General features: G+C 38.5%; 1 protein-coding gene and 1 non-coding gene across 8 annotated transcripts; one reads left to right on the top strand and one right to left on the bottom strand.

Moving 5' to 3' along the window:
- Nucleotides 1-39,209: 39,209 nt before the first annotated feature.
- Nucleotides 39,210-208,505, bottom strand: NFIB (nuclear factor I B). 7 transcript variants are annotated; one of them, XM_051768207.1, is made up of 12 exons: nt 208,182-208,505; nt 201,523-202,054; nt 113,358-113,411; nt 102,681-102,749; nt 100,780-100,900; nt 97,668-97,786; nt 82,005-82,136; nt 79,486-79,670; nt 68,874-69,039; nt 65,309-65,391; nt 56,685-56,773; nt 39,210-45,857 (listed from the first exon to the last, which is right to left on the bottom strand). In XM_051768207.1, the coding sequence occupies exons 1-12, from the start codon at nt 208,209-208,211 to the stop codon at nt 45,728-45,730; spliced, it is 1,710 nt and encodes a 569-aa protein (XP_051624167.1). In that variant the 5' UTR covers nt 208,212-208,505; the 3' UTR covers nt 39,210-45,727. The 7 variants fall into 7 exon arrangements, with proteins under 7 accessions (XP_051624167.1, XP_051624168.1, XP_051624169.1 ...); XM_051768208.1 differs by having other exon boundaries at nt 68,901-69,039; XM_051768209.1 differs by lacking the exon at nt 208,182-208,505 and adding an exon at nt 202,454-202,565.
- A 46,509-nt stretch (nt 208,506-255,014) lies between these two features.
- Nucleotides 255,015-255,086, top strand: TRNAH-GUG (transfer RNA histidin (anticodon GUG)). Its single transcript has one exon. It is a non-coding gene; the product is annotated as a tRNA-His (tRNA).
- The last annotated feature ends 7,072 nt before the right edge of the window (nt 255,087-262,158 follow it).

Here is a 262,158-nt window from a genome sequence, read left to right as displayed (position 1 = left end):
AATTTTCATTTAGTGACAAAAGCGTAATGTCCTAAACAAAAACCAGCTGAATGAAGCCACAGGCAAGTTATGCCATGCTGTTCCTAACACATGAAAATAAAAGCATTGTTCACCAGTGTTTGTGAGACTGAGGTTGTTTGGATGAAAGAGAGCATATTAATATTCATAGGTACCCCATGGGATTAGGTAGGGACTTTTGTTAGCTGTCTTCGGTGTACGGTGTTATATTTGTTTTGCTGTTCTGATTATAAAATAGTTGCAACTGGGAAACACATTTCAGAGTTGTAATTCTGCGTTCTTTCACCAGTGCCTGTCTGTAGTTGCTAGCACAGGCGAAAGCACGAATCCTATTATCTGCCCAGCACATTATCACCTTGCTATGCACATAGGTCCACTAATTTTAAACTACTGGTAGACTAAAACACTGATGAAAAGGAGGAAGTGTCAGAAAAAGCAGAGTAGAATGAAGTAGTCAGATTTATGACTTTTTACTGACCAAGTTGATTGAGAAGTAGACCAATCAAAAGCTGAAAGTTGATGCAAAAAAAATTTATATTCCTCTACACAATGATGTTTTTACACAGGTTAGTAGTTAGACATTTTGTAAGATTTTTTTTTTAAATGAAAAGCCAAGCACAAATGAATAGCCGCTTTGTAGAAAAACACCTATTGTTTTTTCATTTAATTTGTTTATATTTTAAACACCACTGGTTCAGGAAGTCTGATGAATCCTGTTTCTCAGGAGAAGAGAGAAAAACATTGTCGACTGACAGTTTTTTGGGAGGATAAATGTTGGTGCAAACCATCCCACCCTTCTCATTAACTTTTTTTCCAGGGGCAGCTGGGCAACTTATTCAATTTAATAATCTAGTAATTTTGACACTATTATAAGTAAAGTTCCCATTGTGAAAACATTTTGCAATTCCTCTCATTCATATCTAGGCTTTTGTCTGTTGTAGGCCAGGATGGAGAGAGGCTGGTCCTACCACAGTTGTGTCAATAGCCATGAAGCCCTCATTTTCTCTATAAAGTTAAAAAAAGTAGAAGACAAAGTTGCAAGAGCAATAACTTTTCCCCACAATTACTTCTTACACACTTGCAAAACTGCTTTACAAAATTGCTCAAAATGATGGTTTGCTTCCCGTCAAAGTGCTGTGAGTGAACGATACGCTGACTGTTCTGGAAGTAAATCTAGCAAGACCTGACATTGGAAAGGGGGACTGAGAGTATCTTAGTATGCACTAAAAAAAAAGCCTGCTATGGAAAAGAAAACATGCACACCGGTTAATGGAAAGCATGAGTAATCCAATAGGGCTGCTGTTCAACAACAATTTGTTCAGCTGAAAATATTACTTCTGTAATGCAGCCAAGGTGAATGTCAGCTTAGGTTATCTGCTATGGAAGTGCCAGAGATGTGGGTGAGATCTTCCCAGGAAGATTTAGCAGACTTGCACTTAGCTATGAGGTCCAACTTCAAGTTTTCTTTAATCATTTATACTAGCACCTTTTTTTGCATCTTACTCTGCTTCCTGGGCAGCTTGCACACTCTCTGTTGCTCATCTTGCCTACTCATTCACTCCTATCGAAGAGGTGTTCCTGGGAGAACATTCTGGCTAATATCTGGGGTATTTAGGTACACAGGTTTTTTTCACTACAATCCATAGTACAAAACATAAGACATCTTAAACTGGAATAACTATTCCATAAGCTTCATTGTTTTTCCAGGAATGAATCAGCTCTTCCTCACCCCTCCACAGAATTCATCTCCTCTCCTTGAACTTACTGGCCATAAAAAGCCGTGAAGTTATTTTGCTTGGAAGAGAAGGAAGACAAAGTTTTGTCTCACCAGAAACCTAGGTTCAGTCATACTCCTGCTTCTGATAGCCTCAATCTGGAGTAGCTTTCAGCAGTACTAATGCACGAGATTAATAATGGCATAAGATCTCACCAAGCCATTAGTCTCATAGCATTTTCAGAAAGATGCTGTTAACAAACACCAAAAGTGTTACTGCACCTCTAACCGTGGACTGTGATCCCACAGCAGTGGCCCAGCTTCTTCCTAATCTTAAATAGACACTTAAATTTTAACTAATGTGAACCCAGATTTCATAATGTTCCCAGACGTTTGGAAATAGTATGTGCAAAGGATGTATTTCCAGACAATGTTGCTAAGCTTCAGGGAAAGCATTTTCTTATTTCCACATTTATTACCTGTGCAAAAATGACTCTTTGATGCATGGTCATCCACCTGGGATTGCTGCCAAATGAAGGGAGGGGATCTTGCTAGGAAAAGAATGGGAGAACTAATAGAAAAGTTAATAAAAGCTCATTATAGCTGCAACCTGGTCAGCAGTCTTGGCATTCAGTTATTCCCTAAGGGAGACTGATGTGTAAAGATCATTTCCTGCTTTCTTTTGCACTCTCTCCCTCTCCTAGTAAAGAAACTGAGTATTTTTTAAATTAATTTAGTGCAGACCAAATAGTGTTCAACATCAGAAATAGTGTATTGCCTACATTTTGATAAATAATTTAAAGTTCTGCTCAAAAATATCTTTCAAAGGAAACTGTTAGAAGCTGATCTGACTCAAAAAGTCTTTCAAAGGAGTGAGTGAGTGTGACAAAGAAGAAATGTATTTCAGAACCAACAGAATACTCAGTCACTGTGATTGTTTACCCTTTAATACTGGAAGGGATTTTGCAACATCTTTAACAGCATTCATACCAAAAAGGTATAAGGAGAGCCCATTAACTCTGAAATTTCATAATCATCACTTGCCATATCATGCTAATAGTTCACAGTATTACCATTTAGTTACAGTTTCTGTTCTGTAAGATTAAAAAAAATATTCATGGCATTTTTTCTCCAAAGATACCCTCTGAGATTATTTGTTTCCATATTCAACACCCAGTGTCTAGGAGGACTTCTTTCTCCTGTAACTGTTGCCCAGTTCCTTTTTCCTATTATATCCAAAAAAATTATTGTTAATGATATTTTTCCTTGAACCATGAAATTTCATACAATTGTTAATGATCTACAACCACAGTCCCAACAGGGAGATAGAGCAAGGAAGTGTTCAGAGTGACAGAAGAAGTCAGTGACATACCTTGTATTAGAGGATATGTTCACCTGCCTATCAGACTGACCATTGCATAAACCCACATTTTTTCTTCACCATTTATTCTTGACGATTGAGTCTCAGGCATGTATACGTGGAAAAAAAAGGTAAGATTGCACAGACCACTTCTCTAGATTTACTCCTATTAACGTGGTACTGATCATTTTGGGAATTGTAATGAAGACAAGATTTAAAGTAAAACTCAAGCTGCACACAGACTGTTGAAGCCATGTTACCCCTCAAACAATCTCAGTAACATAATTTTATTAATCCTAGTTTTCTTTTTACGGGATATACTTCCTATTTTTCTTTTCTTGTTTCCCAACCATTTCCAAAAAAGACCCTGAACTGTTTTGTGGAAATGCTTACAAATTCCTAGAAGTTTAATTTTTGCTGGGTTTTTGTGAGAAATGGAATGGAAGAAGAGAATGGAAACATCAAAACAAGTACTCTTCAGATAGCCCAATGAAATAACAAGGTCCATTCAGAACCAGTAATTAATCTAGGACCTAGAGAGAGGTCTTTTCATGCTGTAAAATTGCATTGGGTCAAACATAGTACAGTATCTGTCACACTAGTGTACCCATATCCATCAAATAAAATGTTTAAATCTGCAGCGCACTAGTCATTATATATAATGGGACATGATCAGAGGATCAGCACCTGCTGCTTGGAAAACAAACATTTCTGCATTCATGAACCGGCAGGAGGCAATTAACCGATGATAACATTTTATTCCATGGGCATTGGCTCTTAATTACAGATTGTTTTAAAATGTCTTGAGAAATTAGTGTTTATAAAAAAAATTATTTTACTAGAAATAAAGGGTTTATTGAGGAATTTTATGATCAACACAACCCTACCAGATGTCTAACATTCTTTTTTCATAGAATAAGGTTACAGAAGCAAAAAACATGAGCTAGAGATACCAAGACATAGGAGAAATCACTCCTTGTCTCTCCAACAGCTGCTTTTTGTGACTTCGCACCACTCATTACTATACTAAGTCTTATTAACTTGTAAAATATTATACGTGTAAATATATTTACTAGCTCTATTTGTAAAAAGAGACTGTTTTTGAGGATAGTGTACCATTCTTAACCGCATTGGGCTCAAGCCTGCTTTTTAAGTTTGTAGTGATAACTGTTTCCTGCTTCTATTTTACTCCCTCAGCAACAGAACACAACAAATACTTCTACATACATTCCATTAATAATAACCTCAGTTTTACAGTGATAGCTTAGAAAAGAGGAATAATAACTTAATACCAGTAAATGAAATATTAACATATTATTGGTCAAGATTCTTTCTGGGCTTAGAAAATAAAAGCAGAATATTAATACAAGTTACACATTTAAATATGATCCAATGCTCACAACCTTTTTCTGTGTGATCTCTCAGTTAAAAAAAAGCAAGACTTAAAGATCACAGCCTCTGGATACCTGTCAACAAGACCATGCACTAAGATAGTTTCCAGTTTCAATTGAGCATCTATAAAAAGGAACATCGAACAAGAACCAATTTTAGTGGAAACTCCCTTGAATCATCAAGACATGCATTAACAAGCCAAAAAAATTCAACATATGCAAAATAATCATGTTAGAATAGAAAATAATCTGACTCAATGCTCCAAAGCTAGAAATTTGCCACATCTCCTTACTAGAGTCCACTATGAGAAAGATGTATATGCGGTCTTCTGCCAGGAGGCCCTGCAACAGTGAGCCAGCTTACACATTCTTCATGCATACCTGGGCACTTAAGTGCTTGGCTAACTAGAGACTGTTCAGAAAATATGTATTTTTAAAGAGAAATAGGTGACTGAAACATCATCAGCCAACTTTCAATTCTGTTTATGTGGAGTGTCTGTTTTCCTCCCATGGACATAAACTGACTATCTCACATAAACTCTGAGATTAAAGCTTTAATGTATTGTTTTGGAATTATTCTGAGCAGAGGAAGGTCACCAGCCTGCTGGATCAAGTTCAGAGGCAGGACACCAAGTTGATTAGAAGGATGGAGCACCTCTCCTAGAAGGAAAGGCTGGGAGAACTGGGATTGTTCAACCTAGAAAAGAGAAGGCTCTAGAGTGACTTAATTGCGGTCTTGCAGTACCAGAAGGGAGCCCACAAGAAAGATAGAAAGGAACTCTTTACAAGGGCATGTAGCGACAGGACAAGGAGGAATGGCTTTAAGCAGAAAGAGAGCAGGTTTAGCTTAGATATAATATAAAAAAAATTATTTACTGTGAGGGTTGTAAGGCACCGGAACCAGTTGCCCACAGAAGGTGCTCCGTCTCTTGAAGTGTTCAAGCCCAGATTGGATGGGGCTCTGAGCAACCTGGTCTAGTGGAAGGTGTCCCTGCCTATGGCAATAGGGTTGGATCTAGACGATCTTTAAAGTTGCTTCCAACACAAACCATTCTAAAGCTAAAATCTCAACTAAAATCTGCATTGAAATTGATATGAATCAACTGTAATGTAACCTCTGATTAAACAGCACCATTACATATTTTCTTTATATCTAATTAAAAGTTTTTAAGAAAAGATAGCAATGATTTTCCCTCAGATAGTTTAAAAAACAGTCTAAAGCTCTGAATTTGGAGGGCAGCAAGAAAGTTTTATAAACAGACACCAGCAGCAAAAGGAAGACTGAGGAAAATATGGACCAGATGGTGTGTGGAGTAGGGTAGCTGATGACAAAGGATAGAGAAAAGACAGGGGTACTAATCACCTCCTCCACCTCAGCGTTTACTGGTGAGACTTGTCTTCAGGAACCCCAGGCCCCTAAGATTACAGTCCTACAAGCCCAAGAGGGGATTGTTGCTCCCTTGGTGAAGGAGGATCAGTTATGGAGCACTAGAACAAGCTGGACCTATACATATCCACAAATCCAGGTAAGATGTAGCCACATGTGCTGAAGAAGCTGGCCTATGTCACCACAAGACTGCTCTCAGTTGTCTTGTGAAAGATTGTGAAGACCAGAGAAAGCTATGGAGGAGACAGCAAATCACTTTTCTTCATGAATGGTCACTTTTCTTCATGAAAGGTGACCAGTAGGATCTAGAGAAGAATATGCTGGTAAAGTCTCACATCACTCCCTAGGAAGGAGATGGAGTGAATAATCCTGGAAACCAGTTTCAAACTTACGAAGGAGGTCAGCTGGAGTAGTCAGCATAGACTCACAAAAGCAAATTCCCAGTAGCCTTCTGTAACTGATATAGTGGTTGAGTAGAGAGCAGTAGAAGTAATTTATCTCCACTTCAATTAGGCTTTCAACTCTGTTGCCTTCCTCTTAATATCCTCATAGACTTGTTGATGAGATCTGGGCTAGATAAGTGAATAGTGAGATAGATTAAGAAACAACTGAATGGCTAGTCCCAGAGGATTGTGATGACAGGCACGAAGTCCGGCTAGAGGCCTGTTACAAGCTGTACACTGGGACCAGTACTGTTTGACATCTTCTTTAATGACCTGGACAACAGAACAGACTGTATCTCAGGAAGTTTTCTGATGAAAAGCCCCTGATGGATAGCAAGCTGACTATGAGGCAGAAATGTGTTCCTGGAGGAAAAAATGTTCTGGAAGGTCTTTTACATGTGTATAAATACCTGATGGGATCCCTGATGGGAAGAAATGAAGAAGAGGCAACTAGAATGAGTAGATGGGGAGAGGTGGGCAAGAAGTTGGGTGGGGTTACAGCTGGGACAACTGACCAGAGTTGGACAAGGGAATATTCTATATTTTAAATATCAAGATTCCCATGTGATGGGATTTCTCCCCTTCTCACTTGAAAAGTCTTGGTCTTTTTTAAAGAATTCCCATTTCATATTCTCCAACAACCTACCAAACAATCACAATCAGTGCAATCATTAGCTTTTGATTGAAAGATTTCATTAGAAAAAGCTCAGAAGAGTCTAGGACAAGCAGATCATTTGAAGAAAGTGATGCCATGGCTTGTGCTGTCCGGTACTTAACTTCACTTACCTTCACCAGTTTTGTCTTTTCAGAAGGCTGATGTTACACAGCTAATACACTGCGTAACTAAGCATATACCCAGTGTTTACATCATTATTGGTAGTTTGAGTTACATCAATATGAAGAAGCCACATTGAGAATTTGATTGGCCAGATCAGCCCATTCCTTATTCTTCACTTAAGAAAGATCAGGCTCTGCATGGAGCAAAAGTCGCATGTAATACAATCTCCCACCTTTTTACTTGCACAACCCTGGTAATTGCTACGGGTTGAAAGGACTCATACGTTCATCTTTTGTGCTTCCTTTTCCACTCTAATGTCATTCTCTCATCTAATTGAAATAAAAAGTGTACAATTTGCTGTGACTTTAATAAAGCTTTTTTACTATTTCACAAAGCATTCTCGTGGAGAAGCTGTCTTCCCGTGGTGTGGACAGGTACACTCTTCACTGGGTTAAAAACTGGCTGGATAGCTGAACCCGAAGGATTGTGATGAATGGAGTTGAATCCAGTTGGTAGTCAGTCACAAGTGATGTTCCCCAGAATTCAGTACTGGGGTCAGTATCTTTATTAGTTAATATCTTTATCAATGATCTGAACGAGGATATCAAGTGCACCTTCAGTCAGTTCACATGTGACACCAAATTGGGCAGGAGATTTGTTCTGTTGGAGGGTAGGAGGGCTCTTCAGAGCGATCTGGACAGAGTGGATCAGTGGGCTGAGGCAACAGTATGAGGTTCAACAAGGCCAAGTGCCAGGTCCTTGCAAAGCTACAGCTTTGACTGGGAAGGTGCCCAACAGAAAAGGACCTGGGAGTTCTGGTTGACAGCAGCTGAACAAGGGCCAGCAGTGTGGCCAGGTGGCCAGGAAGGCCAATGGCACAGTGGAATGTATCAGCAATAGTGTGGTCAACAGGATCAGGGCAGTGGTCCTCCCCTTCTGCTCGCCACTGGTGAGGCTGCACCTTAAATTCTGTGTTCAGTTTTGGGCCCTTCATGACAACAAGAACACTGAGCTTCTGGATTGAGTCCAGAGAAGGTCAACAAAGCTGGTGAAGGGTGTGAAGCACAAGTTTTATGAGGAGAGGCTGAGGGAGCAGGGGGTGTTTCAACTGAAGAAAAGGAGGCTGAGGAGAGAACTTATCCCTACAACTACCTGAAAGTGGTTATGGCAAGGTGTGGGTTGGTGTCTTCTCCCAAGTTACAAGAGACAGGATGAGAGGAAATGACCTCAAGTTACACCAGGAAAGGTTTAGACTGGATATTGCAAAACATTTCTTCATGGAAAGCAGCCAGATACTGGAAAGGGCAGCCCATGGAAGTGGTTGATTCACTGTCCCTGGAGGTATTTAAGAGATAGGTGGAAGTGGCACTTAAGAGACATGGTTTAGTGGTGAACTTGCCATTGTCAGGTTTGTGGTTGGACTTGATGATCTTACAAGTCTTTTCCAACATAAATTGTTCTATGAAAAATGACTGGACTTTGTGGACCTTTGTGTTTAGTGTAGATGTTAGCAGGTTTTGCAGTCAACACAGTTGTAGCACTATAACAAAACAATATTTTTATGCTGCCTTTGACTTTTGAGAAAACAGGTCCTACTTGCCTCCCTCAAGCATCCTTGTATGAATACATGCGTGCAAATCACAGAAGTTGTGTTTAAATTTCAGAAGTTTTTCACTAAGTTTTTAGAGCCCTAGCCAAGTACCACACTGCCAATCCTTTTTAACTGATAGGAATTCTGCTTTTCTACCTGTGAGTTCAGACAAAGTTGATCTTTTTATTTTAATCCCCCTTTCTCAATAAATTGAAATGCCTTGAATTACTGTTCGTCTGTCTATACTATACATCTTCAAACTACTAATTTTACCTTAATGGCTTTGAAAATCCTGTTTTAGAATATAATTCTAAGTAATGACATAAATGCCACCAAAAATTCTGGGAAGCAGCCCTACACCTTCTGCGAACACTTAGCAACACTATGCATTTGTTTTATTCCTGCTGGTGTGAATCATAGCCTTATCTTTAAACACTCTGGCTTTTGTCACTCTAGGTCTCAGACACTGCTATTGTCACGATAATTTTCTCAGAGAATTATCCAGGCAGGAATACTCAGCACAGCAGTATAATCTTTCACATCATCCTAATACTGTCTGGCTTGGATGTATTAAAGTACATAGCTCTAAGACAGGCAGCAGTAAAAATGTAATTTGCAAAGAATTATTAGAAGGCAGAGAGCCCCTAACGAGATGAGTAATTTAGAAGTCGTGATACCAATCCTATTCCTCCCTATAGACTCTGGCAGTTTACTGGTTTTTTTGTCTCTCCTCACCCCACACCCACTACTTTTCTGTGTTGGAAGGGTTAACAGCAAACCAGACTGAAGTGGCATGTATTACCATGTCTTCTGCATGACTGATACTGCAATCGATCTGCAGCGGTTCATTTTCTCTCTGGAATCTTTGCCTACTGAGAACAAATACAAACACATGTGGAACCAATAGGAAGCAGACCAAGGGGTTTAAGAGCGTGTACCAACCTATGTCAGAAACTTCTCACTTAACAGATGGGGCAATTAATAAAACATTCAAGTGGTATGACTACGTCAAGGTGCCTTTAAGTGCTAACAATCCTCTTTTGTCTTACTACTGTAGTGTACAGATGGATTCCAACTGAGAATAAGCACTGCATTGTGCCCATGTTTGCCATCATATAGTGTCACAGTATTTATGGACTGCCAGGTGTCCAATGCCTATTATTTTAAAGACAAATAGGAAACTGGTTCCTTCCCTTCTTATTTCCATTTACTTTAGTATTTCAAGTGATGAAGTGATCACTAATCAGAATAGATTTAAACTTTACAAGTAAATCAGTCTTTTTATCAATTTATAAAGGAAGGATTTGCCATAAAATAAAGCTCACACAATGACTCCTCAGCTAACATGCATCTTTACTGTGCTATTCCTGGACAAAAAAGTGCTTTGTAGTATAGTGCATACCCTGCAGTATGCCTCATGACATCATATGTTGATTCTCAGAATTAGACAGTTATTTTCCCTCTGGAGTGTGAAATGCAAACTGTCTATTTCCTATTTAAGACTTCGAGGTAGTTTTTACCAGGATTACTAACCCGGGTGTCCTGACCAAATCCAGCTGTACTGATCTATGCTTATACCTCATTTTCAATCCCCTTTCCTTCTCTTTCCTCTTTCTTTTCCATGATATTCTTTCTCAACATTCTGTACCACAGCTGGCACAGGATAACTCTCATCCTTGTAGAGGTCTGTTCTCAGTTAAGCACAAAAAATTTTGGTCTCCTTTGAGATGGAAATGCTTTAAAAATACTCTTAGGCTCAAAAGAAAGTATAATAAATGTTGATTTGGTTTTTTTATATATGTCATTGAACTTTACTTCTCAGTCCAGGACAGAAATAGAGCAGTGAAGGTGAGGCTGTTTCCTCAGGATCACTGATTTACAGTCATCACTACATACTGCTCAGCTGCCAGCTCTCAAGCCAGAAATGCATTAGAGAAGGGCATTCAGCAAGACACTTGATGCACAGGCAGCCCAGTGATATTTTGAATTTTACTTTCTCCCTTTGTTAAACCACTAAATGGAGGAGCAGAGTCTAGTAAAAAGATATCATTGCAAGATATTGGAGTGTTCTAATTCTATTGTTGTGGTGTGTAAGTATTTGATTATGTCACCTTCACATTATTGCTTTGTCATAACATACTGCATAACTAATAATCTGCTTTTCTAGTCAGTTGTGCATTATTGGTTTTACTATTGTTAATTTGCTTTTTACCTCAAGAATACATCAGAAAAAAACAGAAGACTTATTTGTGTCTCAGATCATCCCTTCATTAGCTTCAGAAATATTCTATTGATGGTAAACTTGAAAAAAGGGAGGAAAAATATGTTTATTTTGGCCTTTATTTCTCCTTTATTTTGCACATAACAATGGCATTGCCTCAAACTATTTTTCACTCTGGTGAGTAAGGTTTGCAGGATCAAGTCCTGCCTATTATAAATGTAATGAGTCTGTCAACTCACCAAAAATTGATGGAGTTGCCCCCATCCATTTGTGAAATCATTAAATTAAATGCCACTCACAGAGAAATCTCTTTACTATGACTGATGAAGACTACACACAGTTTCTCTCATTGATATTTGTTCAAATTTCAAATACTATTTGGTACTGTTTTTTCTTGCAATTTTTTGTTTTCATTCAGCTTCTACACTAACTAATCAGTTCCACAGAAGGAGGATCTTTTTACTATAGACAAGACTTTTAATTAAGGCTGGAGAACATTGTAGGAAAGCTGTGTTTGTTCAAAATGAAACAAAATGGCTGTAAATTCTAGGCCAGGTCTTTTCAATAAACAAATTGCAAACATTCATAAGCTTGAATCTGGAGAAAAAAAGAAAAAGCTTCAGCCAGCCCAAACCAGATTGAGTCCTGCAACTGCACTAGTGCTAGTTACTCCTTTAGACAGCAAGCTTGACTGGCATCTTCCAAGTTACTGTAGCCTTATCTGTGTGGGCTGAGACTAGCATATTGCAACGCTCAACAGTGGGTCATGCCAGCCCACACCTGTATAATGGGCTGCAGAACATGTAGACAAATCAAGATAAAATTACCGCCATGTCTGCAATATGACATTCAAACATCCACTAGAGATCTGCAGTAAAAAGGAGTAACAATGCTAGTGGAAGGACTACTATACCAGCTTTTCAGAATAAGAATTACACCATCCTTTCCTCCTATAGGATCTTTACTGTCCTTATCATGACTAAGGTTTAGCAATATTGAAGCTGTAGGGTCAGTTTGTTTAAGGCTGCCTGGTTTCTTTGTTTTATGCTGTGTATGAATTGTTTGTGGATTAAGACATGTGGAAGAGAAATAATTGTATTGGAGTTAGACTGGATTCTCCTCATCCCCTCCAACCCACCTAGAACATCTAGTTCAACCACCTATAATTAAGGGAATAAATGTCTCTACAGTGATCCATGGACATGTAGACACCTCATCTGCACAGGAAATAACGTAACTGTAGACAAAGCACACCAGACAACTCTTTTAAAGTTTTACAATAAGATGGTAATATACTCATGTCCAGTGGGCTGATGTGTTCCAGTGACTTCTGTAAAGGTATAACTGTTGTCTCTCCTCAGCATTTTCTTCTACACATTTCAACTTACCTATGTCGTTTTTGCCGAGTAGTAGCTCTTGTATGGCTAGCAGATCCTCAGTGGGTGGAAAGCATGTAATTCCAGAGAAATACCCAATTTTGTTATGGTTTAACTCAGCCAGCAAATAAGCACCACACAGCTGCTCACTTATTCCCCCACAGTTGGATGGGGAAGAGAATTGAAGGTATAAAAGCAAAAAAACTCAAGGGTGAAATAAGGACAGTTTAATAGGTATAGTAGAAGCTGCACACACAAGCAAAGCAAAAGAAGGAATCAATTCACTGCTTCCTGTGGGCAGGCAGGTGTAAGTGTTGCTCAGCAGTAACTAAAACATCTCTGTGTTATCAACACTGTTTCTGACACAAATCCAACACATGGTCCCATCCCAGCTACTATGAATAAAATTAATTCTACCCTATGTAAGACCAGCACAAATGTACACCAGAAGTTCTGCTTTGCATTGGATCTATCTATCACTGTGAGGCACAAGTGTCCTTATTTCTGACCAATGAGCAGAAACTCAACTTTCTCAATATCATTTAAGTTTGCTGCCAAAACTTCGTTATGCTCCTTACCGGAACCACCATCGATATGAAGCTGCCGCAAATGTCACCAACACAAGGCTGACATCTTTTAGTTCAAGAGCCTTTTGTAGTAGCATAAAACCTTTCACAGTTGAATAAATTACAAATAATTTACTGACATATTCTTTTCCATCCCAAAACTATTGGAAGCTTTTTTTGATTTCTGAATTCATATATTTGTAACAACCAGATATAGAAGTCACAACTTTATGATTTATTTTATTCCACTGGCAGTCAATGAATTCAGGATGAAGTAGAAGAGAAAACCAAATACCACAGATTTCACAGATTTTCCCACATTCTGTGCACAGTTCCTTCAGAGGATTTGCGCCTTCACTATCTCATTTTTGGTCATCATTTGCATGTTTTGAACCCCTTTTTTTAAGAACTAGCTGCAATTTAATTTGATTGTTTCAGAAGATGCTTTTGGGTCTCACCGACAAGCAGAAATATGTCTAGAAATGCTTTCTGGAAATAAATAAATAATTTTAAAAAAGGCAAATTCCACTTCCCAGTTTTGACTGTTCTTCAAATACAGTCTGATTCAGCAATCCCCTCCTGACAGGCCTTACCTGCTTGTCTGCTGTGTAGATGGATAAATTAGTTGTCTGGCTGCCTGTATAGATGTATAAAACTCCTAAATTGCTTCAGTTTGCTTTTCAGGAGGAAGACATCAGAGAAAACCAGAAGATGTTCAGGTTGAAGGAGTGCAGTCTAAGGAAGAGCTCTTTCACTTTTCTTCATCACAGGAGCTTTCAGGTGACTGAACAGCACTGAGTTTTGGAGACTGGGAGGAGATGCTGCCCAGGCAGCTGGAGAACATGCTTGTTCAGCACACACACACTGCAGCTTTGGCCAGCTGGGCTTGTATACAGTGCCACATAGAGATTAAAGCTAACCTTCTGCACACTGCCAGGGTGGCATTAGTGGGACAAACACGCCTGGTCCTCCTTACAGTTTGAGCTGCGATAGATGCAAAAAGGAGAAGGAATCCACATTGCCAAGTGATTGAGAAGACAGACCAAGCTACTGTAGGAACTAGTACCAGTGCAGTGTACCCTGTGGGCAGTATGGATGGGTGCTTTCAGTTCATGCATTTTGAAGAGTGGCTGATGCATAGCCTACAAGAAACCGTGTATAATGTGTTAGTTATATTAAGCCTAAGTTACATATTGAGCAATCACATGCTCTACCCATTCCTCCCCCCACTTACCCTTGCAACACATTAATCTAACAGCAAATATTTTAATAAATGTCTCTTCTGGTTTTGTATCATGCTATTGTTTCGGGAAAACAAGTTTATAGTTTTTTGTAGTGTCCATCTTCCCTTTCCCCAAACACACTGTTTCCTGCCAATCATGCAGGAACACAGAGTGCCAGGCACTTTTGACAGGATGTTTGCTTGCTGCTGACGTTAGCCAAGTTGCAAGTCTCAGCACTTACACTGAATATTCAAGTGTAAGAAAATGTCTTGAACAATTATTTTAACATTAACAGGGTTGTTTATGCTCTAAAACAGCAACAGATTATTCCCAGGTGAGGAAAAGTTGCTGATGAACCCATAAGATTCAGCAGTTTTCATATTCTAATAGTTTTGCAGAGCAGATACCAGACAACTTACAGCGTTCTCTTAAACACAACTAGATCTTTTTGGTATTGTCAGTAAAAAAACAAGTAATATCCATATACCGCAGACTAAGAAGTCTGAAACCTATTTCATTTTTTTTTGCAGAAATCAGTCTAAAATAGTCACTAGTTAGCATTCCATAGGCAGACTTCTACTCTGATTATAAAACATCATTATTTCAGGACATCAAATATTGATGTAACAGTGTGGGATTTAGTGGAAAAGCAATCAGAACAGCTTTCCAGACTTCTCAGTAGCTCACTATGCATTTTCTATTTGCTGCTCCATTTTCTGCTGTTAACCTGCTTGTGGATGTTCCAGATCAAAAACAGCCTGGGCATGTTTGCATCCCTGGGGCAGAAGAGGCTGGGTCACTTTACAGAAAATGTAAAGTGTACCTGCTTGAACAGAAGAAATTAAAGACTTCAAGATAGATGACATGCCTGCGACAGCTTAAGCAGTGGTTTGTGCAGTATTGTTACTCTGAACTAACTAGAAACCCACACAGGAAGAAGCATTAATTCAGAATATAAAGGTTTGTAGTGGTCACAGGTTAGAAAATTATTCTGTTCACAGGATTATATCTCTCAGCGTCAATCCATTCTTAAGTGTTGGAAAGTTTTTGTTTCTTTTTCTCTCAATATTCTATGCCTTCACATGTATCTCAGGTGTAGTGAGTATACACAGACTCAGGGTCTCTTTTTTTTCTCAGAAAGGCAATATGTGACAACAACTACTAAGGTAACATTTGAGAAAGAACTTTTAAAAGCCACAGGTTCCTAAAGATATATTTCAGAATATATCAAGATTCAATTTAAGGTAAGAACATGTCACATTAAGTACCAGTTTTGAGAGATGCATGCAGTGAAACCATGTAGCTGCACAGCCCTGAGTGATGGAGTATCACTATTCCCAAACTAACAGTTGCTTACCTTCTAGGTATGTACATAGTTCTTAGGTTTCCAGCTTGCATATTTTACAATCAGCTTTCGATGCCTGGACTTGTGGGTAACAAAAGAAAAAGCAGCATTTTTGAGAAGCCTTCAGAGTGGGGCTTTCCTGAGTTGTTGACCTGCACATATCCAGAAGGGGCCAATAAGTGAGCATGAAGCATATTTACTCAGGAACTGAAAGCATAGTCATTCTCAATAGCTGGTGTTGATTGGATTTTTTCAGCTATTGACTAGCTAATCAAATTGACTTCCCAGACATATAATTTTAATGGAGCAAGAATAATATTCTATGTAAACAGAAACTTACTTGTGTCATAGTTTATTTTGCCTGCTACCTCAGCAGTATCTTCTCTGTCTTAGTGGTTGGAGACCAGTGCTTGTTCTTTATCCACAAACTGCCCTCTCTGCACATCCAGCATAAAAGCCTGATCTTTCATCCTGACAGCCTCAATGGACTGAGGGCAAAGTGACCTCTCAAATCCACATGATTTGCAGCTTCTCCAGATAACTGTTAATCACATACATGGAAATTGTCTATGTCTTCAATAAATTGTATAGAAATAAAATTTCTTTGTTTAAGAACCTTACAAGGACTCAGAATAGGAGAAGAAAGCTTCTTTTGCTACTAGTAGTTTCTTGTTATGTATATCATTCTGTCTCCCTCGCTGTATCTGGACTGAGTGGAGGATGGGTGCCATTATGCATGCCACAATCCCGTGCTCATAGCTGCCAGGGTTGGGGTTTGGCTAAAGTATTCCATAGCTCTATTGGACCCATATCCTTTGGCAAAAGTCCAGACCAAATAGTGCTATCCTGGTTCTGGGTCTTCACTTGAATAGAGAACTGGAATAATGTCATAGTAGACCTGGAAAGCAGTCCTGGATTCCCCAGACTAGATATAGCCTTTGCTATAATTGTTCACTTGCAGACTGACAGAATAAGTATTTGTTTCCTTCTGCATTTAGACTTCTTAAATTTAAAAGGTGGGATGGCGTTTTTCAGATACTGAGCTGCAAGGTTTTGTTAACAGAGGTTACATGTTTTCATAGTATATAGTTGCTGTATCTTCTGAGTGGGCAGAGGCTTTCAATGTATCATAGATACAAAATGCTGAAAATTACATACATTTGCTGCGCAGCTGTGAAAAGCTTTACTTGAGATCAGAGCATGCTGACCATTTTCACTGCCCTGTGTAAAACCAGCCTTCTGTATCAGCTGTTTTCCCACAACAAAACATGGAGAATAACAAATACAGAGAGAGGATATACAAAGAAAATATAATGATATGAAGAAACAAATCCAGTCTCCTTTAGGTAATAAGAGTTTGAGTTTGTCTCTGTTCCATGCTGCACTTTAGTATTTAGGTACTGTGGTGGCTGAATGTCTAACTGAAACAGACATATCACCTAAATTAAACAGGCAGCTTTTTCTCTTTTTTTTCCCCTATTTTTCTACCCAGGTGTGTTACACTGTGGATCCCAAAAACTGCATGAGAGAGGTACTTCTTCACAGCTTGAGGGAAAAACTATTTCCAGAACAAAATGCCCCAGAAATCATAACACAGACTTTAGTTACAGTTGAAAAGAAAGTACAAGCAAAATTTAAATGGTATGCCTGAAATCTCATTTTAAAAATATGTTCACACAGCTATCAGCTATTGAAAATATTTTAATTTTCAGAACTAAGCTGTAATGACTCTATTTTACAGATCCTGCAAACAATAAAAGAAAAATGGGCTTCTTACAATAAGAAGCAGACTTCACAAAAAAATAGAAAGAAAAAGAAAGAAAAACTAATGAAACCAAGGGTTAAGTGAATTTAGTTTTGTTCCTTACATAAGTTTTGGTGTTATAAAATATGGCACGTTTTGTACTGTGTGTTCCCTCAGAAAGCCAAACAGAAACTTGTCATCATGGTTTTGAGAGCACAAGGCCTCTCCTTTCTCATATTTCAACTAAACAGTCTCCACTTGGGCTGAGGAACATATCATATATCATAAATCACTCTCTGATAGATATTTGGCAGCTAGTCAGAACCCTAGGCTATGCAACATATAGTATGGAACATTTTTAAGGTGGAATCTAGATTTTACAACTTAAAGACTTAATAATATCTCAAAACCTTTTACTACTTCCCGGTACAAAAAAAGAGTACCTAAGAAAGAAAAATTCTCCATATGGTTTTAGGTTCTAAATAATGCATGCACATATACAGACATACATATATACATACATACAATCAGCCATGGAACTATAAACCTGCTGGGTTTATTTGACTGAATGAAAATGAAAAATAAATTCAGGAGCTGATTACAGCTAACCCTTATAGCAACAAAATAGCAAAGAAGTACTGAAATATATTTTTCATCTGTTAAAGGTCTTAACTCTTTCATTGGCTTGGAAGGCAAAAGATTTTAGATACCCACGCACATGTAGTCCAGATTCTGGTGGTTTTGATAAAAAGGTTTCGTCCAAAGTTTTTTCTCTTCTCGTTTATGAAATGTTGCATGTGCATAAGGCAGAGAGAGAACAGATGAGAAAAACGGAGTAGAGTACATAACTGATAGTAATTAACCCCTTCATCACAGTGCATCATTGGTCAGTTCAGGAAGGAATGCTTTATCATCATTTCAGGACAGCAGCTACGAGGAAGTGTTGATTGACAAGGCTATGCAAGAACAATTTCCTTGAGTTTATGCAGCTTGCCATGGGACACTTAAGGGTTAATTTTATGTTTTTGAAACGTGTCATAGTGTTCTCAACTTACTTAGACTGAGTTCTCAGAAGGATGAAATGGAAACAGGAGGAATTGCAGAGCATGTGGTATGGGGGTTTGACTGGAAGAAACAGAGACACATGAGAAACAAAAGAAAGCTGCTGCACAAAATCTAGACCACGTTGAATTAAAATCAAATATTTACTGAGTTTTTTGAAGAACAAAGTATTAAGTTCTAAATATTTTTTTATAATTTAGACTCTAACCTTATTCATATTTGGGACCGAAAAAAATTTTCACTTAAAAATTATTTTGTTTATACTGGATTATGCCACTTTTGTTTAATCTATTGTTTTGCAATGTTTTATTTTATTTAGAATGAGAATATGAAAAATTATATCTCAGTCACTGCTTTGCCTCTGGTTGTGACAACTTCAAATCAGTTGTTTATGATGAAAAACTACTGCTTAAATCTAACCACTACATCATTATCTAACTTAAATCAAGAACAAAGAATGTAGAGCCTTCTGATCATAAAATACTGAAAATTTATCTAACTATTTTACATATTAACCTCCCTCTCCAAAGTTTTCTAAAGCTAAGTATATAAAATTTAATAGGCAATACCACATTGCGCATTTAAAAAAGGGACAGTACAATGATGTGAAGCAGAGATAATCTTCCTTGTAATTTGCATGTTTGGTAGTTTCACTCTTCATCTGATGGTCAACAGAAGACTCCGCTAAGTAGTTGATACAATGCATTAGTAAAAATACATTTTTCTGCTCCGTAAAAAGACAGTTCTCTGAGTGGGCAGCAGGCTATTTAAAACATCAAGAAATTTCTGTCCCTGCTGCTCCTTCAACTCACAGTCTGAATGATTAAGTCCTGTTTATATAGATGCATATGCCTACTCAGACATCCTACAATAACATGTTACATATAGCGGTTTCTCTAGTAACTTTCTTTTCCTGTAGCTCTGAATTTCAATTTATTACTTTTCAGTCTTGAAAATGACTGCAGAATGTTGCATTCATGGTCTATACCTGGAGGAGACTATTTATTTATTTATTACTTTGCAGGTCAAGCAGATCATGCTTAGTCCCTGCAGATCTCAGTATTTCCTACCAAGCAGTTCTTGTTTACAACATGTTTATAAACTATGTTGTACTATCTGAGAACTAAGATAAAAGCAAAAAAAAGGTACAGTCTGCAGATGTGTCTGCAGAGATCCAACATTCCTCTTCAGAATTTGTAAATATATATATATTTTAATCCATTATTAATTTAACGTAAAATATTAATTAATTAAATAGCTGCAATACAATTAAAAGGTATAATCCAATAGCCAGAGGTATTGCATGCAGTACAGTATTTGAACCAGGTAATCTAGCCCAAATCACCATGAAAATCAAAATAATTAATCCTGTAATTTGCAGAACAATATGAATATACACCAAAAACCATTTTCCCTTACCACCTTTTCAACAGATAAGGAGATCGTGTTCTTCTAAATGCTTCATCTGTGTGGCTTTTTCATAGAATAATTAAGGATGCAAAAGACCTCTAATATCATTGAGTCCATAGCACTGCCAGGACCCCTGGTGGTCTAGTGGTTAGGATGCGGCGCTTTCACCGCCGCAGGCTGGGTTCGATTCCCGGTCAGGGAAACTCCCCTGGGCAGATGGAGCTCGTCAGCCCTGTAAGGCCATCCATCTAAGAGAAGGTCACTCTAAACAAACCTACGTCCTGAGGACCTCGCTGCCACTGTCCAAGCTCGCTCGGCCCCGGCAGATGAACCTCAGGATTAAAGGGTGGGCTCAGTTCAGCGCACACTGTGTCTCACCTAAAAAATCCACTGTGCAGGCTCGAAGGGTAAAGACCTTTCCCAAATCTCCATTCGTGAAGACTGGCCATGATGATAGCACTGCCATGTTCATGGTTCAAGCATGTCCCCAGGTGCCACATGAACATGTTTTTTGAACTCTTCCAGGGATAGTGATTCCATCACTTCTCTGGGCAGCCCATTCCAATACCTCACCACCCATTCAGTGAAGAAATTAAGAAATTATTGTCAGAATTTAGTTTTGCTTTTTGTATGCATTTTGGCTATGTGAAGCATTCACAGGAACAATAAAATTATTGTTTTACCTGGAAAAACCTGAGTACTTCTATAGTGAGGCAGCTCTAACTAGGTATGTTAAAGATCACACTTTGATCTTTGTTCTTTTCACCTGTGTCTTAGATCTCATATGACTTCTTACACCTAAGGAAATTTTATGTTCATGTTTAAATCTTCAGAAGACTTTTTAAAGTCTATGTATAAAGCTAAAATTAGGTGTCCACTGCCACTGAAAATCAGTAAGCTGCATAACTAATCTATAAATTATGTTTGAAATTGTTAGGCTTGTTCTCCTGAATAAATTATTAACTTGCAATTTCAATTGTATCTTCAGTTTCAATCTGATACAAAGAATAAAACTTATCTTTTTAACTTTGAACAGTGTCCACTCATGCAAGCCTTTTAGGGCTGCTACTATTAATAGGGGAATAAAATTCAGTAGACTTACATTTGATTCACACTTAGTTTTAATTCTTCCCTGCTTCTTTTTCATGGAATGTCTATTTAGAAAGAACTGAAAATATATCAGTGGGGGGGAAGAGAAATGGATGTTTATTATGAGAGAAGAGTCAGTCAAAGTGTTAGTATTCCTTGCCTTTAAAGGAGTAGCCTTGAAGACTAAAGTCAGCCTTGAATACTAAAGTATACTTGATTTTGGGGGGTGGGAGAACATTATTCATTATTATTTATAAAACAGACCATATAAAGAGGAAAAAACTAATATGCTAATAAAGTTTCTGAGCTGCTATCTTCTATAATTCAGCCATCATATTTCTTAAACAAAACCAGAAATGGCCCTTTAATCAATGAGGTTAAATAAGGAGTCCCAGACACTTCTATTGTGGACAGAACAAAACTTCTGACTTTGTATCTGGCAGCACAACAAAAAGAAGGCATCTGGAAGGAACCAGAGTCCCTTTTCAAGGAAACTGGCTTGCATATTTTTTCTTTTTGATGTCATAAATTGACCGTGAGTGTGTCCAAACCCTACAGTGTTTAAACAAGGTGTCAGCTACAAGACTAAAGTTTTACTATTTCCTGAATAATCTTTACTCTTCTTCACAGAATGGATCCCAGCTGCTTTCCAAGCTATGGGAACACTTCCCATAAACTACTGTTTCCATGTGAAGATAAACAACAGTGGAATCCTTTACAGTCACAGGACAGATATGAATATGAGACAAAAAGTGGGAAATAAAGAAGAAATTATTTCTGCAGTGAGCTAAACTTGCCTCAGTAGAGGCGTGACTTATTAAACTTCTTCTAATTGTAAAAGATAGAGCAAGTCCCTTGGAAAGGAGATGCCTGGCTGCATGTGGCACTTCAGGTGCAAGCATTTCTGGTAAGGTGATCCATGGATACACCAAGCTGCAGTATGCTGCACTTCAGGGAATGGCAATGTTTTTTCGCACAGAACGAGGAGAACCTAAGTGCTCCTAGGAAGGAATTTCTGTGACATTACTCACAGTGGCTAGAAATGGCTTTATCATCATCATGGCTGGGCTTCGTGAACGAAGATTTGGGAGGAGCTCTACCCACGTTTGTTGCAAGCGCGTTGGTGGCTGAAAAGGCCAATACGAGACAGGCATGTCCAGTTGCAAAAGGCACAGCAGAAAGACTCCTTAGGTGGTATATTCTGCAAGACACGATTCTTTCTGCGTTGCCTTTTCTCCTCAGGGGTGATCCTGCGTGCTTTCTCAAAAGCATCAGCAGCATTAGAAATGGCTTTATATATTCATCTAAAAGGCAGCTTAACAAACCAGTCTGACTCTTCACAACATTTTGTTAAAATGCAGCTGTAGAATGGTCTTGTCTGATTAAAAAAAATAGAAAAATAAAAAAATAAAATCACTGTTTGAAACTTAATCAAATTATCTAATGTTAAACTACACTAAAAAAAAATGCATTTTTGGACCTTGTGGCCCCACACTGGCTGAGTAAATTAATTTTCCCTACTTGTTTTATTTAATCTGATGTTTTAGAGAGATGAACTCTCCCCATTACTTACTATATGAAATCTGCAGTTCATCGTGTTTCATTCGCTAAAAAGGAAGAAGTGACTTGGCCAGATTCCTGGGGGAAAGATAGCCTGTCATGTTTTCAAAGATTTATTTGTGAAAAAGCACTCAGGATGATTTTTTTTTGTGTGTGTGCAAACCCCACTGTTTCTGCTCTGAGCACCATTATCAGAAACTCAGTTTCAGGATTCATTTGAAATCACAATCACAAACCATAAGGAAGGACTTTTCTCTACTGCCGTCACTGGCTCCTCCACTTAGTTATTCAAAATTTCCTTATAATTATCATTGCATATTTTAAAGTCATGCATCTGGTTCTGCCTCTCCCTCCATTTGTTTCCCTGTTCCCAAGATAATTACATTTTGACAGAAATTTATTGAGACATCTGTTTTTTGCTTCAGATCTCCAGGTCATTCTATAGCTGTACCAGTGGTGCAGCATAGCTCAGCCATTTTCACCAAGGAGGGGGCTGCACTAACTAAACTGACAGCCAGATTGAGGGGAATCTCAGTATAAATCTGCCAGATGGTTTAAGGTGGAAAGTGGCAGTATACTTGGGAATGGAAGGAGAGATGAAGAGGAGCATCTTTCTGATAATGCTATCCTTCCAGCACTCGTAGTTCACCTCTAATAAAGCTAAGTTGCACAAAATGAGCAGTGCCAGCAAGCAATGGCTCTGTCAGGAAATGCTGAATTAGTGCAGCAAGGGCCAAGGGAGACTGGCAAAAGTAAAAGGAAATTTTAATAACACATTAGACAAAATCTAGGTTAGAGTATTCTCTGAAACAGGAGGGAGGAAAAAAGAAATTCATTGAAAGGAGGGGACCATGTGTTTAAGTACATGGTCTATGCATTTAAAACCACTGCCTTCCTGACTGGCTCAAATTTGGATCTGTGGCACAGTAATCCAGATGACATTTCAGCATCTGGTCTTGCATACCTTAGAATTTAACACAGGAGGAGGAAAATGGCATGATTTCAAGTCTGCACTATTAGATGTTATTCAGGAGAAGCAGGAGCTACAATGCTTTATACCTGCTACCACCACAACTTGGTCCTAAATTAAACTTCAAATCTCTTTTAGTGGTGGTAATGCTTCCTATTTTTCTCCACATATCTTCCAATTTTTCTCTCTCTGTATCTTTACTTTGAGCATGTGTTATAAGTATTGTGTGGACAGTCAGTTGTATTTCCCATCTCATGAACTACTAAAATATCATCCAAAATACTAGTGAATGTTGACCTTAGCCAGCAATTTTGTTCAGCTAGGGTAGGGAGAACTTGGAGAAATTATTATTAGGACCCTAGAGGGCATTTCAGTACACCTCTCCCAAATCTCAGATAAACCACAGTTTATCATTATTAAACCTCATCTTAGCTAAATCATACATAATGTAAAATTTCCTGTTACTCTCTAGGACTCCTCTCACAAAACCCAAAGGTAGTATAAAAAGTTAACTTTTCCAGCCTTTCTTTAACCAGACAAATATTCATTTTGTACCATGACATCAGAGACTTCATAACATTTTGTAAGGCAGGAGATGTTTTCTTGTAAAAACCAAAGTTTGTCTTTCAGCTATAGGAAATTAACTGCTTCTTTTGAAGATGTGATATTCCCTTCATATCTCAGGGCAAACCATATGGCCTACACTTCAGCGATCCCCTCAACACAGTGTGTAGAGGGTTTCTGTGGCTGGGTTTTGGTAGCAGAGGGGCTACAGGGGTGGCTTCTGTTAGAAGCTGCTAGAAGCTTCCCCTGTCCCATGGAGCCAATGCCAGCCAGCTCCAGGATGGGCTTCCTGCCGCTGGCCAAGGTCAAGCCAGTCAGGAGTAATAGCAACGCCTCTGTGATAACATATTTAAGAAAAGAAGATTGTTTCACAGAAGAAACTCCAGCCAGGGAAGAGCGGAGTGAGAACATGGGAACAACAGTGCACACACCAAGGTCAGTGCAGAAGGAGGGGCAGGAGGTGCTCCAGGCACAGGAGCTGAGGCCCTGCAGCCCGTGGTGCAGACCATGGTGGAGCAGCTGTGCCCCTGCAGCCCATGGGGGACCATCGGGGTGTAGAAACCCACCTGCAACCCATGGAGGAGCCCATGCAGGTGGATGCATGAAGGAGGCTGTGATCCCATGGGAGGCCCAAGATGGAGCAGGGTCCTGACGGGGACCTGCGGCCCATGGAGAGGGAAACCCACGCTGGAGCAGGTTTTTCCCAGGTAGGATTTGTGGCCCCAGTGGGGGACCCACGTCGGTACAGCTCATTTGTGAAGGACTGCACCCCATGGAGGAGTGACCCAGGGGACAGCAGTTTGGGAAGAACTGCTGCCCGAGGGAGGGACTCACACTGGAGAGGTCCATCAGAGGGACCCGAGAGGACCAGGGGAAGGACTCCTCTTCCTGAGCAGTGGCAGAAACAAGTGACCATAACACCCATTCCCCATCCCCCTGCACCACAGAGGGGGAAGAGGAAGAACATGGAAGGAAGGAGGGGTGGGGGGAAGGTGTTTTACAGATTATTTAACTTCTCACTCTTTTACTCTGGTCCTTTTAGTAATAAATTTAAGTAATATCCCCTCTTTGAGTCTGTTTTGCCTATGAAGGTAATCATTAAGTGACCTCTCCCAGTTGTTATCTCAGCTCACGAATCCTTAGCCTTTTTTTATCTCTCCTCTGTCCAGTTGCAGATGGGAGTGAGAGAGTGGCTTTAGTGGGTACCTGGCATCCGGCCAGGGTCAAACCACTACACAGTGTAAGAAACAGTGCTCATGGGCCAAAAAAGGAGTTACTTTATGAACTATTTTTATGTGAACTGAAATTAGTTAGTACTATTCCCTGGAGAAAAATACGCATCACAAAGAGAATAGGTGATCCTCATTGGCTGTTAACTCCGTGGACTAAAACAACACAAAAGAAAGAGGAAAAAATGTCTGGTGGGATTTTTTATCATAACATGACACAATAATTTCTTGGGTTAGATCATTAGGCTCAGAAGGAAATAACTTACAAATGGAATGCAATTGAAATGGAATTGCAAAGTTTAGTTGGGTTTTACAGAGAAGTCCTTTCCTCACACCTCAAAGTCATCACTGGGCATTTTTGCTTGCTGGACAATTTTGTGATCAGTATTCTTGGTAAGCAGATCTACTCCTCTTCTTAGTTTCCTTTTTGTCATCTCTGTTTTAATGTTTTCCTTGTAACTGATGCGTCTGAGCAAAACCAGCCTGACTTTGAGAAGATGAAGTAGTATGTTTGGAAGTAGGAAGGAGGGAAGGACCTAGTATCTAAATTTGTTCCCATGTTTCTGGGAAGATGAATATTTCTACACCTACCCATGATCCTGGGGCAGAAACTGAATGCAGGATACATAAACTGGTTAGCACGTGGACTGTTGTCAAATATTCTTTCACTTGTTCACCTAAACATTGCCTGTGAAAAAATGCCCTTTATGTTATATATGAAGCGTAAATTCAACCTCCATCTTCACTCATTTTCTGTCATTTACTAGGCCTACGTTGCCAGTTGTGCCAAAAAACATCAGCTAGACTAGTGATGAATCTGTCAGTTTTATATGTTACCCCAAGAGACAGAGCCCTGCAAACTCATCTCAAGTGTAGAACTCGTTTTAATCCCAGATGAGATAATTCAGATGAGATAGGAAGGGTACCAGCCTTTTTTTTTGCAGCGTGAAGAAAGAGAACAGCTGAGAAAAGCTCATAAGAGCCTACTTAAAACAAAAAGGACCTTGAATATAGTTTGCTTCTCTCCTTACAAGTTCTGTAGACACTAGCATGATGACTCAAGTTATTTCTACTTAAAAACAAACTGAATGTGCAGGAAAGAAAATAAACAAGCAAACCCCACAAAGCAAAACAACACATTCCTTGATTTTCCCATGCATTAATAGAAGCATGTCGAATTTATTTAGCTTCATGAAATCTCTGACAATAGACATTGACAAAGGGGATGAAATGTATCTAGGGTGAGGAAGACTCAACATGTTTGTTGCATGTTTGTTAAAGCCGGATGCTTTGCTGGCTGCTCAGATTTGACAAATATTGCAATGATAATGACCACTGTATAACAGTAATTTTATCTCACAGAGCAATTCATAATCTTTTCCCATGTCATTGTGCGCAGAGGCACAATGTATGCGCTTTCTAAAACAGAAATGTTTCTGTAAGTGTTTAGTGTGTGCTTTTATTGATTGGCTGCTATGTGTTCCTGTGGCTTAATGCATCTGTTTATGCCCCATTTGCTATGGCAAGTTTTGTCTGACAGAAAAAGCATTTTGATTCTTGAATTATTAATAGACAGATCAGAACTGTGATTGAACAAGAGCCATTCAAACTGAAGTTTGAGTGAATTTAATGTTTTGGTTTAACATAATTAATAAAACAGCAAGTTATCCTCTTGAGTGTTCAAAATTGCTCTGTTTTCAGTGGTAACAGTATTTTTCAAGTCTTCAGGGGACTCAGGAATATTTTCAGCAAAAGAAGATAGAAAAATACCATTATTGTTACAGGTTGCATTTGCTCAGCTCATTGTAGTATTTTGCTACATTGGCTTTTGTAAATATGTTAATCCCATAATAACACTGTCAGTGCTCTAAAGGTGTTATTACTGTGAGACCAGCAAAAGTGTTATTCTTACTTTCTGTCTCTCTAGCGTTGCATTTCTATAGTCTGCTCCCACTCTGAATCTGAATTTCCTTCTGCTCTAAAAAAGTTTTCAAATGCATTGTATTTGAACCCCTACCTGTCCACGAATTGCAACATAGGATTGTACAATTTTATAAGGCCCAGCAAAAAGAAATAAAGCATTTTAGTTTTTCTAAAATGCAATCTTGAGACTATATCTCTGTCATGAGGCAGAACATCCTAAATCCCACCCAAGAAACATTTTGTGCTTTCTTCACAGGAAAAAATGGTTTGTTATTTTTCAAAATACTATGAATCTATAAAATAATAATTTATTTTTTCTTATTCTATTTAAGTATGCAATACCACAAGATTTGAGTATCTCATGACATAAGAATTAACACAATGAGCAGGCATGTTTGGGAATGTTATCTGAGGAAAGGTCTGGGTGATCTTCAGTCTGATTTTGGAGTCCCAGATCCTGAAATACCTGTCAGTACTCCAGCTGATGTAAAAAATTTGGGCATACCAAAAGAATGAGAAACAGGAGGTTATGTTTGTTGCATCATTTTTTTTTCCTTCTTCAGGTGTAGAGCTGCAGCAAACCTCTGTTTGTCTCCCTTCTCTCCAAAATGATTGTTGTGGGAACGGGAAAAAATGCATGGCTTCTGGCATCCTCATATTCTGTACTGGACAGTTAGTCTTATAAGTTTGATTTGTATGCCATCTCCACCTCCTTGCAACCACATACCAACCTGCTTTTATGGGTGGAAAGCTTAAAATAATTTTGAAAAAGCATTAATCTTAGCTAGTCCCTGCACAGTTTATGCTGAACAGAGGCTCACACTTTTTTTCCTAATCCCTGGAAAAGTGTGAATATGTAGTGAGAGCCCCTGGCAGGCTGGGCTGATCTTCAACTCACTACACACAGAGAGAACTGTAATTGATCTTATTCTCTGTGATATTAAAACATGTGTAGCCATTAGAACTCATGCTGTTGGATAGAGCTTAAAAGAGGAAAAAAGTTCATTTATTCCTTTATCCCTAGAAGTAAAAAAGAACCCATCTCTTTCATGCCAACCAGAATGTGTGAGGCAACTGATTTGCTCAGATGGCACATAGTCTTCATTTCTCTGTCATAAATCAGTCAGAAGACTTGCTGCTCCCTTTTCCTTCAAAGTGGCTTACTTGCACAGCTGCACTAATGTCTGTCTCCGCTGTTCCACTTCATGAAGTGACTGGGATATTTTCTCTCACTGCTACTGAGCTAGAGTCTTTCCAAGGGAAACTGTCATGCATCTTGTTTTGGAAGTTAACAGTAGAGGAGTTATTTACTGTCCTTACACAAGCAATCCCACAGCCATGGGCTGGCTCTTAGCCCTCTGCTTCAGCCAGCTTCACCACAGTGTGTTTCAGACTCCTGATGATAAAGAGGTCCTGGTTACAAGTCTTGGATACTCTTCCTGTATTAGCCCATACCCCATGAGTTGAATCAAGGTCTGAACTAAGTTAAATGAGGTTATCTAAGCATATGAAGTATGTTCCAACGTTGCAGTTCAGTTAGAACTTGTTTGCCAGCGTTTCTCCACTTCTTTAGCAGTCTTTCCAAGTTTCAAAAACTTGGAAAACAAAACCTAGAAGACTATAAAATAAGCATCATTCTTGTAGTAGTTTTACCTCAAAGAAAAGGACATTCTTGCAAATCCCCCAAGCAAACTGGACCTTGCAAGAGTACTAGGTAAAAATCTTGCTCAATGGTGGTAAATACAAATATTTTTCTGCATTGAAATAATGCTCCCAAAATGTATGCCCCTTCCAAGTACAACCATTGATTTCATCACTTCCTCCACGACTTCATTCAAGGAAATAATTTCTCATCAAAAACAAAGTTGCCACTAGTAGAAGGAATTTGGCGTAAGCTGTTCTGCAAAGTAACATTAACTGTGGCAACAAAAATTTTTCTCTTTTTTTTGCAACACAGGGTACAGCTACACATCCTCTAATCCTAAGAGTAGATCAGATGGGCGGAAGTAACAAGGATATTGTACTGGGTGTAGGTGTCAAGACCTTGGTATGGGTTTGCCTCTGTGGAAGAGTTTGGTGTGCCCAGTGCTAGACACAGAGAGCTCCAACACATCCACAGGGCACAACTGAACCCATCAGCCAGGCTGGTGATGTCTTGTGGAAAATGTATTCAAGAATGAGCAAAAAACACTGCACAGGCAGTGAGAAATGAGGAAAAAATTCTCAGGAATGGACAGACCTGTAAACACTAATATCAGAGAAGGAGATGGAAGAAGAGTTGGAGCAGACTGCAGTGGAGCAGTTATTTTCCTGGCTAGGAAAAAGGCATGAGGAGATATCTCATGGAGAGGAAAACAGCAGAGCAGGTATCCACACTGGTGGCCATGGAGGATCCCATGCCTATTTCTTGAAGGACTGCTGAGTTACCCACTCTGAAGCAGGGGAAGAGTGTGAGGATGAAGAAGCAGCAGAAATGGGTAGTTATGGACAGACTGTAACCCCCTATTCCTCATCTCCTGAGCTACTTGGGGAAGGGATAGGGCAGAGGATTTGGAATTAGAGAGTGAAGTTGCACCTTGCAAAAAGGTGAGGGTGGAGGGAAGATGTTTTAGTTTTTGTCTTTGTTTCTCATCCAACTCTATTTTTCACTGGAAATAAATCAAATTAATTTTGTACATGCCAATTATATTTTGCCTGTGAGGGTAATTTTTAAGTGACCTTCCTGTCTTCATCTCAATCCAACCGCTTTTTCATCCTCTTTTCTCCCCTCGGTCCTTTTGAAGATGAGGAGTGGGAGGGCACATGGGTAGGGGTTTTGCGGCCAGCCAAAGTCAACTCACCATGGACACAATAGGAGAAATTCTGGTTTCAAGAAAGATGAATCCCCAGCAAACACATCCAAAGAGTTCACCCACACAGGCTTCACCTGAAGTGTGAATAGTCTGATGGTGAAAGAAAAAACACTTTTTTCTTTTGAGAAAATTAAACCCAGGTAGAATTCAGGAAATACTTCTTTGCTCTTTCAGCAGACTGAAAAAAATCAAATTTTGTACAGCAAATCAAAATTGAAGATAAAAACTCATAGAGCCTCTCAAACAAAGATAAAGTCTTAAAACTAAACTTGGATAAAGTACAGACTTTATTTTGAAAGTGAAAGGTACAGTTCAATATCCATCAATCCATTTAAGAACTGAGAATTTTTTATTTGTACATAGAATTAAATGGTCTAGAAAGTAAACCTCCAAATAATTCCTGCTTCTACAACTTCTATCACAACCATGTTAGCCTATTTCTTTGTACTTTCCTATCAGTAAGTCAGTCCTCAGTAGTAACAGAGAAGGATAGCAGAAGGAATTAAAGCATTACATGTTCACTAACAGACATCAGCCAAAGGCACTAAGTAACACAGTATAGCACCAGTCTGGTTTGAAGTCCAATTATTTTCATCATCTCCATTTGATAATGGCCCTGTTTCACTGCAAGGAAAGTTCCTAACATATTTTGGCTCCTTCTTATTCTGAGTCCTATAAACCGTTACTTTCCTTAACATCCTTTGTTTCTCTATATCATTTTTGTCATATTACATATATCCTTGCTTGTACATTTTTTTAGCAGACAGCTCCACTTCCATACAAGAGTCAGATGAGATTTTTGCAAAGCTGTCTCATTCTTTGCAAGCATCCTGGGATTCATAGCTATTTAATAAATGGTTTCAATGGTTTTAAGAAATCAGAAGACTATACAGATATTCTCATTGCTTTCCATCCCACCGCCCCCTTTCCTCTTTCTTTTCTTCTGTTTGTTTTAGTGGTTCACTGTTCTTGCTGTTGTGTTTTGGGTTTCTTTTGAAACATAGCATTCAAATTTATCAGAGAAGACATGTCAGATCCTTTTGTTTCTGCTTGAGAGGATTGAAATCCTACAATTACTCATGAAAATGTTAAATTCAAAAAAAAGAAAAAATGTCTTGCAAGGTGATTGTAAAAGTAGTTGTCAGATTATAATTACATTTCTGGCTGTTTTGTGCTAGATTAGGTACTTGATGTCTAGGAGAAAAAGGCATGCCTAACCACCATAAATCTAACCTGAAGACAAGTATCTTCTGAGTGTTTCAGGTAACAAAACACAACAAATGAGGAGATGTACATTGTTGCAGCAACATGTTAGGCATGTTAATAGCAAGAGATCAGGCAGCACATGGCTCTAAGCACATCATCTGCACAAAATTATGATTTAGCAAATTCTGGACTCTCTGCTTTATACAAATCCCCTCACAATAAATGACATAGATGCTATGCAGAATGAAGAATGCCAGCAACTTGTTCAATATTGACTGAAGCCACCTCGTAACTATTTTCAGAAGATGTTTGGGTTTTCTGTTCTGTCCTTTCGACCTAGACAGCAACTTCCATCTAGGAGGTGGGTTCTTCATCTGCAGTTTTTGACAGAAAAACAATGGGAAAACATCAGGCAAGCCCAACACGAGCACTCCCCCTGCCATCCTTGATCTCTGAAAATGGCAAAACATGCCATCACCCAGCAGTATATACCTGCCCTTTATTGATAGCAGTTTCTATTGCCACCTTACAGTGTTTGCCTGCAGCCTTGCTCAGTAGGTCACTTCTGCTGCACTCTTGGAACAGCTGTTCAACTGCAACATACAACACCACTGTGTAGGATTGTTGTTTTAGTTTAAAGTTGATTCACATTTGCTTGTGAGCTGTCTTGCCATATAGATGTACATCTCTTCAGCTTTTTTATTCTGTCACTATCAATGAAGCCATGCTTTAGAGAAGGTTTTCATAAAACAGAGATATGGTAAAATAAGCAAAGGCTTTCACCCAGGTTCTGAATGTATAATCAAAATCAAAACAGAATCATGTTGATCATGCAAATTGTCTGAAGGCATGCCAACAATCAGGGAATTTGATAACACTTCCTCCAGATGAAGAATTATTTTTTGCCTATTGATATAATCAACATCATTGAAATAGTTGAAGATAAAGAAATAATTTATTACAGAAGGTAAAAAGAGTAAATGGATATAAAGTCAAAAAATCGTAAGTAAGCACTAAACTTTGGGAACTTAACAGATCTTTCAAGAAAACTTTGACTGTAGAGGAAGTGATTTTGATTCCTTCTTTCAAGATAGAAAGCTTCAGGTTGAAGAGTTTGAGATCCATCAGAACTCTTAATGAACTAAGTGACTTTCATGTAGAGAGAAAGAACTGATCATCTGAGGGAAAACCATCTGTGTTAGAAACCTACAAAATCTGATTCTTCCAAAAATTTGTATTGAGTTTGTAATAATAGTTTATTGCTTGTATTAATGTGAACACCTAGAAACCTCAAGGAAGCCTGGCGTCTTAGTTTCCCAGAAGCTAAACAAGTAGACCACAAAATTAAGTGCTGCTATCCTATTTGACCATCTAGAAACAAAGACATATGAAGGTTAAAATCTAACTATTCCAGTTTTCAGTCTCCATGGGCCTACATTTTGAAAATGATTGTTGGGAATCATGATTCAATAGACTGTGCTTGTGCTGAGAGTACTCACAGTTAAGCCGTTGGTGGCACATATAAAATCCTTCTAAAGTTGTCATGTAATTCGTTATTCTAAAATCACCAAAATAAATATGCTAAGTGCACAGTTGTGCATAAGTTCCACTGTTGGATGTCTCACTGATGGAAGACTCCCCAGAGGACCAGCATGGAGGAAAATAGGGAACAAGTGGTTGATGGTGAGGTGTGTGCTGGCTGCTTAAAGTCAGTCATTCCATTCTTCCCAAGGAGACCCAAAGGCACATGAGTCCTTGTGGCAGCTCAGGAAGCTGTGATTTAGTGCCAAACTCATCTGAAATTTTCTGCTTGCTACCAAATTATCTGTTTCTGTACTTTCAGTTCTAAACGACATACCTGCAAAAAATTGGATGAAAGGAAGCCGAGTCAAAAAAGTTTGTGCCAGATTGCAACCCAGGTCAATATGAACATCAGAACATCAGATTATTAAGAAGTCCTAAATTTTACCTGAAAATCAACCAGAAAGTTCAGTATGTCACTTTCAGAAAACAGTCTTGAAATTATACTGGTTTCAAGGGGTGTTTTTGTTTATGGAACAACATTAAAAGTTGTTAAGTCTGAGTGACCTTTATAATCTCCAGCAGTTGCTCTGTACTTTTCTAAGAACTATTGATAATGTTTGTGCATTGACTCATTCCCCTCAGGCAGACATTTTTACAGCCCATCTCTACACTGCAAAGGTGTCGTTAGTGTGCCTGACTAGTGGCACGCAAGAGCAACAGCAGAACACTTAAGTTTGGAGTCATTAGACAGGGCTGGACAGAGGCAGTCAGATTAAGCTCTTCCTTTAGACTGTTTTTAATATTTCTGCCTTTAATCTCCTATAGATTCTGTGGTACAGTAGCTAGGACCTACCACTGTGGTGCATACACCAGCAGCCACTGGCAAACCCTGTGCCAAGCACAGAGCAGAGTTTGGTTCTGAGTCAGGCTCCTGACCCCAGCTCACATCTCCAGGGTCTCTCAGCCTGGGGACTTGACTGAAGCACAGAGCCTCTGAGGCATTGCCCATCCAAGGGAACAGGGAGTGAATCCATCCCTGAAACTGCTTTAAGGTATAATTAACCTGAAACGTTCCCTTTCCATACCAATCCTTCCTTCACTTCTACAGCTTGTTCCCAATTCACTCTTTCACTCATCACTGTTAACCGCTAGACAACATTGTTCAGAATCATAATTTTGCCTTATACTATGCTCACCCTATAAGAATTTTCCCCTTGCTGGATATTTCCAGACAGGACACCCAAACACTGGATCTGTTGTTCCAGTCATGCCTAACAAAGCCCTACAGGAAAGTTTTATCTACCAGCATTTGTCAACCACCTTTGCAAAGACTTTGTCCCTTTCACCACAAGCCTGGAGCAAAAACATAGAAATGAAATTGTTTCTACTCACAGTCCTACAGTCACCTTGATTGTTTCTATAGGACAAAACACCCTAGACCCCAGTAAACACAGATATGGCTACCACAGACCCTCAGCTTGTGTTTATTTATTTCATCAATCACTATTAAAAACTGGAGTCAAGTGCAGCCAAGACAGAACACATACCTTCTATCTGAAGACCTAGCCAGTCCCACCTTCTTTTGGGACATCAGGTCAGTCAATCTCAAAGTTAGGCTGGAAAGGGACTCCTGACAATGTGGCACCCTGGTATAGCCACTCCTCAGAGAAGTGATGCCATTGAAGGTGAAAGAGAGGGCAGGCATGCCTATCATCTCTGCATGTGACCTTGGAGCACCCTTCTCCCTCGGCTGCTCCCCGAAATGGGAAGGGATCCTACTAGAGTTCCTGTTCACCCACTGTGAGCCACCACCCTCCCTAGGACAGAGTGATTCAACTCCACCACCTCTCATACTCAGGAGGAACAAGGAGGACACACGGCACAAGGGAAGCATTATCGGAACTGCTGCTTTGATTATTATAGGGCTGAGATAGTGGGGAATGGTAAATAAGGAGCCTGAGCAAACAAAGAAGAAGGGTAAAGGCAGGAAAGGGAAGGGTGTTCACTGACCATGCTGGAGAAGAGCCTTGTGAGCCCATAGGAAGACCGGGACAGGGCTGGCAGCAGGAGTTATGAAGCCAGCTGTGGGTCTGGATATGTCAGCCGTCTGTCTTTTCAGTCCCTAGCACCCTGTGAACATAGAGTTTTGATGTCTCACAGTGGGATGCTATGCCCACCCAAATTTCTTCCCTGAGCACAGGATAAGACTCTTTCTTTTTCCTTACCCTAGTATCATCCTCCTGGAACTCTCCACACAATATCAAAATGCAAAGTGAATGAACTTGTAATTTTATAAGATAGCAAGTGTTTCTGATCTTCACCTTGTTCCTTGCATGAAACATCACAGGCCTGAATACAAGGGTTAGACACCTAAAACCTGCTTGGAAGGGGTCTCTCTTGCCTCCTTAAAAGCATAATGGTGCAACAAGAAAACTAATTACTAAAACGCCACCACTGTACCATTCCCTTTATCATCCCTATCCACTACTTTAACAGAAGTGTTCCAAGGACCCTCAGGGTTTCTTATGACCACAGATTGAAAGCCACTAACCTAGAGAAACACATCATCCATAGCATGTGCTGTCAAGCTTCCTATTGATACACTAGTCGAGGCTTGCCAGCACCCATGGCTCTTGCTGCCGTATGCTCCTGAGTGGAGTGATCCTGGTGGCTGTAATGGCACAGTCATCCTTGTGTGATGGTAGCATAACATGTCCAGAAGGTACTAAGCAAAGAAGGTCTAACAGGTGACCATCTGATTACAGCTACGTTTGCATGATCTGCTTAAGTCACTTTCACATCCCCTAAAGTGCCTTAACTGATAGTCAGTCCACCATTAATATTTCTAACTTGTGCAAGTTCTGAGTCTTAGAAGCATCATGTTATATCAGGTTTATTTTCTTATAATTAGGTGTATTTTATCGGTATTGTAGTACGTGTCCTCCTGTCCTGTTCAAAACCAAAACACGCTAGTGCACATTGATGTATTAGATACAAAGTAGTAAATTCTTGTATTTTAAAAGGAGGGAGTGAGGGCAGGAGAACATCAACCTACCTTAAAAAAAACCAAAAAAAACCAAAAAAACAAAACCAAAAACCCAACCAAACAAACAAAAACCCCAAACCAAAACAAACCCAAAAAAACAGTAAACCAAAACCTTATCTTCGTATTCTTGTTTCCATGAAACAGAAAAATATACTCAACTTCTAATGGGTTTCACAGATCCAATTTTTCTGATCTGTGAAACAAATCCACTGTAAGTAACTGTGACAGTACTTCAGCAGAAAAATACACTGAGGGAAACATTTCAATCGCAAATAATTTGCGAGAGAGGTGGTTTAAAATCAGAATTATGTCTGAAAAGTGTTTAAGTACTAAAGCCCCCACTTATCCTTGGGTGACCTCATCGCATTTAGTGGCATTTCAGCATTCTAACTGGGGGCACCATTTTTTTCTTGAAACATCAGCAATTATCTGATCAGAGTTTTCAAAAATTGAACAGACAGCTGCTTACAATTGATATAGTGCCAGCTTTACAGTGCTGCAGATCTTGACTTGTCAGTTATGAGGAGATACATCTTTTATCCCTGCCTCAGGCCTGTTGCGTATCAGTTTGTTGCTTGTCTGCCCACAGCAATGTGTGCTGGTTTTGGCAACTGCAATGCATCTAAATATAGTCAATGGAGACCATTGTTTTAGTAGTGAGTATCAGCTTAGCAAGCAGAAATAGTTCGAACACCTCTGTCCATCCTAAGGCACTTGCCTCAGGGGAAAAAAAAAAAGCACATTAAGACCTGGAAATACATGTTCACCTAAATTAAGGTTCCTTACCAGAAATATGGACGGTTTTTAATAATCTTTGTTAAAGACCAGTTGCAGGATTTCAGAGGGACTTGCATCTGAGGGACTGAGGTTGCATCAGTCAGCCTTCCAGAGGAGCTGGTGCCCTCTCCACCCCCTGCTCCTTTTTCTTTTTTTTAAGTAGCAGGTTCTGTTTAGGTACTTGCCCACTGCAACTTATATCAAGCTTGATATAAAGGACTGGTGGTTTTCTCATCAGTTCCCACATGTTTTTTTAAGCTTTGCATTTTACAAGCAATGTCCAGTAATTTCGTTCATTCTTTTTCTGGAGAACATGATGATACTCTCGACAGAGTAAGAAAAGAGGACCAGGGTACTATACAATGGTGAATGTCATAAAAGTTAAATCAAGTTCAAGACATACTTGAATCCTTGCACATCTTTGGACAGACCTTTACAGCTCTCAGCATCTCAGTCAATCAACTTTTGTGGGTAAAGGCCTTGAAAACAGTGGCTGATCTCATGCCAATAAGGACCTTAAAGAAACTATCAGAGGACGCTCTAAAGATATATTTGGCAGGCAGAAGTAGGATAGCTCTTCTAAGGAAGATCTTGGTGAGGTCCTGCTTACATCTGACAATGTCAACAGACTTCTCTCTGTCATTAGTCTCAGTTCTGCCATTTCTGAGGGTGACATATACAACCTATCTATAAAACAATCCTGTAGTTACCTTACCAGAAAGACTTTAGGCTGCTGCTTTTTTAAGTGGAGATGTGACAAAGCACATGAAAGTCACCTGAAAAACAGAAGTGAGCCTTTTTTTCCCTCCAACAAAAGGCAGACAAAATTTGGTTCAGTCTTGAGCATTCAATAACCTTCTTGTGTTCAGATAGCCCTGGCTGTGACTCAGATACTGGTAGTTAAACACTCCCAAGGGTCCTCTAGCACTCAGTCCCATCACCCTAAAGAAACAGATGCCCCTGGGCCCAGGCTTACAAGGAAGAGGCCAAGTCTATGTTTCTTTTCAGCTTTATCCGAAAAAACAGAAGCTGATTGAGCAACAGGTATAATATAAAAATTCAGATGAGTAACCAGAATAAAAATTAAAATAAAACTCAAAAAGAAACCCAGACATGGAAAAGACAATTTAAGAACTTCATTTAATTACTTAAGCAGCAAGCAGCACTGCACGTTTCTACCTTGTTGCTTGTGCATGTGTTTCAATCTGGTGTCAAGATTTATGTCACTTTTCAATTATAACGTTTAGGCTCATGGGAAAATAAACAAAAAACCACTGCAACTGAAATTTTAAAAAGCGTTCGCCCATTTCTTCTCAAAAATCTAGCAAATGGGAGAGCAGAAAGGCCTGATCCAGGACCTTTCAACCCCCTTGGGCTTGTCCTCACCCTGAAGTTGCAAGTCATGGTCTTTGCATTCTCTTCTTCCTGCCACTTCTATCTTAGTGTTCTTGGGCACTGCATTGTGTACCTTGAGCATAGCATTGCAGCCCTGGCTGTGGCACTGGCCCTGTGAATAGATGCAGGCAGCTGCCAGTCTCTGTCCTGAACTATTCGCATCAGTGCTACTGTGCAGCTGGCTCATGGAGTGGGGCATGCATGGAACGGGGGATCAAAGTCATGTAAGATTGCTGCAGGATTCTAGTGAGTTGTATACAGCAGCAGGATGCTGAAGAGTGGTTGGAAAAGTAGGGCATTTTCTTATCAGAAAGGGGAGGTAGGATTGAATTTAATTGTCTCTGGATTATGCAGGAAAGTTTTATGGTTTGGAGCTTTAGGCATGGAACCTGAAATCCTCAATATAGTTTTCAAATCATGTCCAAATGACATCATTCAAGGAAATTCTAGCAGGGCAAATTGTTTGAATTTCCTAAATTTTCATGCCTGGCAATTTGTTTTGGAGACACACATGTACAACAAAGGGCCTTTCACAGAAAAAATAGTACATTTAATAAACAAATTGTCTTCGTGTAAAGAAACCAGTAGGGAAAAATATTAAACCATTTTCCATTTTTCTTACTACTAGTCGAAACTGGATAAATCTTATGCTCTAGAAACTGCAGAATATTTTTGTCTAAGTAGATGGAGAGTTGTTTAGTAGATGAAGAGTTGTTTAGCTTCACTGTGGGACAAAATTTGATGATATATATAATCCAGTTTAAGTCCTTACATTGTGATCCCACCAGTCTCTTCTTCACCGTGTTCATTTCACTTACTCTCTGTTGCTACTGCTTTACAGAATCCTAACAGCCTAAGCAGAATACTATCTATTTTGAGAACATGAGCTGAATGAAACATCCCATATATACACCTAATTCACACTTATGAAAAATAATTCTTCTTTTGTAGAGTTGAAGGATCTTTAGCTGAAACAAAGTTTCCTGGATTCAGAAAGAATTTTGGGAAGATTGGATCTTACCATCTTTATTCAATTAAAATGCTATCATGAAGGCCGTTAAGAAATCAAAGATTGACTGTCTCACAAATCAATGACATTAAAAGAAAACAGAAGTTTCCTGGCCTTTCGCTGTCATGATGAATCTTACATCATATTCAGGTCACCTGTGTAATTACTAGGGTTGGTAAAACATAATGATGAAAACTAAACATAAAATTTAAATTGAGCCAATTATCTGACTGTATCTCCTTTTCTTCTCGTTCTCCTCTGCTTCCAGTGTAACCACTAAGCCAAAATGTGTGCAAACAAATATGTTAAATCTAAACTTAGTATACACAGAACTCTCTAAGTTGTACCATGCTATCAGGGTACAAGTTTTCACATTAGTTTCTAAGATATTACTAATTATGACTCTTAGAGGCAGAAAAGAAAACATAAGACCAGAGTCTGTAGCATAGCTCATTTTTATTGTTTAAACAGTTTTTGCATAGGAAATATATCCGCTTCCAGTAATTGACTGCAGTATGAGCAGCTGCTAGCAGTGTAGGCTGGATATAACAGTAACAATCACATTAAGTCAAGCTTGATTTACACCAGTTTAAAACTTGTGGCAGTTGAGTTCATTTGTAACCTAAAAAAAAAAGTACCAAAAAGAACATTATTATCCTCCAACCAGGCACAATAAAAACCTTTGTTAACACTCAGGCTAAAAGCAGTTTTGATGCCAGAGGGCCCTAATTCCAAAATTAAGTAGCTGTACTGTAATACATCCTACTAGTGAAGGTTCATTACACAAAGACTGTGCATGCACCGTCTTTTTAATTAAAATGTAACCTTCAGGATTTATGGCCTCCAGTATGGGGAAAAATGCCAAAAGTTTTAAAATGGATCAACCCTGGTATGTAGCTAGCAAGCAATAACTGACTACTTGTCACCTACAGTTGTACTAAATGTATCTAAAGAAACACACAGCCCTACAAAAGTTGTTCTCAGAGAAATATCATTGAGATGGGGTGCCTCTTCCCAGCTTACTAAAAGTTCTATATGATATAAGCACAAATTAACAGCTTAATGAAGACATCTAATGCAGCTCTTGAGAAGCCTATGCCTGGGATTAAGGAACCCCTCACATTCTACAATGTTGTAGAGATTATTTTTGAAGAAAATGTTATCTGAAACATATTTACAGCTGAACTCAACAGAGACTGTGAAATTGAACAGGCACTGCTCATTTGTTTGAGTTTTTTGGTAAACATTTTGCTGGTTTTTGTTTCTTTCTCATTTTGCATCAACTTCTATCAGTCCATGCAACTTCAATGCCCTCAATGAAGAATGCATAATAAGCCATACTTCTTAAAAAACTTCCTTCTGCATATAGAGATACATTTGCCACATCAGTCCCTGTAGCACAGTTTTCAAAACGATTCTGTCAAAAATACAGTAATACAAAGACTGGCTTTAGTGTCACTAGCTCACACTGCTCTCCATTTATTTAGGCCACCTTTTGTTTTACTGTTACCGTATCATGCAATGAAAGTATCAAAGGCTTATTCTAGTATATCATGATGCTAGTGGCACTGAAGCCCTTTTTACAAATTCAACATACATCTGAATTGCAACACACAGATATTTCTAAAGAGTACTAACTAGTGAACCCTTTTATCATAAAAAACAAACAAACAAACAAACAAACAACTACTTACAACCATTGAAGAAAAAATTGCAACAAAAAAATGTAAAAATTGACCGTCTCCAACTTGTCCCCTTTACTACTGACAACGTGACCAACAGAGCTGTGGCATGGAAACAGTACAAAGAGTTGTCATGGCAATAAGTTTGGCTGATGCAAAGGTCACTGTGCAGGGTTAAAGGGCAAAATAAGTGGTCCATGTTATCCTCCAACTGCAGTGCTCCACCACACTCACATAATTCTGAAAAATTAGAAAAACTGGGGAACTAGCAGAAAGTGCAAATAAGAAGGAGGCAGTTTTCAGCTCCTTCAGCATGGAGTAGAACATTCAGCTTTGAGCTTTTCCTGTTTAACTTTATTAGCTGGCATATGATTTTACTCTCTCTTTTTTTTTTTTTCTTAAGCTTTCTATAGAAACCCAATAAAAAAATCCAGGAGCATGCAGCTGGTTAATGTTAACAAAAGACCTTGACAGGATCATGTAAACCATAGAGGATGTCATGCTTGGGGCCTTACTGCCAGCAACATTAGAGAGTTTTTTTATTGAAAGTGAAAACTGTACACTGAATATGGGATAACTTTCTGCAGCCTTCATAATCTCACACAGTACACATAATTTAAATTTAGGTACAGAACACACTCCGGTGTCACAGATGTCCTTGTGCAATCTCTTTCATTAAGTCCTTATGAAGCTACAAGTTGCAAATCCAAAATTCTGCTCCCTGAGGACACAGTTGTGTGAGACTTAAGTACTGTTTTAGTTCTCTGCCTATCCTGAATTGCTCTGTGAACCTAATCTTAAATACCATCATGTAACAATCACAAAACTTTTGCTAAAGGCCATATATACTAATAAAAAGACAGTGGTGCTTCCAACATTTTGAAATGCTCTGAAAACCAACTTTTCCAATACTAAATACAACAAAATAACCTTCATAAAATATAACTTTTCTCCATTTACATTTTTAAAGGATTAGTAACCCACGCTTTTCAAGCACAGGAATCTGCGAAATAACTCCTAACATGGACAGATTTTTTTTTTTAATACATAAATTAAGAAACTGGAGAGTTTTAACCCAAGTCCAGTTTCCAAACAAAGAATATTTTTGTTTAAAAATGGAAACACATTTCCATTATAATTGTTAAAAAGTTAGCTTTACAAACAAGGGTATTTTAATTAAAAAAAAATCCTTAACAAAACTATACAGTGTACAAATTACTGTCTACAAGGTAGGCGGTTCATTCAGAAGATCCTCCTTTCTTCTTGCTACTTGCAGCTTCACAAGCTCATTCACATATTTTCAATGGAGCTGCCCACCTGAACATCACCCCACAACTATATTGCTATAATTAATATTTTTGCCATGTCTTTATGTACAGTCTCCTTCACTGCCTTTTTTTTTTTCCTTAGTCAAGCCTCAAGCGTTCATGTCACTCCAGGGGAAACACACTTCAGTGGCACAGCCATGAGGCCAGGGCTGCAAAGCAACTTAATAAAGGCAGAACAGTGCACATAGAACGGGGTGGCTCAATTTAGTCAGAATACACTTCCTGGTGAAGGAGGAGGCCAGAGACTGGATTTGAGTTCTCAATCATCTTAATCTTTTGACTGCTGAGCTCAAAAAAAACCAAACCAAAACAAAACAACCAACAAAACCAACCTATAATAAATGAAAAGTTCATTATCTTCCAAACAGGCTTTTCTATTAGAGAGGCAGGTGTCGAAAACCCACAGTTGCTGAACAATCTCATTTATTCACATGGAAGGAAAGAGTTTACTTTTTAAAAAATTGCATCTGTAAGCTCAGCTTTTTTTGCATATAGGTGGTCAGAGATTAAAAAAAGGCTCTGTTAAGGACATCCATCTTCCTACAAGGGCAATCATCGTTTTGGCTATTGCATGTTGAAGCCTGAATTTGTTCCAATTTTCTCCCAAAGTGCTACTGAAAGCACATTCTTGGTAATAATCAAGAATGTCGCCCTAGCACACCTTTCTGCTTCCAAACTGTTCTGCATCAGTGACATGTGTAAAGGACAACACATAATTTATTTCACCAGGCCAGAGCCTATGATGCACTCCGGTTGGGCCTAGCATACTTTGTCACATGTTTAGCAAACAATTGATCTACCATGGGGCTCAGAAAAAGAACAACACAATTTTACCTTTTTTTTCTTTTCTTTTTCTTTTTTTTGTGTCTTATATTTTTCTTCAGTTTAGCTAAATCTCAAAGATTTATTTCTTTACAAATCCTGTCTCTTTAGCCATTCAGGCCCTGCCTACACGTCTCCTCCTGGAGACATGGGGTTGTGCCACCACCACGGCTCTTAAGCACCATGGACTGGCTGAAGTCAGAAGCGACTAATGGTGGTGTGCCCCTGACCAGTACTCACAGGGGTGGCTGAAGCTGGAGCTGCACCTCTGGGACTGCACCAGAGTAAGAAAACCTCCAAAAGGCAGAGACAACTGCAAAGGATGGATTTTCCTACCAGGGTATCTTATATCCACATCTATACACTCCTCTGCTTGCACCCTAATTAAAGGGTGTGCTTTAAAGAAAAATTCACCCTGTGTTAAGCCACACATTGCAAAGATCCCTGGTGTATAAGAGGTCTCCAGCAACAGGCCCATTACTGGTCTACCAAATGAGATTTTACTGGGAAAAGACCTTCATTTCCATCATAGTCTAATTCCTTGCATAAATTCCTTCTCCACTACAGCCTAGAACTCGCCACGTGATCTGCCGTATGAGAAGACTTTGCAAACCTCTGATGTAGCCCAAGCTGGCTGAAAGTTGTAATTCAGATGCTGTGAATTAAAAAACTTGGTGGAAGGACAGGGATGAAAATAATAATGTGAAGTAAAAAAAAATAAATTTTACCAGTCAAGCAGTCTAAGGGAGGCAAATTCTCTGCATAAACAACTCCAGAGTCAACTGGAGTCACTGGAACTATGCCAGCAAAGATTTTGGCCCTGTATTTGCATTTCCTAGATAAAGCAAGTGTCTTTGTCATTCTGAGCTAAAAGCATTTTCTAACATGCACTCTTTTGGGTGCAGTATCTGCCAGAATGGAAAATGCTTCACCTCACTGTGGGTCTTGACCTATTTCTCTGTCTGTCTCTCTTTCTCAAGAAAAAAACCCTTGAAGTAAAACAATTTCCTCAAGTCAAGTCTGCCTCCAACAGAATTCATTATTTATTTTTTAAATCCAGAAATGATTTCAGCTTGCACCCCAGGTGTGAAGTTAAAAAGAGGGAACCGATTTGAAAGTTTGTCACAGTAGGCAGAACAGTTGCTTTGCAGCCCTTGCCTGGCTAAGGGTGCACTGCTTCACAGCTACACTGTAAAGTGTTAAAAATCCTCCCCACCCACCCCAGAATATATATATATATGTATGTATAAAAAAAAATCCCCTGTCCACCTCTCAGTACAGAAAAGGACCTCATCACACTGCAAAAATAGCAGTACCCACTTTGGTCAATTAAAACAAACAAAAAAAGCATACAGTATTCCTTTTTTTTTTTTTTTTTAAATCTGTGTACTTACCTATAATAACCAATACAGCTAAAAGCACTACCTACATAGGCAAAACTTGGTATTGCATAATTCGTATAAATTTGTATCCCCTCCCCCCAATATTAATTGGAAGATGAAAAACATGAAAGGTTAATAGAAAAAACACCAAAATACTGAAAATATTGCTGGTCGATTACAATTCTTAAGCGGCAACTATACACAGCCATGATATGCTTTATAAATGTGAGATAAAGGTATAACTGTCTAAAAAATCCATGATGTCACACATTTTTCGCATCTGGAATACAAAATATTTTGTCATAAAAATGGTAAAGATTTAAAATTATAATAAATGCAGCAAAACAAGTGTAGTGATGTCAATTTTTTTGTAGTTTTTTCTTTTTTTGTTTTTTTCCATTTTTTAGATTTCAAGGCAAGGCACGTAATGTGGACATTATATCTTCGTGCAAATTAGGATAACTGGAAAGAGTATTTTAAATTTTTAAAGAGACATAGAGGCAAAATGTCTGCCCATGCACATTATATTTCTGTCAATATGTGAAAATTGTTGAACAAGGCTAACTTCTGAAAGCACCATGCAAGTTTACAGCACCCTGTAATTAGACTTACATTAAGAGTGCATTATTTAAATACAACATATCCCCATCCTGGTATTACCAGTTTGTAAACGGTAAGCTTTGCCCTTGTGACATGGATTTGCCTATGTCTTTGTCTCTATGATGTAGATTTTACTGAAAGATGTAAACCCTATGGGTTCTTGATGCAACAAGTAACTTTAAATAAATAAATCCTACCCCTCTGTGGAGGCAGCAGCTAAACCAACATAAGTGCTGTGTTTCCATTGATTTCTTTTTCTCAAGAACATGATTTGTCTTGATTTAATGCCTTTTAATGCCCTCAAAAATTGAGGGGAAAAGTAAGTTTGTTCAAAGTAATTTTTATTTCTATTTTTAATCCCCTCAATTTAGAGTCCAAGGGCTGAAGGACTTATAGTGATGACCCCTTAGATACGATTTTTAAATTGCACTTGCCTCTGTAAGTGTTTCTTTAGTGGGGAAAATGTCACTTTTTTCAGTTTCTTTTTTTGTTTTTACTGTTGCATGAGAAGATAACACTTTTACCTATGTAGAGGCATTTCTTTCATAGAGCCTGTGTGTTCATACTGATTGAAAACTTCAAACTGCATAACACACTATAAAAGGCTGAATTAAGGGCCAAAGTTTAATAAATCCATACTGATAACTAAAGGTTACAGAGCTTATTTTTAAAACATTTAGAAATCAGAGTGTTGAGAAAATGGCTGGCTCACAGCCCTTGTCCTCCTGCAGCTCTGCTGCTGCTGCCTAGCCTTTGTTTTGTGAGATAACCAGGAATAGTGATCTCATGCGTAAACAACAAGAATACTAAACCAATAGAACTAGCTTATCATGCAAATATTAAGGCATCTAGAAAGTCAGTTAAAATATATTGTCGGAGACAGAACATCTATTTCCCAGCGGACTTCATATAACAAAGGCTACTTAGCAGGAGCTGCATTCTACCCATCAGTGAAATATCATCGACCCTTTGTATCTCATTTCAGTTTCAACCATAAGGGAATTAGTGATTGTAAGAGCTGCATTTGCTGGTCTACTTTTTCTTCTTTCTTCTGTTTCTTTTCTCATCCTGTCTTCTTCTCTTTTTTCTTTTTTTTTTTTTTTTTTAATTTTGCTTTTAATTGTAATAATTTTTTTTCCCTCAGTTGCTTGTTTCTGCTTGAAGGAAAGGCTCTCCAATTATGTTCAAACCATAATTTGGGACATTTGTCGGCAGGATCGGTGTCCTATTTGATACTTGAAAAGGAACCAAGCTAGCCCAGGTACCAGGACTGTTGAAAAGGGGAAAGAGACAAGGAGAGAGAGAAAGAGAGAGAAAAAAACAAAACATAAAATTAATTTGACTCAGAGTTAAGCCAATATTCATTATTACTACAGAAAATATATTCATTATATCACTACTATAATGAAAAATATTCATTATAGCACTACTTAAAATAAAATTTGAAACCAAATTGTGAGTATTACTTGAGATTTTACTTCCCAGTTTTCTTTGTGAAAGTATGAGTTATTTGAAAGAAAAATAACTTTGTTGAACTCAGTTGCAAGTTGTAACACTCCTGTGTTACATTAGGTGGCCTGTCTATAAAAGCCCCCCAAAAATTTCAGACATAAATATATAGAGCAGACACAATTAAACCATACAAGTGACAATATATAGCACAACAGATGTTATTTAAGAGCTAGTGAAATACACTAGAGTGTACAGGTTTTTCTCTTTTCAAGAATGCTGTATAAAGATTCAGTTGTTCAGCTTCCTGTGCAAACCTTACCCTCTTACAACCCAGCAGTTTATCCCAGGTTGGGCCTCTCAGGTGTGCAGATCACCAAGAGAACAGAAGACTTTTAATATTCAAAAAAACAGAAAGAGATTTTTCCCTAAAAGTGTCAGAGTCTAAGGAACACCACCTAACACAGGACCCAATCATGCAAACACTTGCAGCCAAGGCTAGCCATCAGTCAAGGGTAGCAGTGAGTACCATAACTTTTTCAACAAACCTCTGAGAAATAAAATATTTTCAAAGACAATTCAATGACTTAAGGAACTTAAGTCATCATTTCAAAAGCACTCTGTCACTAAGGAGCTGAAGTCCCAATGGCACTGACAAGTTCAACAGGCACCAAGCAGAACAGGTACTGTCCCCAACACTATTTGCAAGATGGATACTCAGAGACAGGCCTCAGCTGCTGCTAATCCAGCACAGACCCTGAGCAGCCTTTTCCTTAGATGTGATTCTGGCAAATCAGAAATCCAACCCAAATAATCCTACACTATATGGTTCTACGACTTTAAAGAAAGTCTTGTCACATTTAATCAAAAATAAAACAGCATCTTTATGTCAGTAATCATTGCCAAAGAACTAACACCAAAACTGGACACAGAGCATGCAAACACATCCTTCCTCTGCATTTCACTTATCAAGTTTTTCTCCTCACTAGGTCTTTCCACAAACATAACTGCTTACTTGGAAATACATTCTGGGATTAGATTGATGAGTTTCATGATAACACATCTGAAGACTAAACCCTCTGATGGTGTTTTGCGGAGGATGCATGCTGGAAGTTTTCTTTCCTCTCTTCTTTGGTCCCCTTTTTGGACTGCTCTCTCCTGGATAAGCAGATGTACTTTTGTGGCAGTGGTGTAAAGAGTAAAACACACTCTTATTATCTATTTTAAATGTGTACAAAATAATACATTTTACCTGACAGACTTCTGTGGTCTTTTCAGTTGCTGCTGTATGAATATTAAAGAATGCAGTCAACTTATTTTGTGAAATCCAGGGGACATATTCCTCAGGTCTTTCATATTAAAAATAATACAAACAGCTTCTGTCATGTACTCCTATTTCATACTATTTACCTCTCTAAATCTGTTAATTTACTATTTTGACTCCTAACAATTAATTTCAGGTGTCCTGTTTTAGACACACAAAAAAGTGGAATTCCTGACCTGCTTATCTCAATGATGGTCAAATTCTGAAGGGAACAGCACCAATTTTATTTCATCAAGGAAATAAAATAAATATGAATATTTTATTTTTTTCAATGTCTCAAGTACAACTATTACTCAATAGGGTGTTTTGTTTTATTTTGTTTTTCAGTTGATATATTCTTGAAGGACACCCGAAAATCTTCATAATTTTAAACTCTTCAGAAATTAAAAAAAAAAAAATCTGCTGTTTTCAAAATCTAAGATCAGCTAATACATTTCACTAAAATTTTTCTATTTTTTTTTTTTTTTTGTTTCAAGTCTATTGACTATTAAAAAAAGTCTGTTATGGAGAAAAAAAAGTTTTGAAAATTAAAAATCATAGTTACATTACAAATCTTCAAGCACTCACAAAGACTAAACCCCAGTTATGCATGAAAGATTTTTCCAATGAGATCTGATGAAAAGATTATGTTTCAAAAAAAAAAAATAAAGTCAACACCAGAATCTGATCTAAGAGGCTTAATTGTTTCAACTTATTCTTCATCTTCCTTCAAAATTTGTTTTAAAATGCATTTTTTTTGGTCCTTCTTCTTTGGATTTCAGTGATGTTAAGAAGTAAATTAAGAAATAACAGACAAAAAGCAAATTGCTTCCAAGCACAGGGATTTGTTAAAATAGGAATTAGTAACAAAAAAATAAAGAGCCAAGAAGATTTGTTTGCTTGGGATCTGCTTGAATGTATGTTTTACAGTGCACAGTTCTTTGCTGTCCTGTAACACACGATCTACAGTATTTAGTGACTTCAAACAAAATAGAAGACTAACTAAAAGAATGTTTGACATCAACATAGTATTTAAACATAGTATTTAAACAATTTCTGTGGCAAAGGCTAAACACACAGGCTCCAGGTTATCTTTCTGAAGATTTACAGTGCACTTCAGTGGTTGGACACATATATATGAGTGACATTTTGCTTTGTTTTAAAGTTGCCAACCTTCTAATGACTACAGTGGGTGAAGAAAACAAGTAAATGGTGACTAAAAACAAATTACTATTTGCAGCAGCTTTTTTATCCACTACTTCAAATACCAGACAGAGATTTTGATTTTTGTGGAAAGTCCTCAATAAAATAAGTTGTAGCAAGTGCCTAACCGGACTGTTACTGCTGTATGACCTACAAATCTAATACAGGTGTTTATTTAAACCTTTCAAGCCTCCCTCCTTATATTATGACCATAAGAAAAATGCAGACTGCAACAAATTCATCAGCACTGTTTATGAATCCCAAGGGAGTAATAGATCTCCCATGTTAGCACTGTGTGTATCCCACAGGAGTTTTGAAGTCCCTTGCACTGCTCGCACCAAGCCTTCTGCCAGAAACGTGGTGCAAGCAGCAGAGCACCCGTGGGACTGGGAGAGCCTCACACCATCCTCCTGCAGGGCTCGAACAGCTGCCAATCCCACATCTCGGGAGATGACTGAAGTCCTGGTCTAAACATCTAAACTGGGCAGAGTCTGACTGTGCTGGCAGCTGGAAAAAACAGCCATTCCCTCTGTTTGCTGGCTCTTCTTGAGCCATGATCTTCAAGGTATGATGAGTTCTGGCTATATTTTAGGAAAAAACATATTTTGGGAAAAAACCTTATCATAAGGTAAGTCTATCTTGGGCCACTGCAGTCCTGGTTTCACCACCAGATGCTCACTGCAGACAAAGGAAGAAACCTGACTGAAAGCTACTGAGGAGGACAACCCTAATCACAGTGCAGAGCTCTGAGAACAGCCGTGACACAACAAATAATCAAAACCGCAACACATGCTCTGCTAAGCTGAATGTCTATCCAACATTCCCACAACCCCCCATTATGTTTATGGCAAATTTAGCTAAATTTTCAGCTACCTCATGAGCCACAGTCTGCTTTGTAGCTCTCCAGAAAGCCAGCATGCAGCCAAGCCAGACTGACAGCCCAGAAGAGCAAGGTCCTCTTGTCAACTTTGTCTGGCCTGTTCTGAAGGGACCTCTGTGAATATTGCAGAGTTCAACTTCTGCTGTGGAAACCATTCATGGTTTCTCTGTAGAGCATCCTAGCAGAAATGACAAGACAGCTCCTGCTGCCTGAAAAGCAAACTCTGCCTGGGTGTCCACATGGGTAGCAATAGCAGGAAATAGAATAACACCTTTCCCTTCACCACACTATCCTGCAGTTTGTGCAAGTGCCAGGTACAGTTCCAGCTCATGGTTTCACAAATATGAAGGCAATGCTTTGCCTCTGTCCACTAAGCGCCTCAGCACCGTTGAAGCCAAAACTCTTTCCCATTGCCCAGGACATAGGCAAAGTGGTTGTCCTTGAAGAAGTTAATGAAATGTCCTTCTGCCCACACGACTTCTCCTTCCTATAAAAAAAAAGTCTTTGTATGTATGAGTGGAATAAAGCAGGCCTACCCCACTCTCCAGCTTACTGCTCCTGAGGAAATCTATGATACGTGTGCTGACACAGGCCAAAATATAAATGCCTTTCCCTTGGAATATGAATCTAAAAAATCTGCTCAAGGTTAAGTTTTGAAGAAAATTACATGAGAACACCATCAGATACTGCAGTGAGATTTGTACTAGTAGCCTCTGTGATAGAAAGTACGATTTGCAGGACCACCTTTCTGAAACATTATATCTTTAAGTAATTTCACTACCAGGAAGGGTTTTCGCTTCACTATAGCTAGACTATCAGGTGTGTTACACAGTCATCAGTCCCTCTCTATCCACAGGAAGAATAACGTATTTATCTGTTCAAATGTAATAAGACAGCAAAGGAAAATTCTGCAAGCAGCCTACAGGGTTTACATTCTCCATTACAGTATCTATTACAGTTTCCAGATGTTAATTCAATGAAGATTTCTGCCATGATTTCCTCTTAAAGATAATAATTGCTGTTTCAAGAACCTCTCATTAAAATATTACTGGAATGGACCACAAGTAGTACTTACATTATGTGTATATACAGTCCATTTTGGGGGTTATAATAACATGAAGAGTATAATAATGTTAAACAATTAACTAAATGCAATAAAAACCAAATCTAATCTGACCTGAGTAAATCTGAAGTCTTTCTGATTCTTATTTTCCACCATTTACTACCTTCTTTCTTTTACGGTTTCAGAATTATGAGTATTTCACCATTCAGAAAGTACATCTAAACCAGAGTTTCGTTCTTGAGGCTTTATTACCATTTACATGAACGTACTACCTTACAGAAGATAAATCAGATTCTGCCAAGTCAGTCTTTGTACAGAAAAGGTAGAAATGCCTCCAAGCAAGGTTCATCTATGTCTGTACTAGGTTCCCACTTAGTTAAGGGACCTTTACCCTTTAAAATTACTAAGATAATAAAAATTTTAGAAATGCAATTTTGCTAATCCCAGTGCCCTGGCTAAATTTCTACTTGTTAACATTCTGAACTGGTCTCTGTAGGTAAACAGCTGCCAAATTTCCCCAAGGTGAGCACTTGTTTCAAGAGATATATTAAGTATATCTTCAAGAGATATATTAAGTATATCTCAGGTTAATTTCGGATGACCTTTATAGTTTAGCAGGCACATACCACCCATCTAGCAGATGGAGGAGGTAAAGACCTACTGATTTATGTCCAGAAGAGGGAAAAGAGAATTCTGCTCTAAGAATACTATTTTTTCTGTTCCCTGGAGACTCCTTCTTGTGACAGTGCAACAGAAAAGGGTAAGGAAAGAACAGGAAGAGGCTACAGAGCCCATCACTACAAAGAATACCCGTAGCAGAGGAAGGACTCAGAGAAATGGTGCATGTTCCTGCTGTGCTTTGGACCGTGCATGTATGAACATCTGGTGCAGGAGCAGGGCTAAAGGAAGTTTGAAAACATGCAGTTGCACAGAGAAGGCCATGACCAAGTGAAGCCAAACCATGGAGAATATGTGCTTGGGTTACCAGAGGCCACTGGGTCGGCTATGAAGAACTGACTCTCCATTTTACAGACCTGCACTACTTCATATCCTCCAATTACTACTATTTCCACTTTAAACCATTAGATTTTTTACCTTAGTAGTTTTAAAAAATATAATATGAATCTATCAAATTAGCATGACTAAATAGAGACAATCCTAACAGCACCAACTAACCAAACAAGTAAAACCAGTGCAGTTCTACTACTTCAAAAGAAACAATTGGAGGTAAGCTGACAAAGTAGAAAGCTGGAGTAACCAAGGGGTTAAAGATACAGTTTACACTTGGGAATTCTCTATAATATGCTCCTCCTTCCCTTGCAGCTGCCAAAAATCACATGACAGGAAACATAAGATTAAGTTTGTCCCACCTAAGTGAACAAAGAGCGCTCAGAACAGGCAATCAGTTCACTGTAGAGCAAGAACTTTTCTAACTCTGCTGGAATATGCAGTGCTACTCAGAAAATATTACTGAAGTTGTTTTCTTTACTTTTACGTCTTGATTCTAGATCATCTCATTCATTTTGGTCACACTGCAGTTCTTGTTGCTTCTCTCATAAAGGTTAACTTCAAGCTCCAAACATAATCATGTGGAAAATGGACATTATTGATTCCTATGGTCCATTGTTCCCCCATTCTAAGTCCCTGAAGTTCAAGTTCAATCTGGAATTACATCATGTCTGGTTTCTCCTGGTTACCAGACGGCTTGAGACGTGACCACAGCTACAGAAAAAACAAACAGCCTTCTTCACGCTTCGGCTCCCCTATCGATTCAAACATAAACTTTTTTTCTTTCTCTCAAGTACGCTTCAAGTATGGAGCATGGTTAATTTAGAGATTAAGTTCCAAATTAGATTATCTAATGGCATTTTAATGGATTACTGACCCATTTCCTGTGGGATGGCAGCATGCAAGTCTGGCTTGAATACAACTAATTTCTTAGGAAGTGTTTGGAACATATTTGCCTAGATGGAGAGGAAACATAATGTTCTGCACATCTTTCTGCATTATGGAGCTGGGCAAAACTATTAGAGCTAGTAATTTAAATTTATAAAGATCAAAAATCATTAGATTTTCTCTCCATGAATATTATTACAATCAGTATACTTCAGCCTTTTTTTTCTGAAATCGTAATGAATTGATACTTCTATTCCATAATGAATTGATACTTCTATTCCAAAACATTGCCAGGGTAATGGGGACAGGAGGGAGAGATGAGGGAGGGGCAGGGGTCAGAGTATATGAACCACTGCTCTAACAGGTGTCTGTGTTTGCCAAAAAGTGCTTGCCACAGCAATGCTCCCAACTGTGTTCCTTTAGCTATGTGTTTGCTGGATATCAAACATGCACAAGGTGGTGTGCTGCAAAAGCAATCTGCACCTATTCTCACTTCCTCTCTGACTTCTTTCACAAATCAGATTATTCCATTTGATTGCTTTATCAGCATTGTTACCATAAACACAGAGTGGTGCTGGGGGGGGGGAGGGAATGATGCTTGGAATGCTGAACACTCCTACAACCAGAGTTGAGAAGGAAATTTAGCACTCTGAGAACAGAGCTCCCCTCAGCATCTCCAGCAACAAACCAGCTGTTGTATTGTGATGATGTGTGAAGATAACAGAACGCAAGCAGGAAATGCTAGCCTAGTCCATTTGCCTGGATACTGTAAAGGTAAAGTAACAGTTAACCCACAAAACGAACACAGAATGATTCTTAAAAGAATTCGTATAAATAAAAACACATTTGTCAATAGCTGAGTTAAAATGTACACTTTGTCAATGAAAAGCTGCTTACAGTCTGTGAAAGACTTGCAAATACTCCAAATACTCCACATGCTCTAAAAGAGGCCGACCATGCCAGCTTTTCTGAGTATTTATACCGGAAATACTACTAATAGTGTAATAGTGGCTTAGATTCAGGATCAAACTCGATACCAGACTCATATACACACTTTTTGTCACTCTCACTCATGTTTCAAGTGTACTTTTTGCAAACACTCTTGCCCTCACGTAGTGACAGAGACTGTGTTTTCCAAAATGAGCCTTATAGATTTTCACAGTTTCCCTCTGCCTTATGTCTCCAGGAACACAAGTATTATCACAGAACTGCAGTTACCAAAAAAAAGAAAGGTTTGGGGTTTTTTAATGGTTCTGGGTATCTTCTTTACATTTACACCCAAAATTGGCCTAGATTATCTTAAAAGTACTGGTGAACTTAATTCTATGGCTGTGTTTAAATATTTTTCAAATAAAATATATTTACAAATAAATACAAAAACACATATATGTATAAGAACAAATATATAAAGACATAATATGTACAATTAATGCTCTAAGTAAATCACAAAAACCCAAAACAAAACAAAATTGTAGATGGTTAGGTTATCAGGAGCAAAATAAAAACTACTACTTTCAAACACCTTATCAAGTAACTGAGGGTCTTTTTGGCTTTTTTTTTTTTTGGATGCTCACAGGATTTTTAATATATTTCCTTTAAAGATACTAGAATGTTTAGTTCAGGTAAGCAAAGTATTAATCTAGGTTTTTTTATCACTATTCCTTGTAAGTCTTCTGGTTTTGTAGAACATGGTGATCATCAATGACTAAAAAGTTTTGTGGCTTGGTGTTGGGTTTTTGTCTTGTATTATTCATATTCTCTTCTTTTTTTTTGCAAAATTCAGTTCCTTTGCGCACAGACCACTACTGTCTTACACCTGAGTCTTTAAATGCCTGCAGATACATAATTTTATAAGGAAATAAAATCCCAGAAAATATATTTTGAAATTTATGTATCATATTTTGAAATCTATACATTAGATCTACCATCAGGTATGATAGGCAACTATTAATAAGACAAAGAACACAGAAACAACAGAAGTTTTTTCATCATTCACCCTCCCCAAGTTTTCAAAGTGTGGTTCACCAAAAATGCTTCATGACAAAGCTTTCAGCTTGACCATGTTTGCTCCCTGATCTCTTTAGAGACAGGACAGTTAACACTGAAGAACTGCCAACTTTTTTACCTTCTTGAGGTCACTAATATTTCAGAAAAATCAGTATACTTAAAATAACCACAAAAGCCTGATGTAAGAGGTCAGATTAAGCACTATCAAAATGAGCACTGCAGATCTGAGGAAATCACATAATCAAACATAATCAAAGCATTTGGGGTTGTGGAAACTTGTCTGGACTAGGATATATTTCTTTGCCAACATGTGACAATTCGTTTTGCAATACATTCTCTCTCTTTTTTTAGCGCTAGTTTTGGTGTTAGAAAGTCTCACTGCTCCTTCGCCTGCGCAGGTATAATTTCTCCTCTTAGATTCTCACCCCTGGGGAATTTAAGGAATGTTGTATTCCAAAACCCAAATCCTAAAAGTAATCTGCTAAGAGAGAACTGTTCATTTCCTTGTCCCTCAAGGCTATGCTTAATCCAAGAGCAAGTAACAAAGCCAAGGCCTCTAAGGAAATGCCTATGGCAGAGTTCGTGCGCAAGCTCTTCTGGCAGCGCTTCTGTACATTCCTCAGGCCAAAGTGGCAGGCAGCATTCCGGGAGTGACCTGCAAGGCAGTTTTGTCTATAACACTGAGTGGATCATGGAGCATGCTTGCATTCACCACCAAGGTTTTCATGGTCACTGCTAGAAATATTTTCCCCTGCCTTTCCTTTCTTTTTACAATTTATGCCCGTGGTCTTGTATGATGGGTACTGAAAAACAGAATTCAGCAAACAGTAGGACAGTGCTTCAGCCAGTATAACTGGCACTATTTTAAAGAGGGTTCGAGTGATGACTGATTAAAACCTTTCAAGGGTATTCCTAGATAGGCTGTTGTGATGTAATTTCCTAACGGTTGTCAATGCCCTGAAAAAGCAATACCCTTTGTAGTGGGAGAATAAATCAACCCTCTCTGTGGTATACTAGTTCAGTTTGGATTCATTCCTGGCTGTATATTGAAAACAATTACTGCATGATGAGGATCTATAATGTGAATCATAGCCCTTGAGGAGTGAGATGAATCCATTAGCTAAATTTCCATTCTGCTATTTAATCTACAAAGACAGAAATGACACGGCCTTATTTTTACACTACAATTCTTACAGATTTAAAACATTATTACAGAAAAAACTGGAAAAAAAATTTAAACTTCAGATTTTGTAAACACCATTTTCAAATTCAGTAATTGCCCTTCCAAGTTGATTCTCAAAAGCCCCAAAACTTCTTACAATTCATAGTACTATACAGTGTATCAAAAGGCATTTTGCACACAATATATATACACAACTACACTCACACACACTCTTACACAAACTATTCAGAAATATATATATTTTCATGTACACACAAATTTCCAGAAAGTATTTAAAATTATTTCAAGAGTGACTGGCTTCATCTGACAGGCTCCCAAGCCCCCAACCTGTTTTACAGGTACAACTCCCATTAAGTGTTGAGTGCTGCAGATAATCCTGCACATGAAAAAGATGAAAACAGATGTATCAAAATTATGCTGATTTGTTTATACACCTATTTAGACACAAACACACCCCCATCCTCTTCTGTTACCATAATTCATTATATACCAAGGGGTGTAAAATATTACAGTTTAATAATATAACAAAGGTTAATGGGGTTTATTGCTTGTTTTATTTGTGGAGCTTTTTTCATATAAAAAACTCCTCTTTTTTGTGTAAAACATCCCTATTCTGTTATTTAGTTGACAAATAAGATTGTTTATAGCTTACCTTCATGTTCATTTTAGTGACCTACATCTACACCAGTCAATTACTCAGAAAAGTCTCTATGGATAATATAGTTATTCATTGCCCAAAATAACCACCACCTCAGCCATTTATTTTTTTACTCATCTACACCTCTAACAGTACTATTTTCTTTGTGTTAACACTGAGGCCCCCAAAATATGACTGGAAATGAGATTTTTAAACCCTAAAATCAGTATTCCCTTCAATTCACAAACCCGTTGCATCTGACAGCACAACATTATCGTTCCAGGTGTTCAACTAAGGTAGTTTCTAAATTCAGCTTTTACATGAAGAATAACCTGAATGTGTATAGGAGAAATGTTACACACATACTTTGATCAAACGCTGTCACATATACCTCTGGAGACCCACTAACACAGATATCGTAGCTCTATGCAACTTTTTTAGAGGTGGTGTAGGGGTGGAAATAATTAAAATGTTACCTTTGCCAAGTAATTCCCAATGTATCCTCACTGGCACTGGGGTATAAATGCCTGCCGTTTTGATTCATGGTCCAGTCACAAATTCTCAGCTGTCAATTGAAACCTAGCAGTCAGATATGGATCGAGCATACTACAGTTTTTAGTATTTAAATGAATACATGCAAACTAGTACTGTACATGGCAAAAATCTTACCTTCCCAAGAAGTAACTTTAAAAAATAAAAGAATACAAAGAAAAATAACTTATTTTGAGAAATAAATGCCTATAGATTTGCTTAAGATAATGCTACTTTAATATGATCCTTTATTAATAAAGCATAAAAGAGTAACTAATGTGTAGCACATAACAATTAGCCATTATTAGATTACAAACTGAGCTGGAATAAAAAGAAATGTTAATATTCAATAGTGAGATATTTTGAGAAAGGAAATAAAAATGCTGGGGTTTTTAAGCAATGTTCTATATAATGTGTATTAAGTAAAGGTCAAATACAATCAATATCTTCCAGCATGCATTTTGTATACCATAGAAGACATGCAATTTATAGAAAATTTGCCAAAATTAAACAAACTGTATGCCCTTATCTTTTTATTTAAGAAGAGTAAAGGTATTAGGTAATTAAGGTTTATTAATCTAGTGTTACTGAAAGTGGTATTACTTAGCATGAAGTGATAAAATAACCTAATCTTGCTTTAGACTCAGAAAAGTAGCATTTAAAATATTTTACTGCATTTTAATATAATGAGGAATGTACTAAATGTTGGCTGAAACAAATTCTTCCCAGATCCTCAAATCATCAGTTCTGCTTTTGCAGATTGTTCAAGCAACCCTCTACAGCTCTGTTTATTTAACAGCTGCCTGATAGTGTTAGCAGATTTATTGAAAAGATATGTTGCTTATTTTTCAGCTTAAGAAAGTGAACTTATCTGGTTTGTGAATAAAGCATACATTTTAACCTCAGTATAGTCATGCTTATATAAATTGCTGTTCCAATATATACGATGCAGCACTCCAAACTGAAGATAGTATTGCTAAGTTTAAATGCATTTTATCCATATTCACAGTTTTTAGATAGCACGGGCTACAGCAAACAAACTATAATAAACTGTTTTCACAGGAGCACAATTAATTGCAGTCTTTTCCTGAAAAATACAAATGCTGAGGACAAGACAATATTGCAAACCTGACCCTGTCTGGCTGTTAGAGTCATAAGCTTCCTGCTGTTAAGGTCTGAGAAATGGAAATGTTAGTCTTTGATGTTTTCATAGCAATTGTTTCTTGTTTGTTATCTAAAGAACTCCAAGGGACCTTCTAAAGGCCATTAAAAGCATGACTAAACCACATGAAATTAACCAGAAAAGGAAACAGGCGGTCAAAAAGTTTGCTAGAGGTAACTGTGAATATGTTTAAAGAAATGGGTAAGTAAATATTTGATTTAGTCACTATACAAAACAGTGTTCTAAACCTGATTTTCATAGTGAAAACATAGTAAAATATTTCAGCTCAGTTACTCACTGTACAGTAGACGTATTTCTACTATAATCCCTAAAAATGTTATCATCTTCACAACAGACACATATTTTAAAACTTTATAATTTATCTATAAAAACTCACTTCCAGCTGAAACAGAAGACTGAAAGGTTAAACCCACCCATCCACCTTTCTTTTCGTCTTTCACAAAATACAAAATCGATGAGTAAAAGTCAGGCACTAAAAAAATACTAAAATTACAAACTTAGTGTTACCAAATAATTTTATGCACTTAAATCTAACTCAAAAAAACTGGCGAGCACTTAGCTTCCAATAGAACCTAGCTGCATTTGCCATTCGGGGGAAAACAGTAAGGGATTGATATATTACATTTTAGTAAATTAGCTTCTGCACTAAATCACTATATTTTTCCTGCAGTATATGAAAATCTTCCACAGGTAAAATTAATGTGTTAAATTTATCATTAAGAAAGCTCCAAAAGGCTTTTTAAACATATTTCATAAAGGTTAGTAATGACATGCTTCTTATTACACAGAAATATGTACTTCAGTGCATATACGCCAAAATACTGCAATGTAATAATAGAACATGTGCATTTTATACATATGCTGTAGACACATACATGCACATGTATATGAAGATCCATGCTACACCAACTATTCACTGCACCAGCTGTGCCACACTTGCAATACTGACAACACCTTGAAGAACTGCAGGTCTACACAACTGGTTCTGTGGCAAGCCCAGGACTGTATCAACTGTACTGAAATATACCTTCCTAATGTTAAAAATTGTTGCTCCACACTCCTCAGTAGGCTCACATAACTGCCACATTGTCTTTAGAAACTAACCTGCCTGGAAAACCTTTTGGGTTGTGGTTTTTTTGTCTCCCTCACATAAAATTTTCTCTCCCAAATTACTCCTGCTGAAAGATCAAGATGTCTTAGAAATATACTGTCAAAAGGATATAGAAATATTACTTCCAAAGTCTGCATCAGCATCCTGTGAGTGTGTTGAATGCTTTCTGGGTAAAAAGGCTGGAAAACCTTAAAAGAACTGTGTAAGCCTGGGGTCCATTTGATGGAAGAAGTCTGTTCACAGCAGCAGTGGGAACACTGCCCTTGGAGAGTGTCCAGACAGCCCAGTAGGGAAAGCCTGGAGGCACAGACCTGACATGAGTACCAAGCTTTGGAAGGATGTAGGGCACTTTATTACAGTATTATGAGTGCTATATATTGTCTGGAGTCGTACTGAAAGCTTTCTGTCTAGTTATTGTCCTCAGAATAACTTAGGTGACCTCTAAAATCATTCCAGCTGGAGATGAGAAGGCACATTCACTCTCAACCACTCTAAGCCATCTAAAAGAGTTACTCTGCAGGACACGTGAAAAGAAGAAGTGGGAAATTTGAATTCCTCGCTAGAGGGACTTAAATAATCCTCAAGAGACATCTGACAAATGCTGAAAACTTTACAAATTTTCTCAGAGATATGATACGAGCACAAAATAAATGACCTGATTTGGCATGTGACATCGTGAAAAGTCTTTCCTAGATGCCTGTTGGACAGTCTTGCCCTTCAGTCTCCAGTTTTGTCTTTTTTTAGCAAGGAAAGCCATAGGAACTTCATTTTAATAACACCTTCCATCCACAAAACATTATCAATGATTTTCTCATTTATCTCTCATCTAACCACAAAGGAATAGAGGATGGATCTGTATTCTGAAGTGGGAATGGATGCCCAGCCTTGCAGCAGATGAGGAATAATCACATGCACCTATTTCCTGATGCATGGTACTGCCCTCATCCCTATGATATGCCCTCCCTACAAGACTCATGAAGCAGCAGAGGAGTACAAAGCCCACTGCAAGCACTTCTCCCAGGAGGCAGTGCAACTCCCTCATTCACATTCAGCCACCTTACAGGAAGGGGCCACAGGCCCAGACAGAAGCAGAGCAGTAGACCAAGTGCTTCTGTTCTGTAAAATGTCAGGAAATTGACTTTGTTTAGCACTTTCCAGAGCTGTGAGACTGATGCGAAGTTCTACCCAAGAGCTAGATTTCACTACAGCTGTCTTTACAGCTTAAATGGTGCTTTTCAAGCACAACCATCCTGCAGAGTTTTAAGTATACAAGTAACATATACATTATAAATCCATAGCCAAAAGCACAATCTTTAAACAAAGTATGAATAATTTTTAGGGGTTAGAATGTAAGCAGATTTTGTAGTCTTGTATTTAAAGAGAGGCTGTCCAAGACTAACACTCATTTCAAGCTTCTGTGACAGCTAAGGAAAGTAGATACATATTTTAGAAAGTGTAATAGGAGACTGTGCTATAGCTTCTCTTACTTGAGAAAAGCCCATAAAACTTATCATTTGCATATTGTCACTGTTTTGACTGAAACTTCCTTTAAATGTGTTTCCTTTCTAGCAGGCATATGTGAAAGGTGACCTCTTAGCCATTTACATACCTCCCCGGTGATCATGTGACCCAGTTTTACGTCAAACTGTCAATTATGATAAGGGACACAATAAGAACAGTCAAAGTGCTGATAACCTGTTTCCCGAGTTTACTGAGAAGTTCTCTTAAAGAGTCCACTTGTGTTCTTCTTTCAGCCTGCTGCTGAAAGCAAAAGTGACATTGACTCAAAACATCTTGCAAACAAATACTCTGTGTTCAGTAGATATTTAAGTTTGCAAGTTCCATTATGAATAGTATGAAGAGAACTGCATTTTGAACTGTGCAACTCAGTAAATAAAGGATATATCTGGTAAGAATGTCCTACTGAGGAGACAGGGAAGACTTTGTAGAGAATAAGAAGCTATCTACAGTTTTCTGATTTTGCATTTTAGAAACCTTTTTACTATGTACATTGAAAATGTTTGACTCATAATTGTAAAAGCTGTGTGAAAATAATGAGTACAATATACCACATCCAGAAAGTCCACGCTCTAGTGAAAACCATGCCACAGTGATTATCAGAGCAAAGACTGGAGGAGTTCACTAACTCCTTAGCAATTGGGCCAGCATTAGTTAGCACCTTTACTGTGATAGGAAAGGTGTAGAGGTCATTGTCTTCACACACCTCAATAGTTATCCAATTTATTTATGTTTTCTAATTAAAAATAGAATCACCCATACAATGCCCCAAGGTGTATAAAAGTTAAGTAAATGGTCAAGAAAGAAAACCTTTCAGTTATTTCATTCATTCTAACAGAAATATTACAGAAACCATTAGTCTGTATTTGCAATAAATACAAATGTCTTTGTATGTATCCATCCATCTATTCTTTTATCTTTTTATACTGTTTACACAGGTAAAGTTCACAACTGATATGCTGGCAACTTTCTAACTTTATTGCCAGAAACAATATACCTGACTCTAGGTGTCTGTAATTTCAAGAACATAATAAATCCATGAAGTTGAGATGCCAGAAATGCCATCACATAACCATGAGAGTTCTGATCATTAAGACTTTGTTACTGAATTAATGTTCTTGCCATTAAAGTTAATAAGCCAAAAGAATAGAGATACAAATAGAATCTGGCAAGGAATTTTGTCCACTTGTAGAAGGCTGAATTTTACTAACTTTCCTCAATTTGTTCCTTTTTCCTCTAGTCTAGGCTTAGAAACCTCAAATTTTCAATAAGTGCAAATTAGAGAAATAAAGGGGGAAAAAGGTGCTCCCATACAATTGGAAAGATTATCCAAACTTTTATGCACAATTTATTTAAGATGTTTCAGCACATATGAAGAGCAATGAGCACTAGATTTGACTTCATAAAATAATTCCACCAACCACCAACAGTAAAATTAAGAAAAACTCTGTCATGCAGGTACTAGCTCTTACCACTTCAGTTGCCCCTTTTCAAGAAAAGAAAAATGAGTGGTCTCTAATATTTTGCAATATACAGAAGGGGGCTGATATGAATTTTTTACAACAAAATTACAAGATAGGTGTGACTCTGTATGCCACAAAAGTGAGATACGTTTTGTAACTATTCATGCCACAGTATAAAAATACTTGGTATTTCAAGGTAGGTAATGGGAAGATCCACCAGCAATTGCATCAGAAAGTGGACTACATAGTTATAATTCCCCAATAGAACCTGGTCGTCCTAACTATCACTGTAACATGCTAAGTAATGCATATAACACCTTATTTTCACAGTATCTATACCAGTAAAAGCTAACAAACTCTCTCATTGGTCCTATTATGCACTGTCTTTCTAAGTTTTATTTAGTGTTTCCCATCTAAATATGAGTATTCCAGTTCAACTGTGCTAAAAATTGTTTACTGGAAGTTCTAGAAAGCTATCACTTTGTCAAGATTCTGTGTGCGCATGTGTTGCAAAATACATGTGTAACATTTAAATTTATTGTTGTTACTGTAATTTAAATGGGCTACATAATGGTTCTTTTTAACAATAAAAAGTACTCAAGGGTACATGCCAATATTTCTCATAACCAGAGAGAATAAATCTTCATAAAGACTCCTCCAATGAGGTAAAAAATGTACCGGTGACAATATTTATTCTTGAAGGGTCAATGTGCATTACAGGGTACAGTGAATATTTAAAAGACCTCTCTGGAACTAAAACCATTGGCTTTCTAATTTAGAATTTCTCTCCAGTAATACAAAATGATTGATTGCCTTTATTTCATGTACCCCTTGATTTTTCTTTTCATTCATCATGGGCTGCTTTAAACCAAATGCATTTAAAATCTGCCACAAGAAGAGTGGTCTCTTTTAAATTGTTGTAAAGTAATGAAAGGACACAGTAAATCAATCCCATTTCTGCTTTACCAAAGGATAACCTTTGCTCTACTGAAGTTGTTTAGGCAATCTCAATGCTCTACCTCACTTTCTGGGTAATATATGTATATGGCACTGTCATCTCCAACATGCCTTTAGAGTTGAGTGAAGGTAATTAATTAATTAGAAACTTATACATACATACTTATATATATTCATATTTATCCATCTGAAAAACTTTTTTGTTAAAGCATACTGTTCTTTCAAGTGGTTTCAGCTGTACGTTCTATTCATTAATTTCCTACATATGTATAGGCATACATACACACACACAAACACACTCAGGCAAGTATAGATATGTCCATTGTATATATTAGAAGAGAACAGAGAATTAACAGCAAAGACAATAACACAATTTTAAATTTACTCTATGGCTCATTGGTCACCAATTGATGCTCTTGAATTAATATAATGAGACTATTAAGCAATATATTTTATCAGGGAGAACATTGGTTTAACAAAGTGGCATTGAATAAGTCACTCAGAAGCGCATATGAGACGTAGTTGAGTTTCCCCTTTCCCCTAAGCCACCTGGCCACATGTTTTACCATGAAGGGGAGTTTAAGATGCAGTGCATGTAAATGCCACAAGACCCTTGAGATCCCTCTCACTTTTATATTCCAATGACACTGCTGAAATTTTGAAATGTATTTCTATCTGCACAAAGCCAAAAATAAACAGAAGATGCACAACATTAGCAATATATGCTTTTTATATCACAAACTCAGCCAGGAGAAAATAAAGGGTGCTTCCACTACTTTCTGGCACATGACAAAAGTTTGTAAGTCTTTCAGTGAACTTGGAAGAAGGTCGAATGTGCTTAGGCAGTAGCAAATTTGCTGAAAAAATGGTGTCCAAAAATATGGAGTGAAAAAAATTATTGCACATTCCCAAATTAACTGGATGTCAGAGACATTTCAAAGGATACTGTGTACAACTTCACAAGAAGTCCACAAATTACATGCGCTGTGCTTAAAGAGAGATATTGTGTGCGTTTTAAAACACAATAAACATATACTGTGTATGTTTTAAAAAGAGCCGTGTTACAGTAATTGCAAAACATTTCATAATACAAAAATCTTTGAGAGGTTAAAAACCCCCAACAAAACACTATGCCAGAAAATTTACTGAGAAATTAATGGTTGGCAAACCCACTAAATGTCATTTGGTATTTTCAGAGTGTACAGATGTTTGCAGTTAGGTCTCACTAGTTAAAAAAAAAAAGTTGGCAAAGCACCAACTACTTTAAATAAACCATCATCTTTATGATTTTCTCTGAACTCTGCATGTGGTGACCTTTAAAACGGACATACTGCCACCTTGCCCTCAGAGTGGGTAGAGATAGGGAGTTCCAGCTGAAGCAGAACAGGTAGGTTTTACTGAAAAATTAAACAGGCATGTGTACAAACTGCAGACAGGAACCCAAGTCTGAGAAAAAAATACATTACAACAAATACCAAGGACTACTTAACAGCCCCTTTCTTATTGCCCCAATCAGCTTTTTTCTTTATAAGATTTTACATGCTGTGAATTTCAAAGTACTCTACTGTTAAGATCTAGGAGGAACACAAACACACATCATAAAGTACGTTAAAATTCTAAAGGGTCTGAATTTATGTTTGTTACTAGTAATGTAGTATTTCTGTATGTGCATGGCCTTGCTACTGACTGCAGCTAATTTATTTGTATGCCACCATTAATCTCGGCTGTATATTTTCACAGTTTGGGTAAACACTTCATTTGCATTAAATTTACAGCATTAATGAGATGTGAAATTCAAAATGCTACTTGAAACATAAATGATGTAAAAAACTAGAACAAAAACATGGTTTTATCACATTTTAAATCAGCAGACCAATTTAAGCCTATTAAACTAGAAGTGATGATGTGTTGCATTGAGAATGTTAAATATCCAGGGGAAAAAACAAAATACCTTGAAAATAATAAATTGGACTTTCTGCTTTGGAAATTTTGCTTATTTTTTTAAACAGGTTTTGAAATCAATATTTGTTTCTTAAACAGCTCATTCTCCTTCCTAAAATTCTATTAAAGATTACATGTATGAGCTCTCGAAAAAAGAAAATAATGGAAGAAATATGGTTAGAAGTTCCTTAAGATGGCACAAATCTAAGAAATACAGCATAGGCTAAGTTGGTATTTCTCAAAGGGTTCAGTTGTTTTGAATAAACTTCATCCTCACATGACAAATACTGAAACCCTTAGGATTTCAATCTAATCCAAGATAACAGCGGCAGCACGTAGGAAGGTAATATCGCAAAGGCTTCTCTGTATCATCACACCTATGTGAAACTTGCCCACCTGTTGCTGGTGTAGGAAGGATGGGTCTCTTGGGCTTAGTCCCACATATCGATTGGCTTGGGATGTGCCTGAGGCTGTGTAGGCTGATTAAGGAAGAACAAAACATATTGATAAAAATACCATCCTATCATAACTATTACCTTGTGCAGGTACAGTACAAATATGAGAGATCCAGAGTTATGATTTTGCATTATATAGGATGTGTCTGTGGTTTTTCTTTAGTCAAGAGGAAGCAAAAGAAAAACTGGACCAAATATAGGAGGGCATGTGTAAATTCCTATAAACTTCAATGGAAGCTGCATGTGTAAATTATAATGATGTCTCTTTTAAACAGTAGTTCCTCTGATTAATTTTTGTGAAGTGATGTCTTAAAATATTTATTTAAAGGAATCACAATTTTTATTTCCATTTTACCAATCTAAAGCACCTGTGAAATCACTGAAATTACAACGTTGAGAGAAAATATTAATATACACATTATCTTTACTGCTGTGAAGGCTCTGTTAAAAAAAAAAAACAAAACACCTACCAACCACAACTGTAAAAGAACAACAAAAATTAGAATAAAAAGTTTGGTTTACTTATGTAAATGAATCTTTACAGGCCTTTGAAAATGGGATGCAACCTGACTAGGATTTTCATAAGAAAGGAACTAATTCTTACTGTGCAATATTATAGTAAATAATCAACTCTCCCATTCATCAGGAAACAACTTTTTCCCATGGGAAAAATTTAAAGAAGTCTCTCGTTGTCTGCTACAGAAGATTGAAGAAATCCATTTCTGAGGAGAAAGAGAATGACAAGTGATGCTGGGATTAAGCTACAGGATATGAATACTTCACCTGTAGGACACATTCCTGTCTGGTCTCTGCCATTACCTGCTCGTGGTTTTTATTGGCACATATCTAGTTACTTAGGTGATCTTACTCCACTGCCCAGTGCAGAGATGTCCACACTGCAACTTGAACCAACTGGAAACTTGCTGACAAAATAGCAAAGACTTAGTAGCAAAACCACTGAAAATGGACAGACACATACAAGGATACCAGTGAGAAGCTAGATGGGAGTACTTACTGAACTGGCCTCTTAGTACTAAAGTCATACAGAAAATACAAGCAAGCAAAATGTATTAATTTTAAAAAAAAATTAAAAATGCTACATACAGTAAACAGGCTTCACCAAAAAACTGTCATAAAAATTAACAAGTTATTAGAAGGAAATTATGGTGGAGGCCACAGGGTTCTCCAAATATGATTAAAGCCTGCTGTTCTTTCTTATTCAAAACAATTCTGCTATTGCACTTCAGAATGAAAAGGAGTGCTAATCATTTAATTGCTATTTAATTCTCATCAGACTGAATAATCATGATAACTTGTTGGCCAAGCATAAGTTATATAAATATATATCAATATATATTTTCAACCAATCAATCAGTTATTGCAAATAAAAGTAAAACTGTGCCATAAAGTATATTCAGTGTTGATTTTCCCATTAAGTTAACATTAGCACTTTCTGAGATGGGTCTATTATGACTGATAATACAGTTTATATGTATTCATATACAAATAATTTAAATATCAGTAGGACACGATCCCTCATTTTTTGCTATTTTCTTCATCAACAAGCTACATTTCTTCATGTGCTTTGCTGTTACAGTAACAAACCAATTTCAAAGGGGTTTACTAGCAGATAGACTACTGCAATGCTCTGAAAATCATAACACCCTAAGCATGTAGCATTTATACACTATCTGGCACATTCAAATAAAATCTGCAAATAGGGATTTTTTTCTACTATTATCTATATGCTGCAATGACAAGAAGTTACTTGCAAACTGCTCAAGGAGGCTTTATTTCAAGTATCTAAGCCAAGGTGTTCTAAAGTTCAGTGGGAATGAGCTACCCAAGTTCCCATGAATCGCACAACAAACTGAGAGATTATTTAACTGGAAAATATAGTCCTAACCATTCCCTTAGTAGTAGGACAATGAACAGACTAGGTATGCTTTCCTGTAATGTTGAAAATTAAGATCAGATTACCAGACAACATCCCAACACAGTCCCGGCACTGTGTGTGCTCTTTTGGCCATCTGTATCAGAAACCCTGACTTCATCTGACACAGATATGTAGGTCAAGCAAGATCATGACAAATAGCAAAGAGAATGAAACCATCAATACTTGAAACTACACATGAACTCAGTGTTCTCAGTTTTCTGTTCTGGTCCAAATGTTTAGAGCAACAGTTTCTTCTTTGCTGCTAAAACTAACTCTTCTTAAAAGGTGCAAGAACTGTACCACAAACCACCAGTGGGGCTACAGATACACTCTACCTATACTGAAAAAACAGCTGAAATGCTTCCAGAAAACTATCCATATAATTATTTGTTTATACTTAAACAGTAGTTTGTCCAAACATTTTATCCTTTCATAATAAACATAAATTCTTAACCTCTCTTTTCTCTTTTACATCTTGACCACTCCTATGCGCAACTCTCACATCTGCTTCATATTCTAATGAAAAGATTTCAAGGAGTGTGACACTTGAAAGGCATACAGTTTATGGTCTCCATTAATGACAGACCAAAAATTATCATCTGGATTTGCAGTTCAAATATCAAATAGGTCTAGAAAAAATAATCTTAATGTAACAGACCCTAAAGAGTCTATTTTTAGACTAGTAAATTTTTTTTCCAAAGTGTATATGGAAGCGTCTAAAAATCTTCACCACTCTGATAAACAACGGCACCACTGGCCATCTCAAGTCCCAGTAAAAATTCAAATACAACAGAAATGCAGAACATAGTAAAAATGCAACATTTTGCACAACTAAACATGAGTATCTGGAAGAGATTAGCCTAGATATGGTAACACCTTTGCTCCTATTTCCAAAAGCGCAATTCCATTGAAGATAATAGGATAAATAACATGGTCCTATATGTAATAAAGAGCTTAAAATATTGAAGATGAAGTTTGTTATTTTGTATTAAGAAAACCCCACCAAAAAAACAACAACCACAAACAGTGGGTCTACCATCCTTTGCAGCAATGAGAAGAAATTTTCTTTTGCCACAGCAGTTGTTTCTGGTAAAAATGACACAACCTATATTAACATGCAATTGTCATAGCTCGGATTCACTATGTGTTGCAAACAGGCTTGATTTCTGTAGGAAAGTTCATTGAGAAGCAAATTATCCAATCTCTGTTTGTAATTCCATCTGTGGGTCATTGTAAAACCTGGTTGTCTTGGTGTGCTTCTCAGTGTCTTAACAATGTCCGCCTCAGATGAACAAACACATTTTCTTTTCCTTGAACAGTGGTCAAATATGCAGGCTTTTCCCTTTCATTTTAGTTGTCATGTCACAAACTTTGGTTCATGTAACATGATCCACTCACTGGCTGAAATTTGCAGAGGAAAAGCTTTGCAGTCAGATCACATTTGCTCTCCATGTAAAATGATGAGCACCCACTTGGTCAAATAGTAGGAAAAGGCGCCTTTTTCTGGCCTCAATTTGAAATCATATCGAATCTTCGATGGACATTTTTTGTTTCCTAAAGAAATACTTACTGGTTGCTGTAGGTGAAGATGCCTCACCTTCAGTGGATGTAGTGATGGGTTTAGTATCTGTCATGGTCAGGGTCACAGGTCGCACCGCACTGTGATGGGGAGAGGGTGCCAAAACTGGAGTAAAATGGCCAGGCACTTTCCCTACTACTTGACCACTGCTGTTATGCTACAAAACAAAACCAAAAGAATGCCTTGTGAAACATATACATTGCATTTAAGGAACCTACCTATCTTAGGGTTTTCCAAAATGCCCATGGTTGTAGTACCTGCATTTTGGAATGTGCTGTTATAGCATTGCCATGAATTTCTAGGAGATATTTGTCATCAGGCAGGTCTCTTCTCTCATAGGTAGTACATGCTTAAGTGGCAGTACTTTTTGGTAAGCTTTCTTTCTGTTTGGGTGCAACATGTGTCAGATAGTTTCAAAATATATTTGCTGTTCATGCAGTGTCTGTGAACAAAAATCCTATCATAGCAGGAGTAAACTGACCAGGCAGAGGCCGTAATGTATGAAGTATTAAGAGCAAATGACTGATGTGAAACCTCTGTTTTCACATGCCATACTACTCTGGCTTGGAGGATAATCAAGACTTGACCACAGCTGTCCAGAGAGATTACTCATACTGGAAGGCTAACTAATAATTCACATGCTTGGGAATTTGGATTTGGATACAATGCACTATAACGCACACATCATAACATCTGGCCAAAAGCCACTTACCAAAAACACAGAAGTGTTTCATAACGGGAACTTTGCAAGTCAAGAGCATAATAAGTAAGAACGCTTCTTCCATAGATACAAGAGGCAGTCTGTGTATGGCCTTATGGTGCAGGTCATAAGGTATTATGCTACTTTATATGTATAGGCATATGTGAAATTGGCAAAGTTGACTGGTAAATGTATATGTTTATCCAGTGCTTAAACACGCCTTAAACATTCTCTATGACTGCAAATACTCCAAAGGTAAATAACTTGCAATAAAATCAGCTAGTAGTAAATAGTTTTTTCAGTGGTAACTGATAACTTCTGTCTTAAACTGATTGTGTACTATACGAGTCATAAGTATTTTAAAAAAAGCCATACAAATTATGAAATACTGGAAATCTTTTTATCAGAAGGATCTTGTCATATTTAAGATAACTTAAAGACATGGACTGATAAAAGACCCAATTCAACTCATTCAAGGAAAGGTTAAAAGAGGTAAGCATGATTTTGCTAATGAAATAATAATCACATTCAGACAATTACTGCAAGTATGTGAGGAGTATAAACACATAGAAGAGGAAGGAATTATTTGGAAAATACAGGAAATACATACTCGGGGTAATGGAATGAAATCGAGAAGGAGGAAATTTAAAACTAATAGCAGGAGAAACGTCCTGGCAGTATGATCTACTAGACTTTGCAAATGCACCCAAGGGAGAGTCGGAGAGTCTTGTTTAGGACACCTAAAACTAAGCAGCAAACACTAGAAAATATAAGTGCAAATGGAAACCAATCTGGTGTCCGCAGGAACATTGAGCAGTTAGCAGACTATTTCCCTCCCTAAAATCGCAAGCCTTACAATGAAAAATAAGAGTAAAAATGCACATTAAATGGCCAACAACCTATCCCTCTAAATGAGAAAAAGTCACTTCCTAAACATAACTCTTGTCAGTAAGATCTGCTTGCTATGTTGGAATGAATTTTCACTATGCTTCTAGGAATTCTGCTGCAGAGGCAAGCCCTCTCTCCTGTCCTGGCAGCCCAGCTGTCCACACAGCCTGCTGGAGGGAATACCACGTCTCAGTTGCATCTGGTAGCTCCTAGGTGGAATCACTGACCCGCGGCCACAGAGCTACCTTAGGAGCCTTATCTTATGTGGTGTGCTAACATCACAAAAACAGTTGAGAATTCCTTACAAAATCATCAATTTTTATTAAAACCTAAGAAAGCAGATTTCACGGAGCATGTATGGATTGAAAAAGGCAGTATCGTCAGCTTAAAAAAGCAGCTGTCTCTAAAGACAGGCTTGAATAAATGAGAATAAATTAGAAGGACAGAGCAGGAGCCCAGGATGATTACAGCATTATATTGTCCCATAGTGATCCCAGTCAACAGGAATCCAGTGGCTCACATGGAGTCCAGCTTAGGCTTTATTTATATTGCCCAAATGAGCAGACTCTTTCCTTGTTCATTGTTAAGACAAAGATTATATTTATATCTCATTCTCTTGTAAACCATGTTTTCCCCTGTGCAATACACAACAGCAGTGCAATACACAACAGCAGTGCAATACATCACATGCTTCATCCAAATAGAGGGTGAAATCCTGTCCTTGTTGACAACCATGGAGTTGTCACTAGTGATTTTAGCAAATGCAGTTTGTGACTCCCCGCACACATTTCTTTTCTTTTTTTGTTTTCCCCAATTTCTTCTTAAATGGTAGGTATGTCTCACATATGAAACTGAGTGCAGATGCAATCCAATGAAACTGATATCTACTAGACACAAAAATAAAACCTCTAAAGTAAGAAAATGTTACTTCGGTAAGTTTAATTCTCATGGTTCCAAGATTTCAGATTCTGCATATTAGATTTCAAATGCAACATCAATCCAGTTATCTATCTCTTAAAAATGTTATTGCATATTGTCACATTTCCCCAAATATATTCTGACTGTCATATATGATTTATTCTGTTTTTATTTTTGTAATCTCTAATGGCTATTATTCTCCTTTTTCCAGTACTTTACCTGTGTTTTCACATTTATAACAGAATAGTCGTTTTAAATTTTTGCAATAATGTCTAATAGTGTATATTGTTCAGGTATTGCACAGCAAAAAGGATAACACAAGAAAGGATAAGTTCATACTATGTCTAAAAACCTAACTTCTTCTCTCATACTGAAAGTTTCCTGTATTTAAATTTAACTAACCAGAGCTGTAGCTAAGCACATACCTAGTGGAACTTTTATAAATATAATTCTTCTTCATAGAAAATGGTGCATATGAAATTCTCTTAAAACATCACTGTTTTTCCTAAGTATTCTGCATTTGAAAGTAAGTTTATGAAAAGAACTCTGATGCTCTCCCAAATTCTGTTACAGGAATGTCACTCATAAGAAGCCTTCACGAAACATCCATACTTGCCTTTCTTACAGTGAACAACAGTGTAGAGTTAACCAAGCTGATATTTAAGTTATCATAATTAGTTTGCAGCTTAAGATCATGAAAGTAGTCCTAATAAGCAGATCACATAATTGTCTCAGAGTCATTGCTTTGGCCTGTCTTCAGAATTGATGCTGATACTGCTGCATCGGTTTATTTTCAATTCACACTTCTATGATTATCTTTGGAAACACAAAACTAAAAGCTTTTGAAATAAAGGTCTAGATCCTGGGCTGTGGTAGTTGATAGCAGCAGAAGCTCATGAACATTGACTCTCTCGGATGTCTCAAGTCCTCTGACCTGCTTTAAGTTTTTAGTCTATTTGGACAGTATCTGCGTGAATTACAAGTACAAATATTTACAGCACATCATTTAATACAAATTAATTTTGTCCTTAGATCAAATAAGTTCTAAGTTCTAGTTCCAGATTTCCCTGAAGAGATTCTTACAGACAACTGCATTACAGGTGAAAAATCAACTGTTACTATCAAATAGGGCCTCAATATGTCTTTGTGATGGATTCACAGAGAGATGATGCCTGAGGCATAAACCTCCAGCAAATTCCATGAAGGCAGCTGTGTTAGGTAAACAAGATGTGCATTTGAAAATTGGAGAGGAAAAGAAGCAAACACAATGAAGGTCTGGCAAATTTAACCCTGATTTATGCAGTTATACATTTTTCTACTGTTGGATTAGAGGCTAAATTTATTTTTAGATGTGTTATATTTTCCAGCTTTTTAATTCCACACTATCTTGAATTGCCACAGTTTAATTCATTCATGTGCCCAAAGCCACAGATGAGTTGTATTTGTTGTCGTAGTTGTAACATAACTCAGAATATCAGACTGTTCCTATCTGATGGTGTGCATTGTACACACTTTCAGTCAATCCTCAGGTCTAAGGATATATATTCTGTTTAAATATATGCCCAAATATCAGCACATTTACCCTTACATATTCAGTTACATTTCAGGACAGTGTTTTGTCATATAGATCACTATTTCTAGTGTTACAAAAGTCTTTCTAATGCCATAGTGAAATATCAACCACTAACATCTACAGATGAGATATCCAAACATAACAGAAATTTGACATACCTATTAAACAACTCACATAAAGTATTTATTACTCAAAATTTCAAATATATTTGATGTCTAAATCTGCACATTTTTTTAACAAAATAATTGTAATTATAATTTCAAAATCCAAATAAAATAAATCAAATTTTCCTTTGAATCTTAAATACATAGCATCTTCAAATAAATAATTAAGAAAGGCCAGAAATCATCTTAATCTGTGCATGTCCTAGATATATATTATATACCATCTAATTACTACACTTGAAGAATAATATATTTGCAACTCAAAACACAGGTTTTTAATAGAAATTCTGTGTTTCACAAGAAGGTTACCTTATTATAACCAGGTGATCAACTGGATGCAGTGTATTTAGAAATAATGTCACACATTTCCTCTCAACAATTCCACTCACTTGTAATGACAAAGTTCAGATGCTATGCTGGACAGTATCACTACAAAACCCTATAACAGTGTAGTTTTGAGACCACTGATTGAATTAATTTTGTTGATGAAGTTATAGAAAATCCAGTCCATTTTGGTCCCCTGCTCACATAACAAGTATCTTACTTTCACATTTGTCTACTAGACACATGTGTAAACCTGGAGATCATAGTTCATAGATCATACTATGAGATCATCATAAGTTCTGTCTGTGAGCCCATGTCCTTGTGCTCTGTGGTATCCACAGAGGGTGACTGATGTTTCAGAAAATCTACAAGTAAAAGAAACTAGAAGTAGTAACTTTCATTTTTCTAACTCTCCTCCTCTCCCTTTTGCCTAGGGCACCCTAATGCTAAATCACCTGCAAAAATCCAATGGCCATGTTATTATTCCAACAGAGACAGCTCACTGGTACAGCAGGCAGTTTCATGTGTGGAATTCATATACACAAGTTACCTATCTGAGTAATAATAATAATAATGCCTTTGAGACTCTGCTAAACATAAGGGAATGGCATTATTAGAGTACCACCAGTGAGACTGTAGAAGGTATTTTAGGGCAGTCGCCCTCAGGTTGAACCTAGTGGGTAACAGAAAGCATTTGGTTAAAATGAAGCAAGACTATACAGATTTCCTTTCTGCTACTGAACACTATGATAGCAACAGAAATGTACTTTGCCTTTTTATAGTGCCCCTTACCACTTTTCATAAGGATGAATCTCCCTAGTTTCTGTACCAGGAATCTGAATAACTCATTGCAACAGCACATCTTACACAGACCTCTCTCTGAGATGCCACACAAAAGCTTCATCCGGTGTGACATGCAGCTACCTGTCTACTTGAGGAATTAGCTTTAGAAAAAAACATGTTGTTGCCAGTTCTTGGCTGACAACATCCCTTCTGTACTACTTTCTATAAGAAATCAAGGTGCTAACTTTGTTCTATAAAGCTCTTAGTCTCATCCATTTGAGAAAACCTTGATGAAACGCTGCTGAAACTGACAGCAACCACACAGTTTCGGCAATCCAGGTTCAGACATGGATGCCATAAGATATTCTAGAGTCCTCCATCTTGAAGCACAATTTTACGGAGCTCATAAAAACCTGGGTTATTTGTCAAGAGGTAGAGCACAAGGAAATAACCAACTTTCCTCATAATTTGCCTTAACAACAGGGTAAGTTTGTGTGACAGAAGCATGGGAAAGGAAATCCCTTTGTAGATAAATGTTCAAAAGATATCTTTATGTTACATGCTATTTCATGCACTCTGGAGACTTATACCCATGCATTTAGTGCAGACTACACAAAGTAATCAGTTACAATTGCAATTAATCTTAAAATGCCTTGCTGATAGATAGCACTAAGCTAGGACTCTTTTGCTCTCTGCCGTCAAATCACAATTAAAAACTGCACATTGCTTTCCTTAATCTTCAATAATTTCTTAAAAATTACAAGAAAGGATTTGCCCAAGAAGCTGGAAATTATTAAATGTCAACAAATAAAGGTGCTAGCTATACCAAAGAAACCACATGCACACAACATTGCTTTTCTTGGCTTATTCTGCTAGTACTTTCCCAAGAACAAACAGGAAACCCTTTGACCAGCCCAAACAGAGCCTCATAAGATTCCCTTCTCAATGCTAAATGACTGTAGTTATTGTATTGAAGAACGACAAAGCATCTGCCTGATGTTCTTGAAGAGTGTGCATGTCTGTCATTGAATAGAAACTTGAATATCCCAATCAATTATGAGAGGAAAATAAGTGGCTTCCAGAAGCAAGTCTTCTCAAGCACTTCAGATATTTCTATCTTCATAAAAAGATAAAACCAACAAAAAAATAAAGCTGCAAACTAGACCACATTGCAACAAAGTACATTTTATCAGGCTCACGAATTTTAGTCAACATACAGTTAGCAGTTCACTCAGACACCACATATGTAAGGCATTTATTGTAAGAGAAAAAGGGTCCAATATTTAACTCCTCCAAACTGGAGTCAATTTTTGCCATATCACTGAAAACTGCATATGTCATCAAAAATATCACAATATTTGATCTAAGGTTACATGTAGATTTTGCCCTTCAAATCCATACTCAAACATCTTGAAAGATTTTCTACTTCTGTTTGCTTGGTTCAGTCAGAAAAAAAATTTTCACTGATTGAAGGATATTCCTCAGAGGAATTCACCTCAGCTGTTTGCTTTACCATTGTTTCCTTCATCACACTTGCTGATCCTTCTTCTGTGATTCACCACACCTTAACCAGGAAATTTTTCTATTTAATTCAACAGTGCACTAAGTTTGGAACTTTTGGGTTTGTTTTCAGCCACACAAGTGGTGGTGTACTTGATTTGTTCAGGGTCATTAGAAGCCTGACTTTGATACTATAAAGTGGTTCATATGCTCTTGAGTATTAATACATTTCAAGTGTGCACAGTGCATATTTATGTGCATGTGTGCATGCACACATTACGCAGACACAGAGGTAATATTTTCTAGGATTAAAAGATTCACCCATCTAGAATGATTCAAAAAGGTAACACGTGCTTGAAATTTGTGGTAGATTTGAAAACTTCAACACACTGTAGATGGATAAACACCGTAGGCGGATTAGACACATATCAATAAATTAGTTTTTGATGAAACTTACAGTAACTAGTACCAGTTGGAGATACCCGCACCCCATCATAATACAGATACACACTCACACATACAGTCTTAACTAGTAACATGAATGCCTAGTTAAGAAGAAAAGCTTTGAAATAAGTATAATAAAAAGGGCTCAGCTGAAATTCTTACTCAGTGGAAAGTGCAGCAGTTCTCATAACCTTGAGAACTTTTCAGACTACTAGTTGAAGACAAGTCCAGCTCTATAGCTAACAAGGTTCATTTCTGTTCAGTACATTTGTTTGTTTATTCTCCAGATTGAGCAGGCGATAAAAAGCAGATATTCATGAAACCGACAGCCACAGCTCTCTTTTGTTTAGAATCATCCATTGTTGAATCATTTTTCACTGCAGCCAAAGGGCCTGTTTGAACTTCCTGACTGTTCATCACACATAATTTAGAGTATTTGACATTATGTCAAGAAAATTGCCCACTGCTTCCCACCATGGAAACTTATGGGAGCTCTATATCTTTAAACTAATTTTACTTAAAGTATTCCATTGAACAGCCTGACTGCCTCACTATAATCAGTGCAGCAGGAATGTAATTAATCTCAAAATTGCTGTGGGGATACAAGGCATCTCAGTTGCCTGTCGTAACAATCTAAATTAGCGTATTACTGAAAGATGTTGGGGAGGAACAGTTCATTTTAGGTAAATGCTGTCAGGGTATCCATCCTTTCTATTTCTACAGATGAAATTAAAATGATCATCAGAGTTCTCCTTTTGAAATCCAAATGAGTATGTTTTGAGGTGGGAAAGTATAATTAAATTTGATGTATTCCTACATTATTACTAAATTTGACCTGTATTCCTACAGATGCAGTTTTGAATTTTATAATAATTAAATTTGTCTAAACAAAAATTCATGTTTTATTTAGAAAAGAAAAACTGGTTTGGCTCAAAGCATGCCATTGTATCAGAACAATTCCCTTTTGTCACTGAAACTTCGCAGACGGTTGCTTCTTTTCCTAAGCAAAAAATTAATCCTGCTGTTTTTACTCTTTGCACAGTCAAACTTCAAGTGTTCTCTTTAGGGATATTTTGACTAGGCATGCAACTACTCCAATGTACAGCAAATATCAGAGGTGAACTCTAAAGAATTAAATTTTAAAAATATTCTACTAATAATTGTGATTAATGATAATAAAATTTTGTGAATAGCTGATGCAGATGCCTGAAATTGCATACTTGTTCCTTCTTCTCAGGAACTAAATCAAACATCAAATGAAATTAAAAAATTGCCCTAATATAAAGGCTATGAAAGCTGATGAAAGTGTTAAATTTACACCAGTTAGGCCTGTTATTCCCTACGATACCAGGATACAAGCACATGAAGTGTTTTCAGATTGTTAATACTCTGAAAAAAATCAGCAGGGTAAAATTTTATCTTTTAAGGTCTAAAGATTATTCTTTCAACCAGAGGTAAGAAAAGAGAGTTGGGCAAAAAATTGAAGGTGTAACTCCTGCTAAGTTAATATACTCCCTGATGTTAAAATCATAAGACAGCACATTTTTCAACTGTCTGAAAGAAAGTAAGATGCTTCATTTATATGTTGGGGTTTTTTTCAGTAATGATCCAAAGCAGAACATGAAACAATCCAGAGAGATTATCACCTAATCTGCTCTTTTAACATATATAAGAAATCAAAATGTAAGTAAAACAAGCACTGAATAATTAAAGAAATGCATAACAGTAAGGGCCTGATTTAATTTGCATAATTTTTCCCCTAATAGTGCCTAATTAAGACATCAGTTTAAAAAAAAAAATCCAACAGAACTCTGAGATTTTCTGCACTGAATTAACGCTAAGGACTTTTAATGGGTGTCTTAATTAGACTTTGTTATTCATGGAAATTTTACACAAATTAAAATCAGGTCCTGCATGCAACATTCCCAGCTGAGTCTCAGAAAAAGCACTATATGGGACTGAAAGACTTTTAATCCACGTGCAATTTGTATTCTAAAATCGACATACTTCATGATCACTTTTTGGTTTAATTTGCATTAATATTGTAACTAACAAAAATCACATAGTTAGGATTTCTCTGTTCAAAGAAAATTTTAGTTTTTTGGACCCACTGTTTTTTTGTTGGTTGTTTTTTTTTTTCAACTAAACATATAGAAAGTCATGCAGCTGGACCAGGGAATTAGCCCATGGGGACAATAGCCACCACGACCTTCTGCACAGCTCAAAGGGTCTGTATCTCTTATTCAACATAGGAAGTTTGATTCAGTCTCAAGTTCTATTGCTGTTGTGTCCAAAATGAATGCTGAAAGGCCTGTCATTATTGATGAAAAACAAAACAAATGAAGCAAACAAACAAAGCCCAAAACAAAATGCTGTCATAGCAACCCCTTCATCCCTGATAAGACAGTCCTTCCAAAGGAAACCAACTCTTAGGAGCAGAAAAACCTGACCATTGTCTCTTCAGTTTACATTCCCAAGGCTCTTCCAAAAAACATGCTAAAGCACAAGCAACAGGGCTCCATAAGAGCCTTTCAGGCAAGGCATCAAAAATAAATAACACTCTGAGCAGCAAAGATTACATTACACTGACATTGGAAATATTCCAGGTATTGACAGACCAAGTCTCAACTGCAGTTTATCCTATAGTGCAGATCACATGCTAACGCTGCGTGCTGGTGCTGTCATGGAAAGCAGTTCTGCACACAATCCTTCACAAATTACTTCACTAATGAAAAACATGTTAATTTTCTATATCAGACACAAGTCTGAATAACTGAAGCTGCCAGCAACGCATCTGCTACTGCATGTTTTCTACAAAAGGAAGGAAAAAAGAATTTGTGGGTCACTGCTGTGCTCACTCCAAAGAAATTTCACGTGCCTATGGAACCAGGCTAGCATTACCTTGGCAGAGCTGATTTTCATTGCCAGCTTATAAAATACACCATGATATGTGTGTGCTTGGACATATGTATGTTTCAGCACACTCCTTGCTGCATCCTGCAGGAACTTTGCCTCTGGTGGCCCTGCATGAACACAGGCACCAAGCCTGCAGGAGGGGTGCAAGACCAGGACTGCTCTGTTACTGCTGCCAGGTTGTTCAGTCAATTAACTATTTTTCTTATGCTTGACAGAGCAAGTGGATATGATTACCCTGTACCCTTTATTCAACCATGATGAACAGAAAAAGCTGTATCGCTCATATATCATCTTCCAGATTTCTCTGAGACCAGAAATGGAGAGATACCAGCCTAGATGCCCTGGAATTCCTCACAGGATTTGTTTTGGAGAGTTCGCCTCTTGTTACAGTACCTGGCTAGTCTGCGGGCTGGACGGGTCGTAAGAAGGTACATAATTCTTCAGAGTATCCTGAGGATTCAGGTGGGGAGGATATCTGATCGTTGGATGAGAGAAGTAGCTAGATGGGGCAGGAGGGAGAATAGCTTGTGCTGGAAATGGCAATGGTGAAGGTGGAGGTGGAGTTCTAGTTGAGATGACTGGAGAAGATAAAATAAAATTAAAATTACTTCGCATCTTGTTTCTTCTAAAATTCTTCACCTCTGTGTCACAGTAAGAAAAATAAAAAGTCAGTTATAAATCAATACACTGCACTCCTGTTTCATGGCATTTTTATAAAAAATCATACAATTCCTCCCCTTATATCCTCCCAGGAAATGGAAAGTGCAACTGTTTCAAATTTGTAAATACTGTATCTTGTTTTGGGTTTATGAGTTATGCCATCATATTTTTTCCCTTTTTTTTTCTTTAAATAGTTATGGTTCTTCAGCATGAAAAGGCATTTCAATTGCACAGTTTTATCATCTGGAGCCCAAATAAAGAAATCAAATACTTGCTTAATATATAAACCCCACACTTTTATTCAAAGCACTCCAACACTGAGGAAAGTAACCAAGCCCCAAAAAACAGTTAGTGATTCCACACTGTATTGCACTCTATCTGCCTCATCTGAGGACGGGGGAAAATATCTACTTAGCAATATTGCTACGAATATTTGCTGACCTTTATGAAAAACCTAATGAACATCCAACTTCAGATCCTGGAAACCAATCCATCTAATAAAATTATCTCTGACAAACAAAAAAGTATCTACACTTTTTTTTTTCTTTGTATGCTCTTTCTTTCCATCCCCTACAAACATATACTTCTCCAGCTATAAAGTGTGTGCAGTGTCTAAACAACTGGCATTGTTTTCATAGTGAAAGGAATGTACAGCACGTCTTTCTGCCGCCCAGTTGTTGGTCTAGAAGTGAACTGCACAAGAACACAGTTTCCACCCTTACTACACACCAAGAGAGCATCTACTTGGTGTATTAAAAAAGAGGTACTAAGTTCAATAGAAGTGGAGAAAAGACGTTTTCATTTTCATCAGCAGAAAAGTGCAAAATCGCGTCTGTATAAGCAAGGTTTTTTATAAACTGCTCATGGTTCTTTACTGTATCAACACAAGGTGCTTTTCTGGACCACCTTTCACATCTCTGGTTTTTTCAGCTTAATTTTTAAAGCTGAAATAGCTGGTTTTTGGGTGCTGCTCACTGACATAATAGAACAGCCTACAAAAATAAAAATAAGTTTACTATCAAGTAAATAGCTCACCTGCAAATTAGGTTATGACTCAAGTATGTATATTTGAAAATTATACTCTAAAGTAAATATAAAGATATACACATAAGTATAGGATCAAAAATAATTTCTTTGGGGCAGACTCATTTTAAACATAGCCCCACCAAATTCAGTGTAAATATAAAATCCTATTTACTGCTCTGGCATGTCGCAGCTGTGCAAAACAAACACAAATGTGCAGAAATCTATACCTTCCATTTCCCCCATCATCTCTGACGTGCTTGAGTATTTGCTGGTAGTGGAAACCTTACAGGGACCAGAATGAGCACAGGCCCATTTTCATAAAACAAAATAAGTGGACATTAAGGGGAAAATAGTCTTTATACGTTAATTGAATGATGGGAACTAGAAATCATGGAGAAATCATAAAACAGAAACTTCTCAAAGTAGAACTGCATGTGAAAGAAAAGAAGAAAGTTTTCAAATCTGTTTTACTCCCCTAGTCATCCAGTTCCACTCAAAAAATTAAACCCTTAATATTCAGTTTATAAAGAGACATGATGAGATGCTGAGGGGACACTTCTGAGGACCACATTCTCAACTGAAAAATCAGGGTCAGTCTCACCTCTAAAGTTAAACAGACCATGATGCTGCAATTTCCCTGTAGTTACTGATAAAGTCTCAAGACAACATGCATTCTGTCATATTACAAGTATACAAGTATCTCCTTCACACTTTAAGTGAAGTTTTACTGTGGACTTACTGTGGATTCCAGAAAACAGGTGTTGAAAAATACTTATCAGGACTCTATGTCTAAGCATTCAAAAGATGCACTGGTATTTATTTCATTGTGTGATAGAGAACATGGTTGTGACTTCTCTCATGTATTAAACAACTGGAAGCCATTGGTATTTATATACAACATAGTCCTAATAACAAAAATAAAAGAGGGATTTAGGTGAAAGGAAGAAATACAGAGAGGGTTTTCCTCTGTCAGTTTCTTCATGCAGTATACAGTTTATTTTATTCACTGGTTAATCCTAAATCCTTTTAAGTAACTTCCAGCAGTCAGATTACCTGAACAGTTTAATGAACACTCCTGCAAGGATGTCATAACCTTTTCCATTTTTACTCTCAATCAGTGTTATAAATGGTATTAGGTCTCTAAGAAAGTCTGCAAAAATGCATCACAACCTAATTATAGGAAAGAAGAACAGGGAGGTTTTTTCTTCCTCCTGCATAACCCTCACCACTGTGTGCAACTCCTGGGATTCCTGGGTGGTGATGCTGGGGAAAAGTGCTCAATCTTGGTGATGAATCCTGGGGAGAAGTAGGACTAAACAAAGGCTTTTCAGGTTTCTTCATTGTAGGAGAAGACATATCTGTAACAGAAAAACAACAGAAGGGTGACATTAGCTTAGAAGCCTGTCTCAGGACACATCATTTTGTAAACTGAAGGTATTTCTTTTCACTGTTCGTGCATAAATATCATTTGGTGACCCAACTCCCCTATGACAAATAAACTAATTTTAAACTATTGCTTTCAAACTTGAGAATTATAATAATCCCATAACTGGTTTTTGTCCTGAAAAACAGAAACTACATTCCTTTCATACCAGACAAGTCAAACAGTGAAGAAACTTTGCTAGACACTTCTCAGCTCCCCAGAACATCACCAAATCATCTGTTCCTTCAACAGCCACTTAATTTTATTGCATTTTTTAATGGAACACCTACACTCAGGTGTGTAGGATAACTGCCATACATATGTCAGTTTATGGTTTTCATTATTGTGTTATTTCAAAACTTATCCCTTACCCTTCCCAAAACCATAGTGAAACAATGTAACCTCCCTAAGAACAAAGGATGCTTTTAAATTCTCTATCTCACATTTTCCATATCTGAAGAAAGTCCTTCCCACTTCTTCCTTCCAGTTTCCCTATCAGCAAAAACATCTCTTTAGAGTTAACTATGTGAAGATAACACACTAGCAGGGACAAATGTATGATTTCTACCATGCAAGTTCACTGATATTTCATAGAGCTGTATTCTGAATTACTGTATTCTTTCTAAAAGTTTAAATTAATTAAACAACATTTGTTGGACTTTGCACCAAATTATTTCAAATATTTTTATAGGACACACATCAATACTGCATTTGGGTTCCATTTCAAATCAATGGTACTAACTCACGTTTAAAGAAAACGTAAGTTCTTAAGCACTTTACTGGACAGGAGCCACTTTGCAGCTGATTTTCCTACATGGACCATGTAGCTTTAAATGGATTTTTGATAATTTTAATATCGTACACTGGTACACTGGTACACTGTATTTTACTATTCTGGGACACATGTAATCACCTCAGAAGTCATAGACAGGCCTGCAAAATGTGAATGTCTTATTGAAACCAAATTGGAGCAATACTTTCTGAACTGGATAAACATTAAGAGTGGGTTTTCACCCTAAAAATAATACTTAGAGCAGGACCCATGAAACCGAGGCTCCACTTCTCTGCTCTGTCCCATCCTGCTGCCAAGCCCTGTATAGACACGAGCACCAGACCCCGAGCAGACTCTGGCTGTAAACCTCCATCAATCCCCCTGCAACTCCTGCAGTCCTCTTTGGCCCTGACAACTAAGTCTTGTGATTGCCTGGATACCCTGCAAAGTTCACATCTTCAAGAATGCTGTTGCAAAAGGATTCAGTTCAGCAAAACCTTCAGTAAGAACAAAGAACTGCTTACAACAGAGCAATTCAGCAATCATTCTGTTTTAACAGATGTCAAAGGTTGTTGTTATGATTTTATTATACTGATCAGTTGCAATCTAATGTTCTCAAAAACACTGAGTGCTGACAGAGGCAGTTCTAGTTGTCTTTAAAAATTTGGTAAATCAGTTTTGTTGAGGAAGAAAATGGAGGAATATTTTTAATAGCTCAGCAGGCAAAAAAAGAAAAACTTGCCAAATGTTTACAGTTTTATTGAATATATTCTGCTAAGCTAAGAAATAATTTTTTAAATTGCAACACTGAATTTTCTTAAGTTGAGCTTTGCACAGGTAAACCATGATAGGAATAATCCTGGAATGATTTTCAAACATTTCACTATGTTTGAATTTCTGTTGAAATGATAGCCCTAGCTTCTTCATATTAGGCTCTAGACCCATCAGGGCAAGAAAATTCCCACACTTCCCCAACAGATATGAAGTGTTATAAAAGTCCAGGACAAAATTAACTGGCTGTTGTCTTTGTATTGTGGTTCTGTGTATGCATAATCTGTCTCTGCAGAAATGCTGCAATATAATAATCTGAGAAAAAAGATGAGTGTCTAATAGGTTACAAACACCATCTCTGACTACAACACTGTGGCCATCAGAAATTGTCATAGAATTTATCAGTGACCAAATATTTTGGTGACTCCACCACATATAGTCTATTGCAAAAGAGAGAATGTACAAACAGTTTACTTCAAATTAAAACTACTGCACTTAAGTCTCCCTAATGGGGAAAAAACCCCCAACAAATCAAACCAAACAACCATGGACTGGAACTGGAAAATCTTTTCCTTTTGTAAAGCTCATGTTCAACAACAGAACACATGAAAGAAAGAGCTGCTTATCTCCTGAAGGTCTACATATGTCAGCAGCTCTGATCTCTGGAATTCAACAGAGATTTAGTTTGATTGGGAACTGTTACTTCATTCAACACACAAAAGTTGTGTTTTTCAAAACCAAAATATTGTAAATGCTCAAAGGAAGTATGCTTTATGAAGTGCAATCTAATCATAATACCCATTAACCTCTCAGTGGCATCACTAATTTGAGAAGAATACACTGAAAAGGTGATTGGTACCTATGATAATCCTAGCATTCACTTTAAAAATGTGTAATTCATGCCCCTACTTTATAGAAATAAGAACTGTAGCTAGCACAAAGAAAACAAAGAATAAATTACAAATCAAACAGTGTACTTCTCATACAGCTGACTCCCTTCTCATCGTGGTAATGTGAGCCTGGAAAATAAAACTCAGTACTGCCATAAAAATACTCGTTACCCACCAAAACAGCAGCTTGTATGCTTGCCCATACACCACCATGGGATACCTTCAGAAGCCTTGTTATACATAGCAAAGCAACTGCAAAGAATAACTGCTGAAGTGCAGGCAGCAACTTCTTTTTAAACCAATGCACTTTGCATTGAGAAGTAATTCAGACAGTCTTTTTCCTCCACAACAGTCACAGCTCTCCCCACGTGTCTGGCCATCGTGATGGAGCATTCCTGCTCCTGCCCCTGCCAAGTAATACATAAAGCCAACAGGAGAGACAGAATAACTGTTTGGATAGGTTAGGAAGAAAGGCTGCAGCCATCTCCTCCTTGACCAATAGAGGAAGCTTCAATATTTAAGAGGAAAACATGCAAGATATGTTTCTTTGGAGAGTTGCCAGTTACAAAAACAAAAAAGTGAGGAAAAAAAATTTAAAAATGCAAAGCAGTTTTTCAATGCCTTTATTTTTGCATAAGAAACAGAGTCTTTGAATACAGCACTTTAAATCACAAAATCACAGAATATGCCCAGTTGGAAGGGATGCACTATCCCCAAGAGTCACACGAAGAATCCTTAAACAAAGGTTGAGCTAAAGTGACAGTGAGACTTCATATGATTTTACTAGTAGTTTCTATATAATAGAAAACACATACTTTTCTCATTTTAAAACACATCTTATTTTTTCCACATCATGTAATAAAGTCTTACAGTCACAGAGAACTTAGTTATATACTGATAATTACATAATGAATGACATAGTTAAAAAAAAAAAGCCATTTGCCCTTATGACCATGTTAAGGTTTCAGGAATGGGATTCCAATCCTTACTACTTTGAGAATTAAAAAAAAAGCAACAGACTTTTGTAAAAAAAATGTTAAATACAGATGAAAAGCAAAAAGAGGCCAAAAGCACTTGGACAAAGTTATTGAAAGGTCAACACTAATCAGATCCCTTGTCCCCTCCTGCCTAGAATTTTCTTCAAATGTGAAATTCTCAGTGCTATTCCAAATCACTATTGCCTGTATTCTTATATTACTTTGGAGATGCAGCATGCATGCACTCAAAAGGGTGGCATGTTATACATTTTAAAGCACCACATCAAAGCAAAAAGAGCTTATGCAAATAAAAATAGTTAAATCATCTCATCTCCCAACAAGGTAAATCTGCCTATATAGGAAGGCAGAAGAGCTACTGTGAAGCATAGCATATGTAGCCTGTTCATCAGCAGCTTGCACAAATGGTGCTCCAGATGTATAGCTGTTCAAGACAGCCCAAGGCAACAATTTTGATCAATTCTAATGTGATAAAATGCTGTAGGGAAAGTGCAGAAATGTGTTTACATCAGCCTTTAATTAAACTGTTGTTCGTTTCCAAAGAACTTTAGGAAACACTAATGAGACATGAGTTTTGGCAATTTCCGCATCAGAGCAAAGACCCTCTTCCTCAGTCTGAAGCATCGTGCCATCCAGGCAATTCCTGGATGAATGTCACCTTGGCACACCACTTGGCAAGGCCACCTGTTAGAAAAAGTCAGCTGGAATCGAGCAGTGATCCGCAGCAAGTTTAAACATCCACCTGCCTGTTTCTGGACAGATGACCTGCTTTCTAGCTCACCACCACAACATAGCAGCTTCGCTTTTTTTGCTGATGACACATACTCATGAGCAGAGTTAGAAGAATCGATAGAGAAATATTAACTATCTTTTAATCCAGTTAATTCTTGAACTCTTCTTATTAATATATTTTCTACTGCTTAGTTTCACAAGTCTTTCTTTACAAGAAAGACTTGCAAACAACAATCTGTAAAGATTTATTTTACAACTTATTAGTGTAGCATCATCTCCAGAGAAAACAAAATAAAACCATGTCCAATTTTATGTATTACCACAGCGAAAGAGGAAAACTATGCAGTCTATAGCACCTCTGTCAAACTATAAGAGGCACCTTTTCATGCTACAGTTTTAAATTAACTGACACTTTCCCAGAGGCAGTAATTAGGATAATTTTTATTGTCAGGACACAGTACACGCATCATATCCAGCTGGGCCTCACTCTCCACTGCCTTCACCACATCTGGTAGGTATGTACAAAGCACACGTGAAAACTTGGGCAAAATTTTAAATTCACATTGTACAGCTGTATGATGATGAAGAATCATAACAATTCCCATGGTGCTCAGAAGAATCTGTTTTGCTTTACACTTGCGCATGTGAAAAAGGAGTACAGACACTCTGAACAGAGTTAACATCACCAATTTTCAAATAAACTCAATCTGATTTCCTTTAGCACTGTAAGCATTATGTATTTCTCAGCTGTGGGTCTTAATAAAGAACCTAACAATCAATACTGACAGTTGAGTGACTTTAAAGCACAGCCATCTCTCACTTATTGGAAAAAGGCTTTGTTATATCTGTCTTTGCACCAGGGCTGAATGGAAAGTAAGAATCCTGCAAATTAAAACATTTTAATTCACTTATCTTTTCAACAAAAATAAATGAAATGGGGACATATTTTTGTGAATAAATAGAAGAGAAAATCAGATGTGCTGAAAAGCTGGGTGTCTGAGATACTTGATGTCTATAGCAGAGAACGACTGGCAAGAGTTCCTATTCTGTATCAGACAGAGATTAGTCTTTGCAACTAGCTCTTCCCTTTAAGAAATCTGTGCTCTAATCAATGACTTGTTGGTGTCTCATTGCCCTTCACTCTAAGTTTTATTTTGGACTAGAGAGAAACCCTCTTAAAAAATTATTTATTTATTTATTTACATAAAAAAATCAGTTCTGGTAAACTATGTTTTCCTGTATGAAAAAATCAACAAAATAAAACAAAAGCAACAAAAATTCACAATCAATTCTCTTCCATTAATTTCTGAGACATGTTTAGAAATACTCAGGGTGAAGGCCTTTGTAGTCACTTTTGAGAGAAACAGTGGGGTCTTACATGAAGATGCATGAGCAGCTGAGAGTGTTCTGAACTTTAGGAGCAGCCTGTGTTAAGGTTTGGAGAAAGCTGCTCACTTCGCGTTTAAAAAACTGATCTCCATTTTATTTTTGCTCCTATATAAAGTGTGGAAAAGCATTTTACATATGAAAATTTTATACTAGATCAGAATATTTCAGTGTACAAAGATTTGATAACCTCCCATCTTCAAATCAGCCTACTTAGTGCCAATGTTATTTTCACAGGCATACCTCCTCTATTACACAATCCAGTCTACCAGACTGTGACACCTGTTTTCCCATCAGGAACCATGCCCAAGGCTAATTAAACACTCTGTCATGCTATTCTGCCATTTCACAACAGATAAGCCACTTCAATCTATTATCTTTTGTGATTTGTATTGAAAAACTTAGGAAGAGGAGTTAGACTAGAATTTCTACCAATATCATTTTCAGTATTGTAAGCTGTCAAGCAAAACAATAAAACAATATTTCAATTCAGAAAAGCTACAGCAAAATGACTAAATTACTTGTGATACCAACTGAATTATGTCTTTGTTCATTAGTCTTCTAATAAATTGCACAATTTTATTTTGTATTGCTCAATAAGTATTAATATACATAAGAGAAGTGATACAAGAACTTCCAGACAAATGAAACACAAAAGCTGACAATCCTTTAAACGGTGTGGACATGTCATTCTTCTCATCCTTACCCACATGAACTTGCAGAATACTCTACTCCATTACTGACTGCCACATTCTGTGGGCTGTGTTGACCTCAATTACTTTCTTTTCCTCAACAGAAAGGGGTTTGTAAAACAGACAGCATATCTGGGGAGGGGGAGGATAGGGAGGTGTGCTGGAAACCCAGAGGAACCTATCTAGAAACAAATGCAGGCTGCTTTTTGTTGGTGTTTGTGACCAACTGTATAAAGTTGGACAACTGAAATACTCCATTGAATTACTGATTATCCTACATTTTATGGACACAAAGCAAAACAACTCAGTATAGCTCCTGTTAAAATTATATGCACAAGCTTTTGGAAAGTATAATTCTAGTGCATGGTCATTTAAGTTAGGATAATTAATATATGTTTCCTAAAATTACCTTTTGAAAATTTTTTCACTTTTAACAAAAGGCTTTTCATAAAACAAGGCATGAGGAAAGCTAGGATGGTTAGATTAAAGCATAAATATTGAATATGTGTGCATCAAACCCATCCATATCCCAAAGTAATTTCAAAACACATTCAACAGTAGGGCAGGACATACAGACCTAATCCCATAACAGTTGTTTGACTGCATCATATGACATGCAATTACCTCCCATAGTGAAGAGATTATTCCTATTTAAATTTGTATGTATTCCCACTAAGATTAGGCTGAAACTATGGCATGCTGTCCTGCAAGAACTTTGGGCAGAAATTCTTAGTTCCCATTCTTCAAACCCATCTTGTCACTCCTCACCAGAAAGCAACAGTAAACCTCCTAGGTAAGGTTCATAATCAGCATGACTATGATCTGCTGGCATAAAGCTGGCCAGCCTTCCTCACCTATCCTCACCCTCAGCTCATACCAGAAACATGGTGCAGCTGTGTGAGCCCCATGAGGCTGGTGTCACCACAGAGACCATGGGGATCTGGGGTGCTGCTGCTGGAAAAAAGTGAGAATGTCTCCACCACCTCCACAGAGACCCACAGGGAGCAGCTGCAGAGTGCCAGACTACACCTCTGCAGCTTCTCCTGTCTCAGGTCTTCCTACAGCTTCAGACTCAGTTTATCCAACCACCTCTATACCAACACAGCCATCAGATGTAATATGGGAAGTACTCAGGAGTAATACAGAGCTCAGTGGGGTTGCCACCTGTTAAACATGGAGCACCCACTGCAAGTAATGAGACTGATTTTGGAAACAGAGGTAAAAAGCATCAGACCAAAAATACAGCATTGCTGTAACGAATATATATACCATCACTAACAAAGCTACATGAGGCTCCAAGAAATCTGCACTGCCATAAAAACCCTTAAGTAGTTACAGTGTACTTTAAGTATTTGACTACTTTTTTATTTAACTTCACACTTCAGAAACAGACTGGGCCATTTCCTCATCTATGAAGCAATATTGAGAGATTTGATTCCAGCAGATAGCTGTGACAGAAGAGCATTCTGGGAGACTGAGAAAATCTTATTAAAAAACAAAACAAATTATAAAGACTTTGGAGTACATTTCAGTCATTTATTAAATTATCCTACAGAAAGTCATCCAGACTTCAAGGAAAATGTACAGCTATAACATCTCATTAATGCTGAGACTCCAAGGACCTTGGCTAGAAAATAAAGTCAACATTGTAACCGTAACTGCAAAAGTCAGAAAAGTATTCCCAGTTTTTAATGCAATAGGATTAAAGGGGAATTTGAGATAAAATCATGTAAAGGAATGGTCTTGAATGGAGAGAAAATCATTAACTCATTTAAATATACTACTTCGATCCAGTTTGATACAGGTTGTATGAAAGCAGTAAAAAAGAGGACCTTTTCAAATATATCTATCTATACAGCACAGAAATAAAGAATTTATGAATGAAGACAAAAAAGGAGAGGTGTCCAAAAGAGTTTCAATATGTGGGTTAAATTACTTTTTTTCATCTCATGTATGTCACATAACAAAAAAAATTCAGTGAGGTACTAGATACCTATTCTTTTCATAAGTGAAGATATTCTGCACCACATCAGTTCAATCATACAGGATAATACATACCCTACAAGGTCTACTACAAGCTTATTGGTTTCAAAAATACTAATGAAATCTCTTATTCAGCAACATTGGGACAGGAAAATGACACATCATATTTCCTGGGCCAAATCTTGCATTAATACATGCATTTTATCACTAATTTCAATTAAAGGACATCTAGAGTCACCATCAAGGTAACATGATGTTTCCACAGAATAAAGTTCATTGCAGAATAAGTGCTACACATACAAGAAAAATATGCTTTTGCACTTACATCTTTCACTGGTCTATATGGGGGATCTTGAGTGTATTTCACTCACTAATCATGCATAGAAAACATTAATTAATTCCTCATCTGCTTCTCTGAATATTTGAAGATACTAATGAACAGGTTGCAAATTGGTCTAAAGCTATTCTAAACACAGAAAAAAAGTATAATCTCTGTTGCTTTACTTTTTGGAGAGAGCGTAAACTTAACATAATTCCACTCAGTAATGGAGGATGTAAATTTTCTTGATGAACAAACACCTTCACACATTTTGAGATAACATTTTGGCTATCCTGTTCATGCATTATTATTTTCTCTTTCTCTGTATTTTTATTAAATAAGCATTTGAAAGCGCCTTCATCTATTTTTCTATACTTAGTGCCTTTCAAACTTTAAGAATAAGAAAGCACTTTTCATCTTCATGAAAATAATATTTTACTTATTTTATGTACCAGCAGCTTTTCTTGCCGAATTGCCCCTATGGAAACAAAAAGTAAAGCAATTCCCTATTGGTTTTAAATTTGTTTTAACTATCGCAGCAGAAATATTGATTTTTAACAAGTAGACACAATGTTCATTCAATGAAAACTACCAATGCCTTGTTCTGCAACCAAGAAAGAAAACCCAAACTGTCGCCTCCCAAGTATGACTTACTCACTAGAGCTGTTTGTTACTGTGATGCCTCTTCCAGCATCATAGCAGGCAACAAGCTAAGAGAAGTCATGGCTAAGAATTTTCTCTGGAAGTACACATTGAGAAGTTACTCGGTGGAAAGTACATCTCACTTTATGAAAGTGAAGTTATGAAAGTTATGAAGTTATGAAAACATCAACTGGCAGCACTTGACTACTGTGCTAACTAGCCAAAAACACTAGTTCACTAAGTTTATAAAATAAGTCTATACTAGTTAAAAACATAGAAAATTATATCTATTGAGATAGCCAGATATAAAACGTTTGTGTGTGTATATATTTCTTAAAGAGTATTTTGAAATAATAAAAAACACAAAGGCAGAAGTAACAAGTTACTAACAAGACATAAATTGCTTTCAAAGAAGCTTTGAGATACAAGGATTTTGAGAACTCGGACTGAGTCACAAACACAGAACTGCATTTATTAGACATTCATTAAGGTAAATGTTTGCAAGATGAATTAGTCTGTTAGATGGAGTCGGTGTTTCTAAAGCATTAACCTTCAGAAACAGCACCAGGAGTTGGAAAAAATTCCAAACCCTGTCTAAGACAGGACACCAAAAAGCCAAGGTGATCTGTTACTGTTCTCAACTCCTGGACCACATTAACAACTTCCTCTTTTAGTTCCCTCACTTTGAAAATTAGAACATCCTCCCTTGATGACTGATGAGTCAAAGGCCCAAGAACGAAAGAGCCATTGGGAAGGATCCCAGTGGAGAAGGACTGTCCTGTGGATGGGGAGAAAGCAAAAGGGGACAAGTGTCCAGAAGAGGGGTATCTGATAGAGGGAGTTGGGACCTGAGAAGTGGAGAGTTCAACAGCTGCTGGCCAAACAATCACTGAGGGTGGTCCAGCTGTTTCAGTTTTAATGGTGTGCTGGCATCTTAGCTCTTGACTGTTGGTAGAAGTGGGTGAGGTGTAAGAGAATTAACATGATGAAGAAACTATAAAATTCACTTCATTGTATATTGACATTCAGTATTTCTAGACAACTGACTACTATGGAAAGCCACATGAATCAACTTTTATAACAGCATGCATAGTTGATAACCCCTGTTTTATTTATTTCCAATGTACACATTTTTGTAACACTAGAACAGTAAAACAGATCTCAAGGACAGATACTGAAATTGCCTGCAACTATGTTAATGAACTTTGTCAAGATAGCTTTCAGAAAGAAAGCCACATACACATACACTCTGCTCCCCTCTTGTCATATTCCTGTTCCCTTAAAGAAACAGTTAAGGAAAAAGTGTCTGATTTACTTACACGTTAGTAAATCAAGATGTCCAACAACAGTTCTTAGCCTATTAGGTCCTAAGTGCTCTTTATCAACTGCACTAGTCACTAATTTTTTATGTATTTTTAATAACTTCCTCTTCCAAATTGTGAGGTGGATTGGTTTTTTTTCTACCTGTATAAAATTTCTAAATTTATAAAACAGTCAGCAATTTTACTCATGCAGAAACTTATATTTATTTCACAAAGTCTTACTACTGTAGGAACTCAAAATTTTGTTTCATATGGAACCATGTAAAGAATTGAGTAACAGCAACCTGGAAAAAAGAAGATTGGAAGAGATCTACAGCAAGTTATTTTTTAGATATAAAATATATTTTCTACTGATAGAAGTGTTAAGACACGATTCAGACATTTTTGAAGTTATAAAGACATCCAGTTGGAAGAAAGTAAGCACAAGAGAGAATAAATAACTTGCACAACATCTCACAGAAGACACAGCATTTGAGCTCCTAATTGTCATGTTAGGACCCTACTTTTAAGTAATGCACCATTCTCAGAGATGACTTCACTTTCTGGGACTGTGAGATGTTTGAAGAATGGTTAATTACTTGGAAGGCTAATGGCAAAGAGAAGGTTTAGGAGAAATAGTTGCAGTTATAAACCTGCCTATTTGCTCTACCAGAAGACATCAAATCTGTCTCAAAAAATCATGCAAATCGAGCAAGGTTTATAAGTATTTAAGACAGCAAAAATAATGGCCTGAACTACAGACTCTTCCCACAACAACTGTACAGTAAAAAAACACATTGTAATTCTGCAGTATTTTTTTTATTTGTTTTTGAAACTGTTACATATACTCTTGTGGTTGCATGTATTTTTAAAATAGTCACAAACTTTTTTGCAAGGCAATGAAGTAAACATCCGGGACAGTATCATGGCTTCATAAGGTTTTCTTTTCTTCCGTTGGGATTTATAATCTGACTTAAATAAAATAAAAAATTATTTTCAATTTTAATTTTGGTTAATTAGAGGAAGTTTTATATTTTTATATCGGATCAGTAATGTAATTTTTTGTGGATTGTCTTTAATTAAGTTTTTGCCATTTCTAAACTTACTATTTTTCAAATACACTTACTTATTTCTGCCCAGAATTACATCCTCAAACAGCCAGCTCCCTGAAAATAGACTATAAAGTACAACATCTGGAAATCTTATCAAAATATTTTTGGCAGCAGTATAACAGGAAGACAGTTAACAGCAAAAGGACAAAATCTGGAGTTTTGCAACTGAAAGCAGATTCTGGTATGAGCAAGATTTTGCTGTAACTGGGGTAGATTTACTTTACTTAGTTTCACGAATGCCACGTCCTGGCTACATCACAAGTACTCCTGTAGTCATTTTGCTACCCCTCATGATGTGTGCCTGCACAGAGAACCTATAGAAGCTATGGAGATTACAGCAGAATCACTCCTCTCCTAATGTCTACTCACTGACTAAACTGCATGGTATTTGTTTTTGAAAACAATGAAAGGTTGATCTAACTTGTTCTACCCCACTGCAAATTTTCATCTGTCCTCTTTTAATCTCAGTATATTTATGTGGTACTCATTAATTTTTCTCCTGTTTTCTTTATCAAAATTGTAAGATATCTCTTACACACTTATGAAACTCTAACTACGTTGTTACAATCTGCTTCAGCTAGTATTGTTTTATTGTGTTTATTTCCAGTTCCAAACTACCACCATCAAGACATTTCTGCTTTTTTACAAATAGAGTTAAAGATATGAAAAGCCTGCATAATTAAAGAGTCTTTCAAAGCTATCTAATTGCAACTTCTATGAAAATACATTACACTTAGATATGGAGATGAAGAAATTAGATCTGTCTATCTAAGCTCAGAAGCTCTCTGTCAGGTTTGAAACTTAGACAATGAAACTGAAATTAGTAACACTGTATCAATTACTATCAATCCCATTCTTCATTTTATTTCTCTTAGAAAACTTAAAATTGCATTATAGTGAAAGACAAGCTACCTACCCATAAACACGATATCTCTGCATAGTCTTATTTGTGGGTACTGTGGAAATATTCACATTTCTGATGCTGATGACCTTTGGACACTGCCTGAAGAAGCAGTACCTGTTGTGACTATATGTGTTCCCTATTGACACCATATGAACACAAATGTGAGCCCAAATGGCTTATTTCTTTTCATTTACCACTAACTTCATATGGCATGTGGATATCCATAGGAGGGAAGTAACACCAGTGAGATCTCTGGCATAGAAACCACCTTCAAACTGCTATTGCTGTTAGCTTTGTGTTTGCAGGAGTAAGGAAACAGAAAAAGAAGTTTTCATAAGCACTGTATCATAGTAAGATCACTGTGTCTAAAGGGAGCTTTATACAGATACATGCTCTTATGAATCACAGAATCATCATAGAATATCCTCAACTGGAAAGGACTCACAAGGATGATCAAAGTCCAGCTCCTGGCCCCGCACAAGACAGCCCCAAGAGCCACACCATGTGCATTGTCCAAACACTTCCTAAATTCTGGCAGGCTTGGTGCTGTGACCAGTTCTCTGGGGAGGCTGTTCCAGTACCCAATCACACTCAGGGTGAAAAACCTTTTCCTAATATCTAACCTAAATCTCATCCTGACACAACTTCATGCCATTCTCTCGGGTCCTACCACGGGTCACCAGAGAGCAGAAATCAGTGCCATGAAGATCATATCAAGCATGTTACAAACTAGCAGCAGAACAAATACGCCAGGAGCTGCCACATACTCCTTCCCAGTGAGGCCACACATCAAGGACAGGCATTGCAGTTACCACCTTACAGGGTTTTTGCAACAACAGGATAACTGCAGAAAGTGATTGGAGCCAAACATAACCATTTAGGGGCAAAAGCCTTATGTTTCCCTCGAGCAATGGTTTTCACACTGGACAGTGGTATATCTGTGCCTTTGCAGGAATGGAAGAACATCTTAAGGACAGAAAAAACCAAAATTCTTTATAGTGTCTCAAAGACAATCTCTCTGTCAAGGATCCAGTAAAATTTCACTAGGTGCAGTAGTTCTGGAAGACACAATATTCAGGGAGGCATGCCAACTCCAGGAAGCAAAAGTAAAATACACTGATTTAAGTCTGCCTCCTTTATTCTCTCTTCCTCATTTGGAGTTCACTGGTTTATAAAACATACAGAGTTAAAGGCTGTTTCAGTCCAGAAGTCTAGCTACCCTGTGGTACAGAAATTAAGTAAAGGTTCATTGTAAATATACTCAAGCAGTCTGAATTTTAACATTGTTCACTACTGATAATTGTAACATGAAGAAAGTTGGTAAAACTGAACAAATCCAGGGTTCATGGAACATGGTTCTTTGCAAGCAGAATGATTCAAGACCTAAAATGTAATTGAGATACTTCAGAACGATAGAGATAATTCACGAAAGGCTCTGTCAGCAGGACTTGTGCTCAGATGTCAATACAGCTCTGCACTTGTCAGAAACCCCTATAGCTCACTCAGCGGCACAAAAGGACTTAATTTCAAAACTGGAGACCAGTTTAGAGAGAAACAATGGGTTGTTTTAACAATTACAAAAATAATTTATCTAAAAAATACAACATTTATTTTAGGTACAATCTGATCTTTCATGAAAATACTAAAATTTCCTGGCAAAACAGGTAGGAAAATATTTTGCATAAAGAGGAAGATTCTGGTTGTCAGAAGTCCTATTTTCTGTTCCTAAATTTGGTTAGGCAAAGCCACAGGTAAGATTTTTTGTAGAGATTCAAAAGTGAACCCTGCAAGCAGCTAAAAATAAGACAATACCTGAGCCTCCATGAGAAAAAGTAAGTACAGAAGAAATTATGAAGAAAAAGACTAGTAAATATTGTGTGAGAGGAACAGCCTAATAATCAGAGGGTAAGCAGAAGCAGATTAAAAGGAGACCAACTACAACAGAAATGTGAAAATAAAAGGCAGTTAAAATAAACACCAATCACACGCTACCTTGCACATGGAGATAAAGGAGAAAACTTAGCACGAAAAAAAAGAAAGAGAAATAAAATGGAAAAAAAAAAGCCTTAAAACAATATAAAAATGAGATAAAACCAAAGGGTCAGTCCGTTATTGAAGAACAGAGAGCAATGATGAACAGTGGACGTGGAAAAGAAGGGCAAACATCAGAACATCAGCAAGGGAAGCAATGTCTTTTTCTCTATTTCACTTGTACATACTGTACTGCACATTTCACAGACTCTCCAGATAGCTGCAGCACCATGGATCAGCCATAGGATCCATTAACAAACACTGTTTAAATATAAGTGTTTAAATACACTTTCACACCAAAAAAGGGGAGGTAAAAGACTACAGTGGCATCTAGGTTTATAAAGCATCAAGATAACATGAGGGAAATTGTGACAATTAATTTCACTGTTTTGACAGACGTAACTTTTTTCTCCACACAAACATGTTTGTTATTTTGGATAATCCAGAACACAACACTTACCACCATCCCTTAGCATATGGATATAGTCCCACAGAGCTACATGTGGGTTCTTCAGAAAAGAACTATTGGACCTATTCTGAGTCACATGGTGTGGACTAAATGCACATATAGAAGTCTGTCATGGTATAACAGAAACTGCATAATCTAGTGTTGACTAAATCATAAATTTTTTGGTTTTTTCTTAAAATTCTGCTGGGATGATCACAGCATACACAATATCGAGTACCTCACTTTCCACACATCTTTTCAAATAATAAGTCTATCGCCGGATGGAAAAATTATTACACAGTTGTTTATACAATATCCTGTTGACTGTTAGTTTTAACTACATTTACAAAAGCAGCATATATATACTCCAGACAGAAAAAAAAATATTATTCTGAAAAGCCATCATTTTATTGCAGGAATGGAAAGGCAGATGCAACAACTTGTATATTTGAATATACTTCAAGATAAAATAATCCCATGTTACTCACCTTGATCTCTTTCATGCCATGTCCGACTCCCCGCAGCTGGTGAATTTGGAGAAGGATAGAAGTCTCCTGTTGGGCTTGGCTCCATATTTTCATCTATGGAGATAGTTTTGGGTCTTTTGCTGTTGAAGAATTGTGAAATTTGGCAGTGAATATGATATTCAGCTAGTAGTGGTATATAAACTGTTTGGATTTCAACAGATATTTCAAACAGAGAGTAATTCAGGCTTGCAAAGGAAAAAAAGTGGATATTAGAGCCTACATTAACTTGCACAGGTGATGTTACTTAGTAATATGTAATGCAGGTATGTGCTTGCATTTTTCATCTGACTTAATATTTCAGAGATGGCATGAACGGGTAACATAAAATCTACCAGCATTTCACTGAACAACCAAGAAACCAGTTGCTGTAGCCTACCAAAGAGAGATTGTGTCATGAGGGTATTAAATATTACACAGAAACCAGGAAAGCAAAACAATTCACTGTAAAGTATTACTAATAAAGACAAGGTAGAACAGGAGCTTTTGTGAATGTGTAAATGAGGAAAAAATGTATTTTATTGTATTTCATCAGATCAAACTCCTAAGCTTTTCAAAGGGTGTAGTGGTTTGGATCTTGCTTTCCCCCAGAGGCTAAAGAAAGTGGTAGACCCCAAGGGGTGGAAACCCCTGGAAGTTTTGAAGTTCTGCCCAATGGGTGCTCCTGCAAAAATGTCAACATCCCACAAGCTCACCGGAAGAGATGAGTTGTAGTTTGGTTGCAGGAGAGGTGGCCATGTTGTAGAGCCACGAGGAAGGGGCTCTGAGCCCCTTGGGCCCTCTGGGCCCTCCCAGCCCCTGGCTGGGGGGAAACTGCAGAGACTTGGAACAGTGCTAGGCTGGACTAAGTGTCTGTAGTTATGCCGGGAGATGTTTTCTCCATGGGCGCAGAGCAGCAGCCAGCACTGACCAGAGAAACGGTGGCAGAGAGCCAGAGAAAAGACCTGGACTGAAGGAGCAGCAGAAGCAACATGCAGCACCGCAAAGAAGACTCCTGGAAAGGGAGAGAGAGAGAGAGAACCAGCAGCTGAGAGACAGAGTTCTGGGGGTAAGACTGTACCAGATCCCCTAAAACTCCCTTGAGACCCCTCTTGGAGAAGAGGGACATGGACTCCTATTTGAGAGGAGCCTTGGAGTACAGCAGTACCGGAGAGAAAGGAGCTAGAGAGCTCCAGATGGAATGCGGGGGGAGTTGACCTTGGCTCCCCCCCCTTGCACTGCTGCCACGGTGGCAGCCTGAGAGACAGGGCACAGAGGCCCTGCAAGAGATACCAGACCGTCACGAAGACCCCCCTGTGTCTTCGTGATATGACGTGGTGATACGACCTTGTCTGGGGTTACGAAGCCCACGGAAAACCCCTTTGCCTGCGTCAAGGGGGTCAAGGGAGCTTGAATACCTCCCTCGTGGATGCTGGCAGAAATCCAGCTATCAGCTGCTGCATGTGGAGAAGACAGACAGACTGCTGCCTCAGAAGATGCTGCTGTTCAGAGACTGAAAGGGATCTGTCCTTCTTTCCCTCCTGGACTTTTATTTGGAGGGGAGAAGAGATCTGGTCCACTGTAAATACTATATGTCATGGTAGAGATAGTTGTGATCATGTGTATAATGTGATATGGTATTTATTTGTACAGTCATTGTAATATATTTCCCTTTCCCCCACTTTGAGTCTGTGTTTTGTCTGGAAAAAACCCATCTCACATTAGGTTGAGATGTGGGAGGAGGAATGGAGCTAGGGAATTGGATTTTGGGGCTATCTCAAACCATGACAAAGGGGTCTAGCCTGAAACAAACACTTTTCACTTCTGACTAGTTTAATCAAAAACAACAAAAGGCCCATATTTCAAGTTACACTATATAAAATGAGGCAGAACTTCAATACAGTGGGGGCAAGTCAAGATTCTTCATAGCAATATATACTGAGCTGTTATAGTGACTGCCAAAGAAAACTAGGATGAAGGTTTTAATTATGTGTCGTTGTTGTTATTACTATTACTACTACAACACTGTGATAATTAATTTATCTGTTCTAAATAATCCATATATTCTAATTAATCCATCCATTTCTAAAATGTACATGGTTTACTGCTAAACTGAAAATATGATGGAATGAAATAGGGGAACACCAGCAAAGTAACTCAGAAGCACCAGGTGCTGGTGAAGGAATACCTCAGCCCCCTGACAGTCCTGTTAAATCCTGTCCCACTGTGCAGACACTTCCTAACTCACTGGATTGCAGAAACGTGGGGCAATGACAACTCCTACAGTGTTTATGAGTTCAAGGTATATCAAACAATGTCATAAAAGCAAGGGGTCCCAGAAGCCTGACAGACACTATGTTATCTGGAAGTGGGAAGAAGAGCACTGCAGGTCCCCTCCCTCTGTGGGCCCATCAGCCTCTCCTGAGGGAGGAAATGGAGTCTTTCTGAGAGATAGTAGAAGAGAGTATGTTGAACAAGGAAGAAGTGGGTTCCTCAGATTAAATTGCACCTGGAGCCTGTAACTACCTCACATGTTCCTCCTTGTTCCCATTCTGTTCAGAACTGCTCCCTGAGTGAGGCAGGAAACACACTTTCATGAGCTGGGCTGATGTTATGGATAAAGACACCTTTTCTTTACATACCCGGCTTAATGCCTTTTCCATGAGAAACAGTAGCTTTCCTAACATATATCTCAAGACAGAGATCCAAGAGGGAGCTCCCAAAGACAGCCTTTGTGTCTGCAACCACCCTGAGACCTGCCAGCATGTTCCCAACTGCTAAACCTTCCTCCAACTCAGCAGCATTTTTGGGATGTGTAGCTATTCTCTTGGTAGATGATTTAGTGAGCACTTCAAACCCTGACAAAAGTTATCACCATCTTCAATATCATAGGAAATGACAGACAATAATTACAACACTTCAAATTACAAGATTTATAACTTACATATCTGTACATAGATTAGGGTACATACATAAGTAGCTAACCTCGCAAAATCAGAGGAAATTCATAAAATAGTTGGTTATTGACAGTATTTGTGAATTGTTTGTCCTACACTATTAAACATTGTTCACATTAGTACTCATTTCAAGTTTTTACCTGCTTGGTGGAGAGGACAAGGACCTCTGTAGATTTACACCCGAATTCATATCATGGTAATATGGCTGGCTCGGAAGCTCTCCAATTGGGAAGTTCACTCCAGTTCCCTGGGTTATGGGTGCTGAAAAACACATCATAAAACATCAAAGATAATCTTCTATCTTTTCAACCATCTTTTCATTTTTAACACTTGGAAAAATATCAAAATGTTACTGCAGGTATCTAATTTTCTCCCTCTTGCAGAAACCAAGTACAGACAAGTTCTATCAATGATTATATATCTAAAAAAGTGAATTATCTTCCTCAGTACCTAGAAATTCCTTAACAGTTATGCAGACATAATACCTTTGTTTTATAAGCGATAACATGGAATCACTAATATGAAAAAGATAACACAAACCTCAAACATTATAATGAATGATGCCGAGCTTATGAGGACAGCTAGCATTACTTATTAAAGAACTGAAAAAAAATGGAAATAATAAACCCAGGGATACAAAAAATCCTTTTCCCTTAATGGTAACTCTTTTTTGTTAATAATAGCTTTCGGTGTTGAGCGCATGTTTTTCTGCTTTCTTTTTCTTTCACCCAGTGCCACAGGTTCTGCTTTGCATATGTACACCTACACAACAAATACATACACTCAGCACTATCTTCACCTCCTGTGTACCATACAGACTCTGGCAACTCAAGAGTAAATTATATGTTACATATTGTGGTGTATTTACCTTTGTTCATTGTCTGTGCATTGTGCATTTTAACTACCTTTGGAAATTAAAAGAATAATTGCATGTTGTGTAACGTATCTGTAGGTTTGTATTTTTCCTGACAGTTGCGGCTTGAGGTTAAACAAATGCATGGTAAGAAATCCCACAGAAACCACATGCTTTAAAACTTATTATTAGAAGTATATCATATATAACAGCTGCATAAGGCACGATTTCATAGCATAATTACAATACTGTTTCTTTTTCAGTCTCAATAGCCTGCCACTTTAAAATGTATTTAATCACCTGACAAAAGAAAGCTGTAATTCACACATCCTCAACCTCCTAAAAAAACAAAACCGTATCTTCAGCAAGCACAAAAAAAAGAGTATGCCTTAACAATGCAGGATGGCAATGCTCACTGTTTCGCTGAGGTACTTCAGATAATTTTAATTGTTGAATACTAATTTCTGACCACAGCAAATGAAATAACACATGCATTTGAAGCCTCAGTAAGTTAAAGAAATTCCACAAACATCCTGACCTGGCATGAATTAACAACTGTGCAAAATCTGGACAAACAGTTTTGGAAACTTGTGCCTCGTTGGTTTTTCCTCACCTCACCAGAAAAGAGATTATTCTGGACCATTCAGATTTTATAATGCTGATATCACCACTGCTAACTATAACTTTCAACTATACTACTTCTCTTCTTAATGAAGAGACTAAAATAAACACTAGTATTTAATACATTAATTTAATTATCTTTTATATCCATGCTGCAATTTTTCTTTTAAGAGCTACAAATTAAAAAACAAACTAAAAGAATAATCAGACATCTTAGCAAAATTCAAGGATGTATAGGGCAACTTTAAAAAGCTGAAAGTCTAACAAATAAAAATTTTGCTACATAAGGTAATTTTATTGATATATCAGACCATTAAGGTGTGCAGAGAGAGATATAAAAAATTGATTCAATCTTTAAATATCAAAGAGACAGAAGAAGACCTTATTTGTTTTATTACAAACACATGCAAGATGAACAGTAATACTGTGGACAAATATATTAAAATTGTGCATGGTTATAGGCATTTCCTATGCAACTTACATCTTGAGGAGAAAAAACTTCAAGGGAAAATCCTTCACTTGATTATAGTAGGCTTTGGAAATGATTAAATGCAAATGATAACTTACTTCTTGACACCCTCACAAGTTCTGACACGTTGAATACACCGGATTTCACAAAACTGTCTTCAAGGTACACTGAAAAAGATCACAGTACCATAATCAGTATAATGAAAAGATTAATAAATAACTATAGATAGGTTTATACACCAGCTAACAATGGTATCAACAGAGTCCCAGAACTACAATACACAGATCAAAGTACACTGAAAGCTGCTCGCAGAATCTAACATATAAGATAAATGTATACGATACACTTTCCCTTCTGTGAAATTCAGGCTCAGTTTGAAGTACTGCAGTGAAACAAGGCTTATCTCAGTACTGTAACTAGATAACCTTATAAAAAGCAAGCTAAGAAACAGTTTTCTGTGGAAGTCTCATATCAATAATCGCTGCAAGAGCTGTATTACTGAATTTGAGATTACATGGCATCATAGCCTTTAGAGGTAGTAATAAACACCATTTACCAATAAAAATATTTAGATCTATACTTAGTGCACGTTGCTGCTCCAACAGTGTTTTTATTTGCCTTCATATGAGACAGTGCACTAAGAATTTCTTACTGTGGATTCTCTAGTCTCTTTTCTGAATTAAAACAGCTTTCTTTCTTTTGGAAATAAACTGCCAATTTTCTGTTCGAAATGTTTGAATAAGTAAAAACATTCTGAATAAACAAACAAATGAAAATTGCACCTACTGGAATATTTACTGGTTTGGAAAAGAATGGTTCAGTACTATTTTCTTTGGGTTTCTTTTGGCAATTACTGGTTTCATCTTCAAGTAATTTAGCAACACTGTCACTATAATAATAAAAGTGATTGTAAAAGCAGTACACTTCACTTGAGAGGTCCATCCTTGGTATACCTGGATAAATCTCTACTTACTTTTCATGGTCAAACAAAAAGGGCAGAGGCCAAAAGAGTGGTTTTCACTGCTTACTCACAGTCAGTAAAATCCCACAGAACTGCCTCCTCCATCACCTCTGGTATATTTACCAGTGCAGGTATAAACAGTGCACCTGACGACATAAGCTGAAAGAACCTGAATGAATTTGACTGAGCACATTTCCTGACATCTCTGTAACACTGTCAGACCCAAGTGCTGTGGGTGTGTAGAGCATTGTAGGTCTGTGGGATCATCCTGAACAGTGTTCTGCCAATGCTGTCATCTTCTCATCTTCCAGTCAATGTCACTTCGCACACTACACTTGCATGTCTTTATTTCCACTAGTAGCTCTGCAGGTTTCCCTCTCCTAGTTCATTTCCTTCCACATTTCTCTCTCTTTCATTTTGAACAGCTTCTCTCCATCTCCACTACTTTTTCCTCTCTCATTACCCTTCCCCTGGATGTTGCAGGCCTCTGCAACCTTATATATCTCCAGTAAGAGTTTTCTCTTTCACCTTCTCCATTCTCTTGCACTCCTTCTCCTTGTGTGAATAAAAAGATGGCATTGCTTCCCAAATATTTACTTCTTTATTTGACAGAACTTGGCATACCCATGTCATAAAAAAATACAAAGAGTAAATTTTTATTTCTCCTTTCCGTCTCAGTTTCTGGTTTTTAACCTAAGAATGGGCAAGCTGGATGAATACTAGTAATTCCTTGAACAATGGCAATCTTCCCCTTCTCTGCTTATTTGTTCTAGCAGGATACATCTGAAGTACCACATGGAAGGGAGATTTCCAAAGAAGAATTTGGTTTCTTGATTTTAGTTGCCCCAAAGTAAAGTGTGGCTTAATGCCAGCGTACAACCATGCAGCCAGCTCTGAAGCTGGTAATGAGACATGGTTGAACTTCTCTGCTGTTTTTTCAAACACCACTACTTTGGAGTACAATGCCTCTCATACAAGTCAGACTAACTTGACAGGAGCTTTTCCCAAGTGTAGATTAATCAAACTATATTATAGTGAGAACAAGGCCCAAGGCTCCTATTAAAAGAAGAAAAAGCCTATTTCAGATTTTATACACAGATGTGTACATGTGTATGCACATACATACTCAGACACACATGTTTAATCTTCAGTCTTCTCTCCTGAATTCTCAGTTTTTTCTCACTGATAGTAATGAGAATGTCCATGAAGAGCAATACAGCATTTCTCTCCTCGTGATAACAAAATGGGAGCAGGGAAAAAATGTTGACACCGTGATACCACTATGTATCATTCCCTCACAAAAGGATGCATTGTTAACTGATAGGTCACGTCTTTCACCCAGGTTTCATTCTGCCTTGGATGGGCCAAAAATAACCACACCCACAGATATATGCAAATGCTTTGCCTGGCATAAGGAAAGAGAGGGATCAATCTCCATGAACTTAAAAAAAAACTAGACTTTTTTCTCTATGTTATGTGACAAAATATTATTTAAAAAATTGATGCAACAATAAACAGTCTATCTCACAGTTTCTCACTGAGAAACTTCATCCTGAGTCTCCTATTCCCACAGGGAAGATGGACTCCAGTGGTGCCTCTAGGTGCAGAACAATAAACACAGTATGTTCAATTTCTAGTAAACGTCAAGTTTCACCTAGTTATGAAGATAATCTATGGTGGGTATGTTACAGAACTATTCTTGGTTCTCAGTTGTGCAATAGGAAAATGTTCTTGCCATTAAACAGCTGCTATTTGTTGCAAGAAAATGCACTCTCTATAACATAAAGGTTAAACAGCAAGACAGTATGCAGAAGGCCAACAGTACAGAACATTTTCATTTTACGGTGTGACAGTGCCTTTTACCTTGTGAAACTGATCACCCTACTGAATTAGAGTTAACATTCATATTCTCATTACTACACTGCAGGCAAGACAAAAATACGTGGTGATACTTCATATGGTATAGGTCTTACTGTTTTTTTTGATTAAGCATTCCCTAATGCACTGTCTGCATGAACATGTTAAAAAGCCTTAAATTAGCATTCGTGTTGTGTGTTTATGATCTGTTCAGTAGAGACATTAATGCACTTGATAATAGTCCATTGTTGTATTCCTCATAGAGGATTTACTGTATCTTTTGATGATCATGATAACACGTTGCTGTCTCTATCATTCAAACCTAATGAAAGCATTGAGTATTGTCATTTACTAAAATTCATCTTGCCTGAGAGATGGCACTGCCTGAAATGCATGCATTTTACTAGTTGACATTATTTTTAAAAATCTGATTTTTACAAAAAGAACATTTCTGACAAAACCACCATAGCGCAAGTCTGCATAAAGACTCAGTAACTTCCAAAACCCATATATAACAGTAGATTGTTTTCTGTATTTCCTTCTAGCTTTTGTACTGGGAAAGTATAAAATCTCTTTTCTCTGCTTACCTTTTTTACAGAAAACTCATTTCTAAAAAATATATTTTCCAAACAATTCCACAATGGCCAGGTCAGTGACATCAAGTATGAAAGGTAAAGAGGTTAAGCCAAGAAGCAGTTCTGATCAAGCGCCCATGCGCAATGGTAATGGGAGAAACCTTCAGTAATGCCTCCAACTGCTATAGAAGTCATTCTGTCCTAGTCCTTCTACTCTATTCCTGTACTATGCCTTCTACTATGCCTTCAGGAGATGAGTTACGGGTATAGCTTTTAACCATTTTAAACATGCAGAGACTTGAACTGAGGGGGGAAAAATAAAATTGTATAAGCCTACTGAAAGATAAATTCAGTTTGCACTAACAATTACTCTAACAGGCTTGTTCTCACATTACTTAAAAGCTTACTAGTGACGTTTAGCTTTACAAATCTTTAACCAGTCTTTTTATGTCTTCTAATTCAATTGTACTTTTATGAATAGAATGCCTGTTTACGTTCTGTTGCATATTGACTAGGGCCAAACCATAAAACTATTTCCTGGTATCATTTTACATCTAGTTTTTTCACTGATACTGCCTTGGTTTTGAGTAACCTATACAACAGGGGTACGGATCCAAACAGTGCTGGAACAAAATTGTATTAGTGCACTTTTATTTATGGATCCTTAAAAAGAGCAATTACACAGAAGTAGATACTGTAGAGTAATACTACTATAATACTATAATTCTCCTGTATAGTAGAATGATGTTGCATCTGTCTTACTGCTAGTATAATTCTGCCGTGCAGTAGAATTATACTAGCAGTAAGACAGCTACAACATCGGGAGCTACTATGAGAAGAAAGGCTGGAAGCTTCATCCTGGTGTATAGCAGAGAGCTGTATGTAAACTTCAAGTTATGCAATGTAATGTTCTGGATGCTGTTACAATTTTGTACAGCTATTTACAGTCCAAACTGATAGTGAAAAATTAGTCTCACACTGTTCTTTGTAAGTCAAAATATAGTCAGCAGACATGCAGTTTGCTTTCTTACTTCATGCTTTTTGATACCTTTTTGAAAAAAAGTATGGGAAACAGGTTGCCGCCAAACCAGAGTACTTAAAGGCAGTTATGGGTGGCTAGTATTAGCCAAGGACTGGCAAAGAAGATTCCAGTGATTATGTCATTTGAAACACTTGAACTAAGGTCTGTCCAGAGAATAAGGCTATATTGATTATGGCGCAACCATCTCCAGCCATGTGACATACCCACAGCTTATTTTGGTTTGTTTTTCCTGAAAGTTGCAATAATGTTTTAACTGGGACAGGAAACAACCATGCTGAAAAAAAGATGCCCTGACACCATTGAACCTTTTAGCATGATGAGAAACTAAAAACCTAAATATGCCATTTTCAGAAACAAATGAGATTTTCAATACCCTCAAGATTATAGCCGGAACTACAATATCCTTCATTGTTGCAGTAATTTGAAGAAGTAAACACCAGTTTTAATGGACTCTGGAATCCATGTACTAGAATCCAAGAAGTGAGTTACCCTGAAATCTAGCAAGAAACAGAAAGAGTAACTAACACAAATGCAGACTTGCCTTCCACTCCAGAAGGTCTCAGGTTATACAGAAACTACAGTCAAAATTTAAGAAGAGGTTGGGGGGACTGCTTCCTAACAGCTATGGTATTACCAGGTACCAAAAAGGAATTTTCTGTTGCCAAAGCAGGTTTCAGGAATTTTAACTGGTAACATAAGATTTTTCAGTAAGTTCTTGCTCTGTGCACACTTTGAAGTAAAATCCATTGCAGCCAACATTGAACACCACTGCATCTTAAGTGAACACAGTATAAGAATTATCACAGCATCACTTATTCACACAGTAAGTTCATAAAGAAGAACAGTCAATGCAAACAAGAATTCAAAAGTAATCCTAAGCCAGTAGACAGTAGTAATCACCCTCATCAAATTTTAAACCATCGTGCAAGGTCAAAAACTCTCCCTTTTGGAAAAAGGGACTGTACAACCTGTGCAGGTTTATGATTGCCAAAATAGCACAGCTGGGCTCTGCCCTCAGAATGTCCCACCTGGCTCACTGTTGGGAAGCTGATGAGGAGGAGTACCACCTCTCAATCACTGGCATTATTAATTCATAAGGCATTTGGGAAAGGGAGAACTTCACAGAAAATCAAGCCCTGACCAAATCAAACCCTGTTGTATATGAAGATCACTATCTGAGATGGCACGGCTGAAGGCATACGGGAAACAGCAAGCGTTTCAGAATCTCCACTCCCATGATGAAAAACAGTGTTGAATATGTGTTTGCTTAAATACAATTCTATCTGAATCCCCAAACTGCTACTATGGTATCATTGCTTAAGAAAAGCTGCTTACAATGATGAGGCCATATCTCTTCTATTCCTATAAATTACGGGGCTAACTCCCCATCCACAAGAGGGTAACTTGCAATACAGTAAAATAACAAAACCATCTGCGGTCTGAGTCATTCAAAACCTACGACATTTCCTTATTGCATTTCCAAGAGTGCAAAGGTTGAGACTACACTACTCTACAGAGGCTATTTCTGAAACTATGCATTCTAAAACTTAAAACTGAAATATTTCTACCTGAAACAGTCATATATAGATAAATTTATTGCACAATTCTTAAGGCATGATCCAAAAAGAATGTTCTCCCTATGGCTGCTATCCCATATGAAACAGCAAAAAACCCCTTTGGGGCTCTACAGCTGCAAGACAAATTTGCATATTGAGAGATACATGAGGCTTATGGCAAGCTTTTTGGCAACACTTTCTTTAACTAAAAAATAAAACTAAACTAATCTTCAGAGATGGTTATTTCACTCCAGTCTTCTTTGGAAGTGGTTCCAAGAACAAAATTTCTAGTGAAAATAGAAGGGTAAAACCAATTTCAGAGCAGTGAGGCTGGGGCTGGGAATTCACCTACCTGTGTTTCACTTAGATTAAGGATTTTATCTCTAGGCAAACTCCCTGACAATGTATCATGGGCTACTGTGGAGGAAAGAAGGGAAGCAGTGAGAGGGAATGAAAGGCAAAGAGTCAAAGAGACAGCTTCTCAATCTCTTTGTCTAAAAGTGTGTCACCCCATATAAATAATTTAATATTCATCAGCACACAGGCTCAAACCTAAGTCCTCTGCATTTCTCATTCAGCCCTGACTGATCTTATAGAGTCTGCAAAATTCATATGCAAATATTCCTTAAACCACCTGAAGTGGAATAAGTTCTATCAGGAGAAAAAACCCAACCAACCAAAAAAATTAGCATAGGAAACAAATAACCCAATAACTTAATAACCTCTGAACTCAACTGCTTGGATGAAAGGAAAAATCTAAACATGCTTTTCTTCCCTCATCAGCAAGGCTCATAGTTGTCTGTGTCAGGATGGCTACATTTCCTCTGCACTTTTTTTTGTATTCCCCTATGTTGGACAAGAATAGCTCCAAAATCTTGAAGGCACCTGTACAAAATGCATCTGGTTGCAAGCTTTTTGGCAACACCTTCTTTAATTGAGTCTCTTTATTTTCCTATCAAGATAGCTTTTTACTCTATCAGCATTGTTATTTCTTACTCTTATTTTAGTAGCTTAAAAATGCTGTTCAAAGATTTGAGCAACAAGGTAACAGCTGGACACCGGCATGTTAACACTGATGTATAATAAATAAATCAAGTCTGCCAAGCAGCAACCTCAAATCAATGGCAAACAATAAGAATCTTATTAATGTCAAACAGTTGTGGCCAGCAGGCAGTAAGGAAAAGAATAATAAAGTAAACCAAAACTCGGAAAATCCTCAACTAGAAGAACTAGTCAGTAAGAACTGTATGTCTGGAGACCGAATTCTTATGGAAGGTGTCAATATCATTAGCTTACTTGTAGTTCTAGATATTTTTCTATTTTTACTCTTTGTCATAATTTTCTTATGCCAAACAGGTGAACTTACTGAAAGATCACATATTCTGTCTTCAGGACATATCCTGCCACACCACTGCAGGTATTTCAAGGCACGTATGAGAAGGCTCTTTTTTTAGATTTTTCTTAAGCTACACACAAAACCTATGAGACTTGCAGGAGCAAATAATAATGCAGCATTACACGGAAACTGCCACTCTAAGTTTCCATAATCAAACAGTGGGCTTCAGCAGTAGGTCTGAGCAGATGCCCAGTAGACTGTTAAGAAACAAGGCAGGCCTGAAGTACTTGGGTTGCTTTTGGGTTTTTGTTGTTGTTTGCTTTTATTGATAGTTCGCAAAGCTATAAGTATTTTCAGTTTTAAAACTTATTAATCCAGGTGTCCCTCCATCTGTTCAGCCACCGTCAGTGGATCCATGGACATGTTTATTCTCTCTTTTAGATCATGTAAACTTTTAATAGTTAGAACTGTGATAGCATAATACAAACTTTTAGGTATCAGGAACTTAATGGCCAATGCAACAACGGTAGTGTTCAGATTCTTCTCCTTTCTCTGTTCAAATCAGCTCATCTATCTGTCTGGAATTTGCTTAATAATCCCTGCAGAGAGACAATCTTTGCAACACACCTCTTAGAAAAACAAGATTAATTCTTTAAAAATACATCAGATAAAAGTAATTGAAAAATGAAACTAAGGGGAGTATACCCCTGGGTTTAGCTACAAAAGCTACATGCCACTTTCATTACAAGCTACACCATCTTAATACTGTATTGGGCTATCAGTTAAGTGCCCTTAATGTTCTTTTGTTTGGCAAGTGACATTACCCTCTCTCTGTGGTTAGGACAGTAAATTACCAGACACCCTAAAGAAAGCAACAGTCTAGCCAAACCTAGAAAAAAACCACTTTTAACACCAGCAGCTTTGCCAACTACCATTCAGTTTCCAACATCCTCTTCCGTGGCAATATCTTTTTGAAGGTGATGGCATCTGAAAGCTAACAGCACATATCCCCTGCCAGCACCCTGGTTCCATGCCACACAGGCACTACAACAAAACATGACAGAAGAACAAACCCTCCCGGCACTACCAGTCCACATGCTCCTGGCCTGGGACCGAAAACAAACTTCAGAGTGGGTATCCTCTAGGGTTCTGACAGAAGTGATTGTCTGGCTCTAATAATAAGAATCACGTGAAGTTTAGTAAGAAAGAACAGGACAGTAGCCCTTTTCCTAGACCAGCTGAATGGAGTGCAATTCCCCCTCGTTCTCCTGCACAGCCCTAGAAGTCCTATGTTCTGCTGTCCCACAAATCTCAACACTAAACACCTCAACTAAACCTTGCCAATTTAACTCCAAGATGGTATCACAGGCAAGATGAACAAGGCTAGAAAGTCCTGTATGCTCTGGGAGACGACATTCAATTATGCCTCTGTCTCTGCTTAAATGAAGACTTTCAAGGGTAGCAAGGCACAGTTTTCATTTTCTGTCCCCCCTTGGCAGCAGATAAAGGAATAATACTGGCAGCAATGAGTCCAAATCATGAGAAAGTGTTATGTTCTTATTTTTAAGCAGGAAGTTTCATGATGCAATCAGCAACATATTTCTCTGCTTTCTATGTCCCTCTGTCTTCTGAGACACTAAAGTTTGTCAAACATTAGGTATTGACCCCCAAAAGTCTGCTGAGAAAGCCTATACAGCTTGTCTGCTGCCCTTCCCTGGCCTCTGTTGCTGGCAGCAAGATTACTCCTCACCAGACTTAAGACTGAGGAGTAGAGAGACTGGACTCACTACAGGATGTGATCTTCACTAGTAAAATACATAGTTCTACCTTCCCCGTCCAAATATTAAATGGTACTTTAAAAACAGAATTTTAAAATATATTAAAGGTTTCCAAACCCTGCCTTCAGCTTCCCAAATGCAGCAGCTACAAAGGATCCTTCAAAATGACAAGGGGTAGGGTAATGCATTTGGTTTTTCTTGCACTCACAGAGATACTCTAAAACAAAATTAAATGCTCTACACCTAAATGCTCCAAGTTTCAAAAAACTGTAATTATCCTTGAGGAAATTTTTCAGACTTGTTTTAGGTGTAAATTTGCTGCATTGGGTTTTTAAACCACTATTCTACATAATTTATGGCATGCATTTAACAGAAAAATAAAAGTCTACTCTTAACATCGCACACAGTTTGGAAAGAAACAGCATCCAACTCTCCAAGTAAAAGTGATACCAAGCCTACATCATTTCTTGAAGAAAAAAAAATCATTTGAAAAAGAGTTCGTAATTGTTTTATTTGACTTGTTTTGACCTCTTATCTCTAAAATATATCTGCAATCTTCAAGTCTGTGTATCTGGGGTTTATATTACAGGAACATGGTTTTTTGTATAATGATCTACGATAGTTCTCTCACTTTTGGGTATTCACATGCAACATGCACGATATATTTCACAAGTAGAGTATACTTTGATTGTATGCATAGTATAAAACTGTATAGCCACAAGGAAGGTTGCTTTCCATAATGTTTGAATAGAACCAGAAAATATCGCTGTATATGCAACAGCCCAGCATCACACAATTACTTCCTGGTCAGACTATAGTTCATTTGGCATTTATAAAAACAGCAAACTCAGTTAGTTGCAGCTTATTTCAGATACACACATCTTTTCAGAGCTAAAATGAGATGATGTAGCATGATGGTGGTAGCAGGAGTCACTCCTTTCTCATTAAGAAGTGATAGTGCATCTGTCACGTGTCTTACCCTGATAAAATTCACAACATGGCAAAGATTTACAAGATTTACCCAATTGATGAGAAGGATAATTTCATGAAAATACAATGAAACTTTTGTCTAAACAGACTGGAATGACGAAGTCTGAGTTTGATTTTCTCTTGAATTTTTATGTCAGAATAATTGAAAGGACCATTTACTAAGACATCTCTCTCAAAGAAATTCCAGCTGTCACTACTGCGACCCATTAACATGTTCAAAAACTGCTCTGAGCTGATACAAAATATATTTTTTAATTAACATATTTGCATTCTATAAAGCACATGTAAAAATTAAAAAACCTTATAGCTCATATCACAGACTTTAGAAGTAGGTAAATTGCATTTTATTGAGATATAAGAAAAATTGTATCATTTGAAGACTTTCATAAAATTAAAGTTATTCGGGATCTTGTCTCCTTACTCCTCTACCCATCTCCGCTTGGAAAATTCTAAACCCCATGAAATTAAAGAAAAATTCCTTAGATTAAATGAATGTTGATGAAACTGCAATTGAGGCACTGCCAGTTTAAAAGAACTAAAATAATTACAGCTTGTCTTGATTATAAATACTTACCAGTGCAAAATAGGTTGCTGACCGATTATGCTCTCTTTAGCTATTAACAATAGTATCTTTGTTCTCAAACAATCTTAGATGCACATGTTCTGGAACTTATATTTACCTGGTGGATTCTTGGCAGGATCATTGTGGCTTGGACTTCCTGGTTGTCCAGAATCTATAAAGAAATTAAAGAAATGTTTTAATAATTTGTTTTGCAAGTATCTCAAAATCTTTTAATGCTCTCCTTCATTATTCAACTAATACTTCACTTTATTCTGCAAAGGTCATTTCCCTGACTTTCTATGTGAAGCATTATTGAACAAACACACTATATATAACCTGTTTTATGCGAAACAGAAACACTGTGAAAGATGCAATGATCCTAATAAGAGGAACTCATAGATCACTGAATAAGGACAAGAGAGTCATTGAGGTAAATACTCAAGTTGTAAACACATTTACAAGAGTACCTTTTCATTCCCTTTCCCTCCATCCCCTAAATATAATATTGCATAATCAGCAAAGGAGAGGTAGCTTATTCTCGGGCAATGACCAGAAAGATGTAACAGATCACACAACTAGTGGCACTTGCAGTGATAAGTCCTGTTTCTTTAGCCTTTCCTTAAAGCACCAAGGCCTATGTTGTTTCCACAGACTTATGACTGCACTGAGGATATGACAGTATGTTTAAATACAATATAGGCTTTGTGTTCCTAGCCTGTGAGAACTGCTGTTGTGAAATTAAATTATGTAACATAAAAACTAATAAGACTCAAATCCTGTAGACCCCAAAGACTGTTTTTTTCATAACGTATGCACCGAATGAATCAAGAGGAGAATGCAATTTCATGTTAATACACTAAATGATAAGTGATATCCTTATTCATGAAATCAATTGCTTTCAAAACCATCTACGTCTCACTGTATTCAATAATATAACAAGAATTGCTCCACTGCAAGAAATTCTTAACAAAGACATGACAAACAAAGTATGCAAAGCAGTAAGAAACCAAATGAAGCACCGCCATTTTTTCCATATATAGGTATCTAGTTTTACAAACTGAATAAAAAATATTAATTTTTTTAAATGTAGCAGAGCTATTAGTAGCATATGAGCACAGGACTACCAAAAGATTACATCAAAGCACCACAGAAATTGCTCCCACCAAATAGACTCCAGACAGAAGTAGAGTTGTTTAACGCACTGCTGTATACGATACCCAAATTAAAGAATAAAAAAGATAGAAAAGAAGAAAAGTACATATTAACAAATACTTGTCCTTCAATTCCTATTGCTTCTTCTTAAAGCCAGTGTAGCCCTTAAACTAGAATGAGAGATTCCCTCTGCCTGCTATAAGAGGTTCCTTGAAATCTGTGCCACCTGTTATGTAGCTTAATAAACATGGCTTGACTCATATGTGTCTCTTGTACACAATAAAATATACATTGAATAGCGAATTTCACATGAAATTTCATCTGTCTTCTTTGATCTCGGGCAGGAAGCATGAAGGGCAAGTCTGTGGGTCAGATTCTGCACTTGGTTTGCACACTTGGGGTACTCTTAGGAGTGCAATTGTACAGCACAATACGTAGCCATTCAGTATGTCTGTTTCTTCTCATGATAAGATAGAGCACAACCCTTAAAAATACCAAGTCAATTTGTAAACTTAATCAGCTACAAGAAATGCTAAAAATATGTTTCTCTGCCTATGGACTTTTCTATCCTTCTTGCTGTGTTGCAATGGGAAGGTTCGCCCTGCAGGGGGTGAACTGTAATCTTCTTCTAATAGGCATTCTCTGCTTCTGCAAACCATACACACTTAAATTCAGATTATCAGAGAGAATTATTTTGCACAGCAATGTTCTGAGTGTAAAACTACTATAGACGTGTAGCTACAAGAAGTGTCAGTTTGGTAGTGGATGCACCCAATAAAGCTTGAACAGCATAGCTTTGGAATCACAGAGATTTGAAACTGAATGAGGCCCACTAGAAAATAACATTTGAAGTTTTCTCCTGTTAAAATTCACTATAAAGAAGGACAAAGGAAAGTTATATTTTTAGCTCTTATACAGCAATTTGCCTTTACTCCTACTTTCTGGATCCAGGATTTAAAGACTGATGATAGTTTAAACAATTGGTTTTCATATTATAATAAGAAACTTAGCAAAGAATTTTCCAGTTATAGGGATAAGCAGTTGGCTGTTTATTATAATTTTACAGTGAGACTTAGCTTTGGTTTATGTTAACTACTCATTGATCATGATTTTTACAGATTGATTCTCAGAATGTGTTTTGAGCAGTAGATGTTACTAACAGTTCACCAGTGAGGTCTCAATGATTTTGCGAAAGAAAATTACTGCAGATGAATATGAGAAGCAAATTCTCCAATCCTTTGCTTAGCGCAGTTGAGAAAGCAAAGAATTTTATTCAGCATGAGAGCACCAACCTACGTAACTCTACACTTAAACACAGAGAAGCCTCTGATCCTCAAGAAGAAAGACACAGTCCTGAGATGGCCTGTGATGATCCAATTCTTTTACCAGTGTCAGTAATTATAAAGCACTCTTCTGTTTTGATTGGATGCAAATAGCTTTGCAAAGGACATGAGAACTGTGATCATTATAGGATTAAATTATATGAATAACTTAATTTATAAGCAGAACACTGAATGAACAGAGAGACATTGGAGCAATGTTCTTCTAAAAGTGGGACTAAGAGGCATTTTTGGAAAGCCAAAGAAACTAAGGAAGAAAAAAATATATTAAGAAACTTTAAATCTTTCCTTGTCCTCATCTGTACAATATCATTAATGAACAACATGAACCTTTTCTTCCAGAGTGATGGAGAAATACATAAGCCAGACTCATTTTCTGTCTAGCTCACTTTGCATTCAATTGGCCCAGCAAATAACTCTGTGAAAATTAAACAACAACCACAACAACAACAAAAAACACATCCCAAAAAACCCACAGAAACCCAAACCACTTCCTAAGCTAGAAGTTGTAAGAAAAGATGCACAACAAGAAGCAAGTAAAACCCCACGTTTATGTAACGAAACTGAACTTTTCAACATTTTCATTTAAGTAGCTCCTGGCTGTAAGTTTCCTTAGTTTTGTTGTTGTTCTTACTACAGAGCAAAAGCTCAGCCACATACCATTTCCGCAAAATGCACCTCACAACTACAATAAGCATATCTTCTGCTCTGCTCTTCTTGGTGCTGACCAATCCAACAACCAGAGACTGATGCCTTGATAAGTTGCTGCCCCATGGATGAACAGTTTATATGAAATAGGTTCAAGCCAGAATTTACTCTTACCTGGTCATGTAGCCCTGTACACTTTAAGTACAATTTATTATGAATTAGCAGGGCGATCACCAAGAAATTCAAACTCTATCTCAAATTACTCTTGCTTCTAGGAGACTGTACAAAAGGATGAGTAAAGAAGCTGATACGTTTTATACTTGTTTTCCCATGTTTTCTTTTCCAGGTGTCAATCCCAATGAGCATCTGTGAGTGCAGACAACTCTCAGTGCAGCCAGAGTTAAGCAAAAATGATTGCTAAGGTCTGGTGGAAGTGAGAAAATAAGCATCCATTTCCCCTGTATTGCACTAGGAAAGGTGCTGCCATGAGACATCAGTTCTGGCTTTATAAGGCAGAGTGGAAAAAAAAAGCCAATGATTTGCCATCTAGGGAGGGACAAGACCTTCTCTCCATTTGCACTACCTTTCCTTTGAAGGAAGGACACCCACTCCAGCAAAGCCAAGAAAGTCACATTGCTGTTCACCAGATTCCTGAGTGATTTTCAGTATTCCTCACCCCAGTAGTCTAATCTTCCACTTTTCAGCTGATAAGAGAAGATACTCTCCTTAAAAACTAAGCTATGCTATGCCTTCCTTATGCCCCATATTGTACACGAGTTTTTGCTTTTAAGGTTCTCTCTTATAGCATAACATTGAATGCCTTGAAAGCAAATAGTGTCAGAATCTGTAAAAATAAAAAATAGTTTGTTGAGCCATGTTTCAGAGAAATAAAAGTAAACTGTCCCCAGGTATCACACTAACCAAATAAACTTCCTCAGTGGTTTCAATGAACATATTTCTCTTTTCTATTTGCCACAGGCTATGAGACAGCCTTTGTACTCAGTTCATCTCAGTTGACAGATAATAATTTAATCATTCACCAACAGGTAAATACATTCTTGCTCTTTGATAGTCCATGATTTTGGTATGGGGGATAAAGGACCATAGGGATGTGGCACCATGTATCATTTTGATGCTGTTTAAACCTTCACACACCTATACAGCACTTGACTTTTCAGCTGACAGTCACAATCATGAACAAGAATCACAACTACCTTCCAGACTGTCATCCTTAAGGATTATTTTGCCATCTGATATAAAAAGCTTAAGACAAATGATCAAAGGATCACAGGCTACCACAGTGTGCTAGGGACGTGGGTAGTCCCAGCCCCTGCCCTGAGAAGGCTCAACCACAGGATTAAACTCAGGCATTCAAGGTTTTACAAAGTCAAGGTATGAAAGCCCTCAGGGGTGGAGATAGCCCAATCTCCTTGAGGAAAAGACTTTCCCAATCAACTTTTGATATTTCAAAGACTTTCAGTAGTTTGTCATGGTAGGAAAGCATTCATGGTAGAAAAATAGTACAATATTTCCCTCTCCTCCAAAGTAAATAACATGAATAACAAAAATCCTCAAACCAAATAAATAAATAATTTCATCTATGCACTTTAAATCATTACCTTTAATTATTATTATTATTGTCCTAATTTTACTACACACTTGTCTTCTACTACCTACTTTTTTTATCTTGATGAAGCAACTGATTGGATTGACAAAATTCCTAAAGACTTTTATCAATTTTATTTTGCAAAAGCTGTGTCTTTCATTGTACAGTATTACTCCATCTGACAATCCTGAATTACTGTACAATTTTATGACCATGATTCACACCAACTCTAGTGATATAATAGTTAATTTATGGTGTAAATAAGCTCCAAGTGTTTTATTGCATTACATATCCACTGAAATGCTTGGTGAAATGCTATAAACATGGAAATGGAATGGGTCCCAGTGTCAGACTTGTTTTCATAAATACGTTAATTAGAGGGGGATTTAGTTTTCACATTATCATAGACCACTACATTTCATTGAAATACTTCCCCTGAAAATGTTGGCTATTAGATAAAATTCTCACCCTCACCAGTTTCCTTGATATAGGACATGTCTTATGAGGATAGGTTGTAGAAGGTGGAGTTATTTAGCCTGGAGAAAAGGAGTCTGAGGGGAGACCTTATTGCTCTTTACAACTACCCGATAGGAGGTTGTAGCCAGGTGGGGGTCGGTCTCTTCTCCCAAGTACCAAGTGATAGAAAGAGAGGAAATAGCCTCAAGTTTCATCAAGGGAGGTTTAGATTTGATATCAAGAAAAAATTCTTCAACAAAAGGGTGGCTAAGCATTGGAATGAGCTGCCCAAGGAAGTTATGAAGGCACCTTGCCTGAAGATATTTCATAGACCTGTAGATACAGTGCTTAGGGACATAGTTTAGTGGAGGACTTGGCAATGTTACGTTCACGGTTGGACTTAATGATTTTAAAGGTCTTTTCCAAGCTAAATGATTCCAAGACTGGATATCCCTGATGATACATGGTATGAAGCACAGTTCATACAAGGAGAAGCAGCACCTTAAAATACAAGTAAGGCTTCACTGTGAGAAAGACATTTGCTGGACTAAGCCTCACATCTTTTCCCAACAGCATATACTCTGTTAGCAATATGCAGTCATGACATCCACACTGAAAACCTCCATAACACTGAAGCAGTGACTTCTTTTAAATATGGTGTTCTGCTACTCTTATTCTGCCAGGAGTTCCTCTGTGTTCACCAAGATTGCTCGGCTGTTGTATTGGATAAGTACATGAAGCTCTGTCCTATAAGTTTTTAATGTGTTCAGTATTCATATAAAAGGTGGTAAATGAGCAGTGTAGAGAAATGAAGTTGGACATTTAGGTCCAAGTCACGGGGAGTGTCTTCGGCTCTGAAACAACACTTCACTGACAAATTCTGTTGGCCATTCAAGGAAGGATTGGTTGTTGTTCGGTATGCAAAGGCTCCGTGGCATCCTCCAGTTATGAAACCATTAGATTTCATCCATTTGCAGATCTGGTTTCACAAATTTAAGTAAGCATACTGAAGAAACCTATGTGCCAAGGGTCTTAAGCTGACACAGAAAAAAGTCCTGGTTGCTGTTCACAGAAGGTATATTCACATCTCAGGAAAGCCCCAGTTCCTCAGTGCAGACTCCATTCAGGCAAGTAATGCCCAAGAATTTTTTCTCCTTTCATTAGTTTGCACCCAGTAGGCATAGGAGAAACCTCTCAGGAGACCCATGAAACAGCAGGAGCTACACTGAAGGCTGGATGTGTTGATCCTATGTGGACAGGCTTCATCAGCACTCACGTGCCGCACCAAGAGCCATAACAGTGACCTACGATCTTTACCTCAAAAAGGTGCTGCAGTCTAACCTCAACCTACCTGAAACAGGCACAGTAAGGAATAGAGCTGACTGCTCGCCCCAGAGAGCTAAGGTATCTCTTAATGTTAGTATCTAGCAGGCATGTCATTTCACAAAGCTGGGAGTTTGCCAGCCCAGTCAGCAGAAGCTGGGCTCTGTTTTCATTTTGGTATAAAACTGTATGCTTTGGTCTGGGGACACAGCAAAATTAAGCCATCAGCTAACAAGTAACCCCACATGCCCCCATGCCCTCCTACCACAGACAAGTTCACCTATGGCTGGCATGACTGGGTGAAACTCTGTGCCTCTGCCGCTGTGGGAGCATCCCCACACTCGGGCTGGTCAGGGCAAACCCAGCATCACATAGGCTGATACCAAGGTGGCATGTGATGAGCTGGGGTGTCAGAGCCAGACAGGTCATAGCAGGCTCCCTGTTTCACCTCCCCTTTTATCAGCAGCTCAGATCTGCTGCTACCAAGTCACCCAGCCGGCCATTGTTGAGACTGTTAACTTTCCTTCAGAGTGTTTTAATTAGGTAAATAAAAAAAGGTAATTAAATCAACATTACGTAATGTGTTTCTGATTTGTAATCTCATTTAAATTAATTAACTGACTCAGTCCTTGTTTAGTTTTTAAACTGCCCTAGTTAAGAAGTGGAGCTCTGGGAGTAAATCCAGTTTTTATATAGTTGAAAGAAATTCAAGGACCTAGAAGCACTTAATAGAACCAAAATAGCAATAAGCACAGTAAGTTTTCAGCTTTATATACCATGCACAAATTTATCTTTTTAATTTAAATTCCTTTATTTTTTTATGCAAAATAAGTCACAACACTTATTTATTCAAAGTATTTCTTATAGAATTTATAAAGACCATATGTTTCTCATTTTAAAAACTGAACAACTTTCCCCAGCTGTAAGTTGTGCATGGAATAAATACATATCTATGTATGCACACACATACACACACATATTTTTAAGTTAAGAAAAGGGTTACACTTTTACATGGCCTGAAACAAATGTTTCCCATACCTCATAATATTAGCAGAGCTCTTTTTTGACATATACATTAAGAAGAGATTTATATATGTATCACACCACATGTGGATGAATGTGCAAGAATGAAGTTTCTTTCCAAAACTTGTTGGATTCAGTAGGAAAAGATGAGATACGAATGCTTAATTTTATCCATCTGGAAGATACTGTGGATACTAGCCATAGTCAGAAATATTCAGAAACATTCATTTTTGGAAACCAAGAAACTTTTTAGATTAAGGTATGTTTCATAAAGGTCTTTTATTACAGATTCTTCAGAAAATTAAAAGCAAAATTTAGAACATAATGAAAGACTTATTTGGATGTTTAGGGAAAAAACAAATAGACTATATTAATTTAAAAGTTAATATTTGTAAGCAAATAATAGAACTTTCCTCGCATATATCTTCAGCTAATTAATAAACTGACCACTTCATTCTGTTCTGTAAGACAAAGCTTGACCATGGCCTTCACACAATGTATATTACTAAGATCTTCACAGAATCACAGAATCAATTAGGTTGGAAAAGACTTCTGAGATCACTGACTCTGACCTATAACCAAACACCACCTCGTCAACTAGACCATGGCACTAAGTGCCACATCCAGCCTTCTCTTAAACACCTCCAGGGACGGTGATTCCACCACCTTCCTGCGCAGCCCATTCCAATGCCTAATCAGCAGCAATTCCTCCTAATGTCCAACCTAAATCTTCTGCATGGATTCTGGTTTCGTGGAAGCCAACATAGATTTTACCACTGACTCCCATGCAATCAAGATTTCACTTTCTGTTGAATTTTAGAACAGTAAAGCAATAAGAGTTTAGGGAGATAAAATTCAAAGAAGGCAATATTTTTAGGCAAGGGATGGTGATGACAGGACTAAGAAAAAAAAATCAGCTTTGTTAACATGAGTCACAGACAAAGGTTGTTAAAATCAACGCAAAGTTGCTCCAGCAAGCTTTGGATGAGGCACTTCATGGTAAATTACCGTTTAAAAGTACAAAAAAAAGCACAGTTCAACAAATACTGTAGGACAGATCTGCATATTTTCTTCCAAGTGCATTGCATTCCCCACTAAATCATACAGTAATAAAAGCCAGACTCTTCAGTCTTTCAGAAAGTTACAATCATATGCTACGTCATGAGTCTTATACATCATCTGACAAACAACTCACAAATATTAACAGAGGCTCACAAGGCCTCTCAATCATTCTCTAGACAGAAGTCACTTAAAATGCCAAGTATTCCACCATACTATACACTAACTGGGGGAAATAAACAGCAATTAAACTAAAATGTTAGGGCTTTCCATATCATGGAAGCTCCAATATTAGAATTGAGCACCGCAGCATTTAAGTATTGAAGTCTTCAAGCCAGATAAGAATAGCGTGAGGTAAGACCTCTTCCAGAAAACATAACTGTGTTTAGGAACATCCTCAATAAATAACGTTTTCTCTGACATAGGAGGGGAAAGATTTAATGAGTTGACAAACTGTGCATCATTGCAGTGTTTCTAAATACTATAACATTTACCAAGGGATCTCCTAATTTTGACCTATGATCTGCAATTCTACCACAACTATGCTTTATTTTCAATTAGTTTCAACTTTATGACTGGTGATAAAACACAATCTTTAGCATAAAGAATATGGAACACATCAAGAAAAGACCCTAGAAGAGCAATGATTTGTTTGGTTTTGGTTGGTTTGTTTGATTTTTTTTTGCAGCTGCTGTCTATACTCTGCTGAGTATTTCTTGTCTTGAGAAGCTATGTGAAATTTTTAAGTCCTGGGATATTAATTTACATCTAACAGAGACAGGGTATAAGGAATGCCATAGTTCTGGGGATCCTTAAGTAATATTTGTTATCATAGATCATGTTTATGAAAACATGATGCCTCGAATGGTGGTATATACACAAAATTTATATGTTATGATACTGTACTCTTTATAAAGTGGATCTAATTTCATCTGCTATAATCTAAAAATTCACAGACAAAATATGCACCACTTTTCCTGTCCATATTCAAACACACACTATTAAAACAAACTAACCATGACAAAAAAAAAAAAAAAAAGATTAAATTAATCAGTAGGCACTAAGTAGGTAATGTACAAGAACTGGCTGAGAAAAATCCCCCTATCTTTTCATACCAGTGGTTCATAAACTTGACTGTAATTGCATGTGTGCTCACAGGCACTATGTTTATATGCAAGATTATAATAAATAATGAGAAGAGATAATATATTTAATACAGAAGCAGTAGTGATAAAAAAATTATTATCAATGCATTGATTTTCTTTCTACTTTGACCTTTTAAAGTAGATAAAAATTAGAAATACCTAATCACATGATGTGCCACAGGAGAACTTAAAATGTAGAACTGGCTAACACATAGAAATGTATCACCAAACCGGTTTTGGGTTTGGGCAGGGATGTTCTGCAAAAAAAGTGCAAGGAACTATTTCTAAAACATGACACCAAAAAAAAAGAAAAAATGTATCCTGGTTTAAACCTTGACTTTAAAGTTTAAAACAAAGCAATTTTAAAGAACATTTTTCCCACGGACTCCCCATCTCCCTGTTAGCAGTAGTATTGCCATTGCAGTCATACTGGTCAAAAGCTATTAAAAAATACTAAATCCTATCTGATCATGTTCATTTGTGCCTTCCCAACATAATTGTGTCATTTTGTGAGTAATATCATATGGGAGCATCTGTTTTGTAATTCTGTAACTTTCACTGTATATTACATATTAGCATATCCCTCACTTCTTCTTAATTCCCTAATTTCTAATGTCCTTAACTTTCTAATCATCTACATGGGTGACGTTCCCTGGTGTAAGTACAATACCAGCTGCAGTTTTGCAAGATTTTAAAATATGCTTGCTCGTTCAGTACACAGCAGAGGCTGCTTTTGCTCTTTCAATTTCGTTTACTTACAAAACTTGGCACATGTTCTTGCAGTACCTAAGGGTATTATATACTTGAAAAAACTATATTACTTTTTATCTAAAAAACCAGATGTATGGATTCAAATTCCAAGGCTTTCATTTTTATTGCTTACTACCTTTTTTTTGTTTGCATGAGTAAAAATTAAGTGCTAATTGGGGGGGAGAGAGACGCAAAAAGCCTAACTCAAAATTCTTGCTGCACCTGGTAATTTGCCAGTGCCTTGAACATTATTTAACCATTGAGTGTTTCTAAGGCTTATTTTCTTACCATTGCTCCAACACAGCAGGACCTTGAGAAAACTATCAAGACTGATTTTGTCTGCATCTATAAAAAAATATAGTCTTTGGAGTTAAAAAACATTGTGCAAGTTTACTGAAAATACAACAGAGACTCAAGTTTCAGTTTGTGGTATAAAGCAAAATGAGTTGTACCACCCAACAGTTCCAAGACATGAAGTCAGAATGAGTAAACTTAGACATTCAACATGTGTACTATAACTGCAGATTTACATTCTTATTAAAGGCCCTTTAATACTTAAAAATTAACTTTCTGCTAGCTAAAGATATAAGATAAAATTCAATCCAAACTGATCTTTTAATTTGAATAACTTTTCATATTTCTGTATCTGTGCATATGTCTGTGTGTGTGTGTGTGTGTGTGTGTGTGTGTGTGTGTGTGTGTGTGCTTGTGTATGTGTTGAAATGCATATAGCTAAATGCATATAGCTTCAGGGTTATCTTATAACATTTAGGGCTTTGTAGATGGGAAAGTCTGATGGGCTAAACATGTTAACTCTCTTGTGCACTACTGAAAGAACAGGCATAAATATGAACAACAGCACCTTCACAACAGCATTCCTTACAGAAACATTTCAGATTTTTCTAAAAACTTTATACCAAAAATAGCAACTTAATACTTGCACTGCCCTTCTTCTGTGAACGATACTAATTATTTTCCCCTTTATGCATCCACATTGCAGGTTCAAGATTCAGTTTAACACCTTATGTGTATTCAAGCCCTTTGGCAGCTCTGCACTGTATTTTTCCCAGACAAACAGGTTAAACCCACTTGACCTGAAGGAGTTAGATGAGACACAATGCACGGCACAAGAATTCAGCTGTATGCACTGCAATTACAGCAAGCCCTTTTATGACCGATTTCAAGCAGGTGACAATACTGTAATGTAAACCTGGGAATTCAGATTTTCCCTCCCTTCTGCCTGTCACTCCCTGCCCTCCACAAATACACAACACACCTTTTGTGATTCTGTAAAGAAAACATTCTTACAGCTCCCTTTTTAGCCCAGCCTTCTTTCGGTGGCATTGCTGTCCCAAAATGCTTTTATGCTTTCAAGCAGTTTTCCTCTGAATAACACCTGTATTCCTTTAATGACAACTTAAAAGTGAAACATGAACAACAGAGCCTTTTCAGGACAGCAGTACGATATCAGTAATGGCAAGAACATGAGAAAATGCAATTCACTCACAAAATTCACCTTGGCCTAGGGCTGTGTTTCTCCACCCAATGGGTGTGACTGACAGGCAAGCATTGCAGAGGGGCCACTAGTCAATCACACGTCACACTTACAAAAAACAAACCAAGAAAACAACAAAAAAAAAAGGCATTGATCCCAGGATGCAGCAAAGTTCAGAAGACTGCTCAGCAGCACGCCTCCCAGATCCCCTCCAACTTGAAGCTGCCTCATAGCAACATGCTTTTCTGCTCCCTCGCCCCCAGGCACTTCCGCACGTGGGGGCAGAACAAAGGTGTGTGGCCTGCTTGCAGTAGAGCAAAGCGACATCAGAGCTGGCAACAGAAGCACTCCACCAGCAGTGAAACAACCTCCAGAAACTAAGCATACACCAATACATTGTTTGGCCAATTTTTCCAAAGTGATTCTGGCATTAGTCATCCTACATACACAATTGTTAAAACTAAATCTCTGTAACGATGTTAAAACACATTTCATATCAAGCCAGTTTGTCTCCTGTAAGTCTAAAGCCCTATGTTCCCCCAGGAAACACTAGCAATACTGTATGGACCTTTTCTTCTATTTAATCAAATGAACAACGAAATCACTTCCATACACATAGGTATTTATAACAGCATGATGTAAGTGTTCGGGAGAGGGAAACAGCACATGAAGACAGATCACCATGACAATAAGAATAAAACTAAAGTTTTATACCAAGCTTAGTCTAGAGGCTACCATAGTTTGGTTAGACGGTATGTGATTGTATATATGAAACAGAGTAGAAAAGATCAGTCTAGGAAGACTGTTAGGCTTGCAAGCCTACACTATTTTTCATATGCCACTTGGCTCAGTCCCAGCAAGCATGGGTATCTTTGCACAGAACTCACCTATACCATTTCAAATAACGTGCCACAGCCTAACATTAAGTTTGTGTAGAACACAGGCAGTCACATCTCTCACCAAAGACAAATGTCAACATCAAAATGATATTTGCCTTTCTAAATTTATTAGTGTAAGCAGATGGAAAATATGTAATCAGTATGTAGCAAGATTAAAAAAAAAAACCTAGAATAAACATACATTAAAAAAATTGTGTGTTAAGATATAACATTTATGAAGTTATAAGGCCATGAAAAAGAAAGGTAGTGACTATGGGGCAGAACAAGGCAAATTCTCTGGACCATATCTTTCCATGAGATTAGTAGGGGAGAGCAGCAGAAAACTGACACATCTTTGCATATGTATGGCTGTCCACAAGCAATATTTAACTCTAGAAAGTGTGCTGTTATCCCATTAAAGACATTGGCAGCCCTTTTAACCCAAGCTCCAGGTATACAATTAACTTTAGTAATACTGTTCGTAAAATTGTTAAAGATTTACTACAGGATAGCTTACAACCAACCGTAAGAATGAACAAAACAACCAACAACACATTATTTTCCCTACCTTCTCTGCATTCTCTCTCTACCTTTCTCCCACCACCATCATATGTCTAGGAATATTCTTCAACTCTGCCATTTTCACAGTGAGCAGGAAAACATTTTTATTAAAACAAAATCACTAAGCACAGTACAGGTTTCTTGCTCTTCTGAGTAAGAGACAATCAAATGCTGCTTATTATGAAAGGTCTATTGCTAAAAGCATCTTTCTGGTTTTCCTTTTGCTTCTTGCTGTTATTTTAAAGAAGCACCTTCTCTTTAAAGGTGTGAAAGGTAGGCAAAAGGATGAGAGGATGATGAATAAAGTGAATATTTTCTTTTGAAGACAGACTGAAATAGTAAGCTGTGCTTTGCAACCTGGGCTTTGATGAATCATCTGAACAGAAGGCTTACCTTACAACTATATTGTTTTATAACTCACTGCCAAAAGTCATGCTGCATTTATGGCTATGATTATCAGCCTTACTGTTTAGTCTAAAACTTGGAGATTAAAGCAATAGGTGAATATCACTATCATGATAAGAAACATTATAGAAATAGAAGTGGTAGATATCTTTTTCTGCTCCAGTTTCACAAGGTGGAGAGAAGCTGAACCAAAATCAGGAAAATAAATATTATTCTCGGGAAAATGTACAGAACCATATAGTTCATGAGTTTTCATATTTATATTGGTGAAGTTTAGGTTCTGAACAGTTATATACTTATTATTAGAACTTCCCAATTAAAAATATTACTGAAAACTTAATTTTCCTAGTAGTTACAACAGGGTCACAGATATTGATGTAGGTGCAGATCCAAGTGCAGAGATCTGTAGCACTAAGTTCTACAGGAACTTGACTCCTAAATAGAGTAAAACAGCAGGAATAAGCAAAAACAAATTTGATGTGGGACTGGAGAGGAATAAATTCACAAAACTGAAAGACTATTTCTTTAGCACTTGGAATTCCTCTTAAAATGTTCAGTGTTCACTGCCTCTACAAGCAGTTTGCAGAAACTGTAATCTATACACTCTTGCAAAAATTTTTCTGTATTCCTGTCTCAGCTATGTGCTGTGTACTTTTCATTTAGCCAAATACAGAAGAATAGAAGGAAAATACGAATGTTGGCATAGGTGACTTCAAGCCTTAGTTGTTTGACCTTTTTGTATAAGCTTTTGGCATCTGTGACTTGGCAGGCAGAATGCAGACCAAGCCAGAACAAAGAGGAAGACAGGAAGCAGAAAGCTGGCCATGTCTCCTTGGCAGTCAGCATTGCAACAGGGTGAAAAACCATGTTGTTGCCAAACCAGAAACAGTGGGGGAAGCCCAGATAGTTGGCAAGTTACATACGGTTGTATTGTACATCCTAAACACTAAACGCTTGATAAACTTAAGTGCTATGCCAGAGCCTAATCTATTTAAACTGTCTTGTGCTGTACAGGAGAATATTTCATTTGTCCTTCTTCATGTGTTTCCTAAAGAACTGACACAGCATTTTTACTACCATTTATGGGCTGGCAACTTAAAATTTTGCTGCTACTGTATGAGCATGAGCTTTCATCATCTTTCTAAAGAATCCTCTAAGATAGTGCTAGAGCCTCCACACACCTTCATTTTTTGCTCCCAACCCCCATACCTGAGAATCCAAACTTTCAAGCACCCCCAGGATAGGCAGTGCATGGGCAATTGTGCCCAACTGCATTTACCACTTTGAAAATACTTTTTTAATTCTTGCCACATTGGCTGAGTGGTACTACTTGACTTCCAGTGTTTGACCAAGCATTAGGTAAATATCCAGCTTCAAACCTGTGATCTGGGATGAGAGAAGGGCTTTGGGTAAAGCTGGTTGTTAGCCACCTCTCTTTCCTCGCAAACACCCAAAGAAAGGGAGACTGTTTCAGGCTTTTCTGTGGGTACAGTTCTCATCCTGAGTGCAGAACTGGGTAGGTCACTCCAGAACTGTGCCTTGAAGATTGCTGCAGGTTACTGCTACCTGGGGCAGTGCAGCAGTGGTGCTCATGGCCACAAAGGAAGAAGTGGGAATACCCGGGCCACTGCCAGTGTGTGCAGAGGGAGGACGACTATAGATGTTTCCTCCATCAGTTAGTCAAGGCTTCTGGCACTTAGAGCAGCAGACCACAAATTCCAAAGGGAACATGCAGACTATGGCACATGTTGCTCTGCTACCCAGGAAGGTCTGGCCCCGTCATGGACCTGGAGACTGGCTTACATATAGAAAACCCTCAGCAGGGATCCTTCACAGGCAATCTGGCCTCCCAGAGTGGTACAAAATCACCTTGTGCCAAACCCAGCTGTTTTTCTCTATTCATAGAGAAAAAATACAAGCACTATTTCAATCCCAAATATTACCCATGGTTCTTTAAAGCCTTGAGAAAGGAGGAGGGGATTGCATTTTATACAGATCTTTATTTACCATTTATCTATTAAATTATTGTTGTCAAAGGTACCTGATAATCAATCTCTTCATAGATGCGCAATGCATTTCTCACTTCTGCCTTTCAGACCTTTCACTCCTGCAGCCAGGCTTTTACTATATTAACACCACATGTTATCTTAATGCCAATGAATTACAAAGCATCCTTTTCTAAAATGCTGATTCTGCCTATGGACCATGATAGCATTCTCACAGACTTCTGTGGCCAAATAAAGGCGACAATAAGTATCTCACTTACGAGGTCCTTCACCACCAAAAACCAAACTGAATTTTTATTGTTCATGAAAAGGCCAGAGTCTATTAAAAAGTCTTATACTACTCCTAAAAGCACTTTGTTCTGTACTGTACTCGTACTCTAATCACAGCGACAATGTTGAATAACTGTGTTCCTAATTAAGGGGACAGCACTAGAGAAAAAAAATCTAGATAATTCCAATTTATCAGCAAGATTGATTGAGTAGTAGAAAGAGTAAGAAGACTATCAATTTAAAGTAATGATCACTCCTGCAATAGGAGTCTAAGAAAATATCTTATGATCACAAGGCAGAAAAAGTTACTTTGTATTCCTGCAATAATGGAATGCCCTCCATAAAATATATTCCCTTCCACACACCTGATCTTTATAACTTTGTTACAGAGAGAGAATTATCCTTACAACTAGACCCTACCTTATGTTGTTAGTGCTTTAATATCTGCTTTAGCTGACATTCTTCAGTTAGCTTTTTAATATGTCTATGTTGTTATGCCTTAATACTTCTAACCTAATCACATTTATTTTATGTCTACTATAGACAAGTAAATATACTTTTTAAAAAACACCATTTACAATTAACTCATCGCGTGAACATTGGGAAAGTGCGAATCGATTGGAAGAAGCTCTTGTTTTTCTGATGGCCTTGCACTAATCAAACTTTCTGGAATCCATTCAAATTAGTCCATAAAAAAATTAAGCAGTTAATTTCACTTGCTTTTGGGCCATAACACACCTACTTAAAAACTTCCTGGTAAACTATGCCCTCAGTACTGTCACTTGTATCTATTTTCATATCTCTCCTTCCCCCATTCAAAATTTAAAGTAAAAATGCTTTAACCAGTCCCCAACAAGTTCCTGCACGTCAGCTGAAAAAATACGAAAAGGCACCTTGGTGCCTTTTACGAGTCATCACCCTGCCATCACCTCCTGGCCCCACACACATGCAAACCAAAGCTGAATACTCTGTGGGGCAGAGACCATCATCCAGACTGCTGTGGGATAACCAACAGCCCTCATTCTGCTGCTGCTACTGCATAATTATCAACAATGAGTGGTTTGGCCTGGAATTACAAATGCCAAAATTAAAGCAGACAAGATAGCAGTTTCTTGGCTGCTATTCCAAGTTTCATGACTGAAGTCTGAACATACTTTCAAAAAAAGGAAAACCAACAAACAGTCTTTCCTACTCCTCAGCTTATCCAAACTGAGTTGATCCTTTGAATCCTGAAGTCTGGCATCCCTAGACAACATGCTAATCTATTCTATGACTGTGCTTACTCTGTTTTGCCTAGCTCCTAAATAGAGAGCCTTTGAAACCAGGGATAGCCCCTCTGAGATGGTGTGATCCCTCACAGAATTGGAGAGCTCTTGACTGTCAGGAAGGACTCCACATTTTGGCCTTTTAAAGTCACACTGAAGCTTTTCATTCCCACAAAATACAAACATTATTAGAGAGAGTTATTTTAATTGATTTGATAGGGAGTAGAAAGATCTAATATGTCTTCTTATATTATAAAACATTAACCAGTTTCACAAAGCCAATTAACTCATCTCAGTATAAAATACGGTAACCCCCAGCATTCTGAAGTTTTTAGGAAAGGATCTTTTGCTGCTTTTGCCATCTAAGGCTGAATAATGCTTGTGATTGGAAATTATTTTTCTTTTACTCTATAAGAGCAATTATTGCAGCTATCACACAATTATTGCAATTATAGCCATAAGAACTGCTGTTCAGAGCTATTCTCTGTAGCAAGATTCTTCAATGCCAGGAACGCTTGTCTTTTCTAATGATCACCACCAGCACAAATGTCCTTTTGTAGGTCTTTAAGTGATTTCATTTCTTTCTATTAATATCCTGTTACTTGTTTTGGGAAAAAGCAAAGGAGACAGGCCCCAATTAATATATACGTTTAAAGCAAAGGCTTTTAGTGAAGCCAGAGCTAAGGCATTTTAAAACAGGAATTGACACTTCCCTTTACGACAGCCTAACATTTTCAATGTGCCTCACTAAATGGATGGAAAGCCCCCAAAATACTTTAAATCTGTGTTTCATAAACTGTACTCTAAGAGAAGCTGCAATAAAGTTTATTGCAGACCTAAAGTATCTGCATAAACCCGTTTAATTGAAAAGTGGGTGGAGAAGGCTGCCAAATTAAATGTTTACATTAGCACAGCTGTATTGTAAAAACATTCTGCCCCCTGTGCTTTGTAATTATAAGATATTTCTGGACTGTGTATCTCTGCAAAGTTTATCTCTACTGCCAAGAGTGTTTTGGCACAGAGTGTCTGCAATTTTTGGCAGCCAGAGAGCTCTCAGCACAGGCAGTATCTAAAATGGCTGCCAAACAGTTATCCTGAAATGTCGTCGATCTAGTGTCGTCCTGTGTGAAGGGCATAAGCCAAAGCTAGTTCTAAAACCATCAGATTGTTTTAAATGAGGCAAGGAGCTGAGTTTCCAGACAAGAGCATGACCTGGCACTGCAGGTTTGTCACACCAAGCTCACCAGTACACTGTGCATGGCACAGTGGGTGAGAAGGCATGCTGACTGCTCCAAGCGTCCCATCACTGGGAAAAAAACGGGGAGCGGGAGTTTCCTGAAGGGAAGCTTATTTTATTGTTTTAAATTATGCACAAATCATCATACACTTCCCCTGTGCTGGGAGCAAATGCACTGGGACCTTTGCAAAGCACAGCCACCCTGCACTCGGGTGCAAAGCATGAACAAAGCCCCAGGTACCTGATACCTCCTTCACACTGATTGCATTTGTCAGCTTCTAAAGAAAATCTGTCTCTTTTCCAAGCAACCAACAAAACATGCAAAACCCTTCCAAACATCTCAAGCCTCTGCTGTCAGTCTCTCTCTATTCTATTTGAGATAGAAGTCCTCACCAACCAACCCACCTTTGACCAGAACTAGGAAACCTTAGCTATTCTGTCCTGAGCCTGTATAATAAAGACAGGAGAGTGTACTTTCACTGTATCCAATGTCAATTTAAACATAAATTGAGAGATTTGTTAGGTCGGTTACTCTACTTTAATCGTAACTGTCCACAACTGAAGTAGAGGCATTTCAAGCCTTTGTTGAGACCACTGCTTTTCTACCGCTCATTGCGCAGTTCCATGAGATAGATCTGGTGGATCTGGTGGTTTGGATAATGACAGTTGATGCTTGAGTGTATCATGATCTTTTCAGTGAATTTCCACTAAAAAATGTAACTCTACAGGTATTTTATCATCACACAAAATTAAATAAGAAAATAGGAAGTGTCCGCACCATAAAAATAAATATTTCTTTAATAGAAGAATCACAACCTTACGGACACTAACTGAATACAAAGCTTATCTTGTGGGTGCTGCCCTTGTCTATTTACTGTCCTAAGCCTCCCTATCAACTATCATTATATAATAACATCTGAACAGGAGCTTTTTGAGAAAATGCTTGTCGACTGATCCATGAATTGCTTGTTGTCCATGGCTACATTGTTGTATCAGAAGACTTCAGATCAAGCCCAGTCAACTATTTATATAACTTCATTTAATTTCTAATCTTTTCTACTCTATCGAGTAGATTTTTGTCCCTCTAAATAGAGAGGACTGGGATAGTAACGTCCACTCAACTTCTGAATTGACTGTCATCCCTGTTTAATTAGTAATCAGGATCAAAGTCACACAGGTATGCAATGCTGATGTCCTTGCAAGGTTCCAGTGAGCTAGGGTTAAGGTTCCAAAGAGCATGGGGATTGCACAGGCATGCAGTTCCAATTGGTCTCTCTTCTATTAATATTTAATAAGTGCACCTCTAAACTGCTCTGCACCAAAAAAAAAAAAGGGGGTCAAAACTAACAAGGGACTATGTTCAAAATATTTTACCAGCCAAATATGCACAGGAGCATCTTTATCACCCCCAGTATCTGAAGAATTTGCCATGGTTAATCTCCTGTATGTAAAACATTATCTTCACAAAATCATGTCATTTTCTCTATCTTACCTTCTTCTTACACCCTCTACAGATGAAGCTTCATTCTGTGAATATCACATCATTCTTTTTCCTTTCAAATGCACATGTGTACTTTAAAATAAATAGCTATATGTTGCTCATTTCTCATCCTCGCTGGGTTAATATAGCACTTTTAGCTAAAACACTAAACAAATACAGGCTATTTTCCCCTATGAAAGCACCGGGTACTTAGCTTACTGGGAATCTCAAAACTTTCCCTTTTTACCTATCTGGATTGAAAGAAATATTTGGAGTGCTCAAGAATACCATTCCGTTTATTTATGAAAGACAAAAGACAGATGTACACAAACAGCTTTGTCAAGCTCAAATTCCAGGGTCTCGCTTTGTCTGACCAGTCTAATACTGTGCCAGTGACTTGGGATAAAGACTAGTATATATTTGCATGTAACTCAGCACTTTCATACTACAAGCAGTAAGAAAATGAGATCTCATCCCAGTCCTGGGTTCTGCATGCAACTGCCAACAGGTTTACTAAATCCAAAGTGGACAAATTTTACCTATTTCAGCTTTCAAATGACTGTGAAATTCTTTTTACTGTATTAAAATAATCTGTGATACTCACATTCTAATTTTAATGCTATAGGAAACATCCTTATATCTTATCAGTTCCGCGGGTGTATTTAGAAAGGCCCCTACCAATTGGTTCACATTTTCACTGAGTTTCTGAAGTATTCAAAGTAAGGAAAGATGAAGATGTATTTTCTTTTTATCTACAGTTACTCCTATGTTCTCTTCCTTTTGCTGAGAATTTTCAAGTCAGGAAAACTCCAAGTATTTCTTCTATCAGGAGTGTCACCACAGATGTTTCAGTTTTACAGAAGTGTTGTGAGTAAGACCTCCCCTTTCCTTGCATTCCTTAGCTAATGGCTGGCTCTAAATTCCATAAAAATCTGTTAGAAAAGAACACTGAAATGTGTACTTGAGCCTAAAAAATGAGGAGGCAAAAGTTGTCATAAGTTAATTCTGCTTCTTGCATCAACATATTATTTATCCTGCACATCCAGAGATCTCTAATGCATCTTGACTAAAGTATACAAAAACTGTTTGCAAAAATCAAAGATGAATAGATAGATGCTCAAAAGTGTCACAATCAGTGTTGAAAATACTGATGTTTTTCTTAGCTCTCTGAGCCACATGCAATATAATTTTTTGTTATCCTTTGTTCAAATTCTGCATCAAGTGAACTGTCTTATATATTCATGCATTAAAGGTTGCCAAATTCATGCTGCATACTTATACAGCACCTGTGCTCATATGTATGCTTAAAAAAAAAAACCCAAAAAATCTTATTTTGTAAATAGAGTCTCTATTTGCATAAGGGTGCCTCCATTTTATTTGGAAAATATATTCCTGAGTCCAAATCTTTAATTTGACTACCAAATGAAGCATTTCCTTGGGAATTTTGTTCACTAACTGCTTGTGGCCATCTTTAGCAGTGTCAGGCATATCAACACGAAACTGTCCTTGTATCAAAGATTAAAGAGAGAAGGAATCTAGGCTGAACCACACCTGGGATTCTGAAGCACTATTCCTTCAAAAGAACTGTGCACATCCCACCAAACCTGAACTAGCACTCTTCAGTAAGGGTCCCCAGCAAATAGGTTTTTGATCTCAAGATATTTTTAACAGGAAAATACTGTAAATGAAAGTCACAAGATCATTCTATTTTGATACCAAGAAGGACTGTATTTTATGAGTCTCCTTATACATTGTCATCTTTTTTGCTCAAATTACATGCAAAGCATGATTGCTTTCTAAGGCCTGAAAGCAGAATGGAACCTTTTATGTGAGCTTAACTGTTGTCAACATGTGCTAATATAGTAAACTATTTAAACAGACTGAGGCATTTTTATTTAAACTTTCTGCTTTACTACTAATGCTTCATTCCATCCCCTACTACTGAATTTCACTTCTACATTTTTTTCTGTATTTCCTATTGTTATCTTCATTAAAGCTATGATTTTTTTTTTCTTTGATAGTATTTATCAGTTTTAGAAAAAGCTTCCAGGGACTGAAAATTATGATGCTTCTCAGCGAACAAGGACTCTAAATGATCGTTTTTATTTTTTAATGATTGAAGGAAAAGTAATTAAATACTTTCTTTCTAAAAAGTTTTCACATCTCTTTATGCAATGAACAATATGTTCTTGTTCCCAGCCGTTAGAAACTGTTGAGAGTATTACCAACTCTTACCTACTTCATTGTCTGCTTGAATTCTGAATTTTAAAAATGTCTAATAGAAACTAATTCCAACGCCTGCTGAGAAGAAATGTTTGCAAAATAACACTGAAATTACATCGGACAACCAGCCAACTAACAGCTGTTTTCTGGCATTAATTTTGAAGCTAGTTACATCATGTTAACTCTTTATGTTATGTACTGTGTACAGACTGACTACATTTCCACAGTCACGCAGTCTTCAGAGTCTTTTATGGTAAAGTCCAACCAGAATCTTTCAATGCTTCTTTCTGTGCATCAGAAAAGAGGATTCTCAGGGCCAAAGGTGGGTTCTGCACTGAAGGGAATATTCACAACACAAATTCAATACTCTTGTAGTACAAAGTTTTGCATTATAAAAAGAAATAAACAAATCTGTCATTAGCAAACATTAAGAATATCGTTGTCAAAGACAACATTTACTAGAAGACAATTGCTTGAAAACATGGTTTTAATTGTGCATACATATTTTTATTCATTAAAATGAGCAACCAATAAAATCCCATACTATAGTGTCCCAGCCTCATAACACATTAATAAAGTTTCTTAAAGGTTTTGGCAGGGGGCCAGCACAGTCCATTAACTCCTTGCAAGTTGTAAAAAGAAGTAAAGTCATTTTGGGCTGCCTCGTGGTTATGAATGAAACAGCAGGCAGTCTGTATGGAAATGTCACTTTGGATATGGCACTGGTAATGGATGCTTTGCTGTTCAATCAAAGCAGCATGGGGATAAGTTAATGCACTGAATCACAGTTTAAATCCTGATGAACTGCAAAACTAATTTAGTTAAAAGTGGAAGGAAAATACCTAAAGTATTCCAAGTTATGAAGCTCTGAATATTTTCCTAGTAGGCTACCACACTGTATCAGGGTAAACTTGCCCACTGTGAAACCAAAAATTATACAATAACTTATTATACAATTAGTTTTTAATTATTCTAGCAATTCTGTACGGCTGCTTAATAAGATCAATCACATTTTGGGTATTACCATTAACAAACAACATAATCAAATAAACTACCATTTTGCCTTATCCTTTTTTCTCTGAAATGTACAAAACATTTTAATTTTCTTGTTTTCTTCTTTTACACAAAGGAGCATAAATAACTTAAGCAATTGGTAACTAAGTGGCTGTCTTTAGCTCTGTCAAACAATTTGAATTAAAGTGCTATACTTTCCCCTTAAGCTTTATGCTACCATCTGTTCTCCCTTTTCATAACATTACAAGCGTTTGGTTTTGGAGAAGGGATTTAGTGTTTTGCATCCTTTTTAGAGGAAAAGGCAAATTTGAATGGTGTTGAATATTCTGAGAGCCAAAAAGATTTTCCAAGCAAGGGAACAAGTAGGCTGTAGGATTAGAGCATTTTCCTTAAGGTGTGGCCAGTCTTTCCTCTTGTCTTATCATTAAACATCAACATGTACTTTTTGATTAAAAACATATTCTGAAAAAACAGTACATTAAAGGGGTTTTTGTAAGGAACATTAAACGGAAAACAACTTGTGGAACAAAAGTCTTTCCACTTCTTAGCTAAACAACTGAAATGCCACAGACTGTTCACTGTAATAATAGTTTTGGGTATTTTGATGACTATTTCAAATTAAAAACTTAAAAGTTACATAAAATTTCCAGTGTGCAAACCTCCCTGAAGGATTTGGGAGGGACAACCAACTAATCAGCTGGAATGATATATTAATCCTTTACCTCTAACAGCCCCAGCTCAAATGTGGCTTAAATCAAAAATGCAGAAATTGTTTGTCTAGCACCTAGTGGGACTTTGCCACACTACAAAACCACAAAATCTGTGGAAATTAGGAGTGTCTTCGGAGGACACCAAGTAGTGAAATAGACGGGTTCTTGAGGTCAAGGGGGAAACCCAACAGATCTCACTACAAAAGCAGTTTAAAAAATAAAATTACACAACTGTGTCAAATTCCTGTTGATCTAGCTGCCACTGGGCACCAACCATTTCATCTATAAGCAGTGACATATTTCTGCATTAAAGACAGCCTAACACTTGAATTTCAATACAAAGGATAGTTTTCAAAAACTCACTTAGATCACTTATATTGGGAAATATACCAAATCAATTTTAATGGTATGAAATATATTCACTCAGAATCACACCTTTCTGACCCAAAGTACGTCAACCAGTCTGGTTATCTAAAGATTTTCTGTTGGCTGGGATGGAAAATAAGAGAAGACACAATAAGGTTAAAATCGCTAATAAATCCTGTTAAGATATTTAGAACTTAACGTTTGTTAACATACTTGATCTATGCAGTGAATGGCATCTCTCAGTGACTCCAAGGTAAACTAGGAATAGTTCTACAGACTTCATTTGAGCTAATGTAGATTTATGCAAAGCTAATGCAGATAAATATAAAGTTTGGCTCAAAAAATGCATTTCACACACAACTGAATGTCAGCCATCTCTGAGATACACTTTTTAAGCTGCATACAACTCACAGATGCCACAGTTTATAAGCCTCACCTAATAAATCCATACTGTTGAATACACATCTACGAGTAGTCATACTAGAGCCCAATGGATCAGTTTATGCAGGAACTAAGATACTCCACCTGAGCTTTCCAAAAAGTCAACTTTCACGCAGAAAACAACCTGTCAGTCATAACAACAGATCTGTCAACCTCGCCATCGCAAAAAAAGCTCCTGTATATGAGACAAACTGCATCGAGAATTTAAGCTGGGCATGATACACGTATCTAGGTTGAATTGTTTCAAATCTTTGGGCTCTTAGGAAAACACAGTCGAACTGCTTTATTTTTCCTGCCAGCATCCACTTTAAGTGGGAGCAGAAGATTGTCTGTGAAAGCTTTTTTTGAAAATCCCCCACACTTAGCTTCTGGAAAAGATTATCTGATACCACAGGATATGTTCATCTTCCCAAAAACACCATATTCCATTAAGATACACAGCCCCACATTTCACAGGCATAGAAACCTGTAACAGAGGATAGAGATCTCAAAAAATTACCCTGGGCAGTTTTTTATACTCCAGTAAGTTTTAAAACGGAACATGTTGGTTGTGCATCCTGAATACTCTTTCCTTCCTAATAATACAAAGGACACATATGAACAGTCATGTCTCCCAGCATGACATAGTTTTCCAAGCAGTCATTCACACCACTCTAAGGGTATACATTAGTCCAGTTGAGGTTTTTGCAATTTGATTTTGATTTGCCTGGATTTCTTTTTCAGTGTTAGGCAAAGAATACTGAAGGCACTTGATCTATGCTGGAAATAAAGGAGGAGGTCTTTCTCAAAAATTCTTTTTGATTTTGTTTAGGTTTTTTTTTTTTTTAAATTATTATTATTATACATTTAGTGAGTTGCGTCAGAACTTTGGAATGCTGGAATAGTTGCACAAGAGAATGATTGGCAGGTCAAGTGCCCTTGACTTAACATGGATAACAACAACCAGCCTATGCAAAACAGTAGTAGGAAAAGAACTGTATTAAACAGTTTAGACTTGTTTTTCCTTAAAAAAGGAAAAATGCATATTTTTTTTCTGTAATGCTGTTTGTATTATAGAAAGAGGATGTCAGCTCCTGTTTCAACACTCTTAGATCAGGTCCATGAAAAGAAATTCTCAGATGACTTGAGAACAGTCTACACTACTTAAATATGTCTTTTACAGAGGAGACTTCTTGAGGTGCAGCCTGCACACATACCAAAGACATGAATATTTTGCTAAAATTTAATATCCTTGGACACTTCTAGCTTTGAAAGCCATTCCTAGCATGTACACGATAACACTGCATGCCCAAAACACGACTGATGTCAGTCAGGAAGGCAAGCAACCAGAGTCTTCAACACTAGCTGACAGCCTAGTGCACCATTACCAACTCTGGAAGAGGTCTGACTTATTCCCCAAAAGCAGTTTATGTCAGGATGCTCTCTAAAATCACAGAATAGAGCAATGTGGAGTGCTGTTGTATGATTGCCATTAGACTGCAGCTCATCCGAGTAGCAAAAGAGGACAGGGTTATACCTAACCTAGACTGCCAGCCCTGCAAACTCTGTCAGGGCTTTGTACCAGGTCCAGTAATAACCACAGCAAACAGAAATACGTATGTGGACACCTGTGCAAACCTGTCCCTCTCTGATCAGTTGAATTAATCAGCCCTTTCTCTGATTGTCCTATTCTGTGCCTCTCATCGGCTGCAGTGGGTGATGAAGGAGGAGACCAGAGATTGATGCAAACTCTGTTCCTCCCATCCTTCTCTCATTTTGAAGGGACTTGGTGTTCTCTCTCTTGTTTCTGGAAGAAAGAGCAAAAAATGCAAATGATTTTGTTGATTGGCACAGGAAGAAGATGCAGTGAGACCAATCACTCTGGTGACCAGCCAAGAAAACTGGCATCTCCGCAAGGGGAAAGAGATCATGAAGATGAGGGTCCTACTAAAAAGCCAGAGGTTAAGCAGGACTGAGGAAGCATGGCAAGGATACACAGTACTCAGCAGCCAGCACAGAAGGGCATCTACCTCCTCCACATATTCTGTGTTAGAATCACCCTAACACCTACTCATGGTTCAGTAAGAAATACAGACCCTTACCATCCTTCCCCAAAACATAGATGAGGACTTCTGGATATATGGGCAAGTATTCACTGCAAAACAGTAACCAACATGGGGCTATTTATACAGTGTCTCAGCGAGGTTCATTCATTTCCAGACAGAAATGGAAGTTCTCTTTGCTGACTTAGCTGAGCTTTTGGTTTGAGAGCTCTAGACATATATGCTGATATGGGATTCGTTTCTCTACAGATACCGCTATAGTAGGAATAGCATCATCTAGTTAATTAAATGGAATACCTACCATACAATGTTAATCCCTCAACACTATACTCTTAACTGTCCTTGCATAACTTATACCCACATATTACAGCACTCTGTTGACTTTTCCATTTCACCATGCTTCAGGAATGTCTAATGAGTCATAGTTTGTCTAGATTCCTCTGGGAGTCAGGATCTTCCCCACAGCAACTCATTGTATTCAGGTCCAAAACAAAATGATAAATAAACTCACTCATTGGTCTCCCTTTTCTACAATATGGTAGCACAATGGGGCAATAGATGGAAACTATAACGACGTTTTCACATTTACCTCCCTTTTGAGACTTTAGGAGATCAATAGCATTATGTTTTTCTATTACACATGGCTGAACTCAATTTTCTTGAAATGTGCACTTGTTAGATGTGAACACACTGTAATATAAAAAATGGAAAGAGAGAGAGTTAATATGTTCTCAAAGAGGCAAAATATTAGCAAGGACTGTGCCTGTGCTACTCTTAGTGTTTTTACCCAAGTACAGTAATCTTTTTAAAAATAATAGTATTTAGGACTGTTCAAGGGATCACTCAGGGGAACCAACTGCATGTTATTTAGAAATTTATGAGTGGTATATATAAAAATTATCAAGCATTTTTGCCAATAAAGCTAAGCTACATATTATCTTTTCAGCATGAATTGAATAGTTAGTATGCACAAGGACAACAATATTCCCAATAAATCTATGGGTAATTTTTATTAAAAAGAATTAAAGAATTAAGTAATTTGTGGTAATCCAGGTATCAGCTGGTATCTTCCTTTCTAGAGATGGAGTTGTTGTCTATGCCAAAATATATATGCCTCATGGGAAAAATGAGACCTCTTCCAATAAAACTTAGTTTCCTTTACAGTTCCTCTTACTTTCCTCCTTTCTCTTGTGAAAATTTTCCCTTTCATAAAAGTCTTCTTCATCCCATATCCCCTCTCACCTCATTTTTTTTCCTTTTCACCTCTTTCAGAATCCAGTATTTTTGGCTAGGATTTTGACCCTTACTACAGGTAGCTTGGATGCTTATTACAGGACAGCTCCTTTCTAGGAAAAAAAAATAAATACAAGGAGGAAAAGAAAAAAAAACCAGAAAACAAAACAACAAACCAAGCTGTGCAATACAACCACATAGCCTTCTAGAATTCAACATGTACACAAGATAGTAAAGAAATGCATGTCAAAAGATGCCACTAAATGTGGTTTAAAAAGAAAAACAGACTTAATAAATTCCTTCATGCAGGCTTTCACTGCAGATACAACTGCCTATCCCACTTGGTAACACCTCCAAATGTTAACTCATCATCATATTTCAAAGTCTGATCAGCACTGTATAATTCTGACGATAACTCAAAACTTCCACATTGCAAAATTATGAAATGTTAGACCTAGGTGGAAAACTTCCTTTTTCTATAAGACAACATTTATCCTAAAGTGTAAATGCTGCTGCCCTTCCAATTTTATTTTATTTTAGTGTTTCTCTCACAGCAGCCAAAGTGGCAGCGTTTGCAGGCATTATTTCTACTCAAGCTTGAGGTCATTTAGCAGTCACTGGAAAATTATCCAGTCTGCCTCCTTGGCCATCAACGCTGCCATAAGAAAAGATGCAAAAACATACTGTTCATAGATTGGTCTAGACAACTTTACACACACCAGCTGGCAGCGTCTTGTCATTATTCATAAATATGGTGTAAGAAATAACTGCTTCCCAGATTTTGATGAATCCCAACTGGTTTATGTAACAGTTGGGGATTTAAACCTCCTGGAAAATCAGTGAGCCACTTAACTGGTGACTGAGCAATTTTACTATGTGATTGGAACTCAGAACAAAGGTGACCTATTACACTGAAGTGATATTTGCACTTGCTACCGGTTACAGTAATTATGCTCAAAGAGCCTGGAGAAAAGTCAGTAGTGGAATATAGTTGGTTTTATTTGATATTTCACTCTGTAAAGTGCTTCATGACTCTAGGATGTATACTACACACACCTGAAGGAAATAACTTCCTGTGCATTCTCTTCTCAAAGAGTTCTTGTAGAAGCAGCAAGTCACACTACTTGGAAGAATAAAATTAGGCAATTTTGGAGAATATTCTCACGCTGCAACGGGTAGTAGACTCTGCAATGGCAAGTGTATTTTACATCTGAACTGAATTTCAGTTTAGGAACATTTCCCTTCCTATTGTTTTCTCTCAATAGGACAGGGAAAGCTCCAAAAGTAATTTTGAATTCTACTTATTTTGGTTAACAAGATTACTCTTCTTCTTTTTCCCCTCAAGCACATCCTTGCTTTTGAAAGCATTCCATCTGACATCTAATCTTTCGAAGAGGCCAAAAAGTGCTTGTGGTTTGGCTCTCACTGTAACTTCTAGTGGATAGCTTCTGGAAAAACTAATTTATTTAGAATCTTTCATCATTATTATAATTAATATTATACAATGGCAGGTTTCTTAGAAATTAGTTTTGCCATGGTTCAATCCTATCGGATACAATGTGTGAAAAAAACCTTATTTAATAGATTTTTCAGCTGCTTTCAGGGAAGGTAGGGAAGGAATTTGATATGGCTAACTTTTAGTATCCTACTTCAACAACAGAATGTTATCTTTCTGCTAATTTTGATTTTGAAACGCAGAGGTTTTGTATGTAACAAGCTGTCTCTGGAACTAAAAAGTTTCGGAAAATTACTGGAAAATTGTTTTGTTTTGTGCTTCCATTTTAAGTCATGTATGTAAACCCTGCAAAGCAGCTCTGCAACGTTGGTTCTTCTTAGCCTGAAAACCTGTTTTCTGAATTTTCAGGTGGGTTTAGCCTGCCCGTCTTCTGGTACAAGAGCAGAGTTCTGAAAAGCACTCTGCACTGAACTGGCTGCATTCCCATAGTTTTTACTGTTGAAATCAGTAGTCAGTTTTGAAAATCTCATCTGAACCTATCCATCACTTTTTGCTCCTGGTGATACTACCGTACCAGAACATCAAAAAGTCACTTATCTGACCTTCCTTCACTTTGCATATACTAAACACAACATTTGAGTGAATTCTGATGGCAAGACAAAATACTTCTGGAGATGTATCTCATGCAATGACGCAATAAGCAGAATTTGGATGTGTGCACTACTTATGAACACAGTCCTCACACCTTCCTTTCAGTGTATTGGACCTGCAACCTTTCTCTCCTTCCCCTACTTTGCTTCCTCTGTTCCTTCCCTCCCTTCCTTTTTTACCTTCTCTCTTTTCCCCTTTAAAACTGCAAATTCATCAGTGGGTATAGCAGCCCACTAAATGCTGGTACCAAACACAGGTATCAATGATCTCACAGTAGGCCTTCCAAAGGAAAATGGCATTTAAAATGTTGACATGACATGGAGGATATCTTAGCCTTATTTTCATTTTGAGTGAAATTCACTGGAACATGGCACACTGAAATTTTTTCAGGCTTCCCTGCTAACTTGGGAAAGTTTTGAAAACAAGAAAAAACATCTAGTTTGTTAGCTCTTCATCTTTTGGCTTGATGGAACTGGATAAGAAGAGAATATGATTTTTACATAGGAGGCAAGACTGGAAGACACATAAGAGCCTGGCACAAAATAATCTCAAACTTGTCAAGTACCACTCTCAGGGACCGTGTCAGCCTCCATGATCTAGTTACAGTTCAGGACAAAACATTTTAGAGAAAATGTGGTCTGACCACAGGCTTTTCCTTATGCAGAAAACAGTCTTTATCCTGGCTGAGGTTGTAAATACGTGGTGTGGAACCACCTGTAATGCCTCTCTACCCTCTGTAATACAAGAAGCATCAAAATCTTGTCAAGTGTTGTGACTTAAAAGAAATTCCCTTATTTGAATGCAGTACAGAAGGAAGATCAAGTCTCTCTGAATAAAACCCTATGTTTATTAAGTTCTTGGCAGCAGATGTTATCACAAACTATTTTGATTGCATGTGAAAGAAAAGCCCTAAGTGAGAATTATTTATTTTTATCTATTGTGCAATGTAGAGATTAACTCCCTTAAGAGTCGGTTCTCATTTTGTAGGTGTACATCCTACTTTCATTGTCTTATTTTTACTAATGAGAGGTTTATACCAGGTTTTAACTTAAGAATGATTGCTAGTGGTGAAATGCAGTAATTATATGCCTTATGACAAGACACAAAGGTGCATGCTAGGGAACTTGCATAAAATGCCAACTTAATCTTCCTCATATAAAAAGAAATACTTTACAAACTGACAGATCTTCAACTCTGAGCAATAAAACCTCTTTCTTTTTCTGCATAAAACAAGAATGAGTTAAGAAAAGCAGGAACTAAAATCTATTTTCTCCCCTCCCTTTTCCACAAAACATGGTATTACAGGACTTCAGGATTTTGAAATGCCATGATTTGAGAAGTTATGTGAAGCAAAAGAAGTCTCTGATAATAACAAAACAGTCAAATTTGAAAACATGAACTGAAGGCCTTTTAGTCAGAAAATCACAGAATATACCTAGTTGGATCATATTAATTTAATTTAAAAGCAAAACAGAAATCCTAGGTAAAGGGCAAAAAGGCATTATGGGCATGAAAGTTAAACTAACACTAAATTCTGTTAAAAAATAAGAGGAAGAGGAAGAAAGAGAAAAGAAGGAGCAGCGACAAGTAGTGGGCAAGTCAATAGTGTTTGTACTGTTTCTGCATGACTGCATTTTCTCATGCAAGAGGTACTTCTGGACTACAATGGAACTGTGGTAAACCATCTGTTTAGGGATTAAGGATCCATCAACACTGAATGTTCAGTTCAACATAAACTGGTCACTTGTTTAACTCTGCATTTGCCATTGTCCCCCAAAACCTCTCATCAAATATCAACTTTTTAATTGTGTGGATAAAGAGAAATTATATTTGCTACAAGGTCTTGCAATAACAGTGATGTAGCTATAAATTTTAATGTAAATTACAAATTACTTTAAAATTGCAGTTTTAAGTCCAAGAACTGGACTGCACCTGTGGAATTGAAAGGTCAGTTGATGACAGTCAACAGGGATTTGAAGCATTCAAATAGTAAAAACATGAGGCATATCGTAAAATATATGTAAACAAGCTGAGTCTAAAAAAAGAAATCAAAACCTGAATACTAAGTCTAAATTTCTGGAAAATCTTTGCATTCATGAGACATTTAGAATTGTTCATCTTTTCTGAAAGGAATGACATTAACACTCCCTTTGCCAAACCACAGTAGGTTTGTGGAAGTAGGCAGGTTTGAGATGTATGTTTTAGTGAGACATCTGATGAGAGGAGAGTTACATAGGGAATGTGTTGATCTCATTTATTGATCAGTATTACAATCCCAAGGATTAGAACATGTACATAATACATCTTTTAAGTCTTTACAATTTACTACATAAAAAGCATAATATCCTTCAATAAAGCACACGATGTGTTACTTCGTAACACATACATCACATCACATACATCAATAACAAGCAGCACATTTTTGCCTAAAGGCTTAAAAAGCAGCCCAAAAAAGAGTAAATCATAGAGATTTTACTGTTGAAGTCTCACTAAAATGCATCTTGCCTTTCTGCTTTGAGCTTTCTTACCTTGCCCTTTTCCATTTATACTGCACCTATGAGTAGCAGAGTGCAAGCTCTGAAAGTAGGAGCACAACACAATTACAGAGTTTCCTGCAGCCAAATGAAAGCTCTTATTCAGCAAACTAAACTGCTTGCTCACTAAAGACAAAGTATGCAAACTCCTGCTAAAAGGCAAAAGAAAACCACTAATTGCCTGAGCTTAGAAAGCTACTTCCCCTATGGGCAGGTTATTCTCCAACTGTCAATTAATGTGTTTCTTGCACGTTCCACCAGCTGCTATCAAACACAGAGTGCTGCACCAAGAGCTAAGTACATGATACTGGACTACTGATCCCATATGATATGATAAAATTCCTGTGGTCATAGCACACCTCTGTCTTAGCATTTTACACACTTCTACACAGAATTCGTGGCTTTTGTTTAAGGAGTCCTCTGATTACAAACCATTCCTCCCTACCCAGGGCAATAAAGCAGGCATTCAGTTCAGTTCCTCTGAGCTCTGAGAATGTACTTCAGGATGCCCTGTAGAGAGAATGCCTTCCTGAAATGGTGACTATCTGCTCCTGATCTGTCAGCAGAGTCTGCCTCCTTCACCAGATAAACGAGCCAGGCAAAGGAGGAGTTAGTGAAAGCAGCTAAAGAACGCAGCATCCTGTACCCACAAAATTGTTTTATCTGTTTCAGATACACTGTATGCTTGCTTATTAGTTGACTCCCACTGACTGAAATGTTCACATGGGGAAAGTATTTCTCAGCTTATCAGAAATGCAAGGGAAGAAGAAAAACCTCAACTATTAACTTCTATGAAAACATTCTTCTTTTGGAAATAAAAGTTCTAAAGATGCATGTCAGCACTGCTCCTCTGTAGGAGTAGGTATATCAAAAAACAAACTATAAACAAGGAGTTAATAAGTTGAGGTCCAAATCCTCCTGCCCACAAGCCAATATAATAAAATCTGAGAAACAGAGCTGACAGTAGCTCTATCTCATAAATTCACCAAGCCTGTCATAAGACAGATGACTAGCCATGATTACCAAATGCACCAGTGTTTTTGTTTGTATCTTAACCTTGCTGAATGATGCTGACAGTGAGCAGAGTGTTTATCTAGAAAGACAGGATAGTCACAAGTTCCTAGAACTACTACCTCTTCCTAGTTCTCACTGTTGCTACACCCTCTCCTGGCATCAAGCCTCGAAATAGTCCATAAACTCCTTAGGGCAGATATTATGTCTGTGATGGTTTTGCACAGTGCCCAGTGTGATTAAATTTTTATATCAACTGTCATTTCTAGAGATTTCTCAAGTATAGAGGAAGTAGAGTAGCTAAGGATCAGCTTTGGGGAACTGCATTGTTTTCATTAAATATCATCAAGATTTTGTTCATATTTCTTGACCCCAAATTTTTACTTCATGTCATGGAAAATTACAATTTAAAGTAATAAAAATATTTCTAAATCCTTATTAAGCATTCAAGAGAAATCGCAGGTACACTGTCCTCATGCTTTTGCTGCCCTCACACTCTTGCAGACATTTCCTATGCACACAGCTTCTTCAGCAGAGATGGAAATATCACATTCCTACTTGTTCCACTGATTTAAGGGTTCCTTGCTGGGGGAAAAACAAACACACAGTATGAATGCATCTCATTGTAAAGGATGTGCTTCCCAATTGCAACAGAAACATTTTTTCTTGCCATTCAAGTTCATAAACACTAACAAAATTTTAAAAGCAAAGGAAATATCAACAGAACAAGTAATTGCAGCTACCATAGGCACTTTAAAAGAAAACACACAGATGCAGTATGGGCATTCTGTAGTCGTTATAGTGAAACATCAGACAGTCCCAAGTTGTCACCTTGCTTGGTCAGTCTTGGACACTTAAATGCTTTGGATGGGGCTCAAAAAAATCAGATCTACAGAGAACAAGTAGGTGGTTTGCTAGAAGAAAGGGGCAATTGTTTGACTTGCTGCCAACTAGGAGAATCCCCAGGGAAAAATGCCATTTCAGGACTACATCTCAAGAAGAGAGGGTTTTCAAAGTATGGGTTCCCATGAAGTTTTATGCATACTGGGATGCACTCCCAAAAGTCTCTTTCTTTGGATGAGATCTAAAATGTATCAAAAACAGTATGGTCTTGAGAAAATAGGTTTGTTAAACTTCATATCATGGTCTATCATGGTTCTGTGCATTTTGTGTAGTTCTTTATCTTCTATCCAGCATGTGTAGTACAGTGTGAGGTGTTGAAAAAAGTCATCTCCCATTCCCCAGCTCAATGATAGACAACGTTGATGGTTAATGCTATTTTTCAGTTGGCCTGTGTAGGGACAGGACTTGGTCTCAATGATTGCTGTGGGTCCCTTCCAACTCAAGATATTCCATGATTATTCTATGAGTCTGATTTTGCACCTAATATTTCTGCTCTTGCCTCTGTGATCTGTGAGAGAAGCCCTTTTAAAATTCACTTTCAAGGACACAATTGTAACCTTTAATGATTGAGACAGTAGTTAGAATTGATCATTTTCTCTCTGAAAGATACTTACCTTCCTCATTAATATAAAGCCATAAGATACACAAAACGCACCAGTCCACAGGAATTGCAGAGGGAGCGTGATACAAAATGATCTGTATTCATCTCTGTAAGTCACAGGATAACTGTTTTTCTTGAAAACATCATTCATGTTATGTTATTATTTTTTCATATGCTGAAGAGTCTATATGATGCACATTTATCTGTTAATGCTAAATTCCACAAAATTTTTTGGACTCTGTTTAATGAATGAGAATGTATTTTCATATAGTGTCATTGTTTTACTACTTCCCATGTTTATTTAGACAGATTCATAGCACTGGGTAGGAAATGTATTAGTTGGCAACTTCAGTTTTGGAAGAGAAAGTAAACACATGGTGATTAGCAAACAGTGAACTCTACTGTGTTTAATTTTGGCTTAACAAAAACTAAAAACACACACAGACAAATACATGAACCAGGGACCCTTTTCTATTTTGTTCCAAGCAAGAGCATTTGTCCATACATTGTTTCCTAACCCTTCTTTGGAGAGTTTCCAGTATTATACTTTTTGGCCTTTTCTTTAAATTTGGGATTTGCCTTTTCTTTAAATTGTTTAAATTTAAATTTAAATGTTCACTAACACTGACTGCAGATGTCAATAAGGCACTATATAAATAAAGAATGGTAGGTCACCAATAAACAAATTGCCTCTGAGATGTAATTGAAATCATCAGCTGAGAAACCATACCAATTAAACACAGTTTAAAAAAATAAATAAATAAAAATCACGTCAAGTGTTGTTAAAGGAAAGGTCAAAAGAGTCAGTTATAGAAGAGCCCAGAAAAAAATGATAGGAAAGAGTCTCAATCAATTCCAAGACTAAAGATAAATACACAACAACCACTTAAGTTTTAAATTGTCATTGTTCTTCTTTTAGTATTCCCATTGTTTCTTTTAGTTCTTCATCACGTTTCTCAGATTCAAAGAGGATAATATTTTGATAATATTTCTGATAATATTTTACTTACACCTGTAAAATAGTCTCAGAAAGTTATAATGCAGGTAGACAGTGCTCTTACAATTCACTATCTCATCTCCCTTGCCACACTTTTCTAACCACTTGGCAAGTGTTTTTCCTGGAGTCAATAACGTTGGAGCCACAGGTGACTATGAGGTATATAGCCCCACACAGTAAAGCCTTTTACAAGCTTGCCACATGCAATGCACAAAGTAATTGCTGAGTAACATTCTGTACTCCATAAAGATGAAAAGCATTTCCTTCCACCAAGCCCTGCAGCTGAGGGCCACATCCGCCAGAGCCACTCGGTTGCTTTCAAACAAAGGTAGGAAATGGCTGTATCCTAATGCTTCATTGTGGTCCCATGAGTCAGTGCTTTGGAACTCATACCTATTCTTCACTCTTTTACCAGAAGAAGGAAAGAAAAAAAAAAAGGCCCAAGTACAACAACACAGAAAACTAGCAGATAAACACAAACATGCCAGGCTGTTCAAATAAATGCTTTGCTCAAGAGAGATCTCCTGGTCCTTAACTTTTCATTTCCTAATCTCCAGCTCTGCAATAACATTTTCGCACAAGCAGAAAATCACTCATGGTGAACAGTTTTTCTAATGCTATGATGGCCCAGCACTGAACTGGCCTGTCAAAACCATGTTGTTGGGGAGAAAGAAAGAGAGAAGGTGTGTAGGCAGAGAAGGCGACTCAGTTACCCTTCTGAGTGGAAAACCACTCTTGCAAACACAAACATAGGAAAGTTATTCACAATAGTAACTAAGGTAGCCAAACCACAAGAAGTACATTTTTGCTTACTGGTTAGCATATTTTTTTTTTCAGAGTTAACAGGTACCTTTTACAAAAAGCACAAGCAAAAAGAAACAATGGAAGTGTTGCCAAAACCACATCACATAGTATTGACCTTGCTATTCTTACCAGCCTACAGAACTGTTTATGATGTGGATGACCAGATTAACGTTACAAGAGCTATGCTATTGCATGCTGATATGGTATGCTACTGGACAAACATCACCACATTTAAAAAACTCTTACCAAAAAAAGGTATTGAAAAGTTTGCTATTGTTTTTTACTACTACAAATCATTTTATCCGCCACAGATATGCAGAGGGCTCAAGGTGAACAGTTGCAAAGGCTTAACACCCAAGTTAAAAATACTCAGTATTTCAGAAGCTCAGTGTCTCAGAAACATCTCAAGCTGCAAAAGATACATAGTTAATATCATCTTACATCCTCAAAGGTATCTATGGTGACAGAAAGATCATGCACAACCATTATATACCACCATCAGATACAGGGTAGCAAACTCCTTCAGACAGGGGCAACTTTATAGTTCAAATGGAGACCCCAAATCCATTACAAGGCCCATTAAACAGCAGCATTAAAAACTTAAAAAGGAAAAGACTAAGAGGAAACTATGAGAGGTTGGGTTAAAATGGATTATAACCTCTTCAACATTACCAAAAGTATTAATGTATATTTTACAACTTGAGAACTTACTTTTTTAGCATAGGCTCAATGGTGTTTTCTATGATCATTTCCAAATGTAAAAATAATATCATTTTTCTTCTTTAGAAAAGACAAAGTTTCAATCTATAAATGTATAAATAGTTTCTGGATTGAAACAGTGTTCTTTTGAGATTTCAACAATATTCACTAAATTTTAATCATCAGAGTTTGCAGTTTATGAAAAAGAAGACTCAGGTTCTCCCTATACAAAGCGGAAAACTAAACTCGTGTTTTTCTTAGAAAGTCTTGATCTAAATATTGTTAAGGTACAATGTTACATATACTATGACTATCATATTGATAGTTGCCTTCTTGCTCGTTTAAAAGATAAAAGTAATACCCCCACTTTTTTTTTCTAACATTTACGAATCAAATGTCATCCAAGTCTTTACCATACTTTAGGGAGTCAAACTGACCACACGACTAAGATTGTGTATGGAGTGTATAACATCACATAACAAGGAGCAAACTGCAAGAAACTTCTTCCTACTTTGCCCAAGTATCAATAGCCAGAACTGTTTACAGAGGTACAAAAACTATGGAGAGCACAGTTTATAAAACAAAAAAGGAAACGTATGCTATACAACAGGAAAGTTGAAAGCAAAATGCAGTAACAGCACTATCTTGTTAGAAACACTCGGCAGCGTGTCTAAAGCATCATGGTTAAAGGCATGATGCAGTATGTGTTGTGTTTCAGTCAGAAGTACTCCCAAACTCTAAACCTCTCCAGCCATCATCACCACCTCATTTGGCAGTGGCTCCAAAAACTCAGTTCATCTACTCTAAATTTATTCCACATGAAATAGATACGAACTTACTAGGTCTGTGTTGCATTCCATGAAAAGAAAAAAAAAGGAATATTGGCAAACAGCAGTACAGCATATAGCTCGGCAGCTACAAAGACAGTTGCACTGTATCATGAAAGCACACTTGTACATCATGTCCACATCCTGTTTTCATTTTAAAATTTCAGTGACACTTCTCTTTATTTGTCTTCCTCTCTAAGTTCTTTCAGTTTCTCAGCCCCACGCTTTTTTTTTCCATGCTGCTGCTGCTGCACTGGACACAGAACTAATGTGTTCAGAACAGATAACAAGCAATGTTTTGAGTGGATAAAGAGGTAAAAGGACACAAAAAGAACTAACTGACATCTCTTTGATTAGGAGATGAGTTATAAGAACTCTGAAGGCTGTATTCCAGTTTCCTCAGAGTTATCACCAAAGTTAGTTTCTCAGATTCTCTAAAACAGACCACAAAAGAAAATTAATGCATTCAGACACACTGAATTCACATTACAGCCTGCTGTATTTCTTAAAAGGAACATGCATAAACTGAAAGGGGTCTTTTAAAGCAGCTTTTTAGCAAATCTTATTGTTAGTGCACTCAGTAGAATGAGGACAACAAACAATCTCAAAGGGAGCCTGGTGCATACCAGACCGTGTGTAGAAGATGCAAGCCAACCTATCTGAAAGCAGAAGTGTTATGGTAAACAAAAAACTTCTTTTCACATCTCTATTTTTAAAACTCCCTTGAAGACACTGAAGAGGCAATTTCTTCTATTATTTATCAAGATCCCTTTGAGTATACTGAGAAGATGGTTCCTCTTCAGTTCTTCCTCCAAGAGTTTTTTATACAGGAAAAACAAGAATGGAGGACTATATGCCCAAAACCTGTGACTCTGAAACATTTCAAGCATGCAAATAGCCATACAAGCTCCCAGTCATAATTTAGGACAAAACATGACATAGTTCTATGGAAAGAGGAAAGCAACAGAAGCACCATTTTGCCCTCATATTTTAGTGAAGGATTGAGACATAAACATTACTTAGAAGTTACACAGTAAGTTCTAGACTTCTTCAAAAAGAAGGAAAAAAGTGTTTTAATTAGAGTGCGTAAGTACCTTCATAGAGAGAAAATAACAGGTCATAAAGAGTTCATCAATTTCACATGAGTGGCATGTGAAGCTAAACAACAAAGCATTGCAACAAACTACCAAATTCTAAGACATGTTTCTTTGTCTCAGATGACTCGTTTATTTCATGTATCTAAACTTTGAAAATAAAATTTGTGTATATAGTAATTGTCTATTCTTTATTAGAGATGTGATTTGAGCAGAGGATTCAAGCACTCCTGTAGCCTATATTCTGCCTCTTTCAAGAGATGTGACCCTGAATAAGTAACTTTGCACTTCTGCCTTAATTTCTTCATCTGTTAAACAGAGATAATACTACTTATTTACATATCTCAGTGTATAATGTGGATTTGTTTTCAACTGCCATGAAGTTGAAAAACCATTTTTAAACACCATTTGATTAACAGAACCATACATACCATCTGTAAATTAATAATAATAAAATTCTTTCCAAGATTGCTTGCAAAGATCAATACTAATTCTACCAAACAGGGAGTCCATAGATTTTAATAGCTTAAAGGTTGTTCAGGTTTAGTTGTATTCAGGACCGTTGCAGTCTGAAGACAGAAATACCAGTGTAGCTTCTGAAAAATTACTGAAAGTAGCCCCACTGAAAACAAAGTGCTCAGGAGTTCAGGACTGAAGCCCTCCCACCTTTGCATAAACTCTGCGGCTGTCATGAGCCTTTCTCTTGTTCTATACATCAGATATGTCTGCTCATAGGAAAAAAAAAAAAAAAGACTATGATGAAAGCCAAGTTTTTAATTTAGAATTTAATAAAAATTGATTAAGCATCACAGAGCACAAACAAAGCTGCTCCATAAATCTCTCAGCTCTTTTTATGCAGGAATGAAAGAAAACACTGTCTGCTGAAGCAGATGACAGATGCTGGCTTAAAGATAAGTATTATTTATACTTCTGTACCAGATTTCTTCTTATGCATATCTTATCATGAATGGATATACAATCAACAAAGCAATTATTCTGTATCAGTCGAAGACCTTACAACATACTTTTACTCCATGGGAATTTATTTTATATAGTTCACTGTTCAATAAAAATGGAGAAAGCAAGCTTTCAAGAAAATGTTTAAATTATGTCTCAAATATTGTTTCATGCTGAAGTGCTGAAATAGAGCAACTGAAAGCTCTATAAACTGTCATGTTTAGAAATGCACTGAGGCTTCACAAATCACTTGGGAATATCTGCAATATCTGCAAATATCTGTAGTCAGGGAATTTTTAATAAAATTATCTAATGCAGATTAGTTCTCCCCAAACTTACACTACTTGCAAAATGTAGAGTATCTGCACATCTACAATCCATAGTTCCTGGTTTTAGCATATCACGAATATGTACATATATATTTGATATAAATTATTTTTCCCTAAGCAAAACTAAATATAATTTCCAAGTTTCAATACTTTTTCTTCCTCCCTACCCCCATGAACACTCACATTCAGCAGTAGCCAACTGAAATACTAGTTCTTCTGGCTTAATGGTGTAAAAGAAAAGGGAGAAAAGGATACAATCAGCTAAATGGCTGAAAAAACCTCCCTGCAATGACCTACGGTAATTTGTCTCAAACCAGAGTTTGAGAAATGCAGACATAAATAGCATGTTCCTGTCATGATATACAGGTACCTCCATCACAATCACAAAAGAATCACTCTGAGAGAATTCAAATGACAATTCCTCAAAATTACAGTGGCTGAGAAATGAACTTGTGCTCTTTTTCTTTAATTGACTAAAGTTATGTCTTGAGAATCAGAAATGTATAACTAAAATATGATTCCTTAATCAGCACTTCTTATGCTGCAATATGCAATCAATTTCTCCTTTTTGAATTACACATGAATGCACCAGAGGAGCATATCAGTTAGAAGATAGGTCTTCATGAGTTTCTAGAATACTATCCATCCCCATAAAGCTTCATCATATAGGAAAGAGTTTATCTAAGTAAGAAATCCTCTTTTCAAAATCTGGCTACTAGTATCCTCCAGAAGTACTGGCTACTAGTATCCTCTGCTATGATTAAGATTGGAGTAAATTAAAATGCCCTAGTGCACATATACATCTTACCTCTGTACAAAGTCTGCTTTCTCATTCATAGTGAATGACACTCACAAAGACTGACTGCAATATTTATGGGATTTAAACCACTTTGCATTCTTCCTTTTAACTAAAAATGCTGTCACTAAAAATTTTCTGCCATGCCTGGACCCTTCAAAGAGTGTCCTATGATAGAAAAGCAATTAAAGATCACAAGTAAAAAGCCAGAGAAACAAATACAGGAGACTTCTGTTTGCATTCTTGATGTATTTCCACTTATGAACAAGGAAACTGTGTCTCATCGGCATGTTGGGTGGGATAAAAATATATATTGCCAGGTGAAAGAGGTAAGGCATCTCCTATTAGCAATGGGTCCAATTTATCACCGGGTTTCAGAACATTTCATGTTTATAGCAGACAATTGGTAGAAAATATTTACAATGATTGGTTAGTCAGCTGATCAACCATTGTCTGCAAAGCAGACATTTGAGCTAACTATGACCTAAACCAAATAAACTTGAGAATAAGGCTACTTAAAGTTTTAAAAAATGTGAGGAGAAAGACTTCTGAAAGCAACACGAAAATAAATTCATTGTAAGTTGTCTAATAGTAGGAAAGCTGTTTCCAAATTGCCACTCATTGTCTGGGTTGTTTGGGGCAGTGCCCTATAAATCAGTGGAGTCAAAGTATTACATTCATAGCAGAAGACAGGATGGTATAACAGATAAAAGTGGGATTTTCCAAAATATTTAAATGAAAACCTTCCAAAGGTATTCTCAGAATGTCATTTTATCTTTGAATTTCTCTGCCTGCCATTTTCTTAAGATATAGGAAAATAATTTTCAAATGCAGCCAACCTGAAGAACCAGCTGACTTGCACTGAAAGTAATGCAAAGGTATGCCTGCTTACACTACATACAGATTTGACACTTGGTTTACACATGTAAAAGATGAAATAAAAAAAACACAGAATAATAATCTTTTGTATTTCTCATCTTTTTCAGAAAGGGAAACATCATTAAAACTTCCACTGACTTCAGAAGAATTTGGATTAATTGTTTTGAATCATGATAATAACACAGCAAACTCACTTTTTGCAAAGTCTATCTAAAAACACTGGATTGTGTTAAATTATCAATGACTCCAAGAAAAATGTGTCTTGGAAACAGTACCATAATCAAGCAAAATACCACAGAAAATACCTGTTGAAAAAAATGCCTGTCCTACAGACTTGGTTTTAGTATCTCCTTGCTTTTTGGTGGAACAGTACTGTAACTGTATTTCCAACTCAGAGCATCACCTGATAAACAGGTTTCTTGTTAATATAACCTTTCTTGTTTATGATTATGACTTTTTCATTACACTTCAGATAGCAGTCAGTCTTGTGTTTATGACAATCAGGTCCTCAAAACTATTCACAAGTGTAACCCTCCCTGTACCTTGAATATCCCATTTTATCTGTCATAGAGGACCCATAAAGTGTTTTATTAGAAGAAACATACATGAGTACATCTGTCATAATAAATAAATACTAAATGTTCTGGGTCTTTCAAAGAGCTGACTTTTCGTTTGTGTCTGTCTTTCCTCCAGAGATTTCTGCAGTGTAGGAACCTGGCAATGTTCAGTAATTAGCAGAATGTCTCATTTCACTAATATATAAAACAAATCTTAGAAACTTCAAAGGAAAACAAATTTAACAGCATTTTTCTGAAATTTGGCAAGAAAGGCACTGGGGAAAAAAAAAAAAGCAAACAAAAAAGGAACTCTTGCTTCTTAAGATTAAAATATGTAACACGTGAAAGAAGTAGCATCCCTATTCAACAACGTATTCTCTGGCACCCATTCTTCAAAAGGAAGCACTGTCAGTGCTGAGCTGCTAAACAGTTAATCTTCAGTAACTCCACTAAAGAGCTCTAGTGGCAGGCTGCCCATCATTCTCTTAGACAGAGCTTGTCAGAGAAAGTAGGGCAGCTTGTCCAGCCCAGCAGTCAACTGATTACTAGCGAGCTCAATGGGGCTGCTGGCCAACCCCTGAGACTGCTGCCAGCCCCTTGGGTATTCAAAGGCCAGGATCCAATGTGGCTCACTTTGCCAGAATCACATGATGTCAGTGCTGTTTTCTCCAGACCAGAATAACCAGTCATTCAGGTTGCTGCAAATGGTATGCAAACAAATGTCATCAGCTCAAACGTTTGCGCCTGCATTAACTTCCAGGGATTACAGACACAGGATGGCAAACCTCACCTCTGCAACATACTTCTGCGATTTGGAGGGGCACAGAGCAGTGTTCACTCAGGCCTCCAGCAGCAACTACATAAAAAACAGCTACAGCAATTGCACTGACCAAATTCCACTCTGGAAAATATGCTTCTAAGAGATGACACCAGATCATGAGGCCTGGTACAGCTGAACAGAAACCAGGTAGATATTTACATGTATGGAATGGAAATGAAACTCCAAAAATGTCTTAGAAGAAAATGTATATTCATCTAATACCTAAAGGAATTCCAAATTGAAAAAAAATAATGGAACTTATTTGTAAGTAGGATGTTTTTCATAACAGATTTCTCTCCCTGCAAATTTCACCCAATCCAATACACAGACTTATCCACTTTTATATGATATACTCAACAGCATAAATCATACTGTAGGTGTCCAAATAATTTGCAAAGTGAAATGCGGTGATGATATAAAAAAAGATCTACATATCTTTTCTACTTTAAAAGTTTGCAAGTTTTTCAATAACACTTCCCTGACAAGGCAGCTGCACTGATGCAGTTAGTGATCTGAACTCTGTCTGAGTCTGGCTAATTGGAGAAAAAATAGACAACCCTTTTCCTGCAGGTTTTTTGGGTTTGGGGTGGGTTTTTGTATGTTCTGTTTCCTGTATCAGTGTATGAAGCCAACAGGGGAACATCAGGGAAATATCCCAAAGGTATTAAGGGGTGCTGCACCCGGGCTGGGACAATCCCCAGTATCAACATAGGCTGGGGGATGAACAGATCTAGAGCAGCCTTGCTGAGAAGGACTTGGAAGTGCTGGTGGATGAGATGCTGGACATGAGCTGGCAATGTGCAGTCACAGCCCAGAAAGCCAATTGTATCCTGGGCTGCATCCAAAGCAGCATGACCAGCAGGTCAAGGGGGGTGTTTCTGTCCCTCTACTCTGCTCTGGTGAGACCCCACCTGGAGCACTGCATCCAGCTCTGGGGTCCTCAGCACAGGAAACACGTGGATCTGTTGGAGTGAGTCCAAAGGAGGCCACCAAGTTGATCAGAGGCATGGAGTACCTCTCCTATGAGGAAAGGCTAGGAGAATTGGGATTGTTCAGCCTGGAAAAGAGAAGGCTTCAGGGTGACGTCATTGTGGCCTCCCAGTACCTGAAGGGAACTTAAAGGAAAGATGGGGCGAGACTATTTACAAGAGCATGTAGTGACAGGACAAAGGGGAATGGCTTCAAACTGAAAGGAAGTAGTTTTAGATTACATACTGGGAAAAAATTCTTTACTGTGAGGGTGATGAGACAATGGAATAGGTTGCCCAGGGAGGTTGCGGACACCCCACACCTGAAGGTGTTCAAGGCAAGGTTGGATGGGACTCTGAGCATCCTCATCTAGTTGAAGGTGTTCCTGGCCATGACAGGGGGATGGAACTGGATGATCTTCAAGATCCCCTTTTAACACAAACCACTCTATGATTCCACGACTCTATGATTCTATGTTTAAGAAAGTCCTCTGGACCTCATGAGGAATAACTGCTAAGAAGAAGGGAAAATATGTGGAAAGAATGAGATGCTGAAGAGTATCTCTTGCATCCTCACAACAGAAAAAAAGAAAAAAGGTGATGGAGCTAACACTCTTCTCCACTTTCAGTTGCAAAGGCCCATTGTTTTACTGTAGGGCAGGGCAGATATTTTTATCTTAAAAGGAACATACAGAGAAATGTTTGACTTAACAGTCAGTCTTCAGGTGTTAGAGTGATTTTCACAAAGCCAAATTCTACTGCTTTTGACCACTGTTAGGTAGTATCCCCTTGACAGATTCAAAAGAAGCAGTGATGCAAGATACAAACTAACATGAGTGTTGTAGAAAAATTGGCTTTAAACACTGAGCTAAAGCCTCAGGCCCAACACAGCTGCCCAGAATAGTTTAGGAAGCCAGGAATTCTCACAACAAGACACAGAGTTGGGAACAAAAAAATCTCTGGCTGACAAAGTAGGCATGTCAGGCTGGCCTGGTGACAAAAGCAGATGGGGCTGAAATGCAGTCCCAAACCCCCTTGGCTCAAATGTCTGTGTGTGTAGATGTGTGCCAGTATCTGCCTGCAAAAATGCAGGGACTCCTTTCAATTTGGAGGACCACTGCCAATTTCCAAAGTCAGTTCAAGAGTCAGTAACATCTTGGCTCTTGACTTGTCCTTGTTCACCCTAGTATCTAACTGTCCTGTGGAATTATGAATTAGAGTTAAATCACACATAACTTTAAACCTCAGCCAATTATCAGCAGAAGAATGGCACTGAAATAACAACAGGTGTGTGTTTCTCGGATTTCTTTGGCATCAGTAACATCCTCCTCCCCCCCAGCATTCAAGACTTTTGACAAGTGGCCCTTCTGTCTCGTCCCTAGTCCAAGCGGAAAGGGTATAAGGTTGCACCCATGACAACCATTTCTATTGACTTGAAAGCAGCTATGACTGTAAAATGAAAACAATCTGTCAAATTACAGAAGTTAAAAAAGCAGTGATCAAATAATAACCAAGAGAGGTAAAAAATGTCACTTATTTAATTTTCAACACAGGACGAAAATAATACACGCTGTGTTTGATTCGGGGGGGCATCTTTTTTGTCGTTCAGGTTCGGTATCCTTCCGCCTGGTGGCAATTAGGTTTATAGTACAGTATTCTTCTAAATCCTAGAATAAAGGTATACCTATCACACTGTATCAGAGACCAACTTACTAAGCATGTTTTTCAAAGTAATGTCACTTATTCTTGCTACACTATATACAAACTAAGCAAAACCATGACCCATGAGTCACAAATTAAATCCAAGCACCTCAGCAAATCTTTCAGAAATCTGAATATTCAGGATGCAAAGCAAGGAGCTGGCATTCAAGATCTCAGCATTCTTTCAAAACCAACTTAAGCTAATTGTTGTGCCTTAGTTTACCTCCTATGAGCCTCATCAAAATACAAGGCAGTTAAACTCATCTTCTGAAAAATGTACATTTTTAATGAAACGTGATCTTCACAGACACTAACGACTAGTTCTATGACTTCATTTGGTCCCATATGTTATGAAATCTCTCAATACTGTATACAAGCTGTCATTTTAACATCTCGTTCTTACTACTTATATCCATTTCTGCCAATCCCAAAGATGAGATTAATTTAATTGGTATAATACTAAGAATAAATTTCAGATTTCAAGATCACTCCAGTTTTGGTTCCTCTAGTTACTCATTCCTAATAGAATAGTGTTCAAGATATGTATTTCATACACAGACTGTCTACTGTTCTAAATACTCTATTTTTCTCAACTTCTGAGTACTAGAAATTACAGTGCATGCCACATGACAAGCTCAGCCCTTTGATTCACTTCTCTCTTTATCAGCTGGGTTATTTTTTCTCCCAAATCCCAAAATTAACTTTGTTAAATTGAATTTAAGAATAAGGAGGGGGGGGGGGGGGAACGTGATTTTATATTCTGCTTAAAACACAGAGCTTTACACTTACAACTTTCTGTAATGTATTTTACTGTCACTAAGTACATATGTCAAGGATTAAGCTGTAGTGAAATATCAGTCAAATACTCCATTTATACAAATAGGTCAGAAAAGCAGTTAATTATAATTTTCTCTGTGGGTCCCCACAACCCAAAAATCAAAAAATAGGGAAACAATAGGGATGGAAAAGTTGTCAATGAAAGGCCATCTGAACTCTCTATACAGTGGTCACAAGTCACAGGAATGGTGCTAGTAGCAAGTTTTCATGCTCCTACAGAGAAGTGGTCGTTTCTTGGAGTGGTCTGTCTCTAAAGGAAGGTTAAAAAATGAGAAAAAGTCATCACAGAATGAAGAGACAGTCAGACTGTACTAAAATAATCCTGTCCATTAAACACCCCAGCCTTTGGTGTTTCAGTAAGTCAAGCAGCATTCTGGGTGCAAGTCCTCGCACTCCTCACACGTCTGACAAGAGAGTCCAATCACCATTTGTCCTGTGACACAGGGTCACAGGACTGAGCATGGAGCACTTGGGCACTGTTCCTAAGCCTCTGCAGTCTGGGGAGGGGGGAGAGCCAGCACTTCTCAGCAAGTTCTCAGTAGCCATTGAGGAGCACAGCACGTAGTAGAAACAAAGCAGTTGTTCCTGCTTGTGCCTTGAAGAAATGCCCCGATAATTTTTTCAAGAGTTCCGTGGCAGGCTTTCACATGACTGCGTGAACAACATGCCCAGAGGTGGCAGGCAGCTGAACTGCCTTAGAGTTCTGCTTTTTTTTAAATGTGAATTGTTTAGAAAGCTGATGGAGAGCAGAACTTCGGGGCAGGAGTGAGGAGAGGGGCATAACTTGACACTATGATCCTCATCTCACTGAGGGGAAAAAAAAAAAGATAAAGCTGAAGAGCAACCTGGTCTCTTGAAATTCTTCGTTGAAAGTAACTGGATACTGAGCATATTAAATTACAGTCTTTAATGAGACAATTTAGTTAGAGCCTCTCAAGTTCACAAATTTTCATTTGTCTATATACTTCGCTGGGATGAGGCACCTGCCTCTACAGGAGTTATGCCTCCTTCCAGTCCTTCTCCCCCCTGTATGCATACCATCACAAATCTGAGGGGACATTTCAATCACCACTTTGATAAAGGAGATCATTTTGGCATACAGGTGATCTCCTAGCAGATTAAGGGTATTTACTTTCTTCCTGACGGATCATTCCCAGAGATACCAGCACAACACAACCTACGCAATTAGTTTTCACAGGTGGCTGTTTTGCCTCCAGTAAAACTGCTTTCTTTCTCCTCCTGCAAGTCATAGCAGAGCAAATGTATATAAAAACATTTCAGATATGAAATAAACACTTTCATAAAAGCAGCTGTGATGCAATGCATCATTTCTGTCTGACCTGAGCTATGGAATGAACTTTTGTTGCCAGAATCAAAGATGGTAAGGAGAGAGTAGAGGACAGGGGCCAGGACAGGGCTGGGGGAAGATCAAGGCTCAGAATAGCACAGTGTAAAATGACCTCAAACACTCAAAGGGTAAATACCTGTTTGGTGCAAGCACACACTCTCTGTGTACTCTGCTGCACAACCTGTGCAAACAGGCTCATGCTGCCATGCAAGACAAACCAAGACAGTTGTCTACAACCAAGAGTTACGGAAAAACAAGCCCCTCGCATGTTATGTGCCACAGTCAGCAACTGATTTCCTCAAGCATAGTAAAAAGCACATCTGAAGCTGTAATTTTATCCCCACACCCTTGAAATTAGTCACTGTCTAGGGAAGTGTAAAAGAAAACCCCTTTTTAAAACTGCTACTGGAGAAGTTCAAGAACTGTACTTTAAAGACACTACCATGTCAATGTGGGAATCTCAGACAAAATATCCATTAAAGATGTTTCTATGTCAAGGGTCTCAAACTGTTACACAGGAGGGGTTCAAACATAATTTTTTACCAAGTTCTTTCAGGACTACTTTATATAGGAATTTGGCTATATTATCTGAACATCTGGAAAGCTCATTTGAAAAAGATTTCTTTTTAGTGTTAGAAGAAGAAAAGTTAGGAGAAAAATCTTGTTTTTTCAAGTATCTCCTTCTTTACATATTCATTGCACAGAGCCTGCATAAAGGAATGTTTTAATGCCAGGGAAAAAAAAAAAAAAAAAAAAAAAAAAAAAAGAGGGAGTTGTCTTTGACAACTCCTTCAGCTTACTGATTTTTTTGAAAAATTACAATTTTTACTCAGGTAATTTTATGCACCAAACACAAACACAGTAACTGGGTATTATTACTAGAGGTTTCAACCTTATTTAGGGCAGAAGCTTTTGGCATTTTCAGAAACACAAAGAAAAGAGTGTGATTATAATTGTGATGATATTTCATGTGAAAGTTTTCCCCTTGTTCTGATTTCTAAGTAGGGATGTACACCACAGCAGCTTCATCCTCAAATTCAGTGCAGAAAACACAGGCAGCAGGAGTCTACAGCTCTTCTAAGAAAAAAATCATTACTAACAATACCAGTTTGGTCAATTAGACTGTTGTTCAACCAATCATTAATATCTCAATGAGCTATGTGCAATAACTTTATGAGGACGTACCATATATATGGGGACAAACTATTGTAGATTTCTGTATGTTACATAATGGTTAACTGCCAAAAGGTCAAAGGCCCTAATCTGTCATTCTTCTTCATGCAAAGTATTAATTAAAGCACTTTCTTTTGTAGATACCAGAATTGACCAGAAGGGTTTTCTTGTCTAATCCAAATATAAAATTCTGAGTGATACTCTGAAGAAATCAGAATAACTGCAAAAATGTGGTCAAATTTATGTAAATATATGTATTTAGCAATTTGAACACATTTTTTCTTAGTCTGTTAAAAAAGGTTTCACTGAATTAAATTGGAGCATGATGAACACCGGTGTGTGGGGACTTCACCTTGAAAAAGGCCAAAGGTATATGTAATTAAAAAAAAAAATTGAAAAGTCTGCTACGAAAATTTGTAAAAACAAAATAGTAGGTTCCTCATTAAAGCACCAGCAACATGCTTATCCAGGGCCAACCTACTCATCTTGGAAACTAAAGAAGACTTTTACTTTGATTAGCTTTGAAGAGCTTATATAGTTAAGAGAGCATGAGAAATAGATTCTAGTCCTTCTATTACAGCTACATTTGTTTATTAAAGTTGCACACCTGTGCAGATTGACTCAAGGCAAAAGTGCAATTGAGGACATAGTTTGGCCTGTAGAATATTTGCTACTGGTAACAGATGAAAAGGAACAAGCCCCGTGCAGCTATAACAACTCAGGGTAAGTTGATAGGTTGGAAAACAGACAAAGGCAATTTACGCTGTGTTGCTCAGACACAGAAAATTCTCTTTTCTCAGACTGACTAATTTTTAGAGTTGCAGCACACTGTCATATCAACCTCTGCACACCAATCAATACTGCCATTCACAGTAGGCCTCTGAAGAAAACATAAACTAGCTTGACTTCCATGATGTGATCAAAATATTTTAAAGAAATTCGGGTCTGATCTTGCGTTACTAGGGAGCTTATCTTTCTTCATATCTTGCCATAGAAAGGTCCTTGCTACAGAAAAGAACCATGATTGTCTAATGAATAATAGCTGCTGACCACACCACCATCAGATCTGCTTCATAAATGCACAAATACTTCATAGGTCTGTGGCTTCATGGCTTCACTAACATTTTTATTTCCAAGAAGAAATAAATAACGCCAAAAAGGCAAGGAGAAATAGCTGAGGTTTGTTCATTTCCTCCATTCGCTACTGCCATTTCAGCTAGCCAAAGATGAATTCTTGTTCCTTCACTTGAAATTATCCTAAAAAATATATTCATTTTGTAAAGCTGTATAATTTCCATTAGTAAATCAAATATCATCACATTATATTTTTAACAGTATAATGTTGACAATTAACCCATTCTTCTTTATCCTAGCTTATTACCATCCTTCTGCTCCTCCTCTGAAATAACTACTTGTTCCTACTGTATTAAAAACCAAGAGCTTTTCTCCTTACTTGCCTGATTGATGAAGAACTGAGACAAGAAGAAGAAACCTATTCCTCTTCTGAAATCCAAATAGGACCTCAAGAGCTGTTAGCAAAAGCTGCAGAAAATCCAGGGCTGTTCCTGGACCGGAAATTCTCAAAGCAGCACCTTCAAAAGAATTTGTCTGCCAAAGTCAGATGTGACTGTAAGTTAACATGCAAGCTGAACCTTCAGAAAGGCTTGCAACTTGGCCACATTCAGGCCTTTTTTTCACAACAATATCAACAGGAATACCCTTACACCAGAATGACCTCTATGCCAAATTTCAAGATTTTGCTCAGAGGCATGGAGGCATCAAAGCTTCTCAACAATACAGCTGCAAGACACATTCATTAAAATCAAACATACTTTTGTTTAATGCCATTTTCAGGAATGTCTAACCCAGTTTTGCTGAAACTTTGTAATAAAATTCAGCTCCAGGTGACACCCTGCGTGGCAAAGTCAAAGCTCAAAGAAGTGGAGATAACTGATTTATGAGCCACCCTTCTTGACCCATGAGACACTTCATACTCACTATTTTTAAGGACTGTTTGGGGTTCAGAACAGTGTTTAGCTGACATATGGTTGCATCTCTCTCTCTGTCTACCTTCTCCCCAGTAATATGGAAAGGACAAGTCAGATCTGTAGATTCCTGTTATGAATGGAGGCTTTGCTTCCCACCTTAGATGGGAAGGAAGAAGGCCTGCAATGCACTCTGTTCCTTAAGAAGTAAGGGTCTTTTGTGCGTTCTTCCACTGCTGTGATTACGAAAACACCTTTCTCCAATGAACTCTGCCCAGTGCCATGACAAGTAAGAAGACCACGCAGAAACCTTTTTCTCATATTGCCCATCAAGTCTTCAGAAGCTGGAAGCACACTTGACTATTCCTTAAGTTATTTACCTCTGTAAATGTGCTTTTGAAAGCACTGTCAAGGAGACAACTATACACGGTAGTCATATAATATAAAATAGGTGTAAAGGGAACAAAGGACATAAAAGTAAATACTTGCTAAATCAATCACAAAAGCCAATTATACACACACAAATAAGAGCAGTCTTTTCTTTAGCAAATATAAAACAAAGAATTTATGCATTGAGGTCGTAGATCATATATATATAGAATCATATTAAAGCACTGCTTCTACTGGTGGATTTGTATGACTTCAAGGGAATTGCAGCCTGTCTTAGGGGATCTTGCTTCTTAGAAAGGCTGAAGACCACATATATTCTAGCTCCACTCAGTACTTCTGCACTGGGATTCTGGACAGAGTTGTATCTCTGGATTCTTGTACTCTATGGCATCCTGGTATGGGATAACAGGGAATTTTTGCTCTTCTTCCAACCTCATGTGTAGTCAAACACAGGAGTTTGTCCCACTTTTAGTAATGTTACATACCATAAGATGGCTGCTGGAATAAAATTATGGGAAAGGACTGAGGCTAGGATTTGTAAACACACATAGGTATTTTGAAATATATGGATATTAGCCACTTGCCAACTCTGGATATTAGCCATTTGCCAACTCACACATTTCAAGAAGTTAATGAAATCAGAATCTCAATACCCATGTAATATTATAAAGAGAAATAAAATAATTGAAATCTTCTATGGGGCTAGTAAATGTATAGGTCAAAACCATAAAACTTTCCCTGTAGATGGCAATGACATGGAGAAAAGGTAACGGTTGAGTCTTTTGAAATAAAACTGATACACAGATTCTTATGATTGTACAATATTTTGTGACTATCACAAATTACTAGTGTTTCTGCCATGATTATATTCTGTATTCATTTGCAGCAATTAAGTCAGTTACTTGCATATCAACTTTTCTTTGCTAAAAATCATAAAATCATGGAATAAAGTACTTGATTTTCAGAACCGACTGACTGACTTACTAACCTAGGGAAGTGTAAAGAACAATAGATGACTCCAACACAAACATTTCTGCAGCTGAACCGAGCACAGGCTATAGTTTTACTGAAAAACATCACAGCATCTATCCAGCATTCAAGTGGTAAAAGCTTTTGTTTTATATCTGGCTCTTGCCTCCTAAGAAGATATTCAACAAAACATTGGACTCGAACCTTACAAGATCAAATGGAGCAGAAATAATGTAAGAACTTGTGGTATTTCAGCATGTCTGATCCCAAATGAAAAGATGAGCTGAAGAATAATTCCAGAAAAAACGTTAGTGAAAATTCACTTAACTATTTTGCCTCCTTCAAAATGCATCTGATTCAAGGTTGGCTTTAACTAGCCATTAGACTAGTACCTCAAGCAGTGTTCATCAAAACATTCATTAAAAATTGTTCTTCTTGAAGCAGAGCAATGCCCAGTATCAGCGAATGCTCTGGACCAGAAAGCCAAAATTACATCAGTCACTTGCTTAGGATTTTCCTGTTTACATGGAAGTGATTCCCATTTTTGCCACATTCTTCTTATTCTCTATCATATATTATCAGTTACCTTTCAAGGTCACTGTTTCTCATGCTTCCCAGTGTGACTATTATTCTTCGCTCCATGCAGCTTTATATTTGGTCGGTCCTGAACTAAGCAGTCCTGACTGCTCAATGGTAGTGAATTTTTCCTATTGCATTTCATCTCTCCCATTGTACCCGCAATTTTTCTCCTTGAAGAAATTTTTAGACCTTTTGTGAAATATGTCAGAAACTCTTACAGTAGAAATAGATCATGACATCAGAGAAGTGTCTCCACTGATTACCTACTCCATATGCTATTATTTTCATTGTTCAAATCTATTACTGGGGTGGTTACAGACATCTTGAATAAACGTAATAAAATATATTGAAAAGGAGTTGGACTTCTACATGTGAAGGGACCTAAATTCACATTTACTTTAACCTCTCTTATTTTTTCCCCTTAAAAGAGTGCTGAGACACTAGATTGGTGCCCCAAGGACTGCTAAAATTATTCTAATGTAGCTTAAAGCTCTTTTAAAGTTTTTTATTTTGCATGATTATGATACACTGTGTAGTGGAGAAACTGAAAGACCAACAGGAAAACAAGAAGCAATTCTGTAAACATACAGTTAACCATAAAGTGTTTCAGAAACAGTTAAACATAAACTAAGCAAATTATGTCTTTTTGGGGTTTTTTTTAAGTTTTCATTTGGTTTTTTTCCAGATAAAATTGCCACCAACTTCAGAACACGTAATGTGGTTAAAAGGCTAGAATCAAACTGTATAAGGCCCTTAAGCAGAGAAGTCTTTAGTAAATATCCTTTGCAGGCTTTCTTTTTGTCCTAGCAGATCTGAGAATTTTTCAATTGGTTTTTTCTATTGCTAGATACATGATTTTGGGGGTGGATTGTTTGTTTGGTTCTGTTTAATGAGGCCTGGACAGAAGACAAGTCTTAATCCTATGTGTGCATCTGAACGAGACATGAAAGTAGCACTATTTTGGAACACAGTTAAGGATCAACATCTTAATGTTCACCTCTGAGACTTGTCAGTCAAGAGAGAAAAAAAAAAAAGAGGGATAAAATGGAACAAATGCCTGAAAGTAAGGACTGATGCATGGAGAGTCCTACGACATCAGCTTCCTGGAACAACAAATGGCAAAACAAAGGTCTCTGGGTCAACCTGTCTGCCACAGACACGAAGATGCATAGAAGCTGTGCTTTGCTGTTCTCTCCTAAAACTATCTGATTGCTTTGGTTTTGAAATACAGCTGTATTATGTTCTCTTCTTTTTTAAATTGTATTATGCCAGACCCTAGCAACAAAAATCTAAAAGAATAAGGTTTCTAGCAAGTCTGCAATCTTCCATGGACTTGCTGAAGGAGCACAATGAAAAATAACATTGTTAAGATTCAGGGAAAAAAATTCTTAGACAAATGAAGCAAGGAGTTTCATTTAATTCATGAAATGAAAACTGAATCTTTGAATTTGGGAAGTCATCCTCACTTTGCTATCTTGTGAAGCACATAAATGTACTGTGTTCAGACTGGAAAAATCAAATCTAAGCTACCGAAAATAATATCCTGGTAAATAAACTCTTAGTTTGGGCTTTTATGACTCTTGCAATACTTAGTGAAGAAGACTAACAAAGTTTACAAGTGAAATATACCAAATACTTAATTGTACATATTTGTACAGAATATACAGATGTGGTCTAAGCTGTCTTTCTATTTAAAACCAATATTAACTACATTTTAAAAGGCAATGAAAGGTCAAATACATCTTGTACATCGTCATGTACCAGTAATTTCCACGGTTAAGGAGACTGTAGGACAACCTTCCCACACGTACCATACTTGTCTGTAAAAGAGGCAGCAAACTGTCATTGCAGACAACAAATAAAACATAGAGGCTAATGGCTCAGAACATCATCTTTTAGGAAGTATAGTCACCTGGAATTTTTGATATTTGTATGCTGTATTTGGTTTAACAAGCATCTATTTCTTTTAAGCTATTTATACTACATCAACACACAATTCATTGATTTCTGCCAACAAAGGGATTTTCTATCTCCACAGAAATACAATCTATGTATATACAGATTTGAAAGATAGGATGGAAGCTCCAAGTGTTTTAATAGCCTATTATCAAAAATTATCCCTTGGCAATAAAACCCCAGACCACTGGCTTGAGATCAAGTCAATGAAAAATGGGATTATACAATTTTATTGAGAGAGAGAGAGGGAGGGGGACAGTGAGATGTGTTCTAAAAAGCCCAGGATCACAGAGGAGAAAAAAATCCAGACAGGGTAAAAGACAGATCAGCTCCATTTTCAGTCCAATCTATTTGTCTCTTACATACAAATCCTCTGGCTTTTCAAAGCATTTTTTATTTTAAATTGATAAAAATAAAAAAGGGCTGCTATTTGATATTTGTAATTTTTTAATACAGAAAAAAATCTCACCAGGAAAAAAACACCCCTATATTAAGAGGTGACAGGAAAGAAAACAGCAGTTTGTCTTAAATTTGCACAACCTAATTTATAGTAATAGAGCAGAACCTAAGAGTTCTGGTAAATGTCAGTGCAGTCATGTTCATTACATATGTTGATAGGTATGAAGCAAAGTCTCTGTAGGCCCTTCAGAAATTGCACACAGCCGATTTAATGCAAACCAGAAGTCACTGACTGCTGGATGAACATTCGGTTTCATTCCCAAATGGATATAAAGACAAAGCAGGGGGAGTGGGCTTCCTCCTCATTTATTTACAGTTAAAGGGTGGGTCTTGAGGAATGAACATGAGACCAGTGAAGAATGGATTTGGTTTATGGGAAGACACCTCCCAGCCTCCCATTCTCCCAGCCACCGCAGTTAAAGTGCCTGGGTTGTGCGTAACCTCCTCCCCCATCTCGCATCTGCCTTGCCCAATCTTGTCTGGGCCTGCTCCAATAACAACATCTGCTTGGCAGCTTTTCAAACCCATGGATAGTTATCTAACTGAGGCTTTTGTGCTGCACTGTTTATTCTATGTGAAGAAATGCCTCCTTAGTTGAAAGAGTACTTTAGAAAAGCTGTGCAGCTATTAGCAAGTGAAGCACAAGGCTAATAACCCCCACCTGCTCATCAAATTAATTATGACATCTGAATCATTATAACTCAGAAAGAACACATGACTGCAGTCTTGTCACACATAGAAATAAACACACTCTGCATTAGGGGAGGCAAATATATGGAAAAAAAAACTCCAGAAGAAAAACATCTAACCTTCCACATTTCAGTTATTAAAAATGTGCTTTACTAACTGCCCAAAGGCAAAAACTAAAGGAGAGAGGCTAGAAGTGGACAAAACTTTCCTGCAGAACAAATCCCTACACCTCTGCGTGGGCTTTATGAAGAAAAGGAGAAGAAAAACTTATTAACACATTGATCTTCACAGCAGGATTATCAATCTGCATGTTTTGTAAGAAATCTTATTTTCATATGATTTCATAGCAACCTGGTGATTATCTTATCCTTCTCCCCTTCCTCCCCCCCAGTTCAGTTACTCCAAATGTAACACTCTTATCTTAACTACAGATATTTCCAGATTTAACAAAGACTAAAGTAAGGAAAATACTGTGGGGGAAAAAGCCAAACTTTAACTATTTAGAAAATAGCAAAAGAAATAAAATATTCAAAAGGTAGAATATCTGCAGGTCAGATTTTACTAAGTTCAAATTGTAAAGGATAAAGCATTGCTACACTTCATATCCACACGTTGCCTTACTAATCTGATTATTGAAGCTATTGGATCATTTTGCCACAATTCATGTAGGTGATAGTTTCTTTCCTTCAAACACAGGTATGAATTCAACTAAAAAGGTTAAACCATGCATCAGCCTGTTACACTTCTAAATGTCTCAGGCATTCATAGACATGGTATGCATTTTCTGTACTTCGTAACACTTTTCTGGACAGCATAACAAATTTTCACTGCAAAAGACACACCCCTGCACCTTATCCTGTACTTCACTTTCAAAAGTAGTTCTTAAATGAAAAGTGCAACTGATGGCTAATTAATTTTAAATAATTCTCAGAATCTCATCAAAATCAAGTGATAGATAAAACAAACCATTAACACATTCATGTATTGTGTTTAAGTTCAGTGAATAAAAATATGTCAGGCACAAAATACATAAATGTTGGAAAAGTGTTTTGTCTTGCATTAGCCCCAACTCATTCATTGTCAACAGCACTTCGTCCACAACAGGACACAGAATTGCTGAGTAACTTCTCTGTTATGAAGAGTCCACCATCAAAAAATGTCTCTATCACAACTTGGGGGTTTTTATCAGTTACAGGAACAGAAAACATTTTCTAAGTAAGTCACAAAACACGACCTGAAAAGTAGATGGGAAATTACTTGGCACAGATTGTCTTCACCTACACCATTTCTCTCATTAATGTCTATTTTTCATTACATTAGTAGCAAACACCACCCTTTGCAAAGAAAGACCTCCAGCATTATTTCTGCTTAAAAAACGTAGAATTAGCTTTCAGACAAGATGATACTAGTTGTCTGCCTTCTACATATTTTTCAAGTAATATGTATGCTAATCACTGAGAAAACCATGTTGAAACCTCATTTTAACTACTCATTTTTATTTGGTTTTACTTCAATTATTTTTCCTATTTGAAGGAAGATTTTGGTTGATTTATTCAATTTTCTCATTTAGCCCAAAGTTGAGAGGTATAAAAAGAAAGTAAATACTGAGAAGGAAGTTCCAGCTGTGCTTTTGCCAAATAAGACTGTTAAACATTCTAGAAAATAAATTACTATCACTTGAATGTGTCAGTGCTGCAGAATCAGAATAAAGAAGAAACAGGAAATATATTAATCACACAGACAGGCTGCTCTGCACAGATTTATATGCCTGGGAGGATGAGCCTCACATTCTGTCATCTCAATAGCTCCACTTTTTGAGAAATCGTCTTCACTGGGGACTTGATATGTCGATACTGAAACCTATGGCTTCCTCTAAAGCATTATTAGGTCTGTAGGCAGAAAAATTAAGTGTGCTCCTCCCCGCTACACTCATACTCCTTAATACAGAACTATTTGTTCTGCTGTCCCTGCAATCTGTCCTTGCCCTGTCTGATCTATATGCACATATTGCTCCTTCACATCACAAAAAAACCAGGAAAACTGTGAAGAAATAAAGCAAGGAAGAACATGGTGCATTCGGTATTTTCAGTGATTTTAATTTAATGGACTATTTGGTAAAAAGGAAAAATAATACACGTACAGTTTTTATTCACTGATAAAAACGTGAATAATTCAATTGGCAGGAATGTACTGTTTCTGTTCTTACTGTAAGAACACATAAATTATATATTGCTCTAGGACATGTTGCCCTACAGAAGAACTTAAGCATAGCTATGAACCACGCTGAATCTGGCCTTGAGCTGATATGTTTAGGGGGTTCTAACAAGGAAGAAAAGGAAAAATTTTTTCTCAGCTGGTACGTTGTTAACTGCACTTACAACAACGTGCATGGCAAAAGTTTGAGTGGCACCATTAAATTAAAAAATACGTAGTAAATCTAGATTTCATCTGAAGGTTCTACATATTTTTCCCAAAGACACAGAATTTATGGGTCTAAATTTAAATCCAGACTACTGTTTGCAGATGTAATACTCGAGTGAAAAGAGTTTATGCTAAACCAGTCAAAATATTTTTACAAAGTTATTTTGTAAAAACTAGTTCCCATGTTTATGGATTTTCTTTACCATGATAAATAATAATTATGTATTCCAGAAAAATGCAGCTAGAGTCTATGAAAGCTTGTGCACCCACACCCAAAGACAGACACATGCACCACAAACACGTCACATATGCTAAAGTGCATGAAGGGATTGTTATGCAAAAAAGTGTGACCTGTGATAACCAGATATGAAAAGCAGTTTTACATGGAATTTTCTGACAGGTTGCTACATTTAGCAACGTTGTCATCAAACTCTTCAAAATGCCAAAGGACACAGCAGTTAGAGTGCACCTTTCTCCAAATTCTGCAGTTCCTAGATCTTTACAAAGCAGACCGCTTCTCATATCCACTTAATCTCTGCACGCATCTCCACCCCTGCTTCCTTCCCAATGGTATGTGGTCTTGAAAATACAAATGTTCAAGTTTCCTGGAGCTGAGCAAAAGAGGAAAAGTCACGTTCCCAAGGGGCAAAACTAAAGGTTCTCAGTGCCCCTGAATTTGTTAACTACAATACAACATAACGTGTCACTTCACCATAATTAGCAAGAGGGAAACAGCCTTTTTTTCACCTCCAGTGGCATTAAAGAGATAAGACAATGAATTCCAGATCATATCTGAAGGCACAAAGACATCTGATTAAGAAAGTGCTTATATGGACAAGGGGTGACATTTTGTACAACAAAGCAGGAAACAAACTACAAAAAAAAAATCACAGCAACACAAATCTGCTCAAAATCAGTTGCATGTAGCTGCAGATATTGTTAGCAGCAGCAGTATTGACATGCAACCAGGGAAGGAAAAAAAACAAGGAAAAAGTCCTGTGATTACTACTTCCTCTTTAAATTTTTATTGATAAATGTGTTCTGCGTAATTTCTCCTAATTTTATAAATGCTCTCTTCCTCCTTTTTATGAAAACATTTTTTTCTGAAAGTGCCACTTTGGGTATGTAAAATGGTTACTCCTGAAAAGGCTTAATTCTCCAGCCTTTTGTAACTAACATTACTTGTATGAACAATGCCAAACAACATTATTTTGTTTGTCCATTCAACTTTCCCCCTTGCACTGTTATTCACTTTGAAAGTGAAGAACCAGAGACAGTACTGCAAACTTTCACTTCTCTGAAGCCACTCATCATGAAACTTGTCTATAAAAGTTCCAATACTTTAGGCTACTATGGTAGTTTTGGTTTAATAGGAAAAGACCAAACGCACTACTACTACTGCTTGGTTTGTTCGGATTTGAAAAGGGAGGAGGAACACAAAACACAACTAAAAGTAACACATAAAGCAGGCCTGCTAATGTCTCAAATCCCCCAACTACAGAGGAAATCACATATAAACAGGGGCAGTAGTTTCCTCTCACTGATCTATCAATGTGCCTTAATGCTTTTCTAAAGAAACCACATCAAAAAGAGCAATAATTGTTCAGTCAGTCATGCCTATTCGTTCTTGGGTTTCTTTGCTGAGACTACCAACCATTTCAGTGATACTTTCCTGTTAAACAGATACCAGTTCACCAGAAGCCAAACTAAACCTGCAGTCTTTTATGTCAGTGAGACCACATTCTTCAGTAGGCACTTCTGACACAACTCTTATTCCAGACTTTTACTGATTAATCGCAGTAGTACCTCCTAGCCTTTTGAAAGCAGTTTCTACCATTTTCAGTCTGAAATTTGTCCATGTTCAACATTATTAATGTGTTCTCCAGCCACAGCAGTGCTTGGAAAGAACACTGCAGCAGCCAACCCTACTACAAACTTCCTCTGAACTCCAGGACAGAAGAGAAGGGTACATCCAGAAGTAGCACAGAATAAAAAAGAAAAAAAAAAAACTCCAAGTCTGGGGGAGTTCAGTTTTGTGGTTTATGTTTGTTGGGGCTTTTTTGTTCATGTTTTCATATATTCTTCCTTTCATACGGCATCCTTCAGTGCCAAAGACAAGGAGACACTGTAAAGCCATTCCACCACTGTTAGATAAGGAGTGCCCAAATGTGTTGTCCTGCCTTTAACTACACTTTCTATTTCTGTTCTGAATCATGCTCAATTAAAGATTGTACCAACAGGGTGTATGTTTCTGGTGCCGGGTGCCAAAATTATTTTAAAAAGCAGTGTAGTTCACTGTGATTAAGCCAAACCAAAACTCTCGTCAGCGCCAAATGTGGTACTAGTGCCAACAGTTGTCTGCTGCTAGACTATACCACCCATTGTGGGATCATTCTTCCTCTCTATCTGTGCAATAAAGCGGCTGGACTCCGTTTTCCCAGAGCAACACATCAGGGCTTTACTCAGAAATGCAAACTCATTTTTGAACACAACAGAAGGCTTTTTTCCCCTAATTTCCCCCAGCTGACAATAGACTTACAAGATTTTAGGCATAATTGGGGACACAAAACTACACTTATAAAACTGGATCTATGTATTGACAGTGAAGCTCCTAAAAATATAGGTTTTATTATTTTATGAGAGAACACAACTTCATCTCTTTTGTAGATCTACCAGAGTGCCCAATTTTTCATTTTCATTTCATACATTTCAGGGAAAAGGGTTTTTTTCCCATCATCTTAAAATTAGTACCATAAGGGTAAAATTTTAAAAACTTGCTCCCAATCATCAGGCTAATACAGAACACAGAGCACTCAAAAACCTAGTCCATAGCTTTTGGATTCTTACATATACTCCTTATCAGGATTTATTGACAGTTCCAAAACCACAACCTCTGAAATACCACAGTCATTTCCTATTTTAGAAACAAGGTAATATGGCACTCTCCAAGACAGCACAATGTAATAACCACAGAGAATTGCAGATTTTATACTGATAACCACTGAACTGCTTTTTATCCAAGTGCTTCGAAGTGTCTTAGAAACATGATTAAGCCTCACTGTGACTGGGAGATAAGCAAACGTATGAAGAGTTTCACTCTAAGAGCAGAGAAGCTGAAACACCTAGTGATGTCCAAAGGAGTTTTGCCTTTGACCTCCATTCAGGCAGGAATCAACAAGAAGCTTACGAATGAAACTGAAGGATTCGAACCAGATTCCCAGAGAACTCAAGTTCCTGGCCATTGACTGATAGGAGCTAAGACAGACAGCTTACATAATGAATGGGTGCATGCAAAATGGATCTTTGAAGTATTTGACAAATGTACATGCAGGTCTGAACACATGTATGTTTGATTTATTATCAACCATAAAAGGACTTACTGAATAAACTAAACCGGAAAAGTAAGCCAAGATCTAACATTTTATATCCTTTCAAGAGAAAATTTACCTTAGGAAATTAGCTTTACTGGTTTGAACTTAGGGATACATATAAAAATTATTATACTATTATAGTGCATGAATTTTAGTGATCCTTTAAATGTAGACAGCATTAATTGTAATCTTCATTTTCATATTATTTTTAATTTACTTTTTTTCACAAATTTTTAATCCCAATTCTGATGATTAGTTGTTAGCCTCACAAAAGTAATTACTGAGGAGCTTTTTTTTATATTAAATGTTACAGGAAAAAAAGATTACTACATTTTATTCTTGGCATTATCAATAGACTTTTAGGTCAAATAAGTCAGTTTTCATCCTTCCTCTAAAAAGATCTAAATATGAAGTACATATAAACAGATGAATTCTCTCTTCAGCAGCCCATCCACATCAGTTACACAGGAAAATATGGTAGCTTCCAAGATGTATTTCATTTAACAGTCTGTCTACACTGGGCAATCACTGCAGCATTGTCCAGAGTTAGCAATGCCATCATATTATTAAACTCTGCCAATGCAATAAATTTCCCTGCACAAAGGCACTCAGCACAAGTTGACAATGTTCACACCAAAAGCGGGTACAAAGTTTTTACTGGAGTGTAGAACAGAGTAGCTGAGTTTGCAGCTGTGCTTATTTAGCTTACTTTAAACAGCTTTCCATACAGAGAGAAAACCCTAAACCCATTTGAAGAATAATTAATATACTACACTAGGGTCCTAAAATTTCTCTATTGTTTGGGGGAGGTGAAGGGGTGAAAGAGAAGAACGAAGAACAGTAGCATTTAGTTTTGGAGCCTCCAACCACAACAAGTAAGTAGGCAAATCCAAAGTTTTTTATCAAAAGTTTTGAAATTAATAAATCGGTCCTGTAATACTAAACCACAGTTTCCCACAGAGATGCCAAAAAACTGTTTACCTACACTAACTCAGATTTTACTCACACCTCCACAAATTAAGCTCACCCAAAATCTCAGCTGAAACAACTGCTGACATGTCTCATCCTCCTCACATGTACAGCTATGTTTGAAAACTGTGTTCAAAGTAGTGAATGCAATTGTTAAAGCCTTTTTGTTCCATACCAAGTCTTTGAAAAATTTCATGTAGAATACACCTCTGATACTTTGCATATCTGATATATGCTTAGATTAATGCAGTAAGTTTGAAGGAAGTATGAAGGAAGAAAAGGAGTGTTTCCCTTTCTTCTTTGTTACCTATTAAGGAAAGGCTTAATGCCCCATGGCATATGCAATGAATGGAGTCTTCTTCCAACAGGAAACAACATCCTTTAATGCTGAGTGCATTGGGTGTAGGTGTCCAGGTGTTGGCATTGAGGGGATACAGGGTGGTCTCTGTGGAAGGGATAGAGTCTGCCTTGGCTTCAGCTGGCTCAAACAGACCCACCACAGGGCACAGCTGAGATCCTCACCCAAGACTGAGGTGCCTCTAGGAAAATGTATACAAGAAAGGGAAAAATAGTGAGGAATGAGGAAAAAAAAGTGTGATAAAAAGCCCTACAAACACCAAGTTCACAGAAGAAGGATATGCAGGGAGTGCTTCAGGACCATGGTAGAGCAGGTATTTCCCTGCAGCCTGTGGAGAGGACCACTCCAGAGCAGATTACACAGAATCACAAAATGGGTGGCTGGAAAGAACCACTGGAAAAAAATTGATCCAATCTCCCTGCTCAAGCACGGTCCCCTACAGCATGTTACTTAGGGTTGTGTCCTGTCAGCTTTTGGGTATCTCTGGTGAGGGTAACTCCACAATATTTCTGGAAAATCTGTTTGCCCACACAGCAAAGTGCCTCCTCACATTCAGATGTCCACACTGCAGCTGTGGAGGACTCCACATTTGAGTAGGTGGATATTTCCTGAAGGACTGCAGTCCATGGTGAAGATGCATGCTGGAGCAGGGGAAAAAGAGGAAGGAGAAGCAGAGAGGAGCTATTATGGACTGACAACAACCCCAATTCCCCATCCTCCTGCACCACCAGGGCAGAGGGTGGAGGGAGGTAGAAATGTCAGGAATGAAGAAATGAAGTTGAGCTCGCAAAGAAGCAGGAGATGGGGGGAAGGTGGCTTAGTTTTTTTCTTGTTTTTCAGCATCTAACTCTATTTTAGTTGGCAATAAATTAGATTAATTTTCCCCAAATTGAGTATGTTTACCAGTGAGGGTAATCTGTAAGTGACCTCCCTGTCTTTATCTCAACCCAGCAGCTTTCTGGTCTCATTTTCTTCCCTGCTCTGCTGCAAAGGCAGAGTGAGAGAGCAGCTGGGTGGGCATCTGGCAGCCAGCCAAGGTCACACTAAGAAAAGACAAAACGGGCTTTGTCTTTTTCTTGTTGCGACAGAATATTCTGTACTTCTCTGTCTGTCCTAGAAGTGTCCAGACTAAAAGCCAGAATCTCAGTTTATGACATAAATTGTCTTTCATCACTCTCAACTTTCAGCATACTTTCAGCATCGATTTTAAAAAAAAAAAAAACCCAACGGTGTTTTTACACTTACAACTGTCAAGTGGCAATACTTCCACATCAAAGATTTTAAAATCTAAGAAAATGCAGATTTCTTTCTGAGTATCTATACAATGTCTGTCATTGTTCAGCTGAAGAATGGACATAAGGATGAACCAGAGTACAGATGCATCTACCTCACTTTCTTGCACATAAAGTGTGCAATCAAAAAGTAAGTTTGTTCACAAAACACTTGTCCAATACTGCAGATTTACCAGGACAGCTCTTTTGGCATAATATAATATCCCTTCAGAAAACTTGCTTTGGCATTAAAGCATCTTTTCCTCTTCTAAAGCATTTTTTTCACTTCTAAACATGTATGCCTACAACAGTAATTTATACTGGAATAACTCCTACAGAATAAATGACTTAAAATTTTGTATTTTTGATTTGGAGTGGCAAAGAAGCATGAGAGACACAAGATCACTCTTTTAAAATGAAGGGAAAAACTCATGCTCCTCAAAAAATGAAATTATCAGTTACTTTTCTGCTATGTTTCATTGCATTGTGTTTCAAACTGTCAAATCATTACAACTGCTTTTTGTAAATGTAGTATTTTAACCAGATGAGTTTCCAGACTAAATTCGCCCCCTGATCACTTAAGCACTTCCTGCCAGCATGAAATAAAAGTCAGCAAAGTGATGAGACAAACAACTACCAGTGTCAGGGCAAGAGAAGGATTCTGTGGGAAGCTGTGGGAGCTGGCCAGTAGAGAAGAGCCTCTTTGCAGAAGTCATCCATAAAGTCATCTCAGCTATTTAATGAAGTTGCTTCCTTAAATTTATCTGCATATTTGAAACACTTCACTGTGAAATAAAAGATGTGCCAGAGCCTAAGGGGATTAACATAAGGAACAATGGTTACCATGGGAGGAAAAAAACTGATTTCTTGACTAGAGATTTATTTTATGGACGAGTTTGTACTCTAGTTTTGAGGTCTCCAAGCACCAGTCAAACCCCTCCTTTAAAAAAATTCAACAGAAAGAGAAGAAAGAAATAGCAGAAAACAAAGTAACTGAGGGGAAAAAAAAGGCAACTCTGACTAACAAGTATTTCTCAATGCCAGCACATTTCATGTACATTGTCTCTGTGAATTTTCTCTTAGTGGAAACATCACCATTCCTCACACACACAATGACAAACAAACAAAAACAAACAAGCAAACAAAATCCCCTTTGTAATATGTCTAGAACTCCTGGTAAATTAGTAGGGATACATAATCATCATATCCCAAATTAAAACATAACACACATAGTTTTCTGGCAGAGTTCATGATTAACTCCTCCAGATACTCAGCACATGCACACAGACAAACAGTATAGAATTTTTGAATCAGTAAGTCATTTGGAAGAATCTCCAGAAGTGTGCCGAGGCATGCTTCTGGTGCTGTGCCAAATTATGTGCTTCTGTTTGTGGCTTTCATATATGGATTAGACAGATGCACAAGCATGTACTATTTGGCAAGTAGTGATAATAGCCTACTCTTCTGAATTTAGCAATTTAAGCTTTACTTAAATTTTACTAGGTGAAAGAAAAAAATTAATGACATATTGCTTAGGCTCTGTCTTTATATCCTTTTGCCATCTTCCTGCTTACTTGTAAAGACCAAGCCCCTTTAATTCCAGAATGTCCTCCTTATATAATTCTAGTGCAGGAATTTCAAACAGAATTTTCAAATGGCAAGTGCAATCAAAATGGAGCTTGCATTTTTTTGCTGTTATTCTAAAATATCTCAAAATTTCCAAATATTTCCACTATGACAATATATAATACTTCAATTTCTGGCCATAGATCCATTTGGAAATTAGTTAAAGGCCCAGTTATCCAGTCTTGTGCCTTGACTGTGCCGTAGGTAAATACAGACTTTCTAACAATATATACCATGAGTTCAAAGGCTTACTATAACCAATAACTACAGAGCTCTTTCTCCTCTTGCTTACCTCAGTGAGGCTGAACGACATACCTGGGGCAGTACTTCTTGATTTTCTATACTTCAGAGACACAGGAATTTCAAACAAAGCTTTATTCTAGATTCTGTAATCATTACAACATTCTGCAAATAACAGACTTTAATCTTCACTTTAATCTGAATTTACCAGGAGTATAAACACAAGTGCCATTGTCTTCTATAAATCACATATAAAACATCATGCAAGGTCAGTCCATTTACAGTCTGTCACTTGCCTCAGTTTATAGGTAAGAGTTACAATGGAAAAATGTACAGAAACCAGGAAACTTTTTTTGAAACATAGAAAGGATACTGAAAGTGCCTCATTGTTAATTGAGTCCCATGTGTGAAAGCTACAGAAAGATTAGTTTATGCAGCTGCTGCTCTTTGTCAAAACACTGCTAACAAGGTACACATGCTAAATCTGAGCATCTCCTTTCAGTCCCTAAAAAAGAATGACCACATTAAATCCTATGACAAATATTAGTTGAGAAAAAACACTGCTATTTCCTGGGAAGTTAACTATTTCAGATTATTCTTTTCATTTTAGTATGACAATAAGCATTTTTGACAGAATTTTCCATCAAATTAAAACTAAACGGAGAGTACAGACGTAGGAACAGACAGAAACTGGAAGTTAAATCCTGGTAATTTCTCCTCTCTGTCTCCAAATCTAAGTTATCAAGGACTGTTTTGAAACAAAACAAAAAAGTAATGTTGTGGTCATTGCCAGCAGAAACAAGGACATTTTAAATCCAAAGCATGTGTAACTCAATAAAGACAGTGTTCTAAAACTAATGGGAACTTAGGTTTATTCTGGTTTTCTACAAACTCCAAAAAAAATCAGGGGGGCAAGAGATTGAAGTAAATGAGAAGGCCCTTCAACTAGGAAACAGATAAAACAAAGTAGCCTATAGCAAACCCATCCCTCCCTTCCTCCATACAAACTGCAAATAAGCAAGGAGGCCTTGCAAAGAGGGAAGGTAATTAGCTGGAGCCACTCCTGCTGCTTCTGCTAGGTCATGGTTACAAGAGTGGGCTACATTGCTAAGTGGCAGCTGGGTACTTCAAAGGGAGCCTGATAGAAGACAGGGGCTGCATCTGAAAAGCAACTGCCATCACCATCACCCTTCCTTGGCACATGGCCTGCCTCATCCCTGTCACTTGAGCTGGAGAGGAGCTATTTGCAAGGTCAGTGTTGACCACTCCCCTGTTCACATTGCTATTGCAAGTGTGGATGTATATACATGGTATTTGGTAGGCAACAGTATGACTGTGCCATGAGCCAGCTGGCCAAAACTGAGTGCCGTGTAGTTGCTGTAAGGTGCCTGGCTGGCTCAACAGCATAGAGAAAGTTTGTTGAGTCTGCTGACAAAATGCCATATAAATATATCCTAATCTTGCTTCAATTTTCTTCATGTAACTACTGGCTAAACCATTTTAGCACAAAGCACTTCCCTAAAAGGGGAGCTCATTTTGTAAGAATTAGGTTGTGACAAAAATGTCACATACTCCACAGCAGTGCCCACTAACATCCTCTAAAACTGGATGCCAACATGATGGTACCACACAAGACTAATGCAAGAGGGAGTTTAGTGGAGTCTCAGAGAACCAACAGGAGGCATACCAATAAATGTGGGCAGGAAACCAGTCCTAAATTTCAACAGTTGAGAACAGGGTAATGTGGCCCACTTGAATGGGCACAGATATTGGAGATTAGAGTTTCCTTTTCAATTTGCCATACATTTTTTGTTCAGCCTAAGGAAAATTGTTTAATGCATTAAATGAAGATGCTTCATATTATCTACAGACCTCTTGCAACGTATCATATATACTTAGACCCTTCAGTAGCTTCAGGTCTCAGACCTGCCTCTTGTGTGTATGGACAACTCTTTTATGTCTGGCTAAACTTTTTTCATCATAGAAATGATGGAAGATTTGCATTGTTTCACATGATGGTGCTGTTCAGGAAATAAAGTATTTCTGTGCTGAATTCAAGTCTGCTTCTGTAAGAAAATATTTAAATATGTGCATGATTATGGCAAGAAGAAAGATAAAAACATGAACCACAACAAATAAACTATATTCTACACATTCGCAGAACATTCAGATTTAACCACCAAATAACAAAGAATAATTATACATGTAAATGCATATGTGCAACTGAGTTGGATCCCTAAACGTTAAGACTTCCCTTATTACAGAATACATATTGTATATTAATCTCAGTTACACTTATTTCAACCTTATAGGCTGCTGCCTCATTTGAATATGTTTAGCATGAGCAAGTAGGCCAGTAGAGAATAGTCAGTGTGACACTTCACAATTAAACTTTGATGTACATGATGTAACCTTGCTTACATACTTGCACCACTAGTGGTAAAAATGGCACCAGTTCCACAAAGCACAAGTGTCAGTTTACTGTATAAAGTTACTATCTGTAATTTACAGTTTTGCTGATTCAGAAGGAAGAAGTGGCAAATAAATACAACACAAATATATTCACAAAACACAAAACTTAAATACTCTTCATGTGGTCACATAAACACAACAGGCAGTGGTAAACCCCCCAAACCAAATGTAAGTAACAATTTTCATTAAACCAAAAGAATGTATAGCAATGATTTTACCCTATAATTCTTACTGGATGTACTCCATCAATGGCGTACCTTAACTTCACTTTCCTAGTTTGCTGCTAAGCTATGAACATGGACGTAATTATAGTTGTTGGCTTCTAACTCTCTCTGTAAACCGTGTAGAAATAAACTGCTATTACTGAGCATACACACTATAAATGTGCTTTGACAACATAGGTAAAGGAGAAAAAAAAGTCAAAAAAACACCAAAAGGAAAGACAACCACAGCAATGATAAAGATCATGACAGAAAGCACATCAAGGTCACTTATGGCTTACACTAATTTGCTAGAGGTCAAAGGTTCATTACATTCACATGAACAAATGCATTCACATTTTAAAGCAAGTGGCCTCTTAAAAATCTGAACTTGTTTAGATGCCTCAGATTTCTCACTTTTCAACAAATGTGTGAGAACATTACCTGCCACGCATGTTCAAATATTTACTTTGTGTAGGAAAAAAAATGTCTTCAACTCATAAATTTTGTAAGACACATCTTATTTTGATACCGTTATCTGGATGAAGGCTGTGCCAGAGTCACACTTTTGTGGTTTCCAAGATGAGCCTTTTAAGTATTCTGATAGAAATATACTCTTGTACTGTGTAATTTCTTTTCACTACTTCTACAGAGAGTTTAAACTGCCTACAAAAGAGCTGCCCATGATACCCTAACACTTTTTATCAATAAAACATTATACTAATAATCTTCACCATTTCTTACAAACCACCATGAACTTTTGAAATTAAATATTTAATTTAAAAGGGTATTTAACACACTATTCAGTATGGCTCCATGAATAGGGAGCAGATTACTTAAATAGGCAATCTGTACACTACAGATTGAAAAATACTCCTTCTGAAGTGTACGCATTGAAGAAAAACCTACAGTGAACATTTTCTCCCCTAATGAAAAGTCCTCTTAATTATGAATCTTGCACATTTAAGGAAAGTTGACTCATAATAACCAGAGAAGATACTGAGAAGAAAAGATGCTACAAAGTTACAGTTTGTGAACAAAAGCACCACCTTTGAACAGGCTACTTTCTCAAATTGAACTATACAGAAGCTTCATTTATATCCTAGCTTTTGCATATCGGTTAAAATACAGTTCCTCAAGCCTTGTCTATTAGACTTTGAACATAATTTTATTAATTTCAGACAGGTGAGAGAATAATCATCTAAACCATTCAAAATTATCAGGAAAATTTACAAGAATATGCACTCATCTAGAGGAAAAACATGACTCTGTCCACCAACCCTGCAGCTTCTGATAGGATGTACTGTAGGCATATTTGCCATGTTACTCTCTTTTTTTCCATTGATCTGATCACATGAGTAGCAGCAGCCAATATGTCACTCATAGAAATCTCAGACCACTATCCTTGTCACATGCAGACTGACTGTAAATTTTAAGTGCAGAGAACACAAAACATGAGTGAAATGCTAGAACAATTCTGCACGTACTTCACCATTGAAGCAGACCACCGTTGCTTTTGAACTTCAGGGAGATCTTCAACATACTAATGGCCCAACTGAGCTGCCAAGCTCTTTTGCTTTGCTTTTCTATAACTGTTTTATTATAACTTCTGTCCTGCAAGGGATAGTGAACAACTCCTCATCTCTGTCTTCTGCTGTACAGCCCAAGGAATGCACCGAACACACACATGAAATCCCAAGACTACACGTTAAATTACCTCACCACTAGAACTCCACACACTCCTGCGTGTTACGAAACCAGGTCCACAGGAACTGGGAATCAACCAAGGTAAGGCAGCAGCCTATTGTCCCTTTCACACCAGACCTTCATGTACATGTCACAAAAGCTACTAAAACCCAGCTGCAGCAAGTGCTACCACAGCTATGAAAGTGTTCTCTGTTCTTAGAGGGAAGCAAAGGAACTGGACTTTACTCTTCCCAGCATGTCCACAATCTACTTTTGCTCTTCTTTTTTAGTTCTTTGCAGTCTTACCCATAGCCCATCCACCCTTCCACTGTGAATGCCAAGTGGACTCTCTGACTATTCCACTTTAGTTAATTCAGCCAAAGCCAAAACAGCACAGACTTGAATGGCAAAACCCAGAATACCTAACAATTGTACTGAAGACATTTCTTTCTCTATTTCCAAAATCTTCAAAAGCAAGACACTGACAGTCATTAACCTACATGCCAAAGGTCTCTTTCAGTATATAAGCATATCTCAACATCTGCAGTATGGTCCACAAACTTTATGCAGCATCTTTGTTGTATATGGCCCACAACTTTATACAACATCTATGGACGCAGAACAGCATAAAAACACATGGCTACATATAGCGTTTTCTCTAGAGTAAATAAAAATATACAGGAAGGACAGAGAGACAGTATACACAGAAAGTTGCTTTTGATAATAATCCACTTTATAGAAGTAGATAACAATGTTACTATTTTGCTGTTTTCTTTTAGCCCAGATAAAATGTTTCCTTAGAGTTTTCTTTAACAGTCATGAGATTATCACAGTTGGTGCAACAGATGTTGGTCTCTAGGAAGAATGGTTGATCCTGTAAAACCTGCTTTCTCATGTGCAGGCCCTTTGAAATCAGTGGGATTTATGTAAATAGGGATTTGCAGGATTAGGTCTACAGTCTAGAGAGTCTGCAGTACTTCAGTCATACGTGTTCTAGTTTTGTTGCCTGGGAACCCAATACACTAGAATAGCTTCTGAACAGGCCAAGCATCCTTTAAAGAAGCAGTATGAATCTGAACACAGACCTTGAAACATGAATTCAGTATTATGACTTTAAATTACTGTAAAATAACCCCTCCTGAGACAAATGAGGTTCAAAGAGACTAGACAAGATCCATATTAATCTACAAAATATAAGAAGAATGTCCCTCACATTTACAAAACTGGAAAGGGAGAAAAATTAAAATTCTTTTCTCCTTTTTTTATTTTTTCTAAATGGAACACAACATTCGATATGCATATTTTCTTCTCCCAGCATCCAGAGCCACAAACATTCTGTATACACTAACTTTGGGTTTCCATGGAGACACGAGAAGAGAGACTACTATTCAGAAGTCAACAGACCTGTCTAGTGCAAGGGGTTTCAAAACTGGTGCTATTGGCAATGGAGATGGCATCCTCCACTGCCCGCTACTCACACTTGCTCTTGAGTACTCTTCACTCAGACCCTGCCCACTCCTCCACAGCCCCACATCTACTCTCTCACTTCACCCCCTCCCCACATCCCCAGAGGTCAGGAGCTGGGTTACTGCTGCAGTTTCCATTGACAAAGAGCAACCTAGCTCTCAAATGGTGACAGACTGCAAAAGAGCTGATGAGTGTTAACAGTCGCTGTGGAGACAGCTCCATGAAGAAAGGAAATGCTGGCACATTTATTCATCATCTGTGATGTCCAGTGATGCAGTTATTCTGCCACCCACCTGTCTGCCACAAAGGCAACGAGAAATATGTCAGCATGGCACTGGTGAGGCCTCACTTTGAATCCTGTACTCAGTTTTGGGCCCTCCACTACAGGAAAGAAATTCAGGTGCTGAAGCAAGTCCAGAAAGAGCAACAGAGATGCTGAAGGGTCTAGTGAAAAAGTTCTGTGAGGAGCAGCTGAGAGAACCGGGTTCTTTAGCTTGGAGAAAAGGAGGCTGAGGGGAGACCTTAGTGCTCTCTATAACTACCTGAAAAGAGACTGTAGCCAGAGGGCAGTCAATCCCTTCTCCCAAGTAATTTGTGACAGGGCAAGAGGCAATGGCCTTGAGTTGCACCAGGGAAGGTTTATCTTGGTTATTAGGAAAAAAACTGATCACCAAAAGCATTGCAACAGGCTGCCCAGGGAATTGGTTGAGGTGTCCCTGGAGGTGTCTAAAAGACATGCAGATGTGGTGGTTAGGGATTAGTGGTGGACTTGGCAGCGCTAGGTTAGCAGTTGCATATGATGATCTTGGAGGTCTTTTCAAACCTAAGTGACTCTGGAATTCTATGTGCCACTTTCAAACAGGTCATGTGTTACCAGTCATAAAGAAACCAGATCTGAAAACCAAGGTAAGGCATCTTAGACAATAAGATGCATAATAATTAGGATGTGTACCAAACACCATTCACTGAAACTGGAAACTGTGTATCAAACACCACATCAACACACACATCAACAGACACAGATGCATATATTAGTATTAGAAAATAAAACATACATATAACAGAGACATGTTCAAATTAATCTCTTAAGGTTACTCCAATGGGCATATTTTTCCCGAGTGTGTTGACATCACCCTGTAGGGAACCCATAGGAGCAGTGTACATAAAAGCACATGAAGATGTCATATGAATGCAGGGCTCCCATGAGCTTCCTCAGACCTTACCACGATATCTTATCACTGTGTTTGTGCAGGCAGACTTCAGAAGAGTCAAATCTAAGAATTCTAGATTTGCAACTTTTTGCAGTGTGTAGATTAATCATTAGATTACATTCTGTTAATTTTGACACGTGTTCCCAGGGCACTTACAATGAAAGCCAATAACTTCATAAATAGAGTTGCTACAATAAAGCTGTCACTAATCACTCTTTCCCAAAATAAAAACCACAACTATTACTATTCACCAGTCATATCTACATGATCTAATATTGTTGCATTGTAGTGTCTCAACTGCATTTGTTGATGTCAGACACAAGTGCCTATTAATGGTAAGAAAAGTGTCATGAGCACAGAGAAGAAAGAGTATCTCACTATACCCTAACGTGGAACTTAAGAAAAGATCGATGTATGGCCCTCTCACTAGATAGAATAGGGTCTGTCTTAATGTTCATCCTACTGTGAAACACTTCAGCAAGTTACCAATAATATGACTTGAATTCTGACAAGGTCAAACTGGCTGGACTATATTTAAAACACTTTTATCTTACTGCAATAGGATAATGTGTTCTAAGACTATAGACCACAGGAACATAAGACTCTTCTGCTGATTTAACCTAGGCTCAGAAGCTAATGCTCTGTACTATGCTTCAAGTTAATTACAGCTGAACAATGCAAAACAGCATAAGACTCCAACACAACCCCAAGTGAATTAGTATGGCCTTCTGATCAAAGAAAACTAAGCAGGCTATGTCCAGAAAAACAATTACAGAACTGAAAATGTCTGAGAGAAAGTTCAGGTGATTTTAGTTGCTCACTGTTTGTGAAGTCAAAGCTCAGAAAAGGAAGAAATTTGACTACTGCATTAGCATCATTGAACCCAGAGATTACAAAGGACATCAAGAGATCACCTGAAACACTTGTCTGCCAGACAACTCAAGCTTAGGTGTGTTGCTTTGGTAGATGCTTCCTAAACCTGTCCTTGATAAAAATAACACTACCCTCATCATTAGAAAGATACTGAGTTTTTTCTTGAGCACATTCTTTACTGATGAAATGTTGAGTCTTCACTTCTTGACCTACCTATGAGGAAGGCTAATCAGACAATTAGAAAGTTTCTAGCTACTTCCAAATAACTCACACTTTTTTTCTCACATACATACAGCAATCAAAACTAGACAGCATTAAAAAACATCATTAGTCCTTTCAGTTGGATGCAATTAGTTGCAACTTCCTTCTAGGTCTTGCTTCACACTACTGAATGATCAATATCATTATTTGACTCCGTGATGATCCTAGTCCTGAACCTGGAATACATCATTGAACACACATTCTTTACATCACACAAATACTGAAGGACAAACAACAGATTAATTGCTGGCCCTAATGCTGTGTTTGTGAGTGCTAAGAAGTCATTCCAAATGTTCCAAAAAGGATTAATGCAGTATAACAAGTCTATTTAATTACTGAAAGACCAGTGATCCTCATTTTACTATAAGCAGCTTTTCCTTTATTTAGAGGTTGTAAATAGAATAGGAATCATTATAGGACAACTATAATTCTTGTCCCAGAATATTCAAGTTATATCAGCAATGTAGTGAAAAAAATACATGAAAGGCCAAGGAGGACTATATACACACACTGCATTTGTGTATGACAATGCAAGATTAGTACCTTTTAAAATATACCAGCACTCCTCACTATAGTTAAGATGCAAAAAACATTTCTTATGCTCTATGTAACAATGTGATATGTCTCCTTAACTAAAAAAAAAAAAAAAAAAAAGGCAACAGTTCAGCCAGTTAAAGTAATTACACATAGCTTTAAAAACAATTCCCTTGGGTTTAATAAAACCATCAAAGTCCGTGACTTCTACAACATAAGCCTTTACAGATGACTGAACTACAAGCAGTGAACCCACCTATGAATGCATATATGGGAAAATCACAACTTGATATAGTTGAAATTATGTGTCTGAACCTAGACAGTCCAATCAATTTTCCGATTCTCCTTTCTGAACAAGCTAGTTATTCTTTAACTGGAAGACAAACAACAGAATAAGTTTTGATGTTAACCCTTGGTTCACTGTAAACCGCAGTTTCAGTATCAGGTGGGAAAGTGCATTGACAGACTTCTTTTCACTTTCATAAATTATTGTCACCTCCCACTCTGAGAAGCAGACACAGAAATTTTGTAGGTGTTATTATGGCTGGTTCATTACCAACCCTGAAATATCATCATAAAGGGAGGAATGAGGAAAGTAATGACTTAAGGTGTAAAAGTTGAGGAAAGCAATGACTTAAGGTGTAAAAGTAGAGGGCACACTGGGTCCAAAAAGTACAGGTTACTAATGAAGTATTTAGGAGTGTTTCAGTACAATCAGTGGAGGCTTCAGACAAAGGTAGGCCCTCTACGACACAGCTCTGGACTAAGCCCTTACACAAAACAATGATGACCCCATCAGTTGCCTCACAGACCAGATCTGCCCAAGTCTGGGAGATGAAAGAGGATGGCCAGCATATTCCAGACACAGACACACTGTATATCAGCTTGGTTTTCGTCTCACACCTCACCAAAACTCCTGATCATCCTGTGCATAGGACTACAGTAGAGGAACTTCAGTGTTCTCTGGCCTGAGCTATTGGCCCACTGAAAACCTGTAACCAGAGTGGAGAGAAGGATGAGTGAGATCAAAGGCCACCCCTGCAGCACTGCAAATGCCTCCTCTGTGGTTGAACGTGGATGAACATACATACAGTTACCCCATGATGAGTGTTTCTTTTATCTTTCTGTCTGAAGTATTTTTTCCTTCACTGTATCAGGGCAAGGAAACTCACAGAGCCCCCTGAGCCACCAAAGCCATGTCCCACCTTTAAGGGCCAGCCCTGCCCAGAGCTCCTGCTGAATGAAGCACAGGTGACATGAGGAGTGCTCCCACCACACACCCAGTCTCCTATGATGGGCCAACTCCACTGCGCCTTCCTCCTCTCTGACACCTTCTCCCACAAAGCAGTACCACCTCAGGGCTTTCAGTGAAGGAATGCTTTGTGCTGGCCCTCCCTGCTTGGGCAAGTTTCTTCCGTCTGGGCATGAGAAAACTGGGTATAACATTTTTTTACAACACAGAGCCCACTTGGGGGCTGGGCACTAGCACATGGATTTTGCTTGCAGTAAAATATAGGAGGGTTGAATTTTTTAGGCAGTACATTACCTCAGTATTTCACAACCCCCGCTGGGGCAGTGCTGAAGCAAGTTGTGTTCTCTCTCCCTGGGACAAGAGACACAGAGAGATTAAGTAACCTGCCCGAGGTCACCCAGGGAGCCACAGCAGGGCTGGGGACCAGGACAAAGATTTTCAAGTCCTTGCATCAAAATATTGAGACATACTTTACACTGTCATCACTGTGATAGTATTCAAGCTCCTTGCACCAGCATTCCCACCCTCTTCTTTCAGAGGAATATAAAACTGCAATTAAAAATCACACCTACATTGTAGAGTTTCACACAGAAGGAAAAGGTTTGGTCACCTACAAGCACATGGGAATGCTGTATGCACACAGACAATCTGGGGGTTTTTTTTCAAGAAAAGGCAGAATAAGTCTGCAAAGAAATCAGGTGTACTGCAGAAATACAAACCTGACCACACGCTGCAGAAGTCAGTGCAAAGTGTTGTGAAAGAATATGGGGTTTACACTGTGTCAATTTGTTTGAATAAATATAAGCAAAGTTTAAGGCTAAAGCCCTAAAATAAGAACATATCAATTATCTGATGACAATTGGATTACAAATTTACTTGTTTTATAGTGGTACCAGTACTAGCCTAGTAGCTTTCTTAACCCAGCAAGGTTGTATCATGCCAGTTTTTCAACAAATCCAGTTACTGATTTTAAAAGGCATTACTTCCTAAAACAGTGTCACAATGCAGCAGATGATTTGATGTAATATCCATCTCAAAAAACTAAACTGTCCTAGCAGTCAAACTGTAGGTAATTACAGGAAGCACAAAGCCTACATCAAGAAGCTGACATTAGCATCAGGGATATTGACAGTAGGCAGTTTGTCAAGATAAAGGACCAATTACTCCCCCCCAACAAGAGTAATACTTAAGAACAAGTAGCTTACACTAGAAATAATCCATTTCACAATTAAAAAAAAAAGTATGACAAAGATTGTTCTTTGTCCCTTTTCAATAATTTTAGATACTGCATCAAGCATTACCTGTAAAGTCCTTTGCTTTAGAGACCATGATTGCTCTTGAATACAATCTCGGTCTTTTAGAAATTGATGTTTTGGTATAAAGAAATCAATAGCCATTTATGACATTGACACGAAACACTTCTCCATTTCATGCCCAGAAATTATTTTGAGCACTCTTTTTTCCTAAAAATTGAAGCAGTGTGCATATCCATTAGATTTTAATCTCTAAACATTTTCAAAGCAGAACCTTCCTCCCAGCACATCCCACTCAAACAAAGCTCACAATGAAATTGGATTGACTAAGACTGATGACTTTTGCCCTCAAAAAATGTAGTGACCCCATGCACCTCAACAGAGCAGAATTCCACAGCAGCCTGAGAGAGGATGAAGTTTTCTTCCAGCTCCTAGAAATCCCCACACCACTTCTTCTGCTCTGGAGGACAGTCAATTTGTCCCCATCGCTGTCAGCAGACAAAAGGTGGTGACATCAGGAGCACATCCAAAGGAGGACACAGCTGCTCCAGAAAGACACTGTAAAAGCCGCTGGGCTGTAAATTTGGGGCTGAGGTCTTCTTGTCAGCAATTACCACAAAGAACCAGAAGAAGTGGCATGGCTGCTGAACAATGGAGAGGTCAAGCAGTTCGCAGCCATTTCATGACCCAGAACAAGTCAAGGTCAAGAGATTCAGGTAGCAGCTTGGCCTAGGCATGAGTTAAGCACAAATGAATTGTTTTAACAAATCAGCTTTGGTCAATTAAACCTAACAAGACCCATTGCATTACATAGCAGGATTCTTGACATTAAGGCCAGGCGCTGAGGCCAGCCTCGTAAAACACGTGTTTTAACGTGGCATAACAAATTTAAGGTAATCCTTTCAGAAACTGCAGATGTCAGAATAAGTTGTCTTGACCAGGAGAAGTTTTCACACTTTTAAATCAGGGACACCGGCGTGTAGTCAACCTTTCAAAAAGTTCGTCATCATTTTCAATGGCATTACTGATGCAATGGAAAACTGATGCTCCAGTAAATGTACTTGCTATCTTTCAGACATAAGGCACATCCATAACAATCTTCTAAGCATTTCTCTGTTAGTCACTTCATCAAAAAAGGTTTGGCATTTTAGGCCAATGCAATTAACAAGCAAAAAATACATACTCTGTGAATATTTTTGTTACATTTAATTTCTAAAGTCAAACAGTTTGTAATTACTGGATTCTAATGTGTGGAAATTTATCTGTTTCTATTTTTAAGACAAGTGTATAAATCCTATGACATCACAGAACATAGCTTGTGAAGAACGTGGCAAGATAATTGACTACAAATTCAAATGCAATGCTAAATTTAAGATAATCACTTCATAACCATCTTTCACTTGTTTAAATTCATCCTTTATGAAAATATGTATAGTAATTCAAGTTAATATATCTTGAAGATCAGGATGTCAAATACATAAACAATAGGTTCAAGATATAAATGTTTTAAATTATCAATTGTCAAATAATTGCAAATAATATAGAATAGATTTCTTGTGCACAGCATTCATATCAAACAAAAATCACACAACTTTTTTCCTAATTTCTCAACAGACACACCAAGTTTCTCAGAGTTCAATAATTGTTTGGTTTTGCACTTGGCTTTCCTGTTCACTCCCTAAGGAAGAAAATGGGAATTGTTTTGTTCAATTTCTGTATGTATTTTTTTCAGAGGAGAAATAGTTAAAACCCCACTTTACAGCCACAGAGAGGTGTTTAGTGAAGGCACCTTTACAGAAGAATACTGGAAAACATAATGTGTCCCTTCTATTCTGGAGATAGGCATTTAGTGTTAAAAAGTGAACATTTTCTCTGAGGGAAAAGAATACTTAATGATTGAAGGGGCTTTAGCTAAGCTTTTACACCATGCCTTCCTCAATGACCTATCACAGCAACTTCTCCTCTATTTCTTAGCATTAAAAAAAAAAAAAAAAAAAGTAGTTTAAATAAACATCATAGGCAATTGGGAGCAAACTAATGGTAAAATGACTCTGAAGTCCCTATAACTTTAAGTCACCTTTTTGGACTTGAAGAGGGGTCTGGGAGCAAGCAGGATGTAACACATAGGAGTCACAGGGCATAAAGGCAAAAGCTCTGTTCCTCAGGCTAGTCAAAAACATTCAAAACACTGTTATTGATAAACACACTTTAGACTGTCACCTCTTCCTCAAAACTCCCCCTAAAAGCTAAGTCTGAAGTGCCTATTTCCCACCACTTTCTTTGTGGGGAAAAAACAAACGTAGAACAAAAGTCAAATGCCAATAACAATGTTGCTAAGAAACAGCTAAAGAAATATATTTATGTAAAATCAAAAAAATCCAATATACTTCAAAAAGGAAAGAACCTCTCTCAAAGGAGAACTCAGTGGAGGGAGACTGTAAACAATCTTCACACACAACTGTGTAGCTTCACTGTGTAGCTTCTCACACAACTCACTGCTCCCAGACAGTACAATATACACACTGAAATTAACTCTGTTCTGTCTTACACAAAGCTAATAATCTAAGATTTACTCCCTCTTTACTAGGTTCTGAGCCTTTACAACCTCTTCTAATCCAGGCCTCACTGCCCCGAGCCAGGTTTTTAGCAACAACTTCTAAAAATTCCACCAGAGTTTAAAAACATAAAAAAGAGATACAGAGTAAAATCATTAAACCTCCCTATAACAAGCTATATCTTGATTGACATCTATCAAACAAATTGACTAATCACACAGACCTTTTTCTCTTTTCTCATTCATCTCATGTCTGGTAAGTGACTCCAGATAAGGAGTCTTCTTCTCTGCCCCACAATGGAAGAAGCAACCCTACTCAGTTAAGATAGCCCTTTAAATTTATCTGAACATCATCCTAACGTGGGCAATTACAGCAAAGAAACATTTCACCTTGCTGCAGAGACTGGATGTAAAGCTTTAGGAAGCCTCTTGAATTACTGTGTTTGACATGGTTAGTCTGCTGATCCAAGCACCACAGTGTCAGAGGGCCAGAGTGTACTTAATATAACTATGTTACTACACGAGCAGCAGGGAAGGAGAAGAAGGAAAAGGTAGGGAAGAAAGGAAAGCTAGAAAAAGAAGTGAACTTGACAGCAATCTCATGCAATTAACTTTAAAATACAATTTGCAGTGTTATTTAGTGTTTAATTATTTTAATGAAATTTTCACAGTGACAGTGAATTCAATATGCATGAAAATTTAAGAAAATTTAAAACATAAAATTCTGGTTTTGCTTGAAGTATTTTCTTTATGAATTGGGGCAGTTATTTATAGTTTAGAAGCATTCTTTTCATTCACAGTATTGTTTCTCTGTCTGAAACTACAGTGAAGCAAGAATCTTCTGTTTCCTTTTCTGTTCTTTATAGCTTCTTGCTGTCAATCTAAATGTCGTTCATAAATTAACACTGAGCTCTAAGTTTTCAACTAATTGCATAGAATTTATATAAACCTAAATCTCTTTTGTCTTAAACAATAACAATAATAAACAATAACAATTGCTGTTATTTAACCCTATGAAAATTACTCATTTTAGTGTATCAGGTAAGAAAGACCAGAATGAGGTAAATGCTCCTTCCCAGAATGTATATATATTTAATTCCTGTTGGCAACAATAAAATTAAATATGGAAAACTCCCTTTCCTTTCTCATGAATCTGTCACATGACCTGCAATCCTGCTCTGAGGAAAATTAAAATTAAAAAGAAAAAAAAAATTTTGAATTCTTCAGATCTACTGTTCGAATGTCAGTTCAAACATAAACATTCTGAAAAATGGCATTAAGTAACCTTTCAGAATGTTTCAGTATCGTACCTCTTCATAAACAAAGTATCTATAATAATCAATGGAAAAAACATTATTATCCTCATATATAAACTAAATTAACCTGCATCTCATAATGACAAATGTCTTTCTTGCCTGTAATTTTCAGCACAATAGAGACAGTCAACAAAATAGTTATCCAAAATTTTACATTAGGAAACTAGAAAATAAATAAATATATAAAGTGCCTTTTCCAGTTTAAAAAGGTTTTTTAAAATTACATTTTCTGCATGCCTGAATAGACTGAAATTGCCCAGAGTAATTCAGTTTTTAATAGGTTTACTATTCCTCATGAGATTTTTCAACTAAAAAAATGCTCTTCTCATACTAGAGCAGTTAAAATATAAACTCATACTTCTGTTTTTGCAGTGGCCTTCTAATTCAAAATTTAGATTTAGCCAGGGGATCAGCATGCCATTTCACTGTGCAAGTAACAAGATCCTAAAGCACCTAGATGCCTGTAGGTACAGGCAATAATAAGCTCTATTTCCTGTTGTTCCTGCTCTAACTCATAATTTGCTGTGTAAACTCCAACAAATCACCTTGCACCTTGACATATCATTCTGCAAAACAGGTAAAATGTTCTATTGTGTGTTCATAGCTACTCAGAAGGAGGCAAATCCTTAGAGTTAATAGACATAGGACCAATCAGCAATTCAATAGACTGATTGATACTTCTAAGCCCATAATTTCTTTATTAATTGTACGCAGAAGCATCAGTGCACAGAAGAAACGCAAACCCTCATCCAAAATCCATCTGGGCAGTGTAACACTACTTAGGCATATGAACATAATATGACTTAGTCAGAAACTGATTAAAATATAATTTTGAATGTGATCTTAGGTGTAACTTCACATAGTCACATCAAAGTACCCAAAATAATTTTATTTATCATATTAAAATATAGAAAGAATTGTTATAACATGTTTATATAATAAATTTGCTGTATTTTCTATGTGAAAACTACTATACAAAGAATAACGTGAAAACTACTGTACAAACCTCTTTTAAAATTTGACCTCCCTATAGAAATACATTCACAAAATTCAAAAAGCTTTAAAAAAGATCAAGCCACTGATAAACCCACCCACTTCTGCAATTCATATGTATTACGTTCAAAAAAGAATTACAATTCCCTCTGGAAGGAGGGCATATTTTTCAAGTAAGACAAGGTGCACATGTTGCCGGGACCATCCAAAGTGAAAAAGCAATATCCCCACTTGGTTTGGGATTGCCAGTTTGCTGGCATTAAGCTGTGTGGCAAAAGTTTTGACTCAACACAGCTGCAGCACCCTGCGCCCCAGCTGGGGTCATCTGCAAACCTGCTTTTTATGAGTGCAGAGCACACCAAAAGCAGGGTATGTCCGAGCCCCTTGTCTGCACCACACTAGTGGGGGCAGGACACCTACGGCAGGGCCAGGGCACAGCCATCCCCACACCCGGCACCTGCCAACCTCCCGGCAGCAGCAGGGGCAGCACGGCAGGAGGGTCCCGCACACAAAGTTCTCCTCATGGCTGGCCAGTGCCCTCGTTCTTCTCTCATCTTTTTTCTCTTGCTTTCTCTTTTTTCTCCTGGGCCAGCCCCCCCACTCCAATCCCCAAGAGACAGGACACAGTCTGGCGACTCAGGGACTCACATAGGCCAGGCTTCCTTCTGTGCAGCCCTTTGGATAGAGCTGCTAATCCTTCTTATTAATTAAAAAGATAATAGCAGTTAACCGGAAAGCAATATTAATGCTAACTATCTAGGAAACTTCCAACAGAAATTATTTATTCTTTTTGCCAATTTCCTGGTAACAAAGTCATGCAGCTGGAGCTGTGGCAGCATCTTGATGGTTTAAGACACTAAAAAACCAAAAGTGCCTATACAGTACGGGACTAAGGACATCTGTGTCAGTTTTCTGCCCCACTCCCCGGATAGTTTAAAAGATCCTCTCCTCTCTTGACTCCAGAGTTTATTAACAGCTGGGAATGTGGACTCCCCCAATTATATCACCCTTACATAAGGACAATGAGAGTGTAAACAGTAACATGACTGATCAGAGAAACATACTCTGAGAGGCACATGCACTAAAAACACTTACAAATGTTAACATTTACATGTACCATTGCTTCAGTACTTTAAACTCCCAAAGCATTTCTCAAGGTCTACTGTGCTTCATTCAGCATATGCTGAAATACGTAACATCAATTTAGGATTTTATTTACGCTGCAAAAATAAAAGTAGCAGAGGTGATGCAGGATTTAGGAATCCTGCAGACTAGGCACATTGCTAAAGGTATTTTATGTTTTAGGAAAAAAAAAAAAAAGGAAGGTAATTTTTAATTTATTTTTTTTAATTACTGTAAGAGTAAGTAAAACATATATCAGAAGAAGGGATTTATATTATCTAGGTTCTGTTGCAGCAAACAAGTACTGCAGCTTTCATTCACTGATTGTCAAAAACTTTCCAATGTGCCCACTGCAATGCGGATGCCAACCAACGAATCAAAGGCATTCAGCAACTAGACAAAGAGGGTCTGATGCCAACCTCGGTGCCACTGGCAACCATTATTGGCATCAAGCACATTGTCTGCCTTTTTTTTCGCTTCTCCTGGCACTCAACAAACAAAATGGCGGTTCTTGTAGCAACGGGAACACAGCATAAGCGCTGCACTGAATCAAATACCATCAAATGATTTTATGGACTGAAATAGCAAATGATAGACATTCTCCGATGCCTGACGGTGGCGGGGGAGGGAAAGGCAATTTTGTCAATAGAAACAGCACTCATGCCATCTTTGAGTTTGGGTTTTATAAAATCTCTTTGTGGGACATACACACACACCTGATACACACAAGAAGCAGAGCCCCGTTGAAGTGTCTTATGATCAAGAATTATTTTGATGTTAAACACTGATCACAGTATATACTTCCCATTTTCTTCCTCCATTTCAGTCAAAGCAGCAGCATCACAACGTGTGACAATCCTCTTTTCTTTTTTATTTTTTTTTAAATATCTTAAATCACAAGAGCATAGCAGAAAGAGCACAGAGGAAAAAAAAGATGCTGAATGTTGAGATAAGCGAAAAGTAGAATCAGAGGAAGTTGGTCAGTGACAGAACTTCATAGATCAGTCCTAATTTCTTCTTTCAAGGCAGATATGGAAGTAGCAGCTCTTTTTGTTAAGAACTGAAAAGATTATTGACACTTCTAGATCTGGAAATTGTCAATATATTGTAACATTGCTCTGCACTGCAATGCGGATGCCAACCAACAAATCACAGACATCCTAGGCTAAACAAAGAAGGTCTGATGCCAATCCTGGTGCCACTGGCAACCATCACTGGCACTCGAACTATCCTTCCTCCTCTTTTTTCCCTAATCTTCTTTTTTTAAAGCAACAAAAAAGCAAACTACTTGGCCCCTTTATTCATGTTATGTGCTAATTCCTTCTTCATATTTCATTCAGGGATTTAATTGTTTCAATGTTTCCACTTAGTTTTTACATTATACTATTAGGCATGTTTATATCTTTGGAAAGATAAATAAAAGGCAAAACACCATATGTATAAAGCAGCATTTTGGTTGACTTCATGCTTATCTTTCACAAAGCCTGGCGCTCTTAATCAAGTGCACTACAAAGTGCCACAATTAACTTGCTGTCAAGGAGTATAGACAATCAAAGTTTGATAAAATGGGAAAAAAATACATAGATAACTTAGTATGACTTCTTCAAGAAGCGCGCCAACAGATGTTAATGGAAAATTTACTGTAAAGCACCAAGACAGATACAAAATACACGCAGTTTACAATAAACAAAAGGGTCTCCTAAGAGTGACTTGGTATATAGAAATTAACCAGCTTCATCTTTCAGTATATTCTCAAAGTACCATCGTGTAACTTTGAAAGATATAACATTACAGCATGCTTATCTTACTAATTTCTCATTAGACAAGTATTTTAAATAAACTCATCTTCTCAATCCATTTAAATCAACAAAATCAGCTATGCCCTGCAATTCCTTCTCTCACTTCAAGTTACTAGTTTCCGACAACATGTAAGTCGACAGTGTGTTAAGAGTACTCTGACCCCAGATTCTTCGGCTCAAGAGCTGCTTAAACTGTTTTGCCTCCTTTTGCAGTTTTGACTTTTAGAGATGGGTAAATCCATAGAATTAATCAGTAAGCTATGTCTTACACTATATGCATTCAAAATATAATTTGAACTTTTTTTCACAAAAAGAGTTTAAAGGTACAAATTATTTGTAATTAAGTTATTTTGTTTAATGTTATCAAAGAAATCTTTCTTCCTATCGGATTTACCAGACTCTGCAGCTACTTAAATTTGCTGTAAAATATCTAAACGTGTCTGCTGCTGTGGAGAGACAAAACCCACAAAAAATACAAGTAAGGGGGGGGGAAAAAACACTTCTTTTTTTCATGACAAATAATCCAAAAAAAAAGAACCTGATTTATACGATCACTTAAACAGCACTCCTCTTGCATTGGCAACTGCTAAAAGAGTTCACTTAAAAGAAAAAGATTGTGTTTTGTATCTATTCTTTAAAAGAATGCACACACCAAATGAAGACGTGCAATTTTACTTTTTTGTTACAAAAAAAATCAATTCCATTTGTTTTCCAGTTAAATCCTGCAGTTATTTATTGGGCATCAGATAACAGCCTGCCATCTGCCCTTCTGCAGGCCATTTCTGCCTACTACCAGGCCAAGTTGTGAAATGGCCCCACCATCTGCGGATGGTCAAACTTTCCGTAGTTGAGATCTGCAGCTAAAAAATAAATGTTTTATTACTGCTGATCAGTCAGCAGTACAAAGACACACAGAAGATGGTATCATCACCAGAAAGAACCAAAATGATTCCTAACAGAGAAAACGCATTTCAGAAGCCTTGGCATCAGAGAAAAAAACCCCACCTTTATCGACTTACAGCCATTTACAACTTTAGGGAACGTGCCTATGAGTATTTTTATTGAATATGCAATATGACTAGTAGGTTTTTGCCCTGATACATGATTATCAGAAGCCCTGTTTTTATTTGCATTCTGCGGAAACTAAGTTTAAGAAGCTTTTCTATAGAGCTCCTGCAATTTTCCATATTTCAATTACTTGCCAAATTAAAGTATATGAGTGTGATTATGAAAATATACTTTACATAGAAAATTATCTCAAAATATTATGACCTGGATCTTTGTTTTAAAGCTCACATAGGTAAGATAAGCGATGTAAAATATTAATAAAAGATTAGATAATGTATGCTGTAATTCTGATTCTATTTGGTAAATACAAGAAGTATATCTGTGCTAAAGTATTTTCAAGTTTTGTTTTATAGGCATGAGAAAGTCTACAGTTGCTCTTCCATGTGATAGCAGATTCATCAGTTTAAGGATAACTACTTGGTTATTTGTAACTACAAAGACAATAATAAATATTGGTAGTATGTACAATTGCACATGCCTTCATCTGTTACTAACACTACTGGAGGGGTTGGTTTTGGTGGTTTGTTTTTTTTAAAAGAAGACTGTTTTCTGAAGTCACAATTATATATTTCCACTTTTTGACCAAAAAAAAGGCAACTTCAGTGGAATGAAAGTACTGCCTTGGTATGTGTCTCTCTTGAAAGAGAACAAGGCACGTATATCAAACATGCATGTCACACAGGTCTGTAGGAATATGTGTGTGCTTAAGTATATCTGTACACATGCTGATTTACAAATGGGTATGTACCCACACTACGTCTACAGACCACAGAATAATGTTCACTGGTAGCAGCCCACAGGGGAAATAGGGCTACTTGGAATCAGAGTTTGACATACTAACATAGAAATATGACAATCTGCTTCCTACCTTGCTCCTGCACGTAGTATGCCAAAAACAAATCAAGCTCCTTGACTGATACTGTTATGTGATGTGGCTGGACGCAAAGTGCTGGATTTGTGCAATGTGGGGATTTCATGAGACGTTCTCCATCCGTACTTTCCAAGGGGATGCCTTTGAACAGGATCACCATGACTAGATCCAGACGCCAGACTTTGTCAGCCTGTCGCAGGCAATCGATTCTCCTAATCTTGCCCTTCTGGTCAGGATTGGACAATACACAGCATGGGTGCTTCTTCCCAGTCACCGTGAGCACAAAATCCTCCCGGAACTCTTGGCGAATATCTTTGCGCAGCTTGGCCAGGAGTCTGGATGCCCACTTCTGTTTAATTTCAGGCTTTTCACTAAGTAGCTCATCCTTGACTGCTCTTTCCTCATCCTTTGACATTCGTTTCTCATGTTTTTTAAAGTACTTGCGTTTTCGAGCCTGAAGATTGAACCAAGTATAGGCAATTGCACGGACATGTGGAAGAAGCGCCTCAATGAACGGGTGAAATTCATCCTGTGGAAAGAAGTGAAGGAAAAAAATGAAGAAGAGAAAAAGAAAACTGAAAGTCAGTTTCTCATAACTGAAGCAGTATTAAGAAAGGTTTCTGAAAATCTTCAAGTGAAATACAAGACAAAGAGAATAAACACTTAAAAGTTACACAGATTTCTGCATAACACCTTTTATGAAATTACTACTGTTGTCAGGCAGCAGGCGAGAACTGCATAGAAAATCACATTTTCCCCATATTTCATTCTTTGAAAGAACCATGTGAAGATTTTATTTTATATGCCTCCCCTCACTTCATCCCACAATGCTGCAGAGACTACATAATTTAAAAGCGATGCTACCAAGATGGTTTTTTTTCCCTAACATTTAAATATCTGAGTGAACAGGTAACATCAAGAAAAGTACCATTGCACAAAGAGGACACTACACGGTTTTAAAAAAGCTGAGCAGAAATGTTCAGAATGCTGAGGCAAATGCCACAGTTCATTTCTCTTCTCTGTGGCACAGAAACACAAAGCATATACATGCTCAGTGTAATGCCACAGAGTTCCCGCTTTTGGAGCATGCTCTCAGCAAGAGACTGCTGGTGGTACAAAGAGCATGCGCCATTAAACTTGATCCATTTTCTTATCAAACGTCCAACATTCCAGCACTGAAACAGCACCATTCCAGTGGTGGTAACTAGAGAAACCAGTATACAGTAAGGGAAAGCAGGCAAAAGACAAACCATGTCATATACAAATCCTGAACAGAAGCTTCTGTACTTTCAGCTCTTTGGGCTTCCCTCACACCATCCCCCAAACTCTGTAAAATTAGAGTTTATGAAGGTGAGAAGAAAAATTACATTTATGTTCTTCCGGTAGCTCCACTGTGGCTTTTGAAGCCCCACGGAGTCAGTTAATTTATTAACTGATCACATGAGTGTGGCAATTATTCTAAACCCCTTAAAAATCAATCTGAGGTGTACAATGAAAAATGGCAACTTGGCACAAACTTTGCATTCTTTGTGTTTCTGCATGGTGTGGCAAAAAGACATTACGAGTCCACTGCTGGTCAAATGCTGCTTTTATGAAATCCATGCAATTTATTTACAGTTTCAAAATATCCTTTTCTGTCATTTGGCTTCCCCTGCAAGTTCTTATCTTCTGCCTAGCAGCAATATGGATTGCATTAAGGAGGTAATGCATAGCTGTTGTCTACAAGTACATCTTATAGCAATTCAATTAATTTGATTTGTCTGCCTAAAGTACCATCCCACACATCTATGTTAATATCTAATTAGACCTTTCCCAAAAACTTCTTTTCCATGAACAAATCTGCTGTTTAAAACAGTGCAATCCGCTTATCAAACATTACTGTATTTTGATTTGGAAGGAAGACCTTAGGGGAGGTATCTTTCTTCCTGTGAGCAGGCATATTTAGTTTTAAATACCATGCAGATTGCTCATCATACTGAGTGGCACGGTGCAATCAAACTAAAACTGAATCTTTTTTTATGTAATTATATTCAAGAATACAATTAACAAACTACTATTTTAGTTACGCTGCTAGACAAGGAATGAATTATGTTTAATCAATAGGCTGATTAACTCCATTAGGTAAAAATGATGAAAGTATAACTAATGGTCTCAATTATAGACTGCAGACTGCCATTGTAGAAGCTTCAGGCAAAGGATTTCATGTTTAAATCTTCAAATTTCAAACAAACTTCAAAATTTCCTGAATGGTAAAAAAACCCACTAGATCTAGTTATCTCTCTTCCCTAACTGTTCTCAAATCAAACAGAAAACAACAGAAAAGTTGCAAGCAGTCTACCTATGATCATGTTCTCTTCACAGGAAAAAAAAAAAAGAAAAGGAACAAAAAAAAAAGGAGAGACAATACAGGAAGATACTTCAGGACATAAACAATTGCATTACAATATGATGCTTAACAAAGACCCACAGAGGCAACAATTAAACTGATTAGTAGTTTCCAGCACAGATTTGAACAATTTTGATACTATACTGGCATATAAAACTAGGCTGTCGAAAGAGTTAAACCACAATCTGTTCTTTGTGTGAGAAGGCAGTACTGCTCTGAGTAACCACAGCCCATGATAAGACTTCCCTATCTTCATACGCTTTCTGATGCCATGCTTTTTTCTCCCTCAGTTATAACTACTGAAGAAAGTTTATGTTTTCTTCTATGGAAGCAATCTTAATTACAGTTTTCAAATAAAAAAATTTTTTTTGAAAAATTAATGTAAGCATAAAGACTGTATAGTGTTAAATCCCTGCAATTCATTTTAGGCTGAATTAAACAGATTTACTACAGACTTCTAAAATTCTAACAGCTGGGGCTAAAGGTGAGGTGAAAGCAGGTGGCTGAAGAGCTTTGGGAGAAATTAATTTTTGTCTCAGTACAATGATTTCCCCTACATCTAAACCGACTTCAGTATTTAGAACTTAAAATGGCAATAAAATAAACGTGGACATATTCTACGCTACTAGAATACTGCACATCTAGTTTTACTTTTAAAGAAGAGCATCATAAACTATTTCAGAATGGCTATGCCTTGAGGTAATGCACACAGTATTACCAATAATAACTTACAGCATTTTGCATCTATGAAAATTTTACAGGTAAGAATTCCACTGTTTAAATTCCAATCTGTACTGGTTGAATGTTTCCTTTTCAAAGAGAGGGGAAAAAAAACCCAACAAACATACACCAAAACCCCCAGCCTTTTAAAAACTGTATTCAAGCTTTTCTTTCACAGTATCATTAAGTCCTAAAGATATAAATATAGGTGAAAGAGTGTGAAGGAGAAATACGGCAAAGAACATCCTGTTCTAAAGCAATTTTATCAGATATATTCGAGCAATTCCTTGTGCACCTGGAGTCTTTTCAAATGAAACACTACTTGACGGCAAGAAGTGGTGCCCATAAAAATTATCCTAAATGAAGATTTGCAATTAATCACATGCATTCTCCACTAAACCTCCTAAAAAGGCATCTACAGAATTTTATTTTTTCCCTTAATATTCATACAGGCAATATTGAATTATTTTTTATTTTTTATGTGGCATGAATCCATGCATGACAGCGTCTCTTGCAATAAAATGATTTATAAAGGTAAGATTTTGAAATGTCATATCAAATGGCTCAGGTGAACCGCTGTGAACTGGCAATTTAAATTAAAATGGAAGTTACTATATAACATTTATGTAGCTTGTAAATAAAGGAAAAAATAGCAGTCATCCAATGATGATAGATAGGCCAAGTTTTCTTTTTGGAAAAGGTAAAGGGGATAGGTAACACACTTCTCCTATCTTCCACTTTTATAAACTTTGTATCAATTCGTGGGAGTTCAAACTGAGGACTGTAGAATAAATAAGCCAGTCAGAAGTATAGAAATTTTATACAGAAATCTTCATCTACTAAATTTCCCTGCATGGATTTTCTCTGCGCCTGGTGGAACAACATATACAAGGAAAAGAAAATACAACATATTCTGACTTTCCAGACTACCATAACATAAAAATAAGCCACCGCAAAAAATATTACAAGAGAGCAAGCACTAAAAGGCATGCGGTAACTGCATCCTATTCATGCCTCAGCAAGACAGATAAACGCAGTTTACACTCATTCCAAAACACAGAGAGAGGCATATGGGAAAGAGAGGAAGGGAGCCCCTAAAATTAAATTGCATTTGGTAAGTTTTCCTCTTCCTTGGAGTTATTTTCACCCACCAAACTTTTATTGAAAGTGTGATAGGTAACACCCAAAGTGTCAAGGTTTGTCTTAAAGCTGTACTTTGGATTTTAGACTTGTTTCTGAAAGGTGCTTCAGCGTTATCTCAGCACAAACTGAACTACTGCTTTCCCAAGGAGCTCAGTTCAAACAGGTGTTCTGTGTTTACTTTTACCAAAATATTTTCTTCTGAACATATACTACCACAGTCAATGTGCATTGCAAGAGTCCTAGAGACAGAGATCACAATAGAGAGCAGTTTTGGCAGCACTACTTTAATGCAGTCACAACTCAAAGTGAGATGAATCAATCTTTTTCTTTAAACAAACAAAGAATGCAACATATAGATTCTCATTGCCAGTGTAATTTTAATTTTTAATTTATGTATCATTCCAAGTAGGTAGAAAAAGATTCCAAAATAAAATCAATTTGCTGCAACCGTGTTCCATGTATGTATCACTAAGCGGGAACTGTCTCTGCTTGGCACATGATAGAGCGTGACTGCAAAATATTATGGAGAAGGGATCAACACACAAAAGCCAGGAACTGCTTCCATGTATTAATGGCTGTAGAAGTATGATGTTGTGTTTTCATATATACCTGAGTGCAGTATTTTAATACAGATTTGTACAGAATGAGGAAATCTATTACATACATCAGTGAGTCCAAAAAGCAAGTATATGGAGGGAAGAAAAAAAAAAAGGCATTAGATCAGGAAACGAGAAAATTAACTACCGTTGCAATAGAGGTGGTTGTGAAAATTTGTGTGTTTCAAATGTCAGAAGTGCTTTCTTGAGTAGTACTCTCAGGTTTATACTCTGATGCCAAAGTCTTACTACCTATCAGTAATTTCACAGGCTGGACAGCCTACACAGAATTTTTACTAACCGCAGATTCCATGCTAATTAATTATTTCTGTGTGTGTACCTGTAAGCATGTGCATATCTGTTACACAAAATGCTTCTCTTTTGAAGAAGAAATATCTCAACAGCACTCTTTTCCAGCTTTCCTCCACTGCAGCTCACGTTTGCTTGCTGAAAATATCCATATCTAAGTCAATCACACTTAGATGCCAAACAAAATATAAACAATAAAAAATGTGTCAGCCAAAAAACTACAGGACTGTATCCAACCACTGAATAAGCCTTATCATTGTTTCCATCTTCAGTCACAATTTATGAATACTTTAGTGCTTTTGAATTACAATGCTTTGTAACGGAGAAATAACTTAAATCATATTTATTTATTCACAGTGGAACTGTAAGTGCAACGCTGGCCGCTCTGTAGCAGCCTTGCAGGAGACGTTACTTTCGCACATTTTCTACTTCTTTAGCTATTTGTTGCACCAATGTGGAAGCAAGCAGTTATCGCTTAATCAGTTTACATCACATCCTCCTAAGACAGACTTTCACGAAAGCTGCTGAAAACTATTCCCAGGCTTTGCAGATCGGGTTTACCGTCAGGAACAGGCTCCGGTGCCCCGGCGGTCGCTCGCCGTTACCGTACTCCCGGCGAGGACGCTCCCGCGGCACCCAGGGAACTTCTCAAACCTGCTCCCGAAACCCCTCAGGTTGCAAAACCCGCGTTTTGCTGCGGTGGGGACCCCTGCTCGGGCCGCGCCGCAGCCGCCCCCGCCCTCCGCGCCCCGCACGGCACCGGCCGCCGCTTCGCCCCGCTCCCTCCCGCCGTCCCGGTGACAGCCGCCGCCCGGGACCGACAGGCGGCCGCAAGTGCGGCTGTAAAACCGGCTCGGTCTTTCCCCATGCTGAGGAGGGTGCATGCTCCTCCGCCAGCACCACAGATTTAGCTGGGAGAGGGAAAATGCCGTGTGCCCTTGTATAACCGAAGGAGAAAACGCTGCACAGCCTCGTCATCCCCGCTTACATCGCCCTCATTGTTGGCAGACTACATATTATTAATTAAGCATAAGACGGGATTACTTCGCACCGCCAGTCGTCCTGTCTGGTCAAAAAAGCACTTTTGCTTTCAAACTCTTTCATTAGGCTCTGCGTAAACTGGCGAGCTGAAAAGAGTGCAAATCGCTTGATTCCAATCAAATCAATACTCCTCAAACCTGCTTTTTAGCGTAATTATGCTCATCTCCAGTTTGTTAACCTTTGACTTCTTATGCACCAACAATTAACAGTATTTGTCTACGGGTGACACATTGAATGGATCTCCCCAAAACAATGCCCTGGTACGGTTTATTTTCTAATATTCCCTCCTGAGAGAGGAGTTTGGATCTGACAAGCAGTTACAATTGTGTTGTAACCCGTTACAACTACCAACAATGACTCATTAACAACTCACATACATATAAAAAATTTAAAAAAAAAATCCCAACAAACACGTGAAAATAAATAAATTAACAAATAAAATAAATAAAACGCGTCTATACCTGAGTGAGACAGATTGGAGAATACATCATGACTTCGCTTTGAGAACACGCTGCCCGGAGAGCCCCAAAGAAAAGCCTCAAAAAGGAATAATTTCATCTATTCATTTTACAGTCATCTGAGACTCAAGGAAGATGAAATCAATCAGGACGGGGCTCTGCTCTGGATCACCACAACTTCTCAACAAACCCCAGTCCTCCTTAAATAGCCAAAGATTCAAGTTCACTCCGTGTGCTAGATTTCCCGGGGTGAAATCCAATCTACACTTTTAACCCTCTTGTAGTCGGCGGCTCAGGAGTCTTGCTTTTGCTGCTGCTGCTGCGCTGCTGGTTGTTTTGCAGATGAGGGGGGAAGGACTCGAGGGGGTGGGGGGGTGGGCGGGAGGATTTTTTTGTTTAGCTCTTTTTTTTTAATCCTTTTTTTTTTTCTTTTTCTTTTTTTTTTTTTTAAGAAGTTGGTGGTGGTGCCGTAATAACACGACACTGTCACCACGCTCTCGAAAGTTCAAGCTTACAGCCCGGAGCGGAGCAAGAAGCTCCCGGACAGTGATGGCAGGAGAAACTTCGCCGGGCCATCGGGATCGTGCCACGAGAGCGCGCCAGGGCGGGAGCGCGCCCCGGGCGGGCAGAGCGGGTGGCGCGGCCTGCGGGCTCCTCCGGCGGCCTCTGCTCGCCCGCCCTCGCTCGCTCTGCGGGCAGTGGTGAGACTGCTTTCCAAACGCCCACCTTAATAAAAATGATCTCCTGAAAATTCAAACGATAAATCTCTCCCTGGCGCTCCCACCCGATTTGCTCTAGCCGTGTCCGTGTGTGTGTCCCCCCACCCCCAACCCCTCCGCCTGTCCCTCTGCAAAACTTGGAAGTTGAAAAATTCACCGGTTACACCCTCTGGACCCCGTTCCAGCTTTCTCCCCAAATGAGACTTAAGTATTTTTTTTCAATTAATTAATTACACAATTACCGCTTACACTCCTCCTACCCCTGCAAACACATTTCTTCTCCATCAGATCCCATTCCTTTGCCCTCCCTCTGCATTCATCACCACCGAACGCTGCAGAAGGAACGAGCACGTTTAGCAAACATCCCTCCCTCATTTTCCCGCTCTTCTGGTGGGAGAAAGTTGCGGGGGGGAAAGGAGGGCGGGAAGACGGCGGCGGGGAGGGGGGGCCCTGCCATCTGCGAGAGGCTTCTTTTTCTTCTCCTTTCGGGGTACGACTTTGCCAGCTGCGGCGGGGCCCAGGCGCCCCCGCTTCCCCCCACCTCCCGCGGGGGACACGGGGGAGGGCAGCCCCCTCTGCCACCCCTCCCAAAGGGGGGACCCTACCCCGCACCGCCCGTGACTGATGTCCCCGCCCTCGCAGGCTGCGGCCGGGGGCGGCGAAGGGGTCCCGGCTCCCAGGCAGCAACAGGGCGCGAGGTCTGGTTTCATTCTCCCGGTGCAGCTTTAACCGGGGTAGCTGGGAAAGGGGGGGGAAAGCAGTGAGCGAAACTTAATTTCTGCGCCTGTGAGGAGGACTGCGATGCACTGCAGAGCTGAGGGGGCACCCGCTGTGTGCGGCCCCCACCTCCAGAACTGTCGCTGCCGGCTGCGGGAACGGCGGCCGGGCGGCACCGGCGCTCCCTCCCGGTGCCAGCGCGCAGCCCCCGGCGGCGTCCCGGAGGGACCGCCGACTTCCTCCTTGCCCAAAGTGAGAGTTTATTCACGTCAGGCATTTCACAACGACACATCAAGGAAAGTAAGCAGGTTCAAGTCAACCATGAAATGGTCACTTTTTAACCCCGTCCTGTCCTCATTACGGAAATGCTCAAACACAGCCCATTTTCAAAGAAGGCTCTTAATGAGGGGAGCTTGCCAAGGCTACCAGCTGCAATTCCCATAAATTTACAAACCAAACTAAGCAAAGGGATGGGCGGGGGAAGGAGAGAGCCGGTACAAGACAGGTAATGTCAAAGGAAACAGCATGAGCCAAACGCGTTAACCCTTGCAGAATCCACGCCGCATCCTCACAGCTCGGCTTCTGGGTGCTCTTGCACAGTTCCCTCAGACTTGCAGGGTTTAAACGCGGTGCGTTTTCCCTTCTACAGATCGTATTTTTAAGTGACAAGTTCAGGGCATGCACTTAGGCAAGAAGGGATGAGGCAAACTCGGGGTTACCCATAATGAGTAAAATTTATTTTTATATCTGTTGTAGAATACCCCTCAAATCCTATCGTCTTTTGCTTTACTCAGACACTGCAAAAAGCTGACAACACCAGCTTAAAATACCAGAGTTTCCCTTCAAATAAATATTCTATTTAAGTGGAGTTAATTTACCGTGAAAGACATTCCCTTTGGCACAAATGCACTGATGTCCTTGAACACACCTCTTTGAGCATTTGAACCCTTACACAACAAGCCATTATCGCAGCCCTGATTTAAAACCAAATAACGCTCCTCTGTCCCCTTTATCCCTGCATCCCTCCATAAGGATCAGGGCAAGCTCCTAACACTACATCAGCAAGACTGCCCCTGTGAGCTGCATAGGTGTGAGGTCTCTCCATTCTCAGGCAGGGCTTGCAGGCGGCCCTACTCTCTCCCAGGATCTGGCCAAGGGACTGCTTTGTGCTAGAGTCCTGTGCACCTAAAGCAAGAACTGCCTAGCAAAGTCTAGCAAGCAAGGTGAGGCAAGAAGGAAAAAACAAATGGAGCAAGGTAAGGGCAGAGAGAAAATGGTCACTTTCTACAGCACTTGCTACTGCAAGGGATGTTGAGTCAGTGTGAGATTGGGTTTGCATGCCCTCAAGAGCCAGCTGATGGTGGGTTTGCATCCCTACCCAGAGCACACAAGGCAGCAGATGAGCACAGACAGCCCTGCAGCATATGCCAGCATCCCCCAGAATAGCGCTGCTGGGGACCACCATAAAGCCAGACACCTCCACCCCCAAAGGCAGTTTGCTGGCCAGAATTGAACAGGCCCCTCATGTGAAGGCATCTTGGGGGAAATGAAGCTGCCCAGGCAGCACAGCTCCAGCAGCACCTTGTCCTCTGTATGATCTAGGAGGCATGGCAGGCTTAGTACATGTTGCCATGGGTTTGCCTCCAGTTTGACCCTAAGGCTTCTAGTACATCACTAAAAGCAGGCTGAACTGAGCACTCAAACGCATGTTTCAGCACTGCTGCTCTCTTGGTTAATCCCAGTGGGAACCCATACAGGAGGAAGGCTTTGTCCTGGGAGAACTCTCCACACAAACAGTTGTGCACATGCCTACACTCCCCACCCTCCTCCATCCCACCTCAACCTTTCAGCTCCTTTCACAGGAAAGCAACCTAAAGATTTTTCCAAAATGGAGAAAGCACTACATTAAAACAATAAAAAAGGGTAACTCTCTACCACTTTTTTTGCAGAGGTGTGTAAAAAGGTATGTGGTAACTGGGTAGCCTGGAGAAATATGGTATTGATGTAGCAAGGACAGCAGACACAGTGGCTGGTCCCTGGCATACAGGGAGGCCTTGTGAGAAAGTGATTCAGTTGCTTTCAAATCCTGGCTTGCATGAACTCCCCACACCCCCAAAGACCCTTCAGACCACATACTAAAAATACTGTTACTTCTGAAAGTTCTCTACCCTTGAAGCTCCAGGCTGGAGGACAGTTGCTTTTTGTCCTCACTGCTAGAGCTATGCTGTATCTGGAAGTTCAACTAGCATTTCAATGTGGGCAATTAAGAAAATAAGAGTCATCATCTGACCTTCTTGGTGAGAGAGCTGTTCTCTAACACTAATCCTAATCCATTGGACTTCCAGGAGCCAGGATGGCCTAAGGTAGGATACAATATTTGGATACACACACAACTGGGCACAAGCAAAGGGGTGCTAGAAAACTTTGTGCAACAAAAATGTATGTTCAGGAAGAAAAGGCAGTTTTTACAAAAGTAAGTGGCAGTTACCAAAGCTGAGTCACCCTCACCCAGAGTCTGCACCCCTCCGTGCCTCACACTCAACTCTGGCACAAGTGGCCAGGATGGGGGGCATCCTACACTGCAGCTCACCTCATAGCAAAGAACCAGAAAGACTTTCTGACACCATGACCAGATGGGCTCACTCCCTACCTCCCATCCTCACTCCCCAGAGCAGTTTTCTGCCAGCAGTGCAGACCTATGTTTTTCCTCTCTCCCTCAGACCATGCTCACAAACTTTACCAAATGCTGCAAAATGGCACTGCCCTCAGACTTCAGAGATAATAACATTTAAAGGTTAAACAGCTAGGTGCTTTCATGCCACCTAAAGCAGAATTTCAGCTGCTGCCTTTTGGCTGGACAACTTCTCAACTGTTTCAAGTTTTGGAGCACAAGACTTATTATTATGCATTGAAAAGAAAGGTATTGCTAATGCTGAAGTGTGAAACCTAAGATTTTCTCAGAATACAAGTGGGCAGTTCAGCCAAATGTCTAAACATATATAGTGAACTTATAAGAAATCAAGTTTCCATGAAAATTCCAGTAGTCTCCATGTGAAAATTCCAGTAGTTTCTTTGTGAAAACCAGAAAGATTTTGGTGTATGGCATTTCATCTAAAATATTAAATATCTGAGAACTAGCACCAAAACTTTTAGGTAAAAGGTCTCTATGATCCAAAATACAATTTTTATAGTATTTTTATATCTAGTTTAATAACAGTACTGTTAGCTCCTTTTTCACCTTTTGTTAGAAAAGGCCATTAACACACATGTCTGTCCAATATACAATTCCTTAGGTACATACATAAATACTGAGTAGCACAAATAGAGTTTAGTTTATGTCAACTAGGAATAACAAATATTCTAAATCATATTATATTATCATACTGTTACCTAATGGTGGTTTATCTGTATGAGTGATCATGGTGCCTTGCAAGACTTCTTGTACCAGCATATTAACCTACAAAGTAAAGTTTTGTGTCTTTTACATAATCAGAGCCTTGGTCAGTTTTCTTATGTGCAGGAATGCTTTCTGGGCATATTTGTATGTATAAGAGTATATATATGAACATAAATTCAGGAAGAAAACAATAACTAGTTAAATAAGCAAACTGATAATACATTGGTTTATGGGGCCTTGATATTTTTCATATGTGACTGAATTGTAAATTATGACTTAAAACGTAAACAGCAAGCAGTACAACTTCTAAGTCAGTGTGGTATCACACCAATAAAATTATGTATCATCATAATTACTAGCCTTTTTTGGGGGGCTTTGAGTGATAGGAAAAAAACATACTGTATATAAACTGTATATATATATGAGCAGATAGAAAGTGTGCATATATACAATCAGAAGTAACAAAACACACTAGTGACTCTGTACTGAGACACACATACATATGACAAGTGTGTGCGCTTGACCCCTGTCCACATATGGCTTGATGGGGACTTTAATTCTTGGACTTTTCCACAGCTCCCAGACCAGCAAATGAAAACATCAAACCTCAAGTGTGAAGCTGTAAACCACAGTGTTTTGGGTTACACAACTGTGCAGTTTTTGTCCTCTCTGCAGATCACATTCTCAGCCATACAAAGGCATGAAACTCTCTTTCCCCAATGCAGTAAATTCTTTAAAAATTCACATCTGCTGATCTCAAATGCCCTAGACATAAACAGCAACAACAACAACACAAATAAAATTCCAGCACATTTCTTTTCTGGCAGTTTATGTCACTTGCTAGATTCTCAGAATATTGGGATAGGGAGGTGGGGGAAGGGTAGTGTCTAGAAGCTGGATTTAAATGTCTGCCTAAATTAGAATTTAAAAAGTGCTTGATTTTTTTTTTCTTGTGATTCAGCGTTAAAATTTTAAGCGTTGCAGCTCAAAACCACTTCAGAGAATGTTACGAGTTAATCCTGTGTGTTTTGGCGCCTTTTCCCTGCCAGCTACTGTACTTTAAAAAAAAAAAAAAAAAAAAAAAGAATCTGGAAATCTTGTCTGCCCCGTCGCAAGTTCAATGGCAGCACTTTCCAGGAGCGGGAGGAGAAGATGGCTATGTTCGCAGAACTAATAATAATTCAGATCACGCCACATCGGCATCTTGTGTCAGAGTCGAAACTGGCTTCCCCGCCCCCTTCAACCTGAGAGCTGCCAAATCCTCACACACTCCGCATTCAACCACAACTTAATGGATGGGATATTGTGCATTAAAATGTGGCCCAGACACACAGGCGAAGAGAGGACAAGAGGGAAAGCAGACAGACACACACGCACTCACACATACAAACAGACACGAAAGAGAAAGGAATGAATTAAAATACACACACAGGTCCTACAACAAAACGGCAGTGAAAAAAAAAGGAGGGGGAGAAGGAAGGAACAAAAAGAAACCCTTTAGAGTAACTTTAAAAAACAAGCCAGAAATGCCACCCGAACACTGCATCCTGCAATATAGCATGAAAGAGACCAGCACAAGCCTCCAATTTATCGAGCAGACCATACACAGAAGCAATGCCATTTCCTCAACATGATACATTAAAATCGCAGTCCATTAACTACAGAAACCACTAAAACAGCTAGAGAGAAAATATATTAAAACGTGAGTAAAGAAGCAATTTCTACAGCAACAAGAAAGAGGGGGGAAAGAACTGTCTGTAAGATACAAATAAAGTAGCATTTGCATTAATCCTTTCCAGCATTTAACTGATAGTTGTCTGCCAGAAAAGAAGGGGGAGGGGAAAAAAGTTGAAGCCGGAAATGTGCCAAGTTCAGCACTTTTGGACGCAAACTCCCATTAACTGATTTCTGGCATAAAAGTGTGACCCATATACAAAAGCTGCCAAAAAAAAAATACAAACAATCCACTGCTTATATCTTATCCTGTAAAGCAGAAGTGATATCAGCATTTAAGAAAAGGCTATAATAACCACTTTGAAACCACAGAGACACAATCTCAGCCTGGAGGAGCTACAAAGCAAGAGTCAATCAAGTTAAAAATAATATACACATATAATATATATAATATATAAAAAATTACTTTAACACCATGTACCATCATGGTGTATTGTATTAAATAAATGAGATCTTGAAATCTCTAACACTAGGCCTTTGGCTTCACGTTTTCCAGGATGGATATCTGTATTCTCAAGGACTCAATGTATTAAGGTCTTTCTGTTGTTCTTGGTTTTTTGTTTATATTTTTAATTTTTATTTCCAGAAGTGGCTTTATACCTTTTGTTTTGGGATGGGGTGCTGGTTTTTTTCTTTTGTTCTGTTTGCTTTTATCATTTGGGATATTTTGAGGGATTTTTTAGAGGGAAAGGGGCGGATTGTTACTTTTATTTACTCAGGTTGGCTGTCAGTTTTGTTTTGGATTTATTTTGTTGCCGGCTTTTTGCCTGACACAGAAAGAGATGGAAATTCTTGGCCTGAGCAAGGGAAAAGGTGGTAAAGTCACAGCCTGCGGGCAGACCATCCTCGTCCTCTTTTCTCAGTCTTCTTTCCTCTTTTGACCTGCCAGGCTGGAGAGCACGTTTCAGTGGTGTCTGACTTGAATGCCACCCAAGAAAAAAAATTTATTTTTTTTTTTACAATTTTTAAACGCTTGTATGTATACATATAGATGTGTGCATCTATGGGAGAGCCGTCTCTGCGCGTCCCTGCGCGTTCCTCCGCCCCACCCCGGCCGCGAGTGGGGAGCGGAGCGGCCCAAGCCTCCTTCCAGCCCCGGCCATGAGCTCCTCGGCCACGGGCTGCTCATCCTCCTCCTCCATCTCGTTCTCCTCCTCCTCCTGCGGTCTTGGCGCGGGAAGCGCGGCTCTCCGCTTCCGCCTGGCGGCTGCCGCACGCAGCAGGGCCGTCACGGGGGTTTGCATATTAAGGGTGAAATATTTTAGTTCAGCCTTCCCGGGCCACGCTTGACGAGTGTGGTTCTTCGTGCGTATTTTTGTGAAAGGCTTTTGCAGACAGGTAATATAATTGCATGGTTTCAGATGCCGAATTTTTTAAACTGTGTCATCCCTTCCTGCAGGATGAACTCCACTCTAGAGGAATTGTTCTCCAAGCCAAACCCGAAGGCAGTAATCCTCGCAGAGGCAGGATTTCACATCTAAAACTTCCTACACAATTAAGGCAGTTACAGTGAAATAAATAAAACTGGATGAGGTTAAAGTGGGTGACGAGTTTTAATCAGTCAGATAACAAATACATTTCTTCCTGTTAAAAATTGCCAAGTACAAACTCCAAAGAATCTTCATAATTGCTTGGAGACCATTGCCGGGAATATGGGGGCCTTTCAGGAACTCAATTCTCTTTTGTCTGATTCGAGAAAAAAGCCTAAGCTGCTAAAAATACATTCTACTCTGAAGCACAAATTGCCATGAAATAGGAAAAAAAAATCTGAAACATAAGCTTTCAGACTTAACAACAATCATTGTAGAGCTTTTCTGTCTTTATTTACTGATCATTTTATGAAGAAGTTGGATCTATAAAAATTGGATTACAAATTTGTCTGTTCAGTGAGCAGGGGAAATGATTGTTCATTCTGTGTGTGGCAGATTTTGGAAACGTAATGGCAGCCAGTCAGTTGAGTGGAGAGCAGACCTTTTTCCACGCCAGAAGGAAACTGTGGGTATTGATTTTTTTAATTTTAATTTTTTTCCCCTTTTTTGTAGAAAAAGCTTGGAGTCTGAGAGTTACAATTAACAATTGTCATCAGCGCTTAACAGAGTTTTTTTGCAAGAACTTTGACAATATTTCATGATAGATTTTGAGGGGGTTTGTTGCTCCTCAGGTTTAATTTTGTGATGGATGACAAAGATTCAGTTTCTAGTAGACAGTCCCATTACTCTCTGCAGCTTTCTCTGGTTGGTTGGTTGTTTTTGTTGAGTCTGTATAGTTACTAAGCCTAGCTCTGCAAGTGATTTAGCAAACTATTGGGAACTTCTTATATTATATCAAATAACAGAAATAATGGTATCAGGAAAGAAATAGGTATTTTAGTTTTTTAGAAAGAAAAATTTTATTGTGCAAAGTTGCCATAGTTTTTCAGTTTAGTTTAAGCCTAAATTGTTTGTCATAGGCAACCTTTGTGAATGTATTTTTAAGTTCAAAAATTGTGTTATGTATCATTTATGTTGCCTTTGATTTCTCAATTGTATAGCACTAACATATGTTCATTTTGGCTTTCTTTTCCACAAGTGTAATCAAATGCTCATACATTTTGTAAAGGATGGCCTTAAAGTCTGCTGACTCTTGGGTTTTTTCAGTCTTCTGAGGTTGTATATCTATATACTTGATATTTTTTAACATTCACAATGGATGAAACTTGAAAGGACTGTAAATAATTTTCCTCCATGGATAATTGTTGCCAAGTCAGCTACCTATCTGAGTATGAGTAGATAACAATCTGAAGGAAGACAGACTCACTTGTAGAATTTCCACTAAAACAAGTAATAATTAAAGAATTATCTGACACCTTTATAACAGAATTTGTGAGAAAGGTCAAATATTTCAAGTCTTATTTTCTGAGATGCTGATACAAATTTGCTTTATTAAAATCTCTGTATTTTCAAGGTTTCCTCACTAATCAACAGCAGAGGAAAATAAAATGAGGGAAAGAGGATCTGGCATATCAATTGTTCACCAGTAAAAGTCTACGAAGTAGTGCAGTCATGGAATAGACCAAGTAAGCAGGATTATGTTAAGCAACAATGTGGTAAGCAGAGTCTCAGTACAGTTCGGCTGTGTGCATGAGGGATACAGCCATCCTTATGCATAACAGGACACCTGAGAAACCCAAGTATCTTTGGATAAATACATCATTTTGCAAATGTGAAAAACTGCTCTCACTTCACCAGCTTTCAAGTAGGACCTTCCCACTTTTCAGGGAAAAGTTACTGTAAAAAAGGTGATGCTTGCTATTTGTGAAACAACCTGTTCTGGTTTGTCTGAGCAGGGTGCCTCGAAAAATCCACGATTTGCACATGTGCTCAACACTTGCTCATTATTTCTGAAAGTTCATACTTTTGTCATGCTGCTCTTTATAGGCCCCCGGCCCCGCAGAGCCTCCCGCACAGTCTCCTAGCAACTAGGCGGAATTATAACTCCCAGTTTGGCTCCGGCAAAATGATTCCTTCTGCTTCTTCCCCCAGGCAAGCACTCTGCAGTCCAGGATAAAACGCACTGGGCACATAGGTGGGGAGTACTGGGCAGAAAGCTTTCAGAGGCTGATATCAGTAATTCCCTGTCCTGCCAAGCAAAGCCTGGAGTTCCCACCATGACAGAGTCAAGTGCCATTTGTTCCCAGCCCTGCTCTGGCATATGAGGTAAGGGAGAATTCAAGCAGATCTAGTGAAATTATTTCTAAAATTCTGTGGCTTCAGCAAGAAGTAGCAAAGTTGTTACTGATTATAATAGGCAAGGTTTTTCACTTTGGATAATAAAACAATACAGGAGAGAAAATATGGCATATACAGTTTTAGTCAGCAGCAAGTCTCCCTCTCCTTGTCCAGGAAAGCAGCTGCAGAATCCTGATGCACAGTGTCTATTCCTGCCTAATTAATAGTCTCATACTATGTACTTTTATTTGTTTGGACTCTTCTTCTATAAAAATATGGCAGAAGCACCACCATAACCACCACACAACCACATCATCACATCATCACCAGAACAAATCAAAAGATTAGGAGATAACAGAATGAAACAGTAAAAGTTAGGAAAAAATCTCCTATACATTCCATAAAAGAGCCTTCAGCTCTTCATCTGTCCTTCATAACATGACAAAGTGTAATTTCTTTCCCCAGACCCTTGAGTCTCTCAATCCACAAGATTGTTAAGAACTGTGACATCATTGTTTTTAATAGGGGAAAAAAAAAGAAAAGAAAAAAAAAGAAAAGAAAAAAAAAGAAAAGCTGAGGCTTAATGGTAGCATTTAAATGGCATGCAGAGCCCTTTGAGTTCACACCTCATTAAGGTGAACAGGAAGAGAAGGGGTGCACATCTTTGTTGTTACTTTTGCCTTGAAGCATTTTCAGCCAAGCTATGTGAACCGACCAGCAGCATATTAACTGACTTTGTAGCAGCTGTATTTTTGTAGCAGGTTTGTTTTGTTTGTTTGTTGGGGGTTTTTTTTAAGTTTAGAAATTGCAGAACATTGTGAAATGGAGCCAGGGTAGGCCCTTAGAAGACAATTTTGGCTTCCTATTTTTTGCAAGCCAATCTACCAGATCCAACTCTCCTTCCCGATCCAATTAGGGGGTCTCTTTTGACTGAACTTTGCATATTCCACTGTTTCTAAGATGAGTCCTACAGCATCCAAATTGACTTGGCAGACTATTTCTTGCTCTGGGTGCAAGCGTGCTTATCTCAGCTGACCAAACACCTATGTGAAGGTATACTTGAAGAGCTGCCACATGGCCTATACTCCTGTAACAGACTCTAATTGTGTTGCAATTGCATAGGTGATCAGATTTGGCTCTAGGATAAGTTTGGCACTAGAATCCCTCAGCAAGTTTGCTGACAACACCTCTTGCCCTCTTCATGCTGGTATCACTGGACCCAACAGCCTGTCAGCTGGTGAAGAGTGGTAAAGCATGAATTCAGCAGGATAAAGAAAAGACAGTCTTTCTTCCTGAATAATTTCTGGATAAAAGTCTGGCTAGTGCCATTTCTAGTCTCCTGGCTTCTACAGTGTCCTGCATAGTGTCTCCAAGGAAGAGGATCTCCAAGACTCTCCACCAGTTTTTAAGACACAGGAGACCTGAGACAGGTCATCTTCAGTGGGGCAGGGCCTAGTGAGCAGGAAAAGAACTAAAAGAAAGCACTCTCTGCATTGCTTGTATGATGCAAGAGGAAATTTCATGCTATGGAAACAAAATGAGACATGGTACTCTCCTCTAGCACAGATGGATATGTTTTGCATTGATGTTTTTACTACTAGGAAGCTGAATATGTTAGTTGTCCTAATTTCTTCTTCCTTGAACATTCAAATGTCTGAGAATATCTGTGAAGATTGTCTAATTGATTTACTAGTGAATTTAAAAAATATTAAAATAAAAGATATTACAAATGATGAGTTATTTAAACACTTTTAGAACCATTACAGGCACTCCAACTGCTTATAATAATGATTTTTAAAGATGCAGATTTGCAATGCCCGTAAGTGTTGGCGGTACAGTCACATTGGTGCTTGAGAAGGATTCTGGAAGGATACTATTTCCCTTTGGCCACACAGCAATGCTCTGTGTAGGAAGAGTGAATAAGGAGCAGTACCTACTTCTAGTTCCAGAAAAACTGAAAATCTTCTACTCTCTGGTGACAGACCTGACTGTGTGAGAAGACAGTGTGCAGGAGAGGACACCAGTGAAATATTGGAGCTAGTTATGCCTCAGGAGTGGGAACCCATGCCTTGGAAACCATAGGACCAGTTGCTTTGCTGCTTTCTCTCTTCTGCCTTGGTGCATGCTCTTCTAGTCCTGGTCAGAGAAGTCACTTTACATTCCTCCATTTCATTAGCTTTTCTTTTTTTTTTTTTTTTGTCGTCATTGCTCTTTGTCACATCAGTATCTTAAGTGTTCCTCTTCACTGACTTAAATGTTTTTCTCACTTCTGTCCAGAGTTCATGTGCACTTCGTGCCCATATGAGCTCTTCTATTATACTTCGTTGATTTTGCTTTGCTTATTAACCACTCTAAGAGGAGGTAACTTTCTTCAGGAAAAATGATGAGCATATAACTTGTCCTCTAGTCAAAGAAAAAAAAAGGAGTATCTCCTTATATTCTATGACTTGGCAAGACCACAGACCTCTTCCTTTAGCCCTGCATTTTGGCTCATATGTCATCTGCTAGAAACCAGATTCCCCATTCATGGGTGCATTTTGGGGAGCAATTTCAGGTTAGTTTCTTAACTGACTGGAAAAAGAAGTGAGGGAACATGGACTGAGGGGTCATTCCAGGATGTTTGTAAGGAGAGATTACTGCTAAGAAGACAAGTAACTTTCTCATGTGTAAAAATTTCCACCTGCCATCTCACGAGTTGCTGAGTGAAGAGCATACCATGGCAGAGAGAGGGCTGGTGAGCTACAGGAAGTTTGTTCTGGCCTAGAAGCCTACTGAATGTTGATATTTTAAACCTTAAATGCTAAAGGCAAATACTGGCATCCTGGATTGGGGAGGGGGAGTATTTAAGCAGCCATTGAAGACTAAGGTGAAGATTAGCACAGACTGTCAAATTTATTCTCTCCTTCTCTCCTGGGATGTGAGGTTGTGAATGGACAACCTCAAGGAAGCCAAATTCTACAGCTTTGGGTGGAGATTTTTACTACATGCAAACAAACATTGATAGTCTACAGTCTGGACTTGAAGACAGAGTCTTAGGAGTATAACTCTATAGTGCTCTACGGGTGTGGATGTTACAGGAAGCACTGTCTGGAGAAAGAAGGTGCCATAGTGACTCATAGATTTCTTTTAAAAAAGATAATAAATTCTTTAATTCAAAAGCAGATATTTCAGGCAGTAATGGGCCGTTCAAGCTCACCACAGCTGTGCATGTCAAAGTGTACTGTTGCTGTATTTTGCTGCGCTGGATTTATAATGGCACTCCCTGAAGCCATAGAGGGCTTTCTCATCTCCATCTCTGAACATGCCTCACTAATATTGTTGATTTTCCATGCAGCTACTAAAATGAAACTGTAAACCATGATCACATCAGGGAGTAACCAAACCCTTTGGTAAGCCTGGTGTTGTCAAGGTCTGGTTAACCTCTGCAACACGTCTAAGATGAGACTTGCATGTAAAAATAGAATGAGTTGCATGACAGGAGAGTTACATGTGCATAAGCCACAAGTGACCACAGGTAATTTGTGTTGCATAGAGGTAAGCCACAATAAGGAAGAAGAGCGGAACACTATGGGCCCAGGGAACAGCAGTACAGCACTGAGAAGCTACCAAAACATGCCATGATGATTTTGAACTTCATCGGCAGCCACTCTCTGTAGTGACCCTCTCAGAGCCAATTTTAAAAGGAAATCCATATTCTGCCTGTACCAGTAGCTGGACAAGCAATACTGTCTCTCAAGGACATGTAAGTTTAGAGTGAAAAAAATTTGTTTGGAAGTATTTAAGTTAAAGTCCTTCTTCTTACTTTAAATAGATACTAACTTTTCTGAAAAACCAGCGTTTGTGTTCAGAGGAAGACTTCCTGGCATGTTAATAGTTTTTACTAGACACATGAAATTTGAGTTCCAAAGGTGACATTTTCAGAACACTTTGAACATATGGAAAACAGGGCTATAATGGAGTTTCTCTGTATCTTAATCATAGCCTGTAGTTCTTTGAATACTCTAAATATAGAGATGCATGTACTCAAATTAATAAGGTAAGACTTAATCTTTCTGTTAACTGGCTGAACTGATTAATGAAGTAATATACGTTGCAGTACAATATGCATTAACACAAGCAAGTGACAGAGCAGGACAGCACTCAGCTCTTGAGTGGAGGAAGTAGGGAAAGTGAGAGGAAGATGTGACTGCCAGCATCAGGAGGTCAGTCTAGGCCAAGAGCAGCTCAATTTGACTAGGATGAGCAAAGGCAAGCTTTGTCACAAGAGTGGTACTGATTGCTAAGGCAAACTCAAAGCAAGTTCCACCTCTTTTTTACCATCTTAGCCCCCACCTTTACCATTTCTATTATAACCCCTCCCTGTCTTCCTTCTGCTTCTTACTGAGCCAAAGAGAGGAAAATAAGTTGGAAGTAGGAGGAGCCAAACCAGCAGAAAGGTGTGTAAATGGAGAAAGCTCTATCAGACTTCACAGTGTGTGAAGGAAAGTAATACAAGAGCCTCTCCAAAGAAGGTGGCAAAATTAACTTACAGCCTCTGAGTAGAAATACTACTAATTTTTCAGTAAATAATGTATTTTCAATAAATGCATATATTCATGCTCTCTGTATGGAGGTAGAAGCATAGGTTGGTAAATTAGAGGAAAAAGCAATCAGTGCTTTTCCATTACAGCGTTACACAGTGTTTTCTTCTGCAACAGTGAGAGAGGTTTCTCTTTTCCCTAATGGATTTACTTTCCCTCCCTGAACCACATCCCCTCATGTTTTCTATGAAATTTTGACAGATAAAGTTTTCTGAGAAAGTATGGGCTTCTTGGTTTCTGGTACCCATTGTGCCTACAACTCCCATGGCCACAATTCAGGAACAGGATTTGTTTAAATGCCTTTTTTCATTACTACTCTTTTTAAGGCCAAGCTGTGATAGCAGAATGGCAAACATCAGAAACCAGGCTCCTCCTGCTCCAGGAAAGCTATAGTTTGTTCTAACACCTCTCCTGAAGGCAAGCTGAAGACTAAATCCAGATCACACCAACAGGACCCAACACCATCCCTAATCCAGCGGTGCCCACACAGAGAGGTCTGTCCTACCTAAACAGTTGTCCAGATCAGGGTGATCCCAAGGCCATCCCCGGCAGCTGCCCTAGGACCTGGGGTAGGCTGCTGCCCCTAGGGCTTGGACCACAGCAGTGGCCACACTCTTTTAGCCCAGGGAAGTCAGAGCAAATGCAGTGGGAAAGGACCCACAGCAGCTGGTGTGGGGCTACACTGCTATGCCGCCTTCTCTCACCCCACACCAGCCACCTCACAACTGGCCAGTAGAGGTGCCACAGTTGGAGGGGAGGTAACTACAGAACAGTGTGGCAGGGAAAACATGTGACACCCATGGGCTCCTCTCCTTACCCAGCCAGGAGCACTCACTCAGCATCTTTTTCTTCTTTCCTTTTTTTTTTTTTTAATGTTTGTTTTAATTTTATTGTATTTCCTACAATGTGGGAGGGAGCCGCAGCCAAAAATAATGTTGCCAAGCCAAGGGGATTGGCATACACTGCCTGGAATCTGCAGCAAGAGCAGTGGCTTTAAATAGACCTAGCCCTGGCTGCAAGCTGCTCCTAGAAGGCTGGCAGGCTCACCCCAGTGAGCGGGGACACCTACTGTGGGTGCAGGACGGACTGCACCTCTCTGTCCCTGTGCTTATGCCTGTGGGCTGTTTTACACGCCCCCCCCCCCATCTGTGTGCAGCTCCCTGGCAACCCCCATCTCCCTGCTCACCCCCAGGGCAGACTGATGGGCTGAGAAGGCTGGCAGTGCAATCCGTCCACTGGAAGTAACTATTCAGTTACTAGAAATCTGTCATCAGTAAAGCTGTGGTGGCCTAGTGACAGCACATGTGCATGGTGGGGAAGCCTCTGCTCCAAGTGTTACGCATGTGAAGTGCCAAATGTGGTGAGAGCTAGCCCAGTGAGTAGGTATTGGGATGGCTCCACAGCCCTGCTGCCACAAAAGCTGTGCAGTATTGCTATTTTATTAGACGTTGGCCACTGGTGAATTTTCCAAGATAAAGCAGATACTCAGTTTCTATCTCCTCATCCTTTCCCCAAACCAAAAGTAATGCCTGTGAACAACTCTCACGACCGCTAATTAAACAAGAACCTCGAATCCTGGCAAGCCTGATCAACTCTTCCCCTTCGGTGAACAGTGTCATGGGGGCAGGGTGACGAGCAGAAACCTCCAGTTTCCCCTTTTATAGCAGTAAAGCTGCCTCCTGCCACTGTGAGAGATGTAGGAGGATCCTTAAAACAGCTCCTCTGAAGCCTGCAGAGTTCTTCCGTGTGGGAATATCTTTTTTGCCTAGCGCTTGTCGTGCAGAGCAAGCACAAACTCCCGCAAAGCTGCAGTGCTGAAGGCTGAAGCGTCAATTTACTTCTTTGGATTGTTTCCTTCTGCCTTTCAGCCCTTATTTTCGCAGCACCCTGTATTTCTGTCTCACATCAGCCGCCGATTATTTCGCTCTTCCGTGGGGAGAAGCCCCCTCCGCCCTCGCTCCCTCCCCTCCGGCAGCCGCTGGGACTGGGGCCGCCCGTCCCGGGGGAGGCGGGCGGGAGGCAGGCGGCCGCTCCGGGCAGCATCTTTCCTCACTCTTTTGCGGCCTCTTTCTGCTTCCACTTCGCATTCTCGCTGCAGGGCAGCTTGGCATGTCCCTCCTTGCGCTTTCAAAGGCTGCCTGCGCACCGAAAGTCACTTTCTCCGCTTGCTAGCTTCATTTCCTAACTCCAGACCTGCTTGGTCCTCACGACCTTAATCTCCCAAATCGATTAACTCCAAAAATGGGTCGGTTTCTCCGTGTTTCACCCGATGTATGCACATTTCCTTGACTCTTTTTGTCGTTGTTGTTCTTTTGACCGGCTACTGCTCCGTACTGAGAAAGAGCTTACGTAGGATGAAGAAGACAGCAGTTAATATGAATAAACACTTAGGATAAGGCAGGCATATGTTGGCCATTTCCTCTCTGACATGCCAGTGTTACTTCTACGGCGGACGGCAGCCCTGCTTACGCGTATTCCAAAGACAGGTTCTAAGACAGCGACACAGAGCAGGTAGGGGCGCCGCTACCCCTCTTTTTAAGAGCCGACTGCCTCTTTTCCCCTTACTCGCCGATGGACGCACAAAACATGGAGAGAACAAGGAAATGGTCAGACTCTTAGGTTTCACCAGCTGCAAAAAAACCCCAAACCAAAATAAACAAAAGAAAAAACCCACCCTCCACTAGTGGCTTCAGCCGCGTTAAGAAAGTTTACTCTCACAATAGCAGCTGCAAAGTTGGCTGATCGATCGACTGGTATTTGCCTCTAAAATTCGCGTATTTAAATCTGAAATGATGAACGTGCCGAACCTTCAACAACCACCGACCACCCTGCCCCCCCAAAACAGCCCACCCAAACAAACAAACGGGCTCGATCCGCCGCGAAGCCCGAGCAGAGCCAGAGCATCGGCAGCAGCGGAGCGATGCTTGGCTTTTGTCTCCGTAGGCTGTCTTTCTTCCTTTCTTTGCAAACTTTTGGATGCTCGCTTCAAGCTGTATTTATAGACCTGGAGCCCACGGCTATTTTTCCTTGTGCCTCCTTTGGCTTGGGCTTAAGTCACCGGCAGGGAAAATAAAAAAGGAGGCAGGCAGGCGGGCAGACAAACAGGAGGACAGAAGAGGAAAAGAGCTGGAAGTCCCGCAGACGGGACCCTGAGGGAGGCAGGGGCCGGCGGCCAGAGGTGCGGGACTACCCCCCTGCTCCTGGTGGGCGAGAGAGAGGTAACGGGGGAAGGTCCGGCCCCGGCTCCCTGGCTGGGAAGAGGAAAGCCTCTTGCCCCCGGGAAAGGGGGAGGCCGGGACTGCCGCCCCATCTCGGTGGGGGGGTACTCGGCGTTGCCGAATCAAGGAGAGCTTGTGTTTGCGTCTGAAGCGAGGAGGGGAAGACACAGAGTGTGTACTGTAGTGCCAGGTGAAAACAAAGTGGGTACGAGGAGAAGGCGGGCTGCCGCCCACCCGCGCCGTGGCTACTGGGAAGCCGGAGGGAGAACCCGCCTTGGTGCGGCGGGCGGCAGCCCCAAAGGCTGGCCAGTGCCGGAGGTGCCGGGGGCGGCGGCGCTGAGCTGGGATGCTCGAGGGCTACGGCGAGAGCCGCGGGGCATCCCGGCAGCGCGCCCCGGGCAGCGCGGCTCTCCGCGGCCACGGAGGCTGTACGGAACTGCTGGGAAACGACGCCGCTCGGCTGGGCTGCCGCCGGCTATTTTAATATGATGTCTCTATTGTGCTTTAAACATTCAAATCCAAAAACAAACCCCACGCCGCTCACGAGAATAGGGAAGTAATAGCTATTTGGAAATAGTTTATTGGAAAAGAGGAAAGCTTTCCCTGCCTGCAGAAAAAGTGATCAGGGGATTAAAAACGTGGGTGCTTGGGGTTTTTGATGTTGCTGTTTTGCTTTTATTTTCCCTTAGTGTCTACAAGTAAAGAAACTTTCTTTTCCCGCAGGGTGGATGCTGAAAGTCTCTAACCAAATATTTCAGTAACGTGGATGGTGTAATTATCATGTTGTTAAGTATTTCCTTACTGACGTGCACCACAATTTAGCCTCTAATCTCCGAAATAGATGTCAAAGCAGTTTTTGATATCTTTAGAAAGTCTGTTTTGCGGGTAAGTAAAACGTGAGGCTGTAGAAGGAACTCGGTTTTGGGCTGAAAATGAGTCTTTGAGGTTTGGCTTCGAGTGGCAGAACTTGGCTATGCAGTTTGGCATTATTATGACCTTGTTCAAATGCCACGTTCTGATGTGTCATGAGGAAGGTATAAAATTGTTAAAGCTTCCAACAATCCATCAAATCTTGTTCAGAGCCGGGCTCTGGACTCTAGCTTATTTAAATCATTGACACTTCAGAATAAACCCCTTTCACCTTCGCCTCTCCGGGTGGACTTTTCTATTTGATTACATTAATAATTTGATTTCTCTTTGCCCTTCCAAATGGGAAAATCAACCCCCTTCCAACATGGGGAGGGGCTGTTATTTTTAGTTCGTTCTCTGGAACAAAATGTTCCAACACTCCCTGCCTTGAATCTCATTGCGGTTTGACTACTCTTTGATATATAAGACTGTCGGTTATCTTTGTCAAAGTACCTGTTACAGGAAGTGGCTCCCTTAGCTTGGCAAATCACCTTGAATAAACTAGACAGGAGCATTTGCCTAAGTAAAGAAACGTTTTTAGTATTGCAGGGAAATATTAAACTGATAAATCTACTGTAGGTGCTACACTTATGATGACCATAACGATGTGCCCAGCTATCAAAACAAGTAAGAACTGAATAAAATATTCCCTTGTCTTCTTATCTCCTCGATAGATACATTTTGTTGGCACTTGCTGAACAGTTTTGGAAAGTTCCATATGTACTTCATAAACAGCACTTAAAATGCGAGTCCGATTCAAATATCATTTAAAGAGCCCTGCTGCCCCTTCCCAGCTGCACTTCTGCAGCTACTGTTTCAGTAATGGAGTACTTTAAAGTGCGTTTAAATGTTCTTCCTCCTCACCCCCGCCCCCTCCCTCTCGCGTCCTCCGAGGAGTTCCAGCTGAGTTACTACTGTGTCCATTTTAAAAACCTGTCTCTGTGTGTTTAGCTACAAACCGTCCAACATAAACGCAAACAGTGTTATGAAGAAACATAACAAAGTAGAAGGGAAGGGAAAGGAGAAATACACTTCTGTCAAGTGATGCTTCCTATAGAGTGAATTCCATTAAACCAGAGTTTTAAAGGTAGCGCCCTTGAGAACACAATGCTATAAGCATTTGTATGAATGCATAGGTAGAGTCTGAGGCATAGAAATTATAACAAGAGTTTTGAACTTCATGGCTGCAGATTTGGAAAGTTCTCATAGCAGTTACTCCTGGCATTAGCAAAACCACTGCACTGAATCAAGTGCCTGATCATTACGATCAGAAGATCACAGGATTTTCTGTTACTGTGTACATGCTCTCCTTGGCCAGGGGCCAGTGGCTGAACAAAGTCAAATGAATAAAATAAGTGCAAAGTAGTCTTTGCACAGAGAGGAAGAAATGCGCACAGACTATCTCTTACGAAGTTACCCTGGCCATTATTCTCCTATCCGTAATTATCCTTAGTGATAAGGGGAGCATCTAGAAAATATGAAAATCCGAGTTTTGCAGCTCCAATCATTACATTCTCGGCAACAGAACATAATCATTACGTGCGAGAGAAAGGGGAAAAATTCTGCTCGTAGAGTGATTATTGTTATGACGAGAAGCAATAAATGCTTTATTATAAAAATAGTGTTTGCTCTTAAAACATCGAGTGAGCAGCCATCCAGATAAACAGTCCCTGCACCTAACAAGCCTACTGTCTTCGTGAGGTTTTGTGTGCTGCTAACCGCCTGTCCTTTTCAATCTTTGTCGGTCTTTTTTCTTGTAATTATACACATTATTTCCCACTTACCCTAATTTCAGTACTAATGCTCCGAAATTGCATAAAGACGTAACAGAAAGACTATTTTTTCCTGCCTGTGCACATCGATAAATTGGATACCTATTATTGCTGTGCAGTAACATTTTCATATTATTATACAGAGGCCACTCAAATATTAGAGCCTCTAATTCCTCTGTATGTTTAATGTTTCTTAGTTGCTTTTTACTGGTTCTTGAAGAATAGTGATCAGCTCTCCTTGACAGTGCAACACTGACGTTTTTCCTCAAGTTAGGCGCATTTTCTTTGTATCTCTGTTTACTTCGCTGTTGCAACATCCAGGGGGACCGGTGTATTTAAAATAAGCGGACGGGCACATGCGGCACATGCCTGGAGAGACTCGGCGGGCACCGAGGGTGCAGGGACAAGGGGGGTCCCGCCGCAGCACCACCCGAGCGGGAGCAGGAGCTCCGCCGGACCGCGGGCTGAAGCCTGAACCGGCGCTTCCCAGCGACGGCAGCGCCAGTGCAGGCACTCGGCAGCACAGCATTCCTCGCAAATGCAGCCTCTCGCGAACATAAAGCCTTAATAAACACACTAAATACAAAGTAAGAAGCCCACAAACATAGTTTTGGGATGGTGGGTAGCGGGAGGGCGTGCATCCCTTGCTTGCCATGGGAGCCTTCGGGAAGCTTCATTCCACCTCTGCGTCGTACTCGCTGGCCGACGACCTGGGCGGAGGCGGCCGGGCTTTGCCAGGGCGACGGGCTCCCCGCACCTCGTCGCCCTCGCCCCCCGCTCGCCTCCGCAAACACCTTTTCGCGTACGCACAACCTCCTCGGGAGCACGGGGAAATGCTCCCTAGGCCTTACAGACCACTTCCCGCCGACTCAGGCCGCCGGGATTCCTGTGGTCACCGCGGCCGACTCGTCCGCGGGTCCCCCCGCCTCCGAGCACCGAGGGCACCCCGGGCTGTAGCGGGGCAGCGGCGCAGCCCTCTCTGTCATTCACCGACCGTCTCGAGGCATTCCCTCATTTATTCTTGCACGCAGGCGGATTCAGACCCCTCTGCCGAAGCCGGCGGGCAGGCAAGCGGCAGCACTTTCCCAGCGGGGCCGGCTGCAGAAGCGCCGGTCGCCCGGGGTCCGTGTTGCACCCCTCCTTGCCCCCACCCCAAAACCCACCTGGCGCTTTCCCCCGCAGCGCCGTGACGGCCAGCCCGGCCTCGGCCGGCACTATTTTTAGGGCGCCCCGGGTGTCCTTTCCCTGCGGGGGAGCAGCCCCCGCCCCGCTCCCTCAGAGCCCCGCCGCCGCCCCCGGCACCTCGCGAGCCGCCCCCGCGCGCCCCGGGCGCGGCATCTGCGCGAGCGCGCAGCGCCTCACGGCACCCGCGCGCCCCCTCGCGCCGCCCGCGCGGGGCTCCCGGCGCGCTCCGGCGGGAAAGGCCGCGCCCGGCCCCGGCTCTGCCCCGGCCGCCCACCACATCCCCGGCCGCCCACCACATCCCCGGCCGCCGGGGCGTGCGACCCACACGGGGCCCGTGTCTCCCCGGGCCACGGCAGCTCCCCCAGCTGTGGCCCTGTGCCGTCCCTCAAACGCTGGCTCGCCGGACCTCCGACCATAAGCCTTACTTTACGGAAGGGAAGCAATGGAAAGAACCCGAAGTTTACAGGCTCTGTTTGAAATAATCAAAGTCTTGTTCTACTCTGGTCTCCTAAGTACTCTACAATAATGCTTATGGACGCAAGTCTGTATTAAGGCTCCAGAATTCAGCTTAGTTTTTAATTAACGGAGGTGTGGCGAGTGCTTAAAACTGTTTACTGTTACCACTGCATGCTGCTTCTTCATTAAGCAAACTGGAAAATAACGTTCTGTGGAATCATCTTGGCAGCTTTTCCAGAGAGCTTGATGCCTGCAGAGATGTTTACGCAGAGCTTTTCCACAGAGCTGTCAGTTTCCTGCAGTCTGAGCTTTGCGCCATGTGCTCCAGAATGCCATCTCATCACAGAGAGGTATCATTGTTTGCTGAGGACCTACACCCCCCACTCCCTCCCTGACTTCTTAATCAGCTCAAATCTAACATCAGTTGGCTGCTTAAAAGTCAGCACTGTTGCTATCTAACTCAATCATGCAATCAGGTCTTCAAAGTCAGCCAGGTTGTCCCATTTCATGAAGCAGAGAGGCTAACACCAGGATGGCATTACCTCCAGGGGAGTCAGTGTGCCACACCTGATCTCCATTTTGCTTTAGGCAGATGAGCTTGGCAGAGCTGTGCAACCCTCTAAAATGGAGAGCATCAGCTCCTACCATATACCTGAAAAGAAGCTGTTCTCCTCTTATTACAGAATAGCAGAAATTTGGACAGAAATCCAAACAAATTCTTTGATTGATGTGTATATAAGCAAAGTAAAGAGGCAACTTCAGGAAGAAGAGGAAATGGGAATTAACAAGGAAGGACGAAGCACCTAGATTTGCTCTGTCTTGAAGGTTGAGGAGAGCCATGATAATGTTCTATCACAGCTTTAGCTGCAATGAGGAGAAGAGAGGGAGATAATTTTTTTCCTTGCTATTTGATTATGTCCACCCATAACATTTCCAGACAGAGTAGCTATCTGTGAATTTCTTGTACCTCTGGTAACTGAAGCACGTATGGCCTATTTAGAAATGACAGGTGGGGCAAAGGTGGCTCTTAGGATACCTGCTGTTAGAGAAGCCAAATTAGATTTTGGTGTAATTTATCAGAGATGGAGGCCACCCCATGTTTCAGTAGTCATCCTAGTAATACTTATGGTCACACTGTGCCGTACTTTTTTATGTTAATTTCCTTCCCTTCGTGACCCACATGTGAATAGTGGTGTTTCTAATCCACCAGTGACTGCTGAATATTAAGAACCAATATTAAGTGTGAATGGAGATCTCTCACAGAGGCTCCAGCAAGCCCAGTCACTACATAGGCTGTGTCGGGATAGGTACAATTTTAGAAGTATTTGTGACAGAAACCTAGGAACTCAGTTTTCACTAGGAAGGCTTTCTGCCTAAATGGTAACTCTTTCTCAAAGGCAGTTTCAGTGCTTTGTCCCCCCACTACATAACGAGACCTTCTCAGCCTCTCTCTCTGATATATGAGAGTAGAGAGATAGCCCTAACAGACATACACAGAGGCTTTGGGAAGGCAGGGGAGAAACAGAGAGGATAAAGTGGCCCTGAGAGGGTGGGAACTGGCCTTTTCCTCCCTGAGGCCCAGTGTGCAAACTGCACTGTTAGGTTTCTCGTGTTCTGGTCTTCTAAATAAACTTTTTTTGAATTCTTTTCTGCCTTGGCGTTTCTGGGGTTACCTGGGTATCTTACTTTGCAGGCTGTCATGTCTCCACACATACATGCTCCTCAGACCAGAGTGTAGCAGCAGGGAGGGCCATGAGAGGAGAAAGGCTTCAAAAGGGTTACTCAAGTCTTATTCCTATGCAGAAGGCTCCACCCTGTCTGGTAATGGGGGATGTTCAGTGCATATTTCTGGGCTTAACTCACAGTATATTAACATTACCGCTGGGATGAAATATACCCTCTTTTATGAGCTCAGGAGTGGTAAAATCAGAACTTTGGTGAAGTATGCAGAGGTCATCCTAATTCATGAAAAGGAAACGAGTTCCCTCTAAAAATGATTTGCCATGTTTTGTTACCATGTTTTTGGATCACCATTATACTTAATCTTTTATGGGGTTTTATGATTTTTTTCATGGGAGTTCATTTCTAGGGAATTTTCTTCTGCTCCTTTCCCTGGTCAAGACCCTAATATGCAAAATCAAGTTTCGTTTTCGTTGTTTTGCTTTGTGATTCAACTCTCAGAAGGCTTTTAGACTCTGAAGAACCTCTGCTATGATGGTAAGCAAGGGACCAAAGGAAAGGAAAACAGGAACAGAGATTTCTTTTACAGTTAGACCACTCCTTGTGAAGCCTATTTAGAGAAAATCACATGGCAACTTCGAAGAGTATACTGACACTATATTGTCGCCTGGTTTGGGTATTCTTGATTTCATTTCTTTAGATCCTCTTCACATCCATACCTAAGGACGTTAACTTATGAATAAAGCAATGTGATAGTGTAGCCTTCATAGAATCATAGATTTGTTTGAGTTGGAAGGGACGTCTTAAAGGTCCTCTCATCCACCTCCTTGCAATGGGCAGGAACATCCGCAACTAGACCTTCAAGACAGTTTATATTTGAATGCTAAATCAGATTTACTACCTCACTCTGCACCCGCAGCAGAGCACACCATGAGGCTACCTACATTCTTTCTCAAGTAACCTGATCTGCTGCTGCTTTTATTCACCAAATTAATGAATCATTCATGCCTGAAAGAGAGAGATGCAGAATTCATGGGAGACTCAGTGTGATGAGCCCCACTATACCTTCAAAAAAATTATACTGGCTGTATAATTGGCCTGCAAGTAAAGTTCAACTCACCACAGCAAGTTCTATTGGTGAGCTGAATCTGTGTTTGCCAAAGGCTTTTTAGTTGAGCCCCAGAACAAAGAAGGTACCTTTATTATTAAAAAATTCCTCGTATTATTCCTGAAAAGGCAGCCAGAATTAGAGGTCCTTTATTTTCTAGGCAACCTCTGCTGAACAGCTGATACTGAGCAGGAGGGGATCGTTCAAACATCTGTCTTTGTGGCAGACTTGGAAGCTTCTGAGATGATTCCCCATAACTGCAGTTATAAAGACAAATGAACAGGCTGATTTTAGGGCAAGCACAATTTAAAACAAAAAATGTTTGAATTCTTTGACTATGCAAATTTTTCACTAAAAGCAGAACCTATACTGTCAGGCATTTCTTTGTAATTTCATTCCATCTGTTAGGTGTATAAGCATTAAGAGTGGTACTCTTTTTTTTTAATAAAAAGGTATAAATGTGTCTTGCTTATTTTCATTAAAAGAAGGAAGTGAGCAGTGAATATAGACTGAAAATATATTTGTGCCAGTTTGCTGTCTTTTTGCACAATTCTAGAATTGTAGGTAAAATGAAAAGTAGAGGCCAATAAGAGCAATTTTCTGAGTCCTATTAGCTTCCAAATGGAATCACAATATACAGTTAGCTGGGAATCTGCAAGATTTCACACCTAATTCTACTGGACTTAAATTTTAATTTGCCATCAGAACAAAACCTCTAATTGCAAGCAGAAGCAGCTTATTACATCTTTTATGTGACTCTGACTCACACATTGACCAAACTATAAGGAAATAATTTTCCCTTGCATACAGATGATGATCTTGCTTGAATGTTCTGTACCTAAAAATTCTTCACAATTTACTAATAAGAAACAGAGAAAGAGAGGAAATTATCTTCATCTGTTTCTCTCACCCATAAAACCCAAAATAGACAACGTGTTAGAGCAATTGCATACCCCTGCACCTTCTCCAGTTAACTCCTTGCACAGTGCTCAACTAGCAAGCTGTTAAAGAAAAGAAATATGTGGGGAAAGGAACTTTTATATCTCAGATATCTGTGAAAGGCTTGTAGTAAATGCAGGGGGGGAACAAAGAAAAAGAGTAGAGTTAGGAGTTAGAAGGGTAAAGGGAAAAATGAGGAAAAGGGCACCTACTTGAGACTTCTCTCTCCAGACATTCATGATCAAAGCCCACCACTGCCATTAGGCAATCAATCTGCAGTTGCATACATAAAACTTTGGCAGTGTATAGTCTCCACTGCTTTCAACAGAGGCTTTAGACATCTGAAACTGGGCACTCTCCCAAAATTTAGATCCAGTTGCACTATACATTCCAGAAAAAGCAGCATCAAATCAGAGGCCCTCTTTTACCCATGTTACTTTCAAGCTGCAGTGTATAAAAAGTTATGCTCCAACCCCTCTATTTAACCTCTTGGGTTAGCTTCATCAAATGGCACACACTGCTAGTAGGCAATTGCTGCCTAAATGCATTGTCATTTTAGGAGAGATTACTGATAATGTGTGCCTGTCCTTTCTGACTAATTCCTTCCAGGTTCATTCAGTCGCCTACAGACTTCTTTATTTTGCAAATAGAAATCTACTTTGGCATAACATCTTGTAAGTGTAATGCACAGTTTCTTAAGATGAGTGATCTTGAATCTCCTGATTTGTCTTGCTTTTCAGCTTTTAAATTTCTTTGTCTTTTGTGCTGGGAGGTTCTCCTGCACTTGATTCAAAACCAGTACTAGCAACCAGCCAAAATTTTAGCACTTTCCTATTCTCACTCATGCCAGTCAGAGGTTTCTCAAGCAGCTGCACTGAATTCTTGCAGGGACATACATTCAAAGGAATTGTGCAGTCACAACGGAAGCACAGAGTGCAACCTCAGTTATTTAATCCTAGTCTATTTACCTATATCTCTGGATGCTTCTGCCTTCTTCTGATAAAACTCTTCTTTACAGATAACTTAATCTCAGTGAATCTGAAGAATACAGAGGCTGACCTGCAGTTACTAGGTTTTACAACTACAGAATACTCCATTTCTTAATACTCTATCTGTCTATCTATCCATCCATTTTTCATTCCATTATCAGAAAAAAAGTGCAGTGGCTATAGATGTATGGGACATCTGCTGAACTCTTCCACATCCACAAAAAGGCCCTGTGGAATGTGCAGCCTTCAGTGAAGTTCTGCAGAAGAGATCCTTCTACAAGAAAAAGTCAGAGACCAAACACCATTTAGTAGCATACGCATGGAAGTGTGGTGAGATCCAGAGCACGCTCATGAAATAATCTGTTTATTTATGATAAAAAACTCACTTCCTCTTGGATAACTTCATGATTGCTTTTGTTAAAACCTTGGTAGTTTAAAAGTCATCTTGCTTTCCAGTGTCTGGGCCTTCTTCCTTTCTCTTTTCCTCTCTCTTCCCTGTAAAAGGGCCCCCTCTCTTCACTCAGCTCCCGCTCTCCCTCTCAAATGACATTCTTTCTGTACTTGTCTGCACAAACAGCGCAAGGCCCAGGCTTTGCTTCTGAAAGCCAGAAATAATGTCCTAGTCTCTCGTAGTGATTGATGCACGATCCATGAGGAATACCGTGTCTTGGTCAGAGAGGTTCACAAAGCCATGCACATTAAGATACCTGCTAATCTGCTTTTTACTTTCACTGTAGTTTAAACAGAAGAATTTGGTGAATGTTCTGTGACTTTGTAGTCTTTGCTGTTGTTGTGAAGCTGAAGCCCAAGATTTCAAGGTAGATCCAGAAAAGGAATCACACACAGAGATGTATGTTACACAAAGTCTGTATTTAATATTTAAAATAATTAAAACCTGAAGAAAATATTTTGCTTGAACAGACCTATGAGGAAGTGTTTAGTTCAGGCAGTGCTGCCTAGTCTAATTAAATACACACATAATCTTATAGCATGTCCAGAGAACTCCAAGCAGCTCACATTTCCTTTCCTAAACCTTTGACCTGTCCTGCCAAGGCCAGACATTAGAAGAGTACCTTCAGTGTGTATTTGAAGACTAGAATACAGCCCAGGATCTGAATACTTGCCCATCTTGGGTGAGTGGAGGTATACTGCTTTATTGAATGCCTGAGCCTGCACCCAAGCCATGCAGGCATCCATTACAGTTTCTGAAGTTTCAAGAGATTTCAGTTTCACTGTAATGCTAATAACTGAGAGAAGTTCTGTCTATTAATGTTACAGAGAATATTCATGCTTCCATCAAATCAACAGTAGAATTCTCATTAACTTCAGCGCTAAGCAAATATGGTAAAAATTGGAGAACTTTAAATACTTACACTAAAAACCTTGACCCAAATATACCAAGATGCTGGCAGTTTTTATCTGAATCTAAGCTGTGCAGTTAAGGAAAAGCTTTATTGCTAACCCTTTAACCTGCTGTTTTTCTCTGATTTTGTACAAGGAAAGCTTAACCCTTAGGACATTGACATTTTTCTGAATCACCAGATAGTCAGAGCACAGCTGGCTTTCAGTCAGAAACTATCCAGGACAGGATGGAGTTTGGAAGAAAATAAGGTAATTGCCATATTAATTTGTATAGATAATTAAACAATTTAGTTAATTTATGGTTTCCAATTATAGTTATTTTTCTGTATTTCTAAGTTTCATGAATAAAAATGGAACTGAAATGACTCTGTAAAGCTCACTAAGATTTTCCAAGTTTCAACTAAATGTTGCCATCTACTGTTAGAATAATAATAATAATAAAATAAAACATAAATGGGTGAAACTAGCCCTGTAATTGTGGAAGAACTTAGTGGTTATTTGTGTCCTATTGTGCTGATGCACAAGGGATTTTTCTTTGAATGCACGGGCAATAATATGTCCGTAAATCCTTCTGCGCGTCAGAGGGAGAATAGAGTTCATTGTTTGCAAGCTCTCATTATGATTACTTTTCAGCTTCTAAAAATGTTGTAATAGTTTCCAGATTCAAAATTTATGGTATTCAGTATGCTGAGAGAAAATAGACTCAATTGAAAAGCTTGTTCTAAACGTTCCTCATCTATGTCTTTTTGACTGAGCACACAGAAAAGTGATAGTGCCATGCATAGCACATTGCGGAATATTTTACTTTTTGTGTATTAAAAGTTAAAAACACAAACACATGCATGCACCCTTTACTTTATGCATTTACTAGAAAATGCATAAAGTATAGCTTTACATCAAGATCAGGCAGGAATATCTGGCTAAGGACATGAACTATCTCTTACAGACTGTTTCTGTTCTGAATTGACAATAGAAAAACTACTGTCTTTTACTTTATGTGCAGCAGAAACAGAATTAAAAAGCAGTTAAAAATCTCAAAGAGTACACTATCTCTGAAGCACCAGAAGTGAAGGCAATGTGCTTTTTTCCATATACGACACTGGAGCAGAATATGGATTTCAACTAATTATGGAGTTTATGAATTCCTGCTATGTGTGTCTTAACTGGCATACGAAATTTATTTCCCTATGTCCCATATTTGCTCATTAAAAAGAACCCATTGACTTTTCTACATCAGATTTTTATGGAACAGTAAAATATATCCCCTAACAAGGCCTAATATGTTTCAAAAAGAACTTCCCATAACTTTGAAAAATCCTCTGCTCATGTGTTCTTTTATTACATTATAAAAGAAACAACCTCAGCTGCCTGTCACAAGCACAGGTTGTGAAAAGGTCAGGGGCTGTCCATACTACCTAGAACAAAAGGAATGTAAATACAGAAAGAGCAAAACCCATGGCTAGTGTCACACAGTGCCACCTGCACCTGAAATTGTGAATTGTAAATGATTTTTTAGTAAGGCTTCAGAGACCGACTTGATGTTGCTGCTGATGGAGCACTGATAAAAAATGGCTCTTGCTCAGCTGTGTAACACAAAAGATAAAATGGATGGAACATTAGTCATGTTTATTGTTTCAAAGTTTCTTTGAATTCTATCAAAGTATGTTTGTTCAAGGCACAGGAATGTGAACTTTTATGATGTAAGTTCTGATTCAGCAGACAAGTGCAGTTACTGTAAGGTGCAATGTAGGATAGATTCAGAGATATAGAGCAATAGCCCTGGACCCTGGAACTCTGTGCTGAATAACTTTTCACCTTTTTGTGTTAGCCAAAAGCAGTATAAGAAATAGAATACAGGTCTCTTTGTTAGGAAATTACGCAAAACATGCCAAAGCACCAAGAACTTTTTGAGATACAAAAAGGATGGAGTTAGGAATGTCCATGCTCAGCAGAAGTTGATATTGTCAAGGGATGTGAAAAGCAGCAATAAATGATTCTATGGAAAAGACTAAGACCCTCAGTGATGTCTTTGCCTCGTTTTACTGGTTGTGTTTGTCTTCAGGTCTCCTAAACCTACTATCAAGGCCTTGGGGAATGAAGGATTACCCAGGGTAGAGGAGGGCTGAGTTAAAAAACACTTAGGCAGGTTGGACACGCACGAGTCCATGGGACCAGAGAGAACGCAGCTCAGGATGTTCTGGGAGCTGGCTAATGTCCCTGTGACACACACTGTATGATCTTCAAACTGTCATGGTGTTTCAGAGAGGTTTCTGATGACTTGAAAAAGGTTAATAATGTACAGCCTTGTTCAAAAGGGCCAAAGATGTGGGTCTAGGGAATGTCAGGCTGGTCAGCTTCACTTTATGTCCGTGGTAAGATTATGAAGCAAATCCTACTGGAAGCCATGTCCAGAAGACTGAAGGAGAAAAAGAAATTGGGAGAATGGACAATGTTCTTAGCAAGGACAAATCACACCTGACCAACTGGATTACCTTCTGTAACTTCCCATGTAGACAAGAGAAGAACAGTGGACAGCGTTTTCCTCAGCTCAGTGAGGCCTTCAGAGCAATCTCCTATATTATACTTACAGCTGGATTGGTGAGATGTAGACAGTACAGATGAACTATATAGCAGGTGGAAAATTTTCTGGATTGACAGGCTCAGAAGGTAATGATGAGCATTATGAAATCTGTTATTGGATACTTGTGATGTGCAGAGGACTAGGAAATGTTTAAAGCAATCTTTTTCTTGCAATTTTTATAATTATGGAGCTTTTAATTCTGAATAAACCCCAAAATTTTCTAGCTTCAGACTCTTTAAGAAACTGAATCCAAGCATATGTTGAGATTTGTTACTTTCTTGGCCTTCCTAAAAAGTTTTTCCTTTGTTTGAGACTTCTTTTTGGGTTAGAATTGTCAGTCTGTAGTTGTCAGTCTGTTGAGAGAAAGTCTGGTCATATCATGCTAATGTTAGACCTAATAAAGGAAGCATCTTACTACACATGGGAAGAAGTGACTACTGTCAACAGATTATCACTTTGCCATCCTTTACTGTGGCTGTCCTAATCCCAAACTCTTCTAATGCAGGGAGTTGTCCTGCATTAGCTCTAGTGCCTTTTCAATAGTGCCAGTAAGAATTGCTTTAGAGTTTAAAAAAGTAGCTCTGATTTACCTAATTTTCATTATAGGTTGCCTGGCGGACATGACAAAAAAAGTCCAGTAGAAGATACAGCAATGTTTTTACTAGGACTTCCCCCACCTAATACTGTCAGTAAAAACATTTCCCCAAAAAAACCACAATGGAAATATCTGGCTTCAGCATATCCATAGTGTTGCTCTTCTGACGCATTAAAAGGCATATCCTGTTCATAGATAAAGTATGTTTTTTTCTCTGTGTGAGCAAACACTCCTAGGTATAATTTTCCCTTAATCAGACCAGAGATACATGAAGAATGAAGCAGTGGCCAATCCAGTCTTGTCTATGGCTCCATGGGAATCTTATCAATATATATAAAAATCTGAAAGGAGCATGTAAAGAAGATGCAGTCAGGCTCTTTCCATTGGTGCCGAGTCAAAGGAAGAGAGGCAATTGGCACAAAATGAAACACATGAGGTTCCATCTGAATGTCAGAAAACACCTTTCCACTGTGAAAGTGAGCAAGCACTGGCACAGGTTGTGGTGGTGGAGTCTCCATTTCTGGAAATAGTTGAAAGCTAACTGGACACTGTCCTGGACATCCAGTTCTAGGTGTCTCTGCTAGAGCAGGAACTTGGACTAGATGACTCCCAGAGATCCCTTCCAACCCCAACCATTCTGTGAGCAGCTTTTTCCATAGCAAGTTGTGGCATAGACTAGTAGTCCTATTTTATTTAAGAATAGCCTTTTTCTACAGTAGTTAGCAGCAGAAGGAAACATGCAAATAGAAACATGCTATGCTTAAACACATTATCCTCCTATAACCATGTAACCAAGCAAAGAGTTCCCACAGTGATGTGGAAAGATAGTTTTGTTCCTTCTTCACTTTTACTTTGTTCTTCTTCAGCATATGCGTATTACAGATCAAAATTTAAATCAGATTAATAAAACCCCAAAAGGTCAGGTTATGTAAAAATCTTTCATTAGACTGCTACAAGAGACATGGAAGAGAACTGAGATGCAATGGGATTTATGAAAACCAATTCTAAGAGGGACCAATATTAGATGTGCAAAGTAGTACCATTTAATATGGAACATGCTTTTTGTCTGTTTTGGAGGAAAGCTGATCGGTCCAAGAAAGCTTTAGGCTTAATTGGCCACAGTTCCTTACTGGTAAAGACAGTATGTTACAAACATCTACAAAATTTTTCAAATTGGAACAGAAACATGTCACACATCTTAGAAGCTCCTCAACAGTCAGCATATGCTGAGTCCAGAGAAGATATAAGAACTCCCTGAAACAACATCTCAGCCTTGGCCATATTGATCATCATAACTGGTCTACTCTGGCCTCCAACTGGGAGGCCTGGAGACACACCATCTATAACACTGCTGATGCCTTTGAGAAAGCACGCAGGATCACCCTTGAGGAGGAAAGACAACGCAGAAAGAATCGTGCCTTGCAGAATATACCACCTAAGGAGTCTTTCTGCTGTGCCTTCTGCAACCGGACATGCCTGTCTCGTATTGGCCTTTTTAGCCACCAATGCACTTGAAACAAACATGGGTAGAGCCCTTCCCAAATCTTCGTTCACAAAACCTAGCCATGATGATGATGCTGAGTCCAGGGATAGCAATGATCCAAAGGGCAAGCAGTATTTAGGATGGACACATTTTGTGATAGCCGATTTTGTTGAGGGCTTTGTTGCAGGTTGTATGAATTGTAGTGTCATTGTATGTAATTATTTTGATTTTTGTGGCATTTGGTATTTTCCCTTAAGCAACTGTTGGGGACTGAGGACTATATAATAATTATAATTATAAACAAATAATTATTATTATAACCATGTAATTATAATTAATAAATATTATAACATAAAATTATTATGCTATGATCATAGAATCGTAGAATGGTCTGGGCTAGAAGGGACTTTAAAGATGATCTAATCCCACCCCCACTGCCATATGCAGGGACACCTTCCCCTATAGCGGGTTGCTCCAATCCCCATCCAATCTGGCCTTGAACACTGATAGGCATGGGGCTTCCACAGCTTCTCTGGATAAACTGTTCCAGTGTCTCACCACTGCTACAGTAAAGATTTTCTTGCTAGTATCAAATCTAAACCTACTCTATTTCAGTATAAAGCCATTAAATAAACAATCTCATCTTTCATTAAGATGAGAGCATCCTAAAACTTAGTTTTTTCTTCCCTTTTGAACAACCCCTTCAACAATTTGCTCTCTTGGTGTCCTGAAGGTTTCTTGTCAAACCTCATCATTTCTGAACAGGTCTCAGAATTTTGAAAGAGAGGGATGAGCATTTTTTCTGCTGTCATGGGAAGGAGGGATGTGAGGTGTAATAAGAAGCAAATGAAGCTTGTAGGGGCTGAGAGATGCATAAGCAAAATTTCTTTACTAATCAAAATTTTAGAGTTTTTTTCACAGAAAGGGATGACTTTCTAATGACTAGTGAAAAACACTAGTCTTGAGAAAGGCCTCTTTGACCCTTTGGACCCAGTATCTTCATCAGTGGTTCAACACTCCTTGTAGGTAATACTTATTTTCCTTTAAGTGGTGCTTTTAACAAGCTAGATCAATAAGCAATCCACTTTCCTAAAACGAATGGCAAAACTCCAATCAATGTCCAGCCCTTGTCCACAAGACCTAGGCAGATGCATATTCTTTTCTGCAGATCCAGCAGGGGGAGCTTGTTTTAGCCAGCAGAAAATGCTCAAGTGAAATAGTAAGGTGTTTAAATTTTGAGGAGAGAAAATATTGCCTAACCAGACACAGAAAGTCAAAATTATATGAAGCAAATTACTGAGTCTTAACAGACAAAAACCAAGCAAACCACTGTAAGGGGGGTACTTTTGAATTAGATGATCAATGGAGCATAGAGGCGTGAGAAAGAAATCATATTAGGATGTGAAACCAGCTAGAGTATGGTACAGTGTAACTTTATGGCACAAGCTAATTGTAAGGTCCATTGTGCTTTTTAGCAAGTCAGCTTGATATCCCCTATTATCAGAGCTGAGTTTTTCCTTGGTTTTGCTACACATTGCAAGATAGATACATCTACCCTTGAAACACAATGGTAGAGGTCATACATAGGGGTGAGAAAGATGATGATGGGAGGAAGATTATGTGGGCAGGGGTCATTTGCCCCTTGCCCTACAGCAGGGCATGCACAGACTGCTGCCATTAGGTAATGAACAGGTGGTGTTTGGCTGCCATTCAGGCATCCCCTTGTACTATGTACTGGCCCTACGTGGTGTAATGTAGAGCTGATAAAAACGGGGTGTCAGGACTGCTGAGTTTAGCGATACTCATCCTACCACCGAGACTGTGTTGCTCCGTGGGGACGCCCACTAAGCACGGGTACCAACCAGCTGCTGCAGATCCTGATAGCCCTGGCCTGTCTGTGTGGGTAAGCACAGTTTATTGATAAGAAGCAACTGAGAGAACAAACTTTTTAATAGCCTTTTAGTGTTCCTTTAATTCCCCTTTTATTATTGAATATTCTTACATAAATAAGTTGTTCATAGTATTTCCCTTTAATCTCCCTTTTTACTAACCAATATCGTGTTAATAGTTATCCATAATATTGTGTTAAGATCCCTTTTTTGGTATCCCTTTAACTCCCTTTTCACTAGTTAATACTGTATTAAATGCTGTTTGTAGTATTTGTTTTAATGGCATCCGATAAGGTAGTTATTTTGTATCCTTTTTTTAGTTTTTAATTCTTTTTGCTAAGTTTATTATCATAATTATTCTCACTGTAATAAAAGATATTTTGTGTGTTTGAATGTTTCTGGCACTTGCTTTTATTCCGGACATATATCCAAACGAACTGTTACAACCACAAACAAAACCAAACAAACCAACCCCATGGTCTGTGTTTGACTGTAATAATATTTTCATTGTGCTGTGCTTTCAGTCAAAGTGAAGTCTAAAATCAGGATGAATTCTGTCATTTCAGTCCTCATAAAAATTTATGTCATCACAGGTCTGACAGTTACCTCTTTTTGCTTATTATTTTTATAGGGCAATAGCATATCTGAAGCTGTATCAGTTAATACATAGGAAGGCTTAAAATACTTCCAACCAATTATTGTTGCCTAGGTAGTTGTTAGGTGTTTGAGTTTGAGCCACATTTAGGAGATTGTTATACATACTGCTGTTAAAATTACACACATGTTGTGGGTGATGCAGTTTTTCACTCCAATTTCTTCCTTCAGGCCTGTTACAAGTGTTTTTGTGAATTTTGAATTCCTTTTGGATGCTAAGGAAAGCATGGTTTTGCTGCCACATCTGCCAGGTCTTCTTAGTGTGGTCTACACCATGTTTATAGTCAGAAAAGAGATTTCTAGGAAGGTCATTCAGAAATCTGCCTAGAGAGTGGATAGTCATTAGTGGAATGGAATGTGGGAGAAAACAGGCCAATTTTGGGGCACATTGTCTGCTCCAGTTATTTGGAAGTTTACCCCTGAACAACTACAGGACCCTGATACAGTGACAGAATATTTGCAAGGAGAATGCTGTAGCCATTCCAGAGAGGAGCAACTTATTGCAGTGTGCTGGGCCGTGGCTGCTATTCACTGGACACTGCTCATCACTAGACAGCACCTTCAGGGGAGGAAGAGGAGTGGCCACTCAAACTGCAGCTGAACCAGAGGAACAACCCGTGCTGGTAGCAGTCACCCTTATACAGAAGAAGAAATCCAAGAGAAAATCAGTTCACATAGTGAGGGATGAAGGGGCAGGGCCAGAGATTTCACTCAATCCCTATCCCTGGGTGAGCTGTGAGGTATGTGAAAAGATTTCAGGCACCAGTTAGGAGAGCCCCTGGTGACCTGGTTGCTCTGATGCTGAGATATCACGGCCCATGATATGAAACTAGATGGTAGTGAAACCAAGCAACTGAGGCCCCTGTCCCAGGATGTGGGCATTGACAAGGGGATTGGGAAGAGGACAGAAACTCTCAGCCTCTGGAGGGGACTCCTGTCAAGTGTGAGGAAAAGGTATTCTCTCAAGGATGATCTAGTAGTGTGCCCAAGCAGGTGGAATGCTGTGGAGAAAGGTATCCTATACCTGAGAGAATCAGCTGTGCTGGAGGTAATCTGCAGGGATTCAAATAACGAGTGGTCCTCTCTAGATCCAGGTGAGGTCCAGTGTACACAATCCATGTGTTGGAAGTTTGTACAGAGCATGCCATCATCATGCACCAACTCATTGGCATTGATGTCAATGAAGGAAGGAGAACAAGCAGTGCTTCAGGTGACTACCCAACTCCATCAATATGAAGATCATCTTTTTTCCTCCCTGATGACCTGTGCATTGGCTGTGGAAAGACTGTCCAAGACTTCAGTCAGACTTGAAAGACTCAAGCAAGCTGGAGAGGAAATGTCCCATGCCCCGTCAGTACGGACCAGAGTCTCTGCTATTAGGAGCAAGTGCCTCCCTGCCTGAAACAGAGGATACATGCTGTGAGGTAACCTGTGGTTTTACCTGTGTGACCACGGAAACGACATGAGGAAGTGGGATGGAGAACCCACCTCTGCCCTAGCAGAACAGGTTGAGAGGAACACCAACCACCACAGGAAATTCTTCAAGGATAAATGCCACTCCAGTTTCCAGTGGGCAGGTCCTCAGACAGAATAGAAGGCTGATGTTACTTCATATCTTCTTGAAGAGACCTCCAATTTATATTTACAAGAAGTGAGCAATGAGTACTATGACCAGAACCAGAGGGGCCTTGCCTCCAGCCAGGTGGAGAAAAGGGACAATCGGATCTATTGGACTGTGTGGATGTGTGGTCTTGCACATCAGACCCACAAGAGTATAAGACTTTAGTTGACACTGGTTCTCACTGTACCCTGATGCCATCAAGATATGTAGGGCCAGAATCCATCTCTATTTTTCGAGTAACAGGGGGATCCCAACAGCTGACTGTACTGGAAGCTGAAATAGCCTGGTGGGGAATAAGTGGCAAAACCACCCCATTGCAACTGGCAGAGAGGCCCCGCGCATCCTTGGCATAGATTACCTCAGGAGAGGGTATTTCAAGGATCCAAAAGGGCATCATCGGGCTTTTAGGATAGGTGCTGTGGAGAGAGAGGAAATTAGACAGTGGAATACCTTGCCCAGTCTCTCAGAGGACCCTTCTGCTGTGGGACTGCTGAGGGTCAAAGAACAAGAGGTAGCGATCGCTACCACACCAGTGCACCATCGACGACACCGCACCAGCTGGAGTCCGTGACCCCCATCCATGGGATGATTCGTGAACTGGAGAGCCAGAGAGTGGTCAGCGAGACTCGCTCACCCTTTAGTCCTAAATGGTCAGTGAGTGATCCCAATGGAGAGCGGAGACTGACAATAGGCTATCGTGGCCTGAACAAAGTCACACCAGCACTGAGTGCTGCTGTGCTGGACATGCTGGAACTTCAGGATGAGCTGGAGTCCGAGGCAGCAAAGTGGTGCCACATTGACATCGCTAATACATTTTTCTCCATTCCTTTAACAACAGAGTCCAGGCCACAATTTGCTTTCACCTGGAGGGGCATCCAGCACACCTGGAACTGACTGCCCCAGGGGTGGAAACACAGCCCCACTATTTGCCATGGACTGATCCAGACTGCACTGGAAAAGGGTGAGGGTCCAGAGCACTTTAAATATATTGATCACATCATCATATGGGGCAACACAACAGAGGAAGTTTTTGAGAAAGGGGAGAAGATAATCCAGATCCTCCTGAGGGCTGATTTTGCCATTAAACAAGGTAAGGTCAAGGGACCTGCCCAGGAAATTCTGTTTTTAGGAATAAAATGGCAAGATAGACATGGTCAGATTCCAATGGATGTGGCCAACAAAATAGCAGTTATGACCCCACCAACTATGAAGAAGGAAAACCAGGCTTTCCTAGGCACTGTGGGGTTTTGGAGACTGCATATTCCAGATTGCAGTCAGATTGTTAGATGTCTCTGTCATGTGACGTGGAAGCAGAATGATTTTAAGAGGGGTCCTGAACAACAATCAGGTTTAAACAAATTAAATAGGAGATTGTTCACGCAGTAGCCCTTGACAGGACAATATGTGAAAAATGTGCTCTACACTGCAGCTGGGGAGAATAGCCCTTTCTGGAGTCTTTGGCAAAAAGTATCTGGGGAGACTCAGTGATGGATCCTGGGGTTCTGGAGTCAGTGATACAAAGGATCTGAGGCCTCTTACACCCCAAATGAAAACAAGATCCTGGCAGCTTACGAAGGGGTTTGAGCTGCTTCAGGAGTGATTGGCACTGAAGAGGGGAGTGAGCGAGTGATATGTGGTTTGGGAGAGTCTAAGTACAGGGCACTGAATTAGGGAGTACCATTCCTAAACCATGTCAAGGTGAAAAACCTAATTATATGTAGATTGAATGATATACCTACTGTGGTCAGCTGATGCAAGCCTATGGCAAATTTTCCTAGTCCATTTTATATTACAGACAGGTAATATACCAATCTATCAACAATATCAACCATAACACTCTAGCACAACTTAGCTAGGCTAGTGTTATTGTTTCCTGTCACCATCCTTCAAAATCGGAAGTGTTCATATCTCACTTATAATTAGTCTTGCCTACTATGTGGGACGTTTAGGGAACATGTGTCATCCTGAGAACCTTCTTAGAGGGTGAACATGCGGCTGGTTAGGCCAGTAGATGTGAACTGTTTATAACCTCAGGTGAATGTAGCAGTGAATGATTAGCAGAGGAGAGCTGGCAGCAGTAAATCTAGTTCAATTACAAAATGAACAGTCTGTGGAATTGCAATCACTTTACAGTCCCAAATCTTATAAAAGCTCTCCCCTCATCACGTTTAATATGATTCTGATGTACATCAAAAAGGGAAAGATTGGAACATGGTGAAAATGATTTGGTAAACAGCGTTCCTGCTTACAGAGAAAACCTTGTATCACTTTTCTTTTGGCCCCTTATATAACTACTTTTTTTTCCCCTATGTATTAAGGGCAGATTCTCAATGAAACAAATCAGATCATATCAGTGAATAATCTGAATCCTTCAAATATTCAAAATGTTAAATGGTTAAATCACCATGAAATAACAATTCTCTGTTTATAAGATCATTTCATAGCCACTGAACAGATTTTAATAGTGTGAGTCAGTCTCTGAGATCAGATGATGTTAAACAATGCCCTTAATTCAGTTCTGAGGCTCAATTTATAATATTATCCAGTTCCTGGACTGATTTTTAACCTGGTAATCATTTAACACTTCATTATTTTACAGATATCAAGTGACCGACTGTTTGAGCTTTTCTAAAAGTTGGTATTCTCTAAAAATTTTAGAAAATCTCTTTCAGACCATTTGAATGAAGAGCAAGGGGTCATGAATTAACTTTCTCAAGGAAGCCAGAAGTTGGACATTATTGTGCCTGTTCCTTATGAACTCCTGCTAGGTGTATCTTAATTACCAGGCAAATCTAAGCCAGATAATTTTTGTACTCTTTAATTTTTCAGCCTAACAAAACATTAAGAATATGATATCTTAACCACTTTTAGCTGCATGTAGCATATTAAATAAGATAATTAGGATATTTTTTAACAATATACGTGTGGGGTTTGGGTAGGATTTTTTTTTGTTTATTCATTTGTTTGCATTCAGTAGATACAATAAAAGACCATATAATAGAGGATAATGTCTTTCTAACCTTAGTATTGAAAGCAGTAGAAAGTTCTACCACATTTAAAGGGTTAAAGGGCCTCTACTAACAGCAGCTCTCATTTTGTTATCCCCATGAGTAGCACTTTCCTTACTCCAAATAGCATATTCAAGAGGTAACCAGCACAGTGAAATCTGACTATAATCATCTTAACACCATTACTTTAACACCAACTAAACTTATAATAATTTTTAAAATCTACTGGTTTGTTACAAGAATAGAAATTAGTTTATGTAGGGTTTACGGTGTAGGTTGTTGAGCTAGTCATTTAGGTAGCTCTCAGTGCAGCCAATATAAGAGTCACAACTGAATTAGCAAAAGCTATCCTCGGAGATATAAAATGGTACATTAAAAAGAAAGAAAACAAAAATTACAGTATCTTTTCATTGCAATGCAAAAAGACTCACAGAAGCAGGGCAAGCACTAGCATGTTTGTAGTCAACATCTAACGGTTGCCAATGGGATGATATCAACAGGGAAATTAATCTAAGTTCTCACAGGCACTCTGGTACACTGCTGTAATATCATTGACTAATACTATTTTACTAGGCTAATGCTGAAATTTATGTTATAAACATTATACAGAATGAACTTTTGGTATATTTATAATATACAATCCATTATGGTTTTGAGGTTGTCTAAAAATTTTTGAAGTCTGAAGGAAACATCAAAAACAGAAGATGAGGAAAGAATTTTTGATAGCCAAACAACATAAAGAGTAGTCATGTACAGATGATGTACAGGGATTTGAACATGGGAGGTTCTGAGTAGCAACAGCTCTGGTGATACCAACGTCACCTTTCTCTGAAAAGAAACATTCATATCAGGAGTGGCAATATCCCTAAAAAGGCTCAGAGAAGAAACTGTATCTGTACAGAAGCTGAAGCACATTTCAAGTAAAATTGTACAAAGATTTGATCAATTTGCACAAGAGTTCACATAACTGTTTATGAACTGTTTATGGACCATCTTGTATTAGTGTCTTATTAGTTATGTTGTGACATGATTTTACACTGCAAATCATGATCTACAGAAAGCAGATGAAAGACAAAAGGAATCTGTGTGAGTTCCCTTAGAAATTGGTAGATTTTTTTTTTCCTGCAACAGCAATGAGCACAGGTTGATAGCTGAAAATAAATGCTCAGCTGTAGCAGCAATATTTGCAAAGTTGCTCCAGCCACAGGTGCTATGAGCTGACAATATTGGGCAAACATGGCTGTCATGAGGCTACATCATAAATATTCATCAGAACACCAAGGCAAGGCTCGCCGGCAGAGACACATTACTTCTGATCCACGCACTTCTGATGTTTGCTAAGAATAGCAGTATATTGCTAGAAGGATTATACTATGCTGCTGATGACTATTCATGTATCAGAGAAATTAGGCATTATGATGAAGATTTCAGGAAACCAACAATGAGTTTTGAAATCAAGAAGCACAGGATTTGAGATGCACATAATGGAAAGATAGGGGATTCATGGCTGCTGGTAGACGCTAAAGAAGACAATGATGTCTACACTGAGGTGAAGATAACAAGATGCTTGGCTGCAGAATTGCAATTGAAAGGTCATTTCATGCCTTGTTACATAATTCTGTTATGGAAATCTTCGTATTGGAACAAGTGAGAGAGCTCTGTTATTTCCTAGGAGAAAACCGTAGACTTTCTTAGAAATGTTCTAGATGTCATGTGTACCTTGTTTTATGAAAGCTGAGCTTCTGAGAGTCTAATACATTTTGAAATAATTTTTCATTTTATAAAAAATCCCTTACTTAAAAATTGTTTTTAAAATCCTTTTCCTATTTTGAAAGATGCTTAAATACCATCCATGATCAGATTTGATTTGGTTATGTAATCAGGATGATCTGATGATTGTTGCATTAGTGCAGCTGGTCTGAATATTTTTGAAAGTCCTCCACATAAGAGACGTGTGAATATTTCCTTTGTGGTTTTGCCTCATGGTTACCCTTTCCACAGAACAAGCTGTAAATCAAGTTAAATGTGGCTCCTGTAAAATTTTCCCCACTATTGCCATAGTTATCATAGAATCACAGAATGGCCTGGGTTGGAAGGGACCTTAAATATCATCAGGGGGTTCCAAACGCCCCTGCCATGGGCAGGGACACCTTCCACTGGGCCAGGTAGCTTCAAGCACTGTCCGACCTGGCCTTGAACATTTCCAGAATGGCACATCCACAACTTCTCTGGACAACCTGTTCCAATGTCTCACAGCAAATAATTTTTTCCTAATATCTAATCTAAACCCAGTGTCTTTCAGTTTGAAGCCATTCCCCCTTGTCCTGCCACTGCACACTTTTGTAAAAAGTCCCTCTCTACCTTTCTTGAAGGCTCCTTCAGGTACCAGAAGGCCACAATTTGATCACCCTGAAGCCTTCTCTTCCTAGCTGAACAGTCCCAATCCTCTTAGCCTTTCCTCATAGGAGAGGTTCTCTGATGGAAGAGTTTTCCATCACAACTTTTAAAAAAATTATACTGGAAAAAAATGCTAACACACTTTTAAACCAAATATATTTACTGTCTAATAGTACATTGTTTACATACCCTAATCATTCTACGGTCTGAATTGAATTCTCATATAATCTGTCCACTCATAACAACCCAGACAACAAAAAAATAAATAAAATAAGGGTCTCAATTTCTATGTTTTGCCTAGTTGCAAAGATAATACTGCATTGTAAGTTTTTAGTCTAACCACAAGAAAGAACTTTTCAGACTAATTTAGTGATACCATGTTGTCAGGATGATTGCAATGAAACTTAGTTTGTCAGAGTTTACTTTGGAATGAACACTCCTTAAGGAGGTTCATGTTTTTCTCAGAAAAGTGCAAAGGGCTTAGCAGCTGAGTTAGCTCTTCTGTGTCCTTGGCATAGCCCAGGAAGAAGACTCTTCCTCTGAGTCCATTTTGTGGGAAGTTATTCAAGATTACAATAACCTATAGCATGTATTCATGTGTTCCTTTATTTTGATATAATTACATGGGAACAGAAGTTCAATCCAGTGAAAATTTGAATTGTTATACACAAGGAAAGAAAGGCAGTAACATGAGGGGAATATGGGTGTCAGGATGAAGAGTGATTTTATTGGTAGAGATAGCAGAATGTGAACATGTAGTGCTAACATGTCCTAGTACAGATGACTTCTTAGATGTCTTGGGGCAGAGGTCTGTTCTATCACTGTGAGTTAGGCTACTTATACACTTGAGTGGTCTTGCTACCTCCAAATAACCACACATTGAACACAAAAAAAGATGATGTCACTTTTGTTCAAATCTACTTGCCTCTGGGTTTTGTCTTATTCTAGAACCCTCTTTTCCTTGACATTGACATTGTCTGCTCTAATATAAGGCAACCTTACTATCTATGAGCACAGCTAAGTTTCTTCTGCATGTGCTACCAGGTTAGGGCCAAACACTACTTCTAGGATTATTTTTAAATGGAAACACTGGAAACATGGTGTGCCAGGATTATTTCAAGGACACCTGCTGGCATCCAGTGCCATTAGGACAAGATTCTGAATTTTCAAATGAATCAAGGTCTTACCTAAATTTCAGCAACCACAGTCAATTAAAGAAACTAACATACTACGAAACCAAAGAATCTCCAGAGGCTCATGTTTTGTATTCAGACATGCTGACACAGTGTTATGTGACAGGTTTTTCCCTTGATGCCAACAGCAACTAGTCATGCTTAACAGTTACAAATGCAAAAGATCAAATGCAAAAAAGGCATAAGCTTTGATTCTTACTTACTAATGTAGCAAACATGCTTAAAATGTTTAAAATGTAGTAAAAATTGCTCTTTTTCTTGAGTGACACACAGTATCTTCCAATTAGTATTGCTTTGTTATGGGTTTTCTGACAATAGGGTTTGTTTTCAATGAAAGAGATGTATGGAGGATAGAAGCAACAGAGACAGATTATTGGGCTGCAAGTAAACCTTAATTATGAAGTGGATAGGCATTTTATCACCATGAGACCGCACACAAGCATTACAGATGTAAAAGTCTTTCATTTAACACAAAGTCTTACAAAGCAATGCAAATAAAGCTGTACATACACCTTTGGGTGCAGAAATGTGGCCTTGTGCAATGTTAAAATAATTTAGACATTTGGAGCAAATTCGGAACTGCAAATACTGGGACAAGATAAAATCCTATAAATGGAATTAATTTGCAGCATGATTGTGGATATTCCTATTATTATTCCAGCACATACAACCAGCCACATTGGGTGAAGTTATTAAAAAAAAAAAAAAAAAAGGTGTGTAGTCTGAATACAGTGGTAAACTGACATATTTTTATTTATTTGCAGCTAGTAGATAGCCAACGCCCTTTTTTCAGAATCACATGGAATTTGGCTGAAACAATGTAATCTATATTTATTCACCTTGGCAAAAAGAGAAGCTAGAAAATTCCAGGCAATCTTGCTAATCTATACATTTAAACATACGTACCTATGACTTGGCACCTCTAACACCCAGAAAAAATATAGGACATGTGCTGGGCAAGATCCATGTTACAAAGCCTTTGTCAATTCTGAAAACATAGGAGAAGACACTTGAAGATTTCCTAAGTGTTTTTGTGCCAAATAAGAGACTCAACCTCTAGCTATTGCTTACTTCTCTGGCTCACACAGATTTTGTGGATTTTGACAGGCAAGGTTGTCACGCTTTCAAGTATTTAGTTGTCAATCTTTTTTCAAGTATCCCATTTTTTGGCACTCATGAATTCCCTTTGCTCAACTGCCTGTGCTGTTAAGCACAAGTGTACATTACAGAAATGTTAAGAAAAAAATGTTTACAAGCACTGACATTTTATTTTTTGTTAAGAGGTTTGGGTTGCTCTTGTTGGTTTTTTTCCTTTCCTGAGAAACAGAATCACTGAGGCTGACTTGGCCCTCTGGAAATCTCTAGTACCACAGTGGCTTGAGCAGTGTTAGCCACAGCTGGTTGCACAGGACCATATCCAGTCAGATTTGGATATCTCAAAATTGGAGACTCCACAGCCTCTCTGGGCAACCTGATCTGGTGTTCAACTACTCTCACAGTAAATAAGTTTTTCTTATATTTAAAAGGAATTTTATTTATTTCACCTGGTGCCCATCACCTTCTGTCCTATCACTGCATACAGAAAGGAAGCTGGCTTCAACTTCTTTACTCTCCCGTAAGGTACTTATGCATAGTGATAAAATCCCCCCTAAGCCTGCTCTTCTTGAGCGTAAAAAGTCCTAGCTCCACTCTGCAAGCTGCATGTCCTTCATTATCTTTATGTTTCTTCAGTGTACACGCTCCAGTATGTCCATGTCTCTCTTGTCTGGGGAGCCCAGCACTGGGCACACCACCCACATGTGTCTCACCAGTGCTGAGGACAGAGGAGGGGTCACCTCCCTTGACCTGCTGTACTGTTCTGCCTGATACAGCCAAGGAGGCTCTTGTCCTTCCTTGCCTCAAGGGCACATTGCTGGCTCATGATTATCTTGGTGTCCATCAAGACTCCCAGGCCATTCTCTGCCAAGCTGCTTTCCTGTTGGCGAGCCCCCAGCATGTGCTGGTACATGGGGCTGTTCGTCCCTGGACACAGGGTTTGACACTTTCACTTGTTCAGCTTCATGGAGTTCCTGTCAACCCATTTCTTCAGCTTGTGAGGTCCCTCAGGATGGCAGCGCAACCATCTGGTGTATCCCCCAATTCCTTCCACTTTTTTAATTAACAAAATTGTAAAGATACTTGCTATTATCAATCTTTGCTTATTATTGCTGTCAGACACAGAATTAAAAAGTGAGACTAAATAGTGGATATAAGATCTTTAATAAGACAATTATTAGAATAACTCTACTAAGAACACTTGTGTTTTGAAACATTAACTCTCAAGCCTCAACAGAAATCCTTCTTTAATGACTCACTGCTGTCAACATTTGTTATTTTACTGGAATTGATATTTGTCTGCCGTGTCTCTTCAAAACCTGTCACAATGTGCCAACTTGCTGTGACATTCCAGTGCCTGATACTATGTGCTGTGGCAACCTTGGTTGAAATCTGGCTTAGAGCAGGAGTGGAACGTGTGTTTTTATGCTTCCCTTTTAACAGCTTTTAAATTAGTTATGTAACTTTTAAAGTCCTTTCACCAGATTTCCCCCCATCACTATTTGAAAACAGAAAGAAGACTCAGAGACCAAAATTATTGTATATTTGAAGATAGATGTTGGTCAAACAGAAGGCAACAAAAGATTTCCTCACCAGACTGCAATTGTCAAAAGGAGAAGGAATACTTTTCTGCCACTACAGCATTTGTGCCTGTCTTCAGCATGTACTCTGTCAGCAGCGCTGTTTTTGGCCGAGGGATGCCCGAGGGTGCCTCAAGGGTAGTGGTCACTCCGGGGAGGATGCCCACACGTGGGATATTATAGCTGGCCCACACTAGGTGGCAATGCCTGCACAGCTCTGCTAGAGGGGACAGAAAACACAGTGCCTTGGACATACCCACTGTAGCTCGCCGTGATCGTATAGTGGTTAGTACTCTGCATTGTGGCTGCAGCAACCTCGGTTCAAATCCGAGTCACGGCAGGAGGGAAAGGAAGTTGTTTTAGTCCTCGCATTTGGAGGCTTGGTGCTGGAGACACCCACACAGCCCTCACTCAGAAGTAACTGCTGAACAGACCTCAGTGTTCCAAAACAGACAAGAGAAAGCAGTAGCTGCACAAAAAAACCAAAAAAACCCCAAAAAACCCCCAAACCAAACCAAACCAAACCAACAACAAAAACAAACAAACAAACAAAACCAAAACAAAAAAAAAAAAAAAAAAAAAGAGGAGGTCATCTAGCTCATTGCTACATGATAAGGTGGTTGATACTCTTTGCATAAACAGGTTTTTATCTCCTTTTGAGTGATTTCAAGAAAATCACACAGATGTTGCTGTGCTAAAGTTATCTGGGACAAGATTTTCACTGACTTCACTATTAGTATTTTAACATACATCCTTTCCCTCTCCCAGCAAACATTGATTTCTTTCTGTGATCTGTCCTCAGAGATGACTCACCACAAAGGACAATTCCAGAAGAATTTTTCCCAAAAAAGCAGCAAAGGAGGCATTAAATTACATGCTATTAATTTCTTTATTGTGAGGCTTCCTACCATCTTTATTCCAAGAATTATGCACTTAGCAATAGCAGCAAATGGAAGACATCGTGTCTAGGTCTAAAATTTGATTAAGAGAAGCAAGACACTGCTGGAAATGCAATGCCCTTTTGGGTGGGAGAGGATGATGTGACAGAGAGAATTCTACCACAGGACAGGGAGGAAATTGTCTACTATGTCTCTCTGTTTATCTAAGCACCATTCAGTCCTCCTGGCTATACTGCCTGGTGGGTGTTTCTGTCTGTTGGGACAGGGAGCGGTAAGGGACCAGTAGTTTTTGAGTATGGGGATGGTGAGGTAGGGAAGTTAGCTGAAAGGCACAAGGGAAGAAATTTTCAAGACACACTTCCAAGTGCCTAAAGATAGACACTTTATAAACTGATTGAACCATATAGCAACACAGTTCTATTTTGTTATTAATAGAAGATGCTCAAAAATGTATTCATGAACTTAGATTATGTGACCAATTCTAATTTTATCTTCGGATAGCTACAAATCCTGATGACTGAAGAAAAAAACTATTCATTTTGACCAAATAATTTCTTCATACTTAAGCACACAGTCTTGACTAGAACTAAAAAGAAGACAAAAGTTGAAAAAGGAGGAGGCAATAAATACTCATTTATGGTACACGGACTTATGTTTCTAACAGTTGAGGCTAGGTTCTCAAAAGTTTTTCTTGCTGAAGACAGTGTATGTCCTTCTGAGGTCAAAGACTATTCAGGCAACCAGACACAAGCTTCACAGCTCTTGGCAAACTTCCTCCAGGTGTCTGTCCAGGGCAAAGTAAGGAAGCAAGACTATCTTAAAACTATTAAGATGAAAAAGGGATTGCTTTTAAGTTAGGGCTCATATAACTGTGAAGTTCAGCAGGGAATATTTAATTCCATTAAACCCATCTATCAGCAAACAAAAATAGAAAGGGCAATATGTTGAAACAAAGCAGTTCTATAGCTGGTGAATCAACCATAAATCTCTTTCTAGAAATTACACTTTTGTCTCTCTGGAAGACTTCACGTTTCTTTAGGCCTTCTAAAGTTCTTTCACAGTCATTTTTCAGTCAAGATTATTTCTTACACACACACACACAATACATTCAAAACATGTTTCCAAAGAGAATTTTCTATGATACAGATTTTCTTACTGATGCTTTAGCTAAATGATTCAGACTTTTCGAAGTGTAACAGTAAAATACCAATTTACCTCATGTAGTTTTAATACAGATGCCTTCACAGTTATATCACAAAGCAGTTTTCTTCTTTGTGCCAGTACAAAGGGCAGTGCACTTTCTTGCCTTCAACTGTGTACTGAATAACAGTAATAGTGCAGGACCCAGAATAAGCCCATCTAAATATGTCAGATTTTTCTGAAGAGTTTAGATAGACCTGCTAACCCCAAAAGATTAGTGAGACAATTATGCAGCGTAAAGTAAGAAGTTTGCTGCTCATATCAGAAAACAACAGGAAAAAAAAAATAAAATCATTATTCCAGGAGTCTGGAAGCATGAAATCTAAACTGAGAATTCAGGAATCCACAAGAAAGGAATTACCAGAAAAATTGGGATGGCTGTGTTGTTGGTTTCATGCACAGCTCTCTCATAAGTGCTGGTTTAGCAGCACAGATTCTGGTTACATTAACATTACAGACTGCATTATAAGAGAAGATTTTTGCCATATTAGCATGGAATATCAAAACTGTACTCTCTTCTCAGAGATTTTTAAAGCACTCTGTTTTGAGATTCCTTTGGATGGAGGCTGTTTTGTGACAAAAAGTAATTTCCTTTGGAAGGAGTATCACAAACTGTCATCTCCTGAGTTGTATTTGGTACAGAGAAAACATGCACAACATTTCTTTATAAAAGAGAGGATGAAAAAAGTTCTAAAACATTAAGCAAATGAATTAATTTCACCAACCTTTGTGAAAGATATATTTACCAAATGTGTTTGAATCTAAATCAAAGAGCTAATTTTGGTTCTGTGACATTTTAAATCAAGATGACACACCTATGAAGTTTTAGAATGAAAAATTGGGAATTTGGAATTCAAAGGTGAAAAAACAGAGAGAAATAAATACCAAATAACGTGCAACATAAAACATTATTCAGATGGTTTTGGACAATTGGTGGTTTGGGGGTTGTGCTGAACTCTGGGTGAAGCAGTAAAACCAGTAGTTTGAATTGCAGTGCAAAAAGTTGTTGGATTCAAACCGAAGTAAAAGCTTAACCCAAAGTGGTACAAGTCAAACACTTCAAAAATTGATGACAGTCTTCACATGTGTTCTGCTGCAGCTCTCACTAGTGCTGTGAGTGACTGCTGGGGCATTGCAAATAAGAAGCAACACAGTCTTATTTAAAGAGCAGGACATGCTTCCTTTCAAGTAACACCAAAGACAGATTATGAGAACAGAACTGCAGCATCAGACATTGTTTATGCAGTTCTGTTTACACATCAGTCTCAGGAATCTCTCCATCTGCCAAATTTTCCCCAATTACTACCAATTCTGCAGTAATAGCCTGTAAACTCAGAGCTGAATTTCCAGAGGTAAAATCATCCCACCTGTGAAGTGAATTCCTGACATTCTTTGTTGAAACACGACCAGGTATTTAAGCTTTCAGGAGTTCTTTTTACCACATATTTCCTTTCAAAGAATATACTTGACCACAGCCTTTTGAAAGGATTTCAGAGGGGACCTATAAAAGTCTTAATATGAGCTGCAGTCCTGGGAAGAGAATGAAAAAATAGAATTAATTTGATTCGATGACTTCAGATTCGAAACAGCCACTGGTTTCTATCCTGCTCAACACCTGATATGAACACCAGACAGAATAAAACCAACTCTGCTGCACTCCTGAAAAATAAAGAGGGTAGAACAGAAATCTACATCAGGTTCTGTTAACATTTCAAAAGGTTTTCAAGACTTTCTGTTCAACATTGCATTCTTAAAAACTAGGTGTATTTCTCCATAACTTAAAAAAATCTAGCAGTTTTACCCCTAATAAGCAGTTAATGTTAAAATACAATAACATGATCTCTCCCCAAGCACTGTTGATGAGTACATCCTATTGGTTTCTGTGCCAAGAAGTGAATTGGTCATGCTAGGGATATGGAGACAGACGCCTCTGTGTCTTAAAAGTTTTACATTCTAAGCAGAATGAGCCATGCATGAGAACAATAGCAAGCACAAAAAGACATGGAAGAGCTGCAAAGAATAGCATGTACTCTCTTTTCCTGCCTTGTTTTTAACAACTATTCATTTCCCACCAGATCAGCTTGCTGCATAAAAGCAGAGAAGACTGCTGAAGTGAACTCTTCTCTCTGGCCTCCAAATTTGTCTTAGACAATAAAAATTTAGAACTTCAGAAATAGATTTATGTAAACTTGTTAATATTTTGAATATATTATTATCAGACCATGGTTTCCAACTGGAAAAGTGTTATCTCGACGTGTCTGCCAGACATGAAGACCAACATATTTAAGGAACATACAGGTAATCTTGTGCAAATCAAGATTCAAGTTCCAGGATTACCACTCTGTGTTTCCTGATCTGCAATCCTGTTATCCTGGAAACTCTTTTGTACTAAAGCTTTTGTTTTCTTTTTCCCTAATGAGAAGGAAAAAATTCATAAATATTTTCTCAGGAAATATAATGCTAGGAGCCACCTGCACTTGCATGTTTATATTCCAAAATGAAGCTGGCTTTTAATTTTCATTCTCTTGTGAGGAGAATAAATAACTGCAGGGGGAAGCAGTAAGGAAGATCTGATTATCTGCCTACGCCATTCTCAGTCTCAGTTTATAGTAATACCAATTCAAACATTGGTATCCTAAATCAAACAGAATAATCACTGTTTTCTGGTAAGTCATCATAAAATACAAATAAATTTTAAAAAAGGAGCATTTTGAATTTGTCTAGTGTCCTATCAAAACTCTTCAAAATCATCAATATTACTATAACTAACAATTCAGCTAAGATGAACACTGGATATAGAGAAGTGAGTTCCAGGGAAGTTGAGGTCAAGTACGGGTGAGCCTTGAGTTCTTCAGGAGCCTCAGGATGATGCATGAGTAGAGGAAAATTTTTGGCCTTGCAATTTTTGAATTTCTTTTCTAGGACTTCATTCACTAGGATTCTTTAGATTATGTGCACCTGAAATGAGTTAAGTTGGTATCTCTGGAGTTCATAAAATCTAACACAGCAAATGACATTTCTGAAAGACTATAGCAGGGATAGAGTATGAAAGATCATTCTAGTCTCTTTCATGCTAGTACATATTTCTAAATTGCTGTCTTTTGAAAAATCAGCCACATCTGTCTTATCGATTAGACCAAGAATTCAAGAGACAATTGCTCTGACATGCTCCTAAAGGGCTGAATGATATTTAGACAGGAAATCTGAGGCAAACCAGAGGAATGCTCAAAGATATTTTGAAAAACACAATGGAAAGAGCTCTTGTGAACTTGAGGCAGTTCATAAGATGCCACAGGCCAGTAGTCTACTATGTCAAAACTGGGATGCCTAAACCTACAGCCTCCAGAGGTGATGTGCCCTACCAAGTTCCCAGGCATACAGGGCTTTGACTTTTCCTGACAATGGTGCAAAGAAAGATTTGTTTCACTTCCTCACTAAGTAGGACAGTAAGGAATTTTCCTACTCCCATAGAGAGAGAGAAAGGCACCTGTATTCACACTCTGCAGCAGCTGGCCTGTTGCATGAATCTGTCTGGGCCTGGTGGAGATGTAATTGATTATAAAGGGAACTGAAGTCCCATCAGGTGCAGCAGTGAGAGAAAAACAGTGCTCGCTTTTAAACTGACTCCTTATTAAATAAAGAACTAACTACCAGAAATTCTATCCAGTGGCCTCCAAATCATCTGATAAACTCCATAATAATGATGGAGTTATTAATAATTATTAGTATAGTTTTTACCAGATATGGGTATATACCCACAAATATTTAAATTTTAAAAAATCTCACTTGGCAACAGGATTTATGAATTAATGCTTATGGTATATACTCTTTTAGCAAAACATTCTTGTAGAAGTTACAGAGCTTTCTTACCTTAGTCTTAGACAGCACTAATAGATTATTTTTGATATGGAATCTGTAATTATATCTCTTCAAAAGATACATTTTCCAATGCTGAGACTCGGATTTGAACTGAGATTGCTGTGGCCGCAATGCAGAGTACTAACCACTACACCATCACAGCAAGGTATCAGAAAACTCAAATTGAAAGAGACAACTTTTTTCCCCGGTCTTCTTTAAAATTTTGTATAAATGGTGCCACCTGCAGTTTACACTGAGTGTTAGCAAGCAGCTTGCTCTAAGCATTCTTATGATTAATTACATCTTACTGTCATCTCAAAATTGCTTCCAGACTTACTCTTCCTTTCTCTTAATAACATATGCTTATCAGGACTGCCTGAAAACAGGCTCAGGATAGTTATAATATACCTTCCCCTGTCCCCTGAAAGTCTTTTTAGATTTTTTTTTTCCCTATTTTGTCAATAGCAGGGAAGGCAAAGTCACTGTAGAAATGACATTTCTACAGTCATTTACTGTAGAAAAGTCTGACAGTATAAAGACAGATTTAGGCAAATGAACAAAATCTGCTTAATTGAAAACTACATTTGATGAGTTGAACCAGGTATGATTGATTCTAGTGAGCGCTTGTATTGGCGGACATCACCTCCCTTACCTGTACCATAAGCACAGAACACAAAACACAACTTTTCTAGAATTTGCATTACCTACTGTGGAAAGACATGGTCAAATACTACAGAAGAACTCTGAGGGGAGTGAGCACTTTGCTTCCATCAATTAACACCATCAATTAGTGTAATACTGAATCTGAGGTAATGAGTAGCACCTGCCCTTTGACAGATATTCAGAGACAAAAAGACTGCAAACAACATTCAAATAGGTAGAACAGCAAAAAATTTAAATGAAAGCTCCAGCAGAAATCAAGCTGCACAACATAAAGAAAGATTATAATGGGGGAAAATAATAATAATGGGCAAGCTCCAGGGCACTCAAGTCCTGGTCAGAAAACAAAGCTTGTTTTCCTCATGCTCACCTCTCCACAGTTATATTCATTATTTAAAAAAAAAAAAAAAAAGTGTTGTCTGCTTGATAGCCTTGAAGATCACAGCACCACCACCACTGCAGTGGTACAGTGTCTCACTGAGTCTTTGAAGAAGGAGAAAGACATTAAAAAAACCTTACTAGACTGTATTACATAAGACCATTAAAATACCTTCTGCATATCTTCAGCATGTTGAGATGTGGATTTACTCCAGATGAAGGTCTGGCCAGTGGGATAATTCAGAAGCAGACTGTGCAAAAGAAACATCAGGCTGGGACTTTAAAAGGCAAACCTACTAAACAAACTGCTCTGCCTGAGTGCTGAATCTCACAGTCTCTGTCTCAGGGCAGAACACAGGTACCTCCTGCACGCACATGGAGTGGGTCCTGCCTGCCACTGGACTGCAGAAGGGAGGG

This window comes from Manacus candei, unplaced genomic scaffold (assembly GCF_025592945.1).
Source record: "Manacus candei isolate 608988 ecotype Guabito, Panama unplaced genomic scaffold, ASM2559294v1 h1tg000093l, whole genome shotgun sequence".
Taxonomy (NCBI): domain Eukaryota; kingdom Metazoa; phylum Chordata; class Aves; order Passeriformes; family Pipridae; genus Manacus; species Manacus candei.
Note: the sequence above shows the minus strand (reverse complement) of the source record. Positions and strands in the feature narration are given on the sequence as shown.

Bases quoted from the DNA above. Each gene is read 5' to 3' on its own strand.
- NFIB (XM_051768207.1), bottom strand. From the start codon at position 208,211: ATGATGTATTCTCCAATCTGTCTCACTCAG. The intron at 97,787-100,779 runs GTAAAAACTTGA...ATTCTTCAACAG, and splicing joins TTGTCCTCTCCACCAAGCAG to CAAAAGACCCAAAACTATCT. The intron at 79,671-82,004 runs GTGAGGGTTATG...TATCTTCTCCAG, and splicing joins CCCAGGAGTTGCACACAGTG to TCATCTCAACTAGAACTCCA.